At 40.9% G+C, this 252,723-nt stretch overlaps 3 protein-coding genes and 1 long non-coding RNA gene across 9 annotated transcripts; 2 read left to right on the forward strand and 2 right to left on the reverse strand.

Moving 5' to 3' along the window:
• Positions 1–1,753: 1,753 nt before the first annotated feature.
• Positions 1,754–120,343, reverse strand: ANO1 (anoctamin 1). Of its 5 annotated transcripts, XM_065839482.2 has the most exons (27): positions 79,338–79,462; positions 45,230–45,408; positions 42,160–42,486; positions 40,298–40,396; positions 38,736–38,887; positions 37,337–37,391; positions 34,755–34,806; positions 31,856–31,921; positions 31,302–31,357; positions 29,711–29,752; positions 26,276–26,340; positions 25,621–25,755; positions 24,603–24,763; positions 20,975–21,057; positions 18,407–18,478; positions 16,764–16,841; positions 15,619–15,693; positions 14,065–14,266; positions 13,243–13,354; positions 12,578–12,635; positions 12,396–12,496; positions 11,839–11,984; positions 10,328–10,480; positions 8,203–8,255; positions 6,399–6,583; positions 4,718–4,823; positions 1,754–3,735 (listed from the first exon to the last, which is right to left on the reverse strand). In XM_065839482.2, exons 1-27 carry the CDS (start codon positions 79,378–79,380, stop codon positions 3,475–3,477), a joined length of 3,117 nt encoding a protein of 1,038 aa, XP_065695554.1. In that variant the 5' UTR covers positions 79,381–79,462; the 3' UTR covers positions 1,754–3,474. The 5 variants fall into 5 exon arrangements, with proteins under 5 accessions (XP_065695554.1, XP_071664901.1, XP_071664902.1 ...); XM_071808800.1 differs by lacking the exons at positions 16,764–16,841; positions 79,338–79,462 and adding an exon at positions 120,267–120,343; XM_071808801.1 differs by lacking the exons at positions 16,764–16,841; positions 79,338–79,462 and adding an exon at positions 79,723–79,771.
• A 68,982-nt stretch (positions 120,344–189,325) lies between these two features.
• Positions 189,326–196,170, forward strand: FGF3 (fibroblast growth factor 3). Of its 2 annotated transcripts, XM_071808600.1 has the most exons (4): positions 189,326–189,636; positions 191,602–191,705; positions 195,011–195,144; positions 195,229–195,317. In XM_071808600.1, coding segments are annotated over exons 1-4 (498 nt in total). In that variant the 5' UTR covers positions 189,326–189,377; the 3' UTR covers positions 195,230–195,317. The 2 variants fall into 2 exon arrangements, with proteins under 2 accessions (XP_071664701.1, XP_065696097.1); XM_065840025.2 differs by having other exon boundaries at positions 195,011–196,170.
• Positions 196,171–206,468: 10,298 nt separating this feature from the next.
• LOC139828060 (uncharacterized) lies at positions 206,469–224,251 on the reverse strand. Its single transcript, XR_011739229.1, has 4 exons — positions 224,128–224,251; positions 217,647–217,744; positions 207,398–207,647; positions 206,469–206,852 (listed from the first exon to the last, which is right to left on the reverse strand). It is a non-coding gene; the product is annotated as an uncharacterized lncRNA (long non-coding RNA).
• FGF4 (fibroblast growth factor 4) lies at positions 223,581–227,947 on the forward strand. Its single transcript, XM_065839914.2, has 3 exons — positions 223,581–224,239; positions 225,074–225,177; positions 226,851–227,947. Exons 1-3 carry the CDS (start codon positions 223,936–223,938, stop codon positions 227,025–227,027), a joined length of 585 nt encoding a protein of 194 aa, XP_065695986.1. The 5' UTR covers positions 223,581–223,935; the 3' UTR covers positions 227,028–227,947.
• Positions 227,948–252,723: the final 24,776 nt, after the last annotated feature.

Below are 252,723 nucleotides of genomic sequence, written 5' to 3' on the forward strand. Positions count from 1 at the left end.
CAAACTTTGGGTAGCAAAAAGCAAATAAGTGTATTTTAGCAATGGTTCAAAAATGGTCTGTGCAGCCACTGCCAGCTGTGAGCCTTCCTGCTGCCTGCATTTGTTCTTGGACTAAGTTAAGCCAGTATAATGATTTTCCTGTTTAATGCATTGATACATTAGGTTTTGGCTTTTTTTTTTTTCCCCTCTTTGATCAGAGCAGGGCTGGGAAATGGGGTTGGATACACATTGTGGAGATACTGTCCAATCAATACAGAATCCAGGTGTATTTGTACAAATACAACTATTGCTGGTTTCCATCACACCTGGCCCATAGGGTCACATCGAGCTATTTTCAGTTATTTCTTGGTCACATCCAGATCCCTGCTTCTCTGTATTAACTTTCCCCCCCCATCAACCCCCTTTTCCAGTGAATCCTTATTAACACATTGCTATTGGTAAAAACAAAACTTGTTTCTACTTGCATCACAAATACGAAAAAAAACTTCCATGAAAAGTACAAGCTCAGTGCAAATGTCTTTCTGGAAGGCATTATCTTATATCGAGTGAGCTCGTATCACTATTTTGTCTTTAAGAACTGAAAAAAACCAAACAAGTTACAGACTAGGCAGCGATTTACCTGCTTTTGGTTTTCATATCTATTATCTTGGAACAGAATTCCCAACTTTTATCTGAATTTCATTAATTAGAACATGAAAATATTCTGGTTAGAAAAGGGGAATCGGTATGAAGCTTCTCACAGAAGGGTTAAATGGGAGCAGGAGGTTAAATGGGAGCAGGTTGTGCTTGTACAGGTCCCGCAAGGCAACAGGTCCCACTTGTCCCGGTGACAGACACATCTTAGGTGGGATTTAATCCCAAAGTGGTTGTCTAAAGCAGTTAGAACACAAGATTTACCTTCAACGCTGTTGGGAAGACAACTATAAATGAAGCCGCCAAGACCTGCGAGTGGATCTCTGTTCTGGCCTCTGGGCACACAAGGAGCACTGGAAGGGGCATCATGGGTCCAATTTTAAGCCAACTGTAACACAAATGACTCTTGCTTCTCAAATCCGACAGTGCTCGAGGTTGCACGCTCAGAGCACAAGGAGGGTTGGGAACAGAACCTGTCCCACAGGAGAAACTCTTGCATATTTACATTTATTTCAAATAAGTGTTCAAAGAAAAAAAGAAACCAACACAAAAAAACCCCAACGAACTAAACCAGATTTAGTATATATTTGCTTTTCTTAAAAAATGATTCCACGAAAGTTTTATACTTATCTAAGTAGTAATACAGTTTTTTTATATACAAAATTCCATTTCAAACAATTTACTGTACAAAAGAAAGTATAAGCGACTGTTACTATTTAATGATTTCAGCAAATAATGAAAAATTCTGCTAAGTACGTGTTCAGGATATAGCTCTACCATTTACAGGAATGTCAGTATTAAGTTGGGAATACTTTTGGATAAGTATTTACAGCTGAAATTGCCTTTGAGGAAGATTTCTCTTCAGCATGTTTGGCTTTCTTCTGGATCTTTTGGGCTACCGAGGAATGAGAGGAAGAAGCTTTTTCAACAAGATGTACGGGCAGAATTCTGCTTGATTTATTCCCACTCAGTGGGTCTGAGCTGGTAAACACGATTGGGGATGATGCTTCTTGCATGAATAAACCAGGCAGAATTTGGCCCTGCAGTAATAAGCTATCATAAGTTACAAATTTTAAAAATAGTGACATTCCTGCAAGTCAAAATACAACAGAAACAAGAGTTAACAAAATATAAGCCCTTTATTAATAAAAATCTTTGGTTGAATCAATAGTTTAAATAAGCTTCAAGAATATTTGGTTAATACCATTTTCCTTCTTCCACATAATTTCTTTTCTGGTACCTTCTTTGGACAGACTCCAGAAAAATATCAAGTTTATCACATACTTTAAAACAAATAAATATATCAAAAGCTAAATATCGCATTTTTTTTTTAATGTTCTAGCATTAATCTTTAAATTAGTTTGGCAAAGAAAATCAGAAAAGGAAAAAAGAAATAAGTAACTTCTCTTGAAAACAGTCTTTTGACGTTTGGTTTTGTAACAAACCATACAGTAGTTAGACTTTAAAGAAATCTTTCCTTTTTATTTTGTTTTTTTTTTTCAGTTTTATATTTGTAATGCAAGTGCCACGGACAAGACAAAGCAATAAAAGAAATGAGGTTAATTGCACCAATATTATTTGGAAGTGCAGTTTATCGTTTGACAAAGCAAAACTAAAATGTACTATGCTCGGAAAGAGTTGAACTGATTGGGATTTCGCTAAGCATCGTAAGGAAGGATCGGAGACTTATTACTTTCAGGAAGCTCAAAATATAGAGGATTTTAAGACAAAAGTCCCGTAACTAACTGAGGGTCTGGTCCTGTAGCCCCAGTGCAGGCAAAATTTCTCTTGAAGACAGTAAGTGGGATACTTGTTTTGATTTACTCCTCCGGCACAACCTCTGGGCAATGCCGTTCTCTGGCTGTGCAAAACGGGCGCAGATCCCGCTCTCCTGCAGGGATCGAGGGCTACAGAGAGAACACTGGCTAAGAAAGGGATGCGCTAAAACAACGGGGGGGAATAAAGGGTATTTCCTCAGCAACAACCGTGTCTGAGCTCTAGGCAGGGCGGTGCGAGTCACGGCAGCTCTATGTGTGCTCCATAGTTCAGGGCATTTAACAAAACGCTCTGGGATCGTCGACCTGCAGGGAGGATCTCCAAAAATCGTGCTGCCGCTGCGTGGCCACCAGTGTTTGAGATGTTGGGATTCCACTCAAACGCTCAAATGCAGCTTGGGGCACTGAGGTAGCTTCATCCACATCAGTTGTGGATGCCACCAGTGCCCCACCGACATGTGTGATGCCAGAGCTGAGCAGGAGCTCGTTTTAGACCTGCAGGTTCAAACACGGATCTGCCAGCAGAGCTAAACCCTGTCTTGGAAAGCAAGGCAGCCTGGTGGGCTTTACGTGGCTTCTCTCCTGCCAAAAGGAATCCCGGGGCACACTCTAAAGCTGATTTTGCATATATGTTATCTACGTACCCCATGGACCTTCAAGCCTGGGGTTCCAAATATATTTTAAATTAGTAGTATTATTATTACTTAAAATTTACCTTTATTTAGTTAGTTAATTAACAGGCTAAAGGTCAAATTCTCAGAGAATATCTCTATCAAGATGTACTAAGTACCTGCATTTATTAATGCACACCAACGTCACTAGTGTTATCTATCGATGAAATATAAAAATTCCCTGCATTACTGCTTGTGCAAAAGAAAAAACAACATTATCAGAAATAGAACGTGGTCCTCCATGTTTGTAAGAAGAGCATTTCTTACAAAGATGGGAGCAGAACGGCAGCGACATCCTTCAACATGCACCAGGTTGTCCATGAATCGAGTCCTGCCCTTGACGCGATGGCTTGTGTATCAGTGGAATGCCCCGACATACGCAATGCCCTCCTCTTCTATACGTCGAGAGGATACGAGTGGCAAGAGGACAAGCTCCCGCTGTGGCTCCTGGAGAGTCTGGGGCTGTGATTGTTACAGTTTTCACCTTTTTTCTTGCCCTTCTCTTTCCAGGTTTCAAGCATTTGCTGCTTCCCTTGCTCTTCTCTCATGAAGACCTCCACCATGAGAACCTTCTCCTTATGAATCTGTTGACTAATGTCCTTGGGAATGTCTGGGATAATCCAGTCAACAAATTCACTCATAAACATGACCAAGTTCTGAAAATGAAATGGTAAGAAAATGTCAGCAAGGTCAAATAAGAGAATGACCGTAGGAGAAGGGGCCATTTTTGGTGTACTTGGGAAGGAAGAATGAAGAAAGGACAAGATTGTTGGGCTCAAGTGTGTGTTGCCAGCCTGATACTGAGCCAAACCTACTGCAGCTTCATGCTTGAAGTAGAGAAAAATGTCAGGCACAGATCTTTGTGATTTATGTACAAATATTGTCACAGCCATGTAGAAATCGAAAGGAAATACTGCCATTGGTACATGGTTTAAGAGCTCTACATCAGAAAGGCAAAAGCAAATAGCAAGACGTAAAATGATGAAAGTTGGTGAAATACATTCCGACCGAAAAACCTTGATTCGATGGAAGGGAGGACCTTCACAGAAACGTACACATTTTGACCAAAGGGAAAAGAAAAAGGAATAAAAGTCTTGAAACAAGTTGAGGCAGACTGAAAACACTTATGTCACATAACCAGAATCACTCTTGTGATCAAGTAATGTCATTTAGTGAAAAATTACAGATTTTGCCTTCTTTTTCAGATGTGAATTAAATGCTAACTTGGAAAATTTTGGAAATTTCCTTTCTTGGCTCTGTCTAGAAATGATTTTGGATTAAATTTATGCTGCTTTAGTGCATTTATGTCCTAGTGGAGAAACTGGTGGGACCTATTTAGCAGCAGCCTTGTGCTCTGCTGCTCACTAAGGTCATTTAGTTGCTTCTGCATCAAACCCATTCAGGGAATCCCTGGGGCTGAATTTTTCCACTGGGGATATTTCTGGGCCTGGCTGCTGGGAGGAAGAGGATGAATGAGGATGGGACATTTTCGTTGCTTCTCCATGAAAAAAAATGAGAAAGAAGATATTTTCTTTGGTCTAATAACTTATTTCCAAAGGTGGCTTGCCTTATGTAGCTGAAGAAATAAAGACAATTCTTTTTCTTTCTCCTATAAAAAGTGCCAGCAGTATAACCTACCTGGAAAACTATCACAAACGCTAATCTTGCTGCTAGGACAGCCCAGAAATCCTTGGAAATGTCATATTTGTTTTCGGACCAGGGGGGTTCTCGATAATCTTTGTATCTGTAAAACAAGACTCCGTAAATCAGGGATGTCATTCAGATATTTTAGCACAACGAGGAATTAATATCAAAGAGTTGAACAGTAAACCAAACCATCTAAAAGCAAGTTCAGTAGTACAGTGTGATGCTGTTTTAACCTCTCAGAAACAAGACACAGCTGAAAACTTCCCACAGCCTTCAGGTTTCACTCAAAATTAAAGCTCTTTAATCTTAATAGCCTCTGATTAGTACAAATATCAATTCTGCATAAAAAGAGTAAACTACACAGCTCAGATAATTACTTTAAGACTAATAAAAATATTATATATTTTTTAGACTAATTTTACGGACAAAAATACTACTCTCAGATCTATTGAGTGTGTTATACTATGTGACATTCTCCTTGTTCATAAAGATCACAGCTAAATTTTGCCATAAAAATAGAAGGAGAGAATTTTGCCTTAGCTGTGGTTTACAGAAAATGTATGAACTAACCAACAATAACTTGTTAGGAATGGGAGCAAGAAAAACACATTACATTTAAAACCACAGCATCCTGTCAACATTTTGAAAGAATTAGGGCTCCATATTTTCAAATGTTTTAAAAATCCCCAGAATACGGTCTTAAGATCCAGGGCAGATAAGGATGCTGTTACTCTCATCAGGAATTGCTATAGAAACTGGACAAAAAAAAAGAGAGATGTACTCTGAAGTCATGGTCATTATAGAAATAACGTGATACAACAACATGACATCAGAGTAACATCATTTTGTTCCCTTAAAGCATCATTGTACTGTTTATCGTTATCTCCTTACCTGAAAAAGGGAATACATAAAAGGAAAAATCTTTACATGCACAAACATTGAGTTTAGCAACGCTTACCCTGTTTCCCCAAAAATAAGACCTACCCTGAAAATAAGCCCTAGCATGATTTTTCAGGATTTTTGAGGATGCTCGAAATAGAAACCCTACTCCAAAAATAAGCTCTATTTACAGTTAATTTAAAAACGTCAATTTAAATAATGTCCAGGCAGCTATATGTGTAAAAAAGTAAAATTAATTCACAATAGAATGTATTTGAATAAATGTTGATTTTTATTCATGAATATCAATAAAAGCGGATTGTCATACATGGAAAAAGGAATTAGAGTCACAAGAAATTCATGATGGAATTCAGGGTTTGGAGGGTTATGATGTTGTTCCAGAATGTGATGACATGACTAGATTTGAATAAATGTTGATTTTTTTGTTCAAGAATAAACGTAGATTTTTGTTCATGGAAAAATAAGACACCCCCTGAAAATAAGCCCTAACGCATCTTTTGGAGCAAAAAATAATATAAGACCCTGTCTTATTTTCAGGGAAACAGGGTATCTCTGTTTCCCCAAATAAGCAGTAGTGCATACTCAGGTGTTGTGGTTGTTTAATATGTAAGCCAAAACATTCAAGGCAATGGATCCATCTGACATAAAAGGCTACCAAGGTGCTAAAAAGGTACTGAAAATACAAAGGACCTTCCCCAGGAATGTAAAAAATTGTCCCATTTTTAGCCAAGCTGTGAAAATACTTAAAATTAGTTATCATTCAAGAGAGTACCTGCATATCTGAACCTCGTAGCCGAGATCCATGGGGTCGTTTGGAGCTGTTCCTGCTTGAAAATCGCTGACATTAAAAGAGGATAGTGTATGGTTGACGAAGCCATGCATGGTGCCATTCTCACTGTACATATACAGGTACACGAGGCGTGGAATGAAGTCGGATGTGAATGAGATCACAAATGCCTAAGCCACAAGAGTAAAGAGTGAGCGCAATATTCAGGCAGGGCTGGAGTTAATCATATGCTCGAGTATGTCTTGCCAAAACAACTTGCACAGCTCAGGGACTGCTTCAGAAAATAAGGGATGGAGCCCTAAAAATCACAGAATTGGTTGGAAAAGACCTTTAAGTTCATCGAGTCCAACCATTAACCCAATGCTGCCAAGTCCACCACTAAACCACGTCCCCAAGCGCCACTTCTATGCATCTTTTAAACCCCTCCAGGGATGGTGACCCAACCGCTTCCTTCACTGCTGCAACAAGGTGGTATTTACTGCTTACTCCCCCGAGTTGCAGGTTCTCAGATGGAGGAGTTCCACACTGAGATTTATACATGGGCAACAACTTGAAACCCCCAAAGGATGAAGCAGCCGTAGCCCCCAGCGCCAGAGGAACGGAAACCGCGGCGCCGTTTCCCCGTCCCCCGGTCACATCTTGTCCCTGGTGCATTGTATAAGGTCCAGTTGATGGATTTCCAAGTACTTTTGTTCTGCAACCCAGTGACAGTGAATTGACTCCTTACATTCTCATGGCATTGCAGAAGGCCATTAATTGTGTGTGGTTTTTAACTCCATCAAGATAACAGGACGAGCAGACCGAGCCAAGTTTTATTTTTATGGTCAGAAAAGACGCATTTTATTTCATTATTTAAAAAGGTTTTCTAAAAATACCAGACAGAAAATGCAAGACAGCCAATTCGGCTGCGTTCTTCACAACTATAGCCTTTCTCATTTATCATTATTATGAAACATTCTCACTGGCATAAAGCTCATGTACATGCGGAACAAACACAGTACAAAATGTTTTACTTATTTTATGACAAAGAGGGGTAGTACATAGATCGAAGATGAAAAAATAACACTGGGTAATGATGAAGAGAGAGACTACGTGGAAGAGAAAAAAAAATAGAGAAATTATTTCCAAAGGAAAAGAGGAGAAATGGTAAAGACAAATTAAGGCAGCATAGCAAATAACCAAAAGAATGGTTTGGCCTTAGCACAATAAACACCTGTGGGCAAAGCAAATGGGTTTCCAGGCTGGGCAATGGTGAGAAAATGAAAGGCCCATGGACACGTGGCTGTGAGTCCTGCACAGCCAATATTTTGCTGCATTGCAAACATGTTTTCAGCTTTTTTCTTTCATCTTTCCCCAGGTGGGGTGCAATGAAGATGATCACTGTGGATATCTACTCATGTAGAATATAAGTACAGAAATGAATATATTATTAAGGTGTGCTAAAGTTTTTTAAGGGCTGGGATGTTCGCTGTTGAAGCAAACAAAAATATTTCCATAGATGTTCAGAGCAATGCAGTTCAGAGAGACCAGATTTCTTATTTGTTTGAAGGCCAAAACTGTTTTATGAAAACATTCTGATAAAAAGCTGCAATGACTCCTTACTATTTTATATTCCTGCTACTACTACAACTTTAAAATAAACTCTGCATCCGATTCTCTAATATTTCAGAAAATTTCTAAATCATACACTTTGACTTGATTAAGGGCTTTCTGCTGAAATAAAACTAATGAAGCAGAATGGAAAAGCCAGCCTACTGAATTAAAATATTATTTATGCTGAATTACTTACATTTATTATGACAGCAAGCTTTCCAATGCCTCTGAGGATATTATACCAGATTCCTAAGGAGGGAGACAACCATGTAAATGCTGTTTCAGTCATTACAATTAGATAAATTACATTTTTATTTAACAGTGTTAGGATCACTTATGACTGTGCCAAACTAGAGTTATATTTTAAATAAAAAAGAATGAATTATAAGAGATTAATTGAATGACCTGTAAGCAAAGAGCGCCCAATTCTGTCTTCCAAAGCTATGTTTAGGCAACTTTTTAGTTTTGTTTTGTTTAAACTAAAAGCTTATTTGAGGAAGAAGAAGGTAAATGCGAGACAGAGGAATGCTGGTATATGTAGAAAACAAAAACATCATGAAATTTCATTGAAATTTCTCAAATGCTTGAAGAGAATAAGCTACAGATAAGGTGCTGGAGCCTCCACACACACGGTGCAGAACACACTGGCCTACCAGCTTGAAGGATCTACCTGAATCTGTTTCTACACCTCCTCATCACTATTTATCCCATCTCAGTTTCAAGAAAGCAAAGCTCCAGTGGAGCCACTTGATGGGACTTTTCCAGTTGCATCTGGAAACCATATAGATGGGGGTTTCCTCAGTGTGGACTCTCTGCATATAAAATGTAATGCAAATCAACCCTGTACTGAGTTGGGTTCAACCTCTCTGGATTTAGGCTGAGGATGATGCACCAAGTCCCACAGCTCTGCCCCTTCCCCATCTCCACATCCCATTCCTCAGGGAAGGGCTTCTCTGAAGTCTACACAAAGTGGCTTCTCCTTAGTTGAAGTACTCAAACCGCAAGATTCAGTCTTGATGGAAAAATCCAGGTCTGCTACCAGATCCATATAGTTACAGCCCTGAGGAGCCCCTCTCCTAGTCTGGGTCTGAAGAGGAAGGAAGATGTAGGAGGTTTTACCTAGGAAGAGTCCTCCAGCCTGGCCGAATGCTTTACTTGCTAACTAACTCCTACTTCAAATGGCTTTGGTCTTCTGGCACAGCATACACAGAACTGACCTTCAGGAGATGATGTTACAGCACCCGTGGAAGCAGAGACAGAGCTCTGCTTGGTGCCAGTGGTTACCCACTGCCCTTTGCAGGTGGGACCTTCTCCCTTCACTGGTTGTGCTGGCACCTGCCCTAAAAACTTGCCTGCTTTGTGGCCATCTCACAGTCCATGCCTTCAGGACGTCTCTGAAAGAAGCGGGGTTCTTTCACCCACCAAGAGTGGGGTTGAATTGCAATAAATTGCAACTAACAGCATCTAAAAACTAAAAAAACACCACTACCTTCCCCATCAACATCTCTACCAGCAACCTTAGTCTACGGCATCAAATGAACCAGCCGCAAACCACCCCAAAAGCGGGAAAGGCAATAGCGTGACACAACACAATGTGTCCTTCAACTCCAGGATGATCCTGGGACACAAGGATGAGCCTGAGGAAAAACTCCGCTTGCACAATACCAGAAGGAACACTGAGCTTGGGAACGGATTGTAAACTTCTCCGCTCTTGCTGACTGGCGCTATAATACAAACAATTATTTTAACGACCTTTTTACTCATAAGTAACCAACATCTGGGAGAAGCAGCTTCCTCATTGCACACCCCCACTGCTCTGGTCTCACTGTAGAACCGCAGAGCCCAGCCCCAGCTACGTTCACTGCAGCTTTCAAGCTTCACCCTTCTGACATTCATGCTGAGTAGGGACGAAGTGACACATTTACCAACAGACTTTGGAGTCTCCTCTCATTCCCAAGTGTATTTCTCCAGCCCAGTCCACAGTTATTAAATGCAGAAATGTTTGCTTCTGCAAGAAAACTGCATTGCTAGGAAGGACTATTGATGTGCAGAACCACATGAAATATTTCACTATTGTATTGATCATTTTGGTTTGAAAAGTGATATTGTTTACTTGATAAAATATTAATCTAAATTTAAAGGGCTGTTCTTTCTATTTTAAAGTAAAGCCTCGATAAGTTATGACAGTTCACAGTTAAGCCACAGTCTAATGTTTTGAATTTTCCTATAAGTGTCTTCCTGTTAATGAACTCAGCGTAATAATATCCTGCCATCAATCCAGGAACAAACAAACAAGGATAACAATAGCAATGTGCACTTACCTATATCCTTTGCTCTGACTGCTACCGGTCTCCTCAGCTCAGTAACAAATTTTTTTGCATCCAGACGGATTTCAATGATGTTGTTCAACAACGCAAACAGAGGTGCCAGCGGGAAGGATGCAACAAACAAAGTTACAAAGCCAAACTGAATAACTGCAAAGAAAAAATAAAGGCGTTTCAATGGCTGTGGTCAGTATTTATCGAACGCAATGCAGCATCACATCAGTGCCATCCCCCCAAATTCTATCAAGAATTCTAATATGTGCTGGGAGACTAAATCTCATTTTATGTGTCAGGAATGGTTTGCCTGACTGCTGCTCCATTTGTGCATCAAAGGGCCAGTTGCCCCTCTTGCAAAAGGCAAAGCAAAGTCACTGGAAGGACGGGGAAGCTCCTAAACCAATTTTGCCATGGGCAAGGCTGGCACAGGAGCGATCGGAAGGAGGACGATTACAGCAGCAACAATGTTAGTTCTACATAAACTCACCATGCTCCACCCAGCAAGATTTTAGCCCTCACTAATCCCCCTGGAAGCTTTCTCTTTTGAAGTATAGAAACTTACAGGCTTCACAAACGACATGACCAATTCTCTGCCTTTACTATTAATAACTTGCTACCTACAACCAAGGATCAGATTTGCTTTCGTTTGGTGAGGATATCACATTGATGTCATACTCATCATGCTCCTGTTAGAGCCTCTTCTTCCTTTTCCTGTTACTTCCAGATGCTGATCTCAGGAATGGCACCTTTTCTTATTTTTAGGAACTGACAGCATGACCTTGTAGTTTGTACCATTAAATGTCAATCTGTTTCAACTACTCCGAACATCAAGGTCATCAGATACTCTAATTCACTTCTGCATTTACCACACATACAAATTGTTGGTTTTAGTATACATCATTAACCATTTTTACCTAGTCTTTCCTCTAAATACTAAATAGGGTTGCTTTTTTAAAGACAGATCCTTCAGGAATGACTGATACTATGCAGAACAGTTCTCAGCCTTTCTTTTACTTTCAATATTGGAAATGTAGCTGTACAGCTGCAGCAACGGAGAGCTGATACCCAGTGCCTAAATTCCATATAACTCAACATAATACATTCCTTAAAAACAAAACAAAACGTGATCTGTCAAGCACAACCTGGTCTACAGGCACATATATCTCTAAGAAGATTTAGTCCACGTTTCAGGAAACAGAAACAATCTGGTGTGAGAACTCGCAATGGATATTGTAACATCTGAATTCATCACTTGCATTTGGAACTTGACAGTGACATGTCACATGGGCTTGAAAGAAAATATCTAAAATATAATGGTCAAGTGAGGGCTTCATCCCTGAAGCAGCCAGTGGTTGGCCGAAATATGCTACAGTCCGAGATTATACACTTTAATTACTAAGTTATGCCTCATCTCCACTGTCCACTGAATCTACAGTTCAAAAACCTCAGCTCTCCATCCCAATTAGTCAGAATATTTATGGTTTAAAATGCCTTCTTTCCACCTCACTCACTCATTTCCATATATTCGGGGGTGAGTCCAGCAAAAGGCTCCAGGTTATAGTCCACTTCATAACGCTGCTTTTTTTTCATGTGCTCTTCGTGGTCTAAAGAACGCCGACGCTTTAATTTCATGTATCGTATAAATTTCTTCATCTTCCTAGGGGAAATGGAAATGATTCAGTTAGCATGCCCATTTTTCAGTTATTTTACATTAACAGACACAAGAAGCTCCATACTTATTGTCATAAAAACTGTGCAAGAGCCAGTATATGCTAAAAGTATCAGGGATCAGCATGTACAGGTACTGAAACATGGTTATAATTGAATTGCACAGTCAGTATTACAGCTCCTGCTGACCAGTAGGAAAGCAATAGATTGCTCAGTGATTTCCAAATATATCAGCATTGCTGGATGCAGTTGTATTTGCAATAGAGCACACATGGTTTTGGTGCAAAAATCTTGCGGGTAGCCTATGAATGACATTCACGTCAAAGGGCAGCAGATATACAATGTATGGCACAGACTGTAAAAAACACATATTTAAAAAAAGAAAGTAGTCACTACTCACGGGATGCCAATCTCAAATAAATTGTTCTGGATCAGCTGTTTGCCCAACATGATAATACTGAGCTGGATACACAATTCCATTAGGCAACCGCCTGGAGCACACTGGGTGGACAGAGGAAACATCGGTCAGAATCTGCTGTGTCCCTGTGGCATATGGTGGTCACAGGGTAAAAATGCAATTACCTCTTCCATTCGGAAAGAATGGAAAATGTAGACATAGTCTCCTGGACGTCCAACAAATCTAGGGCACAACGGGTAGAATTATAAACTTCATACGTCTTTTATAATTTTAACATTTAATTCCTAAAGTCGTTTATACCAGACATTTCTGAGTGGGACCACCTAATGTTTAGTCCTGAAAACGTGAATAATTATCTTTGGTTTGGTTTTAAAAAGTCCTATATAATGAGTAAACAACCCAGTAAAACTGCAAGTCGTGTGTCCCACAATATTACAGGCACATCTTGGCAGAAATTCCCTAGAATAATCCTCATTTCTGCTGCAATAGTCAGAATGTGCCCCACAGAGTATTTATTTTAGCTTTGTGCTTTCATGCTGGTTGCAAGAAGAGAAATGATACTTGCTGTGATATAAAATTAAGAGCGATTAATAGACAACAGTAAGTAGCCTAATGGGGGATTGTATCTTACCATACAAAGTGATATTAAAAAAATGGCTTTAATTAATTTGAAACAGCAAGGTATCAGGTCCCTGCTCTATCTCATGAGGTCACAGAGTTTTTGGGTTAATATTGAGTTTTTAAACCATTTACTTTATCATCCAACTATGGCCTTAGCTCAGCCATAGCTCTCACAAGCAACAAGTTGAAACCCTTTTCCATCACTCACCGGCCTTTGAAGAAAGCGACGTAGAAAATGGGTGTGTAGGCATTGACAAATTTCAGCAGGAAAGCCTTAAAAATCAGCCGCTCTTCAAAATTCTTGTCAGTTTTTGGCACCTCTGGAACCAACGTGACATGGATAAGAAACGTTAAGGAGTTATCCAACCTGCAGCATTTCAAGATCTTGTATAAATGTGGACTTTGGAAAACATCAGCTATCCTCTAAACAAAGAGTTATATATTTATAGCAAATATATATATATATAGCAATATGACCTCACTGAGGTCAGTGCTCAATCTGCTGAGCATCCCACTGTTCGGATGTGTTAAAACACTAATTCCAATTTCATTGTATATCTGGCTGACCTCCATGACAATCAATTGCAGATGGACAAGAACTTATCTGAAAAGATTTCTGGAGCCTTTGTCACTGATGCTTTTTGGAAATTATTCATAAAAAGTCTTTTTCTACTCAACCATTTTGTATTTTTTGACGCGTCTTATGACAACTAAAAAATGGTGGAAAGTGAAAATTGCAATTTTGGGATATAGAAGAGTTCAAGATTAGGTGTAGGACTTTCTGCTGTACTCCTGTTGGCCACAACTGGATTAGTGATGAGTATTACCCACTGCTGAAAGAAAAACTGTAAAAATAAAGCTGAGTCCACATGTGCTTTGATATTTTTAAGTAGCTGGTTAGACCCTTAGCTACACGTTTGACCTTCCTGGGTTTGCTCTCCAGTTTGAAGTTAAACAGCAAAGCCAGTCATTTGGTTCCTCCCATTTAAAATGGGTCTATAGCAAATAGAAGTTGAGGATTTAAACCTACCGATCTGAGTTAACCACCTTGCGATGCAGCCATATACTTCGTCCAGGATGATGATGACGACCAAATTGATGATGACGGCGGTGGCCGTGACGGTGACCCTGACGCTGGAGCGGCCCGAGGGGGTCGAACTGATCGCCAGCGCCGCCGCGGTCGAGATCCTGTAGATGATGACTCCGAAAACGATGGCGAACGTCAGCCCGACCTGCGAGTAAGAACAGCACGGCCTCTTAGGAAAGATTTAACCTTAAATACTTTCCTTGGGGACTTCGAAATGACCTTAAAAACGGGATCTCTGGGCCACATCCTGAGTCAACCCCATTCTGCATTAAGGCTCCCGATTACTTTCATGAACCGTGGGAAAAGATCCTCTTTTACTAGTAATTAGATCATCACGTGAAAAAATAATTAGAATGACACCACTACCACCTGCAAAAGGCTTTTTTAAAAGGCACCTAAATGTAAATTACTTGCTTATTTTAAAAATATCAGTGGGCTTCCTTTCAGCCCTAACAGCAACGGCATATATACATGGTATTTACTTTCTTATAAAAGAAAGCCAGGGTTGAAGCAGAGGGGAGTATTTCAGCTTAAACCTGCACACAAGCCTTCAAATACCCTACTCAGGCTCACTATGGTGTCATAATTCCAAACTGAAATTAAACCTGATTAAATCCACTCACTTCATGGCAACATAAAGGCACACAAAATTTTATTCAACTTTTCATTGCTTAAATAGAGGAATAATTTTAAAATGCAATTCTTAGAAGATACCAATTCTTCAGCTGAAAATATCAGATTTACTGCATTTCCATTCTCCAAAAACACAAGTATTAAAAACCAAACCAAAACCAAATCAAAAAACATAATCCCTATTCCCCCTCAAAGAAGTGAACTGAGTTAGTCTGATGTATTCTACATTTGGAAAGGGCTTAAGCCTTTTTATCCATTTGCCAATCAGTTCCATGTCTTGAATTATTATTATTAGTTCCTTTGAAATTTGTTTTAAATGCTGATGCTTTATCAGCAAATGGAAAAAGGCCATTCTCATCAGTATTTTACTTCTTGCTTGAATTATGTGGTCTGTTTGCAATCCTCCTGTTATATGGTATAGCCCCAAATGTGACTGGCTTATTCAAAATCCTTGCAATCAGGATTACAATTGGCCACATCATTTCTTTCAAAAAAGTTTGGTATAAAAATGAGGCTGTTTTTTACTTCCTAACTACTTTTTTTAGAGGACTCTCTCTACTTTGTAAGTTTTTTTCCACCAATGGTGGTTATAATTTCAATTTCTGTGCCCTCATTTTGCCCTTACCCTATTTAGTTATTCTTATTTCTTTACTGCAAAGTGACAGCAAAGTAGAAATTTAAGCTTTTTTAGAAGATTTTACATTATAAAACAATAAAATGCTTGAATTTTTTCACGGGGGAAAAGTCATAATAAACCACAACAATCTGATAAAACCTGTCATGGTTTCACTAACATTTCCAACACTTTTGTTTTATACAATGACTCGGTAACATAAATTTCAAGTTTTGCTGGGTGATGCTTACCATGAAGATAATGCCAACGAAATTGGTTAAATAAGCTGGAAAACGATCCTTCCATGTCAGCTTTTCTTTATCTGTCTGAAATTTGGGGAGAAAAAGGGTAAATGTAATAAAGACGAAGCGTGTATTTTTGCATGTGACAAAAAAAGAGAAGGGGAGGGGAAAAAAAAAGGCTTGCAAATACACAACCAGTTAGAAGATGCAAAGACAGTGTTTACAGTTACAATTCCACAGAGGCAAATTGTTTACTCCGTATCAAGGTTCAAATTGGTCAAGCGCCTGCACTGCGAGTATAAATAAACCAGATTTTTCTGTATACTTTTTGAAGGAAACACGCAAATAGTCTGTCATAAACCATGAAGGAAGATCTCTCCTGCTCTTAAATGTTTTCTTTTGCTTTCCCTAGAAAAATTCTCCTCCTTCTCTCCCTCTCCAATTAACATTTGCAGCTTTGCAGTTGCACAACTGTCCACTGAAATCTAGATTAAATACGCTACAATGCACAGTTGACAGGGAAGATCTTGTGCTATGTGAAAAGACTCAAAATTCCTTCAGTATGAGTGATTTTAAACTATAATACCTGACTATCCATGTGGTATTCAATGGACCACACCAACAGGAGCTGAGATGTGCATGTATAATAATTCTTTATAGGATACCCTAAATCCAATCAGCCACTGCCTGAATTTGGCCATGACAATGTCATTGAGAACACAGTCGCTCATCTAGAGTCTTAAACTTTGAAGCCAGGAATTGTTTCTAAACACCAGAAAATAAACAACGAAAAGAACATTGCGGAAGATGACGCACGCATTATAACCAACATAAAAATATTACTCAAATTCTATTTTTATTCCATGCACGTTGTCTCAGGGAAGTGCAAGCAACTCTTTCAACACATGGCCCATGCTCCACTGCAGAACGTAACGTCAGGCTGGGACGGTAAATCTAAGATTAGCCATGCAGTGCCATTCCCAATGCATAGAAAGTGTCCCCAAAAGTGCTGAAGAAACAAGGGGAGAAGGGGGAAGAAACCCATAACTGAATGTGAATATTAAACAAAGGTTCAACAGCCAAAAACAAATTGATTTGTGTCTTCCATAATTACTCATAATTTGAGTTTCTTCATAAGTTTGAATAAAAAGAACCAATTTCACCCCAGCCATGACTGTCTTAACTCTTTGTCTCCATTTGTTTGCTGTCTCTTCTGGAAAATATCGATGCTTCTGATGGCAGTCAAAGGAAACAAAAAAAGGATCGGGCAATAAAGCATTACAAAGCACTGCTAAATTAATCTATATACTCTCCACGGACTCGGTGTACATAGCAGTTTAGCCACAAGTGAATGCTCTATTAGTTTGCTTAAGGCTTTGTGTTTCAGCTTTAGGTTAATAAAACATAACAACAACAAAAGACAAACTCCTTCCCCAAATCCTGGGGCAGATCAAGTGATGCTGCAAAGGATTTTCCTTTATTAATTTAGGATTGTGCCATTCATGTCAAAGAATGTCAAAAAAGTTTTTCCATCTAAAAAATTGTTTTAATTGGACTTTTCTTGAAAAAAAATACGAGCAATTTCTGGTTTAGCTTTAGCTGTTTTTTCTTTAAGATTTCCGAGTTGTCTTACAACTGTCGAATTTGAACTTTAACACTCTAGATCCCAATGAAAGATAATTACCGAGTCTTTCAGGAAAAACTCCTTTTCTCACGTTTCCCAAATTAGTAACATCCAAACTGAACACAACCCCAAAAAGTTATAAATAGCCTGTTTAAAAAACCAAAACGAAACGAACAAAAAACCCCCCCTCTTAATTGCTCAACTTTTGTACTCCAATATTTGGAGGCCATCATTCATTAATTGTCCCTACAGTCTTCAACATTTAAGATGTGAATTCCCAGTACACCCAAAAGTACGAAGAGCTGCAGGTTTTTAGGAGAATACGATAAAGTTTGTGTTCCAATGAAAGAGCAGCAAGCCAAATTCCTTTTCTTCTGTAAGGGATTTTAAAGCAGTGCTGGAAGGAATTGCGTGTGATACTGAATCTATTACACCCTCCATCCTATAGATTAATGGGAATATACCACCATCAGCTTTGTAGCATCTTTTAAGAGGGGCCAAACGTTCATCAAGTATAAGCAGGTGACAAAATCAGACACATTCAGTTTAGCGCCCATCCAATCTATATGTACGTGGTCTCTTAAAGCGTATTTAATGTTAACGTGGTTATTGCAGTTGTATTTTTGTAGATTTTTCATAAAATTCCAATTTAGGGTTCCACACTCCTCTGCCACTGGTAATAGATACAGAAGAGGAAGTTCTGTTTTTAAAAGGCAGAAAGTTATTGTCGAAGCTGGAATTTGGCAAGGAAATTGGCATTGCTACTCTTCATTAATGCTCTAGTAATATTGTTATTTACAAAAAACGCCTAGCGAGACAGGGAACCTCTCCCGAGACGTTTTAGGTACTTATACTAGCACAGAATAAGATGTTTTGTTACAGTTTTCGCAGACTTGACTGGTTAGCCCCTTCAATCAGGCTCAAACAGCTTCCCTAAGCCACACTCCTATATCTAATTATTAAAATTAAAGACATTTCTAGACTTAATCAGGCCTGGTGCATTGGCATACACTGAGTGTCCCATGTACTCTAGGACTGAAGACATCTGGAATTTAACCTCAATGTGCAGTGACTATTTTTTACCTATTTCTTATTCTTGGGTCAGTGCCTGCTATAACAGCCTCCTTTTAAAAAGCTTTTCAGAAGTGAAACAAATGGATATTTTTACCGTACCTCTTTATGTTTGTGTTCTTTTCGCAGTGATTTTTTTAAAACTTTAGCTTCGTATTCTGCTCTTGGATGATCCTGTGAAATAAATCATGCTTAATTAAAAGCAAAATTATTTATTTTCTATATCAGCTAAATATTAACTGTTTGCAGGGCGATTTCCTGATAATTTCCAAGTTTTCTAACCGAATTCTAATTCACTTGGTATGTCATTTATGTCAATTGATAGTCAATTGTAATTGTATTAAATCCTGTATCATTTGCAGTTCTACAGCAGCAGCTGTAGATTAAATTTAACACATAACCCGCAAACAGCGTGGTTCATACCATCAATTGATTAACATTAGATTTTGCATGTCATTAACTGTCATTTCAGTGATCCTCAGCTCAGAAGGGAAACATTTATCTGCCGTCAGGATGCAAAATAATTGGCTTTGGGACCCCAGAAAATTGTCCTTTGGGGCTTTTTCCCCTAATCCTTTCTTGGACAACATCCACTGATCACCCATGTGCATTGAAGGAGAGGGTGTAGGAAACACTCAGAAGTAAGAGACAGCCAAAAGATTCACGGATTCAGAATTTGCGATAATTATATGTTCACAAGAGATTCAGAATTCACAATTATGCATCGGATGGGAAACAGAATGGAGCTGAAAAAAGTCTGACCACGTGGAGAAGGGGAGGGTGTAAAGGCAAAGCAATCAGTGGGAGATCTAAAGAAAATCTGATGCTCGAAAAAGAAGAGGTGGAGATCAAAAGATGGCATTCATCAGTAGGCATGTAATGAAAAAGGTAGGAGCAATTGAAAAAAGACCAAAAATTTCCAAACCTTGACTGCCTCCTTCAGGAAACCAGAAAAAAACCCACGAAAAACAAGAAAACAACAAAAAAAATTGATTATTGAACTGCTGCAGATCATATTGGATTAATAGTTCAAAAATTACTTGAAATAAACATAGGAACAGTGGATGGCTACACATTACCAGGGAAAATCAGACTTCTTACGTTCTTCAACATTTATTAACATTACTGTAATTATTGTATGAAGTAGGTGTCCCTGAAAACACCAGAAGATGAGAGACTTTGGGTTTTAGTATATCACCTGAAACCTGACTCTCGAACATGATACTAGCTTAAGTGTCAGATTAGAAATAGGAGGGGCTTAAATTCTTTGCTAAACCCATCTATCTAGAGTCGACAATATGAAACAAAGAAGAAAATATACTTTATTAACAGCTGCTGTCTTAGAGATCTGAACTCACACATGAAGGGGAGAGACGTCGGAAAGATACAGTTAATCCTTTCTACTTTCATGTGTGCTAACAACGAGTTACCAAAAATAAAAGAGCGGTATAGTATCCAGGAAATAAATCCCTATATTCTCTCCCAGTTGAATAGGTATGATCTGGCAAAGCGCAGAGCAGAGAGGCTGTTGGTCTAAATATATTACTGAGGAGCTAAAATGTATTAAGAGGAGATAATACAAACAGAAAGATTCTGGGGGTGAGGAGAACAGCGTTAAACCCAGGGCTGGTGAGGTTTTGCTTTCACGTGAGCAATATTTGTTGTGTATCTATTTAGAACATCTAGAGATATCACGAGGGCGGTCGTACTTCTTTTAATAATAACAACAGGAAAGAATAAAGCCAGCTGGCCGGCAAACAAAGCGGCGAACGCCTGTACAACCCACGGGTCCCAGCTCAGATCCCACAGCGGGGTTTTCTTATCACGACTCGTGACATAGGATGGGAAAACGGGAGGGACCCGCACGCCCCATCGCCTCGAGATTCAGTACCAGCCATGGCAAGGCTGCGGGACTGGACTGCATTACGATCTAGGAAGGTGTTTTTCCTTTTCGTAAATAAATAAAATTAAAAATAACAACAACAAAAGAGGATACAGCTTCTCAGCTGGCTGAGGATTTTCTCCCCTTCTAAAATTTCATCAATTTTTAAGGCCTTTATTTCATACAGATTTGGCCCTTTTCCCCTTCACACTGTTCAGCACATTTAGTATAAACCTGGCTAGCAATATTTATTGGTTTTTTTTAGCAAATAAAAAGAAAATACACCTCCACATTTGTGTCCCTCCCAAAGCCCTAAGCCCACATGTCTGGCAATATTTTCTTTGGCATTTTCCAAGTCAGGGCTTGATCCTGCACCGTTAAAAGTTAATAGGCATTTTTCAGTGCTTTTTCATAATGCTGTAACTTTTATCAACTTCAATACGTTCATTTCTGATTTACAGCAGTGAGAGATGAATTAAGACCTTGGTTGTTAGCACCCTGACATCAACCCAGGAGTGAGGTCTGAGCTGTATATTCCATGCCTACGCTGCTAGGTGTGACCTGACTACACACATTAAAAAGACTCGATTTGGTGGCTATACAATTACATTTCTATGGCAACAAGACAGACTAGTCATACCCTTGCTATAAAAACCTCTAATAGTTCATGTACAGAGATTTTCCTTTCTCCTAAATGACGGAACCACCCCAAGAGCAGCTCCCCATGAGGCAACGTCTATCGGTAACGCCACGGTGGAAATCAAAGAGTCAGAACTGAAGGGACAAACCTCCTCCTCTTCAAACCCAGTCAGGTCCCACCTGTAGTTGAGACGCATCTGTTTTCTCTTCCAGTGTTCCATAAAAGTGGCAGCTGAAACAACAGTTTAACAATTATTTTGACATTTTTCCAAAAGAATCGCATCAGCCTTTGGGATTTGTCTTAGGAGGCACATTGGCCACACTGCATCACCTGCAGGTTCTCGTCTCCAAAAGGTCTCAGCAAGTGCAATGTCCTGTCATATACCAAGCCAAGTTAACTTCATTTTTGTTACTCTTTTGTTCAACACTAACGTCTACCTGGGAAATACTGATGTGCTGGGAACCAACCTTGTTATCTAGGGAAGCTAAAAGAAAGGGTGTTTGTTACATCCACAGCTTCATGTAGAAACATGCCTACAATTTTTAACGGGTTTCAGAAAGTCAGATGCCCAGGCTTATTTAAATATTTTTACAGGCGACTAATGATATTGTTCAGCTTCACCTGCATGTAATTCCAAACAAACCTGTGTTTTATCTACACAAAATATGACTGATTTAACTAGCCTTGTACTGGTGGGATAATTATTCCCTCAAATATATCAAGATAACGCATTTTTATATTGTTGTAATTACATCCATCCAGCAGTTGTAACAGTATGGTTAACTCTAATTGTCACACCCAAACCCAAATACTCTTGCCAGTGTGAAAGCTGCAGGGGGGGAGGCTGTTAAAGACAAAACCTTTAAGGGCTCTTCTCATTAGAAATACTGGTGTTTTCTTTTTGATGGAGACTTACAGAAAGGAAACCTCATGACAGCAATTCTTGAGTCCCAACAAATGATCTCGGTCTATATCAGTCTGTCTCTGAGACCGAGCAAGTTCTCAGAGGACATATTTAGATGCTGGGAATACACCAGTGCTGTATAATAAATAAGTGATTATGAAAGAGGCAAGTCTACCAAGAAATGGTGTTCCCAGGGGAGTTTCCCCATCGTGAGTATTAACAGATGTGCTCAGAAACATCCGTATCCAGAAAAAACGGAGGCAGGGAGAGGGTAAGAAAGTTGAATGGGGGGGAAAGGACACCCTCATGACTGGAACCAGGCGGCGGTCATGACATTTATTCGCCTTCCAAATGAAAATCTCATGTGCAAAACTCATAACTGACCCCCTTTACAAGCCATAGGCTTCCTGTAAATCTGTAGCTGTATCTTAAGAGGGTCTGTGTCATGGTCCTGGAATTGCCTCCCCTCTCCCCGCTGCCACAGCTCTTGCACTGGACTCGGCAGCTCCCACGTACAGCGAGAAATACGGAAAATGAATGAAATGTTGTTGCTTAGCGCTACTAGAAATCCTTCCGTGGCACTGACAACAGCACAAAACGAACAGGCTGTGTCTGAAACTCATTGCAAAAGCCCTCATCCAGGTGGTGACGCACCAACACTTGGCTGAGCATACCTGCGTTTCCATAGTACATCTGCGGCCGTAAGCATAGCTTAAAAATTCCAGAAGGTTACGATCCAGATGATCTTACCTGGATTCTCCGACATTTTTAATGCTATTTAATACCAAACAGCCCTGGGCCACAGTCCATGTTTAATGCTGAACTTCTGACTGGAGCTCAGATTTGTGCTATAGCTGTTTCAATGCTCGTGTGAGTGGAGTTTCCAGGGTGTTACGATCCCATCCCCATTCAGAGAAAGCTTGGCCAAATGATTGCTCACAATAATACTCCTGAACTTGGGCTAATTTTCTTGCTATGCTAAGGATGCCCTGGGTCACCAAAGAACACGTCACACACTGAGGTGCTCCCAAATGGCACTGGAGGCTGTATATGTGCTTACATTTGGAGAGAGACAACTTTTGTTGATAATAGATTCCTTACAAACTAAAGTGCTCATTTCATTTAAAAAACAACCCAACAAAACTGACAAAGATTTTCTCAATTCAAGACCATTTTGAAACAACCTTTATTTGTAACACACAAAAAAATTTCTGTTCACCCCAAAGAACTTGAGGAATTTCACATCCCACTCCAAAACTATCTCAGATATTAAGCCGGATTTTGTGGGGAGCACAGAAACTGGCTTTTGCCAATCTACCTTATTTTGCCCAAAAATGTAAAAAAGGGATGGAGGGACCCAGACTTGTTTGCTAAGGAACGGGGGGCAAAGAGTGTTACTTTTCGGACTACGGAGCATTATGTGCTGCGATCCACGTGGGGTTCAGAATAATGGTAAATAAGGGAGGCTGAAACTGATACTTGACTCGCCATGTGAGAGAATCGGACTATTTAAAGTCTCTGACACCGCATTCTGCTTGGGGGTATATCACATTTCTCTACCCTACACAGCAAGATGAGCTGTAAGACAGTGATCCCTGTGCTCTGCTATGAAGCTGGTCGAGTTCAACCTCCCCACACTTCCCAGATTTCCCCCCCAAACCTGCAGCACTCCGGACTCCCCAGTGTTCCCAAACTCCCTTGGCAGGACCATCCTCATCCTTTTCCTTATGGTGCTTGGTAACAAGCTCTTAGCACTGCATCTAAAACGTAGTCACCTCAAATGAAGACCTCAGTTGAAAAGGCATCGCTCTAAATTAAATGATGCTGATTTGCACTAAAGTCAGTTTGGATGAATTTTAATGTAAAAATGCTTCCCCACATAGTAGAATAAAAACTTGGGTTAGGTTTTTAGGATTAAATAAAATTCAACACAGGTTGTTTGCTAACTCACAATAAGGTGTACAGGAGGGGCAAACATCATCTTGTGCTTTGGTCACTGATGCTGGGAGTATGTGGCTATCAAACGTCAAAGTTGGGGGGAATAATGCACATTTCCCTGTTCTCTGTGGCCTTTCTATATCAGACTCCCAGTCACAAACATGGGCTTTGGACTCCATCAGTTTATCTTGATGAGGCCCTCTTGGCCTGCAGTGAGGACAACAGGGACCCCATGTCTGGTGCTGGGGTGCCTGAGCAAGGAGGCCCCCATCTCTCCTCCAACACGGAGGAGAAAACCCCTCTAGAACCATTCCTGCAGACACTGTCACAAAGATGTCATGGGAGAGTTAATATTTGTAACCAAGTCCTCCAGAAATGCCAAGAAAGTACAGGAGCAGTCAGCATCAGAAAAAAAATACCTATAATGCCTCAGCTCCCTCTTTGTGGTCTACATGCATGATGTGTGCTTGCTGATAAACTTAATTGCATCTCGGAGCACACTCAAGAATCAATCTTGGTTTGTCCTGAGACGCCAAAGGCCATTACACTTCCCTGCGGAGCCCTCCCCTCAACCCCAGAGTACATTAATACATTTCTTCTGTAATGTTCTAAAGTGGAAGCTGGCTCTGCAAATAGATGATTTTTTTATTTTGGCAAGCTGTGCAATCCCGTTAATGAAATTTCGACATACCACGCAGCAGTTTTATGACAGATGCTTAACAATTTCATTTGGTACTCATCTTGAGGAACTTTTTGAATTTTAGCCTTCAGTCCAGAATATAAATTGGGGGGTGGCAGTTTCATGGGAAAGAAAAAAAGAAGTTCTTTATATAATTAACTTCCTGAGTATAAATACACTGCTTTATCTCTTTTGTTTCTTCCTGTTGTATTTTAAATAATTAAAAACTTAACATGAAGGCATACATCTTCTTACCCCAGAGAGCCATGAAGACTGAGAAGAAGACAGTCGCAGGGTTATCAAAGAGATGACTTGCGCGAGCGGTCGCACAAGCCGAGCTCATCTTCCAGTAGCTGCACGTTCTGTCACATAAGGGACACATGGTGATGTTGTTTCTCTCGTCACACATTTCCATACTGCAAGGAAGCAACAAGATATGGAAAAAGCACGGTCAGTACAGCTCCATCTTCCATGCTTCAATGATCTTTTCTCCTCTGCTCAGCATCTGTTTCTGGTCTGAAGAACCATCAGATACTACCCTCATAGCTGAGGGCGGTAAAAAACCATCATTGTTGTTTTGAAATACTAACTACAGCAATAGATAAGGTACAAGGGAAGCGCTGAGCATCAAGAGACTGGAGTTCAACCAATTTATTTTCTCTGCACTCCATCTGCGAAATAGCAACAGTGACCCTCCCTTTGACTTTCTTCAGCTGTTGGAAGCAGTACAAAGCAATCTTAATGAACAAAAAGAAGATATCTATTTTTTGATATCCACTATCTGCTTTGTTACTCAGTGTTTATGCTTGTACAAATGATGTAATTTTCATCTACAGATGATGGTGCATGCAGGGTAAATAATGCAAAACCATAGGGCTTCAAAATATTATAATATGAAACTCATTAAAAAATTGAAAATAGTAGGACATCAAGATTTTGTTCATTTGACCACAGCTGCTTATTTTAGCCACATATATTCTCAATTCATCCTTATGTCACACACTGCCCTCCTCAGCATTTTACGGTGGGAGGCACTAAAACCTATTATAAGCAGGATTTTGTTGCTTTCTTTCAACATAATGATCTGAGTTAGGAAACAAAAACCCAACCCTTTGGTTGGCACAGGACAAGCCCTAAAAACTGGGAGACACAGACCCAGCTGTGCTCACCCTAGATATTACTGACAAAACATTTATAGAGAAAGGTAAATTTTACTTTGAGCTTTAAATTTTACTTTGAGCAATAACAGAATCTCTTTATTGATCTATTTTACCTTGGTATGTTCTCATCCACAGTGGCACAGCCATATAGGAAAACAATAATCCCTACTATTGAAGCTGGAATGAGCATTTGTGTATAAACTCCCAGCCAGGCAAAATACAGTCCAATCTTCTCTCCAAAGTATTTTCTGAAATACATTAAAAAAAGAAGTGAGAGAGAGAAATGTTTCCGATTTCTTAAAATATAACATGGCTAAAATTACGAATCACAGCTGGATTAAGCATGCAGAAAGTAAGATCTGGTGACCTGTGGGAATTTTTTTCTTCTCAGAGGACTCTCTCATGATGCTTGGAGTTAATCCAGAGATAGATGCACCATGAAAGTGAATCAGTCCAACTAGTCACTTTTTTTCCCCGGTGTTTTTGCTGCCTAAATTTGTATCTTTGGATCTCTTGTGAGCTAATCCTCTTTAAGAAGGACCTCATTTTCTCCAAAGAGTCACAGCTCTTGCCACAAGCAAACAAAATTCATTAAAAATACGTTCCTGCGAGCTTTCACATTAGGTGGGACACATCGCCGTGTTTCTAAACCCATAGAAAACTCCTTTTCCCCCAGCGAACTTCTCATTCTGTGGAGTCCATCAGGATCGCTGTGCACAGCTCCAGCGCTTCCCCGTGGAAACACAACGTGAAGGGCTGAGCTCTCACCTCACCAGGTCGATGGGTTGGTATTTGTAGAAGACCCCATAGCTCGCCCACTCCTCGCACAGGAGCTGTAAAACAGAAGGGGAAGGTGAAACCCGAAGCGTTTTCTCCTTTGGTCCCAGCAAACCGCAGAGCTCGTGTGGATCTGATCTCACCACTTTGTGGTTTCAACACATCATCTGCTAATACACACAGTCTGCGTTCAGTATTAAAAAGAAATTTGTTGGTTTGGCATGCTACGATACAGCGATAAATTCTAGAACATTAAAATGCTCTTCAGCAACAGGACCAATGGATAACTATAGCACGGATGGGGAGAGATCCTGCTTTTACGATCTGTAGGAAGTATCTAGAAGAATGGATGTGAAAGATCAATATGCTTTGAGTTACAAGAACGCAAAAACTGGAATAAACTAGTTTGTTTTCACTGTACTAATATTCAGGATTCATCAGGAGGTCCTGTGCAAAGGTGCCTCCAAGGCTGCATTTTAAGAGCTTTTCAGCTTTAACTACAAGAATACAATGATTTCCACTCCTCCTTTTGGTGAGGATATGGGCCAAGGAAATACATGATCCCCATTAGTGATTTATGAAATTGAATCCCTCACAAAAATAGGTTTCTCCAGGACCTTCAACTTATCCTTTACTTCATAAAATACATAAATAGCACTTCTCAGATCTGATTTTTTTTTTCTTAATTCAGATCAGGTAACAGAGTGAACAAGAAATCAGTGTGTGTACAAAAAATACTGGAGAAGATGAAGTGGGGTCACTGGCCACCCAGCCATCACTTCCTCCATGGGACAAGGGGAAGAGAAGCTTCACATCTGCTTGTGAAGTCGTGTCTCCCTTTACTGCTTCTCTCCCTGCTTTGACCAGTGACGTGACCTTGGTAGCAGGATGTTCCTGGACCAACTACTGATATTTCACGGAGATGCTTTGATGGTCACTTCTGTTTTCATTAATTCATCTGGCAACAACCTCATCTTTTTCCTTTTTCCTCTTGTATTGCTTTCTCCAGTGTAAAAGCATGAACTGATCACTGCTGAGATATTCCTTTTAACTGAATATTGGGTAAAAAGGCAGAAAAATTCAGAGCTCAGTTTCACAAACCCCCATGGGTGGGTGGGGGCTGCACAACCAGTTCAGCTATGGTAGAAACTGCAATGGGGAGCAAAGACCTCAAACCAGTTATCATTACAGGGAGGGCAACATTATTCATCTTGTTCATGGAAGAACAGACCAAACAGGATGTTATTGCTGAAATCAGTAGGTTATTTTATCATGAGAGACTTGACATGTGTCAGCCTCCTACATTTCTCCAGCGAAATGCGGCAAAGCAAGGACGGGCAGACTGGCCCCTGCCCATTCCCACGTTTTATCACACAGAAATCACGCACAGAACAGCCTTTCTAGAGCAGTTCTGCAGTTCTCGTGCCAAGGCATTAACACAAACTTTCCATGCTGAACTGCTGTACTTCTCATGTAAACGGTTCGGGTAATTAAAAATATACAACTTTTTTACTTTTCTAGAAATACGACATCAAAAATACAGGTGGATTGTGGATTTTTCCCCTTTGCAGCCCAAAATAGTTAATCTTTATTAGTTTCCTTATAATAGTAAGAGCCGAAACTGAAACCTACAAGCAAACCTTTATTAAAGCCCAACATTCTTGCAAATTTTATTTTATTCTGCTTTAGGTTTCTTTCAACCACGTTTTCCAAAAGTTCAAGGCCAGCTGCCTATGCCTGGGAAACAATTAATGATTGTTTAATTAATTTTATTAATTAATCAACAATTAATGATCCATGTACACTAAATAAGACTCTTCCATTCGTTATTTTTTTACTTCATTTTTACATGCTGGAAAGTTTGTGCTGGAAATTAGATCCCTTTTCTGGGATCTAAGCTGGGCAGGCACATCAAGAAAATACTGAGCTAAAAAGATTTTGCACCAGTGCCACGTTTCAGTTTTGTTCAGCACTTCAAACCAGATTTGTGGTTAAAGTACAAATGAATTACCTCATTTATCCTGACATTTATCAGCCTGATATTCAAAGCACAGCTTCAAAGACATGATTAGAGGAGACCAGTGCACTAGCCCTCAGTATTTACTTCATTTTCATGCCTCAAATCTTTAATTTTGTTGTTAAAAAAGGCACAAGCCTGGCCTAGCACTGGTTTAGATTAAAGAAAGCTTCAAGGAACCAGAAGGGATGTGCCAAAACACACCAAAAGATTATTTGAAGGAACTGGAAGTCAAAAGCCAAAGTAAACATTTCCAAACACATGGGTGAATTTGTGAGGTTTGAAAAGTTAGTAACAGATGATAATCCAGATGCTTTGAGAAAACACGGACTTTCACCCTGGTTTTGGTTGAGCAATGTGTTGCTTAATAATGAAATGACAGGTATGTGGTATTTTTAACACAAATCAATAGAGGGGGAATAACAGTCGCTGTCTTTTCATGAGCCATTTGCACCTTAAGACACAGCATGCCTTTAATTTTGGCTACTCATTTTGATGTGACCAACTTGGAGGGCTTTAGATCTGCTTTTCCTACGACCTGAGGCCACGCTGATCCACAGCACTTCTCTGGGAAGGCAAAAGTTTCAAGTCTGAAAACCCAACATCTACGGTACCCCAATTTAATAGCTCCTCCTGAGTGAACCGGTTGCAACCTCTCTACTTCAGTTTTTGTCTGATACATGGAAAAAAGGTTTATCTTCTCCAGAGAACTGTGATTGGAAGGATGTAGTAACAGCACGTTGAATTTGAGAAATCAACGTTTCTGCAAAGGGTGAAAAATTTGCTTTTTCTTATGAGAAGTATTTCCTTAGAATAATTCCTACTCATTTTACTACATTAAACAAATGTCTTTCAGTATGGATACAATAAAAACACAATTTAAACCACAGACTTACGCAAGAAGGGATGGAATGCATCGGCAATATGTTCACAGGGCAGTCTCTGCCTGAACAGCACCCATTAGAGCTTCACTGAAAATGTCTCATTTCTATAAATATTCAGTTTTCACCTATCACAATTTCTGTTTTCTACCGCCTCCCTCCTCCCCTCCATCCAGTTGTGATCCTCACGCTCCAGTGAAGCAGAATTTGCATCAGATACAGATACCAGAATATAACTAAGCTGGCCTGAAAATACATCATCTGAACTTCGGCAGGATTTAATACGTGAATGCTGTCAATAATCTTACCAACATGGCAAGAAATTAATCATTATCAAGCTTGGTAATATATACATATCCATACTGCACTCCACATTGGGGCAAATTTCAACACTGGAAAGTACCTCTGTACTTCTACTGCTTGGCATTTAGTGCCTTTTTGTGGTATTTCCTGTGAAATCTTAGCAAATGTCCAGAGCCCAACAGCGGACTCCTACAAATATGTTAAACGCCCTTTATATCAACTTACTTTTCTGTCATTAGGTTCAATGTTTTCACCTTCATAGTCACCCTTTAAAAAAAGAAAAGAAAGAAAATCTGCGTCATTCAGTGAGTTGTGCCCAGAGCCGCTATGCATCTTGCATACCCATGTATCCCACTCACTTAATGCATCAAAACCAGAAAAAGCAATCTGTAAAATAATGCTGTATTTTAGGAGGTCATTTGTCATCGCACACTTTGTCTTCTGTCATCAGGCACATTAAGGAAGAGTAATAATGTCTGTCACTGGGGAAAAAGGAATGAATAAGTGATAAAGGTGGCCTAAAAATGTCAAGGGAGAGGATGCGGTATTGCCACGGTATTTGGGGTTCAGCTCAGTCCACTTGAAAGGGGAGAGACCAGCTGAGAGAGCTGATCCCTATCCAGACTCTCCAAACACTCAGGGCCGATTAGATTTGAGGTCTGAATTTGGAGCTATTTTTAAATACGATAAAGGAGTAAACTAAGACAATAAATAACTTATATGCAAGACTATCAGTAGCTGTCTAAAGACGTGAGACAAATACATTCAAAGTAGTTTATTTATCCCTTCTGGATATCTAAGCGACATTGCTGTCGTTTAGGAGTGCCTGACATTTATGATAAACATCAGGCAGATAAAAGAGGCTGTTCTGGTCTCAGTTATATCAAGATAAAACACTCGTGATCCCGTGTAAAACCAGCATGAGTGAGGGGAGCAGAAAACTGGGAAGACACCCTTCATCTTCCCATCCCACACCAGAAAACTGGCACCAGGCTCAATGGCCCCTGCAGACTCATCATGAGCAGCACGACTGCCACGTCCCCTTGACATCTGTCAGGTCTGTCTGTAAGGGTCAAACTAAGGGTGTTTGTCATTTCTAGTCATGCCGTGAACAAATGAGTAAAAAGGTCATTAGCATCCATCTGCTGTGCACCTCCTGCTCTGCTCTGGCAGGATGGGGATACCCAGGTTGGGTGTGAGTGCCACCAAAATTCCCCACCTGTCTCTAATCCTCTTCATGAACGCTAGAGCTGACTGCACCCTGACCTCTTACCAAACTGCTCAAAAGCAGATTTCATCAGTAAGGTGATGTGCAGTCACATCCAGGCCCACGGAATATGTCATTTCAAGTTCTTGCATATGGTGCTTCCTCCAGTGGTGACCGATCCCACAGCCACATGGTCACTGACATCTCTGTATTTGCATGGGGAACACCAGGGAGATGTGGATGAAGGAACCAGCCACTTGGCACCCCACAATAAATATGTTTCCTAGCACTGACACCAGGGACCTCGGGAGCAGAAGGTCAGAAAATAACGGAAGCATTTCATTTGCTAAGCCAGCAAAACAATTCTTTCAACGTTACCTTAAAACATCCGTTACCATCATCAAAAGTAAGAGCAGAGGTGGGGAATTCATTAAAAGCAAGCAGAGTGATGGAAACTACCTCCAGAATTTACTGCAGTCGTGATATAAGTCAGCAGAAAGTCAGGACCCGAAACACTCGTGTTTGGGGTGATGCCATCAATACGTAACACATTAAGGATTTCTTGGTGTCAGATAGTAGACACGTAAAATATATTCTGACATCACTTACATCATGCAAAGGATACGCAGCAGTGTAAACTCCATTGGCAAGCAGACTGGTGATCCCTTGAAAAATAAAGACGTAATAGTTATTTACAATTTTGAGGTTAGACAGTCTCACTTTATCATTCTTCCTGGAGATTTCCCTCAAAATAACAGTCATTTGGTCAGATAAAGATTTTTCTGCCATCTCATTCCTTTCCATGTAGTTTCATTTTTAATCATATAGGTTATTAAACGTGATTCATTTTATGAAATAGAAAACTGCAGAGAGCAAGAGGAAGTCATATATATTTGAGAATCAAGAATTAGAAGCCAATGACTTGAAATTAGCCATGAAAATAAATCACATTTTCTGAAAAGTCAGTTTGATTTAAGGGCAAGCCCGCAGATTTGAAAGTGTGTAGCAGAAGGCTCGATCACAAGAAGAATATGGCTGGAATTGATGGCATACGGGAACACACATACGCACGCATCATCCACACAAGGTTTTGAATTCAGATTTCAGATTGATTAGAGAAATTGTAGGGAAAGCCTTTGCGAAGACCTTGGCGTAATACTTACCATATTTACCACATTTTCGTCTTTTATTTAAAAGGGCAGTTTCCTTCTTTCTTCCCTCTCCTTTCCCTGTTTACACATCCGTTTATTAGTGACATGCATGAGGCTGAAAGCAATTAGTGCTTCATCTACATCAGGTATGTGGCATAAAGGACTTGGAGGAATCCTGCCTTCCCAGGTTTAGTATCGCTCCATAATTTGGGGCCAGATTACAGGTGGGTTGGGAGTAGTTAATGGGTAAGTTTGGAGGAGCACAATGGCAAGGGGCTCTTTGAATTCCCCAAAATCACTTGGCTTGACCCGGACCTTTGAGGACTGTAGCACATTGACTTTGCTAATGTTCTTGCTGCAGCTGCTGGCATTAATAAAACTACTTCCAATTATGGACTGCTACCCATGTTGGAAGGTGTTGTGTTGTGTTATCCATGTTATTCGTGACGATATGGGGATTCAAGGAACCCGTCTTGTGTGCTGGATCGGAGCTGACTCAAGTACTTGTCTTTGTGCAGGACTGAGCTGATTAATGCCAATAATAACAATAAAAAACATCTGGCCACTGGCATTATGGAGAATTTAAAAGGACTCAGAAAAAGAAAAGGAAAACAATGTGCTACAGCGTGCTCCGCGTTGCCCATCAGTTCATTGCTAACAAAAGAGGGGGACCAGATTTGAAGGAACAGCGAATACGAACCAGCAAATAGCTCACTGTAGCTTCACCGAGACATTTTTTGATTGTTCTTGAAATGAGAATTTTTCAAGTTCATTAACATTTTCTAGATACTAATCACCTGCTGGAGGAACTACTTCAGGAGTGCTCACTACCCTGCAGTACCATTAATTTTCAAAGCCTTATTATACGGTGCTATGAATTTTCTGCAAATGTTTCCATACTTCTGGGAGAAATAACTAGCGAGCAGATAAACTATTTCTCTAGGGCTGCATGACCAACCAAAGAGCTACACAGTACACTTCTACATGGTATTTAACAATGAAGACAGGATCACATTTTCACAAATTTGCAAAATAAATAACAAAGACAGCAGTGTTCACCGGGCGGCTGCCTTTTTCCTGCTGGGCAGAAATGTTGCAGCATTATCTGTGTTTGCTCAAATGTGTTTGCAACCTTTGCTGGGTTGTAACCCAGCGTTCTGCGGCTGGAACACAAAGGACTCAATTGAATTATGCAGAGCAGACCCATGGATGGGCTGTCCTAATGACATTTTTATTAGGTATTACTATAATCCGTGACATTGCCCCATTCTGGAATGAGAATAATCCAGGCATCCCAACACTTTCCTTTAGTCTCTGCCCTATTCAACTAATTTCTAAAGTGTTTTGCATTTCTGTACCAAAAAAACATAAGGAGAAAAAAAATATAAGTGAATAACCAACTCCAAGGCAAGAATTCAAACTGAGCTTTATGACCTTCCCCTTTCAAGAGTGCAAATACGTAATTTCCAATGAACACGATCCAGCACCAGACTTGAAAAAGGTCCTGAAAGTCACAGAGTAATTTGAATTTCCCATGCTACAGGGAAACAGTGCTTCTGTTAATACTGGCTGAACACCAAAATTTAGTGTATATAAGGACTCAACAATCGCACATTGTATGTTGTTACTTCAACAGAAAAGTCAAAGCATGGAAATAATTTCTGGCATAATTATTCTTCTATTATGTGATGTATTTCTAAGCAGCCGATGGGTCAATATTGAACAGAACTACCTGTAATTCAAGTTCCCATTGTTTTATTTAACTGCTTGTAAGCACATAAATGTTATAACAGATTCCAACAGTTATCGGACATTGCCTCCTATGTTCATGCAATTTTCTCACCTAAATTTGTTTCTATTGGTTGTCTGTTAAGAAATTTGGATATGAGGGAATTTAGCCTTCCACCTTACATAATTTGGTTTACCATTAACTATTTGTTAACTTTGGTCACACATACAGGTTGTTTCCAAAAGATGGACCCAATTTCAAAGCAGCATATTTCACAATGGAAACATGTTACAATTACACCAAAATTTACAAACCGTTTAATGAGTTATCAAGTTTTGGTAACCTTTTAATAAATGCTTCTTCCACCTCCTGTACGGACAACATCGAGACGATAGTCAAATTCATTAGTTGCAGAGCAGCAGTGATTTCAAATTGGGTCCATCTTTTTTAAACACCCCATATATCCATATCTCATGATATAGGTGACCTGATTTGCAGTTCACATTTACATGTATTGTGAATTTAGCTCATTGAGCATAAGCCCTAAGGCTGAAATCCTAAAAGTACAGGCTGTGGCCGTACAAACTTCACATCGCCTGACTTGCAAAAACCATTTTGATGGCTAAGAAATGGGCCAGTTTTCAGTGCACGGCTTAGTCCGTGGCTGTTCCACTGGGTTAATCTCAGTTCCACTTAGGACAGCGTCTTGGGCAGTCACCAATTAAGTCCATTTCATTCAAGTCACTGAAAAGCCAGCCCACGATAAAAAGATGAGGTTCCTGCTTAAAAGGAATGGGCCAATCCACAGATTTTCACTGTAGTTATTAAAATTCACAGCAATACCCTCATCCACTTCACTGTGTGTAAAACTAAACCAACGCAGAGCACGTGTTATCCACTGGTTTATATCACCATCCAGGCCTCCAAAGAACCTAGCAAACATCTGCAGGGGGTATATGCTCACTTCCCATTTAATTCAGAGTCAAATATATAAATTCACATATGAAAAAAACTCCAAACATCTACATTAATTAAATTAAATTTCCAAATAAAACAATTATATCCACATACATCAATTTAGAGAGCAGGGGAAAAACCTAAACTCTGCAGCCAGTTACAACTTGCAATTATTTTCAATACCTGAAAACGATATTGATCTTAAAGCTGAATAAAGTTCCTTACCCATGCTATATTTTGCTTTGGTACATGTCGTTCTTTTCAATATTTCATAAACCTATAGAAGGAAAATAAAAGAAAGGGTTACTTCAGATACTGCCACTGAAAAGCACAATCTTTTTTTGTGTACAGCTCAAATATTGGCAAAGCCAAGATGCTGATGAAGTCATCGTTCTTTATTAAAAGTCATGGTATTTAGGAGAGCAGGTCTTGAAGGCTTCTATACTGAGTCATCTATACAAGAGAGAAATGCTTAACTAAATAGCCAGCTACCAAGATAATCAGGGGAAGGAGAGTTACATGTAACCATTCACATAACAGAAATGCCATTTTCGCTCCTGTTAGACATTGATTGGAGATCAGAAAACCCTCTTGTACCTGGACCAGCTCTGCCAGTGCAACTTGGCTTCAACTCAAGGACTTCATAATGTGCACACAGCCATTTATAAAAAAAATGGACTAACACAAGCTGACCTTAAAATTTCTGAGCTTGCCTGACCTCGGTGGCAGAACAGATGTATTTACTTTTACGATGTATTGCATTTATTGTCAAATAACCTTTGCACATCTCAGCCCGAGCGGTCAAGCTCTTGGCCCTGCACCACTCCGGTGCAGCGATGTTCTTGGGCAGCAAAGCAAAATCTCAAGCAAAAACTCATCTGCCTGTCGTCTTGTAAGTCCAGGGACTTCAAGGGCTGTCATATAGTGATTTCCAGTTATGTAACGTATTTTTTTTCAAAGGTCTTTGGCTTAGTTTCTATTCGTCAAAGACTCACAGGGAGTGACCAGATTCCTGTTCACTTTGCACTAGGTAGAAGGGTCAATATTTGCGCTGTGGTTTAAAAAGGCACAGGAGAAAGGTGGGAGAGAACTTTAAGAAACAAGAATACAAAGAGAAATGCGCACAGGCTAAAATGATGCTGGGAAACATTCTATGTCTTCTATTACCGGGTGATTTATAGGGATTTCAAACAAAGCAACATGCTTCCAGCATTACTGTTATATGCCCAGTGTTGCCTGCGTGGTTTAAAAAGAAAACAACCACCCAACTCTCCCATTCCTTCCAGCCTCTGCTATGAGTTCCTTTAGTTTCAGTCCATTTTCAGTTCGTCTTGCTCACCCTCTGGTCCTACGGTGTCATTTTAGTCTTGCTACATTTCTCAGACAGCTTGTTGTAATGAATTTTAAGTCAATTTGCTCCCTTAGGTTTCTTGTACTTACAGGTTTTTTCTTTTTAGACACATAAGGGAAAATCTACAAACAAAATCTATGTGGGTTTTTTTTTTCCAATCTCAAATGAAACGTTTTATCGCAAATAAACCAATTTTATGTTTGTCTTTTTCTTTTCCATTTCGGTGCTGCTGCATCTGCCTTCCCTGGTTAAACTCACTCAATCCTGATAAACCTGCGCTCACACCAAATCAGTGCACTTCACACTACATCAGTGTGAGCTACATCAGGGAGTCCCCAGACTGGAATTTCCAAGCAGGAAAGGGAAGTTAAATATCTTACACCTCTTATCGTCGTAGCAATAAAAGCGAGCTATAATTGCGATACAAGCTCTTTTTGAAGCCACTTAGCATCCAAATGTTAAATATAAGATAAAAGCAGCAGCAAGTGGGGCAAGTCCACATTATACTTTGAAAAATGTTGTAGCAAGTGCTGCTTGGCACAGCCCCTTCCAACTGCCTGGGATACCAAGTGAGCTTCTCCTCTCAATTCCCCCCTTGGTGGCTACGAAGGAGGCTACACCTTCTCCCCCACTCTGTTTTATTTTCTGCGAGTCACAAAGAAGTATTCAAATATATTTTGTGATATCATATTCCTAGTATTAGGCTTTATTTCTGTAAAGGAACTGCAGAAGTTTAATTATGAGAGGAAAGGTCCCTCTAAAACGGAGGCAGGAACGGCTCAGCTGTCCCAGTGTCACGTACACGTACATCACACTCACTAATGTAACAGGTGAATAGACGCAAAACAACCAGAGCAAGATGCAATTTTCTGTCCTTGTTGCATTTGCTTCAAGTAAACTTTAATGTTATAAATACAAATCATAAATAATGTTAAATAAACCCCATAAACCTCGACACTTTTAATGCCATTCTAGAGAATTGCCCCCCAAGTCCCTATAATTATTCCCTGCAAATACTTGGCTCTTTCATTGAAATTTGTTTTGGGAGATTCCACAGCATTTTATAAAAATTGTTATAACAATTTTATAGTTATGAAAACATAAATGAGGCACGGGGGTGCAGGCGGCTGGTGGCAGAACCAGTGGTAGAATGTAAATCTATTCCTTTCTGGTGATATGTCCACTAATAAACTGTGTCCCAGATTAACTGTGAAAGGGAAAGAAGATCCGAATTATTTTCAAAAAGGGAGCAGCCTGTTAGCATCAAACACTACTCGTCACATGAGCTAAAGGTGGAAATGCTTTATTTATAACTTCACTAACGGATGTCAGCGGCAATGCCTGGAATTTGATTAAGTCAAACTTGCAAGAGGCTTTGTAGTAAAGCTGATAAAAGGGCTATTAACACTGTGACTAAGGCACTATCCACCATACATTACTTATTTACAGTACTTACTATAGTGCTTCTCGTTTTGCTGTCAAAGAAGGAATCTCTGTCAGACAAATCAAATCTGTTAAAAGATTAGAAGGAAGCCCATTAGGTTAAAAAAAAAAAAGGCACCAGTAATTTCCTGCTCTTGTTGACCCCTTCAATATTTTCATTCCTCCAGGGGCTCTCTCATGGCTAACATTAAAGAATAGCTTGTAGAAACCTCATTATAAAGAAAGTCCATCCCAACTCTCATATTTTAAAGAAGCTGCTTATGTGATTCACTGGGTTTATATATTTGTAGGGCTTTTTTTTTTCTGCACAAAAAAAAAAGACTGTTGGTGCTGATTTAAGTTGAATTCCCGATCACTGCTGGCCTTGAATTTCTCCTAACAATCTTTATAGTTTTGTCTGTACCTTAAGCCCTGTAAGGCCACTCTTGCCCCCCTTATTCAGCAAAGACATAGGTGGTCTCACCAAAAAAAGCCACCACTGCAAAGAGTGTAAGGCACTTCCAAATCTAAGCTAAGAAGCATCTTTTGGGCTTTTTCTGAGCCACCAGCCTCCTTTGCTGTAGGAACATCCTCCATGCAATAAATACAGAAAGACATTTCAGGCAAGAACATGTCAAAAGTCACATCCATCAACCGGCCCAATCAACATGTTTGTGAATCTAATACACAACTCTATCAGTGTTCTGCAACCCTTCATTAAAAAACCCAAAAAAATCTGTACGTCCAGTGAAGAAATCCTGCCCTAGGACTGCTATTGGTTCCAGCTGGCACGTACATAAACAGCCTTCAAAGCTGCTCCTCTGGGATGCTGGCCAAGGAGGAGCAGCAGCAAAGCAATCCAGGGCAGGCAAAACTTTGGCCGGGCCTCACCTTAAGGGTTTTTTTTCCTACACCCACATTTAAAGCTATTCTTACAGATATAAAATCAATGGCAAAGCCGCCACCGACTTCAAAGCATTGCCAAAGTTAAGGCCTGGTTGGCAGAACATGTGTGAGCTGCCCAAACCAGATGAATCACATAATTCTGAAATCGATCAACCCGTATCGTTGGCTACAAATTTGACCGAGCATTTTATTTTACATGGAAAAAAAGAGACTATTGTAAACCACATCATAAATTTTGTTTGGCGGTCTAATAGTTTATGTGTATAATTGTATAGATGTGTATTATACGCCACAACTGCTAAAATACACAGCGATTTTACAGAGGGGTTCTACTACCCCTCATTCCTCAAGAGGGCCAAAAAAATTAATTAAAAAAACCTAGATTTACTGCAAAATTGAAATATTCTTTACAGCAATCCCTAACAAGGTGTTTGCATTCATTTTCCCTTTCACCTCTTGGTGCCTTAGCTGCTCTCAGGAAGGCTGGAACCTGTTGACATGAACATTTACAGAAATTTTTCACTTACAGGTGCTGTTTTTCTCTGGAGAAGGGGTAGGAGAGGCGCTTCATCGTCTGAGGTTTGTGTTCTGCTACTTTGGGCTGGATGGGCTCTGTTATTTTTTGAATTACCGTATTAATCTTTTTCAGAAGGCCATGGGTCTGATTGATCTGATACATCTGAGTGGGCAAAGAGAAAAATACAAACAGTAAAAGTCTATGGTTTTTTGGTTATCCATAAGAGAAAGTGAACTGTAAGGAATAAATCATCAATTAAATAAATACATCAGAATAAACTATTGAGGAGTAGAGCTTACCTTCTTGGAAATAGTCAGAAACACATGGATGGATGGGAAAAATCAAACCAAGGCAAGCAGAGGAAGCCTATCGCTTTTCCTCTGAGCCAAAACATGGTCTGTATTAGATTCCAAATAATTAGGCTGGGGTGTTCAGTGGAGATAAACCCAACTCTGGCTCCTGAGACACCCACTCCTCTGGCATTTACTATTTTCTTGGTGCAATGGGACAAAGAAATGAAGGCGCTACAGATCCCTTGTGCAAAAACAACACACGCGCTCTCTCCTCTCTCATGGGGCTTTCATGGGAATATTGTGCAGGTTTCAGGGTTTTTCCCTCTTCTGTATAAAGAAGCCAAAATATCCTGAATGATTTATTGCAGTTCTGTAGCACTAAATGCAGGAATTGTGTTAGCAGGTCACAAAAGCGGGTTATAGGCTTCCCTGTCCGAGCCCCTAAAACTATGCGCAGATCCAGGGCAGGGCTCCCACCGCAGGTAGATGCTCAGATGGAAATAAGGCTTTGGGGGTCTAATTCTGCATCTGATTAAAATCGGTGGTAAGTGAGGCAGTAATGGGGATTAATACGAAATCCAAACCAAAAGTGTGGTTTTAATGTTGTAATAAACGGTGTTGGGCTTTCAGACTGGCTCTTGCTCCATTATAGACTTTCCTCTGTAGTCAGGGACGTGCACTTAGTCCGTGTTTAAATATTAATCCATCTCTAAGCTGTGCTCATTGAACAGGTAGCTATCTATCATGGATGATTTAGAATTAAGCTCATGATGAAAATATACTGTCTTTTCTTTAATGATATTTCCAATATTCTGAAAGGTCATTTATTTCGTGCTAGAGTAGTCCCAACTCCTGCAAACATGACTAACACTGTATGTGAATAGTCACTAAATGCAGTGAGGCTACAAACTGTTACTCTAACACTCATTTTTAGCAGTGTAGCTTTTTGGGTGAGAAAACCCTCCAAAACACACATCAGTTTCATCATCAGTTGAAACATCTCTTTTAAAACACACCGAGAGGATGAGGCAGTATCTAAAATCATTCGCATGGTGTACAGATAGAAGTGGCGGATGGGAATTCCCCATCTCCATTCCTCCTTCCAGTTATTCTTTCTGTTGTCCCAAGCGAGTTTGTGACTCATTTTGTGTACAGATTAGTCAACCGTTTTTAAAATGCTTGTGGGAAGAAAAGTCTACATTTGCAAGGTACTCAGAGATAAGCGTATATTTAAAATATGCCTTCCAGAGGGACAAAAAAAAAGAAAGTCAGGACTCACCTTTTTTGTGGGCATCTTGAGCTTAAGAAATTCTGCCTCTCGGCACAATACATTCCACGGTGCGTGTATTTTTACAAATCCGACCCCATGGATTTTAGTCTTTAAAAAAAGCAAGACAAAAGGTTACTGATGAGGGTGAATTAGGTATTTTTCCTCTTGTGTTTCGTACATATTTAAGGAACAATCAGTTAATTCCAACACAATAAATCCCATTTGTTTGAGAGCGCCAGTTTCTAACAACAGGACAATCACTGAACACCTCTCTGTGCTGAGCTGCTATAAAACGTGACTCAAAACTCCTATTGTCTTCCAGAACAATTACCGCAAGGTTAAACAGATAAAAATTGTTTGGGAAATAAAAGCTGATGACTGTGGACACAAATACGGACTAAGCCAGTTAAATCTGAATCATAGGCATCCAGCCAAATGGTGTGATTTCCTGAGTGTGTTGTAATTAATGAAGCTGAGAGAGTCCTGGCTGCCTCCTAAGAGCTGCTCAGGATCACTAAGGACCAGAACTGTAGTAAGAAAGAAGCAGCCTCAGATACTCAGGTGAATATTTGCATTAAGACATTATGCATTTTAATTAGGAAAACTGATAGGAAGAATTCAACAAAAGCAGGTTTTTCCCCTTACGCTGATGTGCTGGATATGGAAGATGATGTATTAATAAATCCATACATCTTGCTTTCATCTCTATACACCACTGATTTGGTTTGGTATCTTGTACTGAAAGGACAGGGTTGTCTCTCTTTTATGGTGTCCTGAGCTCTTCTGCATCATCTGAAATCGTGTTACATGTCACAGGTGGGGACCTGCATTCTGCAAAGGATTTCAATACCTATGCCTTGGCACAGGGAGGCTTCCCATTTACCACAACAACTTGCAAGTTGGATAGAAAGCAATTCTTATTTTCACCTGGGTGACAGAGAACTGAAAGGGTTTTTTGCATTATACCATGCAAAATATATTCTTTAGATATATATATATACACACACAATTATATACATGCCTGTAATTAGTGAATGACGGATGGCAGATTTTTATTTTTTTAAAGACACTCTGATCACAGGTCTAGATGTTTAATCTCAACTTTCAGATCCTGTAAATAAAACCAGCATAAATGTTTTCTCTCACGGGAATTACAGGCATATTGGTTGGATCAGTTAATTGTAATAGCTTTCTTTGAAATTAATATGGCTGTGGCTATTTCTACTGATCACACACTGGCAGTACTTCACACACATCATTTTTTATATAGTCTAATGATCTTTTAATAGAATATACTGTTTTCAGGGTACAGGTGGAAGGCGTTACAAGCTGTACTGTTCACATCTAAGAATGGAAAGAGCCGACTGTAATACAGACCCACGTGTTGGAGCTAGAGCATGTACCAGAACCCCCTGAACAAATTTAATTCTCCTGAAGTCTATCCTGAGGTGTGAAATGTCACTGTCTGTATCAGGTATTTCTCATCAGAACTGGAATTACCAGTGGATCCAAACTACAGCATAACGTAAACCCATCAAACTGGGATTAGTGCTGAGAGCAATTTAAGCCTCACTTCTAGATACACAACACATCAACAAGCTGTGTTGCAACAGTGGATGTGCCACGAGTCCTGGCCAAGGAAAGTAAGAAACTTCAGCTCATCGGGGCATTAATAACACCGCAGGTCATCCCTGTGAGACAAATGAAAACGGTGGGTGAGGATGACACTGCCAGAACTGAAATCAAATTCTGAAAGAACTGAGCTCGTGTAACCTCGATCAGAGCCAGGTTCACAGGACTGGCTCAGCATCTCCCAGGATTCAACCATCAGTTATCCTCCTTCTCTTTAACTGTTTGAAATGGCTCCTTACATCCTCATCGTGTTCCAGTTCCAGACCAGCCTCCACAAGGTTCCCTTCGTACTCCTCCCTGCGAAACCTCTTGTCGTCTTCATGGCAATCCACATGAGGTTCGCCTTCCCCCATTTCCAGTTGCGCTGCCTTCCCAGGAAGCGGCTGGTCCTGCTTGATGTTCCGGGTGCTTGAATCATTGTGATGAACTCTCCTGGCCAGCGTCCTCCCTGCCGAGGACCTCTTGTAATGATAGACCAGGATGTAGTCTACTTTCCTCTTGCCGTCTCTGAAGTAGAGTCCATATTTGCAGTCAGCATCTGGATTTTTGGATAGGGAATTTAATAACTGGAAGCAGGGAATGGAGAGAAGGAGAGAGGAGAAGAAGAATGAGTACACGTGCCAACACGGACAAGAGATAGACCGTATCCTTGTGTCAAGGACTCCTTCTTGCCTGGAGCACACAACGACCTATCTTCAAACAGCAAACATACAGGACAAACCCCCCCATGCTGTTTACTCAGAACAATTTTGCAAGTTAACACTTGCAATTTTACTGGGAGCCAGCTGGGATTTCACTGGTCAGAAATAAATAGATAACATGACTGGGATTTAATCTAATTACCAGCACACTAGTTCATAAGTCGGCTACTTTGTGGATTTGGTTTTCTCCTTTGGGGGTTAATCACCACTAAGATCACCTGTCCTTTTCCACCCAAGACATCTGCCTTTCAAGTCTGACAAACAGATTAATACCATGTGCAAACATTTCTCACTTATCTATCCTTGCGAGTTCGTATCATCTGAGAAAGAGATCATCTGAGATACAGACTGAAGGGAGCCAGCTGGTTGGGACGCGCGGCCAAAAATGCACATGGACTATTGCCAGGGAAGTGGGTTCATTGCTTACTGAGTTCATCACTGTTTTCCCCCTGCCTCCACTTATAAAACCTGTATCACTTTGCAATCTGATGGTGGCAAAGGCTTTATTCCCATCTTGAATTAACGCTGCGTAAGTGTTGCAAGATGCAAGAAATGGTAAGACTTAAAACACAATCCCATTTCCAAGCATTTATCTGCAAACTCCACAGGGCAACCACAGAAACAGAGAAAGTAATAACAACTATTAATTTCTACTTTCAATAGCACTTCTCATGCATAATTCACAATTCTACTCTTGGAGATGCACAGACCATTAAAAAAAATTTACTAGTGACTTGCATTTGTTTTTACAAAAAATATCACAGGAGTGGTTTTTCAGGGACCAAGGATGCTTTCTGGCTTTTAATTTTACAGATGAATTTTAAGCCTTCAAGTAGGCGTGAGGACTTGTGCTCCAAATAATAGCAATTGCCCATCGGTTGCAAATAATATCGGTGAAAACCCATTTGGGACGTGTACACCTTCCAAGTTATTTGCAAACCCCTGTTTCTAAGACAGTCCGATTTTTAAAGCCGAGATGAAAAGAGCAACCTCTGAGCTTACTGTGCAGTATATCACAGCCAATATAGCCAAAATTCCAATGAAATCCACCCAGTGTTGCAGAAATTTGCATACTTCTCTGACCATGGCTTTGGAGAGGGCAGGTCCCAGCTCCCATAGCTATAAATCAAGGTCTTTAAGAGACAGTCTGTTCATCCCTTTTTGCCTTGCCGAGATTTTTTACTTGGACAACAAATCCAAGCAGCAAACCCCATTTTCCTGGGTGTGGAGGGAGGGGAAAGCACACTGAAGAAGTAATTAGACACGTGTAATGAGATGAGCGTGTAGCAATATCGCATGGCTTGGCTGCAGGTCCCCACCTCCTCAGTGCCTCGTGGTTTTGCTCCATACCTTTGCTATCTCCTTGTTTCTCCTTTTCCTTCAGGATCCCATCTCTCTTTTCTATTTAAACTAAAACATTTGCTTCAAATACATAACTATATAATAAAATAATGTAGCCATTTGCTGGCACCATGGAGCTGACCCCTTGTCTTATTCCCTGCTCTGCATCTGTCTTATCTGGCCATGATGATAACACATTCTCCAGGGCACAGGCTGCTCATGTTTGTGCCCCATCTAGATATTCCTGTTTAGTTCTTAAGCATAACTACAACATATCTGATTTCTTCACATTTAACGGCATGCACCTCTGAATTCAGAACATTATTATTCTTCTTTATGGCAAGCATTCCTTGTTGCCTTTAGCAGCACCGGCAAGGCTCAGCTGTAGCTGGGCTTTGGCCCATGGGGACAGCCTGCTCCTGTAGGCTGCTGCTCCTCTCAGATTCCCTTCCTGATGCAAGACCAGCCTTGGTGATCTTTTAAGGATGTGGTGTGACTGCTAAAAGCACCCACAGGCCACATCCTTTCTTACAGTGCTGCTACACTGAAATACAGAGGGAGTTGCACTGACTTAGACCATGGAAGACTCACGTCCCTTCGGTCGCAAATGAGACACAGAAAAGACATTTCAATTTTATCACAATAGGAGGGATATTTACACTCTGACAGAATTATTCCTCCTAATTAAGCACAAGCACAATGTATCAAATGTTGCTTTATATCTTTCCCCAGTGAGATGTGTTATATAGCCCACTCCATCCCAATTCTTTCACACAAATAAACTCATTTTTATGTGTTTATGACATAACCAACTCCTAATTCTGTTAGGTATTCGTGTTACTAACTTCCTTTAAAATCAGTTTTGAAGAATTTAAGCAAGGCACAATTAATGACACCGGAAATCTAACAACTATTGTGTGCTACAGACTATTAGTTGAACGTTACCTATGTTAACAACAGCTTTTGCATGAAATTTCAGACATTTTGGGGCATCTATATGGGCAAAGAGATTTAAAGGTTGCCACAGCCTTATTGCCAGATTGCTTACCCTGAGAATAGCCAGCCCCTTTTCAGGCTACAGGTTAGACAAGGATCCCTCGATTCCCATCAAAGAACAAACCCCACTAAATTTGCATGTCCTGTGGCCGGTGGGAATCCTCCTCCACACTTCCAAAAAAGAGGGAGAGGATTCCAGAGCATCCTGGGAATGGAAGGAATGGGAAATAAGCTCAGGGGTTACGATACATCTGGCAAGTCCTCTACTCACTGTACTCTCGTGCTGGTCGTATCCTATATCCTCAATAGCTCGGATGTTGATAATATGGATCCCCTTCTCCTCAGCAGGTAGACAGGAGTATTTCTTGTTCACCCTCATTCCTGTCTCCTCTGGCGCCTCGTTGAGATCTTCTGGCAGAAAATCCACCCCATGAAACTCACTGTCTGTGTCTGAAAACAAAAGGAACAATTTCACCGAGACGCTTTGAATACCAACGCTTGCTCCTCCCAGAGCCACCCCCACCTGCAACCTGTCCTGTTCCTGCCACCTTCTGCCAAGGAGCCCTTGGGCAGAGCTCCCACCCCTTTCTCGCTCTCCTGCAGCCTCTTTGTTCTTATTTAAGTAGTCTTAAAAATCTGACGTTTTCTCTTTCTCAACTGCCAGACACCCGCACTGTTTCCACTTATTGGGTATACAGATGGGCTAAAGGATTTAACGTAAAATTTTCACTACAAACTGAGCAACCAGATAACTGATAAAATGCAAACTACTGTTTGCATGTGTGAATTTCTGCAAGCAATAGAAGGCAAAGTTTTCCAAGATTAGATTCATTTTAACATCGAAGTAAAACATTCCAGCATTATGCTTCTCTTTTTTTTTACTCCACACGGGCGCACAATTTGCTCGCCTAAAGAATAAAGCAAGGATTTTAGAGTTTAGCTTTGAAAGGATACTAAATTAACTCTCCCCAAAAAAAGACAAACAACAAAAACGTCCAGAGAAACATGGTCTAATAGCAGCTATATATTACAACAGCCTGTTGCTGCAACTAGTTCAACACTGTTTCTGGAGCAGACAGCAGCAGAACTTGAATGGAATGAGCCCATTAGGAAAAATACTTCCCTCCTACCTAGAGCTGCCACCAAGCTTATGATGAGGTGAGGACAGATATCACATTTTAATTAGCTATGTCTTAGCCTGAGAGTAGGTTACTCCTCCTTCATGAAAACTACCCATTGGGATCTGGTTGAACTTCAGGGATGATGTGGAAGGGAGAGACAGAGAAAATCTCATTCCCCAATAAGTCGGCAGATGCTGTGGAACTGAGGAGCACGGTTGATAAGCTGGAGGGTAAGGCTGCCACTTCGAGGGGTCTCGACAGGCTGGAAAAATGGAAAAATACAAAGTCCTGTCCTTGGACAGACCAGTCTCAAGCACCAGAACAAACTGGGCATGGACCGGATAGAAGGTACCTCTGCAGAAAAGGACCTGAGAGTCCTGGTGGGCAGGTTCAAAGTGGGTGATCATCTTGAGTGGTGAAGGATAGCTGCGTACTGGACTCTGTTAGTAAGAAAACAAAGACAGCAGGTCTGGGGAAGCGATTTTCTCCTCTATTTACACTTTCCAGAGCACAGTTAGAGTGCTGCGACCAGTTTTGGCTGCCCAGCACAAGGAAGACATTGCCAAACTGGAGCAAGTTCAATGGAGGACCATGAAGACAGGCAGGGAGCTTGAGTGCATAAGGAGAAGCTGAGATCCATGCTTATGCATCCCAGAGATGAGAAGGCAAACGATGGGGTCCCATTCCTGCCTTTAACTACCTACTGAGTTGGTACAGACATGGGCAGAGCCAGATAATCTTCTCACAGGTGCATAGCAAAAGGATGGGAGGCTACAGACACAAGCTGCAACCAGGGAAATTATCACTTGACATAAAAAAAACCCCAAACAACAAAAACAAATAAAAAATACCACAAAAAACCCAACACAGAACAACTTATTTCTTTAATGACTCCATCACACGATGGAGAAAGGGCCCAACAAAGCTGCAGATCTTCATCAGTGCCTGGAAGTGGTGGGAGCTTGACCGCACATGCCGCCAAGCAACTTGACCCAACTTTAATGCTGGGAGGGCGCCGCACAAACCTGAAGTCCAGGTTCTTCACGGCGACATGGGTGAGTGAGCTTGGACAACAACCCGCAGCAGCAGAGGAGGAAGGTGAGGCCAAGGCTTTGTCACATTTCTCAAGCTTATCAGATTAAGATAACATCATTCTTATGAAAGCCACACTTCTCTGAAATTAATAGTCATGCTTCTCTGGAACTCATCAACACCATAAATTTGTCCATCCTAATTTCAGTTTCTGTATCTGGGAAATCTGTCTAAAGCTGCCTGCTTTCCTAGGAACTGCAGCGCTCATTAACACCACCACCTTTGCATAAAATCTGGGCGGCAATTCTCCTTATATAATTGATGCCCGCAGCATGTACACCCACCTCTCCGCACATCTGTGCTGCAGGTTTGGGCTTTTCTTTAAAACTCTCAAATAGTTATCTCAGAAAAGATGCCACACTTGCAGCCTTGGGGCAACATCCTCAAACCCACTAAATCACTTGAATCATGATTTGTAATAAGTTAAAGAAGCTTTTTGGGGGGTAATATACAGATGCAGCCAAAAATGAGCTGTCTTGTGGAAGCAACGAGCATGCTTGCTACACGTGTACATTCTCTTTTCCCCAACATACACACACATATAAACACACAATCCCTGAACACATGGGAAGAGATACACATGCAATCTGCTGCAGAATCCTATGTATTCAATCTTTTATTCTATAGCTGTAAAATACATAATAATACAGCAAGTTTTGGAACTTCGTAAGCATAACAACCTGTGTTTTTATTTGGAAGAATGCCCAAAACAACTTTCTAAAAACAATAGCTTAAGTTCTGTAAAAGTCCCCTGTCCTTTTTCCTTTTACTAAATAAAGCCCAGCTACTTCAGCAGGTAACAGAGGATATTAGAAGAGAAGCACCTTTTGCGGATTATGACTGTGAATATTTTGTATATCACATAATGGAGCTGTGAACTGAAAAGTGCTCATTTAAAAATTCCAATCAGGAGTATGTTTAGAGCAGAAAATCACAAGCTTCACTGAGTCCAAAGGAGCTCCCTGTGCTCTGGGGCTGCATTTCTGAGCAGCATTTGTTAAGTCCACAGCACAGAGCAAGGAGACCTGCTCAAGTGATTCAGTCCTATTGTGCAAGTCCAAACAATCACCCATCCGCAAGCATATATTTACATTTGTTTACACATCGGTAGCCTGGCAATATCGGAAAGAACAAATACTGAAGGCAGGCAATGAATCACACCATTTTGGTTTATTATGGCTACTGGAAAAGAGATGAAACGCAAGAACTTTATTGATACAATCTTAATTACAACAAGTTTGATTTCTGTACTTAAAACTGATGTCAGGATTTAATACTAAGTAAAGCCATCCAAACCACTTTGGTAATTACAAATGCACTAGTTCACTTACACTGATTTGGCAAATGTCAAAGCATTCTGTTGTGGAACACAAAATATCTTTTGGTATGGAACAGAGTATTATAAAGACTTAAAAACATGAATCTCTGTTGTGCGTTAATCATATTAAACAAGGACAATAATTTAACCTCAACATAAATTCATGTTCAGGATTATTTACGATATTTATTTAAGATAGACATAATATGAAGAGCACAAAGCACATTAATGTGCTAATTCAGCTAGAGTTACATCTTAATGTCTTTCTTAAGAGCTGAAAGAGGAAAGTATTGTGAAAATCGCCAGCTTTGCTGCCTTCTGACATTAGTTAACCCACTCTCTTCTATTTACTAATCAGAAAACACTACAACAAAGACTCAAAGAGGTGCACAAAGTATTTCATATAACCTATCAGCCCTTTCTCTTCCATATCCACAGCTGATGTTGGCCGGAAACTCATGGATTCTGAGATAGAAAAGGTTCCTAATATTCCTGGACCCAACTCAATACTTCTATACTTCATTATGTTTTGCTTTGTCATTTCCCAGTATTTGCTATGAATCACAGAACACCTTGCCAAGTATACAATATATCATGAAATCCTTTAGCACATACCTTGTCTCAAAACACACACATTCTGCAACACTGCAGAATGCTGAAAAGTGTTTGATACTGATTTCAATCCCAGCCACGGACCAGGTTTGAGAAAGGCTTTGGTGAACATCAGACAAATACAGAACCTCCACCTTCCTTAGCATAGGCACTACCAAGTAATTCTCATATTTGCTGTTAATAATAATTTTAGTTTTTCATAGGTGGTATAGAAGAACAAGCAGTTAGACAGCATTTGTGTTTAGGAACAGCTACGTAGGGTATGTGACCATATATATTTTAACAGCAAGATAGAATGGGAGAGCAAGAAAACGAAGACATAGAAACAGATGTTTGCAGGAGCTCTCAGTCTACCTTTGTGCTCTCTGGGGAAGCTTTCCCAGAGATCTCGGGATGTTCTGGATCTACACTGAGCCACCAGCTGCAATTCAGAGCACAGAGATGCTACAATGACCTTGCAAACCACATTAAAGTTAGAGATATCCTGCCCAGTCTGAAATTATTTCTCTGTACGCTGATAAATTAATTTAAAACCCCCTCAAACTTGCAAACATCTGCTCCTTTGTTCAGATTTTGGTTGCAGCTGTAGAAGTCCTCCAGGTCTCTTGCAAAAATTAATACAAATTAATCAACAATAGATTTTCCACCACAGGAATCTGGCACCTTAACTCATTTAGACAATGCTTCTTATTGGACTTTGGTGACCAGGTGAACCAGAACAGAAAACGTGCTCTAGAAATGGGTGTATTTTCTCTGCTATTACCCTCAGACTTGATCAACTAACTTATTATAGTCATAATCATGTATAAACACTGGATATTTTCAGGCAAAAATTATTTTCTCTTTAAAATAAATGGAAAATTACTTTCACACAATGTAGTTCCTAAAGAGTTCTAAAATGAGCATCACCAAGTCAGCATGAGTATATAAGAATAAACAAACAAACCTTTCAGTGCTCAACCTGAAATCAATAACTGGCTCCTCTTATCTCCCCTTGTTCTCTTTTTTAGGGAGTATGTTTAAGAAAGCGGCTAGAACAAAAAAGCCATCAAGATATTCAAGTGAGCCGTCCCAGTTGTTTTCAAAGAGGCAGAGGGATCGTTACAAGACCATGTGATTTAAGACTCTCCAATGTCCGCATTGTTATCTTTTTGCATCATATAAATTGTAATAGAATTTAGGATGAAAAATTAAGAATCGTGCAGCATAAGTTGTCTGAGCAAATAGTTTTAAAGGAGCCATGACACTATCTCTTCACAAAAGCTTCTGAAATACTAGCAGATGGGATTTAGAGTCCTTAAACTGAAAACATTTATTTCATATGAATTATTAAGTAAAAGGTCTGTGCAGAGGTCCCAGAGCTGGTAAGGACTGGGATGAAACATTGAGAAAGTCACACACAAAACCAGATCTATACATAAAACTACCCAACGCACACACATATAAATATAGGTTGCATGTTTGCTTATACTATGCTCTTTCTGCAGAAGAGATGATAGCCAATACAATACATCAGGTGTTCTTTTGAGTTTGGGTTCTTTCTTAAAAAAAAAAACAACTTGGTAGATACTAAGAGAAAGTGCCTTTGTGTGTTTTTGCTTACTATATATTGCCCCCTAGCAGCAGAATCCTCCCTCAGCACATTCTTACCCATTTCTTTACTTTCTATATCTTCCAAATTCAAAGCTACAGGTTAATCCTCAGGCTAAGAAGACCAAAAAACCCCAAACCAACAAAAAAGGGTGATCACAAATGACTCACCTATCTCTGCTGCTTTTCCTTTCTTTCACTCCCTGATATATTAAAAGCTTGTCAGATTTGGAGCCCCAAATCCCTGCTTCATCCTCGGGAAAAATAAGGCAAGGCAAATGTCAAGGAAGCCTCGGATGCCACCCCATCAGCATGTCACATCGCTGACCTATGGGTCATTCATTCCTCCTGGCCCGTGGAGCTCTCCCGCGGGCACGCCAGCGAGGATACCCACCGCTGGCAACGTGGGGACTTCTTTTTTTGGGACGCTGACACCTGTTTACGAGGCGCTGGCCCGAGCCCAAGAGCCGGGTCAGGAACCGCAGTTACTCTCCAAGGAGCGCTCGGACATGTCCTGAACTTTTGTTCCGCTCCACGTCCAGAAGTTAAGCACTGATTAGATCCACATCTGTGACCGCTGGATTTAAATTTGCCCTCGCCTCTCCAGTTGCAAACAGCCAGATGTTGCCTTTAGCCACGCTCCTGTAAATGCAGGAGGTTGCACTAATACTTTTGACTGGCAAAGGGCGGTTGTAAAAGGCAACAGACCTACCCCTGGGCAAGACTAATGTATCTACCCCGGGCAAGACTAATGGATCTACCCCTGGGCAAGATTAATGCTTTTGGAGATGTCAACATCTTCTGTCCACCCACCCACAGAGGTGACTCTCTGCCCCTTTAATCTCTTGTAGCACCAAGCAGGACACCCTGGAACTCGCCCATCTTTGCTCTTGCATTTATTTTAAAACTTGGCTCTAGCCTAGGACTGTACAGGGTTTTACCTTAATGAACCAAACGGGAGATTGTGATCCAATCCATTAAAAAAAACCAAAAAAAGAGCAGTGAAATAAAAATTGGATTCCAAGGACAGCTATATATACAGAATAGAAATACTTCTAAAGCAGGAGAACCTTAATACAGCTGGCACTGACAACTTTGTTAGCACTTTGTGTTAGGCTGAATGGCCCATTCAGAGACTTTATGTCCAGTATTTACGAGTCTGAAAACCAACTCCTGTCACATAGCTGGAAAAAATTCAGCTCCCGGCAGGATTATTTGAAACATGGGATTGTTCAGTTATATTTCTCAGTACTGACTTAGCAACAGTGGGTCTCTGGAGTGGGGCTGCAGCTTTCCTGGAAGGCTGTCTACAGCTTTAAAGTTATTGATCTATTATTATCAGCAACATGTTAAAAGAAGGTTAGAAGGACACACAACTATGACATCATTTCTATTTCTGCCCTTCTATTTTTGTTTTTAAAGATTGATTTACCCTGTTTGCAGTAGGTAGCCCTAGGCTTGAACACATCTAATCCGACACAACCTTTGTAAAACATGGAATCTAAAAACCAAGAGCAAATTACCAAAAATACCATAATGATAGTAAAATGAACATTTAGGTTGAAATAGCACTTCCAACAGCACATAAAGGACCAGCAAATATAAATTCCACCACAACAAGACTCATACTGCCCATTTATTTAGGCCCTGGAAAATCCCATATTTTATAAAAAACAGACAAAACCTTCTCCACCCCACCCAAGACAAATTGCACTTTGTGCCCTGACTACCAACAGCTATTTAACACTTAATTAAGTCAGTCTGTTTTCAGGTATATTTCTAAAAATACTTAAATCAAGCACCCTTCCACCAGACACTGGAAGAATATTTCAGATTTCCTCCTGTTGCTGTTCCACAGAAAGCATTAAAGTCAAGTCCAACGCAGACTATTCTTTGCAAATTGCAACTCCAGTTTTACAAATTACTTCTGTACTTTGACAGCACTTCAGAGCAAAAAAGACAAAATGAGCAAAATTCTGCTCCTAGTTACTTCGATACGTGCACAGAATCATTCTTGGAATATTTTTTTTTTGCATTTTATATTTGTTTGAATGAGAGCAGAAGCACTGGTTTGATTCACTGAAATGCATCAGGACAAAAGGCCACAATCCTCTTTCTCACTGCTGACTTCCAAAACACATACTGATGACTTCCTTGAGCGTATGCTGCAATGTCATATCCTGAATTATATGTATGATGGGAACAAGAGGATGGACTGGATATGGAAGGTACACCGAACCTGTGCCCAAGGAATCATGTTAGTTACGTTTTGGAGGGTTGCTATTCTAATTATCTTTGTTTGTGTGTTCCAAGGGAAGGCAGGTTTTACCGATGGGAACAGTAAAATGAAAGGAAAAAAGAGATTGGGGGAGAATATTGGTGTGCATTCGGACAAAGATCTCCAAAGACTGAAAGATCTCCAAATATGTTTAAAATATTAAGTGTATGTTCCTTTACCAGGCTTTTACAAATAGCTCCTTATACCAACCATATGAAAATGAGGATCCAAAGATTATGAGTTTTAGTGTTAAAATACCAGCCACAGACTGCAACCCGCAGCTGAGGCCACAGAATAAAGTGACTGGCAAAGGTGCTCTTGATCTAAGAGTTCTCCCATTTAAAGTCCTAATCTTGTAACATTTGCACTCGTGTTTAAATTCCCACACATCAAATTGATGAGGCCATCGAGACCGCATAGGCTTAGGCAGGGATGTCTCAGAAGGTTTTGCTAACCTGATAAACATGTTTTGACTACAGTCACCACGTTCAGTAACCGCAGCTCTTTATGTTCGCGCTGAAAGAGCCAGTCATTCTGGGTGGGGTTGGGTTCCATGTGGCAGAGTGCCACCTTATATATGTTATCTGGGTGTGCCAAAGCAGGTGGAGCCGATTTGATAGCGAGATGGTGGTTGGTGATACTCATCCAAGGTCCCAGTGCAGCCTCCAGCTCTGTGCTATTCGAGGCTGCACCAGAAATACTTTGTGGAGTTTTGGGTCTATCATGCCAAGAAAGATCTTGAGGTGGTGGAGTGGGTTCAGAGAAGGGAACAGAGCTGGTGAGAGGTCTGGAGAACAAGTGTGATGGGAGCGGCTGAGGAACCTGGAGGGTTCAGCCTGGAGGAGGCTGAAGGGAGACCTTCTTGGCTCCTGAAAGGAGGTTGGAGCACGGAGGGTATTGGTCTCTTCTCCCAGGTAACAAGCAACAGGACAAGGGGAAATGGCCTCAAGTTGCACCAGGGGAGGTTTAGGTTGGATATTATGAAAAATTTCTTCCTGGAAAGGGTTGTCATGCATTGGAACAGGCTGCCCAAGGGAAGTGGTCAAGTCACCATCCCTGGAGGGGTTTAAAAGACAAGAAGATGAGGTTCTTAGGGATGTGGGTTAGTGACAGTGTTATGTTAATGGTTTGACTGCATGATCTCGAGGGTCTCTTCCAACCAAAATCATTCTATGATTCTACAAAATAAACCCAAAACCCTGCACTGAGCAAAAGCTTGGTTCTAGCAAGTTTTCTTCCTACCCCTGCAGTTTTAACTTAGATGCAGAGCAACATTGCTGCATGACAATTAACCGCTAGGATGCACTGGCAATTGGAACAATATTTCCCTGAGCAAGTGGACACAAATTGATGGGGGTGAAAAGCTCTAATAACTCTTGTCTATCCATGAGAACACCGTTTCCTGTGTTTCCCAGTCTTTATGAACTAAACTGAGGGATACCAGAGGGAGAAGACCTAAGAAGTGACTATGCAACTGGACGGTCCTACTTGTTTTTAAGCAAGAGTTCAGATCTGAGTGCCACAAAGAAGCTGATGCTCTGGGAAGGTGCAGAAACACATCCTACAGGAAAATAAGATACTGTGGGATTCCTTGTGGTACCACCTTGGGTGGCAAAATTCTTGGAGCAGAAAACCAATCCATCAGCAAAGCCAGTGCCGGCAAGAGGAAGGACCGGGCCAATGCCTTGATCCGGCATTTCGAGCCCCCCAGATGAAAGGCACACTTGAAATGTTTGAGCAGAGATTTGCATTCTTTGCAGTTTTGCCCTTGGTAGGGAAGCTTATGATGACAGCAGCGCCAAGCCAAGGCTCACCAAGTCTCTTCCTTAAAGACCTTTTGACAGTCTTTACTATCTAGTACATCTTTATATCAAACGAGCAGACAAGACCCAGCCTAAGTGTAAACGGCTGCCCTGTAGGTTTGTAACGGGACAGACTACAAAGCCGGGATTATCCAAAGGCACAAATCCTCGTCCTTTAGGAAAACAACTTAGAGCACCATAAACTTACGACCCACCAAACCAAAAATCTAAAAATTTTATGGTTTCAAACAGTACAACTCTTTTGTAGCCAAATATTCTTTTAATTCCCGAGTTGTATGCATTCCATTGAAGTCCACTGGTTGCTCCTGGACTGCACAATATAAGGCTCCACCAAATGTTTTATACTTTTAAAATTATTTCTACAGTTCTGACATAACGTTTAAGCAATGTTTACATTGCACAGAAAACTTACCGCTCCTCATCAGAGAGCAAGGAGTCACCCACATAATTAATGGTCAAGAGGTATTTTAACCATCACAGTGAGGAGACTTGAGCAAAATGTAACCATGAAGCGGATAAAAATGCATCACACCCATGTGTTTGGTGATGGCCTGGCTGGAGATACCCTGGGTAAGAAAGGAACCTGGAACTCCTGCCAAAAGCAAGAATTTGACATCGATGCAGACAGAGAGAAAGAGAGAAAACATCATTTGTTTTCATATTTCCTGAGAAAGACATGGAAGATGTTGTCACCGCCTTATTTATAGTGGGCCAAGGTTTCATTCTAGAATTTAAGAGAGGACTTTATTTTCCTCTAGACTGTGATTAAGATTCTAAGCTAAAAACAATGTTTTATTGTAGGGTTTTTTTTTTTTGTTTTAGTTAGAAGAATAATATTGCACTTGTTGTCTTTTTTAAAATTAAAAATAAAAAGGAAAATGTTCTGCGCATTTCTCTACTAAATGTTTATCAGGTCAGTGAAAAAAATCCTAAACAATGGAATGGAATCCTAAAAAAAATGGAATTCAACTTCAATATATTGCTTATCTTCAAGCACTGAAACATTTAGAAAAACAATACTCTGCATTAAAAAAAAAAATCTCGGCTTACCAAAATATTTAGAAAAGGGATTCCTTTGGATAATGTCCTTTAGTACATCTGTTATTCCATAAACTTTGTCAAAATATATGGTACATTGCTATTTGCAAACTTGATTGCTGTTTAATAACACATACTCTATGTTGGTTAGTTAGTTCAACCAGTTTACAAAACACACAATGATACATTGTTGCCAGTTAGGTTTCTATTTTAGGAATAGTCTCTATCTTTTGCATTTAAAAAAAATATTCAAGCTTTTCACATATTACCTTGAAGTGATTACTTGTAAACCTCCAATTAATTTATTGCTGATTAAAAGAAAAATAAGTTATTCTTCCTAACCACAGCAATTATGTAATTACTGGTATTTAAAGGAATAGAGGGCAAGTAGGTAAATATAAATGATGGTGGTGCAATTGTGACTGATATCAAATCTAATGGAGATAGCTCACAAGTAACGTCCTTGAACTGTCTGCTTTTCTAACCTTTGGGATGTCTGGAACCCATAGCTGTTGCTATTTTTTATGCCTATGTGTTGGAGATATTCTGTGAAGTGATGTGATAGAGCAACAGTGGTTACGGCAGAACAGGTGTCGTAACCCTGGATCAGCGGTTGCACAAAGCATTAATTTGAGAGGCATACGATATTTAAAATATTTGAACGAGTCGCAGCGGTTGAAAAAAACTTCCTAGGGGGTGCACATTTTGATTTTCACACTGTCACTCTCCAGCCCAAGTCCAGATCAAGGGCCCCTTCATTTCACCAGCTGCTGGGTGAAGATGTACAGAGGGGCAGGACCTCACCAGAGCATCACCTGTAGCCAGCCCCCGAGCCAACACCTGCCTGTGGTCCTGTTTCACGTGATAAAACCTCGAGAAAAAGAAAGTGACCTTCCAAGTGATGGAAATTGGTTTCTTGCCAATACGGGAGCAGGTGTGCTTCGGACAAAATGTGCATGCAATTGATTTCCCGGACTTCATAGCCTGTAAGAAGCCATCTACTCTGTGTGTTTGTGCATGTGCAGTATGCCAGACCTTCTCCCTGAGGAACAGCTTCTGTCTACACAGCTCCTCCAGCAGCCATGAAGAGAGTAGGATGGAGTATAAGTATTTTGTATACCACTAATACATACATAAAGGATATTTGTGTCCCCAAACAGTGAATAATAACTGCACCCCTATCAATAACTGCACACTTACATGAAGAAATACTTCAACATTACAAAAACGTTATGTTCCTGCGTCTTTTTATTTGCTTTACCTAATTTTAACGAGGATGATTTTTGTTGATACGAAACTACGATCTCTTTCCTGATAACTTTTGTCTCTATCTACACCACGTAGATGACATTCTCGGGGACACGGTTTAGTGACAGTGTTCAGCTAATGGTTGGACTTTCTGATCTTGAGCATCTTTCCCAACTAAAAAGATTCAATGATTCTATGATTCTGTATTCCTATATTCCTCCATGAAGCATTTATGACTCAGATCAACACTTCATATTCCTCATGCCTTGCCCACCTGTGGGCTGGTTCTTGCCCACGAAGCCCTTGTGATCGAAGGACAGTGAATGCCACCATGGCACATCTCCAGACAAAGCACTCCAACAAGATGCTTCAAGATAACTTCAAAAAGTCTTCTTGATTAACGCCCCACAACAGTACATCACAAAATTGTATTTTGTGAAAGGCTGGATGCTCTAATGGTGCTCAAATTTGGAGCAAGTAAAAGCATAGGTACAACTTGACCAAGGTCAAAGCTTTTGGAGCACCAGTTCTCACAGGAGAAAATATCTACAGACCAGCTCTGTCACCCTTGAACGTGATGTTCCAGCGTAACAATTCCTGCAGCACTCTGTGGGGATCTCCCTGGACAAGAAAATATCAACTACATTCCCTGCTAATCTTTCAGCTTGCTCATCAGCCCTCAGGCTCTTAGAAGGGACTCAGCCTGTGACCTTTTAAACAAGATTTAAGAAGCCAAGCACCAAAATCAGCCAATTGTAGGAAAAACTGTTACTGAAATGCCGTATTTCATAGTAAAACAGTTGCTTGCTGGTTTGACAGAAAAGGACGCATCTTGAGGCATTTTAGTGCTTGTATCCTGTTTGGCTTCTCTCCTTATGCCTATTTATTTGGGAAATTTATGGTGCGATTCTCAGAGGTTTGGATGGCGTATCGCTTACCCACTTCAATAAACATTCTGGAGTACTGTTTAAATATGGAAATGCTTAGTAGCAGCAGCACCAAAGTGAATGGTTGTGCTGCTACTATGCCTTAGGAAACCTATGTGTTATGAAAAAAAAGGGGAGGGAAAAACGGGGATGATCTTGTGCAGATACCCATTTATCTTTCATTAATCCAACCAGATCACTGGGGCACACCACACGGTTGTAAAATTTACAAATTGCAAAATACTGATTCAGTTCAGCAGATAAAAATTTCCACCCAGCAATGACCTTTTAGAACTCTGCCCTTCTGAATGGAGCCTTGTTGCTTCATCATCAGGAACCCAACGAGGGACACTGGTCACATCCTCGTGGGTCACAGAGCTCAGGGCTGGCAGGTTAAGCTGGGACCCCGAGCTCCTGCAGTCCAAAAACACATCAAGATCCCCACTGCTGGCATGAGGTCTGTCCTGCCCTTGAGCTGGAGTCTCTTCTGGTTTGTGGAAGGACACTTATTGGTTTTACCATTTACTGACAGTTCTGCCTTCTCCTTACTTTGTAGGTACCAAAGACGTGACTGTTTCTGCTCAGGCCCTCCTGATGATAATAAATTTCTTGAACATTTCAGAATGTGTGAAATATTCTTACAATGTGGTAAGCCACACCCGACCAAACCTTTCTTCAGTTTTCTAAATCTGATCTCTTGCCTAAACTCCTGCACAAAGCACCTCTCCGAAACTGGATTAGTTGTACACAACAAGGATATGAAATTCTCTCTACTGAAAGAGCTGAGGGTGGTTAGCTGAGAATCTTCTGAGTCTTTATACGACTGCCTCAGGACCCTCCCCTCCAAAAAAACAGCTGAGATTTTTCCTGCTCAACCTCTAGAAAATCTCATCAGCTCCTCTCCTTCATGTCAGTTAAGGGACAACCTTATAAATCTCTTTTTTTCTTGCAAATCAATCGGATGTTTGTTTTACTGTAGGTAACAACTTCAAGTTGCTGGATTGACCGAGCCAGCTCATGATGGTGTAAGAACCTGTTAATGCAACACTCCTCTGCGTCTTGTTCTTGGGACACGTTTTCTGTTGAGAACTTCGAGTCTCTGCTGGTAGCAGAGGTGATCTCAAAGTGGAACAGCAGAAAACAGTGTCACACCAACTCACAGCTAACACCTTCTGATCAAACCGCACACCCACTGCCTGTCCACCTTGTGCCCAAAAGCAATGGGACTTCTCGATTTCAAGGAACACCCACAAAAATATCTTTCCTATGACTGTAATCCCTTTATGAGCCCATCAGGGCTCTGAGCACAGGGGAACGTGGTTTCTTCTTGAACACAGGCTGTTCCTAATCTTCTCCAGGGGTATCACATGCTAGCTCTGTCTAGCTGATACTTCAGGACTCCTTCCTTATGTCTCACTTGTCACAGTACAACCATCTCTCTAAGAGGTGTAGCTCAGAAAAAGGCAAATGACAATTTAGGGTATATCAAGTGAAGTACTTCCAGTAAAGATGAAAGAGCAACAGCAGCGTTTCTCTGGGATGCTGCCTGCAGGACTCGTCACCCCCTATTTCAGAAACAAACTCAGATTTAAACATACAAAATGACCAAGGGAATGGTGGCAGTGATGGAGAGAGAGGAGCTTATCCGTCTAGAAGACAATAATAAAAGAACTTGGGTGTCTTAAGTTAGAAAACTGCTCCTTCGTTACCCTCTATCCCACCCCCTGAGTCAGGTGGTCAAGACACCAAAGGGCAACGAAGAACAAAACATGTGCACATGTGACTACATTAATGTATAATACACTCCGAGGTGATGATTACAGAAGAGGCTCCACATTAGAGGCATGAGGTTCGTATCGGAGCAAAACAGGAAAATAAATAAATAAATAATAAAACTATTTTTATAACGGTGCTTGAGAAATTTATGAATGGGATTCTGTGATGTGGTTGCCCAAAATAGCAAAGATTTGGACATGATGACCCAGGAGTTCCTGAAAGCAGCTGGCACGGAGGCCACGCACGCACCCAGGGTTTCCCACTATTGCCTTTCCCCTCCTGTAACGTGGATTTTCCCTTTGAGTTACAAGCGATTTTCAGCCTTAACACAGGGCACCTCAGAACAGGAACAGGATAATCAATATCCCTCCCAAACAACAATTCTACCTAGAAACCCAAATGGAAGTTTGCAAACCATGTTGGCCGAATGTCTCTCTTCCACTGCTTTCTTCTAAGATGTATTTTCTTGGATTTCTTTTGATTTTTGTTGCCCTCCTCTTGGCTTTAGGCTGTATGATACACACTTTTCTTGCAAAACAACATTGGAAACTGGATAAAGTACTCCAGGTCATGCTTTTCCAGCCCTGAGCAGAATTAGTACATGATCTATTACCACATGATCCATCGCAGGTGCCAACATGCTCCCTAGAACAAAAGATATTGCGGATTTATGTTTAGTTTATGACTCCTAGACCCTTTTCTGAGGAACTGCTGTTTAACCAGCTAATTGTTCCTGCCCAGATGGACTCTTTTGCACTTGTCTGTTTCTCATCCCAAGCCACGGGAGCACATCATTTTCCATGCAGAAAGCTGCAACAAGTTTGGTTTAACACCGTAAGATTTAAAGCTGCTAGTACCACGTGCAAAATTAACATCAAATGCTGAAGGGTAAAGACACTCACTTGATTGGTTCAGGTTTCAAGGAATTTTTGGTGGGGCAGTTTGGCATCAACAGGATTTATTTTAGATCTATGATCAACTGTTCTGCCCCAGCCAACCTAAACCTGCCATAGGGGAACAGAGATACCATTAACTCATTTGGGTGCCCTGAGGAATTTGATAGAAATCCAAACCATATGTGCCCATATTCAAAGAAAAACCAAACCAGTACTTTTGAGTGACCTTACAGTACACAGATTGAATATCTAGATTTGTGGGATCAGGGTAAAAGTTTGTTTTTGACGTAGTAAAACTTAGTTTCATAGATACTGGATGAGATTCTTGTCTGTAAACATCAGATGCAAGATCAGAAAGAGAACTTATGGTAACACATACACTCATTATACTGAAAAACAATGAGTGCTCCAGAACAGATAATAATGAGAAATGAACACTGAAGGAAACTTTGATGTACTTCTTAGATAACTGTGGTACTTTAAAACTGGATCCAGTTCAAACATTTAAACCATCTCAGTCCAAGATCTACATTTCAGATTGAGAATGTGTTGATGCACAACTAGATTTTAAAATAAATACATGGTGGAGGAGAAGACAAACATAGATTTAAAGAAAATAAAACTTTAAAAAAATTAAAATAAAATCAACCTTCCCCAGTTATAACTCCCCTGTGCAAACACTTTTAAAATCACTTCTTCATGTGAGCTAAATCCAAATGCAAAATTTTACTGAAGTCATTCTTAATAATTCAGTTTGCAGCCTGGATTGGCCGAGGTGCCTGTTGAGTCAGTGCAATTTGAGGCACGGGTACAGCCCGGGTCAGACTGCTGCCTCCTGCCCTGACCACTTGGCTACAAGGTTTTCTTTATAAAGAAACTCAAAATAAGTTAAGTACAACTAAGGGCAAAGCACATCCACCCTGCCCAAGGAAAACACAAACCTGTGCATGTTTAAGCAGGCCATTCGTCTTGCGGATGGCAAGTGAAGATCTCTCAGGCTAGGTGGGTTTGGTTCATTACGGACTGACTTGAAGGACCAAATTGAAAAGGTATTTCCAAAAGCATTGGTGTTCCAGAAGTGACAAGGATGAGGAATAACAACACAAATCAAGAAGACAGAAATTTGGAGCCATTCAAGCTTCTCTAAACATATCATTTCTCTTATACTCCCACCTAACACTAAAAGATTCTTCTATAACACCCTTCACTGGAAAGTCATGTGAGACAAACTAAAAAGACATCTTAGGATTTTCTAAGATCACAAGAGAATGGAAGAAGTGAACACAAAAGCCATCACAGGGAGAAAAAAATAATCCAAAAGCAACAGCCATCAATCAATCCCTCCATTTATACAACAAATAACATCCATGTGATACATTTCATTTTCACTTTGCAGCCAAGCCAGAAAGGGGCATTTCTCACTATCATGACATGGCTTCGATGCCTTCAGGTGTCGCCAAAAATAACCATATAATAATCTTCAATATCCCATGCAAATCCTGAAAATGGTATTAACAACAGAAAATAACTTCTCCCTGCATTTCCCATCTACATTTTGTATATTCTTAAGTCCAAAACTCCTGTGAAAGCCTCAGCTGGGGGCACTGAGAGCACAACTGGAACACGTCCACGAGCTCCGCAAAGAATTAACATGAAGTTAAATTTTTAAGACACTCCCTATATAGACTATAAAACGGCACATGCTGGCAGGATTACCCTTCAGGAAAAACCTGTGCCAGTGCCTGTTGGACTGTTTATTAAATTCGCCATTAAATTTAAACACTTCAGAGCATGGAGAAGAGCCCGTCTTGCCCCCCCATCACCAAGAGTGGTTTTAATTACATTGCTGAACAGCGACTAACAGCTCCAAGAACGAGCATAACACATGAGCAGATCCACTCTATTGAATGGGGCTGCTCCTGGGCCCTAAATCACGTACATGCTCTGTGAACTACAGCTTTTCAAAGTTAAGCAAATTAACCAGCAGCTCTCATTAACGCAGCCAACCTTAAGGTCATTTGAAACGAGGGCACGGAGTGGGGCATCAAAGGGGACACAGGGCGCTCTCAGTTGCAAGTATGCATGGGCTTACTGCCACCAAAGTGTCCTGACACGTTTCCATCGTGTTATTTTCAAAACAGTTGCTGCACACTGGTGCTGCCCAAGTGTATAATTACATGGAGTAAGCGTTGCAAAGCCACCGCTGCTCCTGCCCGTGCACTGAGCTGGCAGCGTGGCCACCGACATGGGCACCTTCTCGCCCCAGGTGACAGGACACAGACCACGGCGGTGACCTGCACGGTGGGTCCTGCCCGGCACCTACATCACTCATTTACTGCTGCAGCTCATCCCTTGACCTCGGTGAAGCGTTGGTGCCCATCATCCCATATAACATCTCTGAAAGCACCCAAACAAGCAGGGTATGAAATCTGAACACACCACCATGAACATCGGTTTAACATGCCCTTTCCTTAAGAGGCAAAGGAATCGGCTCTCATTTTATTTTCAGGGTGCAAGAGCAGCTGGTACCAAGGAAAACAAGGGTGGAAATACTTTTCTAAAGCCCTTTCCAAAACATTTGCATCTAACATGCTGGATGATGGACCATGTTCACACACAACGCGACGCTGGGAGCAGACCAGGGGTTTTGCATTTCAGAACTGGTCAGGAGTCAAACATTTTCCAGTGAAGGGGGAACACATTATTTCTTTCAATCAATTACCTGCCTACTGGAGCTGAATTACAGTGAGTGGGAAAACACTCCTATTAAGGCTTAGAAATCCTACAGTTCATAACTCTTAAGATCCAAATTCATTATCTGATCACGTAAATTTGGTGAGACACCACGCATCTTCTCCCCTAACAAAGGGGAGAGTTGCTGTCAACTCCCAGACAGCAATTCCCACTCGCACGGCAATTTTAAAGAAAAGAAATAATATCAGAGTGCCTCTTGTGTTTATAATTATAGCTTTAATAACATTCCATGCCCCTTCTAATTTTTCTTTCAGGCTCCCTTTTTGGCCCGTTCTCAGCGACAGCCTCTCGCAGACATTTCCAAACTGTAACGCATACTTTAGAGACTATCAGTTTCACTTACTCCAGACAGATTTTTACTCGATGGTTGCCCCCACCCCCTAGAAAAATAAAAGTTAACAGTCTACAAGTTGTTCCTTCATGAAGTTTAAAGGATAAGCTTCTCTTTGGTGCTCCCAGAAAGGTTTAGTGCAGTAGCAGGTTTTAGACATCCATGCACACACCCATCTGTTCACTTTTATTTGCACTTTTGTTTTGGCTTTAAGTTTTACATGTGTTGAGTAAGGAAGAACAGGATCATCATTTTAAGCTGTATGACTATTGCGTAAGTTGGGCTGGAAAGAAGTAACGCAACCAAGTCCAAGGGAAGGTGAAGGCTGCATGCAGCAGACTCATAAATGATTGATTGAGTGTTCAAGCAAGAGAATGGTGAGAAAGCAGCAAAATCTCATGAGCTAAAGCTGGTATTGCTGTAAGATCCCTGCTTCTAAAACCACAGCCGATGGAAAGCAAAACACTATTGGTGCGGAGGCTCAGAAATGTTGCAGTTTTAGCCTCATGGTCCCAGTTCATAATTTTACTGTACAAATTCAGTGAGGCAAGACAGATCTTTTCCTCTTTTTTTAAGAAAGAGCTCATTGATCCTGTGCTGCACACTCCCACTGCCGTAAAACATCACCAAAACACAGAAAACACCAAGTGTAACAATTGTTCATGCAAACTTTGGCAAACCCTCATTATAAGACACCAACCGATGCAAAGAGCTGATTGGATTCAAGAAGGGCTTTGATAGGTGTTTTACAAAAACAGCCTTTCAAACAACACTGAAGCAGCCAGCCTGGAACCCAAATGTCTTCAACCTGAAAGAAAATTCTTCAGGGGTAAATCATCCTTACTCTGTTTGGGTTGAGACTTCTTGTCCCCTTCTTGGAGGAGGCTGTGGGACACGTCTGGAGGCAAACTGGGGCTCGGGGAACTCCAGCTGGCTTCTCACAGCGAATTTCTGTGCCCTTTAAACTTGGTGAGTAAATATTTCAATGCCTTACCTATCGATCATACCACAGATGTCTAACAAATCAGCCTGTGTATGATGGGAAGCTAGAAAAATATAAATTAAAAAAGATATCCCCTTCCTCCCAGGTGCAGCCTCTCTGGACGGCCCTTCTGCTCCCACATTGGTCCCAAGAGGATTCTGACATTTCTTCTGGTCCTCAATCCTCCAGCCCCAGAAGGCAGCACACGGCTGCCAAGCTCTTTCTCTGCATCCCCGCTCCTCCAAACCATGGGAAGCAGTGGGAGACAAGGGCACCCTGCACCTTTTGGGGTGCTAAGCACCTCTCGGGGTGCATTCGGTGCTGTGAGAGCAAAGAGACCGCAAAGCACCAGCTGTGTGCACCAAGCACGCTCAGGCACTGTTCCAACAAACAAACCCTTTCTCTTTTGGAGCCCTCGATGTTTAAATATCCTTTTGGTCACAAGTACCGTTCAGATAATCTTGTGTTTTTAGACATCTGATCTGCCTTTGGACAATGACACGGCTTGGGAGCCTGCTCGGTCATGCTAGGGAAAGCCTGGGGCTTGCAGGGACCCAAGGGCTGGGACCAAACTCCACCTGCACAGCTCACTGCAGGAGGACTCAAAAACACTCCCAAGTGCCCACCTGACCATAGAACAACATGCATCCAGAAAGGAAAAGAAAACAAGGAAAAAAGCTGCATTCTTCCAGATAAACCTTGGGGACAACTCGGGGGAGGTGTTTAGAAGACATACAGATGAGGTTCTTAGGGACATGGGTTAGTGTCAGAGTTAGGTTATGGTTGGACTCGATGATATCGAGGGTCTCTTCCAACCAAAATGATTCTATGATTCTATATATGATTCTGTGATCTCTTTCCTGCAGATGGAGACCTGGTAGCCCCCAAACTCCCTCCCAGCTCTGGGGATATAGCACATGGCAAAAGGATGGGAGCAGGGGGCACGACTCCCCCAGCCGAGGAACTGACACCCCACAGCATCCAGTGCTTCCTTCCCAAATATAACCAAGCTCCTTATCCCAAATCCCCAACCTTCACAAATAGTTGAGGCGCTATTTTTTTATTGTTGGTACAAGAAAGTATCCAGGAAAAAAAAAAAAAAAGGAAGAAAGAGAACAGACGCAAAACTAAACAATCTACCTTAAAATAAACTCTGCGGTATTATCTGTCTCTTGTCAAAAGTTATTAGGGAATAAAAGTGACAGAATGTCTACTAAGATACATCCCATGTCCAAGTGACATACCTAAAACTTGTTGGAGATCTCCCTCTGTTGATGTGTCTGCTTATCCTTAGTACCCAGATGTGTTACATGGCTGTATATTCTTGTACCGTGGAAGCACTTGATTTATATGTTGAAGGGAAAGAACATTTCTTCCCACCTAATTTTACTCTCCTGAAGCGACAGGTCTTTGTCCGTTCTTCACATAAACCAGAAAAGTCCTCGACTAAAACCAGACTCCGTGTAATTATTTTTCTTTAAAAATGAAGTCAATAAAACTGGCAAATGCGAACAAAGATGGAAGTGATCTATCAAAGAACTGTAAACAGATTTTCCTTCACTGCATATTCTTCACATTAAGAAATTACTACTGGTCAGTATTAAAACCAGACAAATTACGTGGTGCTCCGGTGAAAGAGAGGATAAAACAACTCATGTAGACAAGTTACAGGAACGGATAAATGAGATGTTGCCTCAGTTCAGACAGCAATTAGCTTTTGGGAACTTGGTGTCTGCCCTCCAGCCCCCGCTGAATGTTGCAAGTAGGGTCTGTATATAACTTATCAAATCAAACCCAAAAAACCACATTCGGCCAACTTTGGGGCTTGTTTGAAAACTGGACTTCAACCACAGCTTTGATGTGGTTATGGAGTGGGTACATTCCCACGAATTTTTAATTCTTATTAAAGCTGCAGAAGGGTAGCGCAAGGACGCTAAGAGGGTTCAGGAGAAAAGCTTTGTCGTGGGGGTGATGCGGAAGAGTTTTCCATGTGCTGGCAACATCCAGTATGACCACAAACATTCAAAGAGATTTAAAGAAAAATATTTGCAGTTGAATGTTGGTATTTTTTTTTTTCTTCGAAGAAACTTTAAACAAAAATTAACCAAAGCAAATAAAGCAAGCTACAGCTATTGAAATAGAAAGCCTATGGATAACGGGAAGGAAAAACACTCCACATTTGGAAGCTTCACCCTGGGGGTGCAATTACACAAGAGTTTAAGTGAGTGCAAACTGTGTGTCAGAAACCTGTCTACACCACATCAGCCTGACAGCTGGAGAGATCTTATCCATCTAACCTTGGTAAAAGCAAATTAAGCACAAAATTCCCTTTTGTTTCTTTATCTATTTATTGCTGAGGACTATTTGAAACTCTCTTTTCCATACTGCTAATATCTACTTCTGTTTTCATTTAACTTAATGCAACTTGAGCAATGTGAAGGTAACAAGACCAAAGCACTTCTTATCCAATGCTGTGACCAAATCCATAGCCTGGGGTACCAGGACATGCCATCTTGCCAGACTGTTCCTTGGAGCATCCCAACACCAACCCAACATTGCTTCACAGGACTCCATCATCCAGTTTGAGAGTGGGTATTGAGTCAACCAGAAGAGAAATGCACCTTCAGATTACGAAGAAAAATCACTGGCTTTCCCAAAGAAAATGCACGAGGTAGTTCATGGCTGAACCCCAAGAAACTCCATAGTCATGGAGGGTTTCTATTTTAATATGGTTTAGATTAAAATCCTATCTGTTTCCACAACTTCGATGAAATTTTTGGTTTCTGCATCAAGGCTGAAAGCAATGAACTAAAACAAAGAACTCGACACGTACGGTCTCCAATATACAAACAACCGAGTGTTTCCATATAAAATCAGAGAACAGAGAAACTGAAGTAACTCTAAAAAAATGAATTCCTAATTTTGTAATAAAGGACACATGGTCCGCTCCAGCAAGCACAGAACTGGAGAAGCCAGAACTGATGAGTTTTAATGAAACATCACTACTATGTGCATTTTTTCTTCATCTCAGGACACATCTCTGGGTGTCAGTCAATGGGAACTGCAGGGCTCACCTTCTTACCTAGCAGGGCATTTGTGCAATTAATTATTGAGCATTTACATCACACAGTGATTGAACTTTACTCTGAAGTAGGAGCTCACGAAAAACACAAAGCAAAAACAACACCGTCATGTGAATTTTTGTGGTTGAATTTGAATCTCTTATCTGTACTCACTGGAGCAATTTTGGTCCGGGTTGCACACAAACTTATTTTGTACACCAAAGTTGAATAGAGTTAAACAAAGCAGAAAATGAATAGAAATGCCATTTGGAAGTTAGATATTACGAACGCCTTTTGTGAGGTTTTATCACCATTACATCAGAGTCTGGATTCTGCCCTAATTTGGTAATAAACCAATATGCTGAACCCCATCTTAAAAATAATGCAAACCCAAACTTGACCTTGCCTCTACGGGACATCATTATCAGCAAAAAGTTACTGAACAATAACGCTGCCATTGTAAGCTCATGCAAGGAATAGTCCTTGCAAACTTTTTGGATGTGAGCTGAAAAACCCATTTAGTTCAGAATATTTTATTGTGGAAAAGGACATGGAAACAGAAAATAAGTTAAAATGATAAAAGCGACCTGAATAGAAAATCTGCGGTTATAAATGGAACAGTTGCTGTAAGTAGATAGTTCTGTACATCCACATCTGTTCCAGTTCAAAGCAGTTCATGTGAACCAGGGGAAGAAACTATTTTTTCCTTTAGTTTCACTGCTGCAAACCATTCCACATCCAGACCAGGGCAGGGAGTAGGAAGAGGGAGAACCCACCATGGATACACCGGCTAAACCCAAATTTCAAAGGGATGGGGCTGCCACCGCCACCTCTTCTTTAATTTCCCCATTTCCCCCCCTTCCCCAATATTAAAAGACATTTAGAGGAGAGCAGATGCTTAACGGCAATTAAAGTTGTTTGTTTTTGCTAAAACCGAGGCATCTGTAGCTTAACAAAGGCTCTGGTTTTGTTCCTCTGCTCACAGATAGTTTTTTGTTTCACAACTGTCCCTTCTGGGGCCACTTTGATGATAACGTGGGAAAAGCAGACAGGGCAGCCAAACGGGGAAATAAATATATAAAAATAACAAGGCTGCTCCAGGACTCATTCAGGTTCCAGAGGAGCTCAGATTTCCTGCCTGTGGAGAGCTGAAGCACTTTCCCCACTCAGTTCGGTCTCTGTTTCTGTAATATCCCCTTCTCTCCTCCTTTTGAATCTTAAAGAGTGAAAAAATGAAAGCAGCTGCAAAAAAGGACGCAATGCAAAGAAACAGAGCAACGGTAACAAACTTGGAAAAGGGTAAAAGCTGAAATTAGCTCCCTGTTTCGTTCTGACAGCAACAGCGAACTACAAAGGAGGGACATTCCCCTGTAGTAACCTGGTTATGAGAAATCTTTATTTTCCTATTTCTATTATTAACCAACAGCACATACACACCTTTCATGCAGTACATGAGGTTTAATTTTTTTTGGTTTTAAGCATCAGGTTGTTCACATTGAGGTTGAACTATGTTTGCTAGAGTCCTTGATTTTATTTGCGACCTGCAGGACATGAAAGCTTCCCACAAGCGAGTCTCTGCAGGCAACTCCTGCTATTGATGGACAATGCGCTCGTGTCAGTCAATACAGAGTAATTGCTGGACTAAAAATCAATTGCAGCCTCCCAGGAACTGCTTTGACTGGATTTTACTGTAAAGATTTAATGCAACGACTGGTGAGATGCTGAACTCCTCAAGTACCGCTAGACATGCGCTTTGCTCCCAAAATGAAGACAGATGGCAAAATTGCCGCTCAGTTCCATGGCAGAGCTCATGAGAAGCTACCTGAAATGCGAAGGTCCTCCGCTTCAACTGAATAGTTCTTAAAACCCCTTAAATAGATGTATGAATAAAGGATTAAGACTGTATAGGGAAATACTGGTCATGTTTGGTGAAGAAAATATGTGCAGGGTGATTTAATTTCTATGCCTCTGGTACATAACAATGTTAAAAATCTAAACCAAGACCTGTCTCTGCTCTTCCATTGATAATTAGCATGCAGTCTTTGGTTTCTATTCTCCAACTATTCAGTTACACTGCCAGATGGACTTAGATGATTAAAATTAATTAAAAATACTTTATTGCAATGCAGAAAAGACAAGTCACTGCAGCAGCGTAAGAATGGCAGCAGCGAGCACCATTTCTCTTGCCATCAATAACCTGTCATTACTTTTAGCCTGTCTGAGAGACCAGGTTCATTCTCCAAGGAAAATGATCAGCTGCAATTCTAAAAAATAAAGTATTTCATTTAGGCCAAATTTTCCAGTGTGGTGACACTCGGCAGTCCCCTGCAAAGTAAACAGCAGAGTGAATAAGCAGAGCCCAATAGTCCAAACTCCAATTCTGAACCAAGGAGCACCTAGAACAATTTTACCCTGTTTAATTTGTGGCAGATACATTCTCTTCTGCTTCTTCCACTCTCACCTACACAACGCACACAGTTGTGTCCTGGACAAGTGTTACCTTCTCTCAGCTGAATCCATTTCAAGTGAAGTGAAATAACAATTCTTGTTTTCTGTTGCATGTCAAACCCATAAATTCAGCATATTCACTCTTGCCATATAACAGAAGTTCTGCGACAGCAAGTGAATGCGATGTAAATGGAGTTGATGTGCTCTGCCAGTGTCTCACTGAAGTTTATGAAGTCCTTTAGGATCAGTGCGTAAAGAAATACTTTTTACTTCTCAAGCACATATAAAAGGGCTGAGACATGAATTAGGTGTTCAGCCTCTCAACCTGGGCGCTAAAGGAGAATCTGCATGTCCCCGAGTACAACTACTCAGAAACAGGATCTGCTTCTATTCCGAGAGCCCAAACATCACTTAACATCTCAGGGTACACGGAGTAAAATGTTCCTACAAAGTGACTTAATTTGAACTACAGATCTGCAGCACAGAAATAGTTGTCCCTGTTGCCTGAGCTATGTCCTCACAGCGTACCTTAGGTTGTCCTCCCCTGCTTTATAGCTGGTCTCTGCTGTCTGCCAAACGGATTATTGACAGTGATTGTGAAGATGAAGTAGCATTTTAAATCTATGCCCCTGTCGATGTCAACACTAAACCCCAGAAGACTGTTCCAAGACAAACTGATGGAGCCTGCAAGCACAACCCCACTAGCACTGTGCCAATACCCACGTCCCCCGAAACCCGTGACCAAGCAACACCCTATTCTGGACTAAATACTGTCCCTTCCCACTCATAGAACACTTTCATTTAACTCAAAGGAACCGCAAACATGGACCCAGGGGGGAAGGTTATTGTTTTTTTGAAGCTTTGGTTCCTTTTAATTAATTCTACAGTTAGGAGTGAAGCACAGGCAATATTTGCAATACCCTATACGGCAGTTCTCAGAGAAGCAGCTGCAATCTGACAGCAGGAATAGCTGAGGATGAAGCTAAACAAGCATGTTTGAGAAGAGAAAAAAGGAGAGGAAGCAAAGCTTTCCTTAAGAAGCAAAACAGACATGGTGCACACAAAAATGTGAAAAATGTACGTATTGGCAAAATCAGAAAAGATATGTGGATAGTGCATATGTGGGGAAATCCTACGTTATCTTCTACTACACAGGAGGTCAAATGATACATCCCAATACTGTGCACAGACTTTTAGTAGAGCTGAACTGAATGCATTTAATCATTTGAAATGGAAGGTAAGGATTACTCAATTCACACTGTCTATACAATCAGGCATGCTGATAAAAAACCTGGAATATGTTGCCCTTCACTCTGCTTTATTCTGTTTGCTAGCAAGTCCGCTTCTCCCACAGAGCACAAAGTCTGTCCTGTTAGCCAGACCTGAATACACACAAAGCTCCAGGCAGCACAAATCCATACTGCCCAATACACCTCATAAGGCGTCTTTCCTATTTCACATACATTATAACATACAGATGTGCTGCTTAGCAACAAGGAGAGGTACTCCCAAAACATGTTCTGGGAATGAAAACGATACCTAGCATGTTTCAAGTCAGATACTTCACATTTCTAATGAATAAACAAGATTATAGCACATTCTGCTACCATTGCAAAAGCAGCCTGACATTTGAGTAGACAATCACCACAAAAAGGAGGTAATTTCCTAAAAACCCCAATGACACTAATTTATTTTCAGATCTGTCTAATTCAAGCTGATGATTGATTTAGGGCACACTAGTAGCAGCATGATGAATTGACTACATACCCTGTTTCCCCGAAAATAAGACAGGGTCTTATATGATTTTTGCTTCAAAAGATGCTTACTTTTTTGCATATATAGATGCCTAGACACTATTTAAATTGACTTTTTAAATGAACTGTAACTAGGGCTTATATTTTGAGCATCCTCAAAAATCCTGAAAAATCATGCTAGGGCTTATTTTTGGGGTAGGTCTTATTTTGGGGAAAAACAGGGTAACTTAGGAGATTGAATTTGTTGCAAGTATGTTGCTTGAGCTGATGAAATTAAAGTAACTGTTGCTTTCGATGTTGCCCTAATCAACGTTGGGGTAGTGCGAGAGGAATCATTAACTGGAATCTCGCTTGGGTTTTACTATTTTAGTGATAAACTCACCTTAAAAATGCACTCTTGATTTATTTTTAACCCTTTGCACAGAGCTGCAAGGTCTCACCACCTTGGAAGGAGGTGCAAAAAGTGACAGAAGGGAGTTTTTCTCCTCTGTGCTGCCTATTTCATGTGCGAGACCCCTGAGGCACAACCCCAGTCCAGCCCTTTACTTTCCTTCCACCATCCCCGGGCTGCAACTCCAACACCTGCCTAAAAACCTGGAAAAATCCCAGCTCCACACCCATACGCTGTGACTCAGCCTCATTTCTGTTTATACTCTTGTGAGCTGAAGAATGACGATGACTAGTAGCTATATAGATAAATAAAGTGTATTAAGTCACAGGAAGTAAAAAGGGAAAACCATTAATTTATTTTTAGAAACCCGCTCTTGCCATTCATCAGCAAGAAGAACATTCAAAAGTAAGCAGCAAGATACAAGCATCTGGATGAGGTTTGCTGACCACATACCAACTTTCAGGCTACACACAGAGAACCATTTTCCTTCTTTAGGCCAGGAGCACGGGATGCAGACAATAATGTAGTACTTTCCATTAGCGAGTCTTGGAAAGGGTGTTTTCACCACACATACTACAGCTGCTTTGGCATGGTCTGCTTGATCTTACCCTTTTGGTGGCCCTACAGCTGATACCTCCCTTCAGAGACACCATGGCACATCCTGGACCATTACACACCTTCCATCAAGTGTCCATACCAGGTTACACACAAGAGAAAAGGTCTCAACGCCCAGATCAGGTTCTCTATATAAATATACCATGTCAATACTAACAAAAAAACAAGTAATTTAACACGGAGCTGGACGCTCAGCTCCCAAAAACATAGTGGTACATGCAGTACGCCCACACCTCCCTTCTTTTTCCTCCTCTTGCCAAAATAGCAAGCATTCATCAGGACAAAACCTTGTCAGGACAACAGTGCCGCAAGAAGCCGAGATGAATTTAATGGTATTTGCATAAAAGCTTCCATCTTTTGCAGTCTGCAGTCGATTTCTTCTGGGCAATCATACCACAAGCATAAAGTCACACCATATTTTGAATCTTTGCCTGCCAAAATCCGGGAAGAATCGCAAAGCACGTTCAGTGACATATCTTGTGGTACACATCCTTGGCCAAGATGCTATAGCACAAATGATCGGATACAGAATAGGTTTTTCGTTGACTGTTAATGTTGCACTGGACACATTTCTGCCATTTTCTTTATTTCAAAGCAGTAAAAAACTAAACCTTGGAGTGATGCTTAGCCTGAAACTTTCATTTTTGGGTCTTGCTCCTTTTCTTAAGAACAACTGCAAAACTCCCACAACATCATGGTAAAAAGAAGAGTTTTAAAATGCATTCAGAGGGCTCTGTGCTCATTACTTTTACCTCTACGATGTCGCTGAAGTTGGTACCTGCTCACTCTTCCTATTAACTTTTTTAAAATGTGTCCTGAATCTGCACTTGAATGTAACTTAGTTGCCACGTTTGCCCTTTTTACTGAGTGCTGTGAAATTTGCTTCTCCCTCCCTGGACAAAATTTTTCTTTGTCAACCTTACTTTATCAACACACAGACCCCTATTGCATATTCCACATCTGTTCTGCAAGCAGGACACCAGCTGACGTCAATGACGATGTACAAGAGACAACAAATATTTGCAATGTGTTTAGAAAACAAAGCTTTTTCTCATTTTAGTACACACTCGTCAAGTTTCTCCCTACACAGGATACAAATAGGGGGAGAGGTAAGACAGCAGGAGTGGGAGCCAGGAACACATAACTTGTAATCACTGATGTCATGATGTAAGTTAAATAATTTCTAAGATATAAAAAGAGCAGTTAATGCCTGCAAACCACTTAGCCTTTTAATAACAGACACCAGGTTTTAAAACTCTCTTGGAGCGCTTACAATCATGTGCAAAAGGTCATAGGTATGTCAGTTTGTTCTTTAAAAAAAAAAAAGGTTCTGTTTTTCAGAGCTGCAGCCTGAAAGGACATTTCAGTGATTATATATATTATTAACACGCCACTCATAGGAATAAGAATGTACATCCAGGTCCTAGCACAGATACAGAGCTGCCAAGAATAAATCCAGATACACAGATAAGGTAAGCAGACAAGGATACTGAAGAGGAATGGGACTGGATCTAGCGTTACTACTGTCTTTTTATCAGTTGAAATCTGGAAATAGTTTCCGTAAGGGCTGGAAGGACAGACTGCCAGCAGGAGCTTCAAAGATGTGAACTGTGGGGGTTTGAAGAAGAGAGAAGAGAAAACACTGGCATGTGGGCCAGCCGCAGGGACAAGGCACTGGAAAGAGCTAAAGAAGCTGGAACAACGGAACACGGAGTGCGGCACAAAGAGAGAGAAGAAAGGAGAAGCGAGGATGTCGGCAAGGACGCGGGTCAGCTGTCTGCAGAGAGAGGCTGGAGGATGCGGGGAGGTTAGGGGGCAGGGAGAAGGGCTGGCCCTCCCACCAGGGTGTAGTACGGCTTTCAGAAATAGAGGGATACAAATCAAAGGCTAAACCAAATAAATAAAAATCTCTGTCCCTCGAGGGCACGTGGGCTCGTCTATGAAGCGGCGGCGGTGACTAATGCAGCCCGGCACGAGGAGCTCCGCTTCCTGCGAGTTCACAGCCTCCTGAGCAAGGAGACATTGCGGTTGTTTCTAAAAAGCCTTTATTCACCATAAATTACCCTGCAATGACAATGGAGACAGGCACCGCTACCTTTTTGCTCTTCAAAGTACCGGAAAAAAGTTGTGCATTGTTACTCACGTTACTCCGTTACATTACGTAGATCTAATAGCTGGCACAAGATGACCTGGCACCACAGAAAATAACACCGTGATAGGGTCCCAGCAAGGCACAGGGGCTGCCAACTCCTGAAAACTTGTCATGTGTCAAAACCCCTCTTGGGGTTTGTACCTACAACAGAACCGCGAGTCCTGCCATCATCTCAAGTTTGGCAGAGGACACGAGTAAGGTTAGGAAGGTGAATATTCCCATCCTGGCACACGTTGTCCCCAGTTAAACTGCTTTTGCAGTCTCTGAAAGCAAGCAGAACTATTTCATGCCGCTATCGCTAACTTGCGTCGTATATGAGGATGTGCACAGAAGTACTTTTTCCAGAATCCCTGAAAACACTTGCAAGAAGTAAAAGAAGTGCTGGTTCATATTCACGGAGCTCATCAGTCTAACGGTTCACCTATACGGTGACCCAGCAACTCGATATGAAATGAATGTTTTATATTATAACTGAAGTACGTCAAACTCATCATCATCTTGCTAAGGACAATGCCAAGGACCTCAGACAGACCCTCCTCTGAAAGATGCTCAATGCTTTGGCTTGCACAGATCTCCTCCCTCTGCTGATCGCCCTCTGCAGCAAATTAAGGTATAGCAGAGGATTCAGCCTTTCCACGGTACAGTGCAAAGATTTACAAGCACCTCGATAATCCAGAGCAGGACGCTGAGCTCCGTGCAGAGGTTAACAGGATCCCCCTCCCAAGAAGACACAAATTTGCTGTACAGTGAAATACAGCCATGTATTCAGTGCTGTGCTCTTAGCAAGAGCAGCTTCTCCCTCCTTTGCAGTCTCTGGGTATCGGAGGGTGGATGCTGAAGACTCAGTTGTGTCAGATGCCAAGCACACCCCAGGGAGTGCTACGTATCCCCACTAAAATGGGAGGGAGATGAGCAAACTCAGCCTTCATCAGCCTTTCACACAGTAAAGTCCTGAAGTTTGTCATGCCCGCTACAGTCTCTTCCTTTCTTCCTTTTCCCCAAAGCGATCCTAAATTAAAGCAAGCCTCATTTTCCAACCACAGCACGTCCCCAAGCATTTCCTTTTCTCAAAATCGCCAGAACCCAAAGGGTGTAATTAAAGCCAAAAGGGACATTTTTTTCCCTCCCTGATGCCAATAAATACTGCTGCTTCCCAGGGTTACTCTCCTGCCTTCTGTTTTGGCACGCTACTTTCACCCCATATTTCATGTCACACCCGTACGACCGCAGCGCGCAGCCATAGAGCTACACGCACCGAACCGGCGCATCCACCACATCTGACTCCGCAATGTCCCATTTCCCACCACCTCAACACTCTGTAAGAGCTCTCGGGGACAGGCAAACCGCCCTGCTTGCTCTTGGTCTCGTACAGAACAGCCTCCCACAGCTACTGGTGGACTGAGGTACAAGCCTGCAGTCCAGCACAAAGTCAGACCTGCGGCTGCGTATGTGCTCATCCCCAGAAATTAATAAGTTATTACTAGAAATTAAAATATTAAGGTAATGATGTGCACGACTGTAAGTTGCAGAGCTGGGAAAGAAGTCCTAATTAAATCAATACAGTTATTAGCCTCTTGTCATCTCTGATTAATTATTAGCTTAATATGCTTCATCATTTTCACTGTTAATGGAAATAGCTGCAGTGCTACCATGGGAAGCAGAGTGATACATATGAGAAACCTATGGAGCTGTGCTGTAAGTCCCATCTCCGGATTGAACAGTATCTTCCAGAGAAAAAGGGGAAAACATTTATTTTCTGGGGTAATAGTATGATGACATTAAAGTTGGTGACAAAAAACCCTCATGGTTTTCAAAGGGATCAGATGTTTGCTCGGGGGATTTTTGATTGCTGAAATCTAGGAGGTGAAGACTTGGCTCCTAATCCTGTCCTGAGTCCTGAGCACTTGTTCCAGTGTCTCAAATCCTTTCTCTGAAGTGCCAGGGTGGCACCTCAGTCCTTTCAACATACTAGGACCTTCCTCCAGAGCCCACCCCAGTTCTGACCTTCTCCCCATCTTCATTAGATGACCTCGTTACCCCAGAACATGAGGAAAGAATCAGCATAAAATAAGCTGGCAGGCATCAGCTGCCACATCTGGGTCCTCAGGGCACAGATGTACCCGAGGACACCTGTCCTTTCATGCCACCGCAAGAGCTGAAAATAATGCACTGAGGTCACTTTGACCAACTCCTTGCTGGACAAAAGTAAAATAGTATTTTGGGTGTAGGTAGGTGACAGTACTAAGGAGAGCATGGACTCTCCTTCATTTTCCTGCCTAGCATCCTCTCACAGACCCCAATTTTCCCAAACTCCTTGTAACAAGCAAGTTTCTTTAGCTGTCTACACAGTTTTTTTTGAGTCTAAAGACCATGTAGAAGCACCAAGGATGGGTCTCCACATGTCTCTCCAGCAATAATGCAAGTTACCAGAGAACTGAATAGGATTTGTACTGTAATGCATTGATCTGCTAGGTAATTAGACATGAGTTTTCATCTTATCAACAGCTTTTACAAACAAGCTCTTTTGGATAGGTTATCAATAGAAATACAAACATCCACTTCCGAGAACAAAACTGCTCCTTGAACTCATTAATGAAGCTGGTACACAGCGTTTGTGCTGCTAATGGGTGATTCAGTAAATTAAACAGAGAATGTCACTGTAAAATACGATGTAAAGTTTCTCAAAGACAAAGAAGCCACTCCAGCAATTTCTCAGGATTCTCACCCTGTCCCTGTGATTACCTCATGATAAATTGCCACCTGTCTCGTGAGTAATGGTCAGTGTCATTTTATCATTTAGTCCTCTTACTGATATCTGTTCATGTACCGCGATAACACCTCAGCTTCTCTTACTTTACTTGCCTTCCATTCCAGCTTTGAAAAGTTCGAGCTCCTTCTTATTTTAATAAATAAGTTAATGCGGGACAATCAGTGGCACACAGAGACCCCATTCCCCGGTATTTAGATATAAAGCCCAGCTGGTTTGTGTCAGAATGTAAAGAAATAGTTTTCTTTTCATTCTGAGCACTCTGGCTAGCCTACAGTTTGATGAGCTTACAGCATTTCTTTCCAAAATGGGCTGAACTCCAGTGGAATATTTGGCCATTTAATGAGTAGACTCCAGGATAACGGGTTTCGTGGGAATCCAAAAAGAGGGAGTAAAGAAAAGGGCTCCCCGTGCTATTCTTAGCTGCAAACAGTTAGATTTGGAATTTTGATTGTAAAGCATGGAATTTATAAATGGTGCCATGCTAAATTTACTTCATTTGTATACAATTTAGCTGGATAATCAGATGGGTTCCAGCATGTTCCTGGTTAGCATCTCAGTTCTAGTTTTATTGTCTCTAAACTGGTACAAAAATGCGTTTAGTAAATAGTGCTTGTAAAATTTGTGTTCCAATGTGTGTGCGTGAAGGTTTTATATACACAGGGTGTGCGCGTGAAGATTTTATATAAATGCATATGTGGGTGCACACGCATGCACACATACACTGAGCTGTGATTTATTTCTAGAGGGAAGCCAAGGAAATTCCCACCCCCTACCATTTAAACGATCTGCTCTTTGGCTCTAAACATTCTGTAACTTCTCAGCCAAGGAATGTATTTTCCCCTTCCAATATATATAATTTATTTTGCGGCACACATTAGTTAATGATACAGAGATACATGATTTAGCCAGTTCTGTAAAAACATTACTGACAATCTGAGACAGACCCATTTCATTTTGTAATACTTTTTTTTTCCTCCCCTCCTTTTCCGCGGCACAGTGTGAATTAACAGCAATCATCAGCTCAAGGATTTATCCCATAGACTTTGTACGCCAGCAATTTTTCATAATTAGATTGGCTTCCTGGGGTTAGATGAGCTTTTAATTACTACATTAACGTAGGTAAAAAGGACTTTAACGTGGTTTGCATTTGAGGAGGGGGAAGGAAGGGGGGGACGGGAGGGAGGAGGGAGGCGGGAGCCAGCTATTTGATTTCACTCTTACTTTGCAGAGATTACTCCTGGATTTTTAAAAACAGGCGATGAAATGCTAATAATAACCCCCTTATCGGGGCACTGGGGACCGAGGCGAGCGGCCGTCCCCAGAGCCCCTTTCCCAGCCGGACCGGAGCGCACCCCGGAGCGCTCCCCATCCCCGCACCTTCCCCCGCCGCGGCACAACTTACGCGGTCCCGGCAGCCTGCGCAGGTGGATCTCATCCGTATCCATCGCCTGCCCGCGCCCCGCAGCCACTTGGTACCAAACTGAACTTGCCAGGATCCCTCCTCCTCCTCTTCCTCCTCCCTTCTTCCCCCCACCCCCCCTCCCTCGGCTTTTTTTCGGGGAGGGCGCGTTCACCCAGCGAGCGGCACCGCGCAGCGCCCCGCCGCCCCCCGGCCAGACTTTAAATAAGGGCGGCGGGCGGCGGCCCGGCCCGCCGGGAGCGCGGCCCTGCGGGGGGAGCCGGCCCTCCCCGTGACGCCGCTCCCGCTCCCTCCCCGCCCGCCCGGCCGGCAGCTCCGAGCGCGCCCCCTCCGCCCCCGCGCACGCTGCGCGCAGCTCCGCGCCTACCTGCGGTGGCGGCGGCAGCGCTGACCTTGGGCGCGGGGCGGCGGGCACTGGAGCGACGGGCACCGGAGCGACGGCGGCAGCTGCCGGGCGGGGACAGCGCGCCCGCTCAAAGGTCAGCGCGCCCTGCGCGCCCGCGGGCGGGGAAGCGGCAGCGAGGTGCGCTGGGGCTGAGCCCCCTGCGCGCCCCGGCAGTCCCCGAAATGAAGCGGGTTTAACCATTTCCTCGCTCCTTTTTCCCTTTTTCTTTTTTTAAATGAATGGGTGTCAAAGATCCCACACCTTTTGGTTTATCAAAAGTAAAACAACAACAAAATTAAATAATAATAAAAATAAAACTAACCAACCAATCAAAAAGCAAACAACCCCCCCCCAACAAACAAACAAAAGAAATCAAACAAACACCACATCTTGGTCTGCTCTCAAAGTGAAGCCACCGGTTGTGGCTGCGGTGACAACTCTCCCGTCATCCAAGGCACAGGCTGGACCTTCCCCCAGCTCAGCCCCCACCCTGTTTTTCCCACTGCCCCACCTGGGACAGCGTTTACAGCCACCCACACTGACACAGCAGCAGCCAGGGCCCCATTTAGATGAGGCTCTTAGGGACACGGTTTAGTGCTAGATTTAGCTTATGTTTGGACTCTATGATCTTAAGGGTCTCTTCCAATCAAAATGATTCTCTAATTTCCCAGGAAGGCTGTGCCTGCCCGGGGCTGCTGCCCCTCCCCAGGTCTGGCCCAGGAGTGATGCTCTGAATATCACAGTACACACCAACAAACTTGTGCCCTCTCAGAACACCACCAAGTTACCTTTTATAACTTTTCTAAAAAACAAAAAAAGACATGTAAAATAGCTGCCACTTGCTTTTTACACCTCCATCTGGATGGTTACAATATTTGCACAGAAGCAGAATATGATTCCAGGCTTATTCATCTCCCTGGACTTAAACCCCTCTTCAGTACCCCACGGGGATTCCCTGGGCTTCTCCAAACCTGCTGCCTGATCCAGAGCTGCAGAAACCCACTCTGGCAGAACTGACACAGATTTATCTGCACCATTCTCTGACTGCTGTCTCTTTTTTTTTTAATCGCAGACGAGCACTTAACCCTCAGAAATGTAAAGACAGGAGTGTGCAAGGGCTCTGTTTGAAGGAAACAGGCTCAGCAGGCTCAGCACGCAGCCCCTAATCGCGAAGCTGTACCCAGACCCTCCTGGTCCTGAGGGGCAGTAGGGGGCACATGGCTCCTCACTACATGACAGCGAGCAAACCCAGCTCTTGCTTAAGATCACGGTCCTAATTCCACTCTCAACTCTCTTATGTTACTGAAAAGACAGCAAGTTATGGCTCAGCTGCCTCTGTGGGATTGTGTTTTTGAAATCGTAAAAGCATCTTTCATGGGTTGGTTCGGGGTTGGACACAAGGGATAGAAAACACATTGAGGTAAAGATATAAAAAGGGGAATTTACACATATGGGCTTCAATATAAGCCACAGAGGCTTTGAAACTGAGTCAGGGTGCTTTTAGGCTACATTATGTATCTTTTAATTCCTTTTTATCTTTTGTGATTTTTAAAGACAGTATGTTTTTGACTATTTTGGAAATGCACATTAGTTTATATTAGCAGAAGAGCAGGCAAGTAGATCGTGTTGAACTGAAGCCTCACTTACCAGTCTGCTTAACCAGGGATCAAAGGCACTTGGGAGCGTGGTCTTTTTCCTTTGCCTAGAATTAATTTATTTTGGATGGAGACTTGCAACGGAACCAAACATTGGCACAAGACCAACAGATATATATTTGTTTTACAAATGTGAAACACAAAGAAATCTGGAAATAATGACGCATTCTTATGTCCTATCTCGTAATGACCACAAGCTCCGTGAGCAACTGCTGAGCGCAGCTGGAGCAGGAACCCAGCCCAGACACACTCAGCATCAAAGGGCCACCTTTTCTGCCGGTGATTCTCTACTGAAAGCTTAGCCAGAGGCAGGCCAGCTGATCAATGACATGATTTTGTAACAAGCTTTAGGAAGTTTTAGTCTGACAAGCAGGATTTAAGAAACCAAACTTGTATTCCAGCGCCACACGTGGAAAAAAATCAAAATAAAGCCAACATTACTGCCTCATTCCAGGCATTTAAGTGGTAATGGGCAATCATTTCTTTTATAAGTACCCTGAAATTTAAAATACATTAATTGCCTAGTATCATTGTAAAAGGTCCTGGGTTGACGTGGTCTGGATTTGAGTGGAAATGGAAGAATCTCAGTGTGCTACGCAGGCTGTGCTCCACCTGGTAGTGCTGAGGCACGACAATTTCCTTCTCACTCCCCTAGACGAGCTCCAGCAGATCCCTTGGCTGCTTTGGTGAAACCCATTGTTGGAACCTACCATAAAGATAACAGGAAAATCGTGCATTTGGACAGAGTCTGCCCGATCTCCATCACTCTGTGCTGCTTCCAAATATGATTTCGTTTACCTGTTGATATTCCCTGGGCTCCTCCCTGTGTGGGTGTACGGACTTTGCAATTAGACTTACAAGGGCTGGACCGCTCCTGCACCTGAAGGGACAGAACAGAGCAGCGGGACCGCTCGGACCCCAAACTGCGCACGAGAGCAGAAGAGAAATGGTTTGTCTTTTCAAGAGCCCCATGAGCTAAAATAGGCGGTTGAGCTGATAGGAAACAGAGACTCCAGCTACAGTTTTCTTGCTTAGAGTGTGATAAACCCAGTGTGCCATCTCAACACATACTTGTGAGAAGAATGGTAAAGGGATGGAAAACCTACTGTCTGTGCAATAAAACAAAAATGCTTTCTTAACAGTTAGGAAGGAGACAGTGCTGCTTGGCATCCATGCCTATAGTAAGTGCACTTGCTGGAAATATTTACGGTCTGCTCCTGCAAAATGGATTGTGTACCTTTATAACAATAATAATGCAGTCCTCAGCTCCTGGGATTTGGAGCCGAGCAAAGGCTCAGGGTGTTCAGGGCGCTCATGCTCTGCGGATAAACCCAACCCCACCATCCCAAATGGCAAAACAAACACAGCAGCCCATCAACCACCTCTCTGCCTCGCAGTTGCCTCTGAACTATTTTTGTGAACTCTGCTACACTTTGGAGGGGCGTGCAGTGAAGCCAGGGAAACACTTTCAGCTGGGGCATCCGGAGATAAGAGCCCGTATCCCTGGCAGGCACCCGAAATGGTATGAACGCAATCACATGATGGTGAAACAAAGCCTGGCCGTGGCTGTGACAGTGGCGGTCCCTCTGCCCCCTGGCCTGTCACTGACACACCAGTATAAATAAGTTAATGGATATGTTTTGTACGAGGTAAAGAACTGGGTTCCAGGGAGCCCTAAAATCACAGGCAGTGCGAGAAAGATAAACAGGGAATATGTCACAATATAAAAACTAAGGCATAGCCAGAGAAATTAACAAGTGGCAGGAATAATATAACCAGGGAGACGTATTTTTTCTACATATATGCTGAAACCACAAGATTATTACATAGATTAATATATAGTAGTAAATAAAACTATAGATACAGAGCATCATTGCGTTTTCACGCAATACAAGTGAAGCCAAAAGCATAGCTTTATTTTAAAAAAGCTTGAGAAACATTTATGAAAAATGGGTCCATTGGTGTCTACTGCACAAAGTAGTCTGGCTATAATTTTCAGCTCAGTAAGCTCTTAAGCCTCTGGTTGTTGGAAAGGCATTTGTGGGGAAGGATGTTCTGTTTCTTATCTCTTTTTCTTGCTGCTTAGCCCTGACAGACACTGGGTCCTGGGCTAGATGGACCTCAAGAGTATGGCAAGACTTTTGGCTGCATAAACTTAGTTACATGAGCTCTACATAAATGCTAAAGCACAGAATATTTTGTTTGTTATGTACATTCAGGTCAAGCTTCGTTCTGGGTTGGAATTATTGAGCAGATAATGCTAAAAACATTATTTTATCAGTGCTCCAATCTTGCAAGTGCTTCTCTTCATGCTTATATTAAATATTACTTCTCTGAACAGTCTTTTTTTTTCTTTATGATTTAACATTTTGACAAAGTTGAGTGAGAAAAATGTTACTGTTTGTAAATAGTAATGCCTAGTATGCCAAATATATACTCAAAGCTGCAGGGAGTTGAAGGACCGAATCAAACAATGTCTATAGTGAGAAACATCCACTACTTTGCAGGTCTTTGCCTGCGCCAATGGCAGAAGCAGGCTGGGGGTCACCACACGTTCCCTAAATAAAGAATAAATATTTAGGATGACTGATTTTCCACAAGTTTAGACAACGTAAGAGAAGTGAAAAATGAAGTTTTGCATAAGAGCAGAAAAAAATCAGCAGGCAAACCCCCCTACTTCTGCTTATGTGAAGACTATTCCCTTTCTCATGTGCCCATGAAATGCTTTCGCTAGTTATGATCAGCCACTATGTAAATGCACAGGGGGTTCCCATTAATGCTGCTGAAGTTTCCAAGTGTCATTTTACAAAAGTTAGAGGCACCTCCCACTTCTTCCCTCGGCGATTTACAGTTGGAAGTAACACCACCCAACAGCCCAGCCAGGACTTTGAAATTAAATTAGAAGATGCTGTAAACTCTTTGACAGGAAAAGCCAAGAGAGAAGATTTGACTCAGACCATGTGAGTCACAGTTGGTCTCTGATTCTCCCCTCGCTACTCATGGAAGGAAATTATGACAGCCCAGCTACACTGGCCAGAGGGGTGGGGGACTGAAAGTGAGCCACTTCAGGGTTTTTTTAACCCTCTGTCTTTGGATCCTGTATCCTTCTCTATCAGAGACAGATCTATCAGATTCAATTTGACCCAGGCTACTGCTGATCTGAGTTTTCCTGACTTATGAGATCTCCATCATCAGTTTAACTTCTGCACTAGTCTAGTCTTGTGCTTACAGTTATCCTTGCACTTAAAAAAAAGCTTTTCCTAACCTCAATCCCTTCTTTCTATAGGGCAAGTCTGCTAGTCCACAGACATAGACGTGAAAGCGTAGGTTCCCTTCTCTTTGATCTATGTGGCTAACAGCAGCAGCTGTTAATTATCTTCTTGAACTGAAGTTTCAGGTAACCAGGATCAGAAAAATAAGAACAGTTTTCATGCATCTTTGCTTTTCTTTTTGATTTCATATGGTCCGAAACAGAAGTCAGCCCACAGTGCTTCCATGTGCAAACTGCAGCTGCACGCTCTGACCTGCCTCTGCAGCTTGGGTCTTAAGCAATGTGGTTTAAAATAAGAAAATTGCTTACTAGAAGTGACTCTTATAGCTTTACCGCCATTTGAATCATACAGAGGAAAAAAGGGCGAAGTATTTAGCTGTGATTCAACTTGCCACCCTTTGCATTATAGAAGGCAGCGTCTCCCTGCACAGACATTTAGTCCAGGTGTTCACTGTAACTTCTTTTTTGAACCTGAGATTGCTGCACCATTTATAAAGGAAGCAGCAAAGCCTTTTATTGTAAGACACAAACTAACAATGACTCCCACTAATACCCTTTAAGTGGTTTGGTTACTGGAAGGCTGTTACCCATATGCTACAGTCATCTACAAGACATCTAGAGCAGAAATAGCATCTTTCATGGACCAGCAGCTCACTAAGAGACAAGTTTTTAAACACTGCATCAATGGGAATGGGAGTTTCGCCATGAGCAGCAATGGTTTTCACATGCCAGGACCCAAATACTCTCATATCCTCAGTAGTTATCGGCAGATATGCCACTAAAACAGCTCAAGATTTGATATTCACTAGAGATTAAGTTCTGCAAAGCTCAGAGATTCGATAGTAGTGAAGAGGTTTGAACGTAGGAAGTTAGGACTTGCATAAATACGTGAACATCTGAAGTTATAACTGCACCAGATTGTAGTAGAACATCAGATAACCTGTTGCACTAATATTTGGGTTATATTATACGTGATCATTGTCTTCTTTTTTTGAATTTAAGTATGATAGTGCAAGTCTCAGTGGTCTACATCCAGCAATTATTTCCCAGGTGACACAGAAATATTACAAGGTCTTTCCATGGGCATTAGGTGTTAGCAGTGAAATTAGACATATGACTGAATTATAGGTTTAAATTCTCTGCTTTCATATAGTCAGTTACAAGTGCTGGTAACAGGTATTTGCTATTTTTTTGTTGTGTGGTTTTCATTTTTGTTTGTTTCAAACTGGTTACATTACTCATTTTAATATCCACAGTTTATCTCCAAGGTGTTTGTGGTTTAAACACGTGAATCATGAATTCAGTCAGGATCTATGTAAAGACTCCCTGGAAACAAGGGAACAATGAGCTGAGAATCCGGCCCAGGGCTGTGAGTCAGGAGCAAGCTCAGGGCGATTCACCAGTATTTTCCAAAGCACCAATATCCAAGGACCTGCATGAGAAACTCTGAGGATGACAGGCTGGTTAAAGAACTGGTTGTCTTCACTTTTCCAGCCTCAAACCTCCGTGTTTCTGCAGGACAGGTATTGAAAGAAAGAAAGAAATACAGAAGATTTTGAAGAATGATTTAATGTGCAATCATCCATCTGGGACAGGGTTTGCAGGATCTTAGGAAGACAGAGCATCACCTGCAATCGATAAGTGCTGGTCTTGGTGCTCAGACCTGGTTGTCTATATTGCTGATACGAATTTCAATTGATCCTGGAGAACTGCCTCATGCTCATATTTTTGCATATCAAATGCGTGCAAGAAACAATATAGACATTTTTACATTGTGCTTTGAATCTATACAAATAAAATAATGCAGCTGTGATTGTTTCCTGGTCAGATTGAACACCGCATACCTGCCAGCAATATATCTGTAAATACAGCTAGCTTGTCTATATCCAGCTGGGTAATTAAGAGCAACAAACCATGTCTGTTGTTATTGTACACAAACGCACTAAAATACTGCTGATGTTTTAAAAGCAAATGGCTGATGCTGAGACCAGTGTGTTCTTGTATCTCTGCTTTCTTTAAAGCATCACTGGTGCAAATCAGGGTGGGAAGTCAGACAAAGTAGGAAGGGATGACAAAACCAAGGTGATGGAAAGGCCAAAAAATTGTGGGCCAGGCTGGGTGACAAGAGGAGAGGGCTGGACAAGAAGGGATAAAAATGTTTGTACAAAACCTCAAAATGTAAACTCATGGCATCTTATTCACTGTGACTAAGCCGAGGTAGAACTTCTCCAATTAGTTGTTGCCGCATGTCAGGGTAGGTGTGACATCCAGACCATTTATTCAACTTCGATGTCACCTTCTCCACCTAATCTTAATAAATCTCTTTAATTGCACCACTTGGGTGTCAATCTATCATTTGAGAGTTTTTAGTAGCTCACCTTGGGGCTGTCAAAGAGACATCTCTGCAAGAACAGAAGAAAGGGTGTTTCACTATTACTTTTGGTAGGGCTGTGATCCAAGAGGTACCAGGTGGAGAATGCAATTCACAGCAGCCTCTTGCTGGCCACAGGTGAAAACTGAATTTGAGCGGTTTTGAGAAGGTTTGTGTGTAGTATTTAGTTAGATCAAAGTGGGAAATAGATCCTTTCACACAGATTTCTGGTGATTCTTCACAAAATCAGCTCTTGCATGTTCCCTTGCTGGATTCTTGCCTTATGCTGGGATGGTTACCACCAACCCAACCCACGTCTGGTCCTCGCTCTTCTCAAACTTGATGCCATAGTCTGGCAGTTCTTTTTCAACTGACACACTTCATCCTGTGCTCCTAAGTCACAACAGAAGTGTTGGAGGCAATTTTCTGCCATTAAGCAGGACCACAGTAAAATATGTGTTTGGCAACATGTTCACTGACCCAAATTCTTCTGTGTTCATTCTGGGACTGAAAAACGTGAGATTTTTTCCCTATTCTGTCTTGCTGTGCAAGAATAAGGGGGAGATCTGGTCATTGGTACCACGTGTAACTTTTAAAATTTGACCTATTTTATCAGTTATTCCAACAAGAAATTAAAACCTAGGTACTTATACACCGTTCTCTTATCTTAACAGCAGGTTGAATTTATATGGGAAGGTGCCAACACGTGCACTTGAAGACGAGGATTTCGACAGCTCTGAAGTGATGTACTCGGCACAAAGGTCTGAATGGGAATCGGTGACACAGTAAGAGAATTTCCAGGGGCTGATTCTGCTCCAACTCCCTTTGCACCTCTGTATCCTGCACACAACAACACACACACCTGAAATAATGGTACCTGAAAACAAGCCCTCGGATACCTACGGTAATATTCGATTATTGATAATATGCACGGGAACAATAAGCCTGGACAGAATTAAGAGAATAAATCTCAATATTCTCTTCGAATATTTGTTTAAATACTTTTAAAAATACACTTACTTGTGTATTGTAAATACCTTTAATTTATCAGTGGTCGTGGTAACATTTGGAAGTATTATGTAAAGACAATTCTGAAAAATTACAAGCTAAAAATCTGGTTTCAATTCTTCAAAAAGCTTTTTGAAATATTTGTTTCCTCTGCCCTAATTTTCATACCTTTCTCAAATATGGTTATTTAAGTTCTTCTCCGTGAACCTTGTGTCTTAAAAGGGTCGCAGGCTCAATTGATCTTTATCATATTCCTCTAAACACAAGGGGGCACCAACAAGCTAGTGGAGCAAGAAACTGTTCACATACGGCAAATCAGAAACAAATCTGTTCCAAGTCTTGATAGTCTTCTCAAGTGAGATGGATTTTGAAAAGAAAGGGAAACAATGCAATGCTTTATCATTCCTTCATCTGAAATGACTGGGAAAGTAATCCCTGGCATGTGCATATTATGCTGCCTCATTTCTTTTACTAGTTAGAATTTGAATTATTTCTGACCGCAGATGGTTCTCTTGGAAGGTGGAATCCTGTTTCATTGCCTTTGTAAAGAGCAACCCAGCTTTTAAGCAAAGACGCCCCAAAATGCAAAATTGAGCTAAAGGACCATTAACCGATGTTTGTGTTACTCAAATTTCCAGCCCCTTTTCGATTTCTTTGCACTTCCATAGTGAAGCGGACTAAAAAAAAGTCTTGAAGTATAAATTAAGATCTAAAAGTTCTTAATGCAGCACGATCCCATCTATTGCAATATGGGCATCTGTGCATACAAACAAGTGGAATTTGCCCCCGCGCAGAGGGTGAGCGTGGGACCCAGCACCCTGTAAATCCTGAGAGCAGACCTGTGGTGGAAGGACAATTTATTATTATATATTGAGCTCCGACTGCTCACCTTCCTATCTGCTGACTTTCTGCTGTGTTTCTCTACCCCCCTTGCAAGATCCCGGGTCAGGTTGTAAGGTTACATATGTGAAAGACCTGTTGTTCTTCATTTTCCCGCTGTTGCTATAAAAGATCACCGAATTCAAAGGAACACAGTGTTCTTGTGCAATGAATGAAAACGAGTCGCTCTGGGGACTTCAGTGAATGGTTTTGACAGAATACTTCTCTTTCTAACTTGGCTATTTTTCTCGTCTTTGATTTCAGGCGCTGTGGGTTTCCTCCCTGGGTTTTTCCTGCTTTCTGAGGTGTGCGCTCCTTTTTCCTGGATTTTTTATGTTCTTCTAATTCTCAAGGTAATTATCCATCCAGCCTTTCCCTCTTCCCAGCCTAAACAAACACTGGTAGAACTAGTTTTCAAAGGAATTAACACTTTCCAGGTGAACTTGAGGTCGCAAACCAGACTCCCCTAAATGAGAGCTCGTTTGGGTGGGACCCTAAGTCACCAGATAACAATCACAAGGAGGAAATATATTTTTTGCAAGTGCTGAACTACATTCACTTATTTAAAATCACAGCTGAGCCCTGCACGAGCCCGTATAGAGTTAAAATGGCTTAGCCATGTAGTCATGCCATGCACAGGATTATTATACCATTCATATGATGATGATCCAAGCATGAAAGTTTCAAGCTTCTATGATTCTGCTTGGGAAAATGATTCTACAATGACACAGATCTCGCTGTGAAGATTTTCCTGATAAGTTGCCCTGTTTGGACCTGCACAGAATTGCCTTTCCCATCCTCTGTGTTCACATAGGTTATGAACTGCCTGTTCGCTCTTGCGTCAGTCTGTCTGCCACATTTAAGAAGGATTTATCAGTGGATTTCCAATCATGAAACCTGCAGAAGGGGCAACCTCTACTCTCAGTTTGTCTGTCCCAGAACAGAGATAGAGGCAGTTGTGTAGTAAAAAGGCAGAAGGTCTCTTGGAAGGTTGGGGAGAGCAGCAGAAGGTCACTGCTGGATTAGAAATCCCTCTGCATTAATTGCATTCAATATAAACTTGACTGCTCTGTAATCACAGCTGTTAAGTTTCTTTGCTCAGATACCCTCCAATTTGTAGACATGAAAATACAATTGCTTGTAGCCATTAAAGTATTGTTTCTTATTTCTTACCTATTTCACGTAGGTAGAACTGCTAATTAACTAATTGTTTCCAGACTGAGAAAACTCTTTTGCCTTTGTAAATGTATATGTGTTGATGATGTAATGTATTCTTTAAATTCACCATAAACTCAGAAGTATCCTGTGTCTTAACAACGGTTTTGTGGATAAAACACAGAAGAGGGAGTCAAGAGATGTGAATCCTTTTCACACCATTAACTACCTTGCTTGTGAATATGAGTCAGCTAACTTGTCTGTGCTTTAGTTCTCATGTCTAAATGTTTACCTTGTACATCACTGACAACAGGCACAGTTACTATGAAAAAAAGGCCATCCCTCCTGCAAACCTGAGGCCAAAGCCCAGCTTTTCCAACCTCAGCAACAGTGGCTTTCAGCTGCACTTCCCAGCCCTTGAAACCAGAAAAGTCTCTGGCTTTATGAAGTTTGTAGGTGTGTGAGAGGGGCTTTTTCTTCCATCACCTAAATAGTTGGTGGAATGGAGTTGAGAAGAGCAAGTTGGTTTAGGAGTGTCTGACTGCTGCCTAAGAAAACTTTTCCCCCTTTATTTTTACTTAATTCCCCAAATACTTGTGGGTTTTTTTGCACTATGCCACATGTCTCCAACTGTTTATGATACAGACATCTTTGCGTGTGTGTGCTGGTAACAGTGGTAATTCCTGCACTTGCAAGAGCTTGAGCTTTTCTTGTGCTGAACCGTACAGCATCACTTCCAGCAGAACTGTTCCTGTTCCACAATTGCCAACAGAACATCACCTGAGGCTTTTGTTCAGGGCTTTAGAAATCAACATTCCCTAACATCCTCATGTTTTGCTCACTTCTCATGAATCATTATTCTACAGTTGCCTTCATGTTTACCTCCTCTTTTTCCCTTAGATAAGTATATTTGATCCTTTTTACCTTCCTTTCATCTATGTTCTTTCCTTCTTTCTCTGCAGGTATTTTACGCATGTGCCCTAGGCTTCTGGGATGCCTTTGATAGATGCCTTACACTAAACATGACTGCAGCATCCATCTCTGCAGTGGATCCAAACAACAGACAAATGACAACACCAGGGAAGGTGGCCAAGGACACCAGGGCAATCTTTATCATTGTAAAAACTGTCCTGGAATTTTTAACATTCACACAAAACATCTGTTTCTCATCCACGCATGGTACTTAATATATCTCCTTCAGACAGATAAATCAAGTCTTCGGGGGTTTGGATGCGTTGGTTTAGGGAAGCATGGTAGTCCATGCATGATAATGAAATTATACGGTGATTATGGTTCTGCAGGAATACATTTTGGTGGCAGCACTGGCTTAATCCTTGCTGGGCCTTTTATTGCTGCCCTTACTCCTTTGCACTCTGTGTCTGCAAGAATAAGAGAAACTACTCACACAGTTTCGTCAAATAGGGAGGGGGAAAAGAACGTTTTGTTTTGTTTTCAGTTGAATCAGTTCCTCCAGCCATTTCACAACGTGACAGCACCTATGCTGGTGATGGTCCAGAGCAGCAGGCAGCTCTGAAAAGGGGAAAGAGTGAAGGGCTCCTTCTAACATCTTAAATAACTGTGGTGCCAAATGTGACACTAGAGCCTGAACTGGAATCAATCACAGAAAAGCTACAAAATGCCCCATTGTGGATACTGGAACTTCTAACATCATGGATGTCAGGTCCGATAAAACTTCATTTCAGGCAGCAATGCAAACTTCCTGAATTTTATTTCATTCGCCGTGTCAGCTACAACATATAATGTTTCAATCAACCTGGAATAAAGTGTTCTTTCCAAAGCACGGATCTTTCCTGCAGGCAGGAAATTCTCTTACTAATCAGCCAAGCAGAAATAAAGTCAAATGATGAATACAACCTGGTTTTCTTGCTGTTGCATTTAAATTTCCACTCAAGACAATGTAAAAAATAAAAAGACACTCTTGATGTGATAGAGACAATGCTACCAAAGCAAAGCACCTTAACCTTTCCAAACCCAAAACCTCACGCTCAAAAGTAAATCTTTCCAGGCACAGCTCTCTTTCTTACCTGTGCTGTGTAGATTTGCTGCAGACTCCCCCTTTGTTTTGCATATTGAATTTGTATTGATGACAGCAGGAACTTTGCACAGCTGAATTTCATTCATGAGCTCTGGAGCTGTAGCTTAAAGGGAACCAGTGTTTCCTGAATGCATTTGATATGGTTAAAACTCAAAAGCAGTCAGAAATCTCAGATATACTAGATAACAAAGTACACCGGGGAATCAGAAAAACACAATTAACCTGAATTCAGAAGCACACAGAGCTCATAAAACTCAAACACATCCATACATTCATCCCTCCTCACCATTTTCTACCCTCTGTGTAGGTGATAGTTGCTCCCTTCACATGTCTTTATTTCCATGGCACACCGTGCTAGAAACAGAGCAAAGTACTAATAAATATGTGTGCCTTGCCTTAAAGAACCTGGCTGTGAAAAAAGGGGGGTGCTGATGGTAGTTTCAGCATTCTGGGGTCATGTCAATTTGCTGTTGTTGAATATCAAACACTCAACAGATGCAAAAAACCTGACCTGGCATCTGTGAAATAGCTACTGGACTTGCAGGGTAAGAAAAACGTAAGAAAAGAAATGTTTAATGAGGACTACATGGTCTGAATCTCGCTGGTGTAATTAAAAGCAACTCTGGTTAAGTCAATGAAGTTACAGTGTCAAGTGGGAACAGCAACAAATGTTTGATCGTTAAAAATTTTAGGATGGTGCGAGACGAGATAATGTTGAAGTTTTGATAAGAGGCTAAAGCAGCAGTTTGAGAGTCATCTAGTGTAGGGCTTAAGTTTTCATATATTTTTTATTAGCATTCATTTGATGATTACCAAGATGTTATTGTGCCAGATCTGTATTTATAAATACCATCAGATTCACTACAGCACCAACTGTATTTGTGTGATAAACATTGATGTGTTTGTCTTAGAAAATGATCCCTTTTGCTTGGGCGTCTTTAATTAGTTCCGCTTTCTGTCATTCTCTGGCATTGATTTTTGCATGTTTACTCTTTCTGAACTGTGTGTACAATCCTCGCGCAAATGCCAGAACTTGGGTGATATGTTGTTCGTCTCCGCAGCTTTGTTAAAGTGTTTTGAAAAGTGAAAAATGGAGGGTTCTGTAAATCTGCTAGAAAACCGTAACCAGATTTGGTTTGGTTTAATTTTCTTTTTAGAAGTGGAAGAAACTTGGAAATGGGCAGGAAAAGTTTAAATGTGTTTTCTTTAACAGTTTGAAACATCGTATTTCATGTTGCTACTATAAACAGCAAAATGCCCTATTACCTTATTTGGTTAAAAAAGCAGACAAGCTATATGCAGTGGATATTCTGCCTTAAAGATCATTTTTTACAACAATTATTAATTACAGTGCATGATAGTTGGCATAGCATATTGGTGCTACTGAGCTGAGAAGCCAAATATTGAATGTTTCTGTTTGAAGGTTCAGTTCATAACCCCTCTGTTTAGATTAAGAGCAGAATGTTTGTGTGAATTTTTGTGCAAAAAGTTGAGCTTCCAATGTTTAATGGAAGTGGTATTATAACACAGGCCATGTCTCCAGAGTCATCTGAGAATGAACAGCAAAACAGTTTTAAATGCAAACATACGTTTCATAAACTTTGGTTTAGTTGACTTTTTTTTTAATGAGCAGATGAATTTTACAGCTGACGAAGTAGAAATTAGACAGGATTACGCTCAACGTGCATTCCATCCTGAGGTTCTTTTTAAGCTTCATAATGAAGATTTCTATTTCTCTTAGATTATTATGCAATATTTAGTGACTGGAAATCTAGTCTGTGTAAGAATTTTCACGTTGCTCTGCATCCCATTTTCCAGGTTAATTACCTGGTGCAATCTATACCTAAACGTAGATGTAGCATTTAAAACCTCTGTCCCGCTCTGCAGTGTTCAGATGTGAATCACCACAGAACTTCCCAGCACATTAATGGCATTTATTCAAGAGGAAGAAGCTGTTCTCACAAGACACATGTCAATGCTTGCCCGTGTGTTGGCTGCCAAGTCTGGTTTCTAGAGGCGTTAAATTACAAATAAAAGTATGACTATATTTTTATGAACGTATCAGAGATGCTTTAAGTGTAATAAAAGAAATGATTATGGAAGATTGAGGAGAGAAAATTTACCCAAGAAGACTTTGCTCATCCAAGATTCACACAAAGCAAGGTGTTTGAGGTGCTGTAAAAACCCACCAGTCTGATTTTTACTGGAGTTTTACAGCATAAAATGCCTGTACAAATGCACTGTGAGAGAAGAAAATGCACAATCATCAGTCCCAAGCACTAAGGCATTGGCATCTGAGCTTTATTCCCTTTTTTCCCCTCCAAGATGATCTGGGATCACAAAAAATATTAACCATACAGAGAATATCTATTGCAGCACACTCTGACCAAGCACAAACCATCTTTTCCCTTGAAACTTGTAGGTATTTTGCTGCTTTGGCTCTGGGATTAAGTCTGGCAAGAGACTGTTATTAATAATATTTCACATTACCTGGTTCTGCAAGTGCCTGTGTTACTACCAGGCAAGTAATTCAAGTTCATTATGAAAAACAGCAACAACCTTAAGAGTGAAACAGAGATACTCTTCACCTTTCTGAAAATCTAAAACTCAGCATTGTTTTTTCCAAGTTCAACTACAATAACAAAGGGAGTTCAGTGATTTTAACTGGCTTTAATAGCTCTTGCCTGCTTACAGGCATGAAAAAATGTATCTATAACATAAACCTCCAGATTACCTGTCTATTAGCATAAATTTGAACTCTAGACACTGAGCTGAATGCAAGTGCTAAAGAGTGGTTTGGTTGCATGTCAGAAAGATTTTTTAGTTGTGTTTCTGAAAAGAAAAGTCCCTGAAACGTAATTATTTGATGTGGCGACGTGTAGCACAGGATGTCATTATGTCCTTGCTGACTTCTAACATGGACAGTGGGAATATTTGAATTCAGGTGCAAAACCTGAAGCGTGGGAGCGTTTTCCTCTAGGATTTGTGCCCATTACATCATGAGATTCAAGCCAAATTGCCAATCCAAGGCCCCAGCAGTCTCTGGCATCAGAACACACCATCCATGGAGCGTCTCGCTGGCGCTTTTGCTCTCCCTTGGCAGAGGGCTGGCAAAGTATTAATAACTCCCTCTTGTTGCTGCTTAGTCCTCAAAGGAGGTTTAAAACAGCACCTGACCCAGCGTGTCTCTCGCTTGGGAGAGAATTTCACTTCATCAGTTAAAAGACTCCTGAATTTTCAGCAGCTTTTCCAAGAGATGTCAGTGTACGCAACGAAGTCTCATGGGAAATGGAACACCAGAAGTCACCGAATTCTCACCCTTGTGTGAAAACTGGAAGACTTATAGGGCAAGTATAGAACAAAATATTAGATTGTGCTTCTGCTTTGAACATCAGGGAAAGTGTCAGCCCCTTGCTGTGCTTGTGTGGAATCACACTTCAGCTATTAATAGCAGATTTTACCATTCATCACTACTGCCAAATCTGAACAACCAGTAAAAGTCGAATATCGATCTAGAAGCTGTCCGTACATTGCACATAATCAGCAGAATAGTCTATTATATGAGTACGTTTCACATTAATAGAGTTCGGGGAGTTAATGAGATTAAGAAATATCACGGAAGACACTGGGCAAACTGGCAAATCTGTTGTTTCTTGTGAGGGTGTGCAATTAGGAATGAATCCAGTCTCATTCTTAGATCTCAGACTGAGATTGCAAGGTCTGCAGAGGAAGCAAAAAGCCTAAAACAATCATCCCAATGCAAGATGAGCTGTTGCAGTCATGTAGCTGAGAAAAATTACAATGGGAATTTAATAGAGTGAATTAAATCTTCTAGACACCCCAACACCCACAACATCCACTCAGAATTAAACCTCAAAACTGGGGCTCTCTTCCAAGACAGCGTTTATTCAGCACCTGTCTCTAAGTCTCACCATGCAAAATCCAAACCTCACAAAACAGAAATATAATCAAGTTAGGGATAAAACTCTTTTCTTTGCTTCTCTTGATTTGAATTATATGTCTCCAGCAAAATGGTCTTAAATTTTCATATGCACAACAGCTGTTCCAGAATTAGTAGAGAAAGGAATAGCTGAATGGAAAGAAAATGTTATCAAGTAAGTAGAGCTGATGAAGACAATTCTGAGTAAGTTTTGTTAGCAGTGTTTCTGGCTTCTGAGAATGAGAAGGGTCTTGTTTCTGGGATGTCAAGTCACAGTGGGGGAGCTGCCGAAAATAAAACACAATTTAAGAATAAATATAAATCCTATCTAGTTTAGAAGAGCTCGTCATAGGGTAACAGTTTCCCACAGGCTTGAATTCAGTTAAGGAAATGGTCCTTCTAAGGACATTTCCGTTCCGGAGGAATCCCCCTTCCAAACTTCAACATGTTATTACGGAGTCGCTATCTCCAGCTGCCAAAAAGAGTCCTATGAGAAAATGACTACCCTGACATTTCCCTCTGAGGTCTCTTCTTTCTCATTTTCCTTCTGAAGAGCTTCTGCCTGGGAGTGTGAGTCAGTGGCACTACTGGGATTCATCACATCATAGACTCTGATCTCGCGGATAGAAATATGTCTCTTCCGTAGACTCTTATAACCATTCACTACTCCTTTATCTGAATGCCCCTCAGCAGGGTTTAAGCAGCAAGACTAACATCTGCCGTGGGCTTTTCTCTCATCTTCTACCCAGTGGGAGAAGAATGGACAGTGGAGTATGTTTTATAATATATACACATGCTCACTGACATGTATTTAAAGTCACGCAGAGCTATGTACGCAAATTAGAGAAAGATCAACATGCAAGACGTGTTTTCTGCACTTTGTTTGGAAGATCGTGACATTTAGGGTGGTCCCCAGCTCCTTTGGGAATCATCAGGAGCTGGAGTGACCTGCAAAGCAGCTTTGCTGCCAATGTAGGTGAATTTTACCCTCACTATAGGGAGCTCCACCACACCAGGTGAGGAGCTCCTGCATCGCTATAGCCAAAGATGTCTCTGCATGTTATTAATATCCACAGCAGCTGATATGTAGGAGTTGCTCTTGAGAGTTCAGGAGCATTTCTAAAGTCAATGCAAGCTATAGCCTTGGCTGACCAATTGTAAGACCTTTAATCAGGGGCATTAAATTATTGCTTAGTAGTTTCCACAAGTTCGATCAACATAAGATGTGCTGTGCTTTGAAAACACCCAGGTTGCAGGAAACAGTGCAAATGAAGAAGTCGCATTACAGTATAATTAGTTCTGAATTAAAGTAATTGAATTTATATGAAGTATTTCTACAATATGATCATCATTTAGAATGAAACTGTAAGAAACCTGGCCTTTCTTGTACACAGGCTACTAAAGATGCTTGTGCTTCTCTCAAAGTGCTAGTCCATGGGAGTTTCCATCTCTTGATTCTCAAAGGAATCCTAAAAGTACAGCAAAAAGTACAGAGGACCTCGATTCTGTTATTCACGTAATATATGACATTTAGTATCTCTCTGTGCCTTTATTATTTTCTATTCTTGGTCTGTTTGGTTGTACCTTCTTAGCAACACTGATCATACTCAAGCATTATAATTACCATATTTCAATAAAACTATTATTAATTAAAGATAAAAAGAGTTGGGGATGAATAAGTACCTTGGCCCAGGACTCAGTAAAACGGAATTCACTTCTCAGGCCCATCACAGGGTTTCTGTGTGAATTTAAACAGGTCTTTCCTTGAGCTTCCATTCCCTATCTGTCAGATAATTAGTTTTGATTCCTTTCTGTGTCTTGCCTACTTGTATTTTAAATTCTGTAGTGCGTGGACATCTAGCAAAGTCTGTGTATCTCAACAGGTGTCTGAGCTTCGTTTTTGATTTGAATGGGAACTTGTATCACCAGAAACTGTGACATCCGTTCAACCCATTAGGGAAAGGGGAGATTTTACTCTCCCCCTTCAGCAGGATCAAGATTTCACAGGTTTCAAACCAAAATAAACGTTATGAGACATCTTGGTAGAAGGAGAATATTTGGTAAACATGGCTGGAGGGCGGTCTATAGTAATTATTGAGAGCAGAGCAATGGTAAACAGCTGGAATGCACCAATATTTACATCAACCTTAGTTCATTGAAGGTGATGGGGAGATTTTGCTCAAAATAAAGGACAGGGCATGCATTAGGCAATACCGAGCAGGAGCTATTTTTCATCACATATTTATATGGAAAGACAGAGCAGGGAGGAAAAAAACCTTTATCTGAATTACAGATCAGGAGGACTGAAAAAAAACCCCAAGTCATTTCTCTATTTTTCATTTCTTACAGGATGAAAAAATAGATCATTTATTTAAAAGATATGGGAGATATTATGTGGGAATTAACAGTGATGAAATATTTAGACTCCCTGAAAATAATATTTAATGTCACGATATCATTGCTTCACTTTAAGCCTTCAAAATACATTCTGTTCTCAAACTCTTCAAATTGAATTATTTTATTAAAAACCTTTAGGCTTAGAAAACCATAGTTATTTGTATATTCTCAGCTAAAATAAGTTATCTGCTGTGTGAACTATGCTACAACAACAGTGTACAGTGTTGTAATGTATTATTCAAACACCTTTACAAATATGAACTGCTTCTACATCTGAATTATAATACAAAGTCTCTTATTGTACTTGATTTCCCTGTCTGTAACACAATACTTTTCTTTAGAGACAGCAGAACATATATTTTATCTCACCCTGCTATTGCCCCACTACGATTTTAGACAATGTGAATAGAAGAAAAATAGGTTTGTATACCTTTGGGTATACCACACATCCATCTCCATTCCTATGAATGCTTTAAAATAAATACTTCATATTTAGCTTTTTTATAAATAGATCTAACGATATGAATGCTAAATACATGCATGTAATACGTTACTCATCCTTGAAATAAGTAAACCAAATTCAGTTCTGATAAAGAATATTTCCAGCTTATCTTTCTGTTATTTATAGTGTTCTTTTAAGCATAAAATATTTGCCCTAAGTTGCCAGCATTTCTGTAAACCTTGTTTTCTGATTGGGGCTGTCTCTAAGCACTATCAAAAGTCAAACAGCGTGTAATCGTGATTTTTTGTAAGTATTCTGAAATATCTTTCACAATGTCTCCTTGAGCATGGATTGCGACAGAAAAATGCAGATTTAAGGGAAATGCTTATCTTTCAAAAGGTGAAAAGCCAGAAAACTGAGCCTTTTCAAAGCTTTCTGTAGGCTGAACTACTATGTTGAATCAAAGACCATCATATTGAATGAATGCTGCAAAAATACACCTCTGAGTGCTCCTGCCTTTGTCAGGGCAAATCCTGGCACTTCCAGGTGCTCACAAGTTCCCAGCATAAATATTCTTTTAAAGTGGTTTTTGTTTCATGAAATACTAATTAACCTTTTTTGGTCTTTTTTTATCCTTAACTTTATATTAACACCTCCTGGGTCAGTTGGCCTTGGCCTCAGCCCCCCGGGAGGACTCGAGGCTGGTGGCATCAATCCCTTCAGCAGCTGGGAATCGATATTGAGATGAAGGAATCAAGCAGCAGATGAACAGAGAAAAGATTCCAAAGATAAGGAACATGCATTACAGGGAGAAGATGCTCTTGTACCTGCTGGATGCGCCATCTGCAGCCCAGCTTGGCACAAACTCCATCCCTGTTTGATCATGTTTTAAAAACTCATCAGGACTATTGCTGTTTTCTTCAGAGCCTGCTGTGGGTTTTATTAAAGCCAAGGAGAAATTGTTTTTTCAAGAAGGGGCAGCACATCCCAGCTCTTTTACAATGTTCTCCTTTCATTTCTGGAGGACATCCTGTGCAGTGGCTTTAAAACACAAATAATTCTGATTCATCAATCAATATTAGTTGTATAATACCAAAGCATGGGAATGATTTTCTACACCTGACTTTAAACTGAAAAGCATTTAGGACATCTATTTGGGATATAGGGTCATTAATTTTTTCCTAGCTTACTGCTGCATGATTAAAAACACCACATGCCACTAAAACCCTATGAAGGTGTCTAATTCCTCTTTATAATTCCCTTTGTATAAAGAAAACATATAATGAGCCCACTGTGCTGTTGCTCCAACTATTGCTGGATAAAACCAGATTTACCACAGGTTCCATTGTAATTACCTCAGAAAAATACTTCCTTTCATCCTTTCCATTCTTCTGATCCTACACAAAAAAATGCCATCAGAAACCACATTAGCAATGAGTCAAACTTCAATAGATTTACCATCATTCACTTCATACTTGTTTGAATAACTTATCCTTGGAATTCACACTGCAGGTCTCATGAGACCTTCCTGTCATATTGACATTTCCTCACCCGGCTGGGGCAGCAACACTGCGCTAAATGTTCTTTTGTGCTACTCAGAGCCTTTGCTTCTGCCCAACACCGAAAACCATTAACACAAACAAACGTAAAGGCTTGCTGAGCTCCACAAAAATTAAGGACATTTGGTTAAGGTTTGGGCCATGGTTTATATCGTATATATTTAATCAAAGACTAACATAGCTGACTTCAGAAACAAGGGAAAATAACCATAATTTGGAGGCCTTTCATTCAGTCGTTACTCAAACAGTCGTAAACAAAGACCAAATTAATGAAAATAAATGAGTGAGGAATTAAAGGGATTGTTTGGAATAACACCTAAATAAGTAGTAAAGTCCAATATTACTTTTTATCTTACATATATATGTGAACATGTCAACAGGCATTATAATCCTTTCAATATTGCTAGTATTGCCAGGTGAAGATTTCACCACTACTGGTTGGTTGGTTGGTTGGTTGGTTGGTTGGTTGGTTGGTTGGTTGGTTGGTTGGTTGGTTGGCTGGTTGGTTGGTTGGTTGGTTGGTTGGTTGGTTGGTTGGTTGGCTGGTTTGTTGGCTGATTGGTTGGTTGGTTGGCTGGTTGACTGGGGATTTTGTTTGTTTGCTTTACTTTCTATAATGACCTACTTGGATTCTAAGGCAATAAACTCAGGGAACTTCATGTTCTGTTTATAGAAAATTCACTTTCTGGTTGTGACTTCAATGCTCAAACACAGCGCAGCACAGTTGTGGCTTGCCTAGAGTTAAGCTAAGACTGAAGAGATTTGCTGCAGATCTAATAAAAAAAACAAACCTTGGGAACTTCAAAGACAATTCAAGAGGAAATTATGTGTTTTACAGGAAAAACAACTTCCTCCTTTCATCACAAGTACTCTAATAATGTTAAATTCTATCACAGTTTCTTTTAAGATGTCATCTACATAGGGGTCAGCAAAAGTTTTTTGACTGTTTCTCTTTTGCAGTTATTAACTTCAGCACTTTACTGCATGTGCTCATCTCAATGAAATACATCACTACTTGATAACCATCCGTTAAACAGAGCTGTCACTTAAACAGCCTTTTTTCTAAACATTATTTTGATGACAAATATGATTTATTCATAACATTCTAAATGTTTTTTCCTGTTTCTTAATTGGAAAATGCTTTCTATATGTATGTTTGCAATGTGACCTCTAGCACTGAATTCAATGAACCACAGGTTTATTTACGACTGGAATCACTGCAGCAAAAATGAAAGTATTGCTTGCACGGTGACTAACAGCAAAATACAGGAATCTAGATGAACATTGCACAGAGTCTGGGAGTTTTTTTGATTGCTCCACAGGAATTTGTTGAGAAAACAGGATATTATTTGCATAATGTATCAAAATGACCGTTGGTTTTCCTTTATGAAGGCACAACAAACTTCCTGACACACAGATAATATCCTAGCAACTCTTTGTGGTAACGGAGACACCATTGCAGCAACAGAAATATTTACAGTATGTTTTTATGGCACATTAAGTCTCAGCTATTTAAAAAAGCTGGAGGAATTGTTCTGTATTTCTAAAAATGGATGCTAAGAGTGAGCCCTTAAAACTATGCATAGTTTAGAATCCAATTGTTTCTTTTTATGTTAGACGCAGGGTGAATTTGGAGGAATATTTTTAAGAGACATGATATTTCCTGTCATTCTATATTAGTCACTGTTTTCAATCATTTTTTAGCAGTGTTGTAATTTTTTGGTAGAAAACGATTAGAGAGGTTAGAGAAAGACCAGCAATGTGGCAAAGTTCATTTTTACTAAGTGAATTTTGTCATGAATATGTTAAAAAAAAATCAGCAGAAAACCGGCATAAAACATCATTGAGTTGACAGGGGAAAAATCCTTATTTTACTATCCAAGTATTCACATTTCAATTCATCCAAAACCTGATTTAAGTATTTATTTAAGAATAATGTAGCATGTTATTCACAGTGTATAGATACAACTTATTGCATAGCCTTAACTTATGCACAGATTTAATTTTGAAATTTGCTGTACTGTAGAACATTTGCGTAAATATGAAACTCTTAAAGGAACAACTAAAGAAGTATGATAGTAAAAGGGCATTTTATGAACTGCCTGTACACTCTGGGATCAGTTACTCATATGAGCCATTCCATTGCAGTCAATGGGACTTTATAGGTGAGGAAATTCCTGAGGCCCCTTCCTGAAAAAAGTAATTTTTGTAAAAGAACGATCAGGTAAATGCATAAATATCTCCTGAATAACATTATTTCATATGTGTGCTGAAATTTCTTTCACGGTGCCTTGCCACAGAAAGTGGATGTGTCACCAGTTTAAAGCTGCATTAAACGGGTTGCAAACCCAGTTTGAAATTCAAGCTCCACTTGTATTTTGTGAAAAGACTTTTCTTCAGGTGCAGATATGGACACTGCGTTGTTTTTCCTGTGTTTCATAACTGATCAGAAAAATAAAACACAAGCACAGACCCATTTACTGTGAATGAGCTCTCCTGGACACATCTCACTGACTATAAATAGATTGTTTCTAAGACCTGACAATATCTCTTTGGGGAACATCCAGCACGGCAAACATTTATAAATCTATGCTTTTACAGCATTCTCCTTGAATTAATTTCATTATTCATTTGCTTAATGATCCAAGTCAGGAAAACGTGTGTTCAAAGTACCCTGTCATCAATCATTTTCTTAATTTAAACGTATGTCAGGTCCCCGTGAAGTTGACTGATCCACTAGGTCACTTTGAAAACTGCAACTTTTGGAAAATGAAAAGAAGTGGGATGTAGTTGTAAAGAGTGTTACAACTTAACCCTCCGTTCCTTGATATGTTAAAGGGAAGTGTAGGTAAGTCGGCTGGTGATATTTAGCAAATGGAAAATAAAGCTCAGCAGGATCTGTAAGAATTTTGCGAAGTTTTCTGTGAATACGGGAATCTGTGTGGAGTTTTGCTTAATTTGTTTCATTAACTTAGTCAGGAAATATGATATAGTACTTCGGAACGTAAACACTCTGACTTATGAGTTTGTTGCTATACAAGTGAAGGGCCCTTTTCTCAAAGTCATGGCAGACAAGAGCATACACAAAGATATTCCGCATAGCAGAGAAGGCCACCCACAATGTTATGTGAATTTCATTTTTGATTCACATTCTTCTGCTCCCATAAAAGCCAAGGTGGGCGATGGTTGTTTTCCCATAAAGTGCTGAGAACGCTCAATCCGAGTCACCAGGGCCTTGAACACAGAGCATACCCCCCCAAAACACACCCCCTCCCGATAAGATCCTCTTTTTGTACATACAACTGAGTAGCAAATTCCCCAGAGGAAACACTCAGACTGAGGGAAACATGGCAAGGATGTTATCCTGCTGCATTTAAAAAGAATTTCCCTGGCTGGCATCAAACCCTGTTCCTGATGCCAACCAAAGGACCAGCCACAAGAGATGCCACAAGAGAAGCAGCATTTTTTGGTTCTTGGCACCTACGTTTTGCAGCTGCTGAGTGTGCGCTGTGGGTGGTCGGAGCCATTGGTTTCCCTTCTGCAGCCAACGAGACAGCGAGGAGATAACAGCAAGGGAGAGAGGAGAGAGTCACAGAATGGCAGCTTTAATCTGAGACATGTGGAGCCAGATTCTCCGGAGATATAAATTAACTTGTCCCTGGTTATGTCAATTTATGATTTTGATGTCTCGTTAAAGTGCGTTTTATGTCATGAAGAATGAAGGAGCAAAATTAACCCCTGAGAGCAAATTCCTATTGAGTACTTTCATCATCTTCCACTTTAGGACAAGCAAAAAACAAATCAAGAATAGCATTGGTATATTTTCTTAACATAGGCTAATAATTGATCCCTGCTCCTTTATTTATTGTTGTATTTATCTTGAATTCAAACAGATATTCTGCCTTGTGTGATCAGCAAGTGGCAGTTCTGGGGGATACAGAATCAGTAAGCACTTTGTCTGAGTGTTTTTAAATCTATGCAAAGCAGCTCCTGGCATTCCAAATATGTGTATCAGACTCATTGTCTGATCATTTCTTTTTTAGATTACTACTGGCTTCTAACAAAAACCCCAGAAAAGGGCTTGCAATAATCATCTGTAAATACCACTGTTTTAGGAAGATGAAATTGCAAACTGGGATATTCCTCTCTTAGAAGAAGCTGGAAACAATTTAAGCTCAGCAGATCTATGTTTTTCCCCAAAGTGAAGATAAAATACACTTTCCCTGATAATCTTGACAATGTTGGTTCTTGATTTGCAGCAGACAACAAATATAGAGACACTTTTTGCCATTTATTGGAGGCAAAATGAATTCCCTGTTCTCCAGTTTCTCTATCGGGCAAAAATGAGAGCTTTCAGGACAAGCCTGTGCTTCTAAAGGAAGGTGTGAGTTCAGAATAGACAGATGTATCCACGCTGGCTTTAATCTGTCTACCAGGGATGATAATGGGTGGAAATGAAGATGAACATGTTGCCCAGAGAGGTTTTCAAGACTCAACCAGATAAATCCCTGAGCAACCAGGTCAGACCTCGTAGCTCGAGCAGGAGCAGGAGCTTGAAGGGAAGGTCTCCTGGGGTCCCTTCTGGATGGAATAATGCTGTGGCTCCATGATCCCATGTGGGAGCACCGATGGTGGCACAGACAGCAGCACACCTGCCTACCCAGAGCTGCTGGTACAGTTATTGCTCCCTTTTTGTCTTCTGCAAAATGGTTGACACCACCAGCAGTCCCTATTCATGATGTTGAGGGTCACCTCTCCACTGTCCTCATATGCTTTTCCCAATGGCAACTATGGAAGTGAAAGCCTTTGACTCTGTTCTGTCCCGGGATGTCCTGAGAGTCCCCAGGGAACTGAGCCAGGGTCAATCTTGACCATGTGGGGCTCTGAAGCCTTTCTGAGGGCCACCCCCACACTCAGTCTGGGCAACCCACACCAGGTTGTGCACTAAAATTTTCCCAAACACTCTAGAAGACAACGTCACACGAGATGTACTGCTATTCCTACCACATCTCTTCAGAAACTCCAGCCCTGGCAAGCCCTGTGGTCCTCTTGTCCTTCATGTGATGTTCAGGACCATGAGCAACCTGCACTTGGAGGTGGCAACGGGGCAACAAAGCGGAGCAGGAATTCTTGGCACAACCAGGAATTCTTGAAACTGTCTTTGTGGGAAAACATTTTTGGAAAACCCACTCTTAACAGACACATCTCTGTGTAGTTCACTGACCAGAGGGGCCAAGTAGCAGATGGAAACCAAATGCAGCAGCTGTTCCCTCCCCTGAGGGACAGAGATGACCCCAACTTTGCAGGGCTTCTGCCTTGAAGGGAGCAGAACTACCCGGCATGATGCAGATGGTGGCCTTGGGAGTCATGCACATGGTTGTGAAAGTTCAAAGAACCTTGTCCAGCAGCATCCTCATGTGTATCAGACAGCTTCAAAGGACAAAGCCTGACCACTTCTGGGTCAGGAGGAGCGAATGGGGAGCCCAGAAATAGATGTCCTATTGCCTACAGGCCGTTGAAGTATTTTTCTGAGAGTTTGCTGCTCAAGCACTGATTTTCTCATTCTGGGAGACAGCTTGGTTACTCCAGTGATCACAAGTGATGTGCATCCAGATGGAAGTGGTTTGAGCCCTCTGGCAGCAGTGTGAAACCAATGGATCTGATACTGTCCTGAGCAACAAACCTGATCCATGTATCAGAAGAAAAGACGATACTACAATTCACTTATAATGTACTGTGTCATGGAATCACAGAATATTTTGGGTTGGAAGGGACCTTTAAAGGTCATCCAGTCTAAACCCCTGCAAGGAGCAGGAACATCTTCAACTAGATTAGTTGCTATAAATTTGTCCATCACAGGAGGAATATGGAAACAAGCTGCTAAAACCAAAGTCACTAGCTATTTGCTACCTTGATTTTGACAGAAACTGTGACCAAAACTCCAGACCTTGGAGTTATTTATCGTTCTGACTTTCTGAGGACAAGGGCTTGATTTGGTTGCTCACACACCCGTGTCTCATCCCATTTGACCTGTGCCAGCCCTAGCTAATACATTCATGTGCTGGAAGACTTGCAGGATGCTCCTGAAGCTCCAGGTGGAGGCTTTAGAGCATCTCAGGCAGCACTAGATGACTATAGGCATTGAGATCTATGTCTTTGCATTGACCTTCACTCTCAGAACTGAAAAAACCCACCCTGTCAGCCAGCACACAATGATGGACACCATCTGGGAGCACAGACAGAGAGGTGGATCCCTCTGGGTGTGTGTATAATTTTTCTCAGACATGCTTATGGTCAAGTCCAAACTTCTCTTATCATCACCTTGTTAGAGCAACTGTCCATTTACTATAGCGAGATCTGAAGTTTCCCTGTACAACATGAAGTTGGCTTCCTATAAGAACTTGTGTGATCTCCAGGAGTTAACATCCTGAGGCTGCATTAGTTTTAGCACCTCTTTATTGAGTGGGTAAATATTTACATCAAATTGTCCAGAGTTTAGCATAACAACTTCAATTCTTCCTGGCAAGAAAGCCAGCACAGGTCACTTTGTCAATGACAAGGCTTCTAGATAATTAAACAACACTCACTGGCCACTAATTTATATGCATTATAACTCAGAGTTAAGAACCTAAATAGACCAATAGAATAAACTTCACAGACACTAAACACTTATTTGCTGTGACACTATTTACATTTGGGACTACAGAAAGCAGTAAATCAAAGGAGGACTTTCGGAGAGGAAGAAGAGAGAACAGTCTGCCTTTTCCCAATAGTAATATTTAATATCCTTTCAGACTTACGTAATATTTGATTCAAACATTAGAAATGCATTTAGTATGCAAATTCTAGGTAAAGGACTTCACTAAGACAAATAACGAATGTTTCTGAAAAACACACCTTCAATTTCTTTTAAAGTACCCAGAGGTGCACACAAAAGTACCCTAAAGATTTTTCCACATATGACACAGAAACAACCCTTTAAATCTCTCTCCTATGGACACACACTGAGCTTCTTTGTATGGACCCCGGGCTTTTAAAATCTTCTGGGACTGGAAATGTCACAGCCTGGGCTCAGTTCCCTGGCAAGTGTCTGTCACACTTACAGCACAGCATGACCTGATAGCCCAGCTCCTTTCAATCAGCACTAAATCTTGTCCTGGGCACACTTCTATTCCTTATTACACATGAAAAATATACCTGACAGGCTTAGCTCAGAGGCTTCAAAAGATAATTTGAACTCATTTTGCAGCAAAGGATAATATGATTTACCAATACCCATGCTTCTAAATTCTGTTCTTATTGAAAGAAGACCTGGAAAATATCTTCAGGAGTATTGTCAAGCAAGCCTGCTGACAGCTGGTCTACCATCCTGATAGGCTGATATTATATTATATAATATTCCAGTAGCAGATGTAGACATCAGGCAGCTGTAGCAGTCAAGCCAAGGTGGCCAATAAGTGGGAGTCCAGATTTCTGCCTGTGTTTGTGAATAGGACAGCAGCTGTGCATGTACATACATACAGTAACAGCTATGCACAAAATCATGTTCCAATAATGCATTAACCAGAGTGAAAATAAAGGGAAAAAAAAAATCACATTGGCAATAAACTAGAAAATGAGCTAAAAATGCTATAAATGCTTTTCCTGGCATAGTGACAAGGCCTACTGTGAGATCCTAGTGCCTGGTGGGAAAAGAAGCAAAAGAAGATGCATAAGAACATGTTAGACATGATTGTTCATGTGGTAGGAAATTAATATCGTAAAATTATTTCCAGGAGTGCTATGATTTCTTCTCTGTTTGTGGGAAATAAGTTAAGGAGCATACAGAATACAAAGAATACTCCATCAAAAGGGAAGCCTCCACAAAACTAGGATAGAACAATTCCATCTGGATAAGCAAAAAGTTTGGGTTTTGATGGTTTGGTTTGGTTTTTTATAATGCTGACCGTGAACATTGAGAGCAGTGAAGCTGAACAGGCAAGAAGTACATCTAGAATTCCAGGGGCCATTAATCTCTGCCATGGGGAAATAAGTAAATCAATTTTTGTTAATGTTCTTGGGTTTTAGTCCCTAGTGCTCAAATTTTGTAACAATTATTTTTCATTATATGATTTTATTCAAACAATTTTAATTTATGTAATTTATAACCATAACATGTATGGAAAAATAATGTCCTATTCCTTCTTCTCCATGTATAATATTCAAATCAATATACAAGTTTCTTTCAGCTTTCAACCTGGTACTTCTGTATTTCACAAGATGTTTTATCTCAGGAAAATGATCACAAAGAAGATAAATTACATTCTTCATATCTTTTTTCTTTCCTTCGTTGTTGTATCTTTTATTCCTTTTGGCAACAAATCAAAACCAGGAGAGGTGTCTTCCAGTTGCAAGCAGAGTTTTTTTATATGTGCCTTATCATATCATTAAATCAATTGTGGCAGTGATTTCTCAGCTTTTCTTGGCTGTTCTTTCAGTCAGTTTTGAGTTTTCCCAAACATAACAAGGTACAATTAGTGCTAGCATGCACCCTTTATCTACATCATTTTTCAAATGGGAAGTCTTTGATACGTTTTACAGTACACGAGATCTGTCAATTAATAAAGTTTGGTACTGTGTAGATGTATTGCTGGAGGCTGAGTTAGATTCTTTTCTGGGGCTCATAAGAACAGAAGGTACAAGCCCAGTTGGATGTCTCATGGCATCATTCATGTCAGCAGATGTTTATATTTAATCCCTCTCAAGGCATTGAGAGACACCTCAATACCTTTCAGAGCAGGCACGGTCATTCTTATTCACAGTGCCAGAGGAGTTTTGACTATCATAAATAAGAGAACATATCTCCCATACTGGAAATTAAATATATTTGCAAACAAGCTCTATCAGCACGGATGCATTAAGAGGCATTTTCTCAGTTATCCCCAGGGGTGGCAGCGTCCGGGTGCTCCGTCACACAAACCAAGGCTCCAGCAAGTCGTGGTGCCTCCTCCCAAGCGTTGCCGTCGCTCATTGCTTCCCATATTAGGTAGAGCAGCCACGATAAACTGTCCTGCTCTTGAACTATTCTTGTAAAGACAATGTCCCGGCGTTTTTTAAGATCTGTATTGCTGCTGGATTTGTATACTTCTGTTTATATACATTTTAGATTCAAAGGTCTCCCCTACACTGGAACACATCCAGTCTCACAAGCGAGGTCACATTAGGGATCGTTTTCTTTGACAGCTTCTTGCGGAAAGACATTTTCTGTATTTTCTGTACCCAGAGCCCTAGGATACAGTTTGTGATTAGAAGAATCTTTGATGGAGGCTACCAGATGTTTTAAGCATGTAAAGAGAAGTAAATAATTTGGAATCCTGGGTGTATTCTGGTGTAAGACCGTATACGCATCCAGTGCTTTCCCATATGGGGAGCTGCAGCAATAAGAAGTCAATCTCCTACCTCAGCCCATTGTGCTACACAGTCCAGAAAGTTTGCCTCTGATAGGGGGCTTGTGATCTTTATATATATATATATATGTGTGTATATGTAAACAACTAGGAAAGAAAAAGAAAAGAGACAATACTAAAATTTGAGTATTCAGTGTAAAAGCAAATAAATAAATGGCTAGTATCAATGATCAGGTCCTGATCCCAGCTCTCAGACACACTGACATTTTTAGGCTTTGTAAATGATGTGAAAAATAAGGACGATGAGTTGATGTTGAGGATGTTTACAGTATCCAGAACGAAGCCAGTGGCAGCCCCACTGAGCCGGAGGGTGAGAAGTAGGATCAGGGACATGCTGAAAGATTGATTGGAGGTACAGTAGGAGGAATAGAATAAGATGAGTTTTTCACTGCTAAAAGCTAAAGGAGGACAAGATTTCAAGAACAACACTAATCACATCAGTGACAGATTAAAATAAATGAATGCTGAAAGTAATTACTACCTATGGTAAAATCATTGCAAACATTGCACATCACTGGAACGACCTTTTGATCTTTGATAATCCGGATGATGATTCCCCAAGAAAGCAGGTTTTATAGTTACAAATCTGTACAGATGATTTCCCTGTACTATGCTCAGGTCAGATATCTGCATTCAGATATCTGTCTTCTGTCCAAAATTGCTTAAAAATAAATAAATGCAGTGTCACAATCATCTGATTGCAGAACTTGGACCTCAAGGCTGGATGCCCTGCAATCCTGCAGCCAGGTGAGGAAGAGGAGCACTGGGAATGTCCTGGCAGTTTGCTGGAGACTGAGTTAGAGACATTGCCAGGACAAGGGAATTGCAAATTCACTAGAAGATGCTGTCCCCCTAAGTCATAGCATCGGATGTTGAGCCATGAGTATTTCATTCTCACTAATCAGATTATGGATTTGAAGAGTCAGCTTTGCTAAGTTGGTGTCATGAGCAGTCCACACAAACTGAATCTATGATGTTTTTCCAAGGATTGAATTCCTACTGAAAAAAATCTGTCTTGAAGCCTCTGATTTTCCACGAGAATTGGGAATAACTTTGGCAATCATCTTCTTTCTTCTGCTAAGGAAAGTGAAGTCACCAAAACAACTAAGGAGCCTATCCTGCTAATAGACAGATTAGCATTTATATAGGATCTCCTTGCAATTTACTTCTCAAAACAAGTTCAGGAGTAGAGTAAAATGTTGATAACACTCTTTAGAATAGGAATCATGCATTTGTCTTTTCCTCTTTGGCATTGCCTCCAGTGAAGTAATGTATGCAGAAAATATTACTAAACATATCTTCTTCACATGGAAGATACGCGAAAGTGCTGGAGCTGGTTTCTTCTGTATTGGGCTAGAGATAAAGTAGGGGCTGTTACCTCCATGCTGACATTGCTGGGATGGGCACTTCTGTGTGTAACTTACAAGTAGTAGCTGTGACCACACAAACCCTGCTCAGATCAAACATCCAGTTATCAAAATGCCCAGCACCGTGCTCAACATCAGAACAATAATATTAGCATAAAGGTTGCATTCATATACTCATTAGTATTTAAAATTTGGGAGTGCAGTCTCGAGTTAAAGGAACTAAAAGAAAAGAAACACAACTCAACTCCAAGTGTTACGAGGTACAGCAATACAAGAGGCTTAAATATGGCTTTTCCTATGACTTCTCTATTCATCGCCTTTGGAAATGAGGCCAATTGCTCTAGAATTAGAGGAGCTGCTTCTCCATGCACTTTAAAATGCTGCAGAATCTAAACATAGCTACATCGAATACCTGCGTATATCCAATGTAGATATCTTTTACATTAAAATAATATGACCTCTACAGAGCAAAAACAAGTGCTTTAATGGTACTATTTTAATCCAGAGTGGTGGCTTTCAACCCTCCTGTTTAATGACTTTGTAATAGCCTGGGGTAGATCACATTACTGCTTGATATTTTCTGGTGCTAACTCACATTTTACTTTGCTCAATTTTTCTTGGCCAAACCAGCTTGGGCTTTAATATATTTAGTGTTTGAAAGATTGTTTAACAAACACCAGCCTGGAATAACTTAAACTATTATTTTCTAAGACTTCAAATTTGTCACTGTAAGGCAAAGCAGCAGAGTGACCAGGTCCCAAACAGCTTTAAAGCTAAACCGAAAGTAATACAAACATGCATGTCAAGGACTTGTGTGTTTTTCCCATTCCCTTATCCATCCCACTCACATTTCTTCCTGTTTCAGCCATGCTCCTCTGTAACATTCTCCCACCGTTTACACAAATCATGTAATTAGTGGTTCTGCCTTGGATGGGAGTTGCTCCTGTGCCTCAGGTTACTATGTGCTTATCTCTTAGTGATTTGAATTAATTGCATGTGAACATGTCAATCCAGAAAGCTGCTCTAAAAGTGTGCATTGGTTAATGGTTGTATTACAGAATCAGACCAAGAGCAGAGCTGTATGAAAACTGGAATACTTGATTAATGTGTTCTTCCTAAAGGATGTTTTGATGAAGGAAATTGAAGACTTGTGAAGCCCACCTGAAACTCAAGGAACATCAAAGAACAATGTCAGGTACACAGCTTCAGTGACAGGAAAGACCAAGCGAGGGCTCAAAGTGTCTCTCCTGTGTCTCAAGACTAGGAATTAATAAAAGCCATTGATTTAAACATAGCTGTTCTTAGAGGCACACGCCTCAAATCTCAACGTAAAGAATATGTGGCGATGAAAAAACACAGAGACATCAGGTATTTTGCCTTCTGCTTATGCAATTGCCACACAAGGAAGAAGTCTGTGATCTTGCAAAAATCTGTCTCCTTTTCTATGACTCTGCAACTTTCTTTTGTGACAGTGAAGAAATGGATTTGATAACATGCCGACTAATGAGACTGCAACAAATGCTCTTGACAATAAACATTTCTCAAATGTCAAGTGCCATAAAAAGAGAGAGAGCCTTATTTTAACAATGTATTTGCAAAGGAAATGGATGAAGACCCAAAAGGCTTGGCATGATATTTACTGGCCTGTCAGTCAATCTGAAAGTACATGAGTACAAGCAGAGTGCCAGATTCTATCGTTATTTCCAGTATGACGTATAAACCACAATCCAAATTTTCCAAAACAAAGAAGGCAATAACCCTCTTCTTGAATTTCCTATCACTGAAATAAGCAGATTTCAGCTGTTCTCAGCTTCACCAGGCTGAACTGAAATAGAACAGTCCCGTCTGAAATTATAAATTCATAAATAACCAATCCAAACTGTGTATTTTTTGTAATTCAAGGTAGGCAGGATGTGTGATACTAACTTACAAATCCAATCCATGATCTCCTGTGTTTTGAGAACGGTGCCAAAGACAGAGCTGTAAAGTGAGTGTCTTGATGTTACAAGACACACCGAGAATTTGTGAAATACGGTTTGGAAAGCATTACAGAATGGCAGCCATGCACAGGAAATTTGATATGTAACAGATTTAGAACAGTTATAAGGAACAACTTCCTTTATGATGACGTCTAGGAAGTCATTTATCATCTCACAGAGGAGTCTGGCACCTTAAAGTGTTTATCTAAGGAAAGGAAATGAACCCCTGTCATCTAATAGAAACAGTATTTGATCCATTTCACAAAGAAGTACACTGGTCAAAGGAATTTTAAATAATCCTCAACTCCAGCATTTGGCTATACCTGCTTCTTGTCTCCAGGAAGCTCTCAATCCATTACTTTCCTGATGTTTTCCTTTCTTTTCAATCCTTTCCTTATTTAGACAATCTCTGGGTTTGAAGATTATCCAAGATTTATTCCTTTTCAGATTAAATTTACAAATACATCCAGTTACCTTGAATAAAATAGCTGGTGTACTTTAAACATACCAAAAAAATTTTGCTTCCAGGAAGCAAACTAAGTTGGATTCACTAAATCTTCTTGAAGTCTGTCCTGCAGACTACAATGCAAGACAGCCACAGGGACTACCATGTTCAGAGCCTGATGCAAACTCCATTGAAGTCTTCCCACCATCTTCAATGGCCTTTTATTAACGTCCTATCATTGCTATGATAATGCGTTTCTTAAATTCAAGATATTGCAAGCTTCAAAGATCATTTACAAGTCTTGAAAGCAGCAAGGAACATTGTATGAACAGTGCAATACTCCACTTGCAGCCTTATCAGCTTCTTTGCCAATGCATTTATTTAGGAAAGATTTGGAGTGTGAGGTGATGCACCTAACTGTGAATTCCTAGAACAATTTAGCATCAGTATTTTTCATTTTCAGGCTTTTTGAGAACAGATCTGTACTACAGATCAGAAAGTTCACCAGCCCTAAGTAAACTAATTACAGTCAAGAGCCTCTACTGCTAGCATAGCTCCTCTGGCAATGCTTGCCCAAGAAGCAGGCTGTGAATCCAGCAAAAGCCCTGTATGATACACCTTTCACAGCATTAGTATAGTTTTCAAAACAAAACAAGCAAATAAGAACACACCACGGTGCTATGAAGAACAGGGAGACCTGTCCTCGAGCGTAACTTGCTCTTCAGGTCACAGATTGGACTTGCTACCGATTCAGCAGCTGGCTACAGACCAGTCTTCAGCTGGTTCTGGTGGGTATGAGTGTTTGCGTGGGATTAACATTGAAAGCTTTACTGGAAGAAGTGTGTTTTAAGAGGATTTTTTTTTTTTTTTTTTAAATGAGCAGAGAATAAAGAAGGAAACCTGGAAGAAAGGCATGTTGATGAAAAGGAGAAGAGAATGGGCATGGGTTTGATGGGAAGTATAAAATGGAATGAAAATAGCAAGAAAGCTCATGATGAGAAATGAGAGCCAGAATGCACAGAACAGTAGATTTATTGGTCTTTTGAGGCAGAGACAGTGATTTAAAATTCGTTTGTGAGGGCTGACAAATCCGAAGAGGAATCTGAATGAGACACTGAGAACAGCAAGAAATTGTGATGACTCTCATAGTACTAGGGGTGAATGAGAAAGTAGGTAGGAAGGAGATCTGGGAAAACATATGGCATGATTTCACCAAGAGGCTGGAGAGGAGGTGAGAGAGTTTCAAGTCTTATTTCCTAAGTCTCGATATCACCACTGGCCCATCATCACCACCATCACATGAGCGCTTTGAGTTTGCCACCTTTAGGAATCTGCAGAGTTCAAAGCTTGTGATGGTTTAAAAATCCCAGCTAGTCCTGACTGAGTGGTTCCGCAGCTCTCCCTCCCCTTTTTGTGCAGCTCTTGGCTGCCCCACAGGATTTACATCTCTTGGACTCTTTGCCTTCCCTTGCAGCACAGAGAGATGCTGCGAGAGTCTTCGATGCTTTGCTTTTGGTGCTAAATAGCTATTCAGAGTATGCCCGTGCAACAGGCTTACAAGGGTTTATTCTGACAAATTCCACTACATATTCACTGACCTTTTCCTCTCCTATCGTGTGGGACATGACCCTTGCTGTTATCTGCTTTCCACCTCCCCCTAACTTTCAAATAACGAGTTTATGAAGAATGTAATTATCTGCCTGAGCATCTCTCACTCTGTAACCCACTTTAATCACTCAATAGAAGCTGTGTAAACATTTTTAGGAACTGCCAAAGAAAGGGGAAAAAAAGACCTTCCCTGTCCTCCAGTCTTGGAAAGAGGTTCACCAGACTGTGACAGGTCTTAATTATTGATTTTTTTTTAATATGCTTCTCCCATACTCTTGAGGCAGTGCTACCTAACTCTAGCAAAATGACAAATCAGTTCAAAATCCTCTCTGATGTAACCTGTTCTTTCCTCTAAATTTCAGAGGGTTTAGACTGAGCTCATTTGGCTGCAGTTCTCCTACCTGCCTGAACTGTCCTCCTCTGGCCTTTACTTGTCTTTGCTTAGAACAACAAATCAGAGACACGAGTTAAACAGGCACATGTGTTGCTGAACAGGAAAAGTCTGCTGAGTCCAACAAGCCTTTTACATTTATCTCTTCTCCACGTTCCTGCTGTGTCGCTAAATCCTTAAATCCACTCTCTCAATTAAAAAACCTCTGCCTTTCCCACAAGTCATCAAACTATTTTTTCTTTAATGGCCCTATTTGGCAGATTACTCCCGTGTTTACTATCTCAGTGGAATCTCACAGTTTGAATTCCCAGTCTGGCCTTAATTTTCCATCTTCATTCTGCTTATGCCATTCTCACTTCAGTTTCCTGTTCAGTTTTATGACTGTCCTTTACACATTTTCAGTACTTCTAGAACCAAATCTCTCTTTTTCAATGGATTAATTTGTCTTCAAATAAATCATCTGATCTCTTCTGCCTTCTCTCTTCACTTTTTTCCTTTTCCCCCAGTAGACCCTGGCTTGTGTTTCAGAAGGTTTTTACTGTAACAAGCAGGGATTTGTGAGAAAGGCTGACTCCTATTCAGCCATGTGAAATAGATGCTATGGCCAGGCTGTATATGGTCACTTAAGACGACATAAACCATGAATAATGCTACTGAAATCAAAGCAAATACATTATAAATTGCCTATCTCACACTATATGTTTCAAACAGTGAGTTTTATATCATTTCAGAGGAGAAGAAGCCAACTTCTTGAGTAGTCACGCTTCCATCATCTAGGAAAACCCATTCAGCCTGCTAAATTGCCTTACCTAACATGCAAAACGCTCTCCTTAAAAAACATCCCAGAAAAACAGCATTGCAGAAATTAACTGTATGTTCACAAGCAGCAAGAAGGGCAGTCAATGTCCATAGAGGTCAACTTGGAAATGATTGCTCAGCTGCAGGTCATTGCTTCATTTTTCTCTTCTTCCCTGACCTGAGCCTGGCTGAAATGTAGAGTTCACCAAATTACTGCAGGACTGGACAGTGTTGAACTCCTGGAGTGAGAGTCTCCAAAGAAAGACCTTCATTTAAGCTGGACAACTTATTGCTGGTCAGAGAGGAAGACAATAGGGAAAGGTTGAATTCTTCCTCCCCTTTTCAATGATTTAACACTTAGGCTGTGAAGAAGCTTGGAGCTTGTAGAGCTACAGCCACTTTTATCTTCATTAGTAAAGATCTTGTAGCTATAAGCAGCATTTACATCCTGTGGGATGTGCTGGCAGTGTCTACCAAGGCAGTGGCAATATATAATAATGCATCTATGCTTTACTTCATGGAAAATAGAAGTTTATGTCATCTGACATTATACATGTCTATATTCAAACGTCAGATTTTCCTGCCACTGAATTCTCCTTTAATGTTCCCAGAAGACTGGCTCAGAGTTGTGTGGTACCATAACCTTTTAGATGTCTCATGACCTCTCCTGATAAAGGAGTTCATGGTAATTTACTAAAAATCTCAGTCAGTCTGAGGCCTAAATGTAACTTTTTCTGTAAAACATACTCTGTCCAAATTAATCTTTGGTATAAATCCATCGGTTTTTGTATCATTTGTATTCTGCAAGTCTGTGACAATAGTAGAATTGGGCCTCTTGTCTGCCTCAAGGATAATATTTTATGCATTTGAATGGAGCTAGTAAATAAAATCATTTCAGTGTGTCAGACTTCGAATACATTCACACAGAAATTTAAAACCGTTTAGAATCTTGCACCATCCATCAACATTTCCATGCTTCCAATTTTAGCATCTGCCAGCTTTGACTGTTGGTGCTCTCCCATCACTATCATTTCTACTATACTCCTCATTCGGTCCTCAAGAGTAAGGGCTTAGAGAATGTCTAAATATATGGTGAAGGATGTCATTAATTTCAGTCACTTCCCTGGCAACGCAGACATTGCACATTCTGTTCAGACATTTATCCACCTCAGACCTTTCAGCCTTTCCATGCTTGTGTCCCTTTGCCACCAAACAATGTGAAGCTCCTACTCGGGAGCGGGAGGAATCTCATGCGGCTGCCCCAGAGCCCTTCACACACTTTCTGCTCTCTGATATCAAAAGCTAAATACTAGTAAGATAATTCTGTCATTGCCCGGTAGTGACTGAGAAAATTATTTCCTTAATGTTTTGGTTCCTCATCTACTTTCTGCCTACTCTGTATCTATAAATAGGTTTAGTGTCATTGGAGCAGGGAACTACAGCTTCATGCTCAAGGTTTATTTCTGCCTCTCTAATCAACTGGTAATGGAGTATGTTGTAACATTCCTCTGTATCAAAAGAAGTAGTCAGCATTTACTTTTGCTCCAGAGCCTGAAGACATCCTAACTACTTCTGGAAAGAAGTAACAAACCCCTCACCAGAGAACATATAATCTGCCATGACCAGATTAAAGGCTACGCAATAGCACAGAGTAGGTGAGCAACCAAAAATTAAGAGAACAGTTAAACACAAAAAGACAACAAAGCCAACAATGGGATAATGTATTTTCTGAGCAAGACCATGATCTGGTGTCACTGAAGGTACCTGAAGGAGCAATTATTTTCTTATTGCTTCATTCAAAAAAGATGTATTTCTGAATATTTGTACCACTTGTGTGCTTACCAAGACAGGAAATAATTTTCTGAAGAGTCTCGAAAGCAGTGAGGGGGATCGCTTAGTCCAAAATGAATTTTCCAAATCAGAAGGACAAGGCATGAGGAAGAGCAGGGTGCTTACAAGGGTATCAAGGACACCCACTGGTACCACTTGCTTTGTACCCTATGCAACATCCCTGGAATGAGCTTTAATAGTAGATGGGGTTTCTTCATATCGTTTTATCCTTTTTCACAGAGGTTTGCTTGAAATGTTTTTTTTTAAAAAAGTCTTTTCAGTTCAATAAACTATGTCCTACTGCAGTCAGATTGTCTGAGGTCAGAATTATTCCTGTGTAACGCTGTGCTATCTCTGTAGATGATTGACACCGGGCAAGACTGCATAGCCTTGGCAGAAGGGCTCTGCTGCATTATCTGCAGGAACACGACTCCTTCATTTCCTCATGCTGAGAAAAGGTTGGGAATACCAATCCGTCCCCTACTCAGCAAGGCCTCAGTCCTCTCACAACCTCTCTAATCTACAACATATTTAAAGATCAGACCACCTTCAAAGAATCACTTGACTTTATCTCTCCTAGTGTCTGTTCACACTCTCCTGGCCAAACTATTTTACTGCATTTTATCTGCAGACTCACTGTGACTCATTCTGAATGTGGACACCCCCATCCTACTGCCGATCATCTGTCATCTTTCTGGTTCAGCTCTGTTGCTGTTACTGTAATTGCAATGGCATTTGTGATAGTTAAAGATGAAATACAGCTTCCCACAGTAACCTTCAGTTCTCATCATTTCTTATGCATGTTTTATTGAGGATTTTTAGGGCTCACGTTAGCCCTCTCCCCATGTTACTCACCATGAATATCTGTGCTTTGACAACTCAAAAGGCGATAACCTATAGTACTGTTGTTTTCATCTGAGAATGTTCAAAATCAGGTCCTGAAAGAAGGCTACTTAATCCTTTTCAATTTCTAAATGTTTAGCGGTGTTTTTCTCAGTTTGTTTAATAATTTTTCACAAGCCACTTTTTCTCCTGCAGCATAACTTACAGACCCATTTCCTACAGATTTGTTTGGCACAAACTGCTTATCTCCATATCAAAGAGCTTACAGGTTAGTTAGTCCTGGCCTAACTGCTGCTTCCCCCAAGACTGCTCGCAAACTCCTCAAGAGGGAAAAACCACCTGGGTGGGAAGGTTATAGAAGAACCTTAGGAGGAAACAACATCCCCAGTGCTCTAACTGCCCAGCCACATCAGCTGCAATTGGTTTCTTGCTGTCCAGAGGACTAAATACTTCTAAGTTACTCCTTTGTGAAGAAGAGAATCATTTACCTAAAGAACGATAAGAATTATCCATCCAATAGAGAAAAAATACCCATAAAACTGAAAATAGTTTGCCATGCCTGTAAGACCAAGGAGGGAGAGCCTACATAATGTCTTAGCCATTCTGGAAGGGAGTGAGTGTATTATTAGTTTGCAGATACAAATGTTGTAAAGTCTTCCTGAGGACAGGAAAATGAGACAGAGAACCCTGAGAACATGGAAATGACATATGTAATTTACTGTTTGTTTCTAAGAAATTAAGTGAACTAAGGCCAAGGTTCAGTAAAAACCTTGCCTAACTATCTTTAAGCATCAAACCTTCCTTAGCCTCACACTAAGTCCTGTTGCCCTTGGTTTCACACAGGCAAAAGCCTTTCATGGACTCTCTATGCAAAGCTATGCCAAAATATACAGTCCATAACAATTCAGAGCAAAGATACTTTTAAAGCAGTAAAAATACAATCTTTCCCGCTGCCTTTCTACACTTATCATAATATCTGAATCTGCCTTTCAACAGGTGACAAATGTTTTGATGTTATTTTTTTTTCACTAGAAATCTTATCCACAGCAACAACTTAAGCCAGAAGGAAAATAAGTAAAAACTTACTTTTCTGTTTCAGAGAAGAATTCACATGTGATACTGAAGTGAGTGAATTAGCCAAGAGGTGTCAAGCTCCATCTACCGGCCGTTAAAATGAACTTGTAACTCAGCACGTTGAGTTTTGGATCTACTCTGCATAAAACAAACAAGAAGATTCAATGTCTTCATAGAATTTCAATCCAGTTCCATTATGCTGCGTGTTAATCCATCTTATTTAAGTATTAGCTGTATTTTCAAACTATTATGTCATTTACTGAGTTACGTGAGCAGAGAAGGAAAGACTTTTGTAACTACTCCATGAGGTGTTAGGCCATCTATAAATAATGATTTCTATACAGCTAAATCAGAGAATTCCAGTGCCATGTTTTTTACAACACTCACATCACGAAGACAGATTTCCACAAGGCTTTGACCTGCCTGGTTCATACTGAATTCAGTCGCTGAAAACTCTCTTTTGTGGTATCAGGGGAGGACCAAAATGTACTTATACCTGCAAATATTTACCTAAATGATTTCAAATGTAAAACCTCAGGGACTGGAGATAAACTCAATGATAATTTTGAAGAAAGGCAATGGCTACTTGTACCTGCAGTTTTGATGTCAGGTGAGACTTTTCACAAAATAAAGGTAACAGTACATCAGGCTACAGCCATACTGACTAAATGGGCACCATTTCAGTTGTGTGTATTTATGATATAATAAAATCAGTCAACTAAAAAATAAAAAAGAGAACTTGTGTAATAGGCATCATGCAAATTCAAGTTATCTTCAAGATGCCAAAGGTATAGAAGGCTTGAAGAACTGTATTTCTCCCTGAACGACATACAATAAATATCGTAGATTTTCAATCTCATTGAGCCAAAAAAGTAAAAGGTGGAGAGAGCAGGAACAGGCCTGCCAGGAATCCGGTGTTCAGAAAATTCAACAATCAGAAAAGGCTGTGATTAGTGTTAATAGAACATAACATCCTATCCGTTTCATGTTTATTTACTTTTGAGGGAACATTCTTGCCTTAAATTGCATCCTGTTTCAAAAGAAGCCACTACGCTGAAGTCTTACGTTTACCAAGATTAAAAAAGTAGGTCGACCAAGTCCCATTAATCTGCATTTTGTGTCGGCTCGTCTGTCCTCAATGCTGCCTTGTTCCCTTTCTGCTAGAGCACTTTGCAAAGCTCATCCTGCACAAAGCTGGAAATCCAAATCCCTTCCCCATTTTCCTGTGGCTTGCACCGTTGACCATCATCTTCACCCTCTGATTTTCTCCTGCCTTTGCTTTTATGATTCTGCCCTCTCCTGGCTACTCTCCCGCTTTGTTGTTTCCTCCTTTCTGATAGAAGAATCAAAGGGAATCTCACAAAGATCAGCTCTTGACCCATCCTTCCCCACTCTATATTTATGTATCTAAATATGTGTAGTTATTAGAAAAGTGTCCAAGTTGTCAGGCCTGAAAAATGCTGGTGACTACATAAGTAATGTATCCTCTGTTTCTCAAGCCAGCTTTATTCTCTGGGGAGTTCCATTCCAAAGCATGGGGTCATCCACAATATCTTCTCTATTTTCTTTTCTCAACCTTAGGAAACACAGCAATGTAATTTCTGTGGCTGAGGACAACACTCTGAGCATTACTTTTTACTTAGACCTTTTCATGATATCTAAAAGATGCAATGGGGGAATCCAAAGCGTTTGACTGAGAGAGTTACATCTTGAACCTCTTCAGCTTAAATTCCCAGTCTAACCAGTCCAAAAAGTTATGCCCAAGCTAGGTCCTTGGCAGCTGAGCTTCCCATGGCAGGTTCTTCACTTTGATGCTTTCCTGAACTGGGAAGAATTATCCATCTATATTTTGAAATCTCACAGTCATTTCAAATGCTGATATTTTTCTGTAGTTTTCAGATTTGAAATGGACTTTACTCTTTTAATTTTTTTAAGCAATAAAATATTAGTTGTCAAACCAATGCTCAAAATAATTGTCAACCCTTTTCAGGGCTGAAGGACAGGTTACCCATAAAGGTGAACTTCATAAATAGTTTCATAACATTGTCAATGGGAAGATTAATGGAAGTATCAACTAAAAATGCTGTGAAAACTTAATCTTATTTTTTTTGTGTGTGTATTTCTGTTTATGTTTTGGTTTAGACACACATGTCAACAAAAACTCAGTAATAATTAAACATATTTTGGCCAGCTCTGCTCTTGGTAAGTGCTATATTGTCATCCACTATCTGTTCCAAAATCCTTGGCAAAGTCATAAGCCTGGACTTCCTCATGGCACTGCCCAGACATTCTTACTCTTCCTCCTCATTTGGTCTGGCTCAAAATCGCTGTCTTCGAAATGTCACCAGAGCTTCTTGCTGTGTTATACAGAGATGTCCTTGATAAATGAAATCTTCTCATCCATTTTTCTTTGTATTTTTTTTTCATTTATGTAGCACACATAGACAATACTATCCCTACACTAATGGTGTTTTAGGCAGGATTAAAATAATCATGTAAAAACCAAATGTTCACCAGATTTTAATATTTGTAGCCTTGTTTCTAGGAAAAAACTCCATCCTAAATGACAACTCTCCCTATAGAGAGCAGCCCTGAAGTTGGTGTTCAGGGGCTACGGCAAGAATGGATTCCACTCTGGAATAAGAGGGGTGGTTTTGTCAGGAGGGTGGTAACTACCTGAGAATAGAACATAACTTTCAATTGAGTTGCCCTATCTCCTGGCTCTAGCTCTTGAATGATCCCAATGAATGGATGAAGTAAATAAGTGAGAGGGTTTTCTACAGAAACCAAATTCTGGGTAGCTACATTTAACTAACAGAGTAACCTGTTGTTGTTAAAGGTCACGGAAAAGGGAAACCTTTCCAGCAAGTGGGAAATGCAATGACTTTAAAATAAAAAGTCTGTCTCAAGCTATGCAGTATTCCTGCCCCAGGGCCGTGATTCACCCTTCAGGATTCTGTTTTAGACACACGAAGGTAAAATCTTCAGAAAGAAATGGCCCAGAACAGCTTAGCAAACTGAAATTATAAAATTTCAGATGGTATCTAGAGAGAAGACTGTGCAAAAACTGGCATTAGATGCAAATGCAGAAGCATAATTCATTGTATTGTAGCTTCATATCTTGTAAAATTGCTAACTCTTGATGAAAAAAATGTTCAATATAATATAGCTTTACATATCGATTTTACACTCTGGCCCTTTACTTTTTCCTTGTTCCACTGTTAAGTGTTACCTTATCCACTTTCATTCATGTTGTGGAAATATCTGATGTATAAAGGACCTACCTGCTACAACCTCTGACTGCCTTAAGCATCCTGGAATATACATAAGCGTTTATTCAACTATACATAAGAAGATAATCTCATTGAAGAAAATGGGACCAACCAACTAAGACTCTTCAGTTTAACACTGAGATCCTTAAACATCCAGAATGTGAAATAAGCTAAATAAAAGCAGCATATTTTGGTAGTTTCATAATATTGAAACAGTATTCCATTCATTTTTCTCAGAGTGCTCACTGGGAAATGGTATTTCCAATCACATAATTTGTCTTAACTCAGAGCAATAATCTCTTTTAGCATTTCCCGGAGCAGCCTAAGGCGCTGATAATTTCAGAAGAGATCTCATAAGTCAAATATGGGGAGCAACAGTGCTCTAGTATCCAAACAACTTTATGATCTTTATTTCTCTTTGCCAACCTGTCACGAGCTGACATTTGTCTTCAGAGCGATCGGGGTGAGATAGAGGCAGAAATATTTGGAGAATCTGGGCCTAAAGGCATCTGATAAGGAGGCAAAGCCTCCTCCTCCAGGGGACTGGGGGCAACTTCTCATTATTTCTGAAGTGGAAGATGACACTGGGGAAAATCACTCTCTCCTGCCACCCAGAGCACAACAGAATAATACAGAATTGCAGTATTTTGTCCTCACAACTCCCATCTGCACAAGTGGACATGTAGCCTGAATACAGGCTGCAAGGATATTTTGATGAACCCTGACAGCTAATTGAAATAAATAGTGTGATGAGCAAAAAATCTGAGAATATGCAAAATGCTTTATCCTTCTTAACCTTTTCTCTGTTTGTTTTTTTTTTTTTTCCTGTTGTCCTTCTTTCTATTGAAAACCAAACATTTTAACAGCTGTACTTAATACACTAATATATATGAGGGTTTACTACAGAGAGGATTTAACACATTTTACCATACATTTTGCTGTACTTGTTGGTGACACATATTTAAGATGTACAGAGTGTTCTGCTGGGCATATTTTAATGTGCATAACTTTTTCTCTGCAATTGCCTCAACAGTTTTCTCTTTTGCCCTGACATCTCTCCCTTCCCTTCCCTTCCCTTCCCTTCCCTTCCCTTCCCTTCCCTTCCCTTCCCTTCCCTATCCTGAGCATTGCTACCGAGCTCTCTCCATCCTATTCTTTCGACCATGGTCCTCCACTCTTTGAATGATTCCATGTCTCTGCTATATCAAACAAAAAGACTTGTTGTCTTCACCTTGAGATCCTTTTAGAATCCCACCCTGCTGATCCCTGTTCACTTTTGAAATACAAGTAGGCAAAGGCAACATCATGGACATTTTGAGGCTAAAAAACTCATTTCCTTCTGAACTGGAATGAAGTGGAATATGTCTATGCATTCTCTCCATCTTTGTCACGCTTTCTGAACAAACTTGCCCTGGGAAATTTCAGTAGATTTTTTGGTTGTTGTTCTGATATGAAATGTTTGACTCCAGTTAAGAAAACATATTTTAATGGAAATGCATTTGGCTGAAACTGGTCCAAAGCATGAGCTCTAATCACCTCTGACTTCTAATCAAGCCACGATAACTTGTTTTGTTTCTGTGCACAGAAGATGGATAGTACAATCATTACTGCCTACACAAAAATTACTGTTCGTGGAAAACTTCGTCACTGTGAATTCCGTCATTAGCAATCGCATCATTCTTGGTGCTCAGATTCTTCCTGCTGTCACGAGATGGCAGCCTCGACATATTCCAGTGAAATGGAGGTTTCTAATGTGAAGTTAACGCTGGCCTTTGTGAACATTGGCCTTTTGAGGTGATTTGTTTGCTGCACACGTTCTTTCTGACTGTATCTCCATCCCAGTGGTCTACAGTCAGTTCTAGCTGAACCCAGTATGCACATGGTCAGGCTCAGGTCAACTCTTTCTGCTGTCTGAAATGCTTTAAATTAACATCTCTACTATTTCTGCACTAAAAGCACTGAGGGTGTAGTCACCAAAGACTTCTCTATCCTGATCCTCCACACACATGTGAACATATGCCTGTGTTTCCAATCCTTCTTACTGCTTTCTTCTCCATGGTTCAAATGTTATCAAAGCCCCTCTGCAGCTTCAAGAGCCTTCCAGCACCCATGGGAGATGAGGTCCAAGGCATCTATAGAGTCAGGGGGATGCTTCACCCTTGTAGATGACCTTGTTTTCACATTCCAGCTAGATGAAGCTTCTTCCACCCAACCTATCTAGACAACAGCAGCTTCCCAAAGCAACGGCAATATTCACTTTGTGCTTGAATAAGCAAACAGACAGAGACTTGACACACAGAAGTTAAGCCCAAAAGCAGTACTCAAATTCCCTTTACCTGATGGGATTGTCCGCTGTTGCCTGGCATTTGATGAGGGAAAGGAAGCCACAGGGTATTGGGCTTCCCATGAAGATGTATATAAGGTACAAAATTACATGGGGAAATCAGAGAGTTTCTTGGTGATTCAGAGCTAAGTAGTGACAGCTCAATGAAAGAAAAGGCATGAGGTGCTCAGAAATAGCAGGATTTCACTCTGCAGGTGTTGTTATAACCTATCTAGTAAATAAATGAAAAGAAAACCAACCAAACAAACAAATGCTGCTGTGGTGACAAGGGAATGGTTGGAAATTAAAAAAAAATATTATATATGAGTCAGGATTGTCTTTTGAGCAGCATGGACATGGACGATTATTGAGCACAACAGGCAGAGCCGAGGTTGCCCTGGGGCTGGAACTTTTCATTTTGGGAACGTGAGGTGTCAGCCTGGGGAGCAGAGGAAGAAACTATTTTAAGAAATTATTGACTTAAAAATTTGGTAGCTTGATCTATGGGTTAAATTTTTGGAGATCTCATCCCTACTTTATAAACAAAGCAAAGGAAACATGAAGTATAGCAGCAGTGTTCCCATCCCCTATCGTACCACCATGATCATATTAATTCCACAAAGAGAACAAGGTAGTTCTGAAATGAAGTTAGACATTCAAATACATATGAACTTCCTAAAAGAAGTAAGAATCAAAGTCTGAATTTTGGAGCTAGTTTCACAACACTGGGCCAGATCTATCCCCTTGTCAGGAATATACTTAAACTTTGGCATTTTCTGACACCACAAACCATAGTCTGAGCTTGATGCTTGAGCCATCTTTAATTTACTGTTATCATTTATTCACAGGAGGAGATTTCCCCCACCCCAAGCCCCCTATACCTTTGGATTAGAAGACAGAAGCTCATGGCAAATGCCACTTTGCACAAAAGTGTGAGATGAGAAATAATAGTAAAGCCCTTGCTAAGCAGTTGTCTTTGTTAAAATGCCTTCAGTTCATGAAGATCCAGGATGTGCCTGCAGGATCTCTGCTTTAAAACTGCTCATCCTGAAGACTTCTATGTAGCCAAGCATGTTTTTTCTAGTCCTGAATTTTAGGCACAAATCAATTTCAAATGCAACTGAGTTTTACTTTAAAGATACCAAATCAACGCTTGCAGATCTTGCATCCCAGTTCTGGAGAATATATCAGAATGAACATCTTCTGAGCTAAAGATTATTCTTGGATACTTAAGGGATTGCTAATTGTAAGATCTGAAACCTGTAATGAGCTCCAGATACTCACACAGGTGACACTTCAGGAATATTGTCTTAATTTTCTTTTTCATTTCCTTCTAATTTAATAAAATGTTCTCATAATTAAACTAGCCCAAGGCTTGATTCAGTGGGTAATACCTCACGCCGGGAGTGAGAGCCTAAAGCTAAATATACTTAGATATTAATAATACACAGTTATTTTTCCCCTGCTGTTATTACTACCGTATCCCTTGGCTTGTTTGAAATGAGTAAGTGAACGCAGAACTTGCGAAGCCAACAACATTGCCTTCAGTCAAAGAAAGCGCTCTCTTTACCTCCATTCTGTCCGTCTCTGCAAGCCTGAAGTCAGATTACACCATGTCCTGGCCAGGATGGTCTTCATGGCAGAGATGGTCCTCATCGGAGCCTGCCCAGCACCTGGAGGTCCTGCTACATCTAGAAGAAAGACCAATCCTCCATGCATGTATGGTCACGGCAAACGGTAAGCATGCAAATAGCACATCCATGTGTTTGAAGTCATACACATGAACACACAGTTGCAAGGATGGGGCCCTAACTGGTGTTCTCAGCCAGCTGTCCACAATTAATGAAAAGGGCTCGTTAGTTGGTATGGAAACCAGCTCTGCACATGAGCCAGCTGAAGGGCAGGCAGAATTCATGCTGCTGAAATCATAGGGAGGTGAAAAAGTTTTCAAGGTTTTTTTTCCTTGTTTTGTCAGATCCGAAACCCAGAAATTTACAGAGCCCAAATTGTTCACCGGATGAACTGTTTAGCAATTCAGAAAAACTCTAAATGCAGAAACTTTAAGGATGTCATAATACCTCTGATTTAAAATTACAGTCCCCTTCCTCCCCCCAAAAAAAGGTCCTTAAAATCCTTAGGTTCCCTGTATCTGTGGCAAGCGAAGCCTCAAGTTGTATTCTGGAGTCTGTTTATGAAATCCACGGATAACCCTGAAACCTGGCTTATCATCCAGGCACCACAGCAGAGCAACAAACAGCACATCAGGCACCAATCAAAACTGCCAAACCACAAACACCGTGTGATGAAAAAATCTGGCAACAAAAATCTAGCTGATATATTAGGAACCTATGACTGGAGATAAGGATATGGATGTTGTTCAGTGTTTTTTATTGCTTAGGACTTTATATTCTTAAATCATTATGCAGTTGATGATAGTGTAACGTGTTTATTCTTGGTTGATCCATGCATAACTAGGGTCAACCCTCAGTTTATAAACGTGCCTTATTTAGTCTCGGCTTTCATCCTACCATAAAAGTGAGCAATTTATAAATAAAAGAAGAAAACAAGCCACACAAAGGACAGGTTTTCAAGATCCAGACGCTGGATGTTTTACTCTGGTTTGAATATCAGGCCTTCAGAGACTTACAAGTACTTTTAAAGCTTGAATTCGAAGGAGCACATGCCTGCTTGTACACTGGGAATCAACAGAGCCTGCCCACTTGAGCCCAGGATTAAGCATGCGAATTGATCCTGACACTCTGTCATCGGTACCCAGAGCTCAGCCCCAACTGGACGTGCCACACACGGCACTTGTGGGTTCCTGCCACCCCTATGAAAGGCAACAAAGAACGGCTAAGGAGTCTTTGCTCTTGTTTCAGGCTCATTAGATGAGTGATGACAGGTTATAGTAGTTGTCCCTTGTGGCCAGACAACAAGCAAGGCCCCCAACTGCTGCTCTCTATTACAATTGCAGTTGAATTTAGCCAGCTGTTGTAACAACACATTAAACAGACCTCCCCACACTATGGTTTAATGAGCTTTGCGCGTTTTATGCAAGTTCCCTGCAAGATGCTGCTCAGTCGTGAGGCTTCGTGCTACTGCTGAAGTATATGGTGATATCCTCTCACTTCTTATGTTGGCCTTCATTTTGGCAGAAACACCTTCCTCTTAGTTGTTTCCTTCTTTGCATTTAAACTAAACTGAAAATTGGCAGAGAATGCAGGTAGATCTTCTCACCCCCCCATTTCTCTCCAGACTGACTGCTCAAGTTTATGCTTTTAATTTTCAGGTTGGACCAGGTGATCCTTGTGGTCCCGTTCAACCTGGTATTCTGTGAGTCTATGATTGAGTCTTGATTTTAAGAAAGGAAACACCAACAGGAGGATTTTGTTTTCAAAGCCTACTTTATATGTAACAAAGATTCAAAATCAATGTGCATCCTGAGTTCATTTTTGCAAAGCAAGCAGTAGATTTTGTCTTTGTTGGGAATACTTGGAAGTATTCTTTTTCTCTTTGAGCTTTTGTGGAAAATAAGCAGAGTCTAAATATTTGGAAGAAATATACCTCCAACCCTAGAATTCTGGTTAAAACTGTTTTCCCTGTTTCTCTTCCTTGCAATCAGTTTTACTAGAGATAACCTGAAGATATAAAACCCCTCATTCTCTCTCCTTGTTTTAAAACATTCCAATGTTGAGCATGAGTACTCATCCAAGAGAGGATGTTATCTAATTACAAGTATAATGTGGGTGTAAAAGTATTAAAAACATTATATGGTTACCTCAGCCAAATCTCTATTATGATTTTCATGTGGCCATCTAGAGTCATTGGCCGAAATCTTCTCTAGGCTCAAGACTAAGTTAAACTCACAGCACCTCCAGTTTTATGGTCCTTCCCTGCCCTCACGCTGTTTTCTGAATTACTGGAAGATACCTGACTTCATGAATCAAAACCCACTGACCTGGGGAAACATTGCAGTAGCCCCAATACTCCAATATCCTGAACAATCATCTTCGCAGTAGATTTCTGAAGGGTCTTGGCACATATAATTGATTCGGTTGCAATATAGAGTGCTCGAGAGGGGGAACACCTGGTAGAACAGCTTTGTTATTTCCCGATCTGCCAATAAAGTTATGACCTGAGTTTTTGTTCAATTTGTCAGTGGTAAATAAATATGTATCTACCACCCAGCACACAGTTGTATTTTCCAGATTTGCATCAGCAGTTAAAACTAGAAAAAGACTTCTTATTTCTAGTGTGCAAAGACGTCTCAGAATATTGGAAAGATTTTGTTTCTGTTCTGTAGGTGTGTTGATTCACTGTTTCAAATATTTTCTAGTAGAACATCAGACGTCGTTTGATGCAGATGAAGGCGATGCAGCCAGCCAGGCACGGGGCACAGTTTGAGAACATGGTGAGGCCTTTGTGGTTCTCATAAGTTGTGTTTTAAAATCAATTGCCAGAATAACAAGGCTGTGTTGAGATGTTGCAACTGTTTTCTTATTTCAGTCACTTGCTTTCAGCTCTCAGAGAGACAAGAATCTTCCATCTTATTTCTAGAGATATTAAGTTGCATGAAATATCGAGAATCACTGAACAAAGTACTGATCTAATTCCAAACAGAAAATCGTCTTTTTGCAAAAAACTCCATCACAGTTGTGTGCGGCAGTGAGATCTATTCTCTTAATGACTCTGAGTCAGTACATCCTGAGTAATGCGACACTGTGTCCCTTCACTAGTTGCTACTAATTTTGTCCTAATTATGAGAGCACTTTTATCTTTCAATGGAAAGCTACTCAGTGATAATTTTAAGCCTTGATTCCATTTGCCATGCTGCTTTATTGTAAAGAAGACCCGATGTCTTGGTTGTCCTTATTTAGTGTGAATATTAAAACATGCAACTTTGGCACATAATGCATGTTCTCTATTTGTGATCCACACTAGGGAATGAATTCTCACTCTAGGGAAGTTAACAGCAACTTCTCTGCTGTAACAGAGTCAGGATTTGCTTGTAGTTCCTTTCTCCTTTTATGTGTTTCTCATATCTTGATGCACTCAACAAGGTGCTTCATACTAAATCTACAATTCATTTTGAATTAAAAAAAGAATTAAACTTTAATCCTAGTTCTAATCCTACTGGAAAGCAATGCATTTTTATGAATGATTAATGACTGTGCTATTAAGTAGGTTAAAACGCACTGCCTCTACCATTTGCAGTAAATATTTGCTTTTGGTGTATCTGGGAAATCTACAAGTTTCTGACTCTTATTTGAGATCTGAAAGATTTAAGCAAAATATTCTTCCTCTTTTTTGTTACACAACTTAGTTTCCCCTACATTTAATTCATTCAATGTGTGAAAAGATTGTCCACTTCGAAACCAACTCCGTAGTAGTTTAATGTTTTCCCAACATACTTAATTCCTCCTTACTTAACCGCATCACTATTCAAACTCCGATGCAAACTCCCCACACATTTTTATGGTGCTTATCACTACAATAGCTAAAAGTGCAACACAAACACGAATATGTGTATATTCACAACATCTTTGCGAGGTGACGAATTAGTATTGTACTGTCAGTTTACAGCTTACAGCTGTGATAGAGAGGGCAATATAAATAATATTCACTGACAATAGACCCTTAAAATCTGATCTTTTAGAGTGTAAGTGTCATGTAACACATACATTTTAAAGTGAAATGCGGGTTATCTTTAGTTATGTCTGTAAGTGCTTTGTTTTTCCACAGAACTCTATATCCCAAGGCAGGCACCAGATAATGAGAAATCCAAGTTTTAACACTATGTGAGAAAGATCAGACCACAAAAGCAACCAGCCTGTCCTTGGGAGACCAGGGTAGTGTCAGGTGAGGAGCATCCTATTTCTCTGAGGGGGTATCATGTCCCAAAGAGCTGCTGCCTACACAAACCACATAGTCGAAGAAGGAAAGCATTATTTCAATTGTTCAGAGATTAAAGCAAAACAATAGAAAATACGGGAAATGTTTCAAAAATTAGTAAAATGTCTCACTTTCCACTTAGCACTGAAGAAATCTATGTGAAATAGAGATACAAAAGACAAAGATCCAAATGGCCCGAGTATGGGATGTAAGCACATTCTTCCTTTAAAAAACAGCTGGAGTGGTGATGTTGTCACTTTGTAGGCATATGCAAACAATGAGCTATTTCTTGGCAGCTATATTTCCGAAAATCTGTGTAAGAAGATGAAACAGCCAAGGGCTCTTTGCAAAAATGCTGTTTGATTTATTTTGAAAAAAAAAAAATAAATAAAAAATTGAAACTTAAATTGAGTAGCAGGGCTTGTGATGCACAGTTTGCGTAGCTGATGGTTCAAGAATTTTTGGCTTCTCCTGTCAGATCTGGAAGGGAAGATCTAGACTCAAAGTCCAGTACCAAAGTCACAAGATCATTTTCTCTCAAAGGAAAAGAGATGGTATTAATGCAGGTCTCCTATCTGGAGTAATTAGTAAAGATACGAGCTGCAATTAGGAGCACAACAGAGTTACTCAGAAACACCGAGATGATCTTGTAGTCATTCTAAACTGTTTATCACCTTCATTCACTACAAACATGTTGCTTTAGCAGAAGAAAAGGAAGGAAAGAAGCAAATTCTGTCTCTGACGTCGTTATTCATTTCCCTGGATTACCCTGGTGCCCTGAATTAAACCCCCAAAACTAACAAGAAACTGTTTCCCAGAAAACAGTCTCAGACTAGCTGGATTTTTTCAGCATTATTTGCACTGGTGTTTATTTCATGTGAGCTGATGAAAGTCCCAAGGGTTTACCTCTGACAAAAAGAGTGGGGCAAACACACATGAGCGCCCAGCAGCTCAACTCAGCTGTGCTGAGGCTGCCAAAGGAGATAATTCTGCCAAGTGAAACGCCTTCCAGGCTGTGCACTTGGTGTCAAAATGACATTAGTGTATTTTGACATAAGTGCTGCCTTTTATCGGGCATAAACTTCAAAACCACAGAGGTGGAGAGATGGGAAACTGGAGGTTGACAGAAAAAATAGAAGTTGACAGTAAAACATAAAGAGAATTTGTTAAAACTAACCCAACACTCCAAGATTGAGCGATACCTTCAAGGATCAAATTCAGAGCAAAGGGTGTTTTATTGCTGCATGACCATGATAGTTTAGGCATAGCAAATACATTTTCACTGCAAAATGCAATGGGATTTTAAAAGCTTTGTGTCTGCTCTAATGTCTGGAGCTGCCTACCCACTGGTAGCTGACGAAAGAAGCTTAAACCACACAGAGAGTATGGAGCCAGTTTAAAAAAGGCTGATATGCCTGTTCATATTTATTTTTATATAAATTGTGGGCAACTTAGGTTCTTATCTAAATAAAGTTCAACAAGGAACTCTGCAAAGCAGGGTAGTTCTTCCTAGCTTGAGGAACGGATACTTGGCAGAGGTGAGATTATTTGCCAAAGCGTACATGCATTGCAGGCCACTAATAATACAATATTGCGCATTTCTAATAGTGTGGCTGTACTCACAAGCGTCTGAGACGTTCTCTGAACAATCTCTCACAGATTGACTACAAGGCCCCTGGAAAGCTGGTCTTGTCGCTTGTAAATACAGAAAGAGGAACCTATAGCTTCATTTGCAGCAGTTATCATGAAGGTTTCCTACCTCTTTGGTTACTGGCGCAGAATTTCCACTAAATACCCCAGGTCAAAACCTTGCTGAATGGGGTTAAAGGTTTCTAACTTCACATCAACAAAACTTCCTGCCACGGTGGTTGTTATGTCCAACAAGGTAGGTCATTTCCCTCCTGTGTGTTTTCCTCCTCTTATCTCTGGTGACTCCAAAAGCACAGAGGATTCACAGAGGCTAAAACTAAACCAACAACCTGCATTCGGTCAATCAGGTCATCTCTGATCTTTCGGTCAGTCCCCTTTGACAGCCACACAGTCGATAAAAACACTCAGAGACGCCAGGAGGTTTAATTCCCCTATTCCTTTCACAGGCTTGAAGCTTGAAGAAGGTAAATGATAATTTTTAGCTTCTTAACCAAATTTTAGCAATCAAAAAAGGGTACTGCCCATTCTAGGTGACATGGCTTCCTCTGACCTCTGTATAGTAGCATGACTCATGTCTGCTCATCTCTGCTAGAGTCCAGAAGCTTCTGCAGGGCACATATGAAGATCAAAGGCTTCTATCTAAGTCCTCTACCTCAAAATATTTACTTGCTGTCATCTGGAGAGACAGAGAGAAGCCATGGCCTCAACATCCAATAACTCACTTGTGATGCTTACTGCTGTGTCCCATTTGCCATCAGTCTCACCAGCAATATAAATAGAATTGCCAACATAAGAGTAGTTTCCAGATAGAGATAGCAAGGTCAAATTCAACCTCGATAAGGGAAAAGAAATAGAGCCAGGAAGGAGGGATCACTGGAGAAACGGCCTTCCATGGAAGTGCAGGTACAGAGCATGAGCCCAAAAGATCAGTAGACTCAAATAATTTTTTTATTCATATACAGCCTTCAATCCTTAATCCCAGATATACGTGCTTAGATTTGATTCTCAGGTTGTTGTTATTGCTTAACACCATGCAGTCCATCATGATTAAGTCATTTCAGCCACATGATGCTGAAGAAAATGTTTCATAATCTTGCTTAGCAATATATTTATACAACTGCAATATCATTGCTAAACTAAGCCAGGCATCACTGAGGGAGCAGGTCAGCTCCGCAGCACTTTAGAACAACTTTTTGAGACAAAAGAAATTACAAATAAAAAAGAATATTTAAAGAATGCAGAAAGAATACATTACAAACATCTGGCATATGGTCTATCAGCGAAAGCTACCTTTTAGACAGCTGCTTGTCTTCTGTCTTTTAAAACTCTCCCTAAGCTTCTCATACACAAGACTATATCACAAGGACTAGTATAGCAGTGACAGCACAAGCTAAGGGACAATTCTGAAACAGCATTTGTTTATAGTTGTGTTTAGTGCTGCGAAGACTTCCAGACAAGTTCCGGGATTTAAAAGGTTTGCACGAGGTCCACAAAAGCATTTACATATTTCACTCCCATTAATATCCTGGAGGAAACAAACAGTTCAGCGCTTGTTCCCGATCAGCACATCTGAGCAGCAGTCCTGCCATGGGTAATGAACACTGAAGCCAGCTGCCACCACCTCCAGATGCATTTGAGAGAGGATGACAAATTTTAAGTCCATTTGCTTTAGAAATTCCTGATTTTATACCTTAAACAGTGGTCCCAGATTTATTCAAGTGCCATTTTATTAATCTGTTTTCTAGACTGCTCAGTACATGATCTGGCAGTCATTGAAGTGAAAAATGAAAGTCAAGAATCTTAAACTGCACTGCTACCTACAGTATTTTAATTTTACATATAAAATCAGGCATCATAAACTGAATTAATTTTTTATACACCTCCACTGACCTTAATAAGACAGTCGAGGTTTAAACTTGACATTTTGGATCTGAACGTCTGGAATTTTTACTGATACCTAATAGAAATTTTACCCTGGTCTTTCCTCACACCAGGAAACGCAGTGATATTTCAGGATGTTTATTTGAAGACGTGTTGAATTCATATTCCCACAGTTAATTCACAAATTGCACGGCTAATTTTTTTAACTGCTCGTGGTTTGGAAGTCAACCTGTCTGTTTCTCCCAGTGTATTTTGCAGCACTTTAATTTCTGGACTTCTGCCAAGGTGTGGTATTGTTCGGGTCCCTTTTCTTGCCATTAGTGTTCTTACTGTTACGGTTTTGTCTGTTGGGTCAATGAGATTAGATTTCATTAGCACAGCAAACCGAAAAAGAAATACAAGTTATTAGATAATCATTAAAGCACATCTGTTGCCTTTTTCAGAGTGCCAAAGTCTGAATTCCATTGAACTAGTGACATGGCACTTGACCAACACTTAGTTCAGCTATGGTCAATGAGCTGCAAAAGGATTAAAATATTAGCAGCGAGTTGATTCAACCTAATCCCTGGCAGTTTTGTTTAGATTGCAGAGAAAGGTGCCTAGAGCAAAAGAGAATGAAACAATTGCAGGAAGAAAATGCTCACATTTTTAAGGCCATTCCACAAGTTGTGCGATGTTGGTGCTCCACTTTGGTGTCATGCCAAGCCGTCAGTTCCTCATGCACTCTAAATACACTTGCATGAACTTCCACCCTCAGTCTGTTCAAAAGTCCCTGAGAACTTCTCAGCCTGAAAGTCTGGCCGTTAGAGAATGGAAACAGATATTCACTCCATCATCCAAACACCCAAAGGGAACAGCAGCCTGAACTAGGAATGGATATCATATCTCAAACATCAGCTTCTTTTCACTTTTCAGAAACTCTTCTGATACGTCCCATGGTAAATCATTTAAATCACAGACTTTAAAAATTTATCATTTTAGTTTCTATTTTAAAGAAAACTTGCATGTATTGTGTATATATCTTTGCAAAATACTGAAATCAGGTTTTTTTGCAGACAAAAATGAGCGAGAAGGTCTCCCCTCAGCTCCTGTTCTCCAGCTGAACCCCCAGGTCCCTCAGCCGCTCCCATCACACTTGTGCTCCAGCCCCTCACCAGCTCCGTTCCCTTCTCTCAACTCGCTCCAGCACCTCAAGGGCTTTCTTGGTGTGAGGGGCACGAAAGTGACCCCAGGATTCCAGGTTTGACCTCACTGGCGCCCAGTACAGGGGAACGATCACTGTCCTGGTCTTGCTGGCCACACTATTTTTGATACAAGCCAATTGCCACACTTGCTACATTTCAAGCAAATCTGGAGAAATGGAAATTCTAGTGTCCTGGGCTGGATGCTGATTTTATAAAATGTACGACATATACCAAGGGGAGTGAGGGGTTAAGAGACAGGTCAAGCTTAGCTGAACATGTGGTTGTACATTTACAAGTGATCAATTTTTTATTTTTAATCACATCATTGCCTCACGTGTGCTCTTCATTAGTATTTCCAACACTGCTGTTCCACTCCCATATAACTATTACTGTTCTTGCATTCCTTAATCCCAATAAATGGTTGCTCACACAATTTCTGTGTATTGTACTCCTGGAATACGCCCTCTCACGTATTAGTCACTTGGAATATCGGTAATAAACAAGATAATTACGATAAGCTATCAAATCTGTAACAGGTGGTGAAAGGCAAAGGGGAGATAAACCCTACAATTAGAAGTTTATAATTGATGAATGGTTATTTCATCAATTATTCTGTTTTCAACAACTTTCTTTGCTTTCCATTACTGACTCATCTGTTGAAATTCCTTTCTTAGTGAGCAGGAAGTTAGCAAAATGACTTTGCTACTTCTGAACATGGTAAAAAAGGCATGTCTAAGAAGGCACAGTGACCGGGTAACTCATGTTCCAGCTAAAACAATTAAGAAATAACCACCATGTAACTCTGAACTCCTTACCTACATGAAAGGTCACCTTTTTGTTTACTTTTCCTAGAGCAGGTTCTACCGTGTTTCTAGTCTTGCAAAACTCAGCAGCAGTAAACGTGTCTGCTATATATCCTGCTGCACATCTATAATAACACATGTGCAACAACAGTACTTCAAAGCTCATAAACTTCTGCTACACATCTTCAAATCCTTTGTGCTCTTTGGGCTACAGTCTCATTCTCAAAAACCAGTAATTGTTTAAATTTGATTGGTATAATATTTCCTGTTTAACTAACCGGTGGACTAGAAGGTCCATGTGTGAGCCTCATCCATGTGGTTCATGTTCCTCTTGAGTTATGACTTGGTTTTACAAGTCAGTATATGTATGTGAAGAGTCTGTACTCCTGGATTCAGCTTGTCAGCAGCAGCTACAAATTCATATGGGGAGAACCTGACTTTGCTAGATTCCAGAACACAATGAAAGTCTAGAAATTCTGGATATTTGGCTGCAAGGGTTCTTTGGAAAGAAACAGAGAATGTTTTGAAGAGAAGAAGGAGTTAAGCGTCGTCATACACATGGGACTGGAACAAACATCCTGGCCACAAGAAGCCTGGCGTTAGTTTTTGTGTGCACTTAAAAGGCACCAACCCCGTATCTCTGACTTCCATGTGAGGTCCTCTTGCTGCCCAGATCAAAGGGTGAAGCTGTGCCATCACTCCGGAAAGAATTTGAAATTGACAGGGTGAGAACTGGTGTCTCCTGCTGTCAAATAATGATTCAGGAGCTCATCTAGAGTGTGAGAAATGGGGATGCTGCTGTACACTCCACCAATGGCCAGTGTATTTTACACAGTGTTTGGTTAACGCAAAATAGACAAAGGAAGAGTAGAGTTACAGGACTCTTCTGTCTGATTACTAGAGAAATCACACATATAAATGTGCTTTCCCTGGCTTTGCAATTCTTGAGGTCTGTTCTGAAGAATAAAACCGCATTAGTGGAAAACAGAGAGCACGTAGAACAAACTACAGGGGTTGGGGCATCCCTCAAAGAGGAAGAATTCCAATCCAGGTGTTCCATTCACTTAACCATTGCTTTAGCACTTCACTTCTGTACGAAAACGTCCCTGCTGCTACGACAACAATGGTCCTCCCACAGCCTTTGTCGCTGATCCTCAGCCTCCTTGCACGTGTTTAATGCAGCGGTGAAATGTAAATCTTTGGTGAGGCTGCTGACCACCTGAGCAACACTTGTAGAGCTATAAAATGGGATTGGGGCTCAAGTGTGATGCCATCTGGCAGCTGCAGCCAGCAGGCCCTGTGGAGCATTAGCTTCCCAAAGTAGGTTAGAGAAGCCTAAAGTCTGTTTTCACTTGCAACGAGAACCAGTTTGTTCCCTTTCTTCCCAGGCATCTCTCACTTCTTCCTAGATACTGATATATTAGGAAGGCAAAGCCCCTGTTGTTCCTAGTGGTTTCACATTGTATTCGTAGATCCTGGCGTTTCTTAGAAGGGACTTTATCAGAACACATAAATAGATCTGAACAATCCTAAATTTAAACATTTCGCTTAGGTTTCTTTTCCTTTTTTAGAAATAAGAGACAAAGTAGTTCAGAGGTGAAAAATGTCTATTTCATGCCATGGATACGGATTTGTGGTAGAATCTCAGTCTTAAAAGCAAACAAACAAAAATAGCAGAGATCATGTCAACCTGTGGCTCACTCCACCTGCATCATTAACTGGATACATTGTGTCATATAAATAAATTCTAATTGTTAATCAAACAGTTCTACATTTTAAAGTTCAACCAGGTAGTCATTCTTGCTCCCCAAAGCCCATAACTACTTGTAATGTTCAGGTCATTTCACTTTTCCTAAGAAACTTACAGTTCCTGTGACTCACCCCACCACCTGCTGGACAATTATGACCTAAATGTGACTGAAATGCTCTTAATCTGTGCACTGACCTGCATATGCTGGTAATATACTCACACACGTATCTGCTATGGTCACGATCTAACATCAGTTCCACCCAGTGACGTTATGATCAAATATTTTGTAGTGTCAGTGAATAAACACCCATCAAGACCTAGAAAAAAAATCCTCTGCTGTGTATTAGGCTTGGGGAATATTTTCAGCACAATGACTGGAAATAATAAAGTAATGATTCATTTCTGATATTTTAGAAGAGCAGAAGGCTGATGCTCTTTTAACTAAGCTTTATGTCTTAGTGTGTTATTTTATTCCCATCGGCAAAGATCTTTTTTGAGTCACTGAGTAAGTACATAGCAGAAAAAAATGGCGTATTTCAGCCATTTGGGATGTGCCATTATGCTTCTAACAACAAAAAAAGGCAACTCTGTTGCAATGGGGTCATTGAACTTACTTACTCTAGCAGCCCGTCATAATATTTTGATATGGCTGAACGGTATAAGACATGTTCAAGGTACATCAGAGAATACAGAGGATGTACAGCTTCAGGTGTAAATAATTTTTGGCAGAAATACTATATGCCAGCATTGCACCACCTAAGAAGTTTGGCCTACTTTTAAAGGTACACAAGTACACTTTAATGCAATAGATTATTGCATCAGTTATTGCATCCTTCAGATGGTACAATAACACTTTTCCAAAAAGTACAGGTTGAACTAGCCAGTTTGTTCATTACTCTTCTGGAACAGATCCATGGATTTGGGAAAGCCCTGTTGAATAAAGATCACGGTAGCTAGAGAGCACTATCACGGCTCAACATATTCTTCACTTCTTCTGCACGACGTGTCATGGTTTAATCCCAGCCATCAGCTAAGCACCATGCAGCCACTCGCTCACTCCTCTCAGTGGGATGGGGGAGAGAATTGGAAGAGTAAAAGCGAGAAAACTCATGGGTTGACATGAAGATGGTGTCATAAATAAAGCAAAAGCCATGCACACAAGCAAAGCAAACCAAGGAATCCATTCACTACTTACCATCAGCAGGCGGGTGTTCAACCATCTCCAGGAAAGCCAGACTCCATTGCACGTAACAATTACTTGGGAAGACAAAGGCCATCACTTTAAATGTCCACCCTTTCTTCTTCTTCCCTCAGCTTTACATACTGAGCATGACACCGTATGATATTGAATATGCCTTTGGTCAGTTGGGGTCAGCTGTCCAGTACAGGAGCACAGAAACAGCAATGATGCCCTGGCCACCTGCCAGCCCTGGCATTGCTGTTATCAGAATGCTCCAAGGCACATGAGAGTCAGACGATAAGCAGTACAGCAGTACAGCAAGTAGTGAAAGCAAAAAGCTAGTAACGGGTGCAAGATACTGATTTACAGCAAGGCAAGAAAGCCCCATGGCGAGCACAGGAGACTGCCAACTCATAGCTAAACAGCAATAACAGCTACAAATTCGATCTAGTACATTCCAATCAAACCTGTCATTATCTCGAACTCTTTGAGCCGCAAGTTGGGTGCCATAAAGAACTGTTGTAGTTTAACCCCAGACAGCAACTAAACACCACACAGACACGTGCTCACTCCCCTCAGGGGGTTGGGGGAGAGAATTGGAAGAGTAAAAGTGAGAAAACTCACAGGTCGACATGACGATGGTTTAATAAATAAAGCAAAAGCTGCTGCGCACATAAGCAAAGCAAATAAGGTGTTCATTCACTGCTTCCCATCAGCAGGCAGCTGTTCAGCCATCTCCAGGAAAGCTCTATCACATGTAACGGTTACTTGAGAAGACAACTCCATAACTCCAAATATCCCACTCTTCCTTCTGCTTCCTTCAGTTTTATATAATGAGCATGACGCCATATGATACAGAACGTCCCTTTGGTCAGTTGAGGTCGGCTGTCCCAGTTGTGTCTCCTCTCAATTTTTGTGCACCCCCAGCCTACTCACTGGTAGGGCGGTGTGAGGAGCCAAAAGGGCCTTGACTCTGGGTAAACACTGCTCAGCAATAACTAAAAGATCAGTGTGTTATCAACATCATTCTCACACTAAATCCAAGACACAACTACTAGGAAGAAAATTAACTCTGTTCCCGTTGAAACCAGGACAATGTGTTTTATACACCTTGAGATCACACACTGACTCATGGGGACTGGTACGGACCTGATTAGCTCCTGTGCTTCCTCCAGCAATAAAATAGATTTTGATCAATCAGATAAGATAGTATGTAGAAAGGGACATTATAGAGACTCACAGTCCTCTTTCCCTCGCTTGAACAGTTGTTATTGTGATAATCCAAGCACTCTTACCAAGACCAATGAGTTCAGGTGCTCATAGACTTCAGCACACAAATGCAATAATATACGAAGTATTAGCGCTTGTGAGGCTCAAGGGTTCTTTCACAGATGAGGTGTCAAAGCATTGGTGTTCAGTGACTTAAAGAGGTCTGTAACTGCAACCTGTTTTCCTTTTCACTTGCTACATTACCTGGCAAAAATTAAGCTTTGCAAAAGCCTGCTGCAGGAAAAAATCCATGCATCAGATTTCCTAAGTTATATTGAGCTGCCTTTTCTTTTTCCAGTCACCTAAAATAAAAAAAAATCAGAAGCGTACCTTTGCTTTTTGTATGTAGAATAACAATGAAAACCAACAAATATTTTGACCTTCGTTTTCAGAAAGAAAACATCATTTTGGAAACTCCAGCTTCCAGGTGCCTGAATTTAGGAAACCATGGACATGACTCGGACAGATGTTGAATGTATGTGATGCCAGGTTTTAGCAGGAAATAATTAGTCAAATAAAAATGTCAGACTGCTGCTTTTAAACATGTGTTGTTACAAAAAAAAGAAAATATTTTTGTTTCCATTGTATTATAACACCAATGTTTGTACATTCAAGACTTGAAACTGAATGAGAATAAGGTTGATCTGGTTTGGTCAGAAGTTACCCATATTTTTTCCTGCTGTAAAAGGTTTTCCTCTTTCTTCTTGACCACACCGAGAATAATTGTAGGCCTAACATTTGTGGCAAAGGGTTATGTTTATTGCTTAGGATGAATGACATACTTCAGATAAATACATGTATATCTTTTAATTCTAATACCTTTGAATGAGGACTTGGAATTAATTCTGTTAATTTGATGCTAATTTTTTACCATTTTCAAGAAATCTCAGTTAGAACTTCGGAAAATTCCACAGAGTACATCTTTCTTCTCTTGAAAGGCATTTTTCATAAAAAATCTGTAGAAATCTTTTCTTATCTCAACAGCAATGAAGAGGAACAAATTAACGGAGTAACTTCGGAGTATTTATTACTTACTGGGAGATACTGTACCAGACAGTCCATGGCTCCTAAAATAATAATCAAGCTTTTATTATCTTATTGCTACTACCTGCACTGGTAAACAGGTCACATGATTTAAGAAAAAAGCTCCTGGAGTAACACAGAAAATGTTGGATGATATTGAAAGTATGTGCACCTTAGGTTGAAGTCTTGTTTCCTTTAGGTCAAAGACAAGAGATCTTGCTGATTTCAGTAGTCTTAGTCAGGCCTGAGAAATATTTTGCCAAAGTCACTCTGCCTGATAGAGCTTCAGGTTTATTTTCAGTCGTACCGTGGTATCAATAATGAGAGCAAGGCACTGATAAGTTCTCATTCTGATACTCTCAACTCCCTTCCCAACAACACGCGCTTGCCTGGGCAGACTGCACAGCTTCAGAGGGGTTGATCTCAGAAAATCCACCTTGTTTCTTCAACATGATCTTTTATGGGGGTGACACTATTTCAGTGCTGCACAGCGGTCCTGAGCTGCAGCTTCAGCTTTAACAGCATTTCAGCAGTGAGATATTTGGCACAAGTATCAATCTGCCTCAGTAATTCAAATAGGGAGGCAAGTGATTTATGTTAAATAAGGAAACAAAACGCAGAGTTAGACATGAATATATTCATGTAAAGTTAATGTAGCTACTGTTCAGCTCCTGCTTGTGGAAGTAGATGTTTCTGATAGCTTTTTGTTTTTCTAACAGCAATACTTATGAACTTGTCAAAGAAACCAGCCCAGAGGAGGGGAAAAGTCACCACCTCAAGCTCTTAACAGTGTTATTCTCACCTTTAGGTTTTTTGAGGATGTGTGAAAAATTGGTTCTCTCTTATCAAAGCATTTTATTTACCACAAGATGGCAGTGTTTTTTGTTTCTTTCTTTTCAGCTAGGACTATCCACAGTCCTCTTGTGTTTCATCATGTTCTCTAGAGACAAAAAGAACCAGATCTCAACATTTAGCACACGTTTATTTCATACACCTGTTTATTTTTACCACCTTCTCTCTTTACACTGGGCTTGAAAAATGCTGGGTTGTGGCTTGTGGTGTTTATCATTTGTAGACATCGTTTTCCTTTCAGGCTGTAAAATGTTACACAGCCCACCAGTTCACTTCCGAATTTACAGATTTGGAGCAGCTCGGGCTTAGTTTGGGTCCACTAAATTAAAAAAAAAAAAGAAGGTTCAGATCCGATATTAACCCAGATATTCTCCTAAATTCTGGAGCCTTGATAAAGAATTTGATGGGTTGGATCTGAGTTTTGAATTCATAGTGAAATCAGGTGGCATAAAAATTTCTAGACAGCATTTTATACACTTCTCCTATAATAATGCCTCTTTTATTGTATATTGGGCTGTAGCTTATATTACATAAAACTGCAAATATAACATTGCTGAGAAGATACTACTAAAAGTTCCCATAATAGACTTGTACTGCCTTCAAGGATAGGGGGATTTACAGCTATCCATATTTATGTAAATGAAGACATTTCCATTAGCTGAAATAGGAAATGGTGAAAACTGATTTTTATCTGCAGATGTATTCAAAGTGTTGCCCATTGCTCTGTTTATCTGGATTCACCAAGAAGCTGTTACGCACAGGATACTTGCGAGTAAAGGTGTTACACCAGGACATGATTTCTGCAGAATTCAGACCCTAAGAAACTTTAGCAAAGTAATTGTTGTTCGAGTGAAAATGCTATTTTTTTTGCTTCTGTTGAAAATCTGAATTAGTGAGTTGCTAGAAGCAGTGAAGTCCCCTCTTTCTATAGTATCCCCAGAAAGTATCCAGTGTTTGCTTTCCCTCTTGTGAAAGAACATCTGTTGTGAGTGGTATGAGCTACCTTCTGGGTCTGACCCACCTCTAGTTACTCTTTTAATAACCCAAGTCCGTATGCACAAAAAGTAGGACATGCATGGGTCTCCTTTCCACATAATGGATAGGCAGCAGGAACCTTGCATCTGCTCTTGTGTTAGTCTGTCACTCACAATCAGGCGTTACTTGATGCCTAAAATAATTCCTCCCCTGACAACTAATTCATCTGGGAAGAAAAAAGACTCCATCCAGATGGTGGGAATCTCACAGGCTTCTATTTTTTTTAAATGGCAAAGTCTCTCCTTTTTTTTTTTTAATAGACACTCTATAAGTTATATAACATTCTTGAAGCTATCACATGCTATTATCAGCCTTTATATATGCATTAGGCATTCAGAAAATAAGTCATTCCCTGATCTGAGCGACTACATCTCTAAAAATGTGGGCTGCTAAAATCCTTTACAGAAGTGAAGTCCTAATACCCAATACCGTATTTTTTACTAGATGTAAAAATCAAGGACAGAGAAGGATGTTTTGGTGGAGAAGGGAATGGAACAAGCGTTTTTTAACTCCATGCAGCGTTGATTTGCCGAGGTTGTTGGCAATTGTCACCATCTGCGGGCTGCTTGGTGGCCCATGAACCAAGAATTGGTGATCTTAGTCCAGCATTCAGCAGGTGTCTCAGTGACAAAACCCACCACTCGTGGAAATGCAGAATGACTTGGGAATTGTAACTGCAGAAATGAAGACATAATATTTTTGAAGGGAGGTCTAATTTCCTTGCCTAAAGAACAAGGCTTCAGAAATCACTCTTTAAGAAACATCTGCTATGTCTGTTGAGAAAGCTCCCACAGTCCCACCCTGCAAGGCAGGGGGTGTCGGTGTAATTGATTTTCTATTGTTCTGTTGAAAAAGTAGAGGACATCAGCCAGCATGACAGTTGTAATACCATTTTTCATAAATTGACATTTCTATCCTAGTGCGGGCCAGACTCTCATAAGAAACTGAGTTTCTTGACCATGTGTCTGGAGAGAAGAACTCAGAAAAAGATTCAGGAAGGCTCAGGGATCAAAATCTGAGCATAAAGGCACCTACATTTGCTTTACTCTATATCACCAACAAGTATCCCTTAAAGCTGTCTTAGGAGCAACTGGGTGCAGTGATAGACTAATAAAAATCGACTCTCTCATGGTAAAATTACTTACTAGGCTAATGATGCCATCTTAGCTCTTCCCTGAGTTGCACAGCTCCCGTTTGATGGGTGACAAAGTGAGGGGCTTTAGAGCGTGGCTCTCTGTTTGCTGCCCACCCCTCAGTGGTAATGACTGCTGCAAGAGTTACCTTTGCTAAATAATATAAAAGTATATTTTATTGGATGTCTCTGGGGAGGTGAAAGAGGAGGAAAAGGAAGAGGTGCTCCAGGTGCTGGAGCAGGGATTTGCCGTCAGAGAACGTGGTGGAGCTGGGGAAAATCATGAGTGGGAAGGAAAGGCAGGTAGGAGCAGTTATGAACTGATCGTTGCCTCTGTGCCCAGGGGTGAGGGAGCTGAGCTGGGAAAGGATAAACGATTTCCCTGTCTTTATTTCAACCTACAAGCTTTTTCATCCCATTTTCTCCCCTCTCAACCCTGTGTCCATGAGAAGTTGGGTGGGCGGTTGCTGCCGGCCAGGGTGAACCCACCACACCTTTACATATCACAGAGCCTGTTGCTCTGCAGAACTTCCCCAAAAACAAGGATAATGAGGTGGAAGAGAGATAAATATGTTTAATTTTAGGAATTATTATATATAAGGCACTGAAACATTGCAGATTTTGTAGAGTTACACAAGGAGACCCAGCTCAGCGCTTTGTGCTCACAGGTGGCACTTCAGGCCCCCGACCACCTTTCCTCCCATATCAGGACTGAATTATTTAATGAAAAGTGCTGTTTTCTTGTATTTTGACCAACTAGCTGGCACTATATTCTCCAAGCTGTCTTGAGCAACGTGCATTGAGATTGGCCTGAAAACATGCTGCGGTATTTCCATCTGTCAGCGGCAGATTAAAAAAAGATTTTGTGAATTCTCTATAAACAACCCTAAACCTTCACCTACACTATTTATATCTAAACTGAAGAAACTCTAGTGATTGATGGCTGGAATCCTGTGCCAAATTCTTGCCAATAGGCTGACAAAACAAATTCAGTGAGACCTTCACGCCATTGAAGGGATCAAGAGCAAGAGTGAATTCCCAGTCCTCATTGTCTTTTCTTAACCCCCCACTTCAAAATAGTAGAAAACAGATTTCAAACTACTGACTCATGACCTCTGGGAATTCATTTTTTTTTTCCACAAGAAGGTTAATAAGTCTGTATTAAGTGTTAATTCACTCATTTTTACAGTTTGCTTTTTTGCTTCAGACATTATTCTTAGATTTTTCAGGCATAGGAATAGCAACTAACATTTATCTATGATTACCAGACATCTCTTTATTGCTAATCAAGGGGACTATGTTTAAAAGGAAGCAAAAAAAAAACCCAACTGTGAGAGGGTGATTTCTTAATAAGAAAGAAGAAATTCTTATTCAAGATGGGTTTTTATTTGTGCATTGGTTTTTTTGTTGGTTGGGATTTTTTTCACAAGATGTAGTGATGAACAACAACAAGATGCTGCACAAAAGTAATGAGCAAATGCTGATGAACAGGCCTAATAAGTATAGTAGGGTTCTTGGGTAGATACAAACCAGAAAGCAAAATACCATGCCAGCATAGGAAAGGTGAACAGTTTAAATAGCGTCACATTCTCCGTACACAGAAAAGATGCTGTCACCTGTTTGGCAATACCAAACTGTACAATTGTGTGGTGTTCCTTCTATGATAATGAACATTTTGAAACAGGAAATTTGTAGGCAGACTTCCCAGAAGAAATCACATTTTTCCTCTGCTTCTAATTTGGGAAAAATTTGAATTTGCAAGTCCTAGTGGTTTTTGGCACATGAAATTGCATAAGACATGGATGTTTGTTCCCCAACAAAACCCGTTTCATGTATCCTTTCCTGCCCTCATCACTGTGGCAAAATGTATTAATTTTTTTCCCAATAATCTGCTTGAATGAATATTGAACATCACTGGTGATGTCATGTTCTATTTTTACCATCCCTTCTGCTCAGAATTCTAAGCACGAGTAACCACAGTGATGTGAACGTGAATGTATAATAGATGGGAGAACTCAAACCTGATCTCTCTGGGCAATCATCTGTGCCCCAAAGAGCAGGAGCAGCGCTGATTTCAGAGCCTCAGTGGTCCTGGAAATACAGTGTCTGACTGACATTTTGAAATCACCAAACAGTGATTCAATAACTTGATGCTCAAAGGTTTTTTAAGTGCTTACAGTTGATGAATTGCCTATACCAGATGCTTGATCCTAGGGACGTCCTAAGACACATCACAAAACAACCCTGAGCCATTCCAGCCTGGGAGGAGGAAGGAAAGGGAAAGATATAGAATTTTGGGCATTGTCCTGAAGTTTCATAAAAATAACATAAATTTCCTTTCCGAATCGCCATAGTCAAGCCCTCTAATCGGTGACCAGCAGTGTGATATTTTGTCAGCTTCTCTGGCAACAGTGGATTAATTCTGGTGACATTTTAACAAAAGCCAAAACACTGAACTGGTTGCTGGGTGAGCTTCTTTAAACAAGAGTTGGTTACACTAACCAAATAGATGTCAATGAAAAAGCTTCATAGTCTGGTACAAGGACTGGTTGGTTCTAATTTCAGAAACCCCTCAGGGTCTGGGAAGTCAAGGAAGTTTGTATTCCCCTCCCAGTTCGTGAATAAAGTCAGACTGTGAGAGACAGTACATAGTAAATCTCAACTTCTGATCTGTAGTGATCAAAAGCCAATCAATTAAGTCTAAAATGTACAGATAATATATGTCTTTATCTAAGAAATCTGTCAACACCCTATCCGGGTAAAGTCATGTCTTGTTCTTACGTGTATTTAGGGTAGTATTGTGTTGGTAAAATGTTGTTTTGCATGTTTAATTTAGTTTCTAAGTCTCACCTAAATGCAGTTTGATAGATTTGAGCGATACATGAGTAATACACACTAGGCAATGCAAACTCTGAAATAAATATGAAGAGACACAAGGAAACTTTCTGTAAACAAAAAGGAGAAGGAGGCTTTGTCACTTATTGCAGAAACAGCCTTTTTAAAATGGGAAAACGATGAAGAGCAAACATCAAACAAGATCAGAGCCAGTCGTGTAAATCAACACATCTTGCTTGTGGATTTAACACCTGATTAGAATTAACTATTTTTATCAGTCTCCCCCCTTCACCCTGTTTGACTGTACTGTCAATCAGGACACCTTGCCTGCTTCTAAAGAGAGTGAAGGATATTTGTACCCATGTTGTTTTATTTTAGCTGTATTCTTTTTATTTCTGCAAGATTTTTGAAGATACCTAGTATTTCTTCTAAATTGCAAAGTGATATTTGATTACAATGTCTGTTTCCAGGAGTGCCATATTTTTATACTGATTTAACTTATGGGTTAATTTCTTTTTACACGTTCTGTAAACACCTTCTAAACTGTAACTGGAGTAGAGACAAGGAACTGATGGGGGAAAGGTAAGGGCAGTGCATCAGATTCTTTCACATAAGTTTTTCAGGCAGGATGAAAATAGCTGTTATGGCTTAATTTAGTTTTTATTTTGGCAGCAGCCCTGTAAGTGAGCCTTTGTGTTAGGATGCCTGTATGGAACTACCCCTACATACCATTTGTCGCATCAAAGACCTCCTGTTTACAGCTATCTCATGGCACCTTGTAGCTACAAGGTTTGCAGTTGTCACATTTGCTGAATGTCAATGAACTATAAAATAATTAGCTAAGAATCAGGCCGTTTAACCCAAATCAATTTATGACACTGTGTTTTCTCAGTGCTGGCTCCACCACCTATGTCAGCACTATGCAGGCAGTCCCATTTGTACCACCTTAAAATGGAATTGATCATACATTAGTTAGCAGTTATTCACACATTGCCCTGTAGAATCATTTCACAAAGAGCTGTATAACTGAGAAGATGAAAAGGAGTTGGATTTCACTGCTGGTTTAATATGTGCAGCTGTTTCACCCTGACATCCCTTTGCTAAATGTTCAGGAAACTCCATGCCCTAGCACATCATTAAAAAACAAGAAAAGAATTCCCTATTCTCCTGAGCATCTCAGCTCCAGGATAAGAGTGATAGCCTAAAATATATCATCTGTTTTAAGTCCCATATAGCTGCCACTTAAAAAGAAACCTTCCATAAAGTGCTTGCAAAGGATATGAACCCTAAGAAAATTAAACTGCAGATTTAGTTGAGCAATAATAAAGTTACTGGAAGTTAGGCTAGACTAACAGAGTCTGAATCTAGGCATTCAGCTGGCCCGCAGTAAAGACACGCTTGCAAAGTCTGGACTGGATCATCAAAGCCTGGACTTTGGTATCCTCTGGGTAGGGACTGGATTGTGCTCAGCCCCTACATTACTCTATGGGCAGTTTTTCCAAGGAAGAACAGGATCTTGTTAGCTGAGTGTCTTTGTCCAAGAACATGCAGGATGTTTAGGACATCCCTGCAAAACCAGGGAGATAAATCATCACTTAATGACGATAAAAGTATCATCGGCCTGAACTGACATTGCTGTGCAGATGATAAGCGAATTGTTTTTCCTCTGCCTTCTTCATTTTTTCCAGGAAATTCTCAGCGCTCAAAAAAGACATAAGCCATCTCATAGCTTCTGCCTTAGACTTATTAGTGCTGACATTACAGTATCACTGATAAAATGTTAGACTCATGATAGTAACAACACTGATCATAACACATTATCTTGTCATTCAGAGTGTAAAAATTACCTGGCAGTTTTATTCAGATAAAGCTTTTAATTTATACACGGGAGAGGAGACAATGGATCTTGCCTTGTTAGAGAATATAAGTTCAGCTCTGCATTCCAGATGTGGATCCAAAGGCCAAAAAGTCCTTTAAGTGTGCAGATATATGTTGAAGTGGGAAGTTAGATTCTGTGTTTTAATCATGACTCAAATGTTGACCCAATCATAACCCAAATGCACACATGAATGAGCTGGTGTTGCTACTTGGCAGCAAAGCCATTTTAATAAAAATAAGGAATCTTAGCCATTCTTTTGCATCAGTTAAGATTCAACTTTAAGTACCATGTTGTTCCTGATTTTCTTCTATTAGCTAACAAGCATTTAATCACTTCAGACAATTAAAGCATATTATAACCTAAAGAAGCATGACAATATATTTGTAGTGGTCATAAAAATTGCCCTTGTGATTGGAATAAATACAAACAGCTTGTGAAGCCTTTGTAATTTAAAAAAGGACATCTTAAGGTGTAAAATCTCCATGGCTAGTGCAAGGGTTGGCTCTGGTGTTTGCCAGTGTCTAATCAAATATGGTTGACGATGGCACTCTATTGAATTTCTTCATATTAGGAGTCAGTGCTCCACAGCAATGCAGGAGAATTTCTTAGCATATAGAAATATGTTCTGGTCCCTCTTGCTTGCAAAGCTCTTTTCATCTCATGCTGCTCTAAAATGCTTAGTGTTGTGCCTTCCAGTGCATGTTGGTCGAAGAGGGAAGAGATTCCTATGAGTGGGCTCTGAACTAGTCAGCTCTCAAGCAGTGATGGACTTGTCTTCACCATGTGTCATGGGCAAAATCACTGCCTCATTGCCAAATGTCTCATCAGCCAGAGAACTGGTAGAACAACACCTTTATCATCAATTCCTCCCATGCATCCATCCATGTAGTTTATGGTGGCATTAATAAAACTTAAATGTGAGGAGCAAAGAAACTCTAGAGTGAGAAAAAGGAAGACATGGATACAGATTTGCAGAGCAATCCAGGGATTCTGGCTGGTCAGTGCCTGCTTGCTTTGGTAAGAACCACATTTCAGTTCCTTCACATTCAGACTGCAGAATATCTTCTGGAAGTTTCATTGTGTGAAAAATGATGGATAGGTTTCTCAAATTACTGTTAAAGAGGCAATTACTGAATGCCTCAAACTTTGAGACCTCTAGTCAATCAAGATGCATTTTCAAGATGGCAGAAAGCTCCAGTCTGTCTTGATCGTTTTATTATCGGATTTTCACACAAGCGGTTCACACTCGAACTCTTGCTCTATTCTGCTTAAAAGAGACGCTTTCCTAAACCTGATGCTGCATCTTCAGCCCTCCTTAAATATATGCCTGTTAAACACAACCCTGCTAAGAGCACTTATTTTGGTACCTGCCAGAGAAGTAGATGAATGAGAGAATCTGCACCCTCCAGCTTCTGAAGCCAGGTCCTTGTCCTATCTTTTGGAGATCTTGTGACTGGTGGAGGATCTGAAAGAGGAGAGTAATCAGAACTTTTCAGGTTAAATCTGAGTTGTGGAATAGCATAAATCAATATTTAAGTCAGCCAGTTAATCAAAGAAAGAAGTGAAAAGGGATGCTTCTAATAATAGGAATACAGAAATCAGCTGGCCTTGGCTTCCTCCTGGAAGCAAATTGGCCTGAGGCAGAGTCCGGTTCTTGTCCTGGTGTAAGTCAGGAGGAATTCTGCTAAAACCAGGCCTAAGCAGAACCGGTGCAAACAAGGTTAGAATCACCACTGGTTTCCCAGTGCAAACCCTTGTGCTGTGGGTCAGGTTGACAGGCTGTCATATGTAAGTCTTTCCTGTGAGCGTAAGGCGGCCAGTTTCTGAGCTGGCGCTGAAGGGTATAAGGTTATAATAGTTAACATACCCTTGAATGGCAGAGCGCCATGGGTCATTGGTAAAATGGAAGGCTTAGCAATGGATCAAATTGTATCTGCCAAGTATATTTATCTTTCTGCTTGCTAAGTGTTAAAGAGTCCTGGTGACACTGATAAGGGAACTGTTACTTATATTTGCAAAGCCTAAATACATCAGGTCACGACCCCGATTGGATAAGTGGTAGCTAAACCCTTATGGCTTTCTAACAATAGAAAAAAATTACAGCGCTGGTAATTGGGCACCAGCTATGGAGGAAAAGGTGAATGGCCATAAGCACAAAGGCAGATTATGACTTTCTGACTCCTTGGCATGCTTTAGTGAGTATATGGACCATGCCACTTTAGTCTGATCTTCACAAAGGAATTGTCTTTGAACAAGCCGAGACTGACAGCTTTTTTTCTGACTCTCTGTGAGGTTAAAGTCTGGGACCCGGCACTCATGTCACTGGTGCATGACAAAAAGTAGAGAAGTAACACTTTAGAAACACAGTAGGCCTTCTGCTGCTTCTTTTGTTGCCTGGACAGTCCAGTGTTCTTTCGTATCACAAAAATACAATAAAGGTGCTAGCCATCGATTTGGTCAAGGATGGAGCTGGCATAACAGACCTGCAATGGTGCAGAACTAATCTGCAGCCAGGCCTTTCCTGTGTGATAAGCCCACACTCAAGTAACCTAATCTGCAATGGGAAATCACACACACAAAAAAAGTGCCCAGCGTTTAGTGATGGCCTGAATTTTTTCACAGTCATTTGAAGGTTTCCATTGGGGTCCTCTAGTCATTTGATGTGGCAATTAGCAAGAGGACTTTTGTACTCTACGGAGATGAAACAGCCCTCTTCAATAATTATTTTATGCCTTGAACAGAAACAAAAAGAGCCCAGAGAGCAGATAACATTGCTACATCAAACAGCAAATGGGTTGTGCTTGTAACTATTTATTTTCTTTTATTAAAGCAAAGTGTTACTTTTCCCACGAGAAAAATCCTTGAAATTATAAGCCAAAATTTCCCCTTAGTGTTTCTAGGCTCCCCACATCTTTATCTGGATTCATAAGCCAGTTTTTTTTAATTCTTCTTTTCTTTTAAAGCTCTGTATGAAATATTAGCAACCTGAAGGGGAAAAGTGTCAACACCATCTCCAGTCCCTTGTTTTTTTGCCATCAGAGCTAAACACACTGAAAGATTAAGTACAATACTTCCTTAGTATGCTTAAAATCTCACTTGTTTTTGATCAATAATTTTCTGCATGGTACCTGTGAGTGGGAATAAATTGATTCCTCCATAATCAGTATAATCTCTGCTGGAAAAGTTTATGCAGAATATCTTAACTGGCTTAATTCACATCAGTGGGAGACATCATGACTTCACACGATTCCTCCAAAGTAAATGTGTTTATCACATGAAGTGGCAGTAACAGTCAACACACATCATCTCCAAAGTAGTGTGAAAAAGGATAAAATAGCCAATTAATTTTCAGTGCAAGGTCAGTCATATTTTATTATCAGTAAATTCCCCTGCAACTTACTTCAGTTACAAGTAGACAGTTTGCAGTTAAACAGGTGGGAGAACTGAAGCCTGGAAGTAGCTCTCTAAGAACTACAGAGTAAATTGATGTCACCTGTTCCTAATTTACTGCACTATTTTAATTATTCAGGTGAGACCAATCAGACTTTTAACACTGGTAGAGGATGTTGTTGTTATTGGTATCCTGCCTTTCTTTGTAGGTGAGCAAATAGTAGTGCATACAAGTAAAGGTATTGACCAAAAAAACCTGAAACAAACAAACAAAAACACAACAACAAAAAAATCGCAAACCAAACAAACAGATATTTTAGTCTGTGCTTAGAAATCTAAACAGGTAACCTTGTCTGTTTTTTCTTTGGTTCATTGAGTATTTGGCCCATGGAAGTGGAGATTCCTCCAGTGGCAATGCACTTTCCTTTGCAGGAAATCAGGCTAGAGGCATATTGACTTGCCTGGGCTATAATCAAAGGTATTCTGCTTCTTTTGGATGTATTACACAATGTTTTTACATTGCAACGTTCCTTTGCAAAGATGTGCCATCTTCTGGCTCTCTGTAATTAATCTGCACTCTAAAGAAAGGGGTTAGATATAGTTATCCAGACACATGTGGTCACTACACATTTTTAATTTTCACCTACGCTGTAAAAAAATCCCTAACTCACCTGGCATGCTGCTGTCAGCATTAGGTCCTAAGGAAAAATAAAATAAAGGCAGTATGAGTGGGCTTAATTACATTCTCACTTGTATAAACTGACTGCAAGGGAGACTAGAATCTGATTCAAGATGCTTTTTTCCCAGAAAGAATATAACCAACGTAACTCGAAGTTGCTCTTCCAATTGGCATTTTCATTATTAAAAAACCTAATTTATTTGTCCACTCCCAAGGAGTTACCTACACATGTGTGCTACAGATTCTGTTTCATGGCTCCACTCCTTTGACTGAATCATGAAATGTACCCAGCTCAAAGAAAAGTAATGAGCTATTTGTGTTATCTGGGGCTGAATTAATAATTTGCACATCATTATTTTTTCACCAAGTTCTGTCTGGTTTTTGTGCATTGATTTTATTGCCCGTATAAGCTGATGGACAGCCAGTGAATTGTTTTTAAGCTGTATCTTGTTAATAGTTGAGATCCATAAGTCAAGCTGAATTACTAGGATCTTTTTGTACCCCAGCTAGATGGCCACAAGGCTTAGAAGCACCTTTTTAGTGCAAGAACTCACATTTATCCATTCAGGTATCATAGCCTGAGGCTATATTCAATATTTGCTTAAAATTCATATCTGTTTCTGCCAACGAACATTTAGAGTGATCCAAAGGAACTGGAACACATCTGATTTAGATTTGCATCAACATTCAAATAAATATTTATGGAAATGTGCTGCACGATGTGCTCAGGTTTTGTGTGGTAAAAAGCAATCCAGCTGACATATACGTGAGTCCTGGCAAGCAGCAACAGACCCAGCAAGACAGATGAAGACCATACAGTGACTCAACATGCAGGAACAGCTCGTTTTTTAATTACATGACTGATGGACATTCAAAGACATACACTACCCATCAAGTGTTTGGCTGGGGAAACAGTTGAAGATATTAAAATCCTTTCATGCAGAAAAAGCAGAGGGGGGAAGAGATTTAAGAACAGCAGAACAAAAATGACGGGCTATGTCCTTAGACTGGAGAAAGCTGGATGAAGGGATGAGGGTTTGGAGATGGCTGATAAATAATGAGATGAGAGTGTGGAGATGGCTGATAAATAACGAGCAGAGGAGGAAAGTGCACTCTGCATACAACTGCCCACCTCCCAATCACACTCCAGGAAAGTGGGTTTGAGTCCAGAGTCTTGCTCAGTGCCCCTCTCTTCTTCATTCCACTCCACATATCTTCTCTTCTTAGGTGGTAGCATCCCACACCTGGGATATTGTATATTGTAGATACATCTTATTAGCTCCTGTCACAGCATATTTTGCTTACTTTCCTTTGCAGGTTTTCACTCACCAGTAAATCACCTAAGAGTAACTATTGCACAAAACAAGAACTAATTATCTAAGCATGGTTAAACAGCAACCTTACATTAAAACTTCCTATGCACATAGAGACAACACACTCACCTGGGGGTCAGGCAGAGCAATCTGTCAGGAGCCTGACCACATCAGAGGCATGAACACCCAGTTAGTGAGGGAATATATTCCTCCTCTTCATGCAGTGGTGTCCCTCCATGAGTCAGTGTAAAGAGCATCAGGTGTGAATGCACTACAAACTCAGCTGCATTTTGACAAGCCCTGATATCTGGGGAGCCATTCCCTGAAAGAAGTAGGAAAAAAAAACCCGAAACACTAACTGTGATCACCAGAGCTTTTTCACCTCTGTACTACCAAGGTCTAACTATAGCACACAGGCTACGTGATTTGTATGAAAGACGTGTCATATCCATCATATCCATCATCCATAATTTCCTGCTACTTTGAATACGAATGGTACCAAGTGTCTGTGTAAGAGGCCTGCAGTAGGTGACAACACCTTGTCACTGCTTTGTGGGAGAGCTGAGCCCCTCTCCTTTGACACTGGAATTCCCAAACACCTGGCAATAGCTGACCTGCTGTCCTGGGGAAGAGGTGCAAATCCCAAATGGGATTGCTGGAAGCAGCTGCAGTACTGCACTTGTTTTAAATGTAATTCATATGAGCACGTGGAAGGATAAGGACGCAACATAAGCATAGGGCTGAACATGGAAGACAACAGCTATTACGCCAATGAGCTTCAGAGTCATACAGAGGGAACAAGGACCATGAAAAAGAAGACGCTGAGCTATGAAATGGTGTCTGCTCCTCCTGATTTTAAGGAGAAAAAACAAGATGGACCAACATACAAAAGAGATTGGAACAAAACTTTGGGGCTCAGGAGGATCTGGAGCAACCCTCTGTTGCTCCAGCTGGGCCCATACCTACTGTGTAATACTCATCTATCCTGCTGGAAAATAGATCAGTTTGTATAATTAAACTAGTTAGTGTAAGTGGGGGCAGCAGGGCAGCCATAACCACTCAGCACACGGCAGTTATCTGAATATTTATGCAGATATCTCTGGTTTCATAGTCTGTCCTGAGCCCTGCATTCAGTTAGGCTGTTGCTACACCAGTGCAAATGATTCAGACCAGTTAACATGAGAGTAACCACGATTACTCTCCATCTGCCAACATGGAAAGAGCAAAAACATGAACTTGCTGTGATGACTCTCACTGACGTGGAGGTTTGTTCCCGAGAGCAGAATGAAGCTGTTAATTCAGAAATACACTTCAGTGGGTGCCTATCTGGCAGCATGCTCCCCTGTCTCATTGACTTCAGTAGGATTCAGATTGCAGCTTAAATGTTTAACTCAGATATCTATCTTTAAAAAAAACATCTTTAAGACCTTAGTTCCATGGGAAAGTTGCACTGGTTTGACATAGGGGATATGGCTGTAATTGATTTAGGTAAATTAGTGCAAAATCTTATGGGAATATATTCATTTTAGTGTAAAAGAGCAGCTATTATTTTGTCTTAAATTAGCTTCTCTTAAATTAAATTGGAAGTGGTATTAATCTACTTACCTAATTACTTAACCAAGCTTTAATGATGTTGATTTAAAAAGTGACTGAAGTTAAACCAATGCACTTTTCCTGCAGACACAAGACTTTTGACCCTGTTGCTTGAATTATGCAGTCTTCATTCTTGATTAAATTTATTCTGTAGTCCTCTCAGAGAGTGAGTGTGGAGGGAAGCCAACAGTGGTACATGTGTTCCCTTGAGTCCCTTAATAATAAAAGCCAGTTACTTTTGGTTGACCTGTGAAATCCATGTCTTCTTCTGTACTTCTGAAAGTATGTTTGCAGTCTGCTCCAGGGATATACATTTACATATGTTCTTTTAACTGCCAGAGGTGCTGTAAAAACATCAGAGTATAGGAAATGACAGAGTGAGTGGGTGGCAAGAAAGGATCACATAACCGCCCAAGACAGTCTTATGGGCAGAGACTAATTTCAGGATGTGAAGAGCAGCTGTGGGTTTTCACTACTTATAGTGCATCAAAATTCTTACAAATCTTCAGAGTGTGACAACACACTGAGAATCTGTGGGGACTTCAATGCAGGCTCAGGATAGCAACCTCCTTAATGCCTCCTTGTCTTCCTCCTCCCCACCTTGAGCCTTTAAGGAAAGGAACGGTTGAAGAAGCCACATGCTTCACCTAGTTGCTTTGTACATCACAATTTTTATCGTTATAAAACCAGATTATTTCCTTTGACCATACTTCAAGCATATCTTTCACAGGACGCTTGGTGATATCTCTCTCACCACTCGGACCAAAAGGATCTAGATTTTATTGCTAAGGGACCCAGGCTTTTCCTGGGTGCTGAGAGGACAGCCAACTCATCTAGGGATGGCAATAGTGTCACTGATCTTCACACTGCCTACCTTGCTGCTTTGTTTGGGCATGTGTGAAAGGGAAAAAATCCTAAATCCCATGGCACGTCTCAACAGCATTTGTCACAGCAGCTTTCTTGGAGTTTTAGTAAATATATGGAGAGGTAATCCATAGGCCAAGGTACACGCCACTGACATTCTTGTACTGCTTACTCGGGCTCTGATGGTCACTTGCCTTCAAAAAATACACCTGCTACCTCATCTGGGGTCACACATTGTTCATACCTTAAATGCCCAGGTAAGAAACTGAAGGAATATGAAGAGAGCCACAAATACAATGGAAATTCATACGAACAAAAACCAAGTCCAATTAAGATGCAATTGGGATTGCCCTAGTTCAAGTCTCTAATGCCAATTGTATTAATTGGGAGATTAGGATCCAAGATACTAAATACTGATATGACTCAATTACGTGTGGTATAATAGGATGCCATTCAGTTCCTGGGCTATTTTGTTCCCTCCCCATGGGGTTGTCTTGTCTGTTTAGATCATAAATGCTTTGGGACTTGAGTTTGCTACTGCTCTGATGAACATCTCGCACAATAGTGGTCCTTTCACAGCTGGCCCCTTGGCAATCCAACAGGACCACACTTACCATTACCATTCTTCAGTGGGAATTTTTCCCTGAACTTTACCTGGAAGAAGATAAGGCTCATAAACCCTTTGAAACATGTTACTTGTAGTATTGAAGCAGAGCTGTGCTTCAGTATATTGTTTCATGGAATGTCAAAGGTCAGAAGCAGGAACAATCCCAGACATTGTTCCAGTTTCCGACTTCTGACGTTCTGCAAAACAATCTTTGGGATTACTTTTCTCAGACTTTCATAACCATCTGACAGAATGATGCCTCATTTTATTTTAGACAAAAGTCGCCAGCAAGTGAGTGTAAGTGGTGCACAGAGAGTATGTTGGGCTTGGGTCTTCTTTGCCTTTGTGCTATTATTTCTTGCAATTCTGTTTATTATTGTTGCATGTGCTTTACACATGTTTAGTTCGATATGACAAAAGCAGAATGTAAAACCAAATATGTTTCAATAGTTTTGAATCCCTAAATGTTCTCAAAGACGGGACAATCCCAAGCATGTGTAACCCCAGGGGGCTGCACCTGTAAAACCTGTGTGCTTTTATGCCAAGAGTTTGCATATAATTGCAATGTAAAGGTATATCAGATAATATCATTTAATCACCATGTTCACTATGAGCTATCAACCATACACTTACAATTTTATAAAGACATGGGTCTGTGTCCCCAACACTTTTGTCCAGATGAGCCCCTATGCATGGTAGAAAACTTATTCCAGGTATGGTTCTGCATTACCAATCTTGAGAATAGAAACATTTGCACTAAGCACCATACAGATGCCAAATCTAATTGAAATGTTTGCATTAAAATATTTATTATTGAAACATGGCCTTTCCTCAGCATAAAATCTTTTTGTGCAATATTATTAACTGAATGGATGTTTTCCTTTTGTAACTGATTTTAGATGAAAATTCTTATCCAAGTGCTTTTCAAGAAAAATCTAAACAAATTTCATCTGTTCTTGTTACATTTTATTACCCAAACTGAGCAGCGTTTAACTTAAAGACTACTCAAATCGTTTCAGAAGGAGTTTAGACACAGTTTTTCCTTTAAATATTGAGGGAAATCTTATAAAATTTGGCTCACAGTTAAGCCATGAGTAGTCAAGGCAGTGTGTAAAATTTTCACAGCTAAACTTTTTGCAATATTATTTGCCTCAGGGCTGAAAAGGACAATCCATACTGTTTGCGCTCTGACAAAAATGGGAAAAAATAAGCATTATCATGATTACTTGAAAACTGGACGAACAAGACACGCAGAGATTCAAGTCTGGTAAACAGCAGCCTGTCTGTCACCAAAACTCTCTAGAACACAACCTGGAGTGACAGCAATTCCCTACTGTGTGATCTCGAGCTGCAGGAGTATACAGGGCTCTAATTCAGATGCTAAGAGGCTTGGGAAATGGAGAACAAAGACTATTTTATCTTCAAAAGTCACTGTTCTGATACCCCAGCTCTGCAGATTAATAGCAGCTTACTCCATAAACAGGACTACTTGCTTCATGAAGAGAAGAGAAAAGAAGATACCAGTCCACCTAAGAAAATAGCTCATATAATCTAAACAGGTTAATTCTGAATTATTATTACTAGGTCAAAATGATTATTGGTCATCAAACAATTTCAGGCATTTTGCTTGCTTGTAACTTGTAGAATTTCACTTTTGGTGTTCTTAAAGAGATGAAAGACTAATCTAACATTAAACCAAGATTTTTTTGATATATTGGAAGTGAAAGAAAACTCCTAAAGTGTTTACCAAATAGGTACTCGCCATGAGTTAGGAAATTGGTGGTTCAAATGTCATGGGGAAATAGCATGTCAGTGCAAGTTCTTTAGTGATCAATAAAGTATTCTGCATTCAGGCTTCACAAAAAGGTTTCTGAGAACCTTCTCAGACTCCCCTAGGGACAATCTTTGACATATTCATTGACACCTACTGGGGTAGTTGTCTTTCTAGTTTTGCTATAGGACAGCAATTTGCCACCTCATTATCAGTGTGATTGATGAGAACACCATCTGAAAATCTGTCACATGATGATTGTTGGTTTGACTCCTTCTCTAGATTGATCTCCTTAAGGACATACACTGATGTGCATGACAAAATGTTTTCTGGGGAAAGATGTCAGTGACAGGTTTTTTGAAAGAAACTGCAGCTTCTGCAAAAGCAATTGACTCTTCCCTCCCTCCTCCCCAGCCCTCCAACTCTCTCTTTTTTCCCCTCTCTTTGATATTTGTGTTTAAAAAGTAGAACATTAGACGGCATTTGCTTTTAGTGAAATTCCAGAGCTGGCTCACTCTACCAGCACACGCGGTGGCTTTGGCACTAGTGTGTGTGAGACACTTGTAGAGCTCTGAACGAAAAGCACTTTGTAAATCAGAGGTATAATTAGTGCACAAACACTAATTTTTACTAAGAGCCCACTAAACACTACATTAACAATACTTCATTTTTCGTTTCTCTGCGTTTTTCTTTCCTGACAAGACGACGTTCTTGCTCTTCCCTCCATCCACTGGCAGATTTCCCTTCTTTTCTCTTCTTCTTTTTCATTCTGCTACAACTTTTCCAACAGAGAATATCACCATATTATTCACTGACATAAAATCAACAACTGACAACTAGGATAATAAAGATTGAATGCACATGTTAGACTTGAAACCACAATAGCTATTACAACCCAGAGCATCACCTTAAAACGCAAAAATCTGGTATACTCATTTCTTCCAAATTCAATGGAATATCCCAGGAAACTGAAACTGTTATTTAATAAAAAGAGAACCATATCTGCTTTCAATCTAAAAAAGTCTTTCAGCCTATTTTTCATCAAATAGGCTTTTGCCTATTTGAATGCTATACATTTTTAAATGACTACAGTTTGAGAAAAAGATCTCAATCTGTAAAATATTCAAGGATCTGATCCCTAATGAACGGTGGATGAATTCTAATCCACCACCCTGAAATTACTGTTATGCAAATATATCCAACCCTTTACATAAATATTTTGAGGTAAAGATTGTCTTTAAGCTCTTTGAAATGTATTTTCATTAAATTATTATAGAAAAGTAGTCTGTTAGAAGATATAAAGTCTTTGAGAGCTTTGCTCTTCAACATGGTTTTTAAAATGACAAGTTTGCTGGTTAGTGTTCTTTGACTACAAAAGAAAAGTACTATTATTCACACCTTCTGCCTCTGCATTTTTTCAATGTTAAATAAGGTTCACTGGGGACACAGACATTGCAAGACCCACTGTACTCACTAAAAAGCAAACTGCTCCTCAGCGAAACAAAACCACTCTGCTTTTGGCATTTGTAGTGGGAATATAGGTCAGCAGACTGCAATGAGGATTTGGAATTTAGTTGAAGCCTTAAGAAAGATACCTCAGATAATCAATTGAATAAAGATGGAGGGAAAGACCCTCAGCTGATGGATGTTGTTGAAGTCTTAATGATTTCCACGGAACTGTGACAGTTTGCCCAAGCTAACGATGTGGTCCTGTGTCACAGAGTAAGGCTGACGATGTTGGTGCGGTGAAACACTTGCTGCCCCATCGGGGATTTTTGCTTGTTCTGCATCAGAGCAGCATCAGGACCATGGATGCCCAGGTGCTCCTCTCCTGGGAGTTTGCATGGGGCAGGATCCAGCTTTCCTGCAGTGCCAGCAGCGCTGGGGGTGAGAGGGAGGGAAAGGATGGGGAGAAAAGAGAGGCCGGGGACGGGGGACCCCAGCACAATGTGGAATGACTTTAGGCAATTAAAAGGGAAACGAATGAAATATCTGGCTGAATGCCGAAGTGCGCTTTTTTCTTCTTTTTTTTTTTTTTTTTTTTCTTTTTCGCTGCCAATAGTCCATGAAAATGGGAAGGTATGTGAGGAATTCCCCACTTTATATTCCAGCTTCCATCTATTGTATTTTAGCTATGCCAGAGCAACACTGTTTTTCTCCCATGCAGCCTGGGAAGAGTCAGGCACCTTGTCCGACAAGACTGATGATGGGGCTGAGGCTGACTGAGCAGCAGCGGCTTTATCAATGCAAGCTGAAGGAATCTGCTGATCAGATAGGGAAACAAGAGCACTGACTTCTGCAGAAAACCACCTTTTGGGGAGATCTCTTTTGTTGCCTCTCTTTGATCTATAGGAAAATAAACAGCTTTTGCTTGGTTATTCTGCTCGTGGCAGTAGGAGGTCAGTGATAGCAGATTGATATTGTTACATGTCAGAAAGCACTCAGAGTTGTCCTACTTTTACTATACTCTTTGAGTTTCGTAAAAACTTGTTCTTTGGTTTTCGCTGTACAACAAAATCCTCTCCTTGTTGAAGCTCGTGGCCAAAATCCCACACATGATGATGAAGACTGGAATTCAGTTTAAGGGCACTTCCCAATTATCTCCAAATATGTCTTGCCTTAATTGACTCAAGCCAACACGCCTGTGAGGTAGACTAATCTTAGAGCTATATACTTGCCAAAAATCAGCTTACCAGAATAGTGGGAGCTGCAGTCCCTGTGCCCATCATCACAGCCCAGCCAGCTCCCCTGCCCCAGGCTCCAGCACCAGGACACAAAGGATCCTTTCAGGAAAAACATGGTGTTTTCATAGAATATCGGGTTGGAAGGGACCATAAGGATCATCTGGTCCAAGCTTTCTTGGCCAAAGCACAGTCTAGATGAGATGGCCCAGCACCCTGTCTAGCTGAACTTTGGAAGTGTCCAATGCTGGGGAAAATTTATATACATTTAAATAAATATACATTTATCCAACAGTTTATCAACTGCAGTTTGTGTGGTTTTAACCCTTCTCTTCAGGGTTTCATGCTTTCAATATTTCAAGTAATACTGATGATCATAATACCGACTGCAAAGCAGGATGTCCTTTTTATTTTGAGAACAGTTCCATGAAGTACTGCAGGATTTCTTTTCCTTTCTTTCTTCTCAAGTTTAACACAGTGAGTTTTATAATAGGATATGCACATTGGTAAAAAGCTCCTTAAAATGGTCGTGAACATTTATGACTTTTGTGTGTTAAGAAAAAACATAAACCATTCTTGATTTCAAAATCTTTTCAGTGACTGTGTTTGAATAAGCACTCAGACCTTGAAAATCAGAATTCTGTACTCAGGAAATTAAGCCTGGTAAAGATATCTTTGAATCTTATCAAATATTTTTTAATCTTACAAGTGATTGTTAACACAGAGTTTGATCTTATTGCATATTTGGCTATGTTTTTTTCTTTTTAATTAGAATGTCTTGAATATCTCAGGAAAAACATGCTGACTAAAGTAGGAAATATAACCATATAAAGAGCACGCTTAAAATTACAGGGTCTGAAACTGAAAACACAATGTCCACAAATATCTTTCCCCATTTGTTCTTCAAATACAACATAAAATCGATTTTTGAGAAAAATACCCTGCCTCATCTACAGAAAACTGAGTTGGAAAATCAAAACAATTTGTGAAATCGTAATTTCTCTCCTCAAGTTTTTTTAGAATTCTAATTTCTATTATTTTTCTTCTGAACAGCTCTACTAAAATAATAGCAGTTCTCTTCCTCTCTCTCTCTTTGTATATTTAAATATACATGCATATAAATCCTCTTCATCATTTTGTAGTGATTTTATTAACACCAAAAGACTTTTGTATCCCCAAGTACAAAGACGATGCACATATCCTATATTCCAGGGGATTTCTTAGTTATCATGTGAATACCTTCCTATAGGTTTTCGTGCCATTTGACATAAGGATATAGGGCTTCTTGAGCAGGTCCATGATTTAATGATTAGCAGCTGCAGCGGAAGGGATTTCTGCCCTAGTTTTGGTTGCATGCATTCAGGGAGATACTCCAAACTTGTTTTATATCACATTACATAGCAACAGAACACAGAAAACCCAAGCGCTTCTCTTTCTGAGCATGGACAGTTGAGAGGCAATAAGAATTAGAATTAACAACAAGGAAATAACAACTAACAAGGAATGACAACACTGCGTATAGTGATGATGCTCTTAAATCATGCAGCAAATTCGATTCGAGGCGCATAAATGATTTATCTCGTTAATGTAATTGAGCGCAGACTTTCCACTTCTCCAGTTCCCTTTCACAAAGGCTTCCTTGCTCAGAGAATGTTGTCCCATCTCATTTGTCTACGTCTGCGGATGAGAAAATTCACGACTTGTGCTGTTACTTCAAATAGCAATCCCTCTGACAGCCCTGGAGTGGAGCAGCCCAGGGCCAAATTCCCTTTAGCTTACTTTGGTGCAACATCTGTGTCGGCAGAGATATTGATTGTGCTGATACACCAGAAAGGACCATCTGAAGTTACTGGATTTATCTGGCTTTTGGGGAGCATAAAGAAGGGATCATCTAGATGGAGATTCTGGTGCCCAGAGGACTGGAGTATGTGTTTACAGCCCAACAGCTGCCTCATGCAGATGTTCTCTCAAGGCTGAAGTTGCACCTGATGGTCCTTGCCATGGGGTCTTGGCCTTTGCCTTTTTTATGAGTATGCCACATATTTCATGTTCTGCTTTAGGCTTCCTTTCCATGAACATGTGGTAAGATTGGGAAGAATGGGCCAGGTCATGTCCAGGTCTCACCTGGCGCAGGAGCAAAGAGACAGCCATGATTTGAAATGAGGCACAGGCACTCTGGACATACAGACGTGGCCAGAGTGCCCCAGAGGCATTAAGGGCCTTCCTCTATTTCCAGAAGTGCTCTGCGGAAAAGTGTTGATTCCTGGGCAGAAGGTGAGGTTCAATTCACCTTGTTTCAGGTGTCTACAGCACACACTTGTACACTTGAATTCTTTTTTTTCCAAGAACTTAATGAAACCAGGCACTTTTGTGTTGTCATTCTTCTTCCTTGCAATTTAAATTACTAACTTCAGAATTAAATTTAATCACAAACTCTATCTACTTCTCTCCAATACCTGCAAGGTGAATAAAGATGATAATTCTGAAGTAGAAACTTTCACTGCTGAGTGCCAATTTAGGAGATGAGTCCACATACAGCTCTGGAGTGTATTAGTTGCCTCATTTGATGCTAAGTTTACCATGGATGCAATCTATGGCTGAAGTCAGAACTGGATGAATTAACTTGGGTTTTGTATCATCATAAATGATGACAGAACTCAGCTCTTGGTCTAGGCATTTCTTCTTTCTCTTTCTTTCTTCGTTTTTCTACTTTCTTTCTTTCTTTCCCCTTTTCCCTTTCTTCTTTCCTTTTCCTTTTTCTTTTTTCCTATATGGAAAAAGTAAAAAGAATAAGTAAATAACAAAGAGTAAACTTCCAAATTTGCTGTTTGGAACAATCTTTTTTCCTACTGATACCATCTGCGGCTGATAAGTTGGCTGGTACTTATCCACCTTCTAAATATGTGATCATACTGGAATACCCCTTTCCTTGCTATCAACACTTAGCCCAAGCTAATATCTCTGCATAATCTAATCCTTATATGTACATGTGCTATCACCTTCTTGGACTCTTGGGCTTTGGCTTGTTAATTAGTAGACACAGAAATGTCATCATTGTGGCGGGGAGTTGTCTGACACATTTGCTTATCAGCTGGACCTGTTCTTGAGAAGTTCTCATTGTAAACTTTTATTGTTTCCTTATTTTATCGGAAAAAGTTTTTTAAAAAGAAGTTGTATACTAGTGACTAAACCACTCACTATGCAAATAAATTCATATAAATGACTAAAAAAAACCCACCAAACTACTAATTAGTCAGGAAAAATGTGGAAAGGGAATAAGGTAAAGAGGAAGAAGAAGAAGCACTTGCAGGCATCATCTGAGCTATTAAGCAGACATCCATATATCAACAAACCAAACTGAGAGATCTGCAACCTAATTTCAAACTTGAAATGACCAACTCCTTCAGCTTCATGAAAAACATTTTTAACACTGACACTTCCAAAGACTCATAGAAAAGAAGACATCATGTTTTTCTCGTGTTTCACAACCATGTGAGGGAGAAGCACTATGTCTTTTTATTTATCTTCTTAGGCATTATCAGCACAGAATCATAGAATAATTGGGTTGGAAGGCCCCTTCAGAGGTCATCCAGTTCCATCACCTGTTTGAAGGGACTCCAGTTAGAGCAGCTTGCTTGTGCCTGGTGACATTTTGAATATGCCGAGGGGCAGAGATTTCAAAACATCTCTAGGCAACCTGGACCAATATTAGACCATCATCACAGCACACACAAAAAAATCTTCCTAGGGACAGGAAGCTGCCTTATATTAAAATGCAAAAAAAAAAAAAATTAAAAATTCACCCTAAATTCACCCTTTCGAGAAGACCAGTATTTTTACCAATTAAGCAAGACAAACAGTGTCTTTCCTTTTTCTTTTATGTTCTCTTTCTTTCCTCTCTTCTCTGCTCTTTTCTTTGAGTGTAAGCAGAGATCACGGTGTCTTTAAGCCTGGCTTTTCACACTGATATTTGTGTTTGCGATTTTTGGAAAAGTTTGCAACTTTTCTCTGTGTATGAATAGAGAGAGAAGGGCAGAACACAAGTAAAGGCAGAAATTGAGTGTATCTTAAAAGGGAAGAACATTACATATTGTGGGGAGAAGGGAATGAGAAAGGATCTCATGTCTTTTGCCCTACAGTTGAAAAAAATGTTGTGATCTGGGATTTAAATGGGATGAATAGAGTCATTATACCAAATGATGACATCGGGCACAGGCCCAACAGACTCTTGACATTCTTTCTGACATTCCCAAAATAGACTTTGCCTAATTATAATGTTGTTTATGTCCATTTTTAGTGTCAAATATTTTTGGAATGTCGCTCATTCTGCAAAGAAAACCCTTAGCACTTGTAGTTTTAAGCCATTGTATTAAAATTAAGAAAAAACTCAAACGTTGTGTCATTGCTGAGAGGCTTTTTGGCGTATTGCTTTGTGTACGGTGCATCAGCAAGTTTCTGTTTTCAACCGACACTTTCAGTTTCGAGTGTGCCTGAGGGTTTAATTGTACAAGACGCTGAAAGTCCTGATTCTTGCGTCCTTTTCAGACTCAAGTACATTGCAAGCAAAGGAATGGGCTGCAAACAAAGGTATAGCCTACAATATTCAATGTCATGTTTGAGCTGCACTAATCTAGGATGCAGGGCTAATAAAAGCAGAGATGATTTGGCAGGGTGAACTTACTGGGTGCATATACACACTATCTTTTCATAGCGACAATTTACCATGGCAGTGCTGATATAATTCAAATACAGCCTCTAAGGTACTGGAAATTAGACAACTTCTGATTCAGGCAGGTACATCTGGTTCCACATGTTAAAATTTGCCTGTCTGCCCTATGTCATGAGAATTAGATTTCCTTTTCACAGAGCTAAATACCAGATTAATCTGAAATGTGTCAGTTCACAGGGCGTGAATAACTGTACAACAGTCATCTCAAAATGCTGCAGGAAGGTGCGCAACAACAGTCTCACTGAACACTAGTGGAGTATGTGCGCAGACATATATACTTTATTTATTTAAATGCCTATTTTTATTTCTAATTATGCATATTTATATGTTAAAAAAATCTCCCAGAGCCCACTCCTTCTGAAAGCTGAGTCATAGTGGATCACATATGCACAGATGCAGAACTGCAGGGAACAGTATAAGTAGAAGGAAGTAATTATGGAAGAAATTGTTTGCTTCTCAAGCACACACAAAGTCTTCCTCATCTAGATATATGGAACCATTTAAATGAGGATGCCTTCCGTGCATTTTCTCCTGAAGCTCTAACCCACTGAGCAGCAGTGGTGAATAGCAGCTCCTTCAATAGCAGCCATCAAAGTATGAATTACACATTGCTATTCTATTGGTGAGATTGATTTATCAAAGGTTTTCGGAAGCTGTAGTAAATAAAGGACAAACCCACATCAAAGACATGTCTAGGTTACTTTCTTAAAGGCAATTTACAAAACAAGAAAAGATTACGGAGCAGTTGAGGATTAGGGGTTATCAAGTCCACCTTAAAGTGTCAGGTTAAAAAACGGTTTCGTTGTTAAAGAACCAGAGTGGATGTCTGATTTGATAAGCATGTTCAAAAGAATATTTATTTTTAAAGATGTAGCAGATTATTGATGAGAAAGAAAAGATTTGGCTTCAATTTCAAATTAAGACTAGTCAAATTACAGAATGTAGAAGTAAAACAAAAAGCATTTACAAAGGCTTATACCTGTATCTTTGGAAATAAATCCAGCAGGTGCAGACCTCTGTTTACAGCAACCAGGCACTTTAATGTTAGCTCCTAAAAGCTAGACCTGGGATGCTTGGATTTCATTTACCAGATCTTCACTTCTTCGATTTCATTCAATGGGATTATATAGATTGAATCGCAGCTTGGTTTTGAGAAGAATTCCCAGGGTTAATAGCCAAATGCAGACAGCAATGCATTGCACAAGTCTCACATGTTCACTAAAACAATGTACTGGTCAGAATGTATCAATGGAAATACTTGCTATTTTTTTCTAAAAAATATAATTGTACGGAAATACATTTCTAGAGTTCCACCAAATGCGTATTCAAGGTGAAACTGTTGATTTTGTGTTTTATATGCTCTTTAAAAGTCAGTAATTCACATTAATACACCATGAGCCATGCAAGATTTCTGTATATTTATGCTTATGTCAATCTATTTTTACTCTTGGGAGCTTTATACATATTATACTGCAATTTGGGTTGGATTTCTGAATTAGTGTCCTCAGCCCATCAGACTTGGTTTGGATACTGAAAACCTTAGGACACAATTTGATTCAACCCATGACATCCATCAGTGGGAAGTCAGGATCTGCTCTGAATTCAGAACCAGTTGCAAACCTCGACAAAACAACTTTTTGGACCAGGACTGCAAAAGCTGATTGACCGGCTGTATCACAAACTTATGCATAGCATGGGATATGTGCTGGATATGTGCATTATAAAGTGTTTTTCCAAATGTTCTTCCTGGTTTTGTTTTAATAGCTGCCTCTGCACTATGAGGTTCTGTGAGCTTTATTGATGTGTCTCACACTTACTCACACTGGTGATTGAAACAGTTACAAGGGGAAGACCTTATGGAAAGCTAATTCTAAAAATGTAGAACTGACTTTAGGTTAAACACCATACGATAAGCCTGCCACTCCAGATCATATTCTAGGCATATATTTCTGGCCAGTGATAGTTAACAAATCACCCAGCTGTACCTTCAGACCTATCTTTCCACTTCTGGTTTTTTCCAGTTTCCTTCTTTAGCTTTATTAGACCAATAGCTGTGCATACTAAAAAACCCCAAAATGTTGACATTTAATCAGAAACATCAAGAACTAACACTTTTTCCCATTCTTTATCTTCAGGAAAAATCTGTCGGTTTTGTCAGCTGACTCCTAAGTTTGCTGTTTTTCTTGATACCGCTAGAGGAATATGGATTCGTCCCCTCCCTGTTCTTCAGGTTAGAACGACTAATGCTGAATTAGGACAGTTTACATCTAGGTTACAGGATTCAAAATACTTGTTTTCTGTTGTTCTGCCCTTTGTTCAGCCTCTTTGATTTATTAACGGAGGCTTCTTTTTGATCTGGCTTTACCTTGTCAGTCCTTCATGTCCCACCCATAGACTTTTGATTTCTTTTTCATCTAGTGATGCTGGCAAAGAACTCTTCAAAAAAAAAAGGCAGAGGGAGGGATTTGGGATTGTCATATAAAACCTGTGTTACTCAGTTTTCAATATCTCATTGAACTTCTCACAGCTTTGATATTTTAAGTAGGTATCACAACAAAGGGAAAAGAAGTGACTGGAAAGGTAATGCAGTGTATTAGGCTTGTTAATGGCCCTGAAAGTCCCAAGAAAACTTGCTGAAAGAAGGATCTTTTCCCATGAGTACTATTTAATTTCTCTGAGAGGGTTTTCCTTGTGAATTAAAACTCTAAAGAGTACATTTAAACTATTCAACTGCTATCTTAGCCTATGCTATGTGCACAGCGATGTTCACTTCTATTTTTAAAATCTTTTTGCTAAGAGGTATATAATAGAGAGGTTTCTGGAGAAGCTGTTTCTTCTTTTGCTTTGCTGCTAACGTACTTGGAAAACGTAGAAAACTGGAATAGAAACCCAAGATTTTCCCACAAGGGCAGAGCAAGATCAAATAACTGATGAGGATATTTTACTAAACGATTTCTCTTACGAGCTGTAAATAATGACCCTACCCGAACGCTACGAATTATTAAGTATGACAGTACGGAGCAGATTAAGAAGAATTTAGCAGTGCAACATATGGAAGCCTGACACGCAGAAGGAGCGAGCTGGCTTTTGCATTGTCATTTGGGGTCGTGGGAGACCCCGAGTCTGCTCTATCTTCTGCCATATGTTTCTTTGTCTAACAGAGTCAAGTCAATTAACATCTTAGCTCCCAGTTTATAATCCAGTTGATATCACACCGGATTACCTTGAAAACAGTCCAGAGGTCCTGAGTGTTAGAGACAGAAGAAGGCTTCTCCTTGCCATACTTTGTCCAAAGGTGAGGCTGGCAGCAGCAAGGGTACAAACCCTGCACCTTTGCCTTGTTCTGCACCGGGAGAGCTTCTTGTCTCCCAGAATTGTCCTCCATGAGACTCCATCCTGGCTGAGCCAGGGAGGAATGGGTTCAGACAGAAAACTCTGCTCTGCTCCACCACCTTGTCTCCAAGGTGGAGTTTGACTTGTCTGGATCAGCAGCAAGTTTCATGCCAGAGACCGTATCTCATTGGCTTTGGGATGGGAAGCCAAAGCTCTTTATTACTGTCTTCTCCAGGTACTGCGTTGTATTAAGACGCTTACGTCTCTGCTACGTCTTACTCAGTCTTTATCCCAAAAGTGATGAGGTTCCTCCTTCCCCAACAGCAAACTGGGCAAGAACCTCCATTATTTGCATGCTGGGTTTAGCCACTGCTATCCAGATCAGAAAAGTTACTGCTTCTTTAGTGGGTGTTTCCATCTTTGCTGTTAATGTGGTCTTTAATGTAATGCAACCTCTAATCATAGTCTACAATCTTAACTTAAATCTATTTTCCCCGTTGGCCTGTTTGGTCAACCATCACCATTAGGTAGAGGTAGCCTTTCAAAATCAGTCTTTTACAATAACAGGGTGACGTGGGACTTTTCCCAGTTCTGTGATATGATCAGGGTTGCTCCCACATCTGGCTCACGTGGATACATGCTGCTATAAACAAAAAGGTGGTATATCCTACTGCTACGAGGGAATTTGGGGAGACTTGAGAATGGTAAGACAGAGGGATGGTGTGGGCTCTGTGGCTGTGTGCTGGTAGATGCAAAGGACTGCAGGCAGAATGCTCCAAAAAGAGTCAGATCACACGTAGGAAACAGGACGGGCGTTCCTGTGTTTTCACCCTCTTCTTTCAGAATGGCTGGAACGAGCCTTGGGGAAAGCTCACAGCAATTACTGATGCTCTGCAAGAAACCTCGTCACAGAGTGTCCCTGGGATGCTGTGCCCAAGTAGTTGTTGACTTATGCTGCAAAAATATGCAGTTAGTTTTAATTTATTTTGTCCAGCGACTTTTATTTGGACCTCAAATACTTTGTGGCTGTGGCACTTAGCTAAATGGTCACATAGGCTGCCTTAAAAAGTAACCCCTTTGGTACCAGGTTACTAATAGAAAACACCATACCTGATGCACACAATTTTCGTATTACACCCATCAATCTCCAAAGCCACAGAGAGGAAAACATCTCACAATATATCTAGGAAAGCATCGGCTGCTGGTTTAGTCTTCACATATGCAGCTTCCTATGGCTATAGCACATAGATGCCTTGTACAGAGCAAGAAAAGCATCTTGAAACTCCTCTGAAGACTTTGCTAACCATTCGGTCTGCCAGGTAGTAGTCAAAGCCTTTCTTCAATGAGCCTTCTAAAGTCAGCATCTAACTTCCAAACACTCCAAAGCTCATGATACTGAGTTTATGAAGTCAGATTCCACATGTCCAGGGTTTCTTATGATACAATTATGATTCAAAAGATTGTCCACCTTATTTTGGTGTTTGAACCCCTCTCTCATTTTCCAGAAAACTGTCTTGCCTCCAATTTCTCTTTGTCTGCTTTTGAAATGGGAGATTCAGTTAAAAAGTATTTTACTGATCTAAATGTTTACATGGATGATACATAGCCTAGAAATAAGCAATGACCCACTGGAGTAGTTCATGTTTTGCACTACTCTTGTCTTTCCTATGACAAGGGGAATTGAAATTTTAGACAAGGGCCACTTTCTTACAGGATCAAGCCTTAAACCTTACTGCGCAAACTGTTTTGATGTTTGCAAACGTAAAATAATAAAGGCTTTTTATTACTCCATCCCTACTTTCTTGAATAGGTAATTAAAATAGTTCAATTATTCTCAGCTGCTTAGTATCTTCAATTTCAGGTCCACTATTCAATAATACAATAATGTTTGTTGGATTGCACCACAGAGCAGCTTATACATCGCATTTCCAAAATCAGTGGTTAGTGATTCAAGAAAGTAAATTAAACATTTTGCATGGATTAGACTTGCTGGATCTAATTCCTAGAAATTAAAGACTGGTGGCATTGTCCCTTCCAACACATAAAACCTGACAAACTCACTTTTATTATGGAATTATATTATATTTTGTCTGGACAAATTCAGTTTTGAACATCCATAGAATATAGAACAAAAGATCTTGATCCAGAGTGTAGTTTTACATCAGAACAATTTGATTCATTTAACTGCTACTGAACAGGAGAGTTTTATAGAACTGAGCTTTCAACCATAGCAATGAAAATGAGAAAAATACAAGTTTCATTTTGACAAAGAATAAAGACAACACGGGTCAGCTCTTGAGCATCCTCAAGCTGCAGCTGGGCTTTCCCCACTGTGGCCAACTCTTGTGTCCTTTTGTGTGATCAGCTTTTAAAATTACATGCTTCAACAATTGCTTACATCTCTTAATTTCATGATCTCTCACATTAAAGATCCTTCAAATCTGACCTGCGCGTTGACTTGTTTCAATTAGAGATGACCCCTGCTTTAACTTGGCAGAAAACGCTTGTTTCTTGTGGCCGGGCTACAGAATGGGGCATAATGGAGAGTTTCCAGCGGTAACTGGAGAGCTGAGCGCTGCGAGTGCCCGAGCCCAAAGCACCTGGTCGCACCGGGGCTGACAAACAGCCCTGCATTATTCATCCGAGAACGCGGCATGTCAAAACACAATGCCCTGAAAAAACAACCCAAACAAAGCCCCCGAAATAAGGCAACTTCATTTCCGTGTGCCTGTCGGTGAATGCTTGAGATAGAGGCTTGTGACTGATCTCTCAGGTAGTGCCATAAGGAGCAACAGGCTGGTTTTTTCTCTTTGAAAAGAGGTTTTCTGGCAGTGGTAGAATAATTTCTACATTGTTCTCTTATTTTTCTAAATGATTCTTTCATTTGAAAGCATCAAGGCCAGGTCATATCACTGAATCTGAGAAATTCAGAGTTTATTATTAAACTTTAACCTCGGAGTTGATATGTCTGTAGGATTTGCTTTCTGTTATACATTGTGATTTGGCTGGATCTTATTTACTACCTGTAGGAGGGACTGGCAACATCTTTGAAGCCAATTTCCTCAATTAAAAACCAACAAAAAACCAGTGCTGAAAACATCAGAAGTTTGCGTTCTAGTGGCTGCAGTTTAAATATTGAGTTTGAAACAAACTACTGATAGAAGAGATCAGTTAAGGAATCTTTTATTTATCTTCAAGGCTTAATAACTAAGCTCCTCCATTGAAATATGCTGTAAAGCACACAAAGTGAATTTCTAGCACAGGGTCTAGCAAACGGCTTAGAAGCCAGACTAGAACTTCACAAGATTTTTGATGATATTATGCCTTTCAGAATTATTGGTCAGAATTCTTCCAGGACATGTTGCTGTAGTTGTTGTTGATAAACAGAAACCAGAGTTCCAGTCTTCGGTGGAATAAATGAACCAATATTTTCTTTATAAAATTAAAAAATAAATAATTTTTCTTCCAAAGAAAGCATTAAGCCTCTGTGAAATAAGAAAAATTTGGTTCTTCATGCAATTTTTCTTGTTAAAAACAGAAAATCTCTCTTCTGGTGGTTAAAGACTATCACACCATTCTTTATAGCAGTCACAGTTTCAGTTTCATTTTTCTGATTTTTTTTTAATGATCACATGTGTTTTGTATTGCGCTTTAGGAATGTGAAGTGTTATACATGGGTCAGTTTGTGTAAGGGATAGCTGCCAGAAAGGAAAATGTAATTTGTGCAACATGAGAGGTTCTGGATAAGAGTCTAAGTCAAAGCTTTTCCCTTCATTTTGGAATCTCTACTGGCTTTCTGTTACATATCCTCATCCTACCTTATAGCAATGAGCAAATACTAATTAAAAAACAAAAGGTAAATAAGTGATTATTAAGTATTATTTTACAAACAGTGTTCCTATGTCAATATTGAGTTTTTCTATGGCAGATCCCTGTCCTTGTATATATTCCTTAGTCTGTATTTCATGAAAGCTGCATTTGATCAGCAAGTGATTTAGAAAAGCTCCACCGAGAATACTCAGTATTTGGAATTACACTCTTAAAAAATGACTGGATATGTATGTCAAATCGTCCTTATTAGGATTTTGGTTTTTTATACCTGTTACACCTAGAAAATATCTATGGCTGTTGATTTGAAACTCAAGGACCTGGCAATATTTGATTATCATTTGCTGCTCTGTTAGATACTCTTGTGCAAATGCAGCTGTGAATAGTAAACTCCAACTCTACTGAATTAAACTCAACTATGAAATAGATATTTATAGATTTTTTTTTTTTTACTGTGACTTTTAAGAATATTTTAAGAATTATTCCAAGTTGCATCTGGAATGACCAGCAAGGATACTGCTTTTACTGCCTGGTCTCCTAAATACCAAGGGGCAGAGCCATGTACCTGATTTTAAACAAACAGGGCTGTTTTAAAAACCGAATTTAACAGAGAATCGCACTTGCATGAATAGACGAGAATCCTGTGGCCACCTTAACCTGGGAATAATGAGAGAGGGCAACTGTGGATGGTTTAGCAGGTCCTTGAGAAGCTCTCTCTGCTTACAGGTTGTAACAGAAGATTTATTTTGCTGCCCCTGTTAGAGAATTGATCTAGTCTGCCTTACCCAATTGTTTATTCCCAAATAAGATATTCCAATCCTGTGGTCTTCAGAGCGTCCATTGAAAGCACTAATTAGTGATCGTTTAAAGTACTTAGGTAATGTTAACTCCAACACACAAGGGATGCTCTTGAGTCTGACCCCTGCTCATTCAATTTCTTTTTGGACCTTTGAAGACAATTGATTTTTGAAGACTGCAGCCTCCCCTTAAAATCAGGGACTAAAAAGAGTGGGGACCTAATCTTGATTCAGCCATTCATGTCATCTTTAAAGACATGTTTACTTTTTTCCCTCTGGATGTCAATTAATAGATTTTAAAGTCAGTGAATTAACCCAGTGTGAAAGAGTTTAGAGCACAATTGCATGTGGGTAGAAAACGCTAATTATAAATAATCAGACTCAAAAAAAGAAAGAAAAAAGGAAAAGTGACTACACTGATAGGAACAGATTAAAAAAAAAGAAATGAAAGAATTTTTAAAGCTGTCTTGAAGGTAGCACATAGAGTTACATGGGGAAGAACGCCAGTCAAAACGATTGATATGACACATAATGTGGGGTTGACTTTTGCACACACTGCGTGAAATACGAGCTGTAGTTTCCCTTCGTGAGAAAGAAACACCCTAAGAATCTAATGTATACTGGCTGAAAACAAAAGTCCAGGGTAGTCATAAAGAAATCTGGAGATCAGTATGGTAAAGGAACCTCTCACTGGGATCTTTTGGCAACGTCTTGCAGTGGGTGCCGTTGTATTCATGGTTGGTGTGTATATGTCTTTAGAGAATTTTACTTACTATCTCTCCTTAACTGTATCTGCACCGATAATGTTGTGCTTGGGTCAGCAGCAGCGGCATCACCGCATGTACCATCATCGGCATCTTTATTAGGTCTAATCCTTCTCAGAGCTGGTTTAGATGGTCTGGCCCAGCCATACATCAGGACAAAGGACACCATGAAATCCCCTGAAAAATGACCCTACGCCAAACTTACGGATTTTCATTACAGACACTTTCCTGTTCAAAAATATCAACTTAGCATTAACTGCTGGGCAGCTGTTGGGACAAAATTATACCTTACCCAAACAGGGATGGAGTCTCAAAGGTTTTGTTGAAGGCTGAGCTCAGGTCAAGAGATACCGAGCATCTCCAAAATAAGGGTGGTCATGGAACAGTCTTGAAATAGACCTTCTAAAAAAAATACTGTCCAGTTTCAAGTCAAAGAAACCATTTTCCAAATCAAAGAAGCCATGAAGTACAAATGCAGGAGGTTGTTTAACTCCTCCGCTGTTACCAGGCTATTTTCATGTATTGAATTGAAGGAAATTCTGATGGAAATGAAAAACACAGACCAATATCTTCATGTAGTCCAGCAAAACTAATTAATACTGAGATTCTGCTCTCATGCTTTGGAGACTGGGATTTCCGAATATGAAGTTGTACTTAGCTCAGTTTTAAAACACCAAAACAATACAAACATACAACCAAAAAAACCCCAAAACCATAAAAAACCCATAAACCACCAATGGTCCACTGTAATGAATTAAAAGAATTAGCGAATAGCATTTTTACCTTAATTATTAGTATATTGGAACAGTATTAGGACATTAGCACAATGAAGAAAAGCTGAGATTTGGTAATAGCTTCCTTTTAACATTTATAATAAGCTCTTAAACAGTTTCTTTCATTTTAATTTCAGAAAGTATACACTGCTAAATAAAGGACTCTTTCCTTGTGAAGGAATTAGCGGACTTGAAAGAAAAATGTATATAGTCTAAATCAAATGAATGAAGGGGTATCTTGAAATTAATAAAACAATTAATATTGTTTGTATCGGGCAAGTGTGGCAGGAAAATAGATGCTTTCCACTTTTAGCTATAAAATATAATTGAAATATTTGGTGCCATATAGCACTGATTCATTAATATGTGTGTTTGACAGCAGGTTTCAATGTACATTTCTTCTTTTCATCACTGATGTAACTTTGTTTTCTCCAAAAGTCTATAATTATTCTATCGAACACCTTAAACAGAAGAGCAGGATGTGTTAAATTTCCTTTCTCTGAGTACTAAATGTTTTGTCAGTGCATTTTAAACCAAAATAAAGGTGGTGCGGTATTTTGATGGAAAGCAGACTGGTGGGTAACCAGGGTGCTGCTGTGGAAAGAGGGCAGGAGGCTGGCACGTGGGAATGGCCGGGACCACATCAGTGGTAAACAACTGAAATACACCTATATTCCCACTAATTGACATCACCAAAGATGACAGGCAGTTTTGCCCTTAAAATAATAGACAAAATGTGATTCAGTGTACGCAGGACCAGCCCAGTAGCTGCATTGGAACAGACCTAGCGGAGGACTGGATACCTCTGATATTACAGAGCGAAATGCACAGGTCTTGATAAGTCATTACCAAGCACGATATCACCTTCGGGTTGCTCCATAATGCCTTTTCTAAACTTTATGCAACGAGAAACTGTAAAATGTAAAACAAAAACAAACCCGAGAAAATTACCAAGATTAAACTGGGAAGGACACTCACCTATGGTTAAGTTTGTATATTGGAAAGGATTCAGATAGCTCATTAAATACACCAATGATTATTTACAATAGGATTAATTTCATTTGCATTGGAAAATACCTATTATGTTTCTTTAGTTTATGCTTAAGCAGCTGTCTAATTAAAAGGAATCGATCTTCTGCAAAGCTTGTATCTGAACATAGCACTGCCCACTGTGCAATAACGCTTTGCATTTGAGACCTAATATGCCGTGCAATTATGATCTACAGAGAGTTGTTGTTTTTTGTTTTTGTTTTTCTTTTTAATCCTCCAATCCCTTAAGAAATTATCTTATCACTCCTCCAGAATCCAGCATTCCTACCCAGTTCTACAGATCAGTGAAAGGGTTAAAAATTCTCTATCTCTATCTTGATCTTTGCTGAACTGGTGTATGGGAATGAAATGGTTGCCAATTTGTTTGCAATGCATTCTGACTGTACGGGAGTTCTTTTTTGCCTGACAGGCAGGTGAGATCAAAGTGGTGCAGGACAAAAGGGGCTCAGCAGTGATTTGTCAGGGGACGAAAGGCAGTCCTGTCTGGGAAAGTGGCTGTAGCCCAGAACCAGCCTTCAGATCACTAACACACTAAAGAAATCATGGCATGAGAAAAAGTACAGCAGAAAAGGTTCAAAGGTCAGTTTTATTTGGTTTGGATTATTGGTGCCTCCTTTTAAACCGAAGAGCAAGAAGGGGGGCAAAAAAGAACAGGCTAATAACCTTTGTTATTGTCCAGGAAAAAAACTCTTTTGTACACATTGCTTGGGGATTGTCTGTAATTAAAATGCTGTTGTTAGATCCAGGACCTGATCCTGCAAAGTTCTACTCGTGTGAGTAATTCTGCATTGCATGAATAGTGCTGTGGGGCTGCTCACGTGAATAAAGATTACTCTCACAACAAAGAGTTTGCAAGTTCAGGCATTACATTGGGTTAAGGGATGCAGGTGTGTCCCTGTCTGTGTGGCTGCTCAGAGATGGGTGTCCTTCTTTCTAAGTAAAGATTTGATTTTAATGAGTAACATAAAAAATTATATATGTTTGAAAATACAAAAGCGAACAAACAAATCTCTATAACTGTTTGTATTCTGCGTCCATGAAATTCAGATGGTTTTGAAACCTGTTGTTCTCTTTTAATCCAGATGTTTGTCTGACAGTTATTTCACTGGTTTATTTCAGAGGAGCTCTCTGAACTGCCACCCACCATAGATCACTCCCAGCAATTATTCTCTTCCAATTATTACTGAGCAAAGAATGTCTTGTTTTAGGTTATAAACAGGTGACCCTGTTCCTTAACTGGTGGAAGATGCCAGTGGCAGAGGTTGCGTCCAGCTCATTTGGGAAATGGCATCTTGACCCCAGGAGAAGGTCCCTGCACGGCTGACTGGAGGGGACAACACTTGCTGGGATGCACATCCTACCATCAAGCAGCAGAGAAGCGATGTGGGTAAAGGTGTGGGCTGACCAACCCTCTTGTCCTCAAAACAGTAAAATAATTGAGTCTGAGGTGGTAATACAGAATGAGAGTAGCTACAAGCCTTGTTGGGCATCACTTTCATCCTCCTGAGTGGCAGAAGGCACACAGAGGAGGGTTTCTATTGCTTTTGTGTGCTTCCCTTGGCTTTCCTCTTACCCAAGAATAAGTGTATTTTGGATATTTAAGGGCTAGGCTGGATTGGGTTGGATAGTAGACTGAAAAGATGTATATTTTCGCTTCTGTGATGGAAAATGGTACAGCTAGTGAATGAATAAGTCTCTCAACTTGTCTTGCGCCATGGTGAGATTACTTCCAGTGCAGAGTGGCGAAAGAGCTAGATGGCCAGACTAACTAACTAACTGAAAGGGATTTTTGTGATCAGGTGCAAGATTTTGCAAGCACAGGGTAGGATTTGTTACCCTTGGATCAGCTGTGCATAAAAGCAATGGTGGGCAGGGTGGGGAAGTAGAAGGGGAGCTGTACTTCTTTTAGCAATATCCAAATCATCTGGAGAAGTGTCTTTGGAAACTATTCCAGGATTCCTCTACTGAGATCTGACACAGAGATCAGTTTTTAGGGAACAACATTTCACATTGATGTAGCTGGAGCACAGCTCCAAGTAACATCCTTCATATACGAATAAACAAGATACTTCCGAGATAAATGGACTTTTTCATATTAGAATTCACCCTTCTTCATAATGGTGAAGTAACAGAGTGGAGCAGAAGGGAATGATGTTCCTGGGACAGGAAACTCAACTGCCTGTGGCAGTGGTTAGGGGGTCAGACCCACCTTGACCTTGAGACCAGAGTCTATTAAACTGTTCTGGGGATCTTCAACATGTGTCTGACTTTCTTTGGAGCCCTGCAGCCCTGGGAACTGAAGAGAATCTATTGAAAAACAACTACTGCTAGGCTGGAAGAGCCTGTCTGCTAAAGACTTGATGATGGGAAAAGGAGGGGGTTGTGAGTAGCATTGCACTCTCTTGTGAACACGTTCAGTTGAGAAATTCTGCAAAAGCTGTTGTTTCTTGGGGGATCTGCTTATGGTGGCTGATTTCCAAATATTTTAGTAAGGTTCTCTGCTTTCCCGAAAAAGTTTTATACCCTTCTGTTGCAGAAATCCCTGCTGTGTTTTGGCTTTCTGTGATTAAGTGTTAAAATCAGACAAGTGTATTTCAGAGAAGAAAATAAACCTGGAAGTTTCAAGACACCTGTTGGAGTTCCACTGATCTTTAGATTGCTCTACAGTTTTGGATTGCAAAATTGTTCTAGTTAGATCCTCACTGTTGTCTTAAAGTAAGAGCCATCAACCCAGAAAAGGAGGAGCTGGACTGAAACAGGTGCATCCAAAATAGATGCTGATTTTCTCCACTCTGCAGATTGCTGCTGCAATGGAGTTAAGAGTCATGGAGGCTTCTGAGCTAAAACCAAAATCAGAAGTGGCTGAAGGGGTTCATATAGCCTCAATCTTCTGTGCATTGTTTGTGAGAGAAGATACAAGAACAGCTCTGGAAATTCTTATGTTTACTCTTGATTATTAAGGCAAACAGCTGGATTACCTATGAGACAATCGTAACAGCAAAGAATACCCTTTGGAGAAAGCCATTCTCAGACATAAAGGTATAAATACTTACCCAGCCGTCTGTAACTCACCAAAGAACCAATTCTGCAAGATACATCCATACTTCTTAAATGAACCAGAGCAAAAATTCTGGTTTGTATCTATCTGCCTATAAAAAGGCCTCAGTAAAATTATCTAAGATGCCACATCTGTGGAATGCAACTCAGCTGTGCTGGGGGTATTCAGACATGATGAAAAATAGAATCACCTGTGCTTACTGGTCAGCCATCCCAACTAGAGGAGAGAGAAGGCTGGATTTCTCTTCCCAGTCGGTAAAATCTCTGAAAGAAAATTATGAAGTAGGGTGAGATGTGGCAATAAGGGTCAGAGATGGATAAAATAATATTGGCTATTAGATCCTGGTTCTGCTATTCTGAGTTTATGAGCTTATGTTACTTATTTCTAAGGAAATACAGACAGCTGTCAAGGTAGTTAGGAGAAATATATCCATTACAAATTCACCCGTGGCTTCCAGCACATGTAGAATTTGGCTGCGGACGTGGGTGATACCAAAATTCCCCACACCTGATGCTTACACAACCACTTCTATGCAAACCGTTAGCTCAGGCATCACCTGAAATTGGGTATCAAAGTGCTGGTATCTAAGACTGAGTTACAGCATTTCAGCAGTGCTGTGGTTGTGCAATGAAAAACCAGGACAGAAAATGTTTATTGATCACAATATATCCCTTTGCCACCAAAAAGCCCTCTTCAGTAGGAAAATATTCTATGGGGGCTATTAATCACTAATTTAAAGCAGAGGCTGCAAGTAGTGAAGAAGAGGGTTCTGTGGCTTTGTGACACCCACTGTGTCACATGCAGTTTTCAGTGCACTTCTCTGTTCTCATCAGTCGCAAATTCCATCTACACCTTAATTCTAAGATTCTTCAGGAAGATCTTTTATTTATCTTGGCCAACATGTTGCCAATTTGAGTCACCACTTCTAAGAATTTTTTCTGAAGACAGAAGAAATAGCAGAAGTAAAAGAAGCAGAAGAAAGTGCACTGAGATAACATACTATTAAATTATTAAACCTCCCTCTTTATGTTACAGGTGAAAAATATACCTTCAGATCTAGCAGCTCTGACAGCCTTACCCACTTGTCAAACTGAGCTGAAACAGGAGAACCAAATTGTCTTGATCTACCCAATGCTTTCTTAGATACACTTAGGTATAGGGTGTCTAGAACGTGGTATTAATCACTTAATTAAGAACCTAATTAATGAAATTAGTATGAAAAAGAATTTCTTAAAGGCTGTAAAACAATGCAGAGGGCCTGAGGACACGTCTGCTATGTGGGGTGAGCAGTGACAGGACAGGACCCTGGTGCTGAAGCCCCTTGCCTTGCAGAAGGGGTGAGAGCATCCAGGAGGGTGGCAGCAGAACCTACCAGGGTTTCAGGAACACCCAGCAAAGAGGTTTGATACCCAGAGACCAAACACCCCAAGGGGGGGGATGCTGAAATGTTATGCAAAAGGGAACTCAGTGTGGTGACATCTCAAGTGACAGCTGTACTGCCAGGCCTAGCTACCACTCAGAAAAAATACTACAAGGTCTACCTTGAAATGTCAATGGTAAAGTGACAGTTAAAAAGTATAGATTTCCCAAAGGAAGGCAGTAGTGAAAAGAGATTAATTCCTCCTTGTTCGCACTGCTGGTCAGAAGGGTTTAAGTAATAGGACTTCTGCTTCCACAAAATAGGAAAGTATTTTGAAGAAAGGTCATGCATGGTTTTTTTTCAGTTCCTCTAGGGAGTTCCAGATCTAGCAAGAGGGACCTTCATCCTTTCCTAAAGAGAGAGTCTGTGGGAAAGGTCTACACCTGAGCAGAGGCCGCTTTTCCGCCAGCTTAGGTGAGCCCCAGAGCCTGGTCCCATGTTCTCCTCAACACAGACCCTCTGGGTGACCGCAGAGGAGACCTGGGGGGAGCAAAATAACACTGATTTCACCCCCAGCCTCTCAGGACTCCTGAGGACCATTGCAGGTGACACCCGTGTCCTGAGTGCCTCCTACCTGCTCAGCACAGATGGGACAGAGATGTCGTGGCCACTGTCTGGAGCTCCATAACCGCCCGTAGTGATGCTGGGTCTAGAGATAAACTGATATGTTTGCAGCTGTACCTAGAACACTCGGGAGATATTTATTCCTCCATTTTCTTTTCCATCCAAGCCCTGATAGGTAGATGCAGGGATCAGCAGCAGAAAATATCCTTTTAGTTTGCTCCTTTTTCACACTGTTTTTTTTTCCTCTCACCTTTACCGTGTGGCAGGTCAGTGTGTGTTTGTGCACATGTGTGTGTGAGGAATACAAGTGGGATCATTCCTTTCTGCATTTGTGACAAATGCCAGGTGCTTTAACCTCTTCCCTTGAGATAAAAGAAGAAATTCAATTGTAATTCGTCTAAGGTACTAAGTTCAATTTATGTTTGTTCTCTACATTACCTTTTCAAATTTGAAAGCTGCACAACCTTGCCTTGCCTGTACTTCTGCCTACTTGACCCTCTTTCTTCTCCCTTGATCTAGGTGGAACTTCAAGATGTTTTGCATCATGACCACTTTAGGACAACATATAACCATGAATGGGATTTTCTAGGAAAATTCCAGCCACACGATGCAAAGCTTGATCTGAAGTAGACTTCCCTAAAACCGGAAAAGTTTAAATGCAAGTTACTAATCTTTAGGTAGGGATGGATAATTCCTGGCACTGGGTATTTTCTTCCATGTTCGTGCACGTGGCATTTCCCTAAGGCAGCTACTTCCAGTTCTTATCCCTGGTACTCGAGCAGCCCCTTGCACAGACCTGGGCCTGACCCCTATGGCTGTCATCTGATTTTGCAAAGTGTTGATCCAACCACAGCTTGGAGAAAGAGAGATCTTTTATCTTCAGGTAACCCAATTCCCAAAGATTTGCAGGGCTGAGTGAGATCGTAACAAGCCGTTGATTGTGAAGGTAACTACGGGATAAATTCTAAAAGTAGTAAGAGATTTATCTGAATAGCAGGTCCCTCAAGCACCAAGCACAATTACATAGTGGATATGGGCCAGATACTTCTCTCAGGTACACCTCACTTCTCTGTAAATCCAAAGAAATGCTTTGAAGCTGATTTCAAAAACACATGCTGAGTTATCAAAAAAACAAAGGAGCAAAGGTTTTCCAAGAGCTCAGGTTATTAAGTGATAAATGAGATATCAAAGGCGTGAAGCAGTTATGTAAATCTGCTCTCCAAGTTATCAACAAACGACTTTTCTATTGTTTTTACACTCCCTTTCTCCTCTTCTAGACATCCTCCTATCCCTTGTGTTTAGTTATTTTCATGGCTGCAGTTTACAGTTCTGCATTGGTCTGAATATCCCTATTGTAGCACAGTTTGAGGCTGCCACAAATCTTTCCAAGCCACGTGAGAGTCATCTAAACCGCACCGTCGCACATTTGTCGGTAGTGTTACCCTTCTACTGTTTCTTTTGTTTTGTGTATTGAAAAGGAGTAAGCAACAAAGGGAAGAAAGAGGCTTCACATTTTTGTTTCGTGTTGCTGAGTTCATTGTTTGGAATATTTTCGTTCAGCAAACCATTAAGAGGTTGTCCTAGAACAAGGGAAAATCATTTTTCTAGTAATAAAATTGGGCCTGATCCAAGTTCACTAGCATTAAAGAAAAGGCTCTTAGTGAATTCCATGGGCTCTGAATGAAGGATTAATCCCTCGGTCCTCAGCCGAAGAAACTCTTGCCAACTTCAGCAGAAATTTCCAGGAGTAAGGAACTTAGGATTTTGCATCTTCATGTCAATAAAATAATTATAAATACACATATACATGATAAGCTAACAGATAACAATGATATCAGTAAACCACAGATGCTTTTAACCTAAATACATAAGTTTAAAAATTCTAAATTAATTTATTGTCCAAAGTGCGATGTAACAGTTGTTCACAGAGTAGGTATAGGCTGAACTGTATAATCCTAAATCTGAAGATCTCACATTGTTTGTCCATAAATCATTGAATGTAACTGTAAACATGAAAAGCATTTTGTATGAGTGGATTAAAATAAAAATTATTCTATGCTTGTTATGTGTTTAAAATTTCCTTTAAACATTTTTTTTCTATCTATTTTCATTTGAAACTATCTAAGTGTTAAGTTCTCCACCTGAGAAAGCAACCTGAACCTCGGAAGCTATGAATTTGCTCCCTGGAGCTTTCCTCCTCCACTCTCCCTTCATCCTGCTTGCTGGGAGTTCATAGTGTACAATACACTAAACAGTATTGCCTACACGTATAGAACAGGGTAACGTGATGCTGTGTGGTCTGGAAAGTCATTTAAACAAGATTATATTGTTCGCAGGGTACAGAATAGCCTCGCTAGGAAACCGCAAAGAAAACAAAATATAGCTGGATAAAATCAATTGAATTTGATAATCTTTTCCACATATCGGCAGGTGTGAGGGAAGCGAAGTTGTGTTCCGAAGATGACATTAGCACGTTGCAAACAAACACCAAAAAATCACCGAGGTTGTGTTTTCTTTGAGACCTTCCCACGGTCCACATTTGAGCTAAGATGGATTTTTAATTGGTGAAGGAGGGCGATTTTTTTTTACTTCACTGTGGGCTCCACCCACCTCTTCGGTATTTATTGCTCTACAAATTGTAACTTCCTTCTCGTCGGAGTAACGGGCCGGTTGTAAATCAGCGCCGGCTGCAGCAGCGGAGCCGTCGGACCGCGGACTAAAATCAGACCCCGATTCACAGCAGCATTAAAGCTGGATCTGTTAAAATGGGTGTCTGTAAAGTTTATTACAGATTAAAGTTCGTATTTTTAAGTGTGTGTGGGGAGAGCTCCAAATTTTGCTTCCCCCCCAACTGTTTACATTTATGTAATATCTAAATAGAAATATGCATTGTTTTCTCATTAAGATCTTAGACGTACATGTCCGAATATCCCCTTCTCCAAGGGTAATCACTTAAGAAAACAAGTGCTTTGTGTGCTTACTGTAAGGATGAAAACATCCCGCTCTAATACTTTTACCCACTGACCTACCAGGAGAAACGTTGTCTATGATTTAACTGTAAGAAGGCTTATAAATATTCTCTTAGCAAGATCGAGCACAAAGAATAACAGATACCTGACATGTTCCACCTAAAATCGCACGTTTCCAGCGAATTAATAGATCATTATCGGTTATAATTCTAATTCAGTTCCATACGATCTAGAGCCTATTCCCCCCTTCACATTAAGCAACAGACTCAAACTGCTCTCTGATAATTACTTTGGGGTTACAAGGACCTTTGGGGCATAATTAAAAATATTTCCAGAAAGAATCGGTAGACCACATCTGACGTCCCACCCCCTGTTAGAATTAGACCACATCAAAGGGACCCTTTTTGTTTTCAAAAAATGGTCACCAGACAACTTAAAATATACAAGAGTGGGCTTATGTTTTATTGTATAGATGTCTGACTAGAGCAAAACGACTTCAGGTTCCTTGCTATTCAGTGTTGTAGCGAGTGAAACAAGGTAGCTACGGCCCTTTGATATTTCTGTGGAGGTCAGATTCATTTCATTTGAAAGGGAACCATTAATGATAGACCTATAAGTGTTCCCCTCCCTAATAAGTAGAATACACATCGCTTGGGAAGCCTGTCTGTGTTAGATGCCCAGGGCGGAAAGATTTGTAGATGATGGTGCTAATTATGAAAATGTGATCAAGATGGAAGCAATTTGAGGAAAAGTCATTAACGTGTTACTCTTCCACCCACTAGTCTTTTTGGTTTATTATTGCGGTGGAGGGCGGGGAGAGGGAGGCGGATCTTGCGGGATTGTTTTTTTCAGAGCACTAATGAAAAATGCCCTGCAAATCGAAAATTGTAACATGTCAGCTGCGCATTTACAGGGCCACGCACTAGGCTCAGGACGACCTGATGTTTACTCGGGAGACATCGCTCTAATTGCTGAAAGCAAACATATTTCCTCTCACCTTCACCCCATGCCGGTGAAAGCATCTTTTCGAAGACCCGTGGCACTTTCAGAGACATTTCTCTGCTGCTCTGCCTTGTAGCTCCTCAGAGGTTACGAGTCCGTGGGACACGATTTGCGGGGCATCCTCGCCAGGAGGAATCCTTGTTTTATTTGGGACTGAAGGATTTGGCCCGCAAACAACGATCCCACCCTCCACACACTCCAAGATTAGAGTTCTGCATGTTTATGTTTTCATATTTTTACATGGATGCGGTGCTTTAACTTTTTAAATTTTCCAATCGTTTTCTTTTTACTGAATATACTGGAACTACATGACTGCCTGGAAGTGGCGTTGCAAAAGAACAGCAATAAAGAATTAATTGTACAAACATTTATCATCCCCAGATCAAACTCTTCTTGTGAGGCTGAGGCTTAACTTGCGGAGAAGAAAAGGGGGAGGAAGGGGTGGTAATGGCGGAGAGGGGTGCTTGTGGGTTTTTTATGTGTTTCCTTTTATTCCAGACGGCTATATAATGAAAAGCCTTTTAGCCTTGGAGAACTACTAAATATTAAGCACAGCTTAAAATAGAGAGTAGTTTTCCAGATTGTTCGTCCTGCCACTTCTTTTAGGAAAAGGTCGTATCCCTTCCCATATTTTCCCACTAGTAAAAGCATTTTTTTCCTCAACATAGGAATGTCTTTAAAATATTTTATAGACCTCTTCTTTTTCACCGATTCTGGAAAAAAAATATATTGATCAAGGTCAAACGCTTCAATTCTGACGTGACTCACTTCAAAGGTGTATTTGTGTGCCCTTCAAGCACATTAATACTAATTATCTCTCAAACACTTCCCCAAAACTCCTACTGCCTGTTTCAGATGCAAATCTAATTAACGAGCTGCCTTTGAGTCGCACACAGGGACAGGGTAATTCACGGAGTTGTTGAACGTTTTGCCTTCTTTTGTATTTATTTATAGGCAGCCCCATCATATTTTGAAAGCGTAGGCAGTTGTGTGAAGCTACATGGTAGCGAGTGCAGATCTGCTGTAGCTAATGAGACTTACCAGGCACCAGAGTTAGGAGGAAGGATTAGCTCCAACTCCTTGCAAATGCATTCAGGGACGTATATCATAACACTTGCTGGGCCTTACTGTGTCTAAGTTAATTTAGAAATTACTAAATCTTGAAATACCGCCACCCCCTGCTCGTCCCCTTCCAGCCTCCCCAGAAGCCAGGACCCGCACCCCCTTTCTTACGCTTCTGCTTTTAACATGCGCGCTTTGAAAAGCCACCTCCAGAAAATGTTTCGAGCATCCGTCTGCGTGTCCCCCTCCCTCCCCCGGCTGCCGCAGGGGGTGGCGGTGCCCGGCGGAGGCTCCGCGGCTGTTCCGCGGCCGCTCCGCGTCTCTCCGCGGGGCCGGCGGGCGGCAGCGGGGCGGGCGGCGGCCGCAGCCCCCCCCCCGTGCGGGGGTGTGCGGTGTGTCGGAGAGAGATGCTGTGTAATTTTATCCACGCTGCGCCCTGGGAGTTCACACGAGACTGATACCTTTTGCCTCCTCTGCTTTGTATCAATTGGTCGCAGATCAGGCTATTGTTGCAGGAAGCTGCTTTTATGTCTATGCTCCGTCGATCAACTATTTTCCCCACAGTTTCTTGCCGAAATTCAGTGGGTGTCTCTCTCCCTCCCTCTCTCTCTCCTGCATGCCGTCTGTCTATCTGGAAACCCAAGGAGAAGGCTGATCACGGCAGCTCCATCTAATACAAACAGCTGGGACTCTTCGGTGGCCTTTGCTGATGTCTATTGATTTAAGTAAATCTGAGACAGATAAAAGGGCCAGATCGAGGCTGATAAAAACTTGCCAATGCTTCACGGCTCGAACCAGTGTGTGCTCTGCAACTTTGGAGTGCTGCTAGCAAGACGGCTTTAATGGGACCCCTGGTGTCATTCGCTCCAAGCCTCCATCTCCCCAGCAGATTAAGCGCTGCGGCCATCATGCCACAATGGTTATAATTTGGATCTTGTTGCTGAGTTTGTTGCAGGAGCCGTGGTCCCCGGGCCGGGCCGTGGGGGTACCCGAGGCCGCCGGAGCCTCCCCGAGTCACCCGAGGCCGCGCCGGGATGCGGGGGGACGCGGCGGCGTCTACGAGCACCTCGGGGGAGCGCCCAGGCGCAGGAAGCTCTACTGTGCCACCAAGTACCATCTCCAGATCCACCCCAACGGCAAGATCAACGGCACACTGGAGAAAAACAGCGTCTTTAGTGAGTACTGGGCACATCTTGTCCCATCCCGTTTCCCCCCGGGCAGGGGTTGTGTGGGGAGGGGGGGTCTCTGGCTCGGACCAATTGCGTTCTGCTCCAGCATCAAGAAGCAGGCGACGGCGGGTGTTGGGACGGTGCTGGACGGGGCGGCGGCGAAGCCGCTCCCGCCTCTCCTTCTGCCCAGGGCTGCCCCGGTGCCATCGCACGGCGACGAACGGGGGCACCCCCAACCACCGGAGCTTTCGCTCCCTCCCCTCGTCGGTCTCGGTGAGACCTCGCCTCGGCGCTTCGGGAGCCGCCCCGCTGGCTCCGCCGGACCCCATGCCGCCCTTTCCGCGCCCTGACACCCTCCTGCTCCGTCCCCGGTAGCCGGTGGGCTCCACGGGGCAGCCCCCTCTGTCCCCGGTGGCGGCGGAGGGGCTCAGTCCCCGCGGGACGGAGCGGGACCCCCAAACCCCTTCTCCTTCCCAAGTTCCCCGCGACGAGAACCTGCCCTGCGCACCCCGCCCGACCTGTCACTTGCCCTCGCTCCACCGGGTGCTCCCCGAACCGCTGGGCAACCGGTGCCCTCGCATCTCCCGGGGCCGTGTCCCGGTGCCCTTCTCGACGGGCTGCGGGCTACCCTGGTTTCTCTCGTCCCTCCCCAGCTTGTCTCCCGCGGGGGGTTCGAGCTTCCACGGGCTAAATCACATCTGTCCCCTTTGACATGTGCTGGGGATCGGCGGTAATTAAGATGAAACAGGATATGTGGGGAATGAGGGGGTTTGTGCGAGGGCGGCAGAAGGGAGGAGAGCGGAGCTCAGCGCCGCCGCTGCCCCGGGGGCCCCCACACCCAGCCCGGCCCCGGCCGTGGGCACAGCCCGGCCCCGCCACCCCAGGAAGCGTAAATCTCGGCTGGTGATGGCACACAGAGATAGGGAGACCTCAGGGATCTGTCTGAAGTCCATAAAGGAAAACCACTATTTCCTAGAGGAAAACCCCCTCGCTATCAAAGCCTGGAGGAGGCATCCTTCGGCAGCGAACCGGTGCCTGATTCAAAACAGCTGTACCGAAACCACCCCAACTCTCCCAGACACAGGCAAGCAACCCAGCTTTGCAAAGGGGGCAGGCCTCTGGCTCTGCTTCATCATGGCCAAAACGCAGCAATGGGCTTGGATGTCAGGGTCACCTCTCTCCTCCAAACATCCCTAGAAATTACAAAATCATCAGGCCGCAAGTGGAGAACTGAGAGGGGAGTTTGAGCCAGCCAGCTGGAGAGCCATGCACATATAACACAGTGTGTCCCGGGGCATTTGTGCCTCCATCAGCCTCATGGCACCTTTGGCTGGACATCAACCTTTTGGCAGGTATTGTGCCAGCCTCGCCTGTGACGTTCTTCTTGTGTTTGAGACCTTATCTTTGATGGCCTGAAAATCTCCTCCCTTTTAATTTGGCTCAGACAGTCATATTGTCCTTGTCTGGAGGGCTACATTGACCTCCTAAATGACAAGTTCCTTTCATGATTACCTACATGGCTCTAAATTGCAGCCGACCCACTCTGTTTTACCCTCTGGAGACCTCAACAAGGGCTTTGTCCTGAAATGGACAGCTTTGTGACTGGCTTCAATAAGTCAAGAGCTCTTGTATTCCTAAGCATTAAAGAGGATTTAAACTTTTTAATATACATATAGGATTAAGTGAACCTCTAGTTCAGTGTCAGATCTTTTTCATTTTTGAAAGAGTTCAGTCTCAATCAGACATCTAGGGACTTATTGTCAAGCCAGTCTCAAACAATTCCCACATCAGCATTGTTTTATATTGTTTCAAATAATAGTAGTTTCATTCACATGATTGCACTATTATTTTGGTGAGAGCTAGTGATAGCTGTGAAATCAAACTCTGCAGGTAAACCATCATTAAAACATACCTCAAAAAATACATATGATGGGGAGCAACAACAAATCTCATAATTTTTTCTGTTTCTAGGTATTCTTGAAATAACTGCTGTTGACGTTGGAATCGTTGCCATCAAGGGCTTGTTCTCCGGCAGATACCTGGCCATGAACAAAAGGGGCAGACTTTATGCATCAGTAAGTTTGATTTAAGACTGGCATATGCCTGTCATTTGCTATGGGGAGAGGAGGTCTAATGGGGAGCACTGATTTCTTATAAATAAACTTTTATGGAGAAAAGAGTAATCTTATAAAAGATTTCTGTCTGGGAGTGCTACAGGCAACCAATCAGTATATTTTTTTTAAAGTGGAAAGAAGCTATGTTCTTAGTTTCTTATTACCTGTACAGCCAAAGGCAGAAGAATGTATTTGACAAAGGTATTTCACATGGCCAAAGTTCTGGGAGACTCTGTGCATTAATAAACACCTCAGGAGCCAGCCTTTGCAGTGCTGAACACCCATCTCTCTTCAGAATTATCCGTATTTATATTTGATGTGGATCTTGGGCACTGGCAGAGGATATACATGTCAGATCAAGAATATCCAGAAGCAATTAAGCATGTCTGTTACAGGAAAGCAGCCTACTGATGGCAGTTTCTTTGTATAGAGCATTTGGCTGGACAGAGAAAGAATTTACAGGTACTAAAAGGCTGGGCTATAGCAAAGAAAGGAAGCACGAGAAGGTCCAAGAAGAAAAAGGTGAAAATAAACACCTTATTCCAGTCCTTTGACCTCATTTTTTGTCCTGATCTTTGAGGCAAAATCTGAGATCTACTGATATGAGTGGGAGTCTTGCCCTTTCAGCCCAGCCAGTGTTTCTTCTTGGTGAATAAAATACATTAGCTTAGACTTCTTCACATTCAGGGACATGCTACAGTGTATTTGTCAGTGTGTATACTGTACACGTTATCTACCTACTTGAATTTCTTCCATCATCTTTGATTACATCCCTGGCAATCTTGTGATCTCTTACCATGCAACAGCCATAGTGTGCATTTTCTCCAGGATTCCCGTGGTACAGAAACAGATTTGAAGAGGGTAAAATATGGTTATGTGAAATTTCCTTCCTCCAAGTAGTCATTACATGTAATTCTGTTGATTTGAACAGCATGATACATCCTCAAGCAACGTGAGTTTGTTTCCATGTGAATGCAAGTGAGGTAACACAATCAACACAGTCGCCTCCCCGGTTTAATGTGTTTTACTCCACCTTTTCACGAGTGTTCTGATAGCGTTTACGACCCAGCTTCTGTAATGTGCTTCACGTGATGCGCACTGATTAAAAGGTCTGTGTGGAAAGATGGTGGCTCTTTTCTGGTGCAGAGAAGCAGATCACAAACAATTTTGGGAAAGAAAAATGCAGCTGAAGTGGAAAGAGGACATACTAGCTCTGCTGTGCCCGAGCAGAGACTGATCACTTCTATGCTCTCAGTTAATATTCTGATTAAAATTAGCATATTTTTCAAGGGATCCTATCCATCAGCTCAGAGCCAGTGTGTGCCCCCCAAAAATTAATGGGAAGGATGAATTTCCAAGCTCTTTCTCATCTTTATCTCTTTCTTGTTCAAAATAGGTAGGTTTCTCCTCCAGGTTAATTAAGCTGAGTTAAAATAGGACTAAACAAATTCTGAGCACAAAGCTCCTCTCATTGAGTGGAGAAATCCTGGAGCTGGACAGCCCAGAAAGTCCTTTTCTCCTGGACTTCCCTCTCCAGTATAAGGAGCATCAGGCCATCCTGAAGTTTGTTCAGCAGCTACATGTCAAGGATTAGCAGCCATTAAAGTTTTCTGTACAACTAGAAAATACAATTTTTGCTGTTCCAGCTCAAGTTGGAGAGAGATTGTTTCAGACTCGTGTTTCAGAGCTGGGGGAACAATCTAGGAAGAGCTATTCCAAGTCAACTCCAGCTTTTTTCATGGACGAAGCAAAGGGAGAAACTGAGGACAACCCTCAGGAGGGCGCAGCTCAGAAGGAACTACCTGGCTTGAGTTGCCTAGAAAAATCTGACCAAGGACTTCACTGCTCTCACTGTGCCAGGAATCTGTGCAAGGCCCCTATTTCAAATAAGACTGACTTCTTCAGGGACAATGATACAGGGAATATTTAATTAAATAGTATTGAAAAAGCTCCGTTATCCCTTGGATCACCAATTTTCCCATGTCAATCAAATGAATTTGACGAGTTTGCAGAATATCTTTGTGCCCTTAGCAGATTGTGATAGTCCACTAGGCTTATCCTGTGTGATAAACCCTCTAGAAGCAGCACTGAGGCAAACAGCAGGACCAATCTACCTACATATGGTAGTTGCGTGGGCTCCAGCACCGCAGCATATGAGAACCTTGTCCTTGCAAGGAAAGGCACTTCCGTTTTACAGCTGTGAAGCTGAGACATGTGGAGCCTTTTAACATCTTGTTAAATGCCTATCAGCCTTTCTAGTGAGTGAACAGCATTAAAGACATTGTTAAGGGAGCTTTTCTGGTCCCAGCCTGGCTACCTGTGCCTTTTCCATGTCCTCCATGGAGGTGATGCCAAATAAAAAACCTCTGTAAACACCACGGTAGCAGTTCCCTTCTGCCTCTGTGCTTTACACGTGTTAGATACTGAGGTCTTATCGCACAGGTACGGCAAAGATAATTTTTTAGTTAAGAAAATATGTGCAATGTGGGAGGTCCTTGATTTGCAGTGCTTCTACTGCTCCTAGAGAGCAGGGAGTTCTTTGGGCCAGACTTTTGCACAGTTCTATCTCAAGAATCAGGTGAAAAGGGGTGAATTTTGACAGATCATGTCAAATGTGGGTACCCGGGATGGGTGTGTATTCTCCCTTACAGTTGGTGATAAAGGAGCAGCCCAGTATTCTGGAGAAACACAGTGGTGGACAGGGCATACTTTGATTTTGTGATGCTGAAGCAAGCAAAGGACCTTCACAAATATGTTGTTTACTGCTCAAATACCCATTAAAAACTGGATGCAATAGACTACAGGTGTATCTAACTACTAATATAACAATTAAAGAGACACATTTTACACTACACTGTGGGATTTTACCATATTAATCGACGTCAAATGTTGATAGGCGACAATTAAATCACACAACCAGTTCACCGTCATATTTAGATCTGTAAGCACAAAACATTTTGAATTTACAGCTGAACACTCAGCAGAGCTACTAATTCCTATTCATATGCCCTTTTTTTTGTTTTCAAATTGTGTTTTGACCTCTTTCTGTCTCTGAGCACCTTGTTGCACAGCAGTTCAGGTTCAGGGCTTCTCTTCTGCTCCCCTTTTGTAGCACCAGTTTGAGTTTTTCTTACTATACATGCTGCTGTCCTTATCCTAAATCTTGCTTAAGACTTAATCCTAAAACTGAGCAGAATATTGCTTAATGTTATTAAGGTAGAAACTATTGCCCTATTGCCTTCAATTTTGTCGTGTTTGTTTTTCAGGAAAATTATAACGCAGAGTGTGAGTTTGTGGAGAGGATCCATGAGTTGGGTTATAACACCTACGCGTCCCGTCTGTACCGAACTGTACCTAACAGAGCCGGCACCAAGCGCAAAGCCAGCGCAGAGAGACTCTGGTATGTCTCAATCAATGGGAAAGGACGACCCAGAAGGGGTTTTAAAACTCGCAGGACACAGATATCTTCTCTCTTTCTGCCCAGAGTATTGGATAACAAAGACCATGAAATGGTCCGACTCTTCCACACAAATGTGAAATATCGAGAGAGTCTCTTGAAGCCCCCGAGCAAGAACCAGCGAAGGAGGAGAGGACGCTGATGGGGGTCGGGGGAGCTTGTAAAGGGGCTGGAAGTGGCTGAAAGTCTTCAAAATGCTACTAAAAACACTAACAGCTGTGATTGTATGGCAGACATTAACACGGACATTTTTTATACACTGTACGATATAACTGAAAGTCACATCACTTACTTTTAGCTATTGTAGATTTACTATTTGTGGTAAAAGAGATGTGATATAAACTAAGGCACATTCAAATGTAAATTAGTTGGATGTAATAATTTTGTCAATGACTTTCACGTTTTCTTTTCTAAAAAAAAAAAAAAAAGAAAATAGTCATTTTCATTATTAGTATTTTCATGCTGACTTACCATATGGTATTATCTCAGTGTCCTCCTAGATCATACAAATATTTTACCCTTACCAATTTTGCATTCACAGAGAAAGTGTAACACTTTCATGGCTCTTCTGGCAGTTCTTCATAAAAGATTACATTCCTGTTTTTCTGGAATACAGGAACTAGAAAACTGGCTTATTTTTTAAGTTACATATATTTATTTTATGATCAGTCGACATCAATTATACTTCTCCCATGACTGCCCAAGAAACCTGAAACTGTAAACTACTTCAAACATTTCAACAGACCTACACGTTACTAGAGTATTCTTGAATTTGTTTAACTAAAAACCTCAGACACCTGACATTGTCATTCAAATAAATGAATGTTGGTGAAGTGGCAATTGCATTGGCCAAGCTTTAGCAATATCTACCTGTTTACCAACTGATGAATCCTTCATAAGACCCAAATATGATGTGAAAGCTGAGTTTGTAGTGTGGACTGAAGTTGCAGGATATGAAAATTCAGCATTGGGGATGAGAATCTTTACCAGGTACTTTTGTTTTGCTATGTTTCCTACAAGAAGTCCGAGTTCTAGGTTAAATATATTTTAACAATTTGGGAAGTGAAGGGGAATAACAGTCACACTGAGCTGACAAAAACTGGAGTGACTCACTAATTTAAGATGGCTGCGATGTTCTGATTTGCTTTTGCTTTCAAATGCTTGTTATTTTCGCAAGGTAGTGCTAAACTGAAAGCTACAAATCCACATGATGATCTTGAGTTTTGGTTCAAGCCACACAAAAATGTTTCTATACATTTTCCTACTCTGATTCTGGAAGATAACTTTCCCAAAGTTGAGGGAAGTCCACATCGCAAGTTTAATTTTGAGCAAGGGGTTAAGATTTGAACATTTCTCTTCACAGCTGGGAGGTGATAGAGTTGTTCGAAGATTTAGATGTGCTTAACAAACACAAACAGTGGTCATTTTAACGAGATTTGGCCTTGTGCTCTTCGCTCCCTAGAATTAAGCCCTGATACAGCAGAACTGGAGAAAAGAGAGGCTGCACTGGAATAAACAATCTGAATTGTACCCAAGATTTGTAAGTTAAATATGATGTTCTATGGAAACAGGTGCAAATCCTATTCCTGGTCATATTGCCACAAATGTCTTTTTGTGGACAACCTACTGAATAGCAGTATGATCACTTAAAACTAGGTAGGAAAATATCTTCCATCACTAAGAGGTGAATTCTGTGAGAGAGAAGTAAAACGAGTCTATAGAATGAGTTTACTAAGCCTAGTGGTTAGAGGTTGAGTGCTGCTTACATCCCTATAGAGGTAAAACCAGAAAGATGTCTTTATACTGAAAAGTATGCTCCATTCTTTCAGCCTTTGTATTTTTTCTGTAATATTCTAACAAAGAGGGAAGCTATGTTTGAATAAGAAAGTAAAAATTCTTTGATCTCTGCTTTCAGTTATACTGAAATAAGGTAAAAAGACAATTGAATGAGGTGCATGAAACAATGTGATGTAGCATGCACAAAATAGACCTAGGTTTAAAGAAAAGGGTAGAAAATACTGTGAACCATGTTCCCAAATTTTCTTGCTTCTGCAAAATAGCTGAACATAGTGATGGGATCTTCACAGATGTAATCAGGCAGGATCATGTCAGGAGCCACTGAAAAAGATGTGCAAACAAGGAACATAGTGACTGAAAAACAAACAGAATAATTCAGATTTTCTGTTTTCTTCACTCTCCTGTGAACCACCAAGGTCCAAAGTACTGCTGAATTCAAGGTGTCTTTTGAAAGCTGGTTTTATCCATGAAAAAAAATAAGTTTTACATCCTGAGGATCCAAGGTGTTTTGGGGACACACTGTTGACAGCATCAGCTACTCTATCTCAGCTCTGTATTTCCCTTCAGGCTGCTGCTGGGGGCTGGATGATTGGACTGGCCAGGAAAGAGACAGAGATGTAGGGAATTCTCTCAGCTCTTAAGCCTCAAGAACAAAATCCAATGGAAGGAAAGTGTCAGTAAGCCCAGTTGGAAGGGAGAAATCACCTACAGCTGAAGATTAAGAGACCAGCTTTTCCCCGTGTCTCATTTCTGGGTCATATTTATAGTGGCTGCTTTAAGATCTGCTTCACCTCAACTCGTAAGAAAAACAAGATCCATTCTCAGCTTTCTCTTCCCTAAGAACTGTTCTTGTAAAGCTAATAACTGATGATTGCATCAGCTATTTTTGACACAACCCTGATGGTCTAAAGAGGGTGGACAAACTCTGTTTCTCAAGACACAATGATGGCATCTTCACATCGGCTCCAAGTCCATTTCCAGCCAAACATCTAGTCTTCACTCTTAACTTTTCCCAAGGGCAAACACTTGTGCTGACTCTATCCATTGATTTTTCTCTCTCCATTTTTATCAATTTTTCCTCTAATCCTTCTCTCCTTCTAATTCTCTTTTACCAACGGTCAAAGTAGCTGTCATAATGCAACAGCAGGTAATTGCATTAGGTGATATAAGAATATCATTAATTACAAACCACCTTCTTACTCCCTGTCTTTGTTTTGAGCTGTATTGCAAGCTTGTTGTAGGAGTATTGTTTTAATCACCTTCCCATAAGGAACCGCAGTGAAGTTTAGCTTAATACATGAGCTATATCCTTATTCCAGTTTCAGTTTTCATCCCAACAAAGTCTAAAATACTGACACTGAAAAAAAGAATAAGGAGAGAGGAAGCACCGCCCCCCCCAAACAAACCAAAAAACCCTGATTAGATGTGATGGCATTTTAACTACTGTAGGTAAGTGAGGATTTTCACATCAACCTAGAACAATTTTACTGACATTCTTAGAATTTTTCTTTGCTCAGTCTCATTGCAGCAATTCAAAGGAGCTGGCTTTGGGATTTGTCTTTTTTTTTTTTTCTCTTTTAAGAAATATTAATGTTCTTGTTGAAATACTTTTCATTACAGACATTCATTACTTAATATTCTTTTAGCAACCTTGAATTCCACAGTTCCCAGATGCCGACAGTCTGAAATCCTATTCACGATACTTATCTCAGTTGTATCCTATATCCCATTTTATTTATTTGGACCAGAACCTTACCGGATACATTAAAAGAGTTTGATACATTTGAGTTGCTGTTACTGTCTTCTTAGGATTATAAAGTCAAGATGTGACTCCTCTTTTAAAAGTTTCTTGAGTGACTTCATACCTTTCCATCGTACAGTCTATTATCAGATTTAATTTTATTTATGAGAAAGATGTAAACTTTACACATTTTGAATTGTTAAGTTTCTGCAAACTTCACATACTCCAGAAGTTCACTGGCGTCCTTAAATTCATCACAGAAGAGAGATCATAGAAAGGGTCATTCAGGGAAGCTAGACCTGGTAAGGAAACCATCTGCTGCAGCTTTTTCATTACATACCAGGTCAAACATTTTGTTATAATACTTTCTCAGTCACTCATATATTACTTGAAATGGACTCAAATGTCATTTTCTTTCATGGGCAGGAGGAAGAGAACGGCGCATCAAGCGGTTTTGACAAACAGTTTTCATTCACTTTTCATTCTCCTGTAGGCTGCTCTAACGTATGAGTCAAGTTCCGTAGCAAAGTTCACATTGTTTGGAGTTTCCCCAGCCGAGAGAGAAGTGTTCGGCACTATCCGAGCTGGGGTAACACGGTGACTCCTCATTGGGCTCCTGCAGGTAACTAATAAGGAAGAAAAGTTTTATTTTTGATGCAGAAGACATGCAGCCTGATCCATGACTTCTGGATTTCTATCTGAAGCTTTAGCCTATCATAACTCCTGTATTCCAAGCTGTTCAAAACTTTATGTAAAACATTCTGGTCTTTGGTGATTATGTTAGCACTTTTGTGGTTGTAAGAGTTGTGCATGAAACATAGATAGCTGCCACATGTTGAATAACTAAGTTAAAAAGCATGAATAGTTTCCCAATTTACACTTTTTTTTTCTCCACTTTCTCAGCATAGATTTTACTTCTCTTTGAGGGTCATTACTCTGCAATCCTGAGATTATATTTTAGTCATTTAGTGGTATTCCTGCCTCTTTGTTTTGCCACTTGCTATAGGTCTGATATTTGTTTATACGAACCTGCTATCATTATCCATCTTGCTTCAACAAGAATAGCAGAGCAACCCATTTGTATTTGGAAACAGCTCCACACTTTTACACTTCGAAGGAAGACTAGTGATGTTTCTCAAAGTAATCTTATTTAATTACAATGAATGTATAGAATCAGTTTTCCTCGGTCACCACAAGCAAGACATAATGCTGGAAGGGATTTTTTGTTCATACTTTTTAACAGTACCCAGCCTCAAACCCTCTCTGTTTTGAGTCCTTTTGTCAGCTCTCGGATTTCCTGCTTTACTTCCTGATGATTCCTCTTTCTTCCCTGTTTTTCTTTGCAGATGTACAACCCTCTGCGAAACAATAGGCCAAGAAATCCTTTGGTGCCTTTGGTGCCTTTGCTTTGCGTGGTCGCACGGACCTGGGTTTGGCGTGGGGCTGGTATTAGTTCAATTATTCCATTGACAAGGCTTAACTGTTTCTTACCACCATCTAAATCGAGGAAGCTTTGGTCCCATCCAGAACAGTGAAGACTGAATAAAATCTAGACGGCAAAGCTGTTAGAATATACTGATATTCATCATTAAATATTTGATTCACAGCAAACATGAGCACAGAGGAACAAACAAGTAAATATATCTACAGTAGTAGCCAGGCAGGGCAACATGGACATCCCAGAACAATGTTGCTGAAAAGCCTCTTTGAATTACAGCGAAACCTTTCCCTTGAGCACCACTGTACATTGATGTCCAGAATCTCCCTCTCAGACCTGAACAATAACCTTGGAAAATAAAGCTGTTAATGGCAACAAGAAAAACTTCGAATCTTAGTGCTTATTTGTATTTGATACAAAGCATGAGATTCTTCATATTTATATGCACATGTATTGCATATTTATGTAAATTTCCTTAGAAAAATATATAATCGATTGCGTTAAAATGAAGAATCTTTTTTCTGGCCTCAAAACCTCAGGGAAAGTACTAAAATATAGTACTTTACAATATACCTCTCTGAAAACACATTAAAAAATTAAGACAAGCTTTTCAAAGTTTAGTAATCATGGCATTAATGAATATAATATGCATACAATAAATACAATTATATCTTTCAGCCCAAAGCAAACAAGACTCAACATATTTTTATAGTCCTGGAATTGAAATGTTTCAATTTTAGTTGCCAGTAATGTGCTGAAGGCGTTGTAAAAAGAGACATTCAATCAGGACGACCATTTATGCATTGTTTATGTGCAGAATTGTTTTCTAAGAACCGAACATTTGCAAGGAGATCAACACATTACCAAAAAGCCGTTGATAGGGACTGCTGGGATCTGTCTTATCAAAACAACAATCTGTGCACAGAAGGACCTTAGGGACAGCTCTTCTTTTTCTCCTTTTGGAATGTAAACTATTTTTATTGGTAATAAATATAGCGTCTTTCTACTGGTCACAAAAGAACTATCTTTTACCAGTAAAACATACCAATAAAGAAACAAACAAGTGAGACAACATATGGTGAGATGAAATGCATTAACTCCCACTAATTTAAATACTTCTTGTTAGAATACTCTTCACTATACCAAAGCCTGGGCTTTGCCTCAGCTCTGCATGCTGATGTCTGGGCTAAAATAGGATCCATCTTCATAGTTCATTTTGTTTTTCAGAACTGAGGATGTGAACACTCATGACCAGCCTGTGTCAACACAGAATACACCTGCAGTCACTGGCAATCTCACCAGTCTTCATATTCTCTGCAGGAAGGGATGCTAATCTGTTAAAACCAAGAGACCGCAAAGAGTGTCTGCTGATGAACCAGATCCTGACAGATACCACTGCATCTTCTAGAGTTTAAGAGGTGGATGTGAGATATCTTCAAGCACCCCTTGGTTGTTTCTGGTCTCCTCTGGTCACCATGGCTGCACAAGTCTTCGTGGAGTGAAGAATTATTATTCTTCTTTTGTTCTGGTAACGGCATTTTAAAAACGAATCACAGGTTCCTCAGTGTTGCTACAGTCATTTTCCCAAATAGTGAGTGCCTTGGTTGGTCCACAGAAAATCTGATCTGTAAGTGTGGAGATGAGCAATGTGATGAGCAACCATCCTCTGTGGTTGTTTTTCGTGTTCTTCATTTGCTGGTGTGTAGGCTGAGAAGGCACCTGTAACGGGAAATTATGTTCTCACCCACGTCTGTGTTGTGGACACAGCCCTGAGAGACAAATTGACCCAGGGAAGGAAATATTTGCAGCTCTACATGTTGCTTTACATATATTGTGGCCATTAAAGTGACAGCAAAAAGAAGTGACCAACATCCAAGATACAAAAAAGGGACCTGAAAACATTACATGAATAAAAGCAGATACATAAGCAACTAGGCATCAACATCTTTACTCAAATCCAAAATATTTTTCTCTAATTTGAGGACAAATTTCATTCTCGTTGCCATCTTCAGGGAAGGTATTGAGCAGAATTCACTCTGTTGGAGTGATTTGAATCAAATCGTACTGCAAAGTTCAGCTTTTCAGCTATAATTGATTAATTTGACTCCATTCCAGTCCAATTCCCAGCACAGGTGGTGGGACTTATTCTGTTACTCTCAGTGGACTTGAATAACTTTCTACCTGACGTTAGAACGTTGTGCAAGTTTAATTAAGACTTTGGAGTACTTCGAACCTTTCAGAGATGGGTCAGGGACACATTTGAATAAAATAGTTTTTTGAAAGCAAATGGTGACTCGCTTTTTGGATGTACTGTTCCTCAGATGAGAGCATTGCCCATAACCATAGTGTTGGGAGGGTTTTTTTCAGTGGAACGGATTATCGAAGCAGAGAGTGAGAATACGTATAAATTGCTATGGAAATCTAGGAAACCCCTGTGAGAAGTTAAGAACATAACAAAACTGAATAGCTTGGACAACACAGTTTCTTTAGTCCATGTATCTGCTTCCTCTTCTATTAAAGAAGATTTGTGTTCTTCCCTCTTGGATTTTAGGTGGTAAAATGCTTTGCATACGGATATATCAAACTGATTGATTTTTTTCCTTAAGCTATCTTAAATAATGCCTTTGAAGTTTGCGGTGGTGCTCAAGTTCAAATGTCTCCTGTTTCCTTTCGGAAGGTTTGAAGGATTTGGGAAGGTGAACAAGCAGATCTATAATTAAAGAACAGTTGATGGTAACTGTCCTCCTTTGTTAGCATTCTTGAGCCACCTCCAAATTTAGACGGTTAAAGAGAACACAGTCCCGTTTTAGTTCTGCAATAGTTTAGATGCCACCATTGCATAGCAATACATCCCATTTCTGACCACAAAAAGCAAGCTCGCAGTCTTCACTGTAGGTATTGAGAAAGAAAACGCTGTGCTTTCCCACTGTAACAATCCGAAACACTGTAATATCTTTAGTGCAATCCGAACTGTCTCGATTTGAAGAACAGTGATTTGTCCATGAGAAATGAGGGATGTCCTGATGCTAATGCAAAAGTAAGTTAGAAGCACATGGCAGCGGGTCTGGCTGCAGAGCTCTTGAGAGATCCAGCCCCAATGGGATGTGCAGTTCTACAGACTTGGAAATATCTCTGGCACCAGCTGATGATTTTCCAAATTTTTGTCCTGGAGCAAAGAAAACAAGGTCTGATAGTGCCAAAATATCACATTTTGATGTTTTTTGGAAGGAACGCCTATTGAATTTGTAAATAACTTCATGTAAGTTTGATTATACTGTCCAATAGTACATCATATGTGATAACCAGCTGCAAAAGACAATAATCTGTCTTAAAGAAATGTTGATCTTTTGAAAGTATTCCTTGCGTGGATTTTAGAGGAGAAATGGGCTTGTTCATAAAATAAGACCTGAATTCAGTGTCTTTAGATACTTCATTAAATAGGACAGCAGATCAAGGCTCCACCTTCCTTTTATGTCACTACATAAGTCACACAAATGTTACTTTAGGTGGCCAGAAATGAACTTGTCTGCAAGAAGTCTGCTGGCAATCTCTGATATAGTGGCACTAGAAGGTAGGTGACATACATTACTCGGCACAGCATAGCTATCATATGATCATTCGCGCTTGGTTTACACCACCGACACTGGAGTCTCACAGGCATGTGTTGCTCAGACCTTGAAACCCACTGAAAATTATTCTTAAATCCGTGGACATTTTTTCACGGCAACGTGGGTCTAAAACTACAGCAGCAGAAACGGGGTTTATTTGTGTCCCGTAGTCTGTCTGCTCCGAGGATCTGTTGGCCATATTCAGTTCTGCATATGGAAAGAAAACCCTCCGGATCAGATTAACCCTCTCTTTCCCCTGTTCTGAATGAAAACTGCCTTGCATTTCCAGTGTTTTATTGAAAATGCATTTGAAAATAGCTTTCGGGAATAGAGATGCTCTAAGATCTTCCCAGATGGGGACCAGGAGGGTCAAACAAATCTCTTCAGAATTGAGTTTTTTCCTTCTTTTAGGTTGTTTTTTCCCAAACAGCCTAAATTTCCTAATCTAAACGGAGCAAGGCAACCCTACATATTGTTTGCTTTTTCTTAGAGAACTCAATGCAATGTGAAGTTCCTTCTTCTATCTGTTGGTAAATATAAGGCTTCAAAGCCATGTAAGACTGGCAAGAGGGATAGCAGGGCTTGAACTCAGGCTCTAGGTTTCCTTTTGTAGCTATTTTGAGGCAAGACAATAAGGAACTGGAATTTAATCTGTTTTAATAGCATGTTGAGCGCCTCCTGAGAGGATATAACCCAATCTAGGTTTCTTTTAATACCTTTTTTTCTAGAGGATGAGGATAGACTCCTGACCCACAGCTCAAAGCAAGGTAAGATTACTTTACCATAGCATTAATACTGCTTCTTGTTTTAAGTTCTAATAAATGTTGGCTTGTCTATCAAGGACAAAAAAACAAGAAAGTTTTTCTGATTTAAAGAATTAATATTTTTAAAAATATGATATTTTTGCAACGGCACTATCTCCTGGCATAAGCTAAACACTCCATCAAAGTTCTCCACAAAAAACTTCAGTTAAAAAAATATATATTATCTGAACTGCTACATCTTTGTATCCATTTCCCATGGCATCTGTAGTGAGATGAAAAACTCTAAATCTATGGAACAATAAGATTCTTAGAAAACAAATAAACCCTTATAAAATAATACCATTTATAAAGTCTACATGTGAAATATTCTGGTCTTTGAATATTGGAACAAGGTCGCAATTTCAGAGGTGAATTGGAAAGGTAGGCAAGAATTTGCTTTCTTGGTAACTTCTGGAGCACATTCTAGGTTATTGCCCATGTAAAGAACATGTATGGCTAAACAGAATATGTATGGCTAAACAGAACATGTATGGCTAAACAAAGAAAGAGCATTTTTTTTCTTTAGAAAATAAGGAAGCATTTGGTCAAAAAGCAGTGGAAAGACTGAAGGACACTTTGCAAGTCTTTTCCACACAACCTTGATAAAGCAGAATGGGAAGGGAAACACACTGATTAAAATGTAATCAAAGAGAGATAAGAAAAACACTTTTACACCTTGAGCTACTATTGTGGTGCTGCTCCCTCTATGAGATTGACAGAGGAAAAGAAGAAAAGCAGAAAGGGCTGGGGTGGGGGAAGAAGAAACAGACTCAGTTTAGAAAACTGCCCTGGAGAACCCTGCCAGGTGAAGGCCTGTGGGCAGAAACCAGTGTGATGCTTCGGGAACTTGGCTCCGCTCTCCAACTCTGTTGTATTTAAGCTGCTGTTCAACTTTGGTGCTAGTGAAAAGGGGCATTTTCAATTAATTCTACATTTCAGAGAGGAAGGATGGCCAGTTTTCTTGCTCCTGCAAATATATAAACCTGCCCAAAGTTCTAGGAGTATCAAGGTTCTGTGAGATCTCTTCCTTCTTTTTGCTTTCAACAAAAATATTCAGAGTAAAGCCAAGTCTTTTCCTTTTTGAATAGTTCTGTGCCAACTTTTGCATAGCTTCATTACAGTTATGAGAGGGGAAATGGTTTTGGATCAGCTGAATTAATTGCAAATTGATTTAATGGGTCCAATTACTGAATTTGAGTAACCAAGGTTTTGAATAACTGAGATACTTTTCAATGTAAGCAACAAATACCAGGGATAGAACTGTATTATAGGAAACAGAGACGATGACTGAGCTTTGGATAATCAAGATTCTAGTTTGTATCATGTGTGCTTTGGCAGCAGCTGATTCCTGTAGGAATAAAAAAGTAAGAACATGTGCAAACTGCACTATGACACTACCACTCTGACCTCGTCAACAACTTCAAGGTCATCATTAGGAGACTCTTCAGCTTTTTTTCTTCTTTTGCCTGGTTGCACGTGGGTTGTTAAGATTTATTACAATCATTGCAAGAGAACACCTGCTGAATGTCAAAAGATTCCTGGGAAACTTCAAGTGTTTTGCTAAGGCAAAACTACACCTTTTACACAGCTTTCAGGAATCCAGCTCCATGGAACATGGTTTAGTCTTCATTGATTTTTTCGTGCTCTGAAGTAGAAGCATAACCACAAATGATATTCAGAAAGATATTTGTCCTCCAGGTAAATTTACCTGAGTCTCAAATGATACATCTTGCTTCCTGGGATTCCTGATATATTAATATATCATTCTGAGCAAGGACCAGATCCTTGACTGAAGGCGCTGGCATTGCTGTGCCGGCTTTGGTGAACCTGTGAGGAATCACCCCAGCTGAGCATCTAATCAGGTGGCCAAGCAGTGTCTAAATGTATTAGGGAAAATTAAATTGTCTTGTGAAATTAATACTAAACAAACATGAAAAACATCTTAATGCTTACATTTCATGAGGTTTGTAGTGAAATTTGCCATGCAACTCCTTTGGTTATGTTGCGGTTTTCTTCCCCTACATCACCATTTTATTTTCAGCTCAGTGATTCTCTTTTTTTTTCGTAAGCGATGAAACTCTGTCTGCTTTTCAAGACTAATATATGGCCCCTGAGTGAAGGCAAGGCTGTGATTCAAATCAAGAGTTCTGTTGACATTATAATCCTTAGGAGCACAGCTGGAGCATTTCATGAACGGTAGCAAAGACGCTCCATTGATTTACTGCCTTGGTATTCAATCAGGAGTCCATGTTCTGTGTCGTTAGCTGCAACATACAAAAAATAACTCAGTGAACTTCTAATTAAGGCATTTAGCTTCTTGCCTATCTTGTAAGAAAAGATTTGCGCTATATATGAGATGTTGCTGCTTTTAAGGATTCTCCCCTATTTTTATAGCAGGAGAACTTCAGGCCCTAAGAAGGTCCTGTGGGCTATAAACGGGATTATACACCAAAGTTGCTCTCTGACCCTTCCAAGCAGAAGACGAAGCAGTGCGGGATGGCAGGAATTCTTGTGCATCTCCCCCAAGCTCTGCACCTTTTCTTTTTCGTTCCAGTTTTCCGTAAACCTTTCCTCGCCGTAATCAGCCCTCAAGCACCAAAAAAATATTGAAATAAAATAGTCACCCCATTTCTCTTGAGAGCTGCAAAGGGGACCCACAGCTCTGCTTCTGGGTGGTGAATAAACCCTTCCCCTCCTGCGGTGCCAGCCCCCAGCCCCAGCATGCACGAGAGCAATTTCCAAGCCGTGCTTTTTCCCGTCTCGCCCCTCGTTCCCGGTCGGAGAGCGCGCGTTGCCAGCCCCCGCTGACCTGAAGATGAGAGTTCCCTAGATTGTTTCCAGCTTGCACCGCGAGCCCCGCTGAATGAATAGCACTCGCAGTATTTTTGGGGTGGTGACTCACAAGAAAGTCATGAATGCCCCCTTAGGAGGCTGTCAAAAGCCCCCCTGGTAAGAAGTGTTTTGTTTTTCCTGTTTTCGTCGTCCAGGCTGCCTGCAGATATTTCCACAAGTCTCCAATATGGTTTTCTCAATTCGTTGTCCAAGCAGCAAGTTGTACCCTAAAAGGTAGCAGAGCAGAGATTCAGACCCTAATCTGACACCATTCCTGTTTATCATCCCCTATAGCCAGGACATACAGCCCTTCTAGTCATCTCAGAGGGTACCAAAGTGCCATCCAGGACCAAAGCCACCCAAGCTCCCAAATGCCTTTCACTTCCTTACCTGCTTGTTCATTTCAATGGTACTTTTGGCAGCTGAACACCACGGAAATTCAAGGGTTTAGGGATGAAAGTGTCTTTGCAGATCTGGTAGCAAGTGCATCAAGTCATATTTCCTACCTTCACAAAGTGCTTCAGAAACTTTATTGATCCTCTCAAAAATAATATGAAGTAAGATTGTTGCCCCAGATAGTTATTTATGCCTCCAAGAGTTATAAGATTAAAAGACCAAAGAAAAGTTGGTGTTGAAGTCGTGTCTGGATTCAAAAAGGGGCTCAGAACAGCCGTAAGATCCAGAGTTGTGAGTGTTATATTTGGACTGAAAAACAGCTGTGAAAAGGAAAAATGGCATATATCCTTTTTCATTTTTTGTCTGAACATGCAGCAGGAGATACAGCGCTTCAATAGAATGTGTTGCCTGCTTAGCTTCTTTCATCTCTGACATTAATATTCTTCACGTGCCTTCATTGTGGTTCAAGCCCTCGTAGCGTTTGGGTTTCCAACCTCATCTCACTGAGTCAGAGCTCTGCTAAAGCCACCCTGTGCCAGGGAGGTGGTAGTCAAGACCTTCCTTGATGTCTGTTGGCACATCTAGAGCTTAGCGACACAAAACTTACTGAAAAATTCTTCACAGGGCCCATCGCCCTTTTATTTGACTTACATTTTTAGGGCTGTGTTCTCCAGGAGGTGAATAATGGCAATATGACAACACTATGAAATCACAAGGCTGGTTCTCAGCTCAGCAGCAATCCCTTCATCAAGGTGATCCATCAACCATAAAGACCCTATCATCTTTTCAAAAATGGGCTGTTAGGAGCCCTAAATAATTCAAAAGAAAGCTCAAACCAAAACTTTTGAGCCTGGAAATCTCACACGGCAAACCAGAACAGACCTCTCCTGAATCACTCTGGGCTTTACAGGTTGATGAACCGAGTCTGAACCCTGTGAAATGTGCAACCATGGGGACCAGCCTCTTGTCCCAGGGTTACCCTGCAAGTGGATTAACTGTTGCTTCCCAGGGTGACCACACATCCTGGGAAAAGCTGGAAAAGTGTCTGGAGATACTAGGCAGGACTGTAAGAACAAAATTGTGTGTTTCTGGGCTTCTGGGAATAATATTTCCCCTGTCAATTTGCTATGAACAACTGGGTCTAGAGAGTGGCTGAGAACAGAAAGGCTGGATCGACATCTTCGTTATTTAAGGGTACAGTGCCTGCTGCAATGGGGACCTGACTTTCGTGACCCTTTTCGATATAACAAAACCAAGTAGAATAATAAGTGATTAATGGCTGTAGGTTTATTGTTGCTCTATGGTTGCAACAGAAGCATTCACTGAAAACCTCTCTCAAGAACTGTTTGGTGTATTCCTTTTGGAAATATTTAGCTGTGATTTCTCTCACTGGCATGAAGAGGAAGAACAGCTACATCTCACTTTCAGAACCACAAAAAACTTTCTAGTCCATGTATGGTTAAAAACTAAGTTAAGACCTGCAGGAGCTGAATGACAGTATGTAGATAAACCAGCCATGAAATATTTCTGTTATCGCTAGTTTAAAAGTGTTTCTTGACGTTATTCTTGTCAAACAAACAAAATATTCCATAATATTTTTTTCTCTCGGAGTCTGGATTCTAGCTTAGTGAAAATCAATGGGGAAAAAACACCCCGCTGATTTAAACAGTGCGGGATCTGACATTAGTAAAATAATGTCATGTAAAATAATGAGAGCATAAGGTTTATGACTGCTTATTTGGTGGGGCTGGGGTTATCCAATGGGAGAAATACTACCAAAGTCCAGCAAGATATGGTTACCAGGCAGGAATCCCAGGAGATTCTGTTACCGCACAGGAATCCCATGAGACAGTATTATCAAGAAGGAATCTGTAGCATTCAGTTCACGACGAGGCAGTAATATTAGATTTTTAGAATTAAATCCCATAGTATCTTGTTTTATAAGAGTTGGCACAGAAGGGAACAGAGAAAAATGCAGTGGAAGAAAGATGTCTCCCTGGAACCTGAGCTGGAAGCCCTAATCATTACACCAATTTCTAGCAGAAATAAAACATCACAGATTTTCCTCATAATCCTGAGGTATTTTTACTGAACACTATATCGGTCACTTATTAGTGAAATAATTAGTATTTAATTTTATTTAATTAATCAAATACAGATTGGGTCGCTAGAACACCAAGGCGTTAATACTATTGGCACTTTTTTTGATGGACATAAATAACTTTGGAATTTTTTATTCATAACAGATTTTGCTTTTATCATGAGTAGTACTAGTTTGTGTTGTACATGTGCAATATGGCTATTTGACATCGGCATTAACCAAGCTAATGAACTGGTCAAATCAGTGTCTTACACTGCATGTTTGTGTGATGCCTCACACGATGTTTGCAGCATTTGAACAATACAGAAATGTAAAAGAATTAACAAAACAATGTGTTTTCCTCATTATCTTTCTCTCGTAGTACCACTAACACCGGCATATTTGGCAAGAAGTGACTGGACAATTGTTTCAAGAAGACCTGACTTAATTTCAGCTTCTCTCTGGAGATTGCTACACTTGTGCTTTTTGAGAGCCTTTTGCCAGCAATAGAGAACATCTTCAGAAAGCTATCACCAAGATGCCCCAAGGAGGAAACTAAGGCTCGCTATTTCAATTTAATCACAACAGTTAAGTCCGAATGCTCATCTTCTCTTAAATGTACCATTTTGCCTGCCTGTATCACAGTATTTAATCAGATAAACTTCCATCAAGGACAAAAGTCCCCTTGATATGAAAAGTGTTTAGTGTGAAGAGACAGATCGATTTTGTGATTAGTCTGAATAAAGGCTGAGTAAGTGTTAAATTAGGATCTAATACCAGATTCCAGGTGCACTTTTAATTCACCAGTGTTTCTAAATAGATCCTTTCAGAGACATATCTGAAGTTGTGCTTTGGAAGGTGAGCGACAGACACAGTAGGACACAAACTCGCATGGCCCCACACCAACAGAGTCAGGAACGTGTTGAGATGGTTCATCTCTCAAAAGTTTATTTTATTGAAGAGAGAGACAGGAAAACTGAGGACTTAAGGTGAGAGTCTAGAAGGGAGAGTGGAAAACTGTTGAAAAGAGCATTGGTAATTATGCTGGGACATTTCAAAGATTGATCAACAGGGCTGCCAAGCACAGCTGCAAGGATCAAGACTGAAAGCCACCGAGGAGAGTGCAGTGGCCCCACAGATGTCACTGCTCCTTGGATCCTCGGTGTGACACGGGGACAGACGTCCCAAAGCATCGCATCCTCCTGGCTGCACTGACAACAAAGGTGTCACCCACGGGACAGCGTCAGATATTCCTGACGCTTTTCAAAGCTGCGGAAGGACTTGTCCCTGGTATTCAGATGTGATTACAGCAAGCTGAACAAAAAAAGAAGAAAGGAGGTGGCAGGAAGGAATATAAACCTCAAGAGGCATTAGCTTGTTTGCTGTGTTTGAGAATACATTTGCTTGAGTGCCTGTGAACAAGAAAGCAGGCACAGCTGAATAGCAGGCTTAAGGAAAGTCAGTTTAGCTTCAGAAGAGGCTGTACATACACTGATCAGATCTTAACCCTAAAAGACATAATCAAACAACGGTGTGAGCGTGGAAGACTTCTGAATGTGCTAAGTGGACCATTAGAAAACACAACACCTATAGTGGGGATACTGGTGTCACAGAGGTACTGGGGAGATGACAAAGAGAGATTACTGGTAGTGACAGATGGAGAAGTTACTGAACCCACACAGTGGAGAGATGCAAATCACAACTGTAGTGCTTTTATGATAAGGATTTCAACTCAGAAGGTAATGGTTTGGGACCATTAGTTCACATACCGTGGCTTTACCTGACAGACCTCAGGTGCTAATGGCTTGTCCTGGTGACAACAGGGTTGCATCACCCCAGATGTCCTGGGACATCCAGATCACCAGGGTCTTTGTGAGCACCTGAGGACTCCCCACAAACCTCTGATGTGCTTTCTGCTCAGTGTATGACATTGTACTTCTGTCCAGAAGGCTATGAAAATGTTAAGTGGAACATCACATGTGAGTGAACCCCACAGTGAGATTCATTCTCTATGCACAGTGACCAATTTCATGTGTTGTTACGAGAAGAAAAAAAATGTCACACAACCAGATCATCTTGGAAGAATTAATAACATTAGTATGTTCAACACCAAGCTGGAAGGCAGGACGATAGTTTGTAGATCTCTTGAGACTGACAACCTGGCAGGGAAGTCTCCTCATCTATAAGAAATCATTGACATTTCACAAAGTCTGTCTCATGCTGCTCAATTAATACCTTTTTCTTAAAGCTTCTTCCAAAAGCTTTTTCTCTTGTATTACAAATAAATAATTCTCATCTTCACTTGCCTCCCCAGAACCTTTCACAAATACTTTCTGCATTGTCAACCTTACCAACAGCATCTCCTACGCTGTACGAATACGTATGCAATGTATATTTTCAAATATTTAACTTAGGAGTCCCTTTTTTTTCAGCGGCAGAGTGGTGTTTTTGCAGAGTGGAGTTGCAAAGCAGTCTATGCAGCAAGTCACAAGTTTGAGACTTGGAGCAGAAATCTGGTCATGAATTTGGTTTGGGATTTATTGCTCGGCAACTTGGAGCACAGCGAGTCAACAGCTGGCTCTCTAGCCAAAACACACTGGCAAACAGAGAAAAATTGTCATGGTAACAGCGTTACAGCACAAATTGCAATGGCACTCTGGTCTACTGAGGGAATTCCTAAGTGGTACCACAGTAAAAATTATGACTAATAATAACCAGTAATAGTAACTATTGCTACTACTAATAATAGCAAAAATTATATTTATACTATAACAACAGCGAGATATATTTGGCTAGTATTTGGTGACTCCAAATTGCTCTTTAAACACGTCTGGCTGATTTCTTATGAGCTCTCTGCTGAGGTATTGCCGTTCCTCCAGCAGTGTAGGGTTAGTCCATGAGCAGAGAAGTTCTGTATGTCCCTTTCTGCAGCTAATGGAAATGTCTTTCCCTTATTCCTAATCATCACAGGAGCTTATATACTGTATATACATATATTTAGTAACATGCCACTTTGTCATAAATGAGTGTGGTGTGGGCTATGGAAGTGCTGAAGCCCCTGGAGGAGCGGGAGTGTTGGGTACAAACCACTGCAGCTCTAAGAGGGAAGAATTCCTGGAGCCACTTCCCCAACATCATCGAATCATGATCTGATGTATTTGGGAGCTAACTCTGCAGCCTTTGTTCAGGTTGAGCTGAAAGCACCATGAAGCATGAGAATAAGTTGCAAAATATACCTCAGGTTTGGTAAAAAACAATGGCATTTTGTTAGTGTTAAATAATATACTACAACAGTACAAGGTTTGTTCCCGCGATCCTGAATCATCATTGCACTTGCACCTGAGCTGCTATAGGACAGAGTTTTGCAGCAGCTTTTTTATTTATGCTCTATAATTTTCCTTCTGCAATGTAGGGAAAATACCGTGGTGATGGGGGAGGAACTTTCTAAGCTCTGCAAAAGTCTAAGGTGGAACACACTTGCCAGCACCATTCTTCTCCCTTTCCTTATTCCTCCCAGCTCCACAGCAGCAACCCCAGATAAACCCCTTCCTGGGGCAGTGTGAGAAAAAACAGGTGAGTTTTAGGGGGAAAGGAAAGGAGGAGATCCAACTGCAGGTGTAACACATCCCCAGATTGCAATATGTGTGTTATGGGTGATACTGCTTGCCTCTTCAAATGCCGAGAGTGAAAACAGTCACTACCACCAAAAATAACATTAAATCATTTTGGCAGCAGTTCAGCAGGAACTTCCAGGCAAACAAACAGCATGGCTTTGGGGCTCTTGCTCCCTCTGACACCTTCCAGTCCTCAGCCAGTGGGATTTTACTGGGGCCACAGGCCAGCATGCCATGAAAAAAGCTACTGAGCCAGGCTTTCCATCTGTTCTCTTAGCGTAAAATAGAGTCAGCACCGACAAATGCCCAACTTCCCTGGCTTCCTTGGTTGGTAGGATCTTTAGGACTGAATATCTCTCCAAGATTTGCTTTGGTTTGACATGGTGCCCTAGTCCTGGCATAATGTCTTGACCAGCTTCACCTCCCCTTCTACAACCACCATTCTTGTGTGGGACAAGACACGACCTGCCCCATCCTCTTCTTATAACCAATATATAAATAGATAGATGCCCTTCATCCACTTTGTTATCTTGGCCAATAAAGACTAAATAAAGCTGACCTGACTGCAGTGATTTGTAATCACAGCATGTAGAAACACTATTGAAAACTAGCAGCTGCTTGAGCATTTTGGAAGACAAGTCACTTCAGTGGGTAATTGTGTTTGGTGTTTTGTCCTGTTTGTGGTTTGATTATAACTGAAGTCCTAGACTGATTTTTTTTTTCAGAAAAATAATAGTGGGAATGATAATGATATGTACAGTGTTGTAAGTGATAGGAGTGGTATTTTACAGTAAGGGCTATTGTATCATTATGCTCCTTCGTTTTCCAATCCAAGAAATAGTCCTAAAGACTCCGATGCTGCTTATTTTTTCTGAGTTCCTGTATTTGAACTTCAAGTGACAAGCAGCCTCCTAGTATAATGGTCCAACAACTCTCAGGAATATAAATTTACAATTTAAATAGTGAAAGGAAGAGGAAGAAGAACACAGATCAATTTTGACAGGATTTTTTTAAAGACAGAATCCTTTTTCACCCCAATACTGTTAGCAAATGTATTTTTTATCCCCTGAAATAAGTGGATATTCTTAAAACTCCAGATGATTTTGTAGCATCTCATTCCAGCATTATGAAGTTACATTAAGGTAGCCAAAAATCTTTGTTTCGCAATTCCAGAGTAATGTTAGAAGGTCGTGGATGAACTGAAATCAGCCCCTCTGATTTTTCCCGGTTCTTTATATACTGAATTGAATCGTGTGCAGCTTGGCCCACGCTGGTCAACAAGAGCTCTGCCGTGCTCCTTTTGTGGTGGAGGGCGTGCTTCGGTGGTTATTATAAGACTGTAAGACTTTGGGGTTCGCAGGGCTTTTTCTGGCCATGTCTCTGACTGAGTGGAATATTTTGTGACTGTATATAGCACGTGGCAAATAGCACAGCAGTGACTGCACAGCACTGTCTGAATTCCCAGGGCAGGGAGTTTTCACTTCAATGTGTGTCGTTCCCATCCCACTGCCCCGATTCCAACAGCTCATGTGTATATTCTCCATTCCCATTAATATCAATAATAATGCACATGGAGATTCATATCAAATGAATCATCCTGAATTGGTTTGCTCTTAACCTAAAAACAACGTCTCTAGTTGGGATTTGACTTCCCGTAGTCTCTGCTTCTTTTATTTTTTCCCCATTATCTCAGGAAGTTACGTGGAAATGAGTGAGAATAGAGTTTAGTTTCGTACCTTTCATGCAATAATTTATCCATTTTTCCAGTACTAGTAGCAAAGTGAAAATGTTGGAGCTGTGGGACATGTTCTGCTCACCTGTGACAGCTAACAGGTTTTAGATGACCACACTGTTACACTCAACATTTGCAGGACATACATATTCAGGAAGGAGACCTGGCTTAGTCCCAAGTGGTTTCAATCCACCAATGAAGGGAATGATGGATTAGTCCTGGGAAACTATTAAGAACACCACAGTCTTCATTTTGTTGTTTTCTGCCTGGTTTAAGCCTGTTTTGTTTTGGTTTGCTTTCTCAAGGCAATATTTAAAATGGTAATTTCAAGTTTACATTTAACTCATTCGACATCTTAAAATAAAAAGCAATCCTAAGCGAGGTAAGTTTCTAAGTTAATTTCCTGGGGATGTCTTCCCACAGAACACATTGGCAATATGGAAAATGTACATTCTTTTGGTCCAAATATAAACATATTTTGAAATGGAATAAAAAAATTGTAAAATGAATGTTCATTGCTGAAAGCTGAGGACATTGTGTGGCTTCACTGACCAAACCTAGTTTCCTTCTTTTATCTGCAGGAACAATAGTAGACCCTGTGAGGAATGGACCCTTGGAGCAGTACTATCACACCAGGGATCATCCAAAAGGAGGTAAGCAATCTCCTTTTTTCTTTTGCTTGTTTATTTTTCAACCTGCATCCCTTAGTTCTTGTAATGCTGATGTTGCTATAGCTCTTGTAGCTTTATTAGTGAAGTGAGAAAGATGACAGGGAAATTGAGGTAATACTAAAATAGTTGACTAGAACGAAGTTGCTCTGGGCCTTGAATGACAGGAGGAATTAAATGATTAAGATAAAAATCATGCAATGCTGTATGCAATCTCCATGGGTTTTTTGATGTCAAGGAGATTTTTCTGGGCAAGGATCATTCATCCAAAACTTATTTACTTATGTCTTGTGTGATCCAAACTTGGAGTGAAAACTGGCTCCCATAATAATCTATAAGGCCTGTTATTAAATAGCATAAAGAGAGTTAATAACAAATGTGCCAAAATCTAAGACAAATCTTCTAGACAAGTCTGTTGAGATTACTGATGCATCTGTTGACAGATAACCTGTTTTACACATTTCTGCAATATGCTTCTTAGCTATGTATCTGGCTTCCTACCTTTTTCAAAATGCTTTGAAGGGGAAGAAGTTGCATTTAACCCAATTATTACTGCTGTCACTACTTCCAAGCAACACAGAATTTGATGGGTAACCTCCGTGCCGGTTGGTGTTCAAGCTCTAGAGTTGTTACCTGTCTACACTTCGCAGCTTGCAGTTTACTTTTCAAAAACTGACCCAGGAAACCGTACAGTTGTTTCTGGCTGACTTCATCAGGTGTGATGTAGTGCTGAGCTGGGTACTTGTCTGAGCAAGCTGTCTGTTAAACTGTGTTTTTATAATTATTTTCAGGGCCTTTTTTTTTGCCAGAGTGCGAGTTAAAGTTTTGGCCATTGCCAACACCATTGGTAGTTATTAGGAAAGAAGAGTATTTGGAAGGGTTTCAGGCCATCTGTGTTCCGATCCCCACAGCCCATGAGGGAGCATGGCGTGGTGCTCGTCCAAGATCAAAGGACCTAGATATATGTCATGGTGCAGGTGAGTGCCATGGTCCTGCTGGACCTGTGCAGCTCTGCTGTCCTTGGGGTCAATGTCAGCACCGTAGGTTATCTGCACACTGTGCCACATTGGCCAAGCTACTTGTCTAGAGAACCCCTACCATGGCAATTCATCAACCCCAACAGACCACACAGGTCTTCTACAGTCTCTCTGGTCTTGAGTCCCTCTCTGCCACCGCAGATGTACATGAAGACATCTCATCTGATGGCAGCGTATCTGCCCCTCACTGCCCCGGCAAGTAATGGGTTGGGAAGGAGGGTGGCAACATCCAGCTCATGGAGGTGTTCTGAGGATACGACCATTCACCTCCTCAGAGGACTCAGACCTTGCAGTGATGAGCACCATGAAAAGTCCAAGGGTAAACGAAGGAAAAGAGACATCCATTTGTTTCATGGTTGTGACACTAAAGGTCAACTGGAAAAGCTAGTCTCCTTCATGCTCGGAGAGGTTATGAATTGTACAGCTGTGTCCATATATGTTCTGACAGATTGTAAGTGGTGCTTTGCTGGGAAGTTCTAAAATTCAGCAATACACGTCATTTGCTTACAACAGCCAGTTTTCTTCACATTAGCCACCGGTAAAAAATGATTCATACAAGAGAGGCCACATGTTGAACAGACCCGTGTAAACCAATTATGCTGCACTCAAAGTCAGCTAAAACATTCTCACACAAAAAGTTAACTTAAGCTACTATTTCCCACAATAATAATAATAAAAATAAGCTTAACAAACACTTACCCTGATTCTCAAAACTCATTTTCTATTATGTTTCCTTTCACCAGTTTTGCTTGGCAGAGTGTCAAGCAATATGTCAGCAAAAGTATGTGTGCCATAATCTGACAAAAGGAAAAAAAGTATATTTTTAGTTTTCAAATGTTTATAATTTCAACAGGTAAAAAGAATACAGGACAAGGAAGAACAAAATAGCATATGCAGAAATGTCAGCAATGAATATGAAAGTATAAGCATGTGAGTTTTAACGTCAGAATGAGCCTGGCTGGGAACTAAGCTTTCTGAAAAAGCCCTACATTAATAATTGCAGCCCTCTGAACATATTTCTCCATCTAAGTTCTTAGCAGACTTCCCCCCAAAACTTTAAACTCCATGAGGATGAGGGCTGTGAGGCTATGGCAAAACCCTGGGACACGATTGTTCTCAAAAATGACCTGGCTTGACTGATGACTTCCTGGGACATTTCTGTTGTCCCATCCCTTCGAGTCCTGCTCTTCAATAACACAAAATCCAATGATACTCCCGAGGAGCCCTCAGATCCTCCATGTTCTCCAGAGAGAACCACACCACAGAAACGCATCTCAGGCTTCAGGAACGGGTACCAATCACAACATCAGTGAAAAATTCCACTTAGGGCTGCTAATTTCTCCCCTAGCTGGTTTTCACGACATTGCTCCCCAAAACTCATTTTCATGCCAGCCATAGTTCACACATTCAAGTAAGCACTGGCACCATAAAGGTGACTGTAGAAGATCCACCAGACAGGACACATCCTTCAGCCCTGCAGTTAAGGTCTGAATGTTTTTTAGTCATCCTTTACCCTGAATGTCACTTTCATGAAGGGCATTTGTTTCTGTAAGCCTGTCATCTTGTCCCAAGGATGGAGAAGACAGTAGAACAGCTACAGAAAAGGGAGACTAGTGCAAAACAAGAAGCACGTGCAGCAAAAAGGTTTGATAACAGAGCAAAAGCTGATGGAGCCAAGAAAACTACGGAAAATATGGAGCAATAGTGACAGTAGGGTTGGGAATTTTTGCTGTGAGGAAAGAATACTGAAGGAAAGTCATGGAGCAAAGATGCAGCCTGCAGAAACAGAGCGAGAAGCAGAGGGTTTCTTCACCTGAGAGCTGTTCATATGTCAGTCAGTGACAAGGACCAACAGGACAATGAAATAGTTTGTGATGACCACGTCAGGTTGCTTGGCTAATGGCCACGGGTCTCCCAGAGGGTCACTACCACCACACCACCACCTCGCACCTTTGAGCTGATGTTGCAGGAACAGTAACGTTACAGCTCAAAAGCAATAAACAAAAAAAGCTCAGCAGTTGAGAAAAAGGCTGCTAAGACATTGAATGTAGCTCACAGAAAATCAAATGTCTGTGGTTTGATCTTCCAGCTGGAGCTCCTTGGTGCCCATCTCTGCAGCAGTGGGTGTATATGAGCAGCAGAGTCACAAGCTGGAAGTGTGAACTGAACATCTAAACCCCTGAAGCCCCACGGATGGATGTAGTAATGTCTCCTCTGATCTCTGCTTTATAGAGAGGTGTACAACAAGAAGCAGAGGGGGCAGCTGTTGAAAAAGTCCATACCCATCACAAGCAAAATGACACCCAGTCCTCTCACTGATTCAGTCCAAATACACTGGAGAGAGGTTATTGTTGCCTTTGTTGTTTTCCCAGCATTGTTGCTGCCTGCTGCTATACTCCACTGCCCTTTTCCAATATATAACGCTGCGACATCACTCGAGATAATAAGGTTTTGATCATGGCAAGACGCTCACAACAGCAAACAGCCCAGGCACACAGAGATCAAATAGACCAGCTGCAAACAGAGAAAGAGAAAAAAAAGAAGTGCATATGACTCACTAGCTCGTGTGTGGGTATGTGTGTTATGCAGGCGGCAGGGGCTGGATGGCGAAGGTCTCCCAGCGACCCTGGCCATGTGGGGCTTGGGCCCCCAGCACCGCGCTGCATTCCAGCCGGTTCCTCTCCCGGGACCACTGGCCTTGCTCACACAGAGAGGCAGCCAGACGTGAACGTGAGAAAGCTTGCTCAGGCGAGTCCCTTCTGCAGGTCGCTCGGTAGTTGTCTTCCAAAATCATCATAATTAAAAGGGGCGTGCGCAAAGGGGGAGCTGGGGTACGGGCTTGCTTTTTACCATGTCTTCATAGCATGCAAACATGGTGAAAGGGATTCTTTCCTAACAATATACTTCTCCAGGCCCCTTCCAGTCCACTCCCCATCCTTCCAGATCAAAGGATCTCAGCACAATATTTGCCTTCAGCAGTAAAACTCATGAGCAATATCTTTCAGGGTCATTTACATGTGTTTACTGGGGTTAATAAATATGTAAATTGATCTTTAAATTGTGGACCTAGACCACTTTAGAGATCTAGACACAGAGCCACGTTTGGATGACTGCTCTGCCAGTGCAATTGCAGAATAATTTCCATGAAGTCATAAAGATATCCCAGATTCCTCCCTCTTTTTCCCTTTTTCTTTCAGAATAGGTGATATGGGGCTTGAATCTGGGTGTGGACCCAAATTTGGCGAATCCTTTCTTCTTTTTTATACTTTAAGCCTTGAGGAATTTGGAAAGCAGAGCTGTCTGAACTGTGACATGCCCATATGCTTCCTAGGGAACAGACCCAATACAAGGATAAAGACATTTTACCTGTTAGTATTTAAATTATTACTTTGAAAGGGCGTGTGACACAAGGCATAGGAGACGCACAGCAGTGGCATGATAAGAAAGATTCAGAAGAATTAATTACACAAAGATCTGGAGACACCCAGCTCCCATTCACTGCATGAAAGGGGATGGCACATCGGAGGGTCGGTTCCTGGGTGACACAGTTTCATTGGCTTCCATGGGGAATACGCTGCTTTGATGGTTTCCTATGACAATAATTTCCAATCGGAAATGTCTGTGTTGCAGAACAAAGACCCTGAGGGTCAGCAGCTTCCACCTGCCATTTACACCTGTTGCAAATTGAAAAAGCTGCAGTTCTGCTTTGCTTTCATCTCTTTGGGTTTTTCTCAGGTACGAAGAACTCAGTGATCAGAGGGCTTTGAAGCATCAGGACTAGTGTTTCATAGGTAGACTGTACACAAGCTCACACACACATGAATATGTAAAATTGGAAAGCAAAACCAAACCTCATAGTTTTGTTCTCAGTTGGAAACTTGTTGCTTTTCCTCTCAGAAAAACTCATTTGAAGCCTTCATGGGAAAAGTGACGTTGAATTCTGTAACAAGTTTAGGAATTAACTTGTAGAAGCGTCCCTTATTAATCAGTAATATGTGGCAATGTAATCTGATGTTCTGGTTGCTCTCTCTAACCATTTAGGACCTGATCTTACCAACTTATGGACTCAGAGCCTAACAGGCATTTTAGGACCCATTTCCTTACATCCCAAAGGGATGAAGGCACCACAGCTCACTGGGCCTCCAGCACACACCCCTAACTTCAAGAGTCATCAGGCTTTCACGTTCACAAGACTAAGACCTCCGAGTTTGTGCTTGTTTGGGTCAGGGACAATCACTGTCAGTGGCAGTGAGGTTGAGTAGATCTGGTCCTGATCCTTCAGCTATGAGTGTTGGACCACACTTGTGCTGCAGGAGCAAAGCTACCGGGTAGCTGTGTTGGCAGAATGCCACTCCTTGGCCTTATCCTTCAGAGGGTAAATCAACTTAATCCCAAATTCATCCACCGCCGTTTGCCAACAGCAAATCACTCAGGTTTTGGAGTGAGGTGGGATCATGCTGTTCTAAGGACCCCGGGGAGGGACAAGGTGTCCAGTGCAGCCCTCGCAGAACGGGGCAGTTTCCAAACTCATGAGCACACAGCCCTTTCATCCAGAACTGATCCATTGGGCTTGTCAGGTGTAAGAGGGGTCTGCATGGATCTGATGCAAACAGAAACGTAAATATCTGTGCGTTTGACCTCAATGCGTTTACCAGCCTGTAAACCTCCATAGAGAAAATAATCTAAATTCTGCTGTGTTTAAACACACACAAACAGAAATTAAGTTGTTTGACGTTGAGACAAAACTACACCTAGGAGAGTTTTGTCTCTATAACACCAGATCACAATCTCCCAGAAAGAAGCAGCAGCATCTCTTTTCCATCCTGAGAGGTGTGGTAGGAGAAATACACACACACACACACACACACACACACACACACGCACACACACACAGACTGTATATGCACCTCACAAGAAGAAATAAAAGCACATCATCTAAGTTTGCTTAGGTTTAGCGAAGGTCAGAGATTTTCGCACCTAGGTGAGCTGTCATCTGGCTTGGGGCAATTCTCTTTTCTCTCGCATCCTTTGCTGGAACAGCAGGAGAGCTTTACTGCCATGAAAGACTAAACTGGCCTCAGGCTATAAAGGGCTTGAGTCACAAACCACTTCCCCCAACACACACAGAGTTTTCTATTAATTCAGGACCCTCCAAAATTGTTCTAATGTCTCCTCACCTGTTGGTTCTGATAACCTGTTGAGGGCCGAGGCTTAAGTTAAGGGAGGTGACAAAACATATGGGATTTGCTCTAAACAAAGTAATTCTAGACTGATGTGGTCAGAACTTCTCCTACTTTTAAATACTGAGCTTCATTTCTATGAACTTAAACCAAATGAAGTAGTTGCCTAAGAACAACTGCATCGTTAAGACGCAACAGTAGTATCTAATTAAGTGCACGCATAGCAAAGAGTAGAAAACAATCATGTCATGAAAAAGCACAGCAATAGTTGCATGAATGGGCAGCGTCTAAAGCTCAGAAATAAATTCTTGTCACTACAGCCCCTGTCAGTACAGCGACCAAGAGGGAGCTGCACATGTCTTGTTCTCCAGAGCAATGCTGTGATTTCTGGTTTCTTAAAGGGATTTTTAGAATCAAAAATATTAAGACCACTTTTGAGCACATGCAGCCTCTTTAAATGTTTTCCTCTTTATTAAAGCCTTGGCCCTTTGTTATTTTTTTTTTCTTGGAAGTTATTTCATTTTTCATTTCTTAAACCTCCCATGCAACAACTATTTTGGCTTTTAATGAAGGGAATTTTTCTGCATCCAGCAAACTGTAAACCATGTCGCTTGGATACAGCAAAAGCTGAAATTCCACAGATTTTGACAAAGTCATACATTGTGTTGGGGAGAAAGTGTGCTGGGCATTCTTTGATATTTGTGTCCTGCATTAGCATTTGTAACAAAAGAGAAAAAGAGAAAGCAAGGGGAAAGTAAGAGAAAGCAAGGGGAAAGTAAGAGAAATAGAAGAAAGAAAGAGAGAGAGAAAGAAAGAGAGAAAGAGAGAAAGAGAGAAAGAGAGAAAGAGAGAAAGAGAGAAAGAGAGAAAGAAAGAGAGAAGAAAGAGAGAAGAAAGAAAGAAAGAGAGAAGAAAGAGAGAAGAAAGAGAGAAGAAAGAGAGAAGAAAGAGAGAAGAAAGAGAGAAGAAAGAGAGAAAGAAAGAGAGAAAGAAGAGAGAAAGAGAGAAAGAGAGAAAGAGAGAAAGAGAGAAAGAGAGAAAGAGAGAAAGAGAGAAAGAGAGAAAGAGAGAAAGAGAGAAAGAGAGAAAGAGAGAAAGAAAGAAAGAAAGAAAGAAAGAAAGAAAGAAAGAAAGAAAGAAAGAAAGAAAGAAAGAAAGAAAGAGAAAGAAAGATAGAAAGAAAGAGAAAGAAAGAAAGGAAAAGAAAGGAAAAGAGAGAGAATGAAGCTGCTGTGATGAACGCAACATAGGACCTTTTATTTTTAAAAGTTTGTGCTGTCCCTCTTGTTTAGCACTAGTGCTGCTCACCCTTTCTCTTCAAGACGCTTCGGAGTTGTTAAGCATCTAGGGGTGATAATTTGACTTTCAGCTAAACCGGAGGGCTGCAGCAGACAGCAGTAGGTGGTGATGTAATAGGTACCAACGCACATGGATATATAAATATCGTGGCTAGAGCTAAAGCGCTATGGCTGAGCAGCTATAGAAGAAGATCAGCACTTCAGACAAGACTCCTGGAGTTGAGATCAAGTTCAGAAGCTCTTGCTCCCGGGATTTGCTCTCCATGCAGCCAGCCCAGGGAAACCGCAGATCCTCGGGGGACTGAGCGCGGGGCTCCCTCCCTCCCCCGTCGCCTCGTTTTTTTGGGTTTTGTTTTGGTTTTTTGTTGGTTTTATTTTTTTTTTTTTCTCCCCCCTTCTCCCCTTCCCCCTCCCGCCCCGCTTTGACCTCAGTATAAAGTGGGAGCTGGGGGGTGAGCGTATTTTCGGAACGACCGCCCGGCGGCCCGTGGCTCCTCGCCCCTAGCCGGGATGCCTCTCCCCGCGGCGCTGCTGCCAGCGCTGCTCCTGGGGTTGCTGTGGCCGGGGGCGGTACGTGGCCGGTCCCCCCCGGGTCACCTCTCGGTCGGGCCCCGCCAGCGCCGCTGGGACGCTGCTCTGTTCGCCCGTTCCGTCGCTCGCCTCCCGGCCGAGCGCCGCGACGCCTCCCGCGACGGCGACTACCTCCTGGGCATCAAACGCTTGCGGCGTCTCTACTGCAACGTGGGCATCGGTTTCCACATCCAGGTCCTGCCCGACGGACGCATCGACGGGATCCACAGCGAGAATCGCTACAGTAAGCAGGAGACGACCCCCGCGCTGGGGCAGGTGAGCCGCTCCGCGCCCGCGGAACCGCCCCCGAGGGCGGTTCCGCGGGCGCGGAGCGGCTCACCTGCCCCGGAGAGTTGTATGTGCCAAAGGGAGGGTGGGTGCATCGCAGACCCCTAAGAAGTCCGACCGCCCACGGCACCGCGGTGCTGCCCGCCTCGGCTCCCCCGAGGGTGGCGGGCGCCGGGGGTAGCGGGGCGGCGGTGGAGCTCATCGGGCGCTCCGGCGGAGCCTGTGGGCGCTGCTCAGAGCCGCGCTGTCCCCTTGCCGCCGGCCAGGCATCAGGTGTCGGAGTTACCTTAACATCTGGAGGATGTGCCGTTCGTGGGCTGCCCACTCCAAGCAGGGGCTGGGAAGAGCTCAGCCAGGGCCCAGCTCTCCCCCAAACTTGAAAAGTATCTGCTGGGGACTTAACCCTGTGGCCCCATGACTCTGATATCCAACTGAAACAATAAGATCCTGGCGGGGTGGGATATAAGCTGCATGATGACAAATGTTTCATTTGCCCTAAGCACACTCTGGCTTATTTTAACCTCAGCTACACAGGAGGATGCCTGGGGGCAAAGTAAAAATAGATACTTAGCTAAAAGAAGAGAGGTCTCAGTATGGGGCATGGGGCAGAACATTGAGAGGGAGGCTGGGGTTCTGTGGCGACCCACAACAGTGCTGGTTGTGATCAGCATGGGGCATGGGGACCACACCATACTGGGGATAGGAGCCTCTGGGTGAGTGCAGCATTGACACCACACACTCCTTCAGGGCACAGGCCTTTGTCCCCCTGATTCCCATGTCTCCTGTGTAGGTCTGCTGGAAATCTCCCCTGTGGAAAGAGGAGTGGTGAGCATATTTGGTGTTAGAAGTGGACTCTTCGTGGCCATGAATAGCAGAGGCAAACTCTACGGATCTGTAAGTAGCCACCAATTGTGTGCTTGGGGAGGGGACCATGGCCAGCTGGGGTGACAGGTGTGCGTGGTGCTAGAAGCTAACCAAGCCCCATCCTTGCCCCTCCTGGGTTGGGCAACACTAAGCAGCCCTTGCTACCTTCCCAACAGAAGGTTGGCTTCATACTTCTTTGGTTCTCTCATAGAAACTATAGTCATCCAGCCATGGCTACCCATGGCTACCCATCTTGCCTACACATCAAACAGAGTAGTCTTCTGTGTGGCAAGACCTCAAGCCTCAGTCCATATCCTTCTTATAGTTGAGTATAAATATCCTTAAGCAAGTATGGCAATCACTCACTCCATCTCTCAGAGGGTACTTGAACTTGTGATCAGACAGGGGCCCCCAAATGGTCCTTTATGATGTGACGAATCAGTGCCTGTCACGTACCTGTTGATCACTCTTTGATAATGCTCTTGATAGGATTGTCTGTTCCCATGACAGTTCAGCATCCTCAGGGTTTGAACTTACAAGAAGGTAAATCTATTAGGAGACAATAAAGACCTTTTTTTATATATTGAATATTTGGAAAGGATCGAGGCATCTTATTAAATTTGCTTGAGGTGAACAATGATAGTGCATGTCTTTGCTCTTGCTGAGCTATCCTCCCACTTTTGAGTTCACCCCTGTATTCATTTATTCAGTGATTGGCATTATTTCAAACCCATGTTCCGGGGTGTCCTTCCTTACCCATGGCTTTTCTATTTCATGTCTCTCAGGTATGGTTTAAAAAATTTGGGCTGAGGAAGAGCCAAATTGTGTCAAAGTTAACTAGGGCATTTTCACATGATTGAAGTCATGAAGCATCCAGAATTATTTTCTTGGGCATCAGTCCTGTTACAAAGGATTTTGATTTATATTAAAGCTAAGCAGAATCAGTAACCAAAGTGCAAGAGCTCTCTTTGCATCATCTCTTATGAAGACCTGCTGCTTTGGTGTCCTGGATAAAGTAATTCCCAGGGGAGCATTCAGCTTGACAGGCTGAGACCTCTCTTACAAAACCCTAGGCTTTTGCTCAATAATAAGAGATGAGTTCATTTGTTCATGAGTTCATTCTCTAGATAACACCACACTTCTAACACCTGTCCCTCTTTGTACTTACTTGCAAACGATACCTCTCCACTGTTCGGATGCCTTTTGTCAGCTGCATTTTTCTGATCTGTTCACATGAGTGAATCCAAACCCTTCAACTTTAAAGAAGCAGAAAACACTGTCCACTCTGAGTATCTTTAAAATACTTCTTTCTCCTCAAACAACATGAGGACTTTTCAGAAGCCTCCCAAACCATTGATTGCTGGTTTGATAGCTGAGCACATAGGTGAGCAGGGCAGCAGAATTGGGCTTGGGCCTGACCCAACTGCAGCTCTGTTAAAATGTGCCCCTCTCGCTCGAGAGTGTGCACAGAGCTCCGGGTGTCCTCCCCACCTTTAGGGGTGCCTGGCCTGGCCACAGCATCCTTAAAGATCCTCTGAGTCCTGTTTGAAGCTTCTTTTGGGCGACCACTTCAAAAGGTTTCTAAGTGGGGGGGAGTCAGCTGCACGTTTCCCTGCAGCGCACCTTCTACACCTGGCAGCAAGAATATTTCCGCACCTGATGTTTAAAATTCCTTCCCTCTCATTCTTCCCTTTTCATTTCAGACTCATTTCAATGACGAGTGCAAATTCAAAGAGATTCTCCTGCCAAACAACTACAATGCTTACGAATCCAGGATTTATCCCGGGATGTACATAGCCCTGAGCAAAAATGGAAGAACAAAGAAAGGCAATAAAGTGTCTCCCACAATGACAGTGACACATTTTCTTCCTAGAATCTGAGACATCTCCCTTCAGACCTACCTCAGTACAAGGGAAGACGCAGAATGCATTTGGGGAAAAGAAACATGGTGCACTTTTACTGCAGAGTTTTATGCAAGAGTAGGTGTAAGATATTTAAGTTAATTATTTAAAATCTGTATATATTGCCACAAAATTTATTTATAGTTCAGATTTAAAAAAAAAACCTTCTGAAAACAAAACAAACCTCCAACCCAAGGTATTTCATTTCATGGTGCAACAGTAGAATCCTTCTGCTTTGTGGTTTATTTAATTTGTTTCTAAGTTATCACAGGTGTGCTGCTACTCCGTGTCCTAAACCAGGTGAAACTCAATTCCTGCATTACGATGTTTTGCACTGTTCGTGTGTTGTGCGGTATCTACGCTTGTACGCGTTTGTGTGTTTGTTTGTTATGGTGGCTTCATTGTCCTCTGTGTGTTTTCCAATCCCCCGTGGCTCCCCAAGCAGCTCTTGGCCTGGGAGCGGTGGCGGAGGTGCGGGCTGGGATGCCAGCACGGAGCCGCACACAATGCCTGACCCCTTTGTGCCGCGTTGCTATTCCATCGGAACAGGATCGGTTTACCTCAGTACAGAAAGAGCGGTGCTGAAGAGCTACCCCACAAATCTGTTTTTAGATCTGCCAGTGCTGAACTTTGAACTTTTCTGCACTCAGTCGTAGAGCTGCCGGGCAGGAGAGAGGTTTAAACCCCTATATAAACTCAGCAGAGTTGTTTTTTCTTAGTTTTTTATTTCAATTTAGGAGCGTACGATCTTTCCTAGCCCTTAATTAAAGCTTGTATTCAATATAATTGCTTGGCATTAGGCTAAAAAAGTGTCTGTCCCTCCCCCAATGAGTGCACTGTGCAACACGCTATCATGAATGAATTAGATTTTATTCAAATCAAATTCCCTTTCACATTTGGAGACTACATTCGTCAAAGTTGGTGAAACTCCATAACACTCATAAGTTTTTAAAAGGCAAAAGCTTTTGTTGATTCGTAGAAAACACAAGCTCCACAGAGAGAATTTAGATTGATTGCAAGAGTCTGAGGTTGTTTTGTACTATTTATTATTTTCGGTGCAGTATTTGGAAGGAGAAATATGCTGCTTTTTTTTCTGTCTCATTCCCTGACAAAGTTGATTGATTAATTTCTACCTCACTAATTCTCGAAGCCAGTCTCCTAACAAAATCTGCATGGAAGGAAGGTACATGCTTTCCTGCTTGGTCTTACAGTTCTGGAGCAGGGCCTGGGGGAACAACCATCATCCCAAATCTCTCCTTTTTTCCATATGTAGCCAAAAGTATTCAGGATAGAGTTGGTTTCATCCTATTTGAGCCTTGTCACGTTTGAGCTATCTTTACCCCCTGGTTTACTTTTAGTAAGGATAATCATGGTGAAAATATTTGCAGACAGCTGTCAGGCTACAGTACTATATCGTCATCAAGTAACCCTATATTTTTCTTTATATATTTTGCAAGTGTAACTCATGTGTCTAACGTGATGAATGGAAAGACAGGCTCGATTATGGGGTAATCACTAAAAGGATCTGTTCATCCTTTTTTCTTTCTTTCTTTTCTTTAAAAGAGACATCATTTTTGAGGCATCAATATGTTCACTGGTAAACCAGGACTAAGCACAAGGTTTGATGACTGTAGAGGATGTTTACAGATCATGTTCCACTCTAAACTGTTCTTTCTGACTACATGTAAATCTGGGTTCAGTTTATTTCTTTACATTCCTACACAAAACCCTTAGTTGCTCTGTAGTGGTATAGACTTGCCTGTATCCTCCACTTACATGTGACCTCAAAGACAAAATCTACTCACCAAAGTTCAGTAAGACCAGAGCAGACCAGAACCAGATCTTAAGCCAGCAGCTGTCAATGCAAAAATAACAGTTAAGAAAAAGGAAGCCAAATAATGAGAGAGACCTAGAAAATGTCACACCGAAATATCTTTAGATTTTTTTTTTTCCTGTAATTTGGGGGACTTCTGTACTTTTTATGTTTTCTATATGTGAATAATTGTTGTGTAATTATCACCACTACCTCTGACAACTGCTGATTTTGTTCCAGTTTTCAGACAGCAAAAGCAAATCACAAATATTTTCTCTGGGAATGGTTCTTCTTTGTCACTTTTCACTCCCTTAGATCCACAACCAACGGCCTCACAGGAGATACGTTCGGAGGTAGTTGTTGTAACTTTGAAATATTGTGATAAAACCTTGATAACAATGTTACATGGTATGAACTTCCACCATTTACCAGAATCTGTCTGTAGTTTTATACAGGTGCTGTTCAAGACTGTGGTGTATGTGCTGTGCACATTTAAATGCATAATAAATGATAAACGTTTACAACATATGGCGCTCCGGTATTGATTTTACATTCTTTAGGAGGGAATGCATCCTGCAATGAAAGGCAAAAAAAATGCTATTTCACTTTCCCAAAGATCGCGGAGTCTTTGCACCTATGCCAGCTACTTCCCAAATGACAGCCTGGATTTCTTACTCAGCTAAAGTTCCCCCTGCCAAAGCTGGAAAGGGTCCAGGAAAGCCCCAGCTCCATGAGCTCCGTAACAGATACTCCCACTTGCATCTGCCACACGCTAGCATTCTCACTTGTATTATTTGCCCGGTTATTAACAACAGCAGCTTTTCGTGCAGCATCTAATATTAATGATCGGAGACACAAAGCAGCTTCAGAGTTTATGGTGCTGGTGGGGTTTTTCTTGGCTTTAATGAGTGCTGCTTGCTCCCTGTGAAGCAGGTTTACATGGATGCAGGAGGCTGTAGGATCACCCGCTTGATTTGAGATACTGTCTCTTTTTACAATTAGTGTTTATACTCATACAATGGTATAGAAATATGAAGTGCTTTGTAGCACACCTTGGGGCAAGATCCTTTTGCACAACGTTTATTTATGAAAACGCATATGTACTTGTACGAATATGCACACACTACGTCAAATCTATCTACTTTCAGTTTTACACATGGCTCAACCTCTTTCAAGGATTAGGGAAGGATATGTAACAGAAACGATCATACTCAGCTTTGGTTTTACGCATCTTGATGGCAAAGGGAGTTTTTCCAGCTAAGGACCACACAAAACAAAACAGAAAAAGCCAAACCCCAAAATACAGATTTCTCCATTTGCCACTGAGTGATCGCTCTTTTTCAGGTTCCTGCAGTGGGGAAAACAATAGATGAGCTGTGAATGTCCAGTGCCCACACTCTGAGCAAGAACAATTTCTCTCTAAAGTTGTGTCAGCTCTATAAATATGCAGCACAGGTGCCTTTTTTTGAACTGGACAAGTATAGCTGTAGTAGGCTTAATGCTCCTATGAATAGAGCCACAATAAATAGGCAAGCAGATATATATAATAATTGTTCGCAATTAACTTTTTTGTTTAAAATGCTTGTAAACGAAGAACAAACGCAAATTTATTTCTGCCAGGTCTTCCAAAATTACAATAAAAATTATGGCCAGGGACAAAAAATTTGTTTCAGCCTTGGGGAGGTATCCAATTATAATTTTAAGATTGGAGATCAATCCTAAGACTTGTCTCTTAGGAAGGTGAGATTTCAAAGCAGTAGCTTTGCAGGTTAGAGTACTGGCACTGCACATGGGGTCCTATCTCCACAAAAATATAAGGGTCTGCTGCCACCACGGATAGAGCAGCTTGAGATGTCCCATAGAACTCTAGAGAAATGTTGTTCCTCCCCTGGTATCACCAATTTTTGCTTAATTGCTAAGCCAGCTTTTCTCACATTGCCTTTGGAGGTAGTAAAAGAAACTTATTAAAGTCGAAAATTAATTTTAACCCCTAAAAAGGCCCTGATACATCACGTGTTGCATCATTTCTGAGATCACTGAGAACATCATCATGCTTCAGGCGTGTTCTGTGCTTCTCTACCAAACGTTTATCTGCACAGAACAACTAAAACACCTTTCCTGAGGGTGTATTAACCCCTTCTGTCATGGTCCTATGTGTCCTGCAGGATAAAGAGAAGAGCAGCATTGCCAGCCTGGCCCCCACCATGCCCCGCTTGCCAAGGAAGGACAGAGATGAGGTTCCAAGTCCCATCACTCATTTGCAGACTTGCACGTTTTAAATGGCCCGTGCTTAACATTTTCTGACTCATCCGTGACATCTACCAAGTTGTCTGTATCTAATCTGTGCTAATAAAAATCAGCATGACAAAACACTGCCTTGTATATAAATAGCCACAGGTTTCAGAGCGGTCACTGGGTTTATAGTGCCAGATTCGGTTGTTCACACTTTACCACTTGGTTTCCACTGCAGTATATTAACTGACCATGCAAGTGGCCAATTAAAGAGAGTCTGTTAAGGGGTGAGGAGTCTTTTGATAAAGGTTAGCAAGCACTTCAGCAAGAAAGTTAAAAGGAATTCCCTGAAACACTGCGGCTCCCTTTATATGACACAGAGTATTGCTGCTTGTTAAGCACAGATGAGAAGAGATTGATAAGCTACAAAACCCAACCTGGAGTTTAACAAACGAAAACAAAAACAAACTACACAAACAAACAAAAAACCCAAACAAAACAAACAACATATAAACCCCCAAACCCCAGTTCTTCTTCTACCAAATAATCTAATAGCGTAAAATTGAAATCCCTAGCTGCTTTCAGGCAATACAACATGCGAAAGGGAGGCACTGAACTGTTTCAGTTTCTTGAGCACCGCGCATGGTTTATGGACTTCAAACAAGGAATATTACACTGAACTGATTTTTTTTTAATTGATTAGCTAAAAAGAATAGCTTAATATTGTACCAAGAAAGACCTACAGCCAGTCACTTAGGGCAGGCAACTACTTAATATAAAAGAACGACTATTTCTTATGTTGTAAGTTTAATTATACATTAAAAGGAAGCCGGTAGTGCTGTCTACAGAACTGATGAATTTTTTTTTCATTGTTAAGACTACATATTGATACTTAAACTTTATAAAATTCAGACAAACGTTCCTGAAAACTGAGCATCATTGGATTTTTTTTTCCTTTTTGTATGCACATCCAAAAATACCGCAACCCGTTTCAGAATAATATTAGAAGATACATCTTGTCCATGCTAAAGACAAACTGAATTTTGGGAACCCTTCCTCAGCAAAGTCTCACGCTGCTAATGGACCTGCAATCTGGACAGTCCTGTGCTGGGAGCGCAGCAAGTAAATAAAATAAAGAAGACAGTTGCTAGTGAACAAAAGGTTTATGTGGAGCAAATAGTTCAGTGCCACACTGGAGACTCAGATGTTAGTGTCACCTGTGCCACCAGGTAACCCGTGATGCCAGCACCATGCAAGACATGGACCAACCCTTCCTTTCTGAACGCCCGACATGACCCCATCAAGTGTGGCGAAGTTGGGTGAGGACCTGAAAATTAACTCAGCTGAAGTTCTGTTGTGGATATAAATGATGAGTAATGACAGGCACTATGAAATATCATCCCAGGAAGGTTTCAACCTGGGCAATTTACATTACCGCACCTTTTTGACACTAATATCTCTGCGCTTCAGCTCTCTGTTTCCAAGCTGTCATTAAACAGCGTTCAAAATGTATCAAATAATATATTAACATTTGTGAGACACACAAATACTGAGTTTATGAGAGCGTGTGGTCAGTAAGCCTTACAGCTTGTGGTTGAGCAAAATAAAACCAGGAATGGGTGCTTATTTAGTGAACGCCATTGGCACTGGGTGCTGAGTGGGGCAGGACTCCTGGCAATAAAGGTGGTACATGACCAGATTTTAGTTGCATGACCAGGTTTAATTAAGTTCTTCTTAAATTCTGAGTGCTGGATTGACCTTGGATACCTTCTGGTGTCATTCTGTGTGTGTACATGCAATTAAATTTTATTACTAATCATACTATTTTATTGTGGGTACATACAGAAGTACTCATTCTCTATGACTTCTCAGACTGTTGACCTTCGCTATCGTTCATTCACACTACTTCATATATGCTAAAGAAAGTGATTTAGTGATGTTTGTACCAATTAACATATTCCAGATTCAAATTGGTTGCTAATCAGGTTACCTCTGAAGTACAAATCAGATCTTTATCAGCTTAAAGGTATTTGGCAAGTGTCAAAGCCACTTGGCAAAACTCTGTGGTTTCTGGGGAGCTACTATTTACATCCTTTTTCATTATCTCCGCAGCTACATCTGTTTGCTTCAAGTGCCTTCAAGAAAAGTGTTTGTAATGCTAGCTGGGGCCAATGCAGCTGTTCAATGTCACTGAGGTTAAGGGTGCTTGTGAGAAGAAAGGGAGCACCACCTGTGGGATGGGCATTCATCAGAGACAGAAGACACCCCAACCTTGTGGGGATCTTCTTAAAGAAGTTTAGAAGAAATGTCCAGCCATGCACCTCTGACTGAGCTTAAAAGCTCACCCACAATTAATATTTTGGAGCTTTTTTTTTTAATAAAAACCTGTTTTATAAACTATTTCGCTTCACCAGAGGGTAACTGGGTCCATGCTTTGACCCCGTCTGGGGTGGGGATTGCCCTGGTCTGGTTCAGGGAGGCTTGTATCTGAAAAGCACAGTGGGACATGTGGCCACCACATCGCTAAGCCAAGGCTGCTCCAGAACCTCCCCATCAACACTGAAATCCAGCAGCCGCATGCATGTTTCCCACCTGCAAGCCCCTCCAGCCAGGAAAGACCAGGGAGAACCTCAACTTCTCCACCAGGCACCATCTGGGGTAGGGACCACTGTTCTGCCGGGCCTCACTGCCCCTCTCCTCTCCCTCCCAACTAAGCTAACCAGTGTCTCCGTATTACCTGGTGGGGAAAGGACACGTTACAGATCCCCAGTGCTCAACTCCCATGCCGAATCCCACTCCAAGAAACGCCGGTGCTACTGTGAGTGGGAGCTTGTCCATGAGGAGTTACATATTAACCCAGACAGTTAGGTTGCTATCTCACTAGTGTAGTCTCGCTCTGGAGCCAGAATGTCTTTTCATCGGTGCTTTTCCTTCAAATGAGGTTTGAGATAAGCGAGCTCATTTCCCTGGGCATGAGCGTTGTGGCCGGGAGGTCACTGCAGTGTGATGGCTCTGGGTCTCTCGCGGTGCTTGTTCTGGGAGCGGCCGTACCCTTACGACCAAGGCAGGTTTAACCTGCCAACAGCCATAACTTTGGCTGCAATTTATTATAGCTTTTCCACGGCCCCTTAGGAAAATTGCCTCGGTTGCTTTTCCCCTCATTTTTGACCTTTCTCCGCCGGGGTTGGGTGATTGGCACTGCCCTTCCCCAACAGCCCTGCCCGTCTTCTTCCACACACGCAGCATGTTACTTCTATCCAGAAACATCCCCCATTCAACCCAGCACCCTTCCTTCTTCCATGCCGTCCCATTCTGACACCTTTTCCTCCTGTTTTGCTGTTTCTCTTCTCCCCTCATCCTCCTGCTTTGATTTTCTGCTCCCTTTTTCTTATGTTTCTTAGTTGTGTTACCTTTCTCTCCTGCCTTTTCTTTCTCCTTCCTTGAGATCTCATGTCAGATTTTGTTCTTGAGACCTTATTAATCACGTTAAGGCCAAAGAGCTTTAATCAAGCACATACCTGGACCTGCCTGCTGCAGCTGGTGATGTAAACTCTGCCAACACGGGAGCAACTCGTGCCTATATCTGACCCTGTGACTCAGGTTCGTTCCTGCAGACATTAATATGTATGGACTATCTGCTATGCTCCTGTCAGGGTGGGTTTATTTTCATAGAATCATGGAATGGTTGCGTTGGAAGGAATCTTTAGAGGTCATCTGGTCCAACCATCCTGTAATGAGCAGGGACATCTTCACCAGCTCAGGTTGCTCAGAGCCCTGTCCAGCCTGGCCTGGGATGTCTCCAATGTCTCCAGGGATGGGACATCCACCACTTCTCGTAGCAACATGGACCAGTGTTTTACCACCCTCAGTGTAGAAAATTTCTTCCTTATATCTAGTCCAAATCTACCCTCTTTTAGTTTAAAACCCTTTCTTACTGGTCCTGTTGAGATCTACCCTTCCTTTTCATCTTCTGCATTAAGTTCAACTCCCTAGCACAGAACTTCTCACTTGCCTCCATTTCATTTTTACCCACATACCTCCATTCCCTCAGTCCTTTGCAGTTTCTCTCCTGAATGTCTAAAGGTAGCAGAGGTAATTAAACCAGCTTTCAGCAAGTGACAGTGGTGAAGAGTTCAACACACGCATCTGTCTGAAGAGCAAGGTGTGTTAACCACAAACCGTAATGGAAGCAGAATTAGACCATCAAGTGTCTGTTTACCAGCCAGAAGAGCATAAAAAACAGGTCCTTTGTGCTCCCTGATATGTTATCAGATGTGATTCACCGGATCATATCTGTTTTGGCAATCAAAGCGTGGGCAATTCAGCGCGGGGTTTTTTAGCATGCTTAGCATGGTCAGGGAAAAGCACCTCCATATTTATAGAACTGCCTAAGTTATAAATAGAACCATGATATTCTTATGCCATGCAAAGAAGTTATGCCTTGATGGAATAACCAAAGCCAAATGCATTTTAGGCAGAAAGATGTCTATATAGATGGCCATCTCTACACAGAGCTTCGTGTTAAGTTGTGATCGTGTTTTAAAGAATTTGAATACAGAAACATGGCTGAAGTCAGATCTGGAAGCCTAAGAAATTACATAGTGAGAGGAGTTGAAAGTCTTTGACCTCAAAGTTCAGAAACTTAGCATCTTCCACAAATCTTCGTTCTAGTAATACTAGTAACGTCCAAGATAGTAGCTTGCTTTAAATTAATTCTTGTTATTTGGTTTTCTCATTTAAATATATATACATATATCCAAAATTTAAATTACAGAATAGGTATGCTAGACATAAAATAACATTTTATTTCATGCCTTGGCAAATAACTGCTAGTTTTTGGGATTTTTTAGGAGTAATGATTCGTAAATAGCAAAGAATGTGACTTCATGGAATGAGGTACTTCATATTGTTGTTCCTCAGGCTATACTAGACTAGAGCTTGTTCAGTAGATGTTATAATTTTGAAATACATCTTAGACTAAAATATGGAATAAAAGAGTAAATACAACCACAAAGGTTAATGTGCTGAAAGTCTACCAAAATAATTCCTGAGTTTAAAAATTGAGACATTTCGTTTCAGTCAGGGCCTTTTACAATTTTATCATCAAATACTTCTCACAGTTGCAATGTTCGCACCAGAAATCTGACTGTAATTACCATGTTTCTAAACAAAGTCCTCCTATGCATATCTGGGTGACCTTGGTAGAATAATTAGTGCATAGTATTAGTGCTTTTTTGGACCCTTTAAGCCTCAGCTCACTGGTAGTCACAGGTACCCAGCAAAATGCAGAACAGAGGAACAGATTACTTAAAATATTGTGTGAAGAAAGGCTGAAAAATCAACGACCACCTCTTTGGGCTTCAGCTGTTGGGAAAAGGGTTTCCTGACAGTTTCTGCTCACAAGTCAGGTGAGTGTGAGTTAATGACTTTGCTAAATGAGGGAATGCACATTCTTGGAATCATATTCTACATTATCGTTTCAAAGCTCAATGTTTAAAGAAATGGTTTTGCTCTTCTGCAGAATGGTCCCAGAAAACAAATAAGGTTACCAGTGCAGTCATCGAATGACCCATGCTGAGTTATAGATTAATAGTGACCAAAATATTCTGCTGTAATCACCTTGTTGTGACTCTTATAGAAAAGTGAACAGATGCAGAAACAAGGAATATATCTGCATTTCATAAAAAGCTGTATCTGTTCACGTGGGTACCATAGCTGCAGGTTGAAAATTATCATATTCACTTCTCCTGCTGGCAGAAATCTGAGGTTTCTTTCCATTTGAGTTTTGGAAGATGATGCAGTATAATTTGCATTTGTTCATTGTTTACATTCTCCAAAGGTTAATTAAGAAAAATATGGAGGCAAGTACATATTTGCTTGCCAATTTGTTCTGATTCTATTCATAGGAGTATCAAACCAAAAATTCTATTCATAGGAGCATCGAACAACAGCCACAGGTCTATGAACGTGTCTAGAGAGATAAGCATAGATATCCATACTTAAAAACCACTGTGCTAGCTGTCAACATCTGGTTTTTTACCTCTCATGGGGATCTATGAAATCTCACTGAAGTGTGCAGTTCACAGCTTTGTTCAATATGGTGACACTAGGGAAGAATCCACTCAAATATTCTGTTAAAGAAAGTAATAACAGTCAATGCTAATTCATTTTATAGTTGACATAAGCACCTAAAAAAATGAGCTACTCCAGAAGTCTGTTTAATGACACACAGGTTCAGGATATTTCTGTGGCTTTCCCATCTATTTTCTGTGAATAAAATCCACTTGTAATGTAATGAAAATAATCAGAAAAACTAATATAGTTTTTAATAAATAGAGGGCCACAACAATGTTGGTAATAAAATGATGTGCTACAAAAAATAGCTTGTGGTAAGAATGTTCTCTTTTTTTTTTTTTTCCTGCTAAGGAGATTACAAGGTTATAATTTGTAAAATAAGCATATGCCTGTTAATTAAATTAAGGACTTGGGCTGCATAAGCAAATATCAATCACAGGAGAGAAAGAGAGAGGGGAGAGGGATGCTGAGCTTCACACATAATTTGTTTCTGGCTACTTAGCAGGGCTATGACAGACATTTGCTAAGTAGAAGGCAAACATTGAGTATTTAGTTCACCTCTCCAGTCAACACCTACCCACCTCTATTAGCAAAAGGTGCCTCCTTTGGCATTGCGGATGGTTTGTTGTGAAAAACTTCTACCGTGATAGCTTTAAAAGAGTGTTTGCTGCTAATTTAAAGATGTATAAGGACTAAGTAACAAAGATACAGTTATATACATTCTAATTGCAGTACACTTTATATTGCAGCCCTGATTCAGGTCTACCGAAGTAAGTAGGGAAGATTCTATTGACTTCAAGGAAGTCAAGCCCTAAATCAAATGCTGGAAAATAAATATACTCAGTATGTCCCCTCCCCAGATATGTATGCCAAAATAATCAGTCCAAAATAATCTACACTCAGCCTTGTGCAGGTAAGTGATGAGTGTCTTTGTAGGGTTAGGAAAAGTCTTTCCAACACTGCCTGCCCCCTGAAATGCCAAGGTAAATGGAATCCTCTGGAATCTGAGAGTTGAAACCCATGTCCAAGGTGAGCTCCATGGCAAAACAAGCCATAAACCCCTAAGGAAGAGGGAAAGTCCCTTTTGAGATTCACGTCTGCACACCCCGCTCATGCCTGTCCCTAAAACTTGCAACTTCAGCGGAACCGCTTTCAACAAGGAGTCTTGTCTTCGGGAGGCATTAACGCAGTTTTGCTAAATGTCAGCTCCAAATGGGAGCAGCCCAAACAAAGCGGGAGGAATGCTGTGTCATGGCATGGGCTGCAAACTGGCAGAGCCCGCGCAAAATAACAAAGCGATTTCAACTCAAGTTTTGCAGGAATGTGTTCCTAGGGAGGAGAAAGGGAGGAGGGAGGACGGATGGGCTTGGGAACTGGCTGTTTGAAAACCTGTCTTGTCTAAGACACAGCACTTTCTTGTTCTCCAGTTTCTTAGAAATTAGAGAATAAAATGGGAGAATTCTTAATTTCTGTGTTGATTTTTTAAAAACTAATAATGCAATGGGTGGGCACTAATGAAGTAGAAGTATTATTCACATGAAGGTTTTAGACCAAACTATCACAGAAAGATGAGCTGAGGAATTGCTGCTACACATTTTGCCAGTTTGGTCTGAAAGTTCAATATGAATAATGTTTTAATCATGTAAGTGCCAATCTATTCAATTTTCTTTCTCTTTCTGCCCTGGGATAAATACGACAGGGTAATTAACCACAGGATCTTTACCTCTGCTCTTCACCAAAGAGTATCAGAGTTTAAACAAGCTCAGATATGAACTCAATGAACTGCTAAGTGAGTTATGAAACTTGCTGCTTGTGCCAGCCTCAGGATCAGAGGAAGGAAGGATTGCAAATGCGATGCCTGCTCTCAGAAGGGATCAAGGGAAGACCAATATGCTAGAAATCAGTGAATAATTTGCACTAGGCACCTTGTTTGAAACAATAATGAAAAAATATTAGCGGCCACAACGATAAAGACAAAAGAGGGGGCAGGATAAAAAGATTTTATAGAAGTTACACCTCAACTCTGTAGTTTTGGACAAGTCATGGGGTAAGAGAGAAGTCCTGGAACTCCTATTCCCTGCAAATACCAGAGCTGTAATCAGTAATACTAAATTAAATAAAATGTTACTTCCATTATAAGCTATTGAGTACAGTGATCTAGTTTTTAACATTCATTTCATAAAGCCTGTCTGACAAATATTGCCAGAGGTGGAAGAATGACTCTATATGGTCCTTTTTACCTTGTTGTTCTGTAGGTATATGTAGCCAACCACCACCAAATTGGCAGGATTCTGGACTAGACTAATCTCTAGTCTGACTTGTTCCAGCCATGGTTATGTCCTTGCTAGCCTACTCAGACATACTCATCCAGTTATAAGGGCATATTTGCAGGATGTTAAAACCATGGTTCTGGATTTATCCAGTCCCTAACTCTGACAGTTTGAAGTGAGACCCAATTGGAGAGCAAGGGAACTATGAATTTGGAAAGTCTTATGTCCTAAGTAACAATCTCACGTTTAACATAGCAATCTTAAAGCCCCAAACCTGCTCATTCACCAGGCAGTGTGATCAATATAGCACTTACCTGGGAAGACATGGCCAACTCAAGCAGTGTCTCAAGTGCAATGGCATTTTTTGCCAAATCTTTCAAAAAGTAATGGTGGTTACTCCCATTTCTGGATGAGAACACACATCCTGCTTTTGAGCTGCAACACTAAAGTTTTTCCATAGTCATTGCTTCCACAAAGCCATTTTTTAATAATAATGACATTTTGTCACTCCTCATACAGACTGAAGTTGAACCTAGAAGTAAAAGGTAATTAAATATGAGGCTACAGAGACTGAAATTAATAAGACTTGTGTCCAAACTGACTCCATTACATCTCTTTTGATTGACAGGATCTGTCACAGAGGCGTGGGGGCACTTGGCACCGTAGCAAAACCTTCACATACTATTCAGCGGGTCTTGAATCAGCTTCTGAGAACAAATGCAGGTCCCCAGCACCGTCTATTCCTATGGCAACGCAGCAAAGTCCATGGGGCCAGATTGCTTATTCTTTGAAGAAAATGAATAAAACAATCACCAAAGCAAGTCACAAGTTAACAACATACAATTTCAAGCAAGCTAAAGAAAAAGAAAGAGTGGCGCTTGTAAGTGATGTGCGTCCTGCTGATCTTTTGTAAAGCCAGCTGTGAAACGTCGCTGCGATGCCTGTTTATAGCAAGGTGTGCAGGCTTCCAGATGTGCCAGTGCAAAGCCTGCAGACATCAAAGAACTACCATTCAAACCCACTACCTGAACACCACCTTCGTGTATTTCAAAGGGAAACTGGCTGAACTTTCCCTGTAATTACTGTCTTGCAACATCCCTTTAATGAATCAGCTAGTACAGGATTGTCATGTGAATTAAAGCTTTTTATTCTCTTCTGCTGATAGTTGCTCATGTCCCTGGGATCCCTCACAGCCCTGCTGTTCTTATGGGGGATTGAATAGGATTATACGGTAGCATCAAGTGGGAAAAGGCAGAGTCAGCAAAGCCATCAATAGGTGTGGTGAGCAAAATCTGCGGTCGTAAACTGGAAATGTTGGAAGAAGGCCAGCACTCAAATCTCGGGATAAGGGGAAACACGAACTGATAAACCCCATACAACTGCGTTTGGTGTTTTGTAATTTTGCTACTTTGCTTTCTGGAGCTTAAGAAGTCATCTCTTAGCTCAGGGTGGTTGAATGTGCTATGACAATGACAAATGGGACTTTGTAAATTGTGCACAAAGAGCAAATTATTTTTATTAATTAATGAACCCATGACCTCTTATACAAACAGTGGCCAGTGGACAGTTTCTAATATGAGTCTAGGATTGTGACTTGTACCCATTTCAAAGAGAAAAACTGTTGAAATTTCTGTATTTAGGATGTGTACATACATGGTATTTTCTACTCTTTTGGGTGAGTGGCTCCTCAATTCACATCTTGGCATTTCTACACCTTGGGTGAGCAACATACGTATTAAAAAAATGACTCAGAGTTTGTTTCTAAAGCATTCCTGATCAACTGTCCAAACAAACAGCATTTTTCCTCTAGAATGTCCACAGAAATTTATTTGTCAATTACAATTGTGACATATTCAGTGGATAAAAAAATACAAATGGATACCTCTGTCACTTTATTAATCTTTTCCTCTCTGACACTACTGTGGCAGAGAATCAAGAAGGGACATAGGTTTTCTATAAACAGGAGATTTAAGATCCATATAAGTCACACAGTTTAACAAAACCATTAAGGAAGTATCTTGTTCTGTGATCCCATGGATGAGAAATTAATCTCAGAATTAGCTCCTACTTCCTGTATTGCTTTCCAGTTAGGAGGTTCATTCTTTAAACTCTGATTCTACCTTCTGTAGTCCCAGAAAATGTAAAAACTATAAGCCAGCTGTAAACACGAGCATCTGCCCACAAGATTTCTGAGTTGTGTGACCTGTCTCATTTCCCTATTACGATTTTGTACAATTTGCAAAAAAAAAAAAAGGCATTTTCCCGATAGGAAATTCGGGATTTTTTTTTGCCACAGAATTCATCCCTTTTGATTCAGATTTAGGGGGTTTATTTCTATCTAGCAGCCTGCTTTGCATAGCTACCTTGGTAGCTCTCCCACAAGTAAATAAGAAGTCCATGATAATCCCTTCCATAATTCCTTAGGTCTACACTTCAGAAACCTGAGAACAAAGAGCGAGAAATCACCTTGTAAACAGAGCTCAGCTCACACCAAGAGCAGGGAGGCTGATATAAAAGCTCAGGTGCAAGAATTCACCACAGTTTGGTTCACACTCTTCACCTCATTAGCCTAAGCTGGCAGGGCAGGGAGTTGGGATGTGACGGACAGAGTCAAAGCCCCTCACGTGCATAATAAAACATTACCAAGTTTTCCACTGAGAAAATAAATGAAAGCTATAAGAGAGTTCATCAGATGCCGTGTCAAGATTTGGAATTACTGGACCTGCTGTCTGTCATGCACAGGAAAAAAAATCAAGGTATTTATTTAAGAGAACAAAGAAGATTACACGAGTATCATGAATTGTCCCGCGGTGCAGAGGACCTGCCACCCACACTGGACACAGTTCAAGGGGGTTGCTTCAGGCAAGGTCTGGTCTGGTCCCATGGACTGAATGGCTGTTCGTAGGTAACAGCATGTCAGGGGACTTCAGTGAACACATACTCAGGTTTAGCTTAATCCAAAGTGAATTTGGTCCACATGCTCCGGTAGCACTTAGTCCAAATAGCAAACCAAAGCTCAGCAAAGAAGGAAATCTGTTTTCCTTCAAATGATTTATCCTGACTTAAGCTAAACGGCTGCCACAACCAGACACTTTTTCCACTCACATACTTCATACTGAAAAAAAAATTAAATTTAGTGATTTGAATTAATTTTCTTCTAAATTACCACAGTTAATGGAAGGTGGTATATACAGATATGTACACCTGTAAATTACGCATCAGATAGAATGCGTTCACCCATCTGCTTCTTTTTGCTACCGTGAAGCCTCTCAAACCATTTGTTTCCCCTCTTCAGGGCACCTTAATTTTCCTGTGGCATCCTCCCTCTCACAACCAGCTGTGCTGCTGAAGGACTGAATTTTATTTCCCATTGGCAACCAGCAGATGTGAGGCAGGATCGCAAGGTCAATGGCCACACTGCAAGGGTCAGGGCATCGTCCCTTTACCGGGTACCATCGCATCAGCATCAGTGAGGATGCTCACAGGCACCAGCAGCTCTCCTGCCACCCCGGGCTCAAAGGAAAGGCCTGCAAAACAAAATCATTGCCTGTCTCTTCATGATACTTCCAGTTTCTCTGCTTTACTCAGTTTGATTTATACTGTGGGTGCCACCGAGTCAACATGGTTTCATGGAGCTGCAGAGTAACATCCTGTACTTGTTCGTATGAACAGCTAAGTGGAAGCAGTCAATTCACCCTTTCCTGTGAGGATCAGTCCTGAGAGACACAAAGTTATTTATTTTCCTTTTTTTGTTCAGTCCTTGTCTCTTTATTTTTTAGCTAACACCATCAGTTTATTTTTTTACTTAAGTCTAACTTAATTTTTAGGGGCTGAGGAGGTGGCTAAAGACCATACATAGCTCAGCACTAATATCAAAATTGTATAAATGCACTCTGATAAAATATTTAAGTTCTAAGCACTCCTTGAAAACTGTAAGATGAGGAAATGTTTAGCTCTATATGAGCAGCTGCTGGCTGGTTCATAAACAGGCCCATAGAAACCTATTTAAAGAACGTTGCAAACAGTTTGGACAATGTGCATCTTATTAGGAAAAGGAAGCATTGAGAAATCAACTATAATATACACAGCAGGGAAAAGTACATGCATTAACTGGCTTCAATGTGGATAAAAATGGTGGCGCAGGGAAATTCTGTTCCAGAAAGGTCATTCATTTGCCTCTGCATTCCTTCCCCACATTTACATGCTGCCCGCTGGATTCATCAAAGCTCTTCATTATTCGCTCTTGGCACGCATAAAACAATCACTTTCAAATATAATGACCTAATTACTCAAACAAGGCAAATGAAAAAAAAAAAAGTCACAGTTATTTACTTCAGATGTTAACATTTAGCAGCTCTTCAGAAAAGAGATTTAAAGGAGTTGTAGCACGTATTTAAATGTGAGAGCCAGTATCGCCTAACAGGGTGGGTTTTGTTGACTACAAGTGCTGGTGATGATTCCCTTCCAACGTCACTCTCGTGCTGCCCCAACTTCTCATCTCGTCTCTGCAGGGACCAGGATGTCTGAGAAGCCATCAACAGCTGCAGAACCACAACATTTTCACCATGTTTTTCCCCCAGTTACCCAGTGGTCAACCCCAGCTCATCCCACACACCCAGGGCCAACCCAGGAGCTTTTGGTGACGCTAGGACCTCTACACAGCCAGGCAAGCCACAGCAACCAAACCTTAATTTTAAAGGCCGTTTCTGATCCCTCTATAACCTTTTTTCTGCTGCCTGAGCAGGACAAAGATCAGATGTAATAAGGGAAAATTTTAGACTGAAGGTTTGTAAATTAATGCAGAACTGGGGTGATTTATTGTTCAGACTTGCTATGTCAGAAAAAGAGACGTGGTTCAAAAGGTGGATCATTATGGTGCTTGTTGATTTTGTAATGTTCTGTAGGATGGCATAGTAGTAATGATGTAATCACTACCAGTAAATGTCACAGTCAGGCAATGACTCGTTTAGAGCTCGCGTGATTACAGAAAAAAGAAAAAAGAAATAAAATAAAAAGTTACTGGCCATATTATGATGCTTATCAGTGCTGTGTCATACACATAACCATATTAACTGTCTCAATTAAAAAGAGTTGACTCTGGGGACAAGAGTCAAAGCCTGAACTTTTGAGCCTCTGTGCACTTTCCCCTACAGAGATGGATTTTGTTTGCTATCCTGCTACCTCTGCAAACGTGAAATATGTGTCCCTGTGATTTTCCAGAATAACCTGCCTGCCAGGCCACCTTATTGCTCTGGCAGTGTTAGTAAATGCTCATAAATATTACACAGTGATTTGCTTGAGCCTGTTATATTCACATTAATATACACTGTTTTAGAAAGCTCTAGCTCATTTCCTAATTACGAAGCATTTCAGACTGGATGGCAAATGAAAGGCTTAAGCCCCAGTGGGATCATATGTGTCTGACCCACAAATAATTGTTTGGCATCAGAAGGTTTATTATCTCCTAGCAGGAATGAGAAGCATATTTCTTAATAGGTTCCCCACCCTGGGCAGCACAAGCCTGCCTTTGAAGAGTGTCTCTATGGTAATTGATGTTAATGAGCAGCAAGCCAAGGAGAAACACTGGGTCACCAGGTAGGAAGCCCCCCCAAGAGATAATCTAATTACTCTCCAAAACAAATTACTTTCAACCAAAACAAATTACTTTCAATCACTCTGCAACCGATAAGATCAATGGAAGGAGCTCAAAGCTGATGACAGCTGGAGACTGAGGCTTCACGAGTTTATGGATTGATCGCTTTTCCCTTTGGTCCATTTTGTTGAATGACAATGGAGTGACAGAAAACTGGAGCCAAGAACTGAGCTCCCTTTCATTTCATTCAGATAAATGCGGGGGACCTGCCAACTCCATGCTCTTTGCTGTGGGGCTCATTGATCTAAAATTGGAAAAGCTGTAGCCACGCATGTCCACATCTGTATGAGCAAAACTCTTTAGGAATAAATGTATCAGGCTGGGAGACTATGAAATCCACCCATTGTCTGTGCATCATTGTGCTAGGAAGCATAAGGGAAAGCACGACATAGTTGCTTATTTGTGCATGCACATAAAATGTGAGGCAAAATTGAGCCTTCATTCTTTTGAGGCCTTAAGAGGCCTGAACTATAAATATTAATTGATACTCTAATAATTTACTACCAAGAATTGTTGCCAAATGTCTGCCTGTTCCCACTGAGGTAAATGATTTTTTTTTTCATGGAAGGCAGAATTGGACCTTTGCCTCTTTTCTTAACGAAGTATTAACAATATTGTTCTGAACATTAAGTGATGATTATGGTTGTTGCTGTTATTATTAGTATTATTCAGTATTATTCACATACAGTAAAGTCAGACTGAAATACAAACTATCAACAGCAAACAACTCCATTAAACAAATGCTAAGATTTGTTGCAGTATGAAGCGGTGATGAGACATCGTAACTAGAAAATCTCACCTAATGACAGTGCAGAGGGAACTTAGGTAACTAGGGTTATAAATTACCAGAAAAGCTGTAGCTGATATGTCCATCGCTACTTTTCTCAGGAAATTCAGAGTTACAATGAAGCTATAAAGGAAATGTAAGTCAGGCAGGTGAATGATTAAATAATGAGTTTTCATATCATTACTATTTGCCATGATGGTGCAAAGTGTTGTCATTGCTGTGTTTGTGTATGTGTTGGAAGAAAAACTGAACTTGGGGATCACTGTATTTTGAGAATGGGTTACTGATATTGCCACTGGAGCCGTGAATAGGAAGGGATTGTGTGGGTCCATTTATAGTTCTGTTGCTCTTTATCTCATTATTGTTGGCTTGTTCCTTCTATAATATTATTCAATCAATGACCCATCTGCCTAACTGAATGGCAATATGTGACCTCTTAGTCAAGAAAATGGGAAAAGGGACATCTATTGCCCGACAATAGCAGAACTTCTGCAGAGGGAGGCTACAGTAACAGGGATCAGTAGCTGTTCGCAGGCTTTGTCTGCTGGAGACCTCTGATAAAGAATAATATACAGGTCTCAGGGAGCAAAACCTTGGTGTCCCATGTAGAGCTATGAGAGAAACTTCTGCCCCACTCTGGAATCTTCTGAAATGGCTTAAATGCAGAATTCCTTGCGGGGGGGCGTATTGTTATAATTTCCTTTGCGAAATGAGTGCCTAAAGCAATAGATCCATATTCAAAAGTATATGAACTTGAGACGGATCCATATAAGAGGGACACTGTGACTGCACATTTTCATCCTCAGTACTTTCACCTGCTTTATTCACTTCCAGAACAGAGGTGTCCCTGCCTCTTGTCATAGAAGGATCTTCCTTGCACCTCCAGCCATGAAAGAACCAGAGGTAATTTGGCTCTCACTTCTGGCCTGTAGCTTTAAAGGAACTTTGTTTCCAGGAAAATGAAAAAATCTGAAGATGCATTTAACATAAAAACATTTTGGGTTTAAAGATGGTAAATCAGAATCCTTCTGACCACTATATGCTTGATCACAGCTGTAAATATACATAAAATAAATATTGAGTTTCATTCTCCTTCTTACATCAGGTCAAGGTATGTAACACATGCAGTAGCCAGATAGTGGGGGATTTTACATTCCATTTGATATCTGCTGTCATCTTTAGACAGATGAATCCCTTGTTTTAATGCAAGTATTTCGCTTCACTTTTCAGCGCTGCTTTAGATCTTATCTCATACTGAAGCAAGTTATTTAATGAACCTGAATTACTTTTGGAGTAAGACATCCCTTACCTACTCATTTTCTCGCGAGTCAGATGTGTAAAACCTAAGTAAACTTGAATTACTTTCTAAAGACCATCCCGGCTTTTTCCGTGCTGATTTGTTCTGCTTCTCTTACTTTCAAATGGCCTTTTAATTGGCCATTAAACTAGGAAATTATGGCTGATTAGGATCAATCCAAATGCAATGCTTTGGACCGACTAGCAATTTGAATGCCCTTCTTTTAGACCCCGTGTTACTTCTGCTTTGTCAAGTAAAGGTCACTTTTAGCTGCATTGGCAGGATGCTTCAGTAACCTTTGCCCTTCAATTCTTGACCCCAAATGTCCCACAGCCATGACTCGTTGCAGCAAACGGGACTAGTTAAGAAGCTGCAATAAGGAACATCAGAGAAAGTCACTTGGTTTCCCAATTCATGGCAAATCATGCAGTGCAGTGGTATAGGCTTCCTTTCAGCAGAAAATGATTTCCTACGACCCCAAGTGGAAGAACAGTTATTAATAATCTTCGCCTCTTGCCCCTCGAGCTTTCTGTGTGACTGTCACCTGTATTAAGGTTTGAGTCTGGGTGTCTTGTGAAGAGGGAGGCAAGATAACATCACGCTTTTTAAAATCCAGGTGAAGTAAGTCCATGTACTAAACTGATTTTGGGGGAGTTACATAAGAATTGTATCTCTTTTAAGATATTTCTCTTTGATTTTAGGCCCAGGATATGAGCTGGGGTGAAAGGTAGGCTACTATGGATTCAGCTGTATCACTTTGCTCTCTGGAAACTGAGGCTGTGTGCAAAATATAACAGCCTTAAACGATGCCATTAGGAAACTTTGTACATTTTAAAGCTTACATTTGTTCAGAACTGTTTTATAAAGGCATTCACCTTTTCAGTAAGATTCTTTCCTGCAATATCATAATCAAAATTACAACAGCAGGTGAATGAACACTTATGGACTGAACCGACACTTTGACACAGCATTCACCTGCATTCACTAATCATTTACATCTCTCTAACAGTTTATCTAGTTCTGGTGGTAACTTGCAATTCCTAGTAGTGATAAACAGCAGAGCGTAGCATGAAATAAGAGGCAGGAGGAAAACGTTTTGCCATTGACAATAAAAGAATAAAGGTAAATGCTCCATGGATACCGCTTCTGACTGACAATCTGATGATCTAGAATTTTTCTACCTACCGGCAAATAAACTTGTAATTATTAATTTCTGCTGTAGGATGTAGGCTTGCTAAAAAAAAAATAATCAACTATTGTTGATTTAGTGTAAATAAGGTGCTGGAGAGCTACTGTACCCAGAAAATCAATAGGGCTGTTTCTATACCAGAATTACAAAGGATTTCATAGCACACAGAAAAGATGGGGTGGTTTAAGTATTTCCAAAGTATGAAATAATGGCTTACAGCGATGAAAAAATGCATCTAGGCTATTTGAAGCTGATGGGACTTTGGTGAGCTTCAGAGTAGACTTAATCAGAAGATATCATCTGACCGTGAAAGTTTTAAGTCAATGCCAGGCTAAGTATTGCTCTCAGGAATGCATTGACTGATAGCAATAGTTAGGAAAGCATTAGATAACAGAATGGTGAGAGATATTTGAAATTAGTTGGAAAGAACCAGCAATAACACATGCAACTACCAATTACAGTAGCAATGATCTCTCCAGCACACTGACCTTCTTTAGCAGAGCCATTTTAGAAGATGAACCCCTTCGGAAGTTGATAGTTTGAAAAATCTTTAAGTATCTGATGCATTTGGATCCTACTAATTCACCGGGGACTATTGTACTGTATTATTATCTGGGGGAAGCCTCTGTGAATGCTCATCCCATCGTATGACATCCTGCCAGTGGGTGCACGCAACGGGAGCTGTGGAATCTCAGTTCTGCGCTCATTCGCAGCCCAGGGAGAAATATTGTCACCTTTATGCCTCTTGGGTTGCAGAAGCAGCTGGGAAGCAGAGGGGTCCTTGACATATGGTGGAGTAACCTCTCCTTCTTAGGCAGGTTTTTAAACTCACGCTGTGCTGATAAGGCACTTTATAGAACAACCCCATGCTCGAATAACCGCATAACACAGTGTACTGTGTCCCCACTTCTGCCTTTCCTCATTTGCCTGACATACTCATCTCTACCAGAAGCAAGAGAAAGGACTGGAGTGTTCTAGTGTCCCTCTTCCATGGGGGAAATAAAGGGGTTTTATTTGGCTGTCACTTCTGGGATGATGTGCAGGAACTACAGCAGAAATCACAGCCCAAAGGAATTAACACCAACATCTCTAGCTCTGCTTGGGACCTTACATCCCTCTGTAATTCTCCCACTTCTGACTTCAGAGAAAAGGGGAAAAGACTTGCAAATTTCTTCTCAAGAGTAATATTGAATCACATTTGTGTATTACCTACTCCTAAATCTGTAGGCGATCCCAAAGATACGCCAAAGGAAGCAAAACTTCCTTGAAGTTTCTGTAATGACTCACATATCCAAAGTTCTCACCATGATGTTCTGTAGATATTCTGAAGCTATACTACTATTGAACTACTCTCTTCATCCTTGACACATCTAGTTCATCACATTTTGATCCTCACTCAACCTTGAGTGACTCACCTATGTAATTTTTCCTTTGGAGTCCACCACAAGGTAGCTGCTATGACCACTCGTGGGTGGCTTCATGCCCTAGTTCTGATCATTGTAGCAAACTTCCTTGGTTTCATCTCAGTTGGTTCCAATTATGGTATTATCTGGTTAGGCACAAGCCCTCTGCCATCTCCTTGACATGTCCCAAGATATTTGACTTTTAAATATAGGTAGTTATGTTCTTCCAAAACACATTCAGTTCAGCTTTAGCGTTACAGGAAGCTGAAGTTCTTGTTCTGCAAAAATTACACGGGGACATTGAAAAGTGCAGTGGAAATAAATGATTCATTACAACAGGTGAAAATGCTTTTGCAGTTGTGTACTATTTGGTCAGGAGGTATTTTTATTCTAGACTTTCCTCCTGGGTTTAATTTCCTAACCCTATAAATGCAAAACGTCCTACACATGCTACCAGGTTTCCTTGTTGAAGACAGGGAGTAGGACCAGCACTGGAAGTCATGATGTGATTTACCCTATAATTTGTTCTGCAAATAAGTTTTTTCTGCAATACAATTGTAGAAACATGTAAAGACGTGTCTTTTTATTGAACTCCGGTAAAAGGATGATAATAAATGATAAAGTTCAGTGACACAGATAGGACTGAATTTAAGATCTCTTGTTGCAGTTTTCATATTTTGAAAACAGTGAGATTCATTAGCTCATTTGTCTCTTACTAAAACGAAGGTACTTAATCTGAGTTAATCATCTAGGCTTATTTTTTTTTCTAGAGCCAATAAAGAAATAGGCACTTCCAGAGATTATTTAACCCGTATCTCTTAAACAGCTGTTTTGAGATAGGACTGGTACTACCTAGTCTAGATAAGTACTTGGAGGCACTTACCTCTGTCACTGACTGCAGAGAAACTTGAACAAATGGTTTAGATTGAAAACTTCCTATAACTAGAGAGGCCATTCTGAAAACAAAAAAAAAAACAGTTAAGTGCTTCATTTTTTATTTTAATCTGATTTTATATGAGCCTTTAAGCATCAGTCCACATAACATCAGCAACAGTAACAGTGAAAAAAAGTTTGCAAAAGCTCTCCATCAGGAAATTCTCACTTATATCCAGCTTTTGCACTGATTTGAAGTATCACTTGGTGCAAAAGGTTTGCCCTTTCTGCCTCAATTTTTGATCTTCACAAGGGGATAATAATGCTGTCAAAATGAATAAAGAAGTTGTAAGCATCCATTCCTTACCGCTGGAAAGAAGTTTGACTTCTTGAGAAGAAAATGTACAGTTATGATCATGAACATTATTAACACTATAGTATAGCAGAAATAGTAATAATAAAATAGCTTCTGCTCAGTGAGATGCACAACAAAATGAGCTAAAAAAGCTTTTCAGATTCATTTCAGACCACAACCTCTGTGTGTGTGGTGGGTGCTCGATACCTCGAAGAATGTATATGTAGCTAGGATGAGTTACATGCACAACTGCTGTGGGGCCCAGGGTTGCGGGGCAGTGAACTGCCTTTGTAGCAGTCATGTAATAACATTGCAGAATTCTGTAGAGGAAAAAAAAAGGCAAAAAAAAACCCCAAAAAAGACAGGGCCTGAGATGTCTTAGTATTATTTACTGGGTTTATAATATTGTGAACTTGTGTGATGTTTGAAAGGCCAGAGTTTTTCAAATCAGCTCATGATTTGGAGGATGTAGCGGGAGGCACCTGAAAGTGACGTGGTCCAAATTTTTATTAATTATTCACCAACCATGAGGAGAAAATGGGGCTCCTTCTTGGATGTCTCAAGCTGACCACCAAAACAAAACCAAACCTGAAGGTTGTCAAAATCAGTAGTTGCTTTTGGAATGGTTGGTGACATACAATCCCTGCTCCAGGAGCTTGCAATTCAAGACCTTGATCATTCAAACACGCATTGATAGATGGATTAAATTCAGTACCATAAGCTACACATGATAGAAGTCCAAGCAGTTACACAAGTGCAGTCCACCATCCTACAAGACTCTGTATTAATTTATGACGTTGTCTATGTGCACAGCCTTAGTGAGCTAAGATTACACATAAAGACAAGTTACTTGTGTGAGTGTTTGCAGGAGGGAGAAGGAAGTGTACAAACAAAAAGGATGAAAGTAATCAGGTAACAAAACATAAAAACAGGATTTGAAGCCGATGGGAACTTTGTTGTTTCAGAGGAGTCACTGGGGGTATGGGGTTATGTTTTGTTTAATTGTTATTTAATGCATCCTGTGGATTAAGAGGGTTTTTTTTCTGTATGAAATCCCATCAGTACCCCTTTTCTCTCTTGAGATCTGAGAAAATTCCTTCAATGCTCAGTTTGGATGGGCAGCACAAAAGTCCGCAGCAATCCCCTAAAGTGCAAAAAGCATGGAACAAACCAAAATATATGTGTCTGCTTCTTTCCATTTCTCCTGCTGCACTCCCTGAGCAAGCTTCAGAGAAGGAGCATGTGTGGAAAAAGTCCATGCAAAGATCGGGAAAAGAAACAATCTGTTTGATGCTTAGATCTGGCCGCTGGCTGGCAGCAACGCAATTTTACTACACACACTTTTTTTGCTTTCTTCCCCCCAATCTCTTTGTGCAAATGGGGACGAACAGGAGCTGAAGACCCCCCCTAGCCTCCAGGCAGCAGCTCCCCAAAGGCGAGGCCGGTCTCATCCCAGGTGTCAGGCTCCATCTAGTGACACAGGCGGGGATGACCGGGCGGCAATAAAGCACCGGAGAAGCTCTGGGCCGCCCAGAGGCGCCGTGTCGGGCTGCACCACGCTGTACCGGGCTGTGCCGGGCTCTACCGGGCTGTACCGCGCTGTAACGGGCTCTGCTGGGCTATACCGGGCCTCCCCGTCGCGGCGTGGGAGGTGTCGGCTGTGCCCCGCCGGTTGCGGGTACCAGGACCCGGCGGCACCGGCTCACCCAGCGCTACCTGGGAAGTGAC

This window comes from Patagioenas fasciata, chromosome 5, assembly GCF_037038585.1.
Source record: "Patagioenas fasciata isolate bPatFas1 chromosome 5, bPatFas1.hap1, whole genome shotgun sequence".
NCBI classification, from domain to species: domain Eukaryota; kingdom Metazoa; phylum Chordata; class Aves; order Columbiformes; family Columbidae; genus Patagioenas; species Patagioenas fasciata.

Excerpts from the sequence above, each read along its gene's own strand:
- ANO1 (XM_065839482.2), bottom strand. The coding sequence starts at position 79,380 with ATGGATACGGATGAGATCCACCTGCGCAGGCTGCCGGGACCGC. Across the intron at positions 37,392-38,735 it reads TCCAGAGAAAAACAGCACCT|ATTTGATTTGTCTGACAGAG; the intron begins GTAAGTGAAAAA and ends ATCTTTTAACAG. Across the intron at positions 15,694-16,763 it reads TCATGGCTGGGGTGAAATTG|ACAGATAAAGAAAAGCTGAC; the intron begins GTTCTTTTTATT and ends CCCAAATTTCAG.
- FGF3 (XM_065840025.2), top strand. The coding sequence starts at position 189,378 with ATGGTTATAATTTGGATCTTGTTGCTGAGTTTGTTGCAGGAGCCGTGG. Across the intron at positions 189,637-191,601 it reads GGAGAAAAACAGCGTCTTTA|GTATTCTTGAAATAACTGCT; the intron begins GTGAGTACTGGG and ends TTCTGTTTCTAG. Across the intron at positions 191,706-195,010 it reads GGGGCAGACTTTATGCATCA|GAAAATTATAACGCAGAGTG; the intron begins GTAAGTTTGATT and ends TTTGTTTTTCAG.
- FGF4 (XM_065839914.2), top strand. The coding sequence starts at position 223,936 with ATGCCTCTCCCCGCGGCGCTGCTGCCAGCGCTGCTCCTGGGGTTGCTG. Across the intron at positions 224,240-225,073 it reads CCACAGCGAGAATCGCTACA|GTCTGCTGGAAATCTCCCCT; the intron begins GTAAGCAGGAGA and ends TCTCCTGTGTAG. Across the intron at positions 225,178-226,850 it reads GAGGCAAACTCTACGGATCT|ACTCATTTCAATGACGAGTG; the intron begins GTAAGTAGCCAC and ends TTTTCATTTCAG.